Genomic DNA, 272678 nt, shown 5'->3' with positions numbered 1-272678 from the left:
TTCAAAAAGACAAATTCACACACACACACAAATACGTCAGGTCAAATTAAAAGGCTCAGTTCACCACAATAGACTGAGGGTGGAAAAATGGACGCCAACACTAACACTCACTTAAACCAAATGACTATAGAAAGACTACCAGTCTAAATTCAGAATTAGGTAAATAAAGTTTAAAACAAAGTGTTATGTGCAGTAAGGGAAATATTAAATGTAAAGAAATAACAGAAACATGGAACTAAAAGGCAAACCTGGAAGAAAGGTTTACGGAGTGCATTGAGGGATCATCAACTGATCCCAAATCCAAAAGTATAATTATTTCAGAAGGAAGTCCTGCACGATTTATAGGTTTAAATTCATCCCATTCATACCTGTTTATAAACTACAAATCATCTTCAAATTGTCAAAACATTAAACCCATAAAACATAGGATATTATATACGCCATCATGTTCAGTGCCAAATAAACACAAAGAAAATCGTCCATGATTAACGTTACTAAAATGTCAAGTGAACGCCAAGTTTGAAGCTTAAGACAGAGAGCATTGATGTTATTTAGCACCATGAGCACCGAGTCCATCCTGCTATATCCTAACTGCAGGGTCACGGGGGTCTGCTGGAGCCAATGCCAGCCAACACAGGGCGCAAGGCAGGACACAAACCCAACTGTGCAATATATACCTTTGACTGGTCACTGAGTGCTAAGTGTGGCCCTTGGCAACCTGGGCAAACTTGAACAAGGAGCGGACCTTTGGATCGCACGACTGTGAGAAGGCTGCAGTAAAGCTGGGGTGGATCTGCTATGAAACTAAGGAAGCTTAAGCTTCAGGGCCCCAGAAGCGACTTTAGTCCACATTGCTTCAATATTTTGGGTGTTCACTGTAGGAGAAAGGGCTTTTTTTTTAACTAATGATATTAATAACAGTACAATTCAATACAAAATGATAGTTTACGGGGCGGCACGGTGGCGCAGTGGTAGCGCTGCTGCCTCGCAGTTAGGAGATCCGGGTTCGCTTTCCGGGTCCTCCCTGCGTGGAGTTTGCATGTTCTCCCCGTGTCTGCGTGGGTTTCCTCCCACAGTCCGAAGACGTGCAGGTTAGGTGGATTGGCGATTCTAAATTGTGCTTGGTGTGTGCTGGGTGTGTTTGTGTGTGTCCTGCGGTGGGTTGGCTTCCTGCCTTGTGCCCTGTGCTGGCTGGGATTGGCTCCAGCAGACCCCCGTGACCCTGCAGTTAGGATTCAGCGGGTTAGAAAATGAATGGATGGATGGATGATAGTTTACAGTAAAAAGGTTATTAAAGTCTCATGACGGTTAGCTGTAAACAAGAAAACCTTCAAATTAAGGATGTTTCATTCTAAATATATTTAACATAATTATCAATAATTTAAAACACTATTAACATTTGTGACAGAAATTAGATTTTTTTCTTAAAATTATTTAGCTTAGGCTAGCCATAATTTTAAACAAATGAAAGCACATTTCATTGATTATGGTCAGTGCAAAGGTCACTTACTTAATTTTGGTTTTAATTTTGTTTACATGAATAATCCTATAAAAACTTACAATATACTAAACATATAATACTATTGCAATAAATGACAACAACTTTACCTATGTATAATTAGAATAAACTTAAAATTAAAAGGTAATAAAAATATATCCTTTGATAGATACAAAAAGTAGAAAAGTCACACACTGAAAAGGCAGTCATAATGCTAACGTGATATTTATTGCCTTTTCAATGTGATACAATATTTTAGTTACCCCAACTCAAAAATAAATGTTATATTTAGAAAAGCAAGATAAGTAATAAGTGTGAAATAGCCCACCTCAGTGTCTTCATGGAGAGTGGTTATCCAGACCTTTTACAAACTAGTTGGTCTGCCACAGCAGTAAAACTCTGTGTTGGGTGTTTTTTCGCCACTCGCATGACTTACTTTGCACAGTTTTGTCTTCTGAAATCCTTACTTTAACACACAAAGCAGTAGCGAATGTTCTGGGATGCACACGTGACAGTTCTATGTGCAACGCGATTTGGAAAATTCTAAAAAACTAAAAAGGCGGCACAATTAGCTCCACAGTAATGCCCTTCCTATTAGACATATCTAAACAAAAGAGCTGTGTGTGTGTGTGTGTGTGTGTGTATGGAGAAGTCCGCTCTGCCCACGCTCAACCACAGCCACCAGATGGTGCATGCATGCACTTTTAATATTTTTTGGAGCTTGTATGCACCTCAGTTTTCACTGTGAAAGACGTGGCGTGCATGCGTGTGTGTGTGTATGGAGCAGTCCGGTCCACTCACGCTGAACCACAGCCACGGGAGTTGCTGTGAATTCTATGGGAAGATGTAGAAGCTTATACAAGTGTGACTTGCACTTGGTAAGATGGCGCATACACTTCAAATGCACTTCAAAGTGCAGACAAACTCCACTTTGTGGAACACACACGTACGTTCACACAACGAGCTACCATACGTTTGCCTGAAGCAGGTTCCAGCCTGCCACAGCTGCACTCGACTACATGTCCATCACGGAGAAGGTACGACCTGTCCCGGCCCACTTAGCAGACGCCTCTGCAAGTTCATCAACTTAGTAACATTGCTTGGGGAGACTTTGGGTGTTTTTTTGTCCCGAAGACCACAAGCAGCTAGTCTACAACAAACATTAAGTACGCGAACATCAGAGGCCTGTGTTTAACGCAATTAAACTACAAGTAAAACCTGGAGTCAGTAGAAATGCACCCGACACTGGTACCTCAATTACACCTTAACTGACACATTTCCCTAAACATGGGTCATTAATATAAAGAAATGAAACGGACCTGCAAAGGGCAAGTGTTGAAACCTCCCTCCTTGCTGACACGCACAGACGATGCCTCCTCTCTTCAACATATGGGAACCACAGTGGGCGTGGTTTCAGAGCACGGGCAGAGGAGGCATGGCCTTTGTGTAAGTCCTCTTCACAGCATCGCGCCAACAGCTACCAGGATGAGAACGTCAGCTTCACTTGACCCTAAAGTTCATTGAAATGGGTGGACCTGGGGAGGAGGGGACCCCTGGGCTTGAACCATTGTTCAGGCCCCCCATAAACGTTCAAAGGGAACCACGGAAAAATTAGTATATAATATCAAAATTTAGGAGTTGAACCCAGCCACAGGGGATGCACAAACCGATGTATTTCTTCGTGCTGGTCCCAAGCCCGGATAAATGGGGAGGGTTACATCAGGAAGGGCATCCGGTGCAAAATTTTGCCAAATCAATATGTGGACAACAATACAAATTTCCAAACCAGGTCGGTCGAGCCCCAGGTTAACAATGATCACCACCAGTACTGTTAGTCAACAGGGTGCTAGCGGAAATTGGGCTACTGTTGGCCAAAAAAGAAGGAGAAGAAGAAGGGAAAGACGTGTCCAGAGAGGAAGAAGAGGAGGAAGGAAAAGACCGTGGAACTGAGGGTAGAAACTTGGAATGTTGGCAGTATGACAGGTAAGGGGAGACAGTTAGCAGATATGATGGAGAGAAGGAAGGTTGATGTATTGTGCGTGCAAGAGACTAAATGCAAGGGGAGTAAGGCCAGGTGGATCAGAGGTGGATTCAAATTGTTCTATCATGGTGTGGATGGGAGGAGAAATGGAGTAGGAGTTATTCTGAAGGAACAGTATGTCAAGAGTGTTTTGGAGGTGAAAAGAGTGTCAGACAGAGTAATGATTATGAAGCTGGAAATTGGAGGTGTGATGATGAATGTTGTTAGTGCATATGCACCGCAAGTTGGGTGTGCAATGGGTGAGAGAGAAGATTTTTGGAGTGAGTTGGATGAAGTGATGAACAGTGTACCCAAGGGACAGAAAGTGGTGATTGGAGCGGATTTCAATGGGAAACAGTGGAGACAAGGAGGTGATGGGTAAGTATGGTGTTAAGGAGAGGAATGAAGAAGGTCAGAGGATAATGGATTTTGCCAAAAGGATGTACACGGCTGTGGTGAATACATATTTTAAGAAGAGGGAGGAACATAGGGTGACATACAAGAGTGGAGGAAGATGCACACAGGTAGATTACATCCTATGCAGAAGAGTTGATCTGAAGGAGATTGAAGACTGCAAAGTGGTGGCAGGGGAAAGTGTAGTTAAGCAGCATAGGATGGTGGTCTGTAGGATGACGTTGGAGATCAAGAAGACGAAGAGAGTGAGGGCAGAGCCAAGGATCAAAGGAAGACTGCAAGGTTGAGTTTAGGGAAGAGGTGAGACAGGCACTGGGTGGCAGTGAAAGAGTTACCAGACAGCTGGGAAACTACAGCAGATGTAGTAAGGGTGACAGCAGGGAGCTTGGCATGACATCTGGAAAGAGGAAGGAGGAAAAGGAAACCTGGTGGTGGAATGAGGAAATACAGGAGAGTATACAGAGGAAGAGGATGGCAAAGAAGTGGGATAGTCAGAGAGATGCAGAAAGTAGACAAGAGTACAAGGAAATAAGGCAAGGTGAACAGAGAGGTGGTGAAGGCTAAAGAAAAGGCGTATGATGAGTTGTATGAGAGGTTGGAAACTAAGGAGGGAGAAAAGGACCTGTACCGATTGGCTAGACTGAGGGACCAAGCTGAGAAAGATGTGCAGCAGGTTAGGGGGATAAAGGATAAAGATGGAAACGTACTCACAAGCGAGGAGAGTGTGTTGAGCAGATGGAAAGAGTACTTTGAGAGGCTGATGAATGAAGAGAACGAGAGAGAGAGAAGGTTGGATGATGTGGAGATAGTGAATCAGGAAGTGCAACGGATTAGCAAGGAGGAAGTAAGGACAGCTATGAAGAGGATGAAGAATGGAAAAGCCGTTGGTCCAGATGACATACCTGTGGAAGCATGGAGGTGTTTAGGAGAGATGGCAGTGGAGTTTTTAACCAGATTGTTTAATGGAATCTTGGAAAGTGAGAGGATGCCTGAGGAGTGGAGAAGAAGTGTACTGGTGCGATATTTAAGAATAAGGGGATGTGCAGGACTGCAGTAACTACAGGGGAATAAAATTGATGAGCCACAGCATGAAGTTATGGGAAAGAGTAGTGGAAGCTAGGTTAAGAAGTGAGGTGATGATTAGTGAGCAGCAGTATGGTTTCATGCCAAGAAAGAGCACCACAGATATGATGTTTGCTCTGAGGATGTTGATGGAGAAGTTTAGGGAAGGCCAGAAGGAGTTGCATTGTGTCTTTGTGGACCTGGAGAAAGCATATGACAGGGTGCCTCGAGAGGAGCTGTGGTATTGTATGAGGAAGTCGGGAGTGGCAGAGAAGTACGTAAGAGTTGTACAGGATATGTAAGAGGTGTGACAGTGGTGAGGTCTGTGGTAGGAGTGACGGATGCATTCAAGGTGGTGGTGGGATTACATCAGGGATCGACTCTGAGCCCTTTCTTATTTACAAAGGTGATGGACAGGTTGACAGATGAGATTAGACAGGAGTCCCTGTGGACTATGATGTTTGCTGATGACATTGTGATCTGTAGCGATAGTAGGGAGCAGGTTGAGGAGACCCTGGAGAGGTGGAGATATGCTCTAGAGAGGAGAGGAATGAAGGTCAGTAGGAACAAGACAGAATACATGTGTGTAAATGAGAGGGAGGTCAGTGGAATGGTGAGGATGCAGGGAGTAGAGTTGGTGAAGGTGGATGAGTTTAAATACTTGGGATCAACAGTACAGAGTAATGGGGATTGTGGAAGAGAGGTGAAAAAGAGAGTGCAGGCAGGGTGGAATGGGTGGAGAAGAGTGTCAGGAGTAATTTGTGACAGATGGGTATCAGCAAGAGTGAAAGGGAAGGTCTACAGGACGGTAGTGAGACCAGGTATGTTATATGGGTTGGAGACGGTGGCACTGACCAGAAAGCAGGAGACAGAGCTGGAGGTGGCAGAGTTAAAGATTTATATTGGGGGTGATGAAGATGGATAGGATTAGAAATGAGGACATTAGAGGGTCAGCTCAAGTTGGACAGTTGGGAGACAAAGTCAGAGAGGCGAGATTGTGTTGGTTTGGACATGTGCAGAGGAGAGATGCTGGGTATATTGGGAGAAGGATACTAAGGATAGAGCTGCCAGGTAAAAGGAAAAGAGGAAGGCCTAAGAGAAGGTTTATGGATGTGGTGAGAGAGGACATGCAGGTGATGGGTGTGACAGAAGAAGATGCAGAGGACAGAAAGATATGGAAGAAGATGATCTGCTGTGGCGACCCCTAACGGGTGCAGCCACAACAAGAAGAAGATCAAAGCTTAGGAGTTGCCTAAACCCCAGTGCTACACAAGACATTTTGAATGAAGAGAATGTAGAAGCTTAGAATTATACTTGGTATACATCAAAGTACAGTCACATATTAAAAACAGTGTCTTGTCGTTTAAACTGTTTTGAAACAGAGAAACAGAATAGAGAGAAATAGGAAAATGGTTTTAAAACACTGTTCTCTCCCGTTTTTACAATACCAGGTTAGTTGTTAATGAAAAACTAAGAAAAGAATGAAAATAAACATAATTGTAAAACATTAGCAGATTTGGTTTTTCACAAGTCGGCAGACTCTTTGCACTTTTGACAAACCACCAATAAACTTGATTTGCCGCCCGGTGGACCAACTCGGCAGTCGTACGACGCTTGTGGCGCTTCATTGACAAAACGACCTTTTGTGATCTGTCAAGAACAACATTCTACTCAGGTGTGTCAAGGGCGGAAAGTGGTTGTCTTTTAAAAAAGGACTTCTCGCGAATCTCGCTACTGTGTGGAGTGTAAGTTGTAAAAAAAAATGTAAACACCTGGCAATTATAAGCTGAAACGCTTTGTTGTCCGCTCCCGATTCATATCCTGGTTTGCGTTTTAAATATTTTCTTGATGAGTGCAACCAATCAGACTTTTGAATTATTATATACAGATAACTGCAATGAAAGACATAACCGAGTTCAGGCCTCATGCGCACCGGTCATTTGATTTCAGTTGCTGCGCACGTCTCAGTCACATTACATCTGACGTACCGTCACTTACGAACAGGCTGAAATTCCTAATGAATGTGCCTTGTACCGTGAACATCGTTGTCCAAAGCTCTTGCGTTCAGAAGTTGCGTCAGAGCTTCCTTATTATTGCAAATCATCACCTTAGTTTGCCTTCCTATCACTAGACCTAGGCTCCATAACGCTGTCACTGGCCATTGCTGACAGAACTGTCACTGTTATAACGCGCTTTCCGTATTCCCCTCTCCTGCTGCAGCAAATGCTGCTGGGCAAACCCCGGCGTCACCACCTGCAGTCTGCTGGAGTCAAGTTCGCTCAACGATAATGGTAACGGGGTTAAGGAGAACGTAGCAGGAACATTCCTCTTTTTACATTCATCCGTCCATCCATTATCCAACCCGCTATATCCAAAACTACAGGGTCACGGGGGTCTGCTGGAGCCAATCCCAAAACTACAGGGTCACGGGGGTCTGCTGAAGCCAATCCTAGCTAACACAGGGCGCAAGGCAGGAAACAAACCCCGGTCAGGGCGCGTGCACAGACACCAAGCACACACTAGGGACAATTTAGGATCGCCAATGCACCTAACCTGCATGTCTTTGGACTGTGGGAGGAAACCGGAGCACACACGGGGAGAACATGCAAACTCCTCGCAGAGAGGACCCAGGAAGCGAACCTTTTTACATACATCTTGATTAATTTCGAGCCCCCTGTAGCCTGGCGGACACTCGTGCAGAACTCTTAGTGCGAGGCCAGATCACCAGTTTCACAGCTGATGCTAGCCACAGTTGATCTACGCTGTCAAATTCGTAGATAAATTTCAAAATATATGCGTATTCTTAATTCTCGTGTCCTTGGTAAACGTAGCCAGGTGCGCCAAATACCGTGAAATGCCAAGTGCCGCATGATTTGCGTGTTCACCTCAGGGCTCAGGAGAGGGTGGGAGTTGTCGACGTCGACTTGCTATTTAATCAGGTGGTTCTTAATTCCTGTTCTTATGTGAATAAATGTATGCATTCCTGCCACTTTTCAAAGCAGTGTCCGATTATTAATATGTTAATATTGCACACAGCGGGTCGTTGGTTTTGATGAGCTGACTTGCTGCTCTTACTAGCGGTCGATGGGTTTACATCGAAATGTGGCCATTCCAGGATAATTTACAGGCCTGTTATTGTCACGTGTGCAAAATACTGTGAAATTCTGACAAACGGCACGTCGACAGTCCATGGGAATTTGGACGATCAAATCTGAATGAGTGAAATGTTTTTATAACGCCTTTCTGATCGAACTGCACTTTACGTAACACGCAGGTTAAGAGAGCGAGAGTCGCTGCTTTCGCTTCACATCGTCAGCTGCCCAATGCCCGGGGGAGTTTTGAGGCGGACGCGGGTTGCAGTTCCATCTGCCCCTCGAGGGAGTGCGAGGCTTCTGTTGGGGCGCGATGGACACTCGAGTTGAGGAGTCGACCAGACAGGTGATATCCCGGGGCACCTCCGTCACTCCGCTAGGTGTGGGCTGAAGTGCAGCACTTCCGAAGTTAATTCACGGGTGTAATGTAGCTCTGAGATAAGCCAGAGACGGCGGTCTGAAAAAATAAACACATTGTAACGCTTTATATAACACATTACCAGGTGAGCCGCTCCAAATAGTACGTTCTGTGCACTCGGTATACATTCAGGGGGCGATAAACTCCGTAATCTATTAAAAACCGAATTCACAATAAATGAATTGTATGAAATTTCGTACCCTGGAATTAGAAATGGGCCTGCCTTCCTTTCGTTCACAACGAAATCGGACTTCTATAAAAAAAAAAAAAAATTCAAAACCAGTGAAGTGAGGGCATTACAGTGATAAAGGTTGCATCCGATCCCATTACTAACCTACTTAAGATCACAAAAGACCACTGACAATCATGCGAGCACATGAGCCGCACACCACCATGCCGGTGTTCTACCGAACTGTGCAACCTATCGAAATGTGCCCGATATTCTAAAACATCAGTCAATAGATAAGTTACATAAATACATAATTAAAAGGAAGTGACTTAAAACAGCCCCTTCTACCATTATTATTTGTCGTTGAAACCATTAGTAGAAAATGTATCCAAAGCCTCGATCCAATGTCTTTCCCATTTTAATCTGTTTTTTTGCCCAGCATTGTGATTGTGTAACGATTGTAGGAAACAACGTTGGCTGATGGTAATACCATAAAAACCTTGTGTTCATTTCGACGTTTTGACTTATAAACGTGTAAATATTTGTATGTGTAGAATATTTTGATATGGCAGCACAATCGTCAGAACACCGGCATTTACGTGCGTTGATATTCGAACGTTATATTGCAAAACATACCACAGACCCCCTAAATGCAATTCAAGGCTGCAGTTTGTGAGCCCACTCGGCGTCGCTGTCCATAAGGCAGGAGACATCTGGGGTTTGGATGCCAGTCCTGTGCTGGGCTCACTTTTTCGCGCACGCGCACAGCGCCAAACTGGACTCGCAACATCAAAAGCAAATCTTCAGAGGTGTTTTTAACTTGTGCCCCTCTGTCCAGTGCCAAAATCTGCAGTGGATTCAGAAAGTATTCAGACCCCTACACTTTTTGCACACTTTTCTGGGTTGTAGATTTGCTTTTAAATGGATACATTGGCCATTTTTGCACATCACTCAGTAAGTAACTCGTAATGACAAAGTGATGGCATGTGTTCAGAAAGGACAGTCAGTCAGTCATTTTCCAACCCGCTATAGCCTAACTACAGGGTCACGGGGGTCTGCTGGAGCAAATGCCAGCCAACACAGGGCGCAAGGCAGGAAACAAACCCAGGGCAGGGCACACACAAACCCACCAAGCACACATTAGGGACAATTTAGGATCGCCAGCCCACCTAACCTGCATGTCTCTGGACTGTGGGAGGAAACCCACGCAGACACGGCGAGAACATGCAAACTCCACGCAGGGAAGTGCACCCGGGTCTCCTTACTGCGAGGCAGCCGACATTTGCGCGATAGACATATGAGCGCCGACAAAGTAGCGCCCGTCAAAATCGCGAAAGTTTCATTAAATATGAATTACTAGTTTAAAGCATATGTACTAATGTTTATTTTAGAAGTCAATATTATGAGACACGGCGCGTAGGTAGTCCTTAAGATCACACCCTGCGTATGTAGGAAGACTTGCAGCAAGACGTCTTGATAGTTGAGCGTATTGAGACTTGCTGGCTGCCTGACTGCTGGTGATTCCGCTTTGTATACGACGTGTTATGCCAACAATCGACTGAGTTATTTGTTCGCGCCATGCCATCAGCAGTTATAACAGTTATCACCCCGCACACAATGTGTACTTAATGCGCACGTACGCGTCCCACTTTCTTGGCCTCTCTCGCGAGTTTGTCGGCGCTCATATGTCCGTCGCGCTTTTGTCGGTGAGCCGCCTTGTACGTGAGGTCCAGTCAAGTTGTAGACACATCTCAGGAGAGAGTTAGAGCAGTCAGGATACATCCGAGCACACTCTGAAAACTTCAACTTCTTATTTTGAATAAACCTTTATGAAAGGAGCAGCATGGTGGCGCAGTGGTAGCGCTGCTCTAACTCTCTCCTGAGATGTGCGCACACCATGTAGTCCTGGAGGGCTGCAGGTTTTCAGTCCAACTCTTTTCTTAATGAATGTCCAGTTTTTGGTGCTAATTAACTATTTCCCTTTATTTTAATTCACTTTTCTTGACACTCTGACCACTGAATTGATTCTTTTTTCCTTAAACAACACCTAAACATAAATTTAATATGAAGTGAGCCAACGGATGACAACTAAGTTGGGGCCTCAAACTCCAACCAACTTCTCTTCATTCAGTTTCTTAATTTAAAGCCAATTCTCGTTGCTAATTAAACCCGTTATTTAATTCCATGGCAGACATTTCCAAAGCTGTTGATTTCTTTGTTAAGAGCGCTGGCTGTCAAAATGTGTTGTGGACCTGAGCAGATCAACATTACTGAGGCCTTCACCTTTCTTAATTTTCAGTTATTGTGTGATGGACGCAGGTTGTTGTTTGTGTCGGTACATTTTATGTCTTAATGTTGTTTGGTTGCTAATTAAGGGGCCTGAGACTTAAGATGTGCATCAATTAAAATTAAGGCAAAGAGTTAATTAGCAGTAAAATCTGGTCACTAATTAAGAAAAGGGTTAGAATGAAAACCTGCAGCCACAGTAGCTCTCCAGGCCTGAAGTTGGAGACCCCAGCACTATAAAGACTCACAACTCACAAAGCACATCAGGACAAAAACGAAGCCATGATGTCTAAAGAAGTCTCCGTAGAGCTTTGTAATCAAATTGGGGTGAGGCGTAGATCAGGGCAAGGGGATCAAACCATTTCTAAAGCTTTGAGTGTTCCCAGGAGCCTTCATTTGTGAAATGTTGAAGTTTGGAACTACCAGGCCTCTTCTTAAAGTTGACCATCTGGCCAAAGTGAGTGACTGGGTAAGAAAGGTCTTGGTCAGGGAGGTTGGCTAAGAACCTAGTGGTCACTTAAACAGAGCTTCAGTAGCCCTATAGTATGATGGAGCAATCTGTCAGAAGGACAACCATCTCAGCGGCCCTGCGCCAATCACACAGCGGCCACTCTTGAGTACAAGATATATGAGTTTGACAAGTGACATTTAAAGGACTCTGGACCATTAGGTACCCTCTGATCTGATAAAACAAAACTTGAACTTGTTAAGCAGAATATGTCTGGTGAGGACCAGACGCTGATCATCAACTCCCTAATGCCTGCCCTATGGTGAAGCATGGCGCTATGGGGGTGCATCTCAGCAGCAGGGAAAGAGAGAGTGGTCAGAATTGTGCCACCTCAGACCAGGGTGACTGTTCACCTTTCAGCATGACAATCACCAGAAGCATACAGCCAAGACAATCTCTCTGAAGATGGCAGTTTACAGACACTTCCCATCCAGTCGATCTGAATCTTAAGCTTGAAGAGACTCACTGGCTGCTGTAATTGCTGCCAAAGGGGCTTCTACAGAGCGTTGAATTAAGGGCCGCAATGCTTACTTCAGTGAGAGATTTCAGCTTTTCATCCATCCATCCATCCATCCATTTTCCAACCCGCTGAATCTGAACACAGGGGTCTGCTGGAGCCAATCCCAGCCAACCCACCGCAGGACACACACAAACACACCCACACACCAAGCACCCAGTAGGGACAATTTAGAGCCGCCAATCCACCTAACCTGCATGTCTTTGGAGGAAGGAAACTCACGCAGGGAGGACCTGGGAAGCGAACCCGGACCTCCTAACTGCGAGGCAGCAGCGCTACCCACTGCGCCACCGTGCCGCCCTTCAGCTTTTCATTTGTAATAAACCTGCAAACCTTTCTGCCATGCTTTCACATTGTCATTATGAGTGTAGATTGATGGGCAAAGTGTAGCCATTTAAAATGACTGTAAATGTACAGCACAGGGCAGCACGGTGGCGCAGTGGGTAGAGCTGCTGCCTCGCAGTTAGGAGACCCGGGTTTGCTTCCCAGGTCCTCCCTGCGTGGAGTTTGCATGTTCTCCCCGTGTCTGCGTGGGTTTCCTCCCACAGTCCAAAGACTCAGGTTTGGTGCATTGGCGATCCTAAATTGTCCCTAATGGGTGTGTGTGCCCTGCGGTGGGCTGGCGCCCTGCCCGGGTTTGTTCCTGCATTGCACCCTATGTTGGCTGTGATTGGCTCCAGCAGACCCCGTCACCCTGTAGTTAGGATAATGGATGGATGGATACGTTGATCATTGAGATGTGACGTGTGATTTAAGTGCTCCCTTAATTCTTTTGAGCAGTTTATGTAAGGTGTGTCCAAATGTTATCAATGTAATGCGTTCAGATTTAAAGTGTCTCTCACTTCTGTATATTTATTATGTATATCTATTAGAATATTCAATATGTATTCCATTTATCCATCTGTACTTGACATGACATATGCCATTCACGTCCTTGTAGTCTTGTTCACTTTTATTAACGTAACTCACTAGTGCCTTTCCCTTTATTATATGTATATAGTGCCTTTCACGTCTGTCTCCCCACTGTCCCTCCTTATCGGTCGTCTTTTATTAATCCATCTACTGCGCTCACACATCCACTTCAGAGCTCGTTTGAGAGCCACTCAGTCCCCAGCGCGTTAACGGCATCTGCAGTGCGCGATAATGAGAGGGGACCATTTAATCGATCCAGGGATCATAAATGCCGTAATTGACAGCCATCGATCTAAAGAAGCCTAATTGCAGGATTTCTGCGTCTTTGCTTGCGAGAAACGTCACTCACATGCCGGCAGGACGAGCGGCTCCCTCCGGCTGTCCAACCTGAGATGCCGACTCCGCTCTGCTTTACCTCAGCGGTCCTCTTGTGGTTAGAAAGTAAGAGCTTTTGATCGTTTGCGCTACAACGATGGGTATAAACGGTGCTTCAGACAATTTCGATTAAAAACTATATATATATATATATCATCAGACAGTATCCTCACTAGAAGACACACTTTCTTCGTGTATTAATCTTTTATTAAATTTGATTATGTCAGAAAATTACTAATTTAGTTAAAAACAATGTAGCCATGCAATGACTCTGTTAGAAGAGAAAATGATTAAGGACAACGGCCGATGTGCGCATGGGCAGGACAGGCGGGTGCGGCCGCCCAACAGTCTGCGCAGGCGCAATGAAAGCTCATAAGCCGAGGCTGACACAGTCGTTCGCGTCTCAGGAGTCGCACAACATTTTGACGTGCCGGTTTTCCAACGACTTGTAAAGAAACACCTAAAAACATAAGAGATCTGGCAAATGAGAGGAGACCGTGCAGTCCATCAAGCCCGTTTGTTTCGCTAATAGCTAAGCTATCCCACCATCTCATCCAGGTACTTTTTGATCCTTTAAAGTCAGCGTCATTTTGTCCATTTTGACTTAACTGTCTGTAAGTTCATCACTGTTAAAATTAATATTTTACTCCTCAAAATAAAGGTCAGAATTTTTACTTTTATTGTATAGATATACTGTATTTCAGCAGAATAAGTTGACTAATTCAGTAAGGATTTTACTAAACATATACACTTTGTTATTCTTATATCCATGCATGTTAGAATAAGCTTCCAAACAATATTAAAGTGTGTCAGGAACATCTTGACAATTGATATGAATATCTACAAGTAATATATATCTAGTTTTAAAGTTTTGAATCGGTACAAAAGACCATTTTTTTCTCCACTTTTACTGTTTTCAGATAAAAGACCATATTATTGAAGAGCAAAGGCACTGCACTGTTCTGAATGGCAGGTCTTACTGTCAGATTATATATACTGTAGTTGGGAAAGAAATTTGTTTCCAAATTATAATGCTAATAGTTCCACCATAGATTGTGGCGTCATTTGAAAGTTGAAACGCCCCTCTCATTTCGTCCACAATAGTCTGTCCATCAAACTGTACACAATTAAATCAGGATGTTCAAAAAAGCAAATTGGGGGTATTGGGGGATTGAGGTCAGGTGTTGTTGTGTTTAACAATTCGGCCATCTTTGAGAGAAGAAAGAAAAACATTGCAATGTGGCATCAGAGTATGCAATGTAACATTTTAACGGCAAAACACTGCACTTTAATTATTCAGTCAGTCAGTCATCATTCAACCCGCTATATCCTAACATAGGGTCACGGGGGTCTGCTGGAGCCAATCCCAGCCAACACAGGGCACAAGGCAGGAACAAACCCTGGGCAGGGCGCCAGCCCACCACAGGGCGCACACACCCATTAGGGACAATTTAGGATCGCCAATGCACCAAACCTGAGTCTTTGGACTGTGGGAGGAAACCCACGCAGACACTGGGAGAACATGCAAACTCCACGCAGGGAGGACCCAGGAAGCGAACCCGGGTCTAACTGCGAGGCAGCAGCGCTACCCACTGCGCCATCATGCCGCCCGCTTTAAAGGGTTAAAGGTTGTCAAGTCCACGTCTCGGTATCTCACAACTCTTTGTACAAAGCTGGGGCTTCCTGGCTTCAGTCTTAAGTGCACGGAGGTCCTCGAGTGTGTGATTCACCCTGGTGCTGAATGTACTTCATCAGTGCCTTTGAGGGTTTTAAGTACCTCCATTACGTCCCCACGCCGTCTCCTCCACTCGACATGACACACGTTTAAGTCTCCGAGTCTGTCACAGTGGGACATGTCTTTAAGTCCTGGGGTGCGCCTCACTAGCCGGGGCCCCTGATGTACGTTTCTGTTTTGCTATCAAAATGGGGGCACCAGCGCACTACTTTGCCCCACGGCCTATAATGCTGTTAAGATGGTCCCCCCGGTCGTCTTCCTCTGCTCAGCTTCAAGTGCTGCTTTGTCTTTCTTGCACTGTGGTGACCAGAACGGCACACAATACTCCATGAGATATTTTGGAGACGTCCTCGCTCTGTGTGAGCCGTGATGCCAGTCCCACTTCCCACTACCTGACCCTCAGTCGATCGCACACACTGACTTGTGCGCTGTTCTTCAGCATGCAGCCATGTCCAACTGACCTTCCAAATGTCCAAGGCTGTGACATCATTAGGGGAGGCTGTAAGGGCTTTAGCCCCTGATCTTCGAGAGCCAAGTCCTTCTTCCTCCCGTTCTGCGTTCCAAATAATTCTCATCGACCGCACGAGAAAGTCCACAGGTGGAAACACGTCCATCTAACAGATTTTTAAAGTGGTAGCATGATCAGAGAGATGGGGGCTCAGCCCCCAATACTTGGCACAGCTAGCGATGCCGAGAGGCCCAGCTTTGACGAGTCACAAGGTTGGGTTCATTCGATGCCACCAAATGTACACGCGTGTTTTGTGATCGATTGCTGTGCGGTCACCGATTGTGTTGGTTCCTGTTCTGCCCAGTTCAGAAAACGACGGTATGTCCATATTTCCAAAATGACCATCAAAGGCTACTTTTTTAGGAGTTGCTTACTGTGCATAACGAACAAAATGTAACGTACGTTAATAGTCTTTGATGACACCTCACATAAATATAAAAATCAAAGGAGCGAGTTTTATTCACTGACCAGCACAAGGGTCACACCATCAGAGAGAATAGCCGGACCTGGTGGAGGAATAGGACCCCGGGGTCCATGTTGTGACCATGAAGTTGTCAACTGTGTACAACTAGCTCTCAGTATGACCCTCACCAAGCAGAAGGGACAACGGTTGGCTGGAAGGGGTGAAGAGTTGCAGGCCCCATTCTGACAGTCCATCCAAAGCAGGCTGAGGCGGTTTACTTAACTGGAGGCCACACACCAGTGCCATATCTTTAAAGATGAACCACAGCCACCTCAAAAATATATCTGCATCCATGGAAATGAGTAAGAAAGCTAAGTGATCTGGGGAAACTTTGGATGATTCGGCTTGGTTCCATTTTGGTTTCCATCTCATCTCATCTTTTGAAAACCACTTTTCTTGGAGGGGCTGTAGTGGGCAGCAGGCTAAGTAGGACAACCCACAGACTTCTCGGTATCCAACTACAGATTCCAGCTGTTCCTGGGGAAATTCCCAGGTGTTCCCAAAGCCAGCCGAGAGATAAAATCCCATCAGCATGTCCTTGGTCTGCTACAGGGTCTCCACCAAGTGAGGCATGCCCTGAGCAGCTATAGGGTGGGGGCATCCTTATGGCATGCCCAAGCCAAATCAACTGGCGCCTCTCAATTCAGAGGAGCAGCGACTCCAAAATCACTGAACTTCTCACCCTATCATGGAGTGTCAGCCCAGCCATTCTGCAAAGAAACCTCATTTCCGCTGCTTGTACGTGCAATCTCATTCTTTCGGTCTTTACCCACAACCACTTGTGAGGATAAGGAAGTCAATCAACCAGTCAACCAAAAGATTCATCTTTAAATTCAGCTCCGGCTTCACCCCCATCAACTGGTCCAATGCCCACAGAAGAGATGCCACCACTCCAATACGCTTGTTAATCCCATGTTCTCTTTTTCCATCACTTATGAACGAGATCTTAGGACACTTGAACTTCTCCTCTAAGGGCAGTTGTTTCTGAGAGAAGACCATGACCTCAGTTTTGGAGGTGCTGATCCTCATCTCAGCTACTTCACACTTGGCACTGACACACTCAAGTGCATGCTGAAGGTGGTCACAGTCAGGAGAGGCAAAGAGGTCAACATCCTCTGCATAAGGCAGCAATGGTACCCTTAGACTCTCCATGTGGACAACCTCACACCCTTGGGCTTCACCTTGGTATCCTGTCCAGGAAAGCGACGAGTCACGGCCTTGACAACCAGAGACCCACTGTGATGAACTTCAGCTCAACGCCAAATATTCGGTGAGAGCCCTCAGTGCATTCGTATCGGGGACATTTAGCATGCAATAGTGACCCCTGCGGCGCCTCCCACAGCACATGCCGAGGGACGCGGCCCCTGCTTTTTCCACCTCCACTAAACACCAGTAGACTATGTGTGGTCTCCATTTGCTTCCTTGATAAGTTTACCACCACGTTGACCCTTTAGGCCCTCAGCCAGTCTTCACAGTATACACACTGACCAGCATGACCACCAGTTGGCCACACTGGGCATACAAGAGATTCAGGAATGACTAACCAGGAACAAGTTGGTACCCAAGTGGGCAAATAAGTTACCCAAAGCCAACCAAGCCGACCTCGGTAGCTTGTGGCTTTTAATGACATATTGTGGGACAGTAACAAGGGGGGTGCCAGAGACACTCCGGCCTGTCACAGATTAGAGGATTGAAGTGGACTGGCCAGGTCGAATGGTTGGGACAGTCCCACTACAACCTTTAGAGGAATGTGAAAGCCAGCAAAGCTAAGAGAACTGAGAATGCTGGGATACACCCAGCCAGAGGTGAATGGACAACAGAGGATTATCAGACGTGACAGGTACAAAGAATCAGGAGAGCCCGTGAGGTGGGTACAGAGCAAATCAATACACCGCTTAATGGAACGTCAGCAGCGATCAGACAGAAATGGGAAGAGCAAATCGGATTTGCCTGTTCTTCAGGGGCAGTGTCATTTGGTGCCATCTATCATCTGGGTTAACCATTTCATGAGAGAGTAGCTGGGGGATGGCAGAAGACATTTTGTGGCACTTAAACGGGCCGGAATGGGATTTAGAAACGAATCTGTCGGACAAAGCGAGGGTGTCGTCTTCATCGGACCCTTGGACTGGATACATCTGTAAAGAATTAATCTGGCAACATGGTGGACAGCACTGCAGCCTTACAGCCTCAGGCCACTGGGAGCGAATATCAGCACATCCGATACCTGAGTGGCAGTTTTCTCCGGGTTGGACAATTTTCTGTCTGTGGGTCTGGCTGTTGGTTGACTTGACATCAAGTGAGGGAGTGTGTTAGGGCTGTGCCTTTTAATGGGATGGTGCCTCACCCAGGCTTAGCCTTCTGTGGTAGACTCCCGCTCCCTGCTCCCAAGACTGGTTTAAGTGGGTTTCCAAAGGGATGGAAAGATGGACACATCCCTTTGTGGTCACATCTTGGGGTATGTTGGACTCTAAAATGGATCAGTCGGGTACAACAACACATCCTGATGTTCATGATGTTTTATCATGAGCCGTAATTCAAGCTGTCTTGACCTGGCAGCAGGTCACTCAGTAGCAAAGATGTCAGATACCCCCAGAAAATGACACTTAGCCCCCAAATTGGAGTGCGTATGCTGTATGGGGTACGGACATGCAGTTGGGTGGAAGCGAGACGCCTTTATTTAGTTATACTCTAGGGAGCTGGCAGAAGGGCCAGATATTTTAGAATAACACAACAGCGGGGGCAACAAGAATTAAGGGGGTAGAACAATCAAGCAATGGCTTCTTACTGTGGACACCGGGAAACTGTAGTGCCATCCAGGTGAGAGCAGCGACTTAGGTCAGGCATAGAAATGATGTTTGCTCGGGGTTTGCAGGGGGTCTGTGGCTGTAGGAATGTCCTGTCGTTGGCTGGTTGCCCGAGGGAAGCTGCCGGAGATCAGAGGGACTGGCACAGCAGCGCCAGAGATGGCTCATGACGGAGCTTGTTATCCATCACTCGGGTGAGCTGGAGGAAAGAGATGAAGGGGGCTCGACGCGTGACGGAGACAGCTTCGGCGCAGCTGGAGGTCTGGGCCCTCGACTGTGGGAGGCCTCTGCAAAATGCAGGGCTTTCCGATGCTAATGCAGCCCCACAGGAAGAATTCCTGTTCTACATATGTATGGAATGGGGCAGAGAAAAGCTGGAATGCGCTCCTCCACATTCCTCCTTCTCCCCCCAGTTCTCGCTGCACACACTCTGACATTTGGTGAGACGTGCTCATTACATTTTTTCCCAGGCAGGCAGCCTGGGTAACTGCTGTCGGGTGCCAAGTGGGGGAACTCGAGTGCACACACTTTGACAGCTGGGCCTTCCCATTGACTTGCTTCACTTTCTTGTTCCTCTTGTACTGTAATCTCATAAAGAGCTTTGTGACGGGACTCACTGTGAAAGGCATTATATGAAACACACGGCTCATGGTTGACCCCCAACTCAGACATCAGTCCGTTGTCTATTATAGGCTGATAGGTTCATATGGTCAATATTGTCATGTGTGCTAATCAACGTGCAACATGTCACCACTCTCCAGCACTGTGATTAGTAATGAGTCCGTCTCAGGGCACTGCCACCCACACACACACACACTTTGAGAGCCAATCACACATCAGTAGGGGAACACGGTTAGCAAATCAAGTTCTTCATATTGACATTGTCATGTTACAAAGCGGGGATGTGTTCACAATGGAGTGCCACAGTCTTTATAAAATGTCCTGCTGCAGTGGTTGGCACAGCTACAGGAGCCTGGGTTCCAATCCTGGCCTGGTCATGGTCAGCATGAGTTCCAGTTTGTATACAAGTTGGCTAGTTGGGGGCCCACAATTTTGTGAGCGCCTTGCGCCAGACTGGCACCCCATCCATGGTTAGTTTCGGTCTTGTGCCCAATCCTTTTAGCATATTCCCTGCCCCAGCAAGACCCTAAAACTGGATTACGCAGGTGCTTAATTTTGAATGGCTGCCCTACACTGTCAATGAAATGGGGTGCCTGATGTACGGGGGTTCAAATATCGAACCAATGTGTGGACCTGCTTGACCTGGGCATGGTCCCTCTGTAATGATTTCAATGGATTCCAGATTATCTACTTGTTTATATATCTTGGTGTCATCTGCAGACTTAACCAGCTTGTCACTTCTATTCCTATCCAAATCATTTATATCTATTACAAATAGCAGCTGCCCTATCACTGCCCCCTGCTGGTCACCACTCCTAACATCGGCCAGTTCTGATGAGGTTCGCGCACCATCACCCTCTGCAATTCTGCACCCTTCTACAAACATCACCCTGAACTCCCACTTCTTTTAGTTTGATGCCCAACCTCTCATGTGCCACCTTATCAAGTGCTTTCTGAAAGTCCAGATAATAATATCATCTGCTCCACTTTGATCGTATCCTTTTGTGGCGTCCTCATAAAATTCCAGCATGTTAGTTAAACACGACCTCCCTCTTCTGAACCCTCGCTGACTGTACTTGTCATGTGCTGCTCAATCTTCTCCTTATTAATTGCTCGCCCTAATTTACTTGGTTATTAAATGTTAACGTTATGGGCCTGTTGGTGTCTGGATCTGCCCGATCACGCTTTTAATATAACGGGATATTACATGGATTTGGCATTTTCCATTTCTTTGAAATGTCCCCAGTATGCAGAGACTTTCTTAAAAATAATCTGCGTCAAGGGGTGTATGTACAGTATGTGCTCACTAACCTCTGAAGAACTCGAGGGTAACTGTTATCTGGTCCTGGTGATTTGTTCGATTTCAGCCTGTTTAATCTGAGCAGCACTTCTCTCTCTCATCCCTCAGTACCTTCTTAGTGGTCCCCTTTACCGCTGGGTGATTATCAGAAAAACGCTTAGTTACAAGATCTGCTATTTCCCCTGCCTGTATTTTTAAATTCCCCCCCTTTTTTGTTTTTTATTTCACCTTATACAATTTCACACACCCCTTGGGGTCAGAGCGCGGGGTCAGCCCCTGGAGGAATCGCGGGTTAAGGGCCCAGCAGAGTAGGATCTCTTTTGGCAGCGACGGATGCCAGCACTCCGCCCATCTATCACTTCACCTCCTCCTTGACTGTTCTTGTACTACTAAAATACTTAAAGTATCTTACATATTTTCATTTTTTTAAATTATTCAAAACAAGTTAATGGATGTGCATACTACAAGTCCTACTCTTGTGATATACGGGGATTACATACGCAGTTTGTGAACGCACTCGCAGTAGTTTTAGCCCCGTGTTTCATCATCTTATTAATCTTTATATTAGATTGGCTTTTTCTATCTCTCTTTGGAAAACTGCCCACATGGTTCTGACTTTTAAAGCAGGGTATCCCACCCTTGTTTCAAATTCTAGATCTGTTTCTGTTCTCCCAGTTAGTATCTAAGTTATTGCCTTGCCAATCAATGAACTAAACATGTTGAGCACAGTAAATTGCCGGGTGAATTTCAATATGGGTTTCCATTAAATTGATGTACGACGTCTGCTTTATTATCCTTTACTGAACAAATTCTCACCTCTCTTAATAATGGCCATATAACTGGAGCTATATTTATTGATTTTTGGAAAGCTTTTGATATACCCTGACCATCAAATTCTTCTTGATAAATTGAGTTTTTTTTCCACTCTCCCTGTCTGTTGTAAAGATGTTTTCTTCATATCTGTCAAATAGGACTCTGGTGGTTAAAAGTGATCAAGTTGCATCTTCTCTTCTCCGGCTGTGTGTCACGTTGGGGTACCGCGAGGCACTTTGCTGGGTCCTTGACTCTTTCTTTTGTATATAAATGATATTCCAGCTGTCTGGCGTATGTTGATGAGATCAACACGTTCATGTTATTAACTCAACACTTTCTCTTCATCTTTGTTTTTTTGTTTGACTTGCTGCAGTTCAGTCAACGTCTGTCAATGTGAAGGTAACTGAAGGTACGTGTCTTCAATTCTCAAACAAATCTCTATCAATGTCTTCCCTTATAGTTTTAACAATTACAAATACCTTGGTATTTAACTTCATTCTCATATTACCTTTCAGACCAATCTTCAAAAACTTATTAAGAAACTCTTTAGAATAAAATTAGTGTGTTGCCCATATTTATCAAGCATCTCAAGAGTGGAAAAACGGTCCTAACTGGCACAGAAACGTCCAGAGTGGCGCGACTGTAGTCCTGCTCTTAGGAGTCCAAAGTGGAAGCATTTGATCAATTTGCTTCATTTAGGTAACTTCTGCTAACCTGACCAGGATTTTAGAGCGCTTGTGAGCCATCCTAACTCCCTAGGAGCCCCCAGAAGATGGCGTTCAGGCAGAGGTCAGCACACACATGCTGGGAAAGGCAGAATGGTTTGGAAAAGCTGGACCATGATGAACTCGTAAAAAGATATTGATCTGACAGGGATGGGATATTATTTGTAACAAATCTTGTACGTCAACTGGGAAAATGCAGCTTTGCAATAGCAATAATTTGGATTTGTCACAACCAACCATTGAAGACCCTTACAATGTGCAAGGGAATTACGCAGTATGGCCAGCAAACCCAAACCCCAGACTAAACCACACCAAACACAAATCCCAGGTTCAACCACAAGGTTTATTAACCTTGATATTTTACAAACCGCGCTTCACATGCTCCTCTCTCTGTCTCGGTTGCTCCTCCACTCCTCTCAGGCGAGTGTCCAGCTCCTCTCCCGACTGTAACATAATCTGAAAGAAGCAGAGCTGCTCCTCTTATAGAAGACCCGGCATTGTCCATAGGAAGTCCTTCTGGGCTCAGCCTCCTAAAAGTAGGGAGGACAAATCCCTGCAGCACCCTCTGGTGGCAGTGTGACGATGCGGGCCTTGCTCCCTCTTCCAGTTTTGGGAGCCTCTTGAAGCCGCCACCGCCGATAACATAACAGGATGAGCTGGCAGGTGGGGACAAAACACTCCAAGCAATATGATGGTGCACAGTGCAAAAGTGCCATTATTAGACAGATGAAAAATCAAAACATTTTGTTTCCAAAAGAAAGTGCAGTGCTCCATAAACAATGAAAAATCCAAATATGTAAAACAAGGCTAAAAACGAGAATAAAAACCAGCAGCTGTCATTGGGTCAAACGAGCCGAGCACAACTTCTTCACTCATGGCTCGCTCAACTGACGGAGACTTCAGCAGCCACAGCTCTCAATGCAGACCCCCATCTTGGCTGCCTCCATCGGCGTCTTCAGGGTCGGTTGGCCTCTCGTCATCCTTCATGCCCACACAGTTGTCCCTCGGATCCCTGGAGAGGAGGCCCCCTCGATCGCACACCACTCCTCAGCACAACCCGAAGCAATTGAGGAAGATGGCACCCTCACGTGCAGGTGCGACTCGCCCCAATCACCTCATCAACTTCCTGCAGCTGCACAAGCGTGGCCACGGAGGCTGGCACAGCCAAACGGATTATTTATTTTTAACCACGGACCCACTAACAGGGCCAGTCCACAGAACTACAGCTCCCAGCATGCCCTGCAGGTGCCCGTACGGGTACTGTAGTCTAGGGATGCTGCCATCTAGTGTCTCAGGGAAGCAAACAGCTCACATAAGTTATGTCCCCCTGTCGCTGCTGCATGCTGGTTTTCTGGCAGGGTAAGGATCCTAGACTGAGTCTTTCCGAGATGGCAGAATCTCCACTGTGGTGCTGGCACCTTCTGCCAATCTCCTGGTTGAGGCAGGGAATGCGCTGCCTTCCTTCTTGTCCAATTACTGGTCTGATCTCCTGGCTGGGTAAGGAATCTTGAACAATCCGGGCTGGGACGCCAGCCCATTTTTGTCATCCTTTAATAGCAGATTTATACGATTCCCCACCACACCATGTAAGGTAAAATTAAATCAAGCTGCATTCATGCAAATCATCAGGCACACAAAGATCGTTGGCCCAAGTGTAGAATTGTGTGTAATGGCCAAGGATACAAACTGTATTGTTGTAACCTGCAATGAAGATACGCAGAGCTGGAGGGAGCTGTGTGAGCGGTAACAGCGAGATGTCACAGAGGTATGCTGAGCTGTGCATTCCATGAAACCCTGGAATATTTTTTGTTATACTTTACAACACCATGAAGGTTCAAAGTGGCAGGTGGAGGCCTACCATTCATCATAACAACTATTCATGGTGGCTCTAAAATCGGTACTGACCCCTACTCTCTTTTCTGTTTCTTTTTCCGGTTTCTTTGTGGTGGTGGCCTGCGCCACCTCCACCTACTCAAAGCTTCATGATTCTCCAACAATGATGGACGGATTAAAAGGAAGAAGTCTACGTGACCATCATCATCATCAAGCCCTTCCGTGAGAACCCTAAATCCAAAGAGGACTGTTTCATTTATGTTAGGTAGAATGCCCAGAGGGGACTGGGCGGTCTCATGGTCTGATATCCCTACAGATTTTATTTTTCTCCAGCCGTCTGGAGTTTTTTTGTTTTTTCTGTCCCCCCTGGCCATTGAACCTTACTCTTATTCGATGTTAATGTTGATTTATTTTTTTATAATTATGTCTTTCATTTTTCTATTCTTTAATATGTAAAGCACTTTGAGCTACTGTTTGTATGAAAATGTGCTATATAAATAAATGTTGTTGTTGTACCATGGAGTGCATTGGATAAATGTAACCTCACAGAAGATAAGTGAGCATGCACAGAGATGGAGAGGCACATCATGCGACTCTAGAAGACAATCAGTATCACTGGAAGACAGAGTGCAGGAATAGCCGTGGTTAATTTCAGTAACTTCATTTACAAGGTGTCTACCATGGCCATAGGAGCAGGAAGGTGATTCTTCTGGAAGTACAACGCTCGATCACTCTTTGTTACATACACGCTCCTGTCATTGGGCTTAACTCTCATCTTGGGCTTTCCATCCTGATGCTCGTTCTAAAATACTTCATGAGAGTGGCCATACATCTTGTTCACAGAGATGTGCTAATTATTATTTGGTGTAGCCTTATCGTTAGTATCAGACTCTACAAAACATCTTCATAAGTGCCATTGTGTGGCAGTACTGGAGTACTGAAAACTGCTGTGTTCCTTTTGAAATAGCCTTTGCACTGACTGACATCTACCTTTACAATTGTTATTCTAAGTACTGAAAAATACACACAGCAAACAAATTTACAAAATCCCACGCTGTAACCCAAAATCCAAATACACGGATTACAAAACAAACCAAAACTTAAGCCACTAATTTACAAATAACAATAATAGTAATGAATTAACAGTTAGAAAAAATAAACACTTAAATGCCTTTCCAAAGAATGAACGTTTTCCTTAATCTTTGTTATTGTGAGGGTTTCGGCGAGCCATACCTCTAATCCAGGGAGATATTGTCTTCCACACAGACCTCAAATTCACAATCGAAAAGGAAAAGGGTCTTCTGTTTCTTCAAGTCCTTTTGCCTTCTGTGGACATGAACTGAGGTTCACCTGATGGCTCCCTGTAGGTGCAGAAGGTTCCCCAAATTCAAGTGACTTCCTCTCATCTCTGGTGCTGAAATTCTTGCTTTCTTCTCTTTTGCTATGGTTCTTTATCCTCCATCTTTAAGCCTTCCGAACCTGGTGCTCCTTTGAAGGTATTTCATTGGTTTCCAATACATATTCAGATTCATTATTAATAGAAATGATGAAAGATACAGATACGGAAGCTAAATACACATGACAACTGTTAAAAAGCCCACACCTGAAACCCCCCTTCGGGTCATAGTAGGGTTTCACGTTGGTCATGTGGGATGTACGTCTTAATGTCACTGTCAGTTTGCCATTGAACTTGGTAATTAAAAGGCCCTAATTGTTTGAACATATTAGCTGGACCAAACCATTGTGGCACAAACTCCCTTGGAGAGGTAGTATGTTCTCTGCCATCCCGTCCCCTTCAGAATATTTAACACTCAGTGCCTATTATAAAACTTGGCCTGTTTGGCCCTGGAACACGGCACCATTTCCCTAAAAAAATCCTTTTAGTTTTTGAAACAAAAAAACTTTGAGGTATTGTGTCAACTTATGAATCAGAAGTTGGAGGAGTGACAAGCTACTCTTGGGGACCTAATAATATTTGTCTTCTGAAAGCCAAGTAAGCAGGCAACTCACCAGTGTTCTCTGGTTACGCCGAATTTAGTGCCACTCTCAAGTTTGCAAGCCACTAATCCCAGTCCTGGTGGTGTACATCAACATAGGAAGCTATCATCGTCTTTAGCGTCCGATTATGGATTACTCCCCAGTGCTTTATGAAGACCTCAATCACCAAGCTCATAAATTGCTGACCCCTGTCGGAGATTATGACTCCCCCAAAAGGTAAACATCCTACTTTTTAGGGTGCAGTAGTTCAGTTGTGGAATTTGGCAATGCAAAAAGTTCCACCCATTTGCAGAAATCACCACCTCCATCACCACCAGGACAGTCTATCTTGCACTATCTTAAAAAATGTTTTGGAATTTGATTGTCTACAAAGAAATAGAAACAAAATGAAGGTCATGTTGTTCAAGTGGGTTGCTTTGAGAATTGTACCACACAATGACAAGAATATTAAATTCATGTCCAAAAGAACGCCAAGTTCACTTCTAAAGACCTCCTGGCTTCATTCCCTGTTGATGTTACCCATTTTTAAAACATAGCACTGGCATTCAAGGGATGTCTGCCTGAAGACCAACTAAGCTCTTAAAAACGTATATCCTTGCTAGCGTTAGGACAGGAAAATGCTATATGGGGGATCCTACAGATTGTTTTAACAATATAAGAAGTTTGACAAAAGAGTGGAGAGCAATTGTTCCATCAAGCTTGTTTGTTTAGCCAATAGCTAAGTTCTCTCAATATTTTATCCAGATACTTCTTAAAAGTTGTCAAGGTTACTGCTTCTTGGAAGTTTATTCCAGATTCCCACAACTGTTTGCAAAAAGAAGTGCCGTCTGTCTTTAGTTCTAAATGCAGTTTCCTTTAATTTCCACTGCTGTCCTCGAGAATGCGATTCTGTTAAGCGGAAGAATTCTGCTGGGTCTACTTTATTAGTACCTTTGAGAGTTTTGAAGTCCTGGAATAGGTCTCCACGCAGTCTCCTCTGATTGAGGCTAAACAGGTTTAATTTTCGGAGTCTGTCAGGGTATGACATGTCCTTATGTCCTGGCATGCACTGGTTGCTCTCATCTACAGAGCTTCAAGTGCCACTACATCTTTCTGGTAGGGTGGTGACCAGAACTGCACACAATACTCCAGATGCAGTCACACTAGGGCATTATATAGTTTGAGCATAGCATCCTTTGATTTATATTCAACAATTTCAATGGTATAACCTAACAATTTGCTTTTTCAATTGTTTTTGCACATTGCTTTGAGCAATATTGGTCCTGGAGGGCCACGTGCTACAGGTTTTTGTTGTAACCCACTTTCTCAATGCGAAGTCAGTTATTGCTGTTGTAGCACTTATTGCTCAAGCAACATTTTTCTGCTTCATTTTAGTTGTCTCACTTGTTAAGATTCCCCACCCATAATTGCTTCTTTTAGTCTTAAACAGCTACATTCACAGCTTTTAATTGGTCCCTATTACCAATAAGATGAACATGACAAAGGAAATAACAGTTCACTATAAAATGTGTTTCCATTTACAGCTATGTGAGTTCAGTGTTAACTATCTTGTTTAATAAAATATCTGGAAGTCATTTGGATGATACTCTGGGAAAGGAAACAATCTACGATATAAGAATGACATGACATGGCAGAGTTAAAACACTAACAAGCTATTAAATTAAATAAGATCAGTTATTGGCAAGGATTAGTTTCTAGTCAAGCAACTTGGTTGGAATAAATGCTTAAGACCACTGTAGCTCTCCAGGTCCGATGTTCCTCACCCATAGATTAGTTGATAAAGATGTGGTGTCAATATAAACCTCTAAATCCTTTCAGAGATTGCTTCATGTAGGACAATGTCTCCCATCTTGTATCTATACTTGATGCTCCTTTTGCCCACGTATAGCAGTTTTGTACACTAAACTGCATTTTCCAATTGTTCACCTAGTTCTGAAGCTTGTACAAGTCCTTCTGAATTGTTTATGCCACCTCCTTAGGGTCTGGCAGTTGTGAACATTAATGCAAAAGTCAAAACAAATCTTCCCTGAATGAATGGATTTAAACTGATCTTTTATTTGACAACATAAAATGTCATTTTAGCGAACATCTAACACTGCAGAGCACATGAAGCTGTTTGTGAGATTAACTAAAAAAAACCTTTTTATCAGCATAAATAATTTCAGCAAATTGACCAAAAACTAGAGAAAGAAATTTAATGTTCTAGAAAAATTGCTTGCAAGACCCAGCCTCAGCCTAATAGTAACACAGCCAACAAGTCAATGGCAGGCACAGTGCAGTGTTTTAGTGAGAAACAATAGCCAAAGATTCCTGAAAGTAGACAACAGTGACTATTCAGGAACAATGGGAAGTGTTTGACTGCTGTCATGGCTGGTGAAGGATGGACCACTGCTTATTAAATGAAAAGGTTCGCTTACTTTTGCACACAGGAATCACAGAATTTCTTTTAAGAAAATGTGTTATTCAGTATGTAATGCAACAATATTGCTTTTTGTATGTTTGACAATTATATGGGTTATCTTCATTATATAGTGGAGAAGAGATAAAAGTTGTTTTTTTTTTATTTATCTACTAATATGAAAAATAAAGACTTTGACATACTTTGACATATATGCTGTGATCACAATAACTATGTATACATTCAATGTTTTATGGGGTTTTTCTGCTTTTTCACATTGTATTGTTTTGTATTTCAATGCCCTGAGCTTTCAAGTGAAAAGCGATAAAACAAAAAGTATACTAAATGTATAGAAAAACAGTAAACAATATGGAACTAGTGATCTTTTGTTCATTATTTTACAAACAGTTGAGAATAATGTGTAAAATGTTGCCTTCATTGTGTTGCTGGTAAAAATTCCAGTGAAATAAGAGCCAAACATCAGTCAATAAAGAGTGCCAAGTCCTTGGCTGGTGGGTGCTGAATGTTTTTATAGCCATTGAAATGAAGCACTTACTTACCTGGATCAGGTGTATACAGTATGAGCTGTTACTTTGTGAGTACAGCACTAATAAAGTATCCCTGTTAAATTTATCAGAGCTTGAGAAACAAAATCATGAAATAGCAGTGAAGACTGGCTCTACCTCATCTACAACTTGAATAAATAATTTGAACATTCAGTTTTAAGCAAAAGCATAGTTTAAACAAACCAAACTTCAATATACCTGTAAATCGCAACAATTTGGGTTTAATTTGTAAAGTTACTGATAGTGCCCATGATCTTCCAAAGCTACTTTAATCCAACAGATGATGCACATCCACATGTTTTACAGAATGCCTATAGTCTGGAATTCCTAATAATAAGGAAGGTAGCGTATGTTTGAAGGTTTTAACATCAGAGGGAGAACTGTAGTTCCTCTGGGTTCATTGGAGATCTAATGTCCAGTTTTCGGGATGTACTATCATCTCCCACAATTTCAAGGTACAAGCTCGGGCTACGAGTGTCTGAATTTTTGCCTCTGCTACCCTGAAGGTTTTGCTGGTCTGCATAATCCACGGTGACACGGAGAGTGCAGCCATGAGGAAGAAGTTCCTGTTCATATGCTGCGGCCAACTGATTCACAATCCGTCGTTCCACCTTTGGGAGAAAAGGTAGAGAAAATACAATTTTTAACAAATTCCATCTCACTACTACAATATATCCAAAATATCTTTATGAGTCCAATATAATTAATTATATAAACATTAAGGGCCCAGATTTGTTAGAACTGAACATTTGCAAACACCGTTTATTAGTGCTTCGCCTTTAGTTGTTTAATCAATTTTGCATTTTAGGCTAAGAAACTACTACACATGCCAAAAAAACATTGAAGGGCTGCATGAAGAATTCTAGATTTAAGCATGTATTCAGTATTTTACTGCATGATTGCATTTATTAAAGATTATAATGATTCAGTATTTCTCTAACCAAGAGCAACAGACCTGCATTGTTAATCTCTCCTCATACACACCAAATGAAGCAGAGATTTCAGTACTCACAAACTGACTCTCATATTGTCCTGCAAAGCCCATTGACAACATCAGACTCTGCAGTGATATGGAAGAATTCTTCGGAAAACTCAGACTAAAAGAATTTTTCCACAAGAAAGAAAACGGTAACGCACAGGAACCAACAACAAGCAGTTACAACAACCCCACCAGTAAATCCACATGGACACCAAAAGCCGTCAGAAACTCCACCTTGGATAATTATACAGAATGCTTCCGACAGAGAGTGAAAACAGGGATCTTAAACAGGCAGCAAAATTGGATAGAAAACATTACTGGGGATGAGCGGCAAGCCATACATTCACTAAGGGAACATACAGAAAGCATTATCAAACCAGCAGACAATGGGGGTGCTTTAGTCATCATGAACACATCAGATTATATACAGGAGGCACAAAGACAATTGTCCAATACTATGCATTATTACAAACTGCAAGAAGACCCAACAGATCTCTACAAAAAGGAACTCAAAAAGATAGTAAGTAGCTTTCCTCTTGACATCAGGTATCATGTAAACAGTTTAATTCCCGAGAACCCCAAAATGGGTTACTTCTACATGCTTCCGAAAATCCACAAAGAAGGAAACCCTGGAAGGCCTATCATCTCAGGAATTGGCTCCCTTACAGAAAAGGTTTCAGGTTGGGTGGAACACATTCTTAAACCCCTCGCCCGCAACACAACCAGCTACATCCAGGACACCACTGACTTCTTAAAAAAACTCTGCTTTAGGCCCCTTACCTGAGGGAACCTTACTGGCCACAATGGATGTTGAGGCCCTGTACACAAACATCCCCCATGATGATGGCATATTGGCATGTGAAACATACCTCAGACAACATGATTCACCCACAAAGTCAGTAATAGAAATGATAAAATTCACTCTGACACATAATCTATTCTCTTTTGGACAAGATTGCTACTTGCAACAAATGGGGACTGCAATGGGCTGTCGGTTTGCACCTCACTATGCAAACCTATTAAAGGCAAAATTGGAGGAAAGATTTTATGTCAATGTGCATCTTAAAACCAATGTTGTATCTCCGTTACATAGATGTGAATTTCCCCTTGGGATTAATAAAGTATCTATCTATCTATCTATCTATGTATCTATCTATGTATCTATGTATCTATCTATGTATCTATGTATCTATGTATCTATCTATGTATCTATGTATCTATCTATGTATCTATGTATCTATGTATCTATGTATCTATGTATCTATCTATCTATCTATCTATCTATCTATCTATCTATCTATCTATCTATAACATCTTCATAATCTGGACTGCCAGTGAGAAGGACCTCCTCCATTTTCATAATGAATATAATTCTTTTCACCCCAACATGAAGCTGAATTACTCAAAAACAGAAGTCGGCTTCCTTGACACCACCGTTCAACTGAAAGACAACACCCTTGTAACTTCTGTTTTTCACAAACCCACAGACAGACGGACTACCTAAGAAGTGACAGCTTCCAAACCAAGCATATAAGGCACTCCATTATTTTCAGGCAAGCAATACAGTACAATCGTATTTGCTCAGACCCGACAGACCGGGATCAACAACTGCAGGGGCTCAGACAACATTTCATCTAAAAAGGTTATACCCTCAAAATGACAGACACTCAAATAAGAAGAGCTACTGCCATACCCAGAGAAAACCTTCTGGAATATAAAAACAAAGACAACAAGAACCACATCCACCTTGTTGTCACCTACAACCCACATCTTGAAACACTTCGAAAAATTATAATAGAACTTCAGCCAATACTAAACAACGACCAAACACTGAAAAATGTATTTCCTGAACCTCCTCTCCTGGCATACAGACAACCACCAAACCTTCAGCAACTAATTGTCCGAAGCTCCCTAAGTGAACCGACAGAAAATGGCACATCTCCCTGCCTACAGAAAAGATGTAAAACGTGTGCCAACATCTACAATACAGACTGTATAGTTATACAACATTGCTGACTTGAACATCACATAAAAGGATCATTTTCCTGCAGATCATCTAATGTTGTCTACCTAATTCTCTACATGAAATGTCCTGACTCTATGTGGGAGAAACTGGACAAACACTCTGCCAGAGAATGAATTTACACAGATTCGACGTTAAACATGGCAACACAGATGTTCCTGTAGCGGCCCACTTCAACAGCCATGGACACCGTGAGAAGGACTTTAAAGTCACAGTGCTTATGGGCAACTTCAAAACACAGCAAGAGAGAAAGAATGGGAAGTTAAACTCATGTTAAAATGTAATACATTACAACATGGTTTGAATAGAGACAAGAGTTTTATAGCCAGGTATGAGGACTGTTTGCATCTCTCAGACTTACACAGATAACCTGACTACAGACCCATATTGTTTTGAACAACTCATCACAAACTTCAAAGGACTTTGTTGGACAGTTATCTTATCCAAAGATCTTGACCATACATTGTTCTTCTCTCTCTTGTTAAATTAATCTTAGCCTGAATGAATCTAATAATTTTTACATTTAACATTTCTCATTTAAAGATTTACCAATGTTGTTTCTTGTCCTAGTGTGTGTATATAAACACAGGGAACTCCAGTTTCTGTATTACATCTTGCCTGAAGAAGGGGCCTGAGTTGCGTCGAAAGCCTGCATATTGTAATCTTTTTAGTTAGCCAATAAAAGGTGTTACTTTGCTTGGCTTTTCTCTACATTCATAATGGCTAACACGGTACAGCACCCTAACACCACAATGATCTGCTACCAATAATGGCTGGGCATAGCCAATAATTTTAGTTTAAGGCTTCAGGACAGATTTGAAATCTCCAGTGGGTACTTCATTTAAAAATTTGAAGTTTAAGGAATTTGAACTCCAATTAACCACAGGCCCTTCACATCCAGTAGGGCAGTCACTTGGTACAATCACTTGAGTTGATATCTGCTGTCTATGAAAGTAATTTTAGCCAAATGATTTTTGTTAAAATTATGTCAAAAACATATTTTACATACACTAATAGTTGATGCAATTAATTTTTTCCATCACTGTTATTTTTGAATAGCACTCACTGGTAACAAAAATTTGCAAATATCAAAATTGTGATAACAAGCACTTTAATGAAGTGACCATAAAATGTAAAAATACTCCAACTTTCAAACGAGCTAACCATGTCTCTTAATGCACCTGACTGTTACTCAGGTGTACAATTTCTGATTTGCTCTGTTTTGCTTTCCTTTAATGAGTGCTTTTAAATTACATATCAGATTAAAAACATGTACCTGTATTTCAGACTGGTTATTAAAGAATATTTATCACTCTTTCTTGAGTGAAAAAAAAACTTTTTATCTCTAGAAACTGGTGTCTGTGGTCATTTTGGTTTTGTTTTGAATCCTGATGATAAATATTTTGTCTTTTCTCCACATTTGTTACATACCTCGTGTTTGATAGAACGTGCGCCATAATGCAGGTTGTAGCCTCCTGCTAGCACATCCATTACGTCTCTGTCCCAGAGCAGGGTGATGTTGTGTCTTTGTTTTGCCTGTGGAACAATACGCACAGAATTACTTCCACTAAACTGCAGTAAAAAATTATGTACTGTGTATCAGTTGCACTTATACTCTAATTTGAGATGCAAAACTTTAAGCAACACAGCAGTATTCTGTTTGGAGCACATTTTTTGCACTGTAGATTTAACAAATGAATCTTGACTTTACTTATTGGAGGGCAGGTTCAGAAGCTGTTAAATGTAGGAAAATTTCTATTACTGGAATTCAACACATCTATACATATAAAAGGCAAAGCCCTCACTGACTCATCACTAATTCTCCCACTTTCCATATAGAAGGGAAGCTGAAATTTCGAGTGCTCATTCCTTGCAGTGTACTTACAAAAGTTAGGTACAGTATGTTTCATGTCCTATTGCAACACCCAAGGGGGGAAATGGGTGTACCCTCTAAACTGTATATATATATATACTGTATATATGTATATACTATATATATATATATATATATATATATATATATATATATATATATTCCTCCTCACTATTTCTGCGACTTCCAATATACGTAGGAAGCCCAAATTTCCCATGCTCATCCTTTACACTGTACTTACAAACGTTAAGTATGTTTCATTTCGCATAGTGCCCCGTAACGAACTTTCGAAAATAACATCTTCTTTTTGGAGGTTCTCACCATTATGCCATTAGGAACTTTTGGAACTGACCTCTCCTTTTGGCAGTTTCATTCCTTATTTCCATTAACAGAGGATTCATTTCATGGCAGAGACGCAAAAGGGCCACCCCAGGTCCCACTTTCTTTTTCTGCATGGCCGCTGTCCGCGGACTTACCACGTGGTTGGCTCCGTGCCTATATACATTAATGACATCCCACGCTCATGTGCCTCCTCACTCGCTTCCTTACTTTCCTCAGTTGTTCGTCATGCTCACTGCTCCCTTCTTCTTTACTTCACCACGTCAAGCCTGTTATTGTTCGCCTTGCTTCACGTCTTCCTGCTGATGACTCCTGCCTTTTCATTTAGTTTCTTCACACTCTTAATCCTCCAGGAATGCCTCCGCCAGGCTTCAGAACAAACCTCTCAACAAGAACCTCATTGAGGCAATGGTCTTTACTGGAACTGGCTTAGGGACTGTATTTATTCCTCGCATCCCTCTCATACACTCTGACCTCCCATTCCAATTCAAACGCCTCCAATTTCCAGTAAGGGTCTGCTTTGCTATGACAATAAATAAGTCACAGAGACAGACTCTAAAACAGGTCAGCATTGACTTGACACAAGATTACTTCTCACATGGCCTACTGTACGTTGCATGCTCAAGAGTATGCTCAGCAGACAGCTTGGTCATTTTACAGCCCGAGGGCAGAACTGCAAATGTCGTTTACTAAGAGATCCTTACATCCTAAAAATGTGCATTTCTCATACCCAACATTTACAATCATAAATTAAACTCTTTACAATCATTAAATTCACTCTCAATACTAAACTAAGCCTACAACAATTACATTGACAATCATGTTATGTTATTTTTAAAATGTTTCCTTTTCTTTTTCATAACTCCTTTAACACACTACTTCTCCACTGCGAAGCGCAGGTATTTTGCTAGTTATTAAATAAATTATATTTTAGTTTTGATTTTACATGGACAGAATATCAACTCAACAGAAAATTCACCTTTTTGGCCCAAAAGTTTAACTCCTTATTGACCAATTGTATGAGCTCTGAGTGGCTGAATGGAAGGAAGTAAACAATCTCGTTGATTCGACCAAGAAACTCGTCTCTGCGAAAATGGGCCTGAAGTGAAACACACATAAATCTGTAAACAGGGTGCATCATCAGTTATATAGAAGAGTCAAAGAGAATAGCATTGGCTAAATTTGCATTCAATACAGCAATGTCTACATCATCCAATTATGAACAGTACAAATTCCATAAAATACATGTCCAATTATTTTCATTTAGAAAACCAGACTAAAACATTTCTATAATACAATTTCATAATATCCAGATTTTGTCTGGCAGCAATTATGTCATTAAATATTCAAACTCATGGTTACATTTTTATATCCCATTCACTTTCTCCACACTAAATATCAATAATATTTGCATATTTACCTTTAATATGGGGCGAATAACATTTTCCTTGAACTTTTTGGATATTGCAATTTTATCGTTGATTTGTATATCATCTGTTTAAAGAAAAATAAGATACAGATAAATGTCGCAGAAGCCTGAAATATATAAAAGCTATTTTTTTTTGTGATCAAATATTTAACAAAGTATAAAATCATAAACAATTGCAACAGCTCACAGAAAGGTACACTATAATATACCAATAAAGCACCCACCACATGGCGCCCACCCCCATCACAGGCCTTATATGAACAAAGATAGCCCTAGAGTAGAAGGCACAATAGAAAAAAAAAAAAGAAGAAAAATAATAACTAAAAAAATAATTAAATAAATTTTGGTATGCAGTTTCCCTCTATATGACTTTGGACAAGTTGCGAGGCTGACTGCCAGTTTAAAATACAGGTGCTAGATGAACCATTAATCTGTGCTGCAGATAATTCAAGCAAAATAAGATTAAAAAAGGAGGTTTTCCATAAATCAAAAGATAATAAACTAAGATATTTCCAGCAAGAGGCTATGGCTAATTTTGCAGCAAATATGCCTAGAGAGAATAACCTTTGCTTGAAAGAAGAAAGAGAGACAGCAGAAAAGTCCAGAAGAAGAAATAACTGAGACAATAAATGCATTTTATAAGAGAGAATAGATGAGATAAATTTTGACACATTACCCAAAAGAACCCCAACTGTGGGACACTCCCAGAACATGTGTAGAAATGTACTTAGGGATTTACAAAAACAAAGGGAACACAGAGGGTCAGCTGATAAACCTCATAGCAAAGCATCTGCAGGGCATTAGATACAAACGGTGTGCAAATTTGAATTAAGAATGTTGGTAATTGAGGTTCTTAGATACTAAGGTAATATTCTTAAAAATTATATTCCAGTCAAGAATAGTAAGAAAGGGGAGATCTCATTCTCAAACCAAACTAACAGGTAATGTTTTAAGAGTGGTTTTCCACAAAGTTGTATATAACATTGGGGCAGACTTTGTTCTAGGAGACAGAGACTGAATAAAGGAAAGCAAAGGATGAAAGGATAAAGAAGAAGACAACAAAACATAGTGAGACTTAAGAACAGACCTAATCTGAAGATAAAAGAAAAAAGGAAGATGGAATAGAGGACTCATATCCTAGTGAATGGATTGTTCAGAGCCCTGAGCCATTAAACATATTGCCAAGCATGGAAATACCATACTGCCTCCAGGCTGGGAAAGCAATAGGGTTGCCACCAATAAGCAAGACTGGATTTTGGAAAATGGGAGTGAGGGAATGTAATTTTGAGCAGGGGCCTAAATGTTTCTCCACCTTACGCCGTATAGTGAGAGCATAAGTAATTAGAGAGTCCAAATTTAGTGATAGCTGCCTCAATCTCAGAGAGACAAAAATGAGAAGTGAGGGAGATCTGGGAAAAATCAATTTGACTTCAACTGGGAGCCAGGATGGAGGAATACTGGAGGGTTCCAACCAGCACCAAATTGATAAAAGTGTAAATGCCCAATAATACAGTGCATCCGGAAAGTATTCATAACGCATACATTTTTCCACATTTTGTTATGTTACAGCCTTATTTCAAAATGGATTAAATTATTTTTTTCCTCAGAATTCTACACACAACACCCCATAATGACAACGTGAAAAAAAGTTTACTTGAGATTTTTGCAAATTTATTAAAATAAAAAAATTGAAAAAGCACATGTACATAAGTATTCACAGCCTTTGCCATGAAGCTCAAAATTGAGCTCAGGTGCATCCTGTTTCCCCCGATCATCCTTGAGATGTTTCTGCAGCTTAATTGGAGTCCACCTGTGGTAAATTCAGTTGATTGGACATGATTTGGAAAGGCACACACCTGTCTATATAAGGTCCCAGAGTTGACAGTTCATGTCAGAGCACAAACCAAGCATGAAGTCAAAGGAATTGTCTGTAGACCTCTGAGACAGGATTGTCTCAAGGCACAAATCTGGGGAAGGTTACAGAAAGATTTCTGCTGCTTTGAAGGTCCCAATGACCACAGTGGCCTCCATCATCCGTAAGTGGAAGAAGTTCGAAACCACCAGGACTCTTTCTAGAGCTGGCTGGCCATCTAAACTGAGTGATCGGGGGAGAAAGGCCTTAGTCAGGGAGGTGACCAAGAACCTGATGGCCACTCTGTCAGAGCTCCAGAGGTCCTCTGTGGAGAGATGAGAACCTTTCAGAAGGACAACCATCTCTGCAGCAATCCACCAATCAGGTCTGTATGGTAGAGTGGCCTGACGGAAGCCACTTCTTAGTAAAAGGCACATGGCAGCCCACCTGGAGTTTGCCAAAAGGCACCTGAAGGACTCTCAGACCATGATAAACAGTAGTCAGGATAAAGGGAAAGATGACTGCAGCAATGTACAGAGACATCCTGGATGATAACCTGCTCCAGAGCACTCTTGACCTCAGACTGGGGTGACGGTTCATCTTTCAGTAGGACAACGATCCTAAGCACACAGCCAAGATATCAAAGGAGTGGCTTCAGGACAACTCTGTGAATGTCCTTGAGTGGCCCAGCCAGAGCCTAGACTTGAATCCAATTGAACATCTCTGGAGAGATCTTAAAATGGCTGTGCACCGACGCTTCCCATCCAACCTGATGGAGCTTGAGAGGTGCTGCAAAGAGGAATGGGCGAAACTGGCCTAGGATAGGTGTGCCAAGCTTGTGGCATCATGTTCAAAAAGACTTAAGGGTGTAATTGCTGCCAAAGGTGCATCGACCAAGTATTGAGCAAAGGCTGTGAATACTTATGTACATATGATTTCTGTTTTTTTTATTTTTAATAAATTTGCAAAAATTTGCAACTTTTTTCATGTTGTCATTATGGGGTGTTGTGTGTAGAATTCTGAGGAAAAAAATGAATTTAATCCAGTTTGGAATAAGGCTGTAACATAACAAAATGTGGAAAAAGTGATGCACTGTGAATAGTTTCTGGATGCACTGTACATCTCAAAATCTGGCAAGGTAATACCTCTGACCTAACATGAATTAATTTGGATTGTCTAATAGAAGGTTTTTACCATTCCAAAGAAATCTTGATAAAAGAGATCTAACATCAGACCAAAATTTATTCGGAGGCAAAAGAGGGAGCATGCTGCTAACACAATAAACAAAATCAGGGTGGGGGCAATGTTCATTTTAATAATAGGCAATCTGGACCTGAAAGATAGAGGCTGGGAGGACCAGGAGGAGAGGGAATTCTTAGCACTCCTGAAAATACATTTATAATTTGATGCGGCAATGTCATGGAGCGAAGGGGAAGGGGAAATATCAATCCCTAGGTATCTAATAGACTTTGAAAGGGGGACCGCTAAGGAGGTGCAGGACTGATGACTAGACAATTTAAGAGGAAGGAGAGCTGACTTGAACCAATTCATTTTATAAACAGACACAGACTCATAAAAGTCAAATAAATTAAGAACATATGAGAGATCAGAAGGGGTATCACTGAGAAAAAGCTGAATATCATCAGCATAAAGGGTGACTTTGTGGGGAGTACCATGCAAGATTATGGAAGAGATTAGGTGTGACTCATGTAAAGCAATAGCTAGAGGCTCGAAAGAAAGATTGAAGAGGGGAGGGTAAAATGGACACCCCTGCCTGGCTCCTTCAAAAAGACTGAAGTAATTGAGTTAGTGAGAATAGCAGCAAATGGAGATGAGTAAAGTGTTTTCAACATATTGATGTAAGCCACCCCAGACACCATGCGATACATTACTTGCCATAAGAAAAAACAGTTCATTCGGTCAAATGCCTTTTCAGCATCTAAGTATAGCAAAAATGGGATACGGGGAAGTTGGCGTGCTGTGTCAATAATATGGTGAAGGCATCTCATATTGTTCGCTGCCTAGTGAGAATGAATAAAGTCAGTCTTATTGGGGAAAATTATCTTGGAGTTTACCACCTTAAAGCAATGTGCCAATAGTTTAGCAAGCAATTTTGCAATATCAAAGTTTGTTAAAGATGGGATCAGAGGAGCTCACCCAGATTCTCAGCTATTCTTCTTCGGCTTATTTCTTGGACTTCCTGTCTTAACTGTAGAGCATGCTGGGCAATTTCATCACTGGCTACATTAGAAGTCATTATAAATATAGCATCTTTGCATTCTATAGTTTTTCCTTTTCCATCTGTTAGCCGACCCTGAGATACAGAGAGTGAGATAAAGAGTAGCTTTAGCATTTATGAATAAAGATATTTCCACCTGTGCATTATGTAGCATTAAAAAATGATCAAGCAATCACTTACTGTTACCTATTATTTTACTACACTTGATGCTGTCAAATAATTAGCTCAGCTAAGTATTGTTTACTTTGTAAAACTTCTCCAAATAGCTGACCTTTTCAAGCCATCTTTCAAAAACTGCACATTTAGGATCTTAGAATATTTCTGATTAAATCTACTACATAAATAAGCATGCATCTATGTGTTATGTTCATACTGCAGCAGAGGTTCTTGTATTCAGTTGTGGAGGACCCCTTTGTTGAAGAGGCATTGTCCCAATCAGCTTCTGCTTTTAACTGGACACCTGCTTTAATTAAATATATTGGTATTCCCAGTTACAAACTTTTTAACCTTAATGAACAACTTACAAACTGGGTTTGTTAAATTAATATAGGAATGTACCAAAATGTGTGTGTGAGAAAAGGATGGATATTTTTCTACATATTAACCTAAAGGTAAGTCTAATCTTTTTAAGATCTTTCCTCCCTTTTATGAAATGCTTCAGATTATTTAAGGCTTTTTCTTCTTCCTCCTCTTTATCGTTTCTCACTTCTATGTGGCGTTGATGTGCTTGATCAACCTTCCTCATACAGCTCAGTCCTGCACTTCTTCTTTTACTTTATCTGTCAATCTCCACTTTAGTGTTCCTTGCTTTTTCTTCCCCTGTACTTTCATTCATATTACTTTTTTGCCCACATATTCATTGTCTCTCCTTATCACACGTCCATATCACTTCAACCTACTTTCCTGTACTTTCTTAGATCCAAATTTCTATTGTGTGTACCATCAGCTTTTCACAATCCTGAATATCACCCTTCTCCTTAAAAATGGGTACAATTACACTGTTTCTCTTCTCCCTGGTTTTCTCTCCTGGTCATATGTCTTCTGCATGAGATCCCACTACATATCTATTTCCCTTTCTGCTAAACTCTTTCACACTTCTGCTGGTATTTCATCTGGTCCTGTTGCCTTTCATTTTTTTTATTCTTTTCAATACATCCTTTACTACCTCCCTTCTTATTCTTGGTACTAGCCCTTCATTTGGCATTCCATTCCCAAATACTACACTTGGATTTTCTTCATTCAACAGTTTTTCAAAGTACCTCTTCCATCTATTCTTGATCCTATCATGCTCACTTAAGGTCACACCTTGCTCATCTTTCACTTGCTTTATCTGACTTAAATTCTTTCTAAACTAGTTCCTAGCTTTTGCTGTTCTGAAAATTATTCTCTTTCTGTCATATCTTCCGTTATTTCCATACATCTCCTCCGAAGACTGAACCTTGGCTCTTGCCACTGTGCTCTTGGGCTTGACTGTCTGCCTATACATTTCTCTATCTCCCTCGCTACCTCCCTAACTGGTACCATGTCTTTTTTGTCACCTTCAGATTATTTAAGCCATCGCCTACTAATGGGTGCTCAACTATATATGACACTGAAGTCATTGTTTTAGTTTAGAGTATTATGTTATTTGAGCCCCTGTCTAATCAGCTCCATTCTAAATATCACAATTTGTACTAAATTAAGCAAAAAAATCACCAGATGGTAAAAAATAAAAGGAACAAAATAACAAAATGATGATAGAATACAATACAATTATTAAATTTCTTATAAATATAGTTCTGTGTCTTTCTGCAAATGAAATAATACCAATACAAAGGCATGGTAATTAAACAAATAATTTAAAATAACAACTCACTGATTGTGAAACTAGTCGGAAAAATCCCTGCATCTATGTCATAGTGAAAAGTCATACTGCAGTTGGACTCATTATAGCTTCTATCTGAGCCATTATGTGCTAGAGGCTATTTTTTTTATTTTTTTATTTCTTGTTCCTTCTTTGCACCACAGGTTTGAGCATGGCAAGGGATCAAGTATTCTTTGATCTGCAAACCTATTTATTTTCACATGAGGTTACAGTGTCAATGTAAAAGGACGAATATAGTGTTACGATATACTCTCTTTTCTTTATTACTGGTTCAGTGAATTCTCATAGATTACATATGCACGATTGCTGTATATTACTTGTCCCTTGTGGTTTGGTTCCAATAAGTACAGTAAACAGAAACTAAATAAATATTGGATTTCAGGAAATAAATGTAAGTTTTCTGAAAACTATGTATTTTTAGCATGAAGGACCTAACTATTCATGAACAATTACTGAAGCAATCATTGTAGGATGAATAATAATTTATTTACATAAAGATAAAGCTATAAGACATACTATAGGTTATAAGGTGATTCCTAAAGCCCCAGAGGAACAGGCTTCTAGAGTTTAAACAATGTGTAAAGTGTAAAGTATACCTCCACAAATCACAAGGTGCATTATTGCTCTCATAAAAATGACTTTGAATACAGCAGTAAAATGGAAATGAATAAAACAACTATGAAAACATTATAAAGTGGCCATGATAGTATATCTTAAGATAGAGTATAGCCAATAACATCATAAAGTCATCTGGCAAACCACACTATTAAATATTTAAGTAACAATCTGAATAATGTCAGAAAGTAGCAACACACTAAAACTATACAGCGACAGTAAAGATGTGTCTTTAATCTACAAATCACATCTTTTCTTTAACTAGTTGATCTTTTAACTACTTGAACACTGAAGACACAGGACATTTGTCATTTCTGGGAAAAATAAAATAGTTTTAGGCCTTGAAATGATCTGTGACCATAGAAAAGCGATGTCCATTTGGTTTAAGTACTAAATTCAGGCTGAAGACCATAGTCTAACATAGTTCAAGTTGTTAGTGTCCAGCTGTTTATTCTGTATTAATCATGTTTCCTTCTCTTTATTATACACACAAACTCTCTAAGAAGAACTAAAAATGTTTGATTTTGTATTTCAATTTTAAACAAATAGGCCTGTATTTTATACATTCCCTGTAGACTGACTGCACTGTGATCATGTGAATAGTGAGCATTTTAGATGAAGAGTCCAGATTGACTTCACAGCATATTATCAAAGAATATTGTGATTGTGCTATGATCTATGAAAACTCAATCAGATAAGTGCATTTATCTGAAAAAAGCCAACCTACTAAAGTGACCACAGGTAGGCTCCATTCAAATTATGAAAAGACAACACAAGGAAATTAAATGCTCTTTAACCGAGTCCCAGTTATCACAGTATATAGCCTGAATAATGCAAAACATTTAAGTTAATTATTTTATATTACATGCAGAAGTGTTACAGTTGTTCCATTTTATTTTAATATTATTACAAAGCAATTTCGGTAAACAAATATTAAGACATGCCATATAAATGTCTGACATTTGTAATACCTCGTAATGTGAAAATGTCTAATGGACAGGACATTGCTGAGCTATTAACAATTCATCCCTCTTAATTGGTTATCTGAGTGGTCCAACCTTCTGTCTCAAATACTGATCTTTCGACCATAAGAAGCTAACACAAAACAGTAACTCCGACTTTGGCTCATGTCATCATTCAAACCATTTCAAAAATGCAGTTATCCAGAATCTAGCCACAGGGGATGTACAAAGCAGTGTGTTTCTTTGAGCTGGTCCCCAGCCTGAATAAATCAGTAGGGTTACATCAGGAAGACCATGTGGTATAAAATTTTTCCAGATCAATATGCAGACAACAATACAGATTTCCATACCAGATCGGTATAGGCCTGGGTTAACAATGGCCGCCACCAGGGTGCTGGGGGGAAATTGGAATACTGTTAGCCAAAGGAGAAGAAAAGGGGAGGGTGTGTCCAAAGGCAGGAGGAGAGGAGGAAGGGTAGAAGAGTGGAAGTGAGGGTAGTAATTTCAAATGTTGGCAGTATGACTGGTAAAGGGAGAGAGTTAGATGATATGATGGAGAGAAGGAAGGTTGTTATAGTGTGCATGCAAGAAACAAGATGGAAGGAAAGTAAGGCCAAGGGTACCAGAGGCGGGTTCAAATTATTCTACAATGGTGTGGATGGGAGAAGAAATGGGGTGGGGGTCACCCTGAAGGGACAATATGTCAAGAGTGTTCAGTATGTCTAGTGTGTTTTGGAGGTGAAAAGAGTGTCGGACAGAGTGACAATTATGAAACTGGAAATTGAATGTGCTGTTCCTGTTTCAAGCTGAATAAAGTTGGTTTTGCTAAAGTACTGAGGCTCAGCCTCGTGTTTTGGGTGCAAGACAGGTACTTATAGCACGACCGTGATCTTTTGTATTTGGGGTTCACTGCAGTGCTGTGAGCCTACTGTTGCCCTGCCCCAGCAACAGACAAACAATCTTCCACAGACGCTGCAATTGTGCTTCGGGATGCACTTCGGCGTGCCTCCCTGTTTGGTGGGGGGATACCAAAAGGGTTCAGAAACCTCACAATATGACCAAGAAGAAAAAGATGATTCAGCTTCTGATTGATAACTGTGCTGCCCAAAACATGCTTCCACATTTAGATAATAACATATACCCAAATTGTAAATTCAGAAGTATTACTGATGTTTCAAACAACATATACTGTAAGTGACATGCTATTCAAGACATTCCAAATACTTTCAACTCCTTCATTATTCCCAATTCGGTCTAATTCATTCCCAAATTCCCTTGCCAATGTGGACGTTTTTAAACACTGCAGTGACTTCAGCCAAAGAAAGGGTCCCAGTCCCACCAGATTCTCCTGGATGTCTAAGTTCACGAGTTTAACTATTTCTTAACTGTTTCTGGGTGAGTAACTTCAATGTTGTTGAAAATCTATTCAAGAGCAGTAAGTGTTTCTAGTATAGTTTCTTCTGTGACTTGTTATTTGTGCATTACTTTAGGGACCTGTGCCAAGTTATTAGTACTAAGGTTATTTTTACAATAAATCTTTATGCATTTAAGTATACTGATAGACTCATGTCTTGGTTTGTGTGCTTGCTTATGGACTAGTTTTGGTCCAGTAAACAAGTATCTCCCATTACTTTTTGTTGCTAATTGCTTGACAATCACAGCAAGGCTCAATTAGCTGCTCTTTACTTAACCAGACTTAAGTGTCAGCATTCGTGTGCAGCCCTACTGTGTAAAGGCTGCAGGTCTACATGTACAAGTTCACTGAACAAAGACAAAAGACAAGGCAGCAGACATTCATACATAACAAAGGTACTGTTTTTTCTTTAAATTGTCATCCTATCATGTGCCTATAACCCATTCCTGTGGTTAAATAAAGATGTTTCTCTTGCCAGCTTACAAGAAGATAGAGTAATGCTGACTATCTTCATCTGCTTTGTTAAGCTACCTCTTTAGATACTCTCTTCTTATTTGGATTGTCGAATTAAATTAAGATGGATTTAGAGACAAGAAGTGTTAAAAAAAACTTCAGTACAGAAAAAGACACTTAAATGATTATTAGAGTTTCAAAATAAATTGCGGCCTTAATCTTAACGTACTCACTGAAGCATTCAATCATAAGACACAACTAAAATCAGTTATATTGTATTTTGTCACTGTATAGCTGGGAAAATAATTATAAATATACAAATGTTTCTTTTACGCCTGATAAATCTCTGATGACACTGTTTAAAAACTATGCACTGTAAGCAGTAGACATAATTGTGATCAAAACAAAGCAAGGTTTCATAACCAGAATTTTTCTATAAAACCAATTTTCTTCAAATAGGAGCAATCAGATTTCAGAGTGAGAGAATGCAGAAGTCAGATCAAAAGAATACTCAACATTCATGCTTTAAACAAGATAAGAAACCAGTATTCCAAACAGGCATGTGTTAAAGTGAGAGTTATTAAATCAAACATTTTTCAATCAAGTTGGCAGGAATAACAAAAACAGCAATATTTTAGATGGAGAGCTGACTGGACTAAAACAAAACAGCTGCCACTAGACTGAGGATTAGCTAGCCACATTGGTAAGAGTAAAGTAATGGAGCTGCCACTTAGGTTGTGAATCAGCTGGCTGTGCTGACAAGGCATAAACAAAACGGCTGCTACTTCACTAGCTATTTGGCCTGCTGCACAGACAGAACAGTTGCTATTTTACTGAACATAACAGGTAGTTCTACAGTAACAGTGTCCATGATGTCATGTTTGAATACATGCATGCACATGTACATAAATAAAATATGTGGCATGGTAATGCACACCCACACTGTACCCATGTGACAATCTCAATGCTTGAAGCTGTGAAAACAAATAACACAACCAAAACAAAGAGTACCCAATTAATGTTTACAGTTACAACTTCTATAACTTGATTAATGAAAGAAATCATATTAGTAGTGCAGTAAAATCATGACAGCAAAAACAGGTATACTTTGTTGTTATTTTAAATCTCAATTTAAATATATTAGTATTGTAGATAATACAGGTTGATATCTCTTGTTTATAAAAAAAATGGTTGTCTTAGACATGCAGGACTACACCTGCAGGTCTTAATTTCAATGGGTTTTTATTTATATTGGCTATAGTGTAATGTATCTTGGCATAATATTGTCTGTATTGCAAAACAAACTCTTAGGTATCGATTTCCCATTTTCTACTCTTTTTAATATATATGCACAACCTTTAAAAGAAGAGGTAGTGTTATTAATCCTCAAAATTTTCTGTTACTAAAATGACTGAAGGTGGGCACAATTACAGCCTTATGTCTTACAATTCCCTTAGCTAGGTCAGCCTTTTCCTGATTTACATGAATTTATAGATTCTTTCTGCCAGAGGAGAATATCAAAGCTCTTCTTTCAAAAATGCGAAATGTGAATGAAACTTATTTTTTATGTGAATAGTAAAGGTTTGGACTCATTAAACCTGTTTTAAAGAAGGACTGCTTTGGCACTTTAACATCAGTGGGACAATGAATTTGCAGGTTAGACTAACTTAATTCTACTAAGTTAACCATAATACATACATAAGACCAATAATTAAAATCTACACTTTAGTTCAAGGACTAGACTTAGCAATTTACTGGAAAAGGAAAAGAGAATTAATTGTAGCCTTCTCAAGAATTTAATCTATAATATCTTTTATATTTTAAAGATCTCAAATATTATAAAAATACAGAAATGAAACTACGGAGCTATTCCTACTCAATATCAGTAACCAGGCAATCAAGTCTAAAATTCAGAATCTTTGAAGCCTATCATTGGTTTAATTATTATGATTGGAATTTTAACTGTCAAACTTGTAGACAAAGACAGCAAAAAAAGGTTCAGGATGAATATAAATAAAACAAGTTCAATGTACTTATGCGCATCACCTATAATAAAGTGACACATTGCTAATTTTAACAAAAGACAAATGACAATATTATATGAAAGCTATGAACATGTTCTAAGGAACATACTTAAAAGCCAGTAGATTAAATATTAGTAGATATAGATTAAATGCCCATGAGTGTGACTAACCATAGACCATCCAGCTAGACAGGCTAGATAGACCAATAGAAAACTGAAATATTTCATGATAATTTGACCCCTGATTTTGATGTCATCTTGTTAAAGAGACCACAACATACAAGAGTAACACTTTCATAATATTGGCAAATTCTGTAAATTACATTCAGAAAAGCCTCATGGAAGTGGACATTTCTAAGAATAACACAGTCTTTAACAGTCATTAATGATCTAGAGGAGGATTTTCCCTAATACTCTGGTTTCGCGCCACATCCCAAAGATGAACAGGTTAAGTTGATTGGGGACTCAAAATTGGCAAGATCTAATTGTCATGTGTTCTGTGGTAGAAAGACTTCATGTTTAGTGTTGGTTTTTGCGTTGTGCTGAAAGTTCCAGATGCCTACAGCCTTGTATTGGATTAATTATGTTCAGAAAAAGAAATTAACAACTTTATTTGTAGAAAGAGTAAAAGGAAATTCATTGTTATAGTGGTTCATATTTGCAGGGTAAAAACACACACACATTCTAGGACCAAATTAGCAATGCCAATTAATCTTACTTGCTTTTTCTTGTGATGAAACTGAAGCAGCTAGAGGAAACTCACAAAGACATGGGAAGAACTACAGTGGTCATCTTTTTATTTACTTTTCCTCTTACACTTTATGCACATTAATATTTGTTTACTTTTCAGAACCTAGATTTCAAATAAAGAAGGCTAATTCCTCAAGACATTCTAAGATGCTACAGACTTGGTACTGACAATGCAAGATAATTCATTACCTCATCAAATAGTTGTAGCATGATTGTCAATACATCTGGATGAGCCTTATCAACTTCATCAAATAGTACAACTGCATTTGGACACTGCTTCAGACGTTTTGTTAGCTGTCCACCTTCATCGTAGCCTATATAACCTGGTGGGGAACCAATGAACTTTGCAACCTGATAAACATAGCACATGTGAAAAAAATAATGTGTCATATCAGTGTACTTAAAAGCAAAATTAATTCTGCACAAAAACAACAACTAAAAACTTTAAAAACTGGTTTCTGAATTGTAAATCCAAACATTATATGAAGGAGGTAGTGAATTTAATCACAGAAACACAGGTTTTTATTAGGCTTATAAGTCGGCATAGCCAGTTGGAAAAACATATTTCTCTACTATTACAATAATACATGTTACAGTTAAAACTTCTTTATTTATTCACTTGTAGCACTAATGTAAAATGTACCCACAGTTAAGGAATCAGCTATTCCTTTGCAAATCTGCTTAATCTAGATCAGGTTTGTTAGAGACATCACACAAGAATAAATAATTTACAAAATCATATACTGTCATACACATGCGTTTGGGAGGCAGGCTAACAGCTTAAACGAAGACAGGGACTGACAAAGTGTACTAACCTTTCTTCTTCCTCTTCTGCAGATCTCCTGAACAGAAGCCCACCTAAAACTTCACCAGGTCCTGAATTCCCTTCCTGACCACGCCTTCCCCTGATGTCACTTCCGGCCTGATCCCTCACGGACCCGCCTCTTCCTCCCCTACAACTATAAAAGCCAAGCACCTTCTCTTCCTTGTCTGTGCCTATTTGGACACTGACCCTGTTGTGGATTTGTTCAATATATATGGGGTGGACCCCCAACTCTTTTTCTGCTTCCTTTCTCTTCTTTTACAATACATTCAAAAAGTTGTGCAGCAGTACCCTTTTACTTTTAATTATTTCCTTTTTTTTATTTTCCTATATTTAAGGCAACTAACATGTTCCCTGAAAGGTCTCAAAGTGAGTGATATTGGTGCTTTCAGAGGGATATACATATTTACAGTATTGCTTTAGGTGACTGTTGTGATTTGAAAGTTTTGCCTTTTAACATACTTCATGTTTTTCCTGGAATTCTGACATGTCCATTCGAATAAAGCCCTGCAAAAGAAAATGGAATAAATACACAAAGTAATATCAGATATATCTTGGATTTTAAAGCATTATATCAAATCTGGTCAAAGTGATGGAAAATTTGTAGAAGACTACTTATATCTCAGAAGTACAGTGTAGGCATAAAAAGATAATCCAGAGTTTTTACTTTATTATTTCCGAGTTTCATCAATATCTTCATTAGTTATAGTAACTTATTTAAAGTATGAAACAATTACCTGTCCTAGATTATAACATTATCTGCAGATATGTAAAATCACAAAAATGCTAGTTCTATAGAATGTAATTCAAGTAAGTTAACATGATGTTGCTTTTGTGATGGCCTATTTGTATAGTGCCAGTATCATTCAAGCCATGGTATTTCACTCATAATAATTTACCTGTTCAGTCCAGAGTATTTTAAACTTTATCAACTAATTGGAGCAGAAAGATAGACATTAATGATGTTAAAGGATTAGAAAAAGGCATAAAAGCCAAGTTTCAGTCTGACAGTCAAAGCTTGAAGTTTGCTGTTTACTCCAACTAAAAATAAAAGAGCAACGACCTAAGTGAATGTCTGTGGATCCTATCCCTGTTCTGTAGAAAAGTATATTTTCTTGAAATTCTGCTTAACCTAACCATAACTGAACTGTAGAGCTGAACTTTGGGAAGGATCAACGACACAAAAAGCATACTTAACCAGCATTAGTACACGTGCTTAAGGAACCCAAATCAAGGGATCACACAGCCTATCTTTTGCCTACAAGTATGCAGAACAGGGCTACTGGTCCCTAGTGGCAACCCATTCCATTGGCTGGGCAAAATGAAATGTCTTTCCCTTGCATGACACATTTTAAAGTTAAAGAGCATTCTGTGGCGGCTTCTACTATTTTAGGCAAAATGTTTTCAGTTTTCTTTAAATAATGTATATTCTTTAGAGTTAGGATTTCTCAAACTTCAGGTTGGGCATTTTCTTTTTCAGTTCTGACCTTGCATGTAAATTTTCCAAATACAGTAAATATATCACTATAATAATAACTAGAATAATAACTATTCATGGTGGCTCTAAAATCCGTACTGACCCCTACTCTCTCTTGTTTCTTTTTCTTTTTCCGGTTTCTCTGTGGTGGCGGCCTGCGCCACCACCAACCTACTCAAAGCACCATGATGCCCCAGCATTGATGGACTAAAAGCCAGAAGTCCACGTGATCATCATCATCATCATCATCAAGTCCTTCCGTGAAAACCATAAATACAAAGAGGACTGTTTCATTTATGTTAGGTAGATTGCCCAGAGGGGACTGGGCAGTCTCATGGCCTGGAATCCCTGCAGATTTTATTTTTTTCTCTGGCCGTCTGCAGTTTTTTTTGTTTTTTCTGTCCCCCTTGGCCATTGGACCTTACTCTTATTCTATGTTAATTAATGTTGACTTGTTTTATTTTCTTACTGTGTCTCTTATTTTTTTATTCTTCATTATGTAAAGCACTTTGAGCTACATTCTTTTGTATGAAAATGTGCTATATAAATAAATGTTGTTGTTGTTGTATCTACAAAAAACATAAAATTGAAAGAAATCAATGTATTAAACAAAACTGTCAAAAAATGTTCACACCTTTTTGACATCTTTGTGCATGTATCTCGCCACCTGCTTTGCTAGTTCTGTTTTACCTGTGCAAAAAGGCAAATGAAGAATTACTATAGTGCAAATAATTTTGTAATACATCATAGTCTGTACTTGTGATTCATTTATTTTTTCAATCAAATCTTTTTAGACGTATAAAAGACAGCAAAATAACAACCAAATACCCAAGCAACCTCATCATAACTATACCTCACATAACCCAAACCCGTTATATAGTGTTCATAGTTCTGAGTGACAAATGAGGTGCAGCATCAACACCAGTAAGGAGATAACAAGCAGCTGTGAGGTACTAAACTTGAACAAAGCTTGTAAAATTATTTCATGGTAACTTGCACATCTATCTCTTTGAAAAAAATTAATTACTGTATCTTTAGTTTTGTTTACTTTGTAAAGCACCTTATGGTAAGAAGGTTGATTGACTGAAGACTCATAACAAAATTATCCTACTAAAAGACAATAATTCAAAATAATTTACAAGAATAAATTAAAACAATAGAAAAGTTTTAATTAACATGTTAAGTAAGTAAATTGTGAGAAAACAAGATAAAAAATAAGACTGATGTATATAACATCATTACACTATGTCATGGCAGTACTGTGGTTATCACTGCTTTTCATGGGTCCAGTATCCGGAATTTGAATCTCATGCCCATGCCTTGAACTGGTGCCAAGGCTCTTTTCTTCCTTGTTCCCAGTGCTGTTGGGATAGGCTTTGGGCATACCATGACACTGCACTGAATTACATGGGTTTGAGACAGCTAAGTTTTATCTAGCCATCCATCCATCTTCTAAGCTTATTCTAAAAATGATATTGGATTAGTGAGATTACCAAGGTAGAGTTGGCAGATTTGCAATTGTCTAGCTGTGAGTAAGCACATGTGGTGTTGTCTTTGCATTCCCTATAACAGTCTGGGATCGGTCCCTCTGTTGCCAAGAGAAAGGTTACTGTGGCTAATCATGTTATGGAAATGAATAAATGAATAGATAGATAGATAAGAAGGTTAATATTAAAATACCACCTTTGTTGAATACTTCAGAGTTTTAATATTTCACATGTAATTTGTGAATCAGGATTTACAATAAATGCATGGGCCTAGTTTAATAAGAATAAATGTTACTAAGGTAAAAACAGAAAAGGCAGCTAGCTAATAGATATCTTTAAAAATTACTAGTAAGTCTAAAATGGCTTAAAACAATCTCAGATACTGAGTTATGTGAATACTATTCTGTACAGAAAGATTTTTTTAAACTGTACACATATAAATAATTAAAAACTAGGTCTACTGTAGCAAATAGCTTTGTGCACTCAGGTTTTTTCATGTAAAAGAAGTGTATCGTTTCCAAATAATTTGTAGTAAACATGTAATTTAAAGAAAGTAATTTCCCTTGGCTTTGTTTAGGTTTTCCATTATATTAGTGAGATATATACATAACTGTCTAGTCTACAGCTACATTTAGCTGAAGAATATCATTCCTGCTGCTTTTAGTTATAATGAAATGACTATCACTCACCAGCCTTTGTGGCCTGTGAAAACAGTAGCTGTTCTGAACAGTAAATGTAAAATATTCTCCTTATAAATTTTAATATACATATAAGGAAAAAGGAAGACTTGCTGTTGCATAGCTGTTAAATATTCATATCCTCTGGCAGCCTGTTCATACATTGCCAGGGGCTAAGAGAATATGAAAGCCAGACAATTTCCATAAATATCCAAGTATATACTTGCAAAGCCCTTAACAAGCTAGGGAATTGGTTAACCCTTTACAAAACAGAGTCACCTGAGTAAATGCCGTACAAGTGCATGAGAACTTGTAGTATAGCTAAAAGTAAACAAAGTGAAAGTCTTAATTGTCATAATAACTGAACATTTTAAGATAGGATGAGCTTCAGGCCTTTTTAAGAAAGTGGCTTTTTTATCTCATTTTACAGGTGCTGGTCATAAAATTAGAATATCATGACAAAGTTGATTTATTTCAGTAATTCCATTCAAAAAGTAAAACTTGTATATTAGATTAATTCATAACACACAGACCGATGTATTTCAAATGTTTATTTCTTTTAATTTTGATGATTATAACTGACAACTAATGAAAGTCCCAAATTCAGTATCTCGGAAAATTAGAATATTGTGAAAAGGTTCAATATTGAAGACACCTGGTGCCACACTCTAATCAGCTAATTAACTCAAAACACCTGCAAAAGCCTTTAAATGGTCTCTCAGTCTAGTTCTGTAGGCTACACAATCATGGGGAAGACTGCTGACTTGACAGTTGTCCAAAAGACGACCATTGACACCTTGCACAAGGAGGGCAAGACACAAAAGGTCATTGCTAAAGAGGCTGGCTGTTCACAGAGCTCTGTGTCAAAGCACATTAATAGAGAGGCGAAGGGAAGGACAAGATGTGGTAGAAAAAGTGTACAAGCAATAGGGATAACCGCACCCTGGAGAGGATTGTGAAACAAAACCCATTCAAAACTGTGGGGGAGATTCACAAAGAGTGGACTGCAGCTGGAGTCAGTGCTTCAAGAACCACCACGCACAGACGTATGCAAGACATGGGTTTCAGCTGTCGCATTCCTTGTGTCAAGCCACTCTTGAACAAGAGACAGCGTCAGAAGCGTCTCGCCTGGGCTAAAGACAAAACTACTGCTGAGTGGTCCAAAGTTATGTTCTCTGATGAAAGTAAATTTTGCATTTCCTTTGGAAATCAAGGTCCCAGAGTCTGGAGGAAGAGAGGAGAGGCACAGAATCCACATTGCTTGAGGTCCAGTGTAAAGTTTCCACAGTCAGTGATGGTTTGGGGTGCCATGTCATCTGCTGGTGTTGGTCCATTGTGTTTTCTGAGGTCCAAGGTCAACGCAGTCGTCTACCAGGAAGTTTTAGAGCACTTCATGCTTCCTGCTGCTGACGAACTTTGTGGGGATGCAGATTTCATTTTCCAACAGGACCTGGCACCTGCACACAGTGCCAAAGCTACCAGTACCTGGTTTAAGGACCATGGTATCCCTGTTTTTGATTGGCCAGCAAACTCGCCTGACCTTAACCTCATAGAAAATCTATGGGGTATTGTGAAGAGGAAGATGCAAAATGCCAGACCCAACAATTCAGAAGAGCTGAAGGCCACTATCAGAGCAAAATGGGCTCTCATAACACCTGAGCAGTGCCACAGACTGATCGACTCCATGCCACACCACATTACTGCAGTAATCCAGGCCAAAGGAGCCCCAACTAAATATTGAGTGCTGTACATTCTCATACTTTTCATGTTCATACCTTTCAGTTGGCCAACATTTCTAAAAATCCTTTTTTTGCATTGGTCTTTATTGATATTCTAATTTTCTGAGATACTGAATTTGGGACTTTCATTAGTTGTCAGTTATAATCATCAAAATTAAAAGAAATAAACATTTGAAATACATCAGTCTGTGTGTAATGAATGAATCTAATATACAAGTTTCACTTTTTGAATGGAATTACTGAAATAAATCAACTTTGTCATGATATTCTAATTTTATGACCAGCACCTGTATTTTGAACACTCATTGCAATGCATTGCTGATGTTTGGAAAAGAAAATCTCATGATTAAAAATAACTTTAGAAGAAAGAAAACTAGAAACTGATTGGAATTTGGAAATGTTCAGAGATGTCATTAAAAAGGTATGCTTCAGAACCTAGTAAACATAAAATTAGGTGCTGAATTAATGTAATGTTAATGACACTGCATATGAGGTATTAAAAGACAATGCCTGGTTGAAAGTTTTAATACCAAGTTATTAATAATCTTTTAAAAGTATGTAGATATGGAGGACATCACAGCATCTCCTAAACTAGCTAACAGTATAAAAGCTGCAATATGGGCACAAAACGACAATAATGTGAAGTACTGTATTTAATAATGAAATAACTAGGCTGAAAAAGTGTCTGGGGCTACTGGTGTAGGTATTCAAAAAAGGAGGACAGGACTTTTTAATTGCATGGTGAATATACATATTGGCAAGTGTCATAATTTATTATTAATGCATTTATTATATATTTTTGGTCTATTTAATAACTCTTTATTCGATACAAAAATGTACATATTTCTTTTTAAAACAAAATCAGAAGTTGAAACATGTAAGAAATACAAGATAATTAAATTTTCAAGTGACTAAATTTACTTCCAGCACAAGTTCCAAGCTGTGTTAGCTTATTATAAGATACAGCAAATATGAAGTTAAAGCTAAGGCTAATTACACAAATTTCAGAGAGGATTGTTTACTCTATATTTTAGGACAAATCAGGTTAAAAACAACATATTTGAACATGATTTAGGACTGTAATTGTTACTTATATGTAACATATTAATCATAATGAAATTATTAAAATATCATATCATGAAAAATATTATGAAATGATTTAAAACAAAGAAATAGGTATAATAGAACACCTCATTCCTGGCAACTCTTTTGGCCCTATTTAAGTAAGTGCATATGTGAACTATCATGGACTAAGACCCCATCCAGGGCTGGCTCCTTTCTATAGCCCAATGCTTTGAGGAGGGGCTGCAGGGCCTCCATTAACTTTTGAAAATGGGATGACAAACTACTTGGTCTTTAAATTAACATACAGGTAATATTATCAAAAGATCATAAATCAAAGAAGAGGTAATACGATAATACTTGTTTAAAAAAAGTTTACAAAAATTATGAAAGCCACCATGATGTATGCATAAACTGACAAAAGCATAGCAGACAATTATATACTATAATCAGTATATTAAAAATACCTTATATACAGTGGCATACTTTTCTTTTACATAATAAACCTGCTTCACACAATAAAGAGTCATGATGTGGCAGAGCTTTGCCTGGCAGCACTGGGGAAGTTGGTAGCAGCCCTCAAACACATTCATTCGGACCCAGGATCAATTTACAATTGACAGTTAAAAAAGACATCTTTGTGAATGTGGGTGGAATACCAGAGCACACAGAACAAAACCAACAAAACCATGAGAAGAACTTGCAAATTCCACATGGACAATGACTGGATGGGGGATTCATATCCAAGGTTCTAGATCCATCACAAAGAAGTGCTAATGATTGTACCACTGTGCTACCTTCTTCACTTTCATATTATTTATTGATAAAAATTAAACTTCTGAGTATAAGATTTAATGGGATAATGAGACAAAAGCACTCATTAAAACAGGCAAAAACAATTTACATTAAATATGTTCAGAGGATGCAGAAAACTAGTTTGGATTTAAGTCCAAGCAACTGAAGTTAAACATGCCAATGGAAGACAGAAAAGTGAAGTATATTTTGAGAATTGCAGGGATTTTCTGGTACTGGAAAGTGAAATACCCACTTTGGCACAGAAGTCCAAAAGCACACTGGCCAAGTGATTCATTAAAATGTTTAAAAATGTCATCTCACCTATATCTTGCTGGGGAAATGAGAAAGAGGAAAGTAGAAATGTACACAAGTTATGACGATATGAAACAAAAGCAAAGAAATACCAGGAAAAATGCCCCACTTGATGAACATACTCTGTACTAATGTAAAGAGCCTAAAATGCATGTCTTTTTTATTGTTCACTATGCATCTTTAATCACTCTTGTGAGTGGTAAGCGGTACACATGGGTTTAAAAGGAGAAAACTTGTATTTTACAAATAATTTTCTGTCTGTGAGGCTATGCTGGCTTACAATAATTTAAAGATTAAATAAAATGAATATTTAAATAAAGACAAAAAATGTCCATTCATATTGGCTTGTTGGTCTAAACATACATACTTAACGCAGACATACATCATATGCATATAAAGATAAATTATTTATTTTTCTTATGAAACAATGAAAATTACCAATTCCAGATGACCCAAGAAAAAGAAAGACTAAAGGATGCTCTTCATCATACCATCCATTCTCTTTTCTCCGGATTGCTGTCAAGAAAAAAGTAAGAGAAAATCAAAAAATGAAAGACACACAAAAAAATCCCTATAAAAATACATCAATGACACAGAAGCCCAGATAATTATCGCAGACTCGACACGATGTTCTGACTGCTTTCTGCCTCCACTCTCAGTCATTTGGACCATTAGCTTGCTGTAATTTAATTAGCCATCCCGGCGCTGGAGGAACCAAATTGAGTTAGCATGGATCTAGGAGAGCAGCCCAGGGAAAAGGGTTCGGATAATGCTGTGTTGCTCTGGCAACAAGCTTGGAAATAAAGCAGAGCAGTAATGACAAGGTAGAGGAAGCAAAAAAATAAAAATAAGTAATTTAGTTTTACACAGGTATTAGTTGGAACTTTTTAAAAATGAAAATTATTAACACAACAATATCTGTTTTCATAAAAAAATATTTATTTTTATTTAAATAATATTATGAATGCGTTTGGCTTTATGAAAAATACAGCCTGCAACAATTCTGTTCCTCATCCAAAGTATTTGTTCAGATTAGGAAAGAGAAGAAATTTTTAATGGCCTCAAGCTACTCATATTCCTTTGACATAAAGACTGCAGACTCCCATCATCACCATCAATTAATGTACATTTTCATAATGTGATACCACTGGATATTAATTTTGCCTTTAGCTTAATGCTTGTCACTGGGGAAAGCTGTAATATTTTATTCCTATGTAATGATTTGGATTATTTATATATATATATATATATATATATATATATATATATATATATATATATATATATATGCACTTCAACTATCTAAGTGTCAACCACTAAGACCCCACTTTTCCAATTATTTTTAGATTAGCAATACTGTACTTTCATTTACCTGTAATGAAATGATGACTATACACTGGAGTTTTTAAGGAGATTGCAGATTTCACTGTTTTTTTATTTAAATTGAAAGGGGAGAACAACTTTTTATACATTTCTACAACTGACAAACTGAAAAGTAAACTGGGTCTGAAAGAGAATAATTGGTGGGAAGTGAAATGACAGACTTGTGCTGTACATTTCAAACACCTTGGCCAATAGCCCACACTGCCTATAATGACATTTTGTTTAGATTTAAGCTATAGCAACAGGAACAGAGTAGAATAAAAGCAGAAAAACTATTTCAAAGATGAGCAGAAAATTGTGGACAAAAACATTGGGAAAACAGTCTTTTCAATGGTAAGTCAGTATGTAAAAGATGAATGCTGAGCACAACAAGTCAAACAAGTTCAGTTGTCTGAAGTAAAGTTATAACAACAGTTTACATCTGGATAGCAGTAGTTTACTGAATTGCAAATTACACCCACCAGTCTCAATAAAATCTCTCAGTATTACAGAGAACTTTAGGTTTAATGGATTCCAAGAAACTTTCAAAACAGCTCACAGATAAACCATGGGGCATATTCCTAAAAAAATGTGAATTACTATAAAGTGGATGCTGAATTGTACCCATCAAACCCTGTCCAAATCATGTCCTTCATTTGAACCATGCAGCCAGCTTTACATTAGCACTAATATACCTTTTTACAATAAAGGTACATGCCTCACTTTTCACTGCAACTTATAAAAAACAAGTTGATACTTACAAAAAAGAAGGTACTACAAAAGATGCCTAAGCCAGGAGAAGATTTACAAGACATATATTAGAAATAGCCACTAGAGTTAAAAATAAATGCTAATCTATTGCCATCAATGTAATTATGAAGGTTTCACTCTTTGTGGTCTCAATTAGTATTTAAAATAAAATCTGACTGCAAAAGGAATGAATATGTTCATTCTGTGTAGCTTTCTGTGTCATGAATTTCCCCCACATACATCCATACTCCTGTCAGAATGATGCTCAGGTCAACACATACCAAAAAGTAAATGGACTGATTTCTAACTGGGCATTGTAAAACTATAAGAAGTAACAGCCTGGTTTGAAGTGCAACCATTAGATCAATTGCAATTTTGAAAAACGATAATATTAAGAATCTAAAACTGGAACAGGACACACTCTAAATAAAATAGGCTAATCTGATATTTTATAAAGCATCCTTGAGTGACAGGTTAGTAAGCAATACATTTTAGACTTAGCATGAAGTGTGTGGCAATGCACTGAACAGCTGACACTGTTTTGTGTTAATCTGAGACAAACTTTGAACTTTTTGTTAAACCATTCTAATTGGCACAGCCTAACACAGTGCACCCTTGGTCAATATTTTGTTTAATGTTTAGGGAATGCATATGAGTGGACCAGTCAATATATGAACCTCAATCTACAAAAATAATGTGTTTGTACAACAGAAGGACTTATTAAAGAAAGAATCAGAGAATTCTGGACAATTCACTGCTTTTTTTAAGTAAAGTGGGGTTCCAAAGAAGAGGTTCTTGGAGAACTGAAAGGAGAGATTTATAAAAGCTGTGTAAGGGGTAGTGTTATGGATGGGAGTGGCATGTGATTAATGAAACTGGAAAGGCAAAGATCATTTGAAACTCAACCCAACATACTGTATATATTATATTTCGTAAATACAAAAAAGATCAATCTTTAAAAATGTTCCCATTCACAATTACTATTATTTAACAAACTACTATTTTTGTGAACTGCTCCGATTTACCTTGATTCTTGTAATCACAGCAAGCAAAAAGCGATCACTCATGGATGTAATAGCAAGCAGGCATTTAGAGGTAAAATTCTATATGGCTATTTTTCACTTTGAAATCATCATGGTCAGTTTTATGCTTTCACGGTCATTATCATGCATAATAAGTCTGCTGCCAGTTAGTCAGATGCCAGATGGTATTGAATGATGGATCAATACATGTTACCATTCAAAAGTATTCACAATGCTTTTGATTGTACAAACATTGTGTTTTCTGTACTAGAATACCATAGTCAGTTTTTTTTTGTTTTTTCAGTATGTCTCAATGTTACAGTATAGGAACCTCACACTTGATCTGCTAAAATAAATACTATGTTATCATCTATTGTAAAAAATAATGTCTTGAAAAACCATTTCAACATTTAATTATTTTATGTAACTACTTAACATCTGTAAGAATGTCTACAACATCATTCCATATATTTTGTTTAAAATTTCTTACCTGCCTGCTTCATTATGTGTACATGAGTTTTGTTGTAGTACAGCATTAACCACTTCTGCTTATAGTTTCATTGATCTGGGTTGAAATGCTGGCTATGTTGATGCCTTATGTTTTCAAAGGATACTTAGATTTTCCTCACACATCTTAAAGACATGCCTGTTATGTTGGTCAATGACTAAAAAAAAGTTTGCTTGTATAAAAGCTGATTAGAGGCAAACAAACTGATTGTTTCAAACTGTGTCCTTCAGATTTCCTAATACATTCCATTCATATGTGTAATTTTATAAAAATAAAAAATATATACTGTTAACTGAAATTATTTTACTAGTATTAAAATGACTTTTCAACAATGACAAAGCACAGTCCTTGTGCAGTTTTAAATCACTGGCTACAATGTTGGGGTTACCTGATAAAGATACTATTTAATGAAGAAAGCCACCCTTTATAAAGTTCTCTGTCTTTATCTATTTATAATAGTAACTATGCAATAGATGGTGCATTGTCCAGAGCTGGTTCTTGCTTTGTTCCCAGTGCCAGTGGGAGAAGCACTGGCTTTTTTGGAGCCTGAAATGTATAAATTGGGTAAAAAATGGATGGATATAACAATCCCCAGGGAAATTTGCCAGGTACTCATCACAGTGCTGGATATTTATACCCTTCGTCATGTATAATTAACTTTTCTTGAATTCGTGTAACAAAACATTAAAAGTATACAGCTAATCTACACCCAGTGATGCTAATGTGGTATCACGTTACTTGCAGAAAGGTGACACAGGTCATTAACCATTTAAACTCTATCTGGGGATGTGAGAAACCTTGGTTCATTTCACTCAAGTAGCAGCCCTTTCATAACTTGTGTTAATATTTAAGTAAATTGGTTCATATAATATATCCTACAAAGATACCAAATATAAAAATAAAATATCCTGTTATTACCTGTACAGAATGCATGTACTACTTGTTTAGTTTTGAATAAAGGACTGTCTTAAAGTATGATAATTATTTACATAAGCAAAATAATATATATATTGTATAAATTATGTAATTTAATGATGTACCAAACAGGAAAATGTTAAAAAAAGGCTAAATTTAGTTATATAGAAAAGTTCTTTAGTAAAAGATGCTATTTGCTTCTGATGTGGAACATATTAAGAAGTAACAATAAAATACCTATCTTCACTACTCACCCACATTTAGGTTATCCATTCAAACTCAATTTCACTTCTCCTCTGGCAAAGGTCAACTAATACAATTAGAATGGCATAATGGTATTCAATAACTTTTAACTCCTAAAAGCTAAACAGACAAACAAGATGTCTTCTTACATGTTAAAACTAGAAAGATATATGTGGGAGGGATTAAACAATTGTGACCTATATCTACAATCTAAAACTTAATTACAGGCTTACTTGTAGGACAGTAATTGGACACCCAGGGGAATATGCATATGAACAGCTTTCTGTATAATCGATTGCCAAATACAGTTGTAAACTTCACATCAGCATCTCACTTGTTATGTTTTTTGTTATAACACAAAGCAATATTTTCTTGTACTTAGAGAGCATAACATCCATTTTACAGGTAATAGTGTAACTGATCATTAGTTGAAGTGGATGCTTAGCTATAAATGAAATTACTATAAAGGGATGAGACTTTAGCTACAGTTCAAACTATATTTAAGAAACTCTGTAATGATCAAAATAAAAATATAAGAGACACCCTATCATTCTTCCCATTTAAATCAACACTTAAGATTTGATATTTTAGCATATCACAGTCTTGTTTGAGCTGCTGGTGGGGCTTTTCATATTGCTTTTAAATGGTTGTACCAGTTCAATTGACTGGCCATTACTATGTCTTTCCTACTCTCTTTCTTTAATTGCTATCCTGTGGTGACACTTGGCATCCTGGTGCATTTTTCTCAAGATACTCCTCCTGATCTTGAAATGGTACCTTGTAGTGAAAGTATTGTCATGATTTCACAATTTGTACTGTGCAAAAGTGCCCCCATAGTAGGACTGGGTATCTGACTGACTTAAACTGAAGAAATATGTAACTAGAAATGTGGTATGGCTGTTTTGGAAATCATATAATATGTAAAAAAATATATGTGTTTATGTTATTGCATAGATACTGAAAGGAGCATTTATACTAAATATTATGTTTTGTTTGATTTTTATGCTGCCAGTAACTTTTCATTTTAATTTATCTGTATTTAATACTTAATAATGTATGGTATTATGGAATGTAGAGAGTTGCTGTTAGGGTTTAGCTTGCATATTCTCTTCATTGTGCTCAAAGTACTCCGGTTTTTCTTCTACAGGTTTAGAATGGGTCTGTGCCTATGTAACAGAACCCTGTCTAGGGTTGTTTCTTGCCTTGTATGATGCACATCATGGCCTTTGAAGAGCGGCCAACTGTATCCCCTATCATGTCAGAAGCAAGGCTGGAACTAACCTTGTTTTAGTACTATAGAACTAATCAAAACCAGGGTACACTAATGTACAAGCTCACTCATATAGGGCTAATTATGTAATAATCATAAAGAAAATTCAAACATTAAAAATAACACATACTGTATGTGCTGCACAGTCTATAGGTTTGCTCAATAACACTAAACATTTACAGTGTTATAAATGCAGGTATAATTTGCTTACAAATTACTCCATAAGTTTCCAAAAAAAAAAAAATCTACAAATATTTTGTATTTTCAAAAACAAAACAGGATTTGAAAGCCATGACAACACCGAAAACTATTACAGTAGTAAGATGTTAATCCATATAGATTTAATTAAGGTACTATGATGACAGCAATACATTTGAGATCTAATACATGCATGTATATCTCACAATACACCCAGAGTTATTACTAGAAATAATACAGATGACCATGAAAAGCTCAATAAACTCTTTGAAGACACCTAAAGTGAAAGAAAGATTTAATACAATTAAATGATTGATTTCATAAATGAAACACAATAAAGAGTAAACTGAATTTAAGTCAATCTGACATGCAAAATTACAAATAATAAACTAATTATAGTAATAGATTAAGATTATATTAACAAAAATGTTTGTAATGTTTAAAGGATATAATTTGTTACAACAGAAGTCAAGGAACTCTGGGCAAGATAAAAATTGTAAGAAAGCTAAATGTAAAAAACTGATGTATGGCATAAGCTGCAGGAAAATTAGTGAAAGGGCAAAAATAAATATCAGTATAAATGAAAAAATAGGAAAATTCAGTAAATATTTGCCAGGTACTTTTAGAACTGCAACTTAAAAATATGTAGGGTAAACATAAAATTAATTATCACTAATGTATGCTAGTTCAGAAGCCATGAACTGTCTTAAAATGATGAAATGTTAGATGTAATTTCTAATCTCAGATCTCAGTTATACTTCCCTGCAGATTACAAAGATGGCAGATCTCTTTGCTATTTTTCATTCATTTAAATTTTTTTCTGAATGAGAGTGCCAGTTATGCATAAAGGCGATGATGATTATAATATTAACAATACCAACAATAAATAGACAAGTGACAAGAATGTAAAGGTCATTGTTTTTTTTCCACAGGCCTAAGATGTAGGTTCTGTCTCTTTAACTGGTTAAAAGCAGAATGCTACAGGGAAAAGAAAGAGCAATTCCCTATAATTTAATTATAAAGCAGCACAATTGCCCCCCCCCCCATCATCCCCAACCCACCCCCAGCTTCACCAGCCGGCAGCAACGCACGCAGACACTGCCACCTGTGTCATACATAGGGACTACCCATTAATCACAATTAGCCAATTAGCCAGCACTGCCTGCCCAGTTGAGCCAAAGTGTGGGCTTTGGATTGAAATGGATGATTAACCTTTAAAGTGCATGGATTTCAGAGAGAAAATACTGAGAAATTCAAAAGCAGAAAGCACTAGAGGAAAGAAATTAGTTTAATATGAATAAATAAAAATGGTATGATGTGTAAGAAATATTAAAGAAACCCAACAGTTTCTTTAAAAAAAAAATCAGTTTTTACAAGGAAATTTTCAAATCCACATTCTTCATAAGCAGTGCTTAGTCTTGTGACCTTTTAGAAGTGTTCATACCAAAAGAAGTCATCGGCAAAGTTTAAGAGGTAATTTATTGTTTCACATCATCCTAATCTGAGCAGAAATAACATATTGCTTTCTCTACTAGTCCTTTGCTTTGGAATATACTTGGTATGATGCACAATCTAACATATATATTTATATATATATATATAAAAGAATCAGAATAAACAGAAGTCACAAATGGCTGACAAAGCCACCACAGAGGCCCAGTGACCACGGCTGTTTAAGCATACTGTCCATGTTATATTTTGCAAACATAATTTGGAAGATCTAAACATAGACTAAGGCAATGGAGGGCAGGTGATCTGTTCTATAAATCATCATACTATTAAATACAAATACCCAAGCTTGTGTACAGAAAAAATACAGTACTGCTGATGTGGACTTCACATAAACACTGATTTCCCAGAGATTCCCCATTTTCCCTTTCTGTGGAGGGAAGGGAAATGACAAAATTACATTCATAAAGTGACACTACTGCTCATAATCTACTGTAGCATAAACTCACAAAATAATTAATTTCATTTTTAAAACGAAAATGTACTCACCTCCTGTGAGTGTGACACAAGTGAGGAACTAGGGGTAAAAACAGGAATAAAGGCTAGAACCATTCGCTAAAAAAATTATTAATACTGGGAAAGTTTTATTTTTGTGCCCTGTATAGATGGTAGTGCAGACATGTAACGATTTTTCCGTATTATTTATTTTGAATCAATTCACCATTATAAATCATCAGGCTTTCATCTAATGAGTTTTCCACATTAGAATTTGGTTCAGGCTGAGCAGGAAAATGTATTGGGAGGAAAAACCTGGCCCAAAGGCCAAATAGTGTTCATCTTTGGAGCTATCCTGAAAAGCAAAGCATTATATTCAATGTGCAACGGTGAACACACAAAGCCACGGAGCTAGGTGGGAGAAAGAAGTGGATCAAATTATAATAATTACAACTTTTCTCAATTGGTACAATTTGGTATTTAATTATTAGTCATAAAATATGAAAAAAATTCTATAATGATTGATGATTATTGATAGATAGAAAACGGTATTTTAATGAATAAACTGAAAAGCTTCATATATTCATTATTCCTTCATTTTATTATGACAGAAATACTCAACATTGTATGAGTATGTTTTTAAAAATGTTACATGATATTCATATGGATGAATATATATACACTGGGTCCTTCATCTAGGTGTAACTCCCTTCACAGGTTGCCTACATTGGGTTCCTGGAATTTGAACTGGGATTTGCAACTGTCTTAGACAGCTGAGCCCAAGCAGATCTCTGTTGGATAAAGCTGCTAATTCAGCTTTTGTCTTAGTGCAGATTTACTTTACCTAGAGTGAATATTAGGTAGGAGGTACATTAAAGTTATTTTGTTGGCTGCAGGCGATGGTAGGTTAGGCTAAAAAAAGAGATATTCTTGATATTTTATGCCTGCCTTAATTTTTTAATTTTTCCTTCATTTTACAATCACTAGACTATAATCAGTGCTGTATATTGGGTTTTTCATTAATACAGCCTCTGCTTGACTTTCAGCTTCCTGAGTACCAGCACTAAAATGTGGTGTTGCATTGTGTAGAATGAAGTCCATTTGCATATGCAATCTCAAGTAAACTAAAATACTACTGGAAAGAGCACTACTGGTTTTGTAATGTAATCACGAATCATTCTCGATATCTGCCAGTCTGCTTCACTGTGTGAGGTTTTCAGTGCATTCAGTTACAGTTAAGGTGTATACAATTTGATATTTAATTTGTCTTATAATGTAGTGTTAAAAATTGTTTAAGTGTTGCCTTTAAAATGTTTGATAAGTTTGCAATATTTACATTAAGGTCATAATATATTTCTAGCTATTATTATTTTTGCTACCTTAGGTTTCAATATTACTTCATTGTAGTTGTGTTTTATTTTGAATTCAAAGCAATATTACCATCTTCCAATGATCTTAGGACTTTGTCACTGAAATGTCACCCTAGTATCTCAGCTAATAAAAGGTTTCTCTTAGTTCACTATATAAGGTGCTCTTCCTTTCTAATGAATATTAAGGAAAGCCTTTCAAAGAAACAGTATATTCGACAGATAATGCTATAAGAACTCTATTCATACACTTACAGTTATTTATAGTATGGATACACAGTCTATTTTCATGCAAGAGTAAAATAAACTGGACACTGGTTGGACATAACTTTCCAATGGCAGAATAACTAAAATTAAACTTTTTAAAAATTGAATAATGTGCTGTCAGTCATTCCATGAATTCACAACAAAAATGTTAAAAAATATAATTATTTTTGTAACAAGGACTGTCTACTAGAGGGTAATGATTGCAAGTTACGGTCAAACAGGGACTGACAAATTCCTGAACCATCAAGAACATTGGGGTGGAGTAGGGTGATTCATTCACTTGTTAATTGTTCCAAACAGCCAGAATGTCTGTCATGAAAATTTAGAACATTTACTAACTTCAATCCATGAGTCAGAAAATGCACTGTTTAAATTAATTTTGTAAATATATAACCAAAAGGTTTAAGAGGAGGTGAATTACTTTAAAATGGTTGAAATATATTATTGAAAGGTGTGTACTGTTCAAAAACATTACAAAAAGTAATGAATTGCATTTGTCATGATAGCAATTCTGCTACAAAAGACATAAGTAAATTATTTATATAGACAACATATGATAATATTGGTTCACAGAAAATAATCTGTTCAAAACCTAACTTTATTTCACAGCTATGAAGTAACTAGATACCCCAGAATTTACTCTGTATTAAAGACAAGATTAAATAAAATGAGAAAAAAAGATGTTTATTTTACTTAAATATTGAATAATATTTTTTCAAGCAGGTAAAGAAAGCTGAATAACTTTTTGAAAGATATCTATATGTGTGTGTTTTTGGTGGTACAGCCCAGCAGGTGCCCCCTGCTTTCAAAAGGCTGCTGGTGTGCTCAGGGCTACTGATCACCCTATTGTCAACACTCATCAATCTCTCCTTTGTCCTTACACTCTCTTACTATATCCTGGAGGCCTGGATAACCAATCGTTAAGACAGCACATATTTAAGAGTAGATGATTAATCACTAAATATATGAATCTGTTTACTGCCTCCTCTGCTGCTGCTGCTGTCTTTTCCTAACATACTTTAATAGTCTAAAACTTTTCACTTAATGGTTAGATTTGGTCATTGCTTCACTTATTTATTTGCCAATTTCTTTGACTTTGCTGTTAGGATGAGACATTACACTATAATGCTAACTACTAGACTGCTGTGAGCATAATTCAATTAATTTTCCATTACATAGAATAGAATATAGATGTGTTCATTTTTTATATTTTATTTTAGAATAATGTATGTTATACATCCCATAAAATGTTTTTAGTTTGCAAGGTTTGCTACTCCCACCCATAAACAGAAATACTGTACACCAAAAAGTCCAAAAATAATAGTATATTTAATTTAAATTAAACAAAATCAAGACTGTCAAACTGAACCCAACACATTCATTAAACACTTTTCAAACCCTTTAATTTATATGAAAATGAACACTGTTTACATTTCTTTTATATCAGCTACTACTTGGGTACTTTTTAATTATAAAACCACCACAGAAAAGTCTAACTTTACAAAAAAATTAAAATGTACCCACTAATCTTAACCCATTCTATAACTGTAAGCACTATACTACTGAATATCTATGGCACCTCTTCAAAAGTGGTTAAGGCTGGGGTAGGATTACAGGTAGCCAATGAATTCATAATCTCTCTATTATGAAAAAAAATCTTGGAAGGTTGGAAGGAGACGAGACGTGATTTTCTCACAGAGACACTTTCACGTCCCATGAGACGAGTCTTTGTACCAAGAGATTTAACCTCGCCCAGGGCCGGAAATAAAACAAAGAGTAGATGACAAAGTGGAACGTTGTAAAGAATTCAAAAATGTTGGCGCAGTACACATGCAGAGCAGGTTACAGATAATGGAAGTACGAAAATTTTAAAGTCTCAAAAAAAAGGATAATAAAGATCACATTAGTGCAAACACACGGAAATTATTACTCGGTAAAATAGCGGAACAGCAAAAAGAGATTGAATATATTGTTCACATTTAAACTTTAAGACAGAGACTTGTAGATTGTCTAATTTGTTTCTTCCCAATGAAGAGGCGTATTCGTGAGAATTAAAAAATTTGCTGTTTGGTGAAAGTGAAATTCCACGAGAGAAATTATTTCTAACTTATGTGAATGCTATTGTCAAACACATTTCTTGTAGAGAGAAAAAAACAATATTCACTCACGGGCAGTTATATGTTGCTTTGGCACGATGTAATTCCAAACATAGAATCAAAATTCAATGCTATATTGAAGGTAAAAGTGAAAAGAGATTGAATATATGGACATAGATGATATGATAAAAGTGCACCACGCGAGATGCAGATCACGCGGCATGGCAGCAGAAGCAAGCCAGGAGCTGATCGAGCAAAGAGGAGGTAAAAATTATATATATATATATATATATATATATATATATATATACACTCACCTAAAGGATTATTAGGAACACCATACTAATACGGTGTATGACCCCCTTTCGCCTTCAGAATTGCCTTAATTCTACGTGGCATTGATTCAACAAGGTGCTGAAAGCATTCTTTAGAAATGTTGGCCCATATTGATAGGAGAGCATCTTGCAGTTGATGGAGATTTGTGGGATGCACATCCAGGGCACGAAGCTCCCATTCCACCACATCCCAAAGATGCTCTATTGGGTTGAGATCTGGTGACTGTGGGGCCATTTTAGTACAGTGAACTCATTGTCATGTTCAAGAAACCAATTTGAAATGATTCGAGCTTTGTGACATGGTGCATTATCCTGCTGGAAGTAGCTATCAGAGGATGGGTACATGGTGGTCATGAAGGGATGGCCATGGTCAGAAACAATGCTCAGGTAGCCCGTGGCATTTAAACGATGCCCAATTGGCACTAAGGGGCCTAAAGTGTGTCAAGAAAACATCCCCCACACCATTACACCACCACCACCAGCCTGCACAATGGTAACAAGGCATGATGGATCCATGTTCTCATTCTGTTTACGCCAAATTCTGACTCTACCATTTGAATGTCTCAACAGAAATCGAGACTCATCAGACCAGGCAACATTTTTCCAGTCTTCAACTGTCCAATTTTGGTGAGCTCGTGCAAATTGTAGCCTCTTTTTCCTATTTGTAGTGGAAATGAGTGGTACCCAGTGGGGTCTTCTGCTGTTATAGCCCATCCGCCTCAAGGTTGTGCGTGTTGTGGCTTCACAAATGCTTTGCTGCATACCTCGGTTGTAACGAGTGGTTATTTCAGTCAAAGTTGCTCTTCTATCAGCTTGAATCAGTCGGCCCATTCTCCTCTGACCTCTAGCATCAACAAGGCATTTTCGCCCACAGGACTGCCGCATACTGGATGTTTTTCCCTTTTCACACCATTCTTTGTAAACCCTAGAAATGGTTGTGTGTGAAAATCCCAGTAACTGAACAGATTGTGAAATACTCAGACCGGCCCGTCTGGCACCAACAACCATGCCACGCTCAAAATTGCTTAAATCACCTTTCTTTCCCATTCTGACATTCAGTTTGGAGTTCAGGAGATTGTCTTGACCAAGACCACACCCCTAAATGCATTGAAGCAACTGCCATGTGATTGGTTGATTAGATAATTGCATTAATGAGAAATTGAACAGGTGTTCCTAATAATCCTTTAGGTGAGTGTAAATATATATGTTTCCCATTGTATCACTGTTTAAGAGGAGGTTTCAGAAGAAGTGACCTTGTCTCCTTGGGGTGCGTTCAGCCCCCCTCTTCACAATGTGGGGATGTCGAGTGAAGTGAGCAGGGGAAAAGCAGTGCCATGGTGGGGGTGTTCAAGCAACATGCACATGTATTTCCTTCATCCTTGAAAAGCAATAGCAAATTACAACCTGAACATTAAGTAATATTCTCTTAGTGTTACTAAAAACCTGGCAAGTACTCAGTCACTACATGTATGTGCAAAAGAAATACTTTATATATGTTGGTTGCTTCATGTTACCACTATGTGTCAAAAAGTATGTTGACACCCCTCCAACCTATTATCAGGCAAATTAAATGAGGCACATAGCTATGCAATCACTACTGACAAACACTAGCAGTAGAATGGGTTGCACAGAAGAGCTTCATGACTTTAAACATGGCACTGTCATAAGTTGACACCTTTACCATAAGTCAGTAAATTAAGTTTATGCTGTTAGATCTTCCCTGGTAGACTGTAAGTGCTATTATTGTATAGTACAAGCCTTTAAGAACAACAACATCCCCATGCAAACTCACAGAGTGGGGCTACCAAGTCTTGAAGTGCACAGCAAGTAAAAATTATGTATCCTCTGTTGCCTTACCTGCAAAAGAGTTCCAAACTGCTACTGTTAGCAACATTAGAACAAGAACTGCACATTGGTAGCTTCAAGAAATGGGTTCCATGGCCTAACAACTGCGTACAAGCCTAAGATTAAATTATACACTGCCAAGCATCAGCTGGAGAGTTCCAAAATGCTACTGGTAGCAAAATCAGGACATAAACTGCACATTGGGAGCTTCATGAAATGGGTTTCCATGGCCAAACAGCTGCATACGATCAAATTGTGCAATGCCAAGCATCAGCTAGAGGGTTATAAAACACATTGCCATTGTGTGGAACAGTAGAAACACTTAAACTAACTGATGAATCATGCTTCACTCATTATCTGCCAGTCTAATTGATGAATCTGGTTTTGGTTGATGCTAGGAGAACATTACCTTACAGACTGGATAATGCCTACTGTACAATTTTGTGGAAGAGGGATCATGGTCTGGGGCTGTTTTTCAGGGTTTGGGCTAGGCCCCATAGTTCCAGTGAAGGGTATTGTTAATACTACAGAATGCAAACACATTTTAGATGAGTGTATGCTTCCAACTTTGTGGCAACATTTTAAGGAAGGCCCTTTCCTGTTCCCGCATGACTATACTCCTGTCCACAAAGCCAGGTCCATAAAGACATGGTTTGAATGTTTCATGTGGAGGAACTTGAGTGGCCTGCACAGAGCCCTAACCTTAAATATACTGAACACCTTCGGGAAGAAATGGAATGGCAAATGCGAGACAGAACTTCTCATCTAACATCAGTACCTGATCTCAGAAATGCTGTTTTGACTAAAGGGGCTCAAATTCCCACAGACACACATCATGATCTCGTGGGAAACCTTACCAAAAGAGTAGAGGCTGTTATAACCACAACAGGAGTGCCAACTCAGTATTACTGTCCACAGTTTTGGGATGGGATGTCTAACAAGCTCATATAAGTGTCCGCAAACCTTTTTCCATATACTGTATACTGGCTGCTTCCAGTTGAATGCTTTCTAAATAAGGTACTTTGAATGTACAATTTAAATTTAAAACACTGAAAAGTGCTTCAAGGGATAAAATCACAGTAACTTTGGAAGTGAGTTACCATTATGACAGGTTTTCACTGAAAATCCAACTTTGTGTTAGTGATAGCTTTGAGTCTTTACTTGAATACACAAACTACTACATTCAAATAACAGAGCACATACACATGCAAATTAGGCAGATCTACCTACTTCACAGTTTGATCTCTTGTTACTCTTTTGAAAAATTAGAAAATAAAAGAAAAAACAGCTTTTCCCCGTGTAGGACTCAGTCATTTCTATTAAATTGCTTTTACACAAATTACATTGTTCAGTGATATAATGATTGTATCCTTTTCTGTTTCAGGAAATCGACCCACACCATATTGCATGTTTTATCCAGTTGCATATGAGATTAAATTCCTTGCACACCTATTGTTTGTTAAAGGGTTTCTTATAATTTGTTCCAAGTCTGGCACTATATCACTGTCTACTCCACAAACGTACATTTTGACCAAAAAACATTTATGGTTAAAAAATGTAAATAAAAAGGATTGACATAGATTATCTGCAGTGGGCTGGTGCCCTGCCCGGGGTCTGTTTCCTGCCTTGTGCCCTGTGTTGGCTGGGATTGGCTCCAGCAGAGCCCTGTGACCCTGTAGATGGGATATAGCGGGTTGGATAATGGATGGATAGATGGATAGATTATATACAAATATGTAATAGTGTTTAATGATATTTGGATTTTTAGCCATCACATAATATTTTTCTGTTAATCACATTATTATTTTCCAATCACCTGCATCCTAAAGTGCACTGTCAAGTTAGTCAAATGTCAAACATTGTTTGTTAGATTAGCAGTTTTAAGTAAGTAAATTGAGAATATAATCACTGATAATTGACTCACCTCAACAAATAATACTGGCTCTTTGGGTGGTTGCTCTCTTACTGTGAAGATGATACATAAGGGAAGCCCAGAAGGAATACTCAAAACCCCCAACTAGTGTCTGTAAGTTTTTACTGATTGATGAGAGTGCCTCCTCAATGCGGCTTCAAGTTGAGATAAATGTTTTTTTAGAAAGTAATTTTCTATTAGGATGCTTCAACACAAATGTTAAGAATGACAGAGTTACATAAAAAGGGTGTGATTGGAAGTAATGGCCCGAGCTATTTAAATATTAATAGTAAATTGTTACTTGCCTTTGGTACTAGTCATGGGTAAAGTAGGAGCACATTTTGAAGAATTCTGTCCTTTCTCTCTGGAGAGTTTTTTTCTGCATCGAAACTGAAAATGACCCAAATCAAGACTTCAACCTAGGATTACATCACTGGACACAAACAATGTGGGAAGCCATTAAGTTAAAAAAAAAAGAGGGATGATAAAGCAAGTGGGTCTCCAAAGTGGCCCAAAGGATACTGACAGGGAATGAAAGTGGAAGCTGTAGCTATGGCAGAAGTGAAAGTGTGCATGTTGGGAAAGCTCAATAAGGTCATTAACAATGGTTTTTTGGTGGCTCCAGTTACAGTTCTAAAAAACTACTTGTTTACTCATGAAGCTGGTAGAAGGGTGTGTGAATATGATTGTACACTTCCACCACTTCACGCACTAGTTCAAAGGTACCTGCACTGCACTTATGTGTCTGAATTCGCTTGTCCAAATAATATACAGCTTATATGCACCATCCCTATGGTTATGGACTACAATGTCATTTTATCAGCATTGCTCATCTCTCTACTTTTGCACAACGATGGAGGAGAAGCATGAAGTAGAAGCACACAAGGCCAACATACAAACCTGGGCTTTTTTTGGCCCACGCTTCATTATTAAAGTATGCCTGTGTTCAATTGTTTGGCACTGTATGTTCAATATACTATGAAAAGGAAAACAAAACAAAACAGATTAGTATCACTGACTAAAGGAGTGACATCTTTTGGAAAACAAAAATCTGTTTTGACTTATTAGGTTTTTATAAGATATGTAGCAATATTTGGAAAGGGTCCTATATAAAAATAATTTTAAAAGCTTTCACATTTTAATCCCTCATGTATTTGTTGTAACATTCAGATTTTGTCAAGTTTAAACATACATAAAGATTTTTCAAAGCTTGTTAACTTGGGAATAAGTGTTAATTTGCTTATGAAAATGCTACATTTCATTAGAATGAACAGGAAATAAAAAAACCAGATATAATTAAAAATGACAAATTTTTGCATTTTTAAAATGTGCCGGTATATTATGTGGCTACCCTGCTTTGAAACACTGTTACAATTCCAGATATACTATACTATACAGAGAAAGAGAGAGAAACTATCTATCTATCTATCTATCTAAACTTAAGTTTAAAATAGGATACAATATGGTACTGTCACATAAGTTAGAGATATGACAAGTTTTTCCATGCAATAACTAACACAAAGCATTTGGAAATGCTGAAAATCTCTGGGAAGTTAAGTACTTTGGGGCTAAAAAATTCACAATTGTACATGATTAGGAAAATGTTCCAATTTTACATGTTGAATCAAGGAAACACACCTGAAAGCAAAAAGATTTTATCTTGTAGAACAAAAGGATATTTAATCGTATATGCAATTATAAGTGATTTGGAAGACACCTTTCTAACACTACATTGAAAAAGCAACATGGCACTTCACGTATGTGCTTGGCTAACAACACTATAGAAGTGTGAAGCTACTGGCAAGTGCAATACGTTCCATGACATTAGCCAACAAATGTTGGACAACTGTAATCCTAAATCATATTAAAAAATATCCATCAATAATTATCTCAAGAGGATAAAACATTTTTAATGTTTGGCATGTACAGGTAGCAGTGAAGACCAATCAATATTTAGTACATCACTGTGGTCTGTGAATTTAACAACTTTGAACTCATAAATAGCAATCCTATGAAATATTATTTCATATACATTTTATTTCTATTTATCATTATGATTATGTTACTTTGCTTTTTCTTTTAATCATGCATTCTTGCTTTTTGTTTTCATTATTACACTAAATGTCTGTGAGGAAGTATTTTTCAGGCTCTTCCACTAGAAACACAGAAATTTCTTTGTAAAAAGAAAATCTTGTAGTTACACAATGATTAGTTTATTGTACAAAAACAAAATTGTGCTAAAGTTACAAAAAAGAGTTACCATACTGTGGAATTTTGAATGGTGGTTCTTCATAAACATCCACCCTACAAACTTTTATGCCCACTAAATAACATGTTAACATGCCTAAAACAAATTAATTTACAGCAGGGAATCCACTATATACTTAGAAATAATTACATTTATGGCACCCAGCAAAACAAAATAAAAAAACAATAATATTTATACAAAATTAATAGTGTAAGTAGCTTTTAAATTAAAACAAGTAAAAATAAGCAAGTGCCAAATTTACATATTAGGACTGAGTCCAATTATATAATAGCATATAGACAAGAGTTACAGTGACTTTGGCAACCTGCTAAACATGTAATAGATAGGAGGAATAAATGTATAATCAAATAAAGTGGATTAAAGCGATATGAAGCTTAAGATGTGACAAACTGCATGTATATTACCCAAAAGCAGCACCAACTCAATTGATTGTTTGGGGACTGGTCACGTCAATGTCTTGACTAGTGCAAATCTTTATTGGCAGGGGATACCACCATGTTCTATAAATCCATTGTACATGCTCCAAAATGCAGCAGTGTGTCTTGTTTACAATCAGCTGAGATTGGCACATGTGGCTCCTTTTTTCGAGATCACTCCACTGGCTCCCAGCAGTAGCATGCATTAAGTTCAGCACCTATTTATTTGGAGGCTCAATTTGGTCCAAGCCCTTTCCCGCCCACTCAGGCCTGCAAATGAACAGAACTGCAGATACCACAATGTGTAGCCGCTCATGATAGAATAAGCTGCCCACATTTGTCCAAAAAGATGACTACCTTATGTATTTAAGAACTGATTGAAGATTTTTCTATTCTGAAGATACCATTATAATTGCTTATGGTTTTGATGCTACGGTCTTGTGTATTTAAAATATTATTAATTCGTTTTGTGGTTTTATTTTATTAATGGTTGCATACTTCTAAGGTCTACAGAACTTTTCACTTGTTTTGGTGAAATCTTGTAACACTTGTTTTAAAACAGATCCTGTGTCATGCTGACCTCATTTGTAAGTAGCTTTGGGTAAAAGCATCTATTGAATGAAAAAAAATGTTATTGTTAAAAGAAGCATAAAAATGGCAAAAAAAATAATCTTTAGTCTGAACAACTTTATCGTTTGGGGTACCTGAAGCCACAGTGGTAATAGCACCCTCTTGACCAATAATGTGTTCTTTCAATCTTCGCTCCAGGGGGAAGCGTCTTCTTTCCTCTGCTTCTCGACGATGCTGTAACTCCTGAAACTAAGGATTAAACAGAAAGTGAAAATTGATTAGGTGTGTGGTATTACTTTTTTAAGAACATAACAAATCTTGTGTTGAAAACATGCCACTGAAAATAATACAGTTCTTAATATGTTTTCTATTTAACATTAGAAATATTGAGATGAGAGATATATATGTCTCCAAGGGGCTACAGTCATCCACATGACTTGATATCATATTTTATAAATAAATATTTCTTTGTGGGTAAAAGTTTTGCAAAATGTACTGTAAGATGAAAAGATTCAACTCTCTTAATTTTACTTTCCAGATTATACCCCCTTAGTCCTTGAATTGGCATACAATATTAGCTCTTTCTGCACGACTTCTACTTTTTTATCCTTTGTGGCACCCCTTCTAGATATGTTCCTGGGGGAACAGTACCTCCCCTGGGATGCTTGGTGGCAGCCTCCCTGGCAGACAATAGTGCCTCAGTTTCCTGCAGGGCTCCATGGGAGATGGAGTTCTCCACAGCCCTGTTAGGATCTGGGGTGGCTGCCAGAGGGTGCTGCATGGATCTTGGAGCCAACCTGGACAACTCTACAGCCCCACCCGGAAGTGCAATCAGGAACAGGTGATCAACCACCACTTGGGGGCCAGAATCAGGAGGAAGAGGACAAGGTTGCCAGGGAGGAGTGGTGGTTCAAAACGGGAGTGTTATTGTGATTTGCTGAAAGTGCTTTGGGACTGTGTTGTGGCTGGAGGGTTCACGGGGAAGACGTGCCCTCCTGCTGAAGAAAAATAAAAGTCTTTGTGTTTTTTTACACATGCCTCCAATTCAGTCTGTGCCGGGTCGGGTGCTATACAGCGTCGAGTTCACACCTTCTTGAACTATGTACACCAAAAGTGTACATTCTATTCCATATGTAACCTTGACAGTGCATTAGGAAGTTTAATTAATCTTAAAAACACGTTATACATTAAAACAAACAATTATCTTGTAAATGGTCTAAATCTGGGCAGCGGCAAGTCCAATAGGACTTCTGGTCTTTTTTCTATCAGTGTTTTGGCCTCTAGATCCTCTATTGTGGAATTATAGTTAAAGTATTTGATTCCTGTGTTTAGGCTTTTAGATTTATTTCTATTAAAGTATAACTGTCAGATATCTGCATTACAGCAAGGTCTACCTGTAGATATTTTACTGATCCTAGACCTCTGAATCAATAAGCACCTAAAGTATTAGTATGGAGATTTTAATGATATTTTCATATACAAACAGAAATAAATAGAACATTAGGTATTTCCTGTTCTACGAATTTTATTCCTATCTAATTATTTTAATATATTACAGATCTACAATTATAGATTGTTTTCTTCTGAAATGTTAGAAACCATTAAACCTTCTGTGACTATTTTTTGGCATTTCTAGGTTCCTTTTTCAAAATTGCTATCTAGTGCTTATAAGCCCTACAACTGATATGAAAGAAATTTTTCCAATTGTATTCATCATAATATTAATTTTTCCAAAATAATTTCTTTCCAATAACTTTACACATTCACTGGGGAATCTCTTTTAGTTTAATCTAGCATTCACAACATGATCAATTTAGACTGATTGGTGAGTCTAAATTGGCCCAGAGTAAGGGACTGTCCGAGTGTACCTTGTATTACTCTGCAGTGTGATGATTTGCCAGCCTGTTGAGAGTTGGGATCCTAAATTGCACACAATGTAGCAAAGGTACTCTTCTACTCCCAAAGACCCAAAAAGTGGATATTACAATATTAAATAAAACTACAATAAGGTCTGCCATTTCAAACCAATTAATAAGTCGGTGTAATATGTAAGGATGAATGACCTCTTAATATATCTCCAAATGATCACTGCCCAAAATACAGTATGAAAGCATATCTATTCATCCATCCATCCATCCATCTTCTAACCCGCTGAATCCGAATACAGGGTCATGGGGGTCTGCTGGAGCCAATCCCAGCCAACACAGGGCACAAGGCAGGAACAAATCCTGGGCAGGGTGCCAACTCACCGCAGGACACACACAAACACCAAGCACACACTAGGGCCAATTTAGAATCACCAATCCACCTAACCTGCATGTCTTTGGATTACGGGAGGAAACAGGAGTGCCCGGAAGAAACCCACGCAGACACATATCTATTCTATAAAACTTATTCTCTTAGATTTTAATATGCCTAATTTTTAAAATGGCAATTTTTTACTGACCTAACTATGCTTGTATTTTCCTTTCTTGCTCCACACACAGAAGGCCAATTGCTAAAATGAAGGGATTGATTGTTTTAAGGGTGAAATAAGCCAGCACTAAGGTAATAGTTATAATACACTTGAATTATTAAATAGAAGTATGTAAACCTTAAAAGAGTTTGCAATACAACAACCTATTATTTTTTAACTCTTTTATTGTTTTACAGAGTCAGAGAGCCGGAGGCTATCTAAATAGCATTGAGAGGAAGGAAATAAACCTCCATGGTACATGTGCTGTAGAGAAGGAAAATGTAGGCAATATTGACAGTTTAGCAATTACTGGTGTCTATACTCAATAATTACTTAAATTTAGAGGTTTCTTTCAAGTATAAATATCATTTTAAAATAAAAGTATAAGTTTCAGTTTTACATTTGTAGAGTATATATGGAACATTAGGTTACACGTTTAAGTTTACTAATCTTTTATTTTAAAAAAAAAAAAGGATATAATGTAGTTCTAAAAATAGACATCTATTCAATTTTAAGCACCACTGGACCCAAGACTAGAAATCAGCTATGGAAGGAGTGCTAGTACATTGTAGAACATAAACACATCCACACATACAGTGCCATGAGAACTTATTTGCCTGCTCCCTAATGCCCTCTCTGAATGGCCTTGGATCTTTAGACAAAATATAATAGAGGAAAAGGGATCTAAGGGTAAACATAGAATACAGTTTTAAATCATTTCTTTCCCAAAGGAACAAAGTTATTCAACACCCATATCATTGATGTAAAAAAGTAATTGTGCCCATGGCTTCAATATCTGGCCGCAGCACTTTTAGCTGCAATAATCACAACTAAACACTTCCTATAATTTGATATCAGTCTTTCACATCACTGTAGAGGAATTTTAGTCCAGTCTTCATTGTAGAATTGCTTTAATTCAGACACATTGGTAGCTCTGAGAATGTGAACTGTTCATTTCAGGTCCTGCAACAGCATCTCTTTTGAGGTCAAGTCAGGACTTTGACTATTGTACTATAACATTTTTCTTTTTCTTTTGAGCCATTTAATTATAGACTTGCTTTTTTGTTTTGGGTTATTCTGCAGCATAACTAAATTAAGCAGCTTCAGGTCATGGACAATTGACCAGAAATCTACTTAAGTCAAGTTAGTTTTATTTATAGAGCACATTTAAAACAGTCAACCAAAGTGCTGTACAGCTTCCATAAATACATCAATACATATATACAGGGTCAGCCAAAATGAAGTATCACATTTCTCAAGGTCATTGTGTGAGGTAGAGGGAGCTGAGTGGGTTGGGGTGGGGATCATTTGATAAGTGATCCCTTGTAGTTTTCAGTTGGCAACATGCCTTGGTCCGGTGCACACCATGCTTTCATTGTCGATGCGTTCTTCAAAAACAACGAATCCATCATTACTACGTAATGCGCCTTCCAAATGCACTTCAGCATTCCTCCTAACGGTGACGTCCCAAATCGGAAAACAGTTCTTCAGTGGGGTGGCTACATTTAGATAGACGGGTACAACATTGAAAAGAAAATTTCCAGGCCATCCTCGCACTGTACGAATGCCTAACAACATCCAGGCTGTTAGGGCATCAATTTTTCAGTCTCCTAGATGTTCAGCACGCACACATGCTTCTGCCTTGGGAATTTCTAACATGTCTTTTTGCATAAGGACCTTAATTTCCAACCATACAAAATGATGGTAGTGCAGGAACTCACTGAGAGATACTGGGAGAGCCAAAGAGTTGTGCGTGAACATTCTACAAACCATTCATCGAGATGTCATTGTCATGTGCAGTGATGAGGCACATTTCCATCAGAATGGTTGCATAAATAAGCAAAACTTTCACTATTGGGCTGAAACCAATCCTCGTGAACTTCATTGGTGACCCCTGCACAGTAAGTGTGATACAGTTTGGAGCACTGTTGTAGAATTTGGCATTGAAGGCCCTTACTTTTTTAAAAATGGGGGAGCAACGGTTACTGTTACTTCAGAAAGTTACATTGAACTAAGGAACTTTCTGCAGCCCCAACTGGAAGAAATGGATGAGGTGGATTCCTGGTTTCAACAAGATGGAGCAAAAGCTCATATGGCGCAGAGATCCATGCAAGTTTTGCGGGAGATCTTTTTGGGGTATCTGATCTCCCTGCATGGCGATATCGGGTAGCCTTCACATTCACCTAAACTTGCTTAGTGCAATTTCTCTTGTGGCGCTATTTCAAGTCGAAGGTATACACACACCAACCTCAAAACCCTGAAACCCTCAAGGATGCTATTCTCCATGAAATCGCTGCTATTCCTCTTGAAATGGCTGAATGAATCATGCGAGCGCTCAGAAATCGTCTTGTGTCATAATGAAATTTATTTTATCTTTCAGTGTTTTTGTAGAATAAATGTTTGAAAAGTGGTACTGTACTACTTTTCGGCTCACCCTATATATAAATATACATATATATTCATATACACAGTAATTAACTACTTTCACTAATACATTAAAACGGGAAAACCACATCACCTCCAGGCAAGAAAGCCAGGCAGAGATTATATTTCCTTTGCCAACTTAAGACGCTTGGTTTAACAAGGCATATATTGTTAAATTTTTACTCAGCCATTATTGAGAGTATTGTGACAACCTCCATCACCGTTTGGTTTCCTTCTGCCTCCTCCATTTCTAAGAGTTGGCTGCAACGGGTGATTTGTTCAGGGGAGAAAATCACTGGCTGTTGTCTCCCAGCATTAAAAGATCTGTTCATCACCAGAGCAAAAAAGAGAGCAGGAAAGACTGCAACTGACTCCACTCACACCAGCAGCCAACTCTACACTAAATTGCCATCACAGAGGAGGTACCGGTCTATCATGACCCAAACTACATGCTATCTCTGCAGCTTTTTTCCTCAAAGCATTCAAATCCTAAATAAACTTACATAGGGTTAACTCCTACCTGTTTTTACAACATATAACTGTGCTGGTTATCTATTCATAAATACTTCATACTTTATCAACTTGTACTATTTGATATCTATATTATTTTGTGTAGTTTTTGTATTTATTTGACGGTACTATTGAAATTTGTAAATGTATTTGTTTGCACAATGTCAGGTTAATGATAGGTTGAAATTGTGTTGTCTTGAGTTGGTATTGTCTTGCATGTTTTTATACCTGACCAAAGTCAATTCTGGTATCTTTCACATGCTAGCAATAAAGTGATTCTGATTCTAAATACACCAAAATAAAAACTCACATACAAGTTTAAAAAGCTTAGGCAAAAAGATCCACATAGACAAGGTAGAAACAAATCTTCACACAGACAACGACCATAGATTTGAACTATCAACACTTCTTTATAGATGTAAATACTTTATTGTATCAGGGTACGCTTTGTGAAAGAAAAGTTCTGCTAAATAAGAATAACTAAACATTAAGCATTTGATCAAATAATCTTTATTGAATATTACATTCAGTTTCTTGTTTTGTTATCCTAAACAGGAAGAACTATTCTGGCAAGATGTCAAAGCTTATAATCCACATACCAGGAAATCAATTTAAAATTTAAAGAACTAAACTAAAAAAAGTATCATATTTTTTATTTCAAAATAAATACTACATAACAGTTAACATGGCTAAAATATAATACAGTATTAAACTAATCTCAGCAAAATTAATCCAGCAAAAAGAGACAACTTTTATTGTGTGCATGTCTATTAAAATAAACATTACCAAGATGACTAACAAAAGATGCAATGAAGTAGGAACTTCACTTCATTTGCAATTTGAATATCTTATAGATGCCTGAATCCTTAAAGTATTGACAAGTTCTGATTCAGGGAATACATTCTGTTTTCCACATTACTTAGTAAAACATGTGCAAAAGATTATTCTTCTGCATCCAGACCATTTTATTTGTCCTCTTAAAAGTTTCATTCATCCAATTTATGTTCCTGAGAAAGATCAGGCAACTGTGTCTCACTATGCAGACTTATTCTATGATCTGATTTAAAGTCATACTTAGTCAATGCCCATCCCAAAACACTTGTAAATGTGTTACATGTATTTAGGCTGAACTTTATTACTAAACCAAACAAGTAAATGTGATAGGATGTGTCTTTTTTGGCTTTCAGTGTGAAGGAAGAGCATACTTACAACAGAAATATTACTCATATGGACTGATAAAAGAAAGTATATCTGAATGCAAACTATTTTCAGATTAATAAAAACTAAGGCTTTAATGTATTTACTGTTAACCGAAACACACAACATTTTACCAACGAATATTTTTAAAATTGTAAACAATGACATAATGCTTTTGTAAAGCAGCTTTAGTATCCATGGGATATTATTTGTGTCCTATACATTTTTAAATTGAATTAAACAGTAATAAAATACTTTTGTTAAACAGGAATCCCCATTTTACTCATTCTGGCTAAATCTGAGAATAATTCACAGTTTTATAATGTCTGCCTGCTTCAGCCATGAGATTGCCCTTTAGATGCCTATAATTAAAATAAATAAAAAACAAAATGGCCACTAGGTAACCAACAAATCATCCATCTTTCAATGAGAATAAATCTTCACCCATTCTCCCAAAATTACTGCCTTGACCTGTACATTACGCAGTGATTTCTCAGTGTCTTGACTGAAAATAAATAAACAGCAATAAATAGAAAGAAAGAAAAATGGCAGAAATAAAGATGAGAGTGTCAACATTCCTTACTCATGACTGCCTTTAGCACAGTTTTCCCTGTTAGGATCCTGGCCCTGACAGAAATAAGACAATAAATTGGCTGGAAATGCAATTTTCTAATGGTGTCATTTGTCTCACCCTACGAGGAATGATCCATCCAAACCCCTGCTTCAAATGAAGCAATAAAGTTTCACAGTTCTGCCTCAAGAGGACTATGGGTTAAAAAAAAAACACTTGCCTGCCACTGCTTCACCACTCAACCACTCAGCATTCACTAGCCTTCAGGGCAGAAATATTTCATTGTTCCCTTTTCTCTTTAAACAGCTGCAGGATAAACAAGGCTCAGAAGCTTGACCAATCCCATATCTTTAAAACACCTGATTGTTTTTTTTTTTCTTTTCATAATATCTTTGCAAATCTTTGCTCAAAGTTCTTTTTTCACGGGGGGAAGTCAGGAAGCAGTGGAAATCAATATTTTCTTTGTACTGATTGTCTTCAGTAGAAGATCAATTAAAATATAACAATCAACCATCATTGCAATGAAACTGTTAATTAATTGTAAGAAGTCAAGCCATTTACAATAAATATAACAATAAAGACTTTTAAAGTAAAATAATATTAGCCTATGATCAATACCTCAACTGCCCAGTGTGATATTATACCAAAATATACAATGAAAAATGTTTAAAAACTATGTAAATGAGGTTTAAACATTATGTTTAGTGAAATGTTGCTCGATTTTATGCAATATCAAGCAATAGTGGACACATTACTAAATGAATATACCAAAAAAAAATCATAAATAATTAGTGGTTAAAGGATTGGTGCTATTACTTCATTTTAATAACCACACACTCAATACACAAGCTACACAAACTTTAAAAAAATATATTCATCATCTGTGGATTTTTTTTTTACATTTTGGCTTTTTAATACATGCATGTGTCGGTGAAGAAATGAAGTATTCAAGGCCAAAACCTAATAAGGATTTTTATATAGATTTTTACTGTGTTGTTACAGACACATGATGTATGATCGTATAAAGATCTACCTCTTTATAGAACTTCTCTAGTTACAGAATTGTTCATCCGTACTGTGTTTAGACCTTTTTTCTTTACCCATATTTAAATCATTATTCTGTGAAAACATAAGAATACAAGGTTTGAAATATAAGAGTTCTATTTCTACCAACACTCAAAATATTTTATTTTTCAGCAGTTTGTCAGCATTCATGTTAGCTTATTTCTGTATAAATAATCTTCCTTTTTGTTGAATTGACTTCTGCTTACCCCTTAATATAATATTACATATTAATATCCTGGCACCAGGATGAGAAATGTCAGTCTGTCTTATGAAAATGTAATTGCAGTCCCTTTGCCAAACATACTAACAATCATTTTCAAACAAAAATCAATGGAAGGGAAGTCATTTGTGAAAAAGTTTTTTTTGTAAAAATGACCCACAATGAAGGTTTATATTAATATCAGACAAGTTTGCTTTATTTAATACATTTCTAGTACATTTTCCTATAAAGACATTAAAACATCATTTCTAAAAATATTGTACTTTAGTGTGCTTTATGTATATTGTCAGGGATGCCAGGGGCAATGACCCGGCCGGGACGCCGTGAGGGACCGTAAGAGGGTCAAAGCCCACCCTGGATTACGTGGGGGCCGCCTTCCTGGTTGCTCTGGGGGCCACGGGTACAGGGCATGGAAGCTCCACCCTGTAGGGGCCCGTGGTCACCGCCAGGAGGCGCCCCAATGTCTTGGGGACCTTGTTACCCCAGCACTTCCGCCACACCAGTAAGTGCTGGGGGTAAGATTAGGACGGCACCCGGAGAGCTGCCGGGAGGACAGCCGGCACTTCCGCCACGCTGGGGCGTGGCCAAGGAAGGAATGCCGGGAACACCTGGGGCTCATCCGGGGACTGCATAAAAGGGGCCGTCTCCATTCATTCAGCGCTAGAGTTGGGTGGAAGAAGGACGAGGCAGAGAGGAGAGTGGAGGCGGCCCGAAGAAAGGCATTGAGTGGCCAGGACTGTATATTGGGGTTTGTGAGTGTGCACTGGACTGGGTCTGAGTGACCATTATTGTAAATATTGTATATATAATAAACGTGTGGTGGTGACAAACAACATGTCTGCCTGTCTGTGTCCGGGTCGGCTCCACAATATAAAAAGTAAAAGATGTGGCTCCTATGCTGTCATTACATTCCACAAGCACAGGACTATCTTGACAGTTTATAGAAAAATATTTTAGGAATGCATTCCAACTAAATCATGAAAGAACATCTGGTCACAACCGATTTATTAATTGGTCAATTTTACATTAAGGTCCATCCATCCATTCATTCGTTTACTAAATGAGTCTAACTGACTTTTATGGTTTTTGAAAGTAGTAACTTACCCTGTTAGCACTGGACAGAAAGGCAGTGTGCCATTCCAGAGCAGGTGTGTGTATGTACATTGAAAATAGAAAACTAAATATGTTAAAGTTATTTTAATTACTACACAATGAATATTATCAGTATCTGTACATCAAACAATATTGATGCTGCAGTAGGTTTATAATCATACATTAGACTACATTGTGAAAGTTAATTGCATACATGGGTGTTGTAGCACCAAATGTACTTTTTTAGGAAATAGTTATATGCTAAAAAATACATATTGTATGATTTATGATGTTTTCAATTAATATAACAATTATTAAAATACAAAAAAAGTTGATTTAAAATGGTCTCACATTTTCTTATTGCTCATCTTTATTATATGTTTTATAATCATTTACATTATTTTCATAATTTGATCATAAATGAACAAAGATAGAATGTAAGACCACCCCATTTAAATATCTCTTAAATAGCAGTAATAAAAAAAGACAATATAACTATATTACAGTAAATTAATTATTTTTAAATGAAGTAATCTGGCCATGTCCATAAAGCCTTCTTCACCAAGAAGTTTTCATGCAAGTGTATACAGTGGGTACGGAAATTATTCAGACCCCTTTCAATTTTTCACTCTTTGTTATATTGCAGCCATTTGCTAAAATCATTTAAATTCATTTTGTTCCTCATTAATGTACACACAGCACCCCATATTGACAGACAAAAAAGAAATTTTTGAAATTGTTGCAGATTTACTAAAAAAGAAATCTCACATGGTCCTAAGTATTTAGACCCTTTGCTCAGTATTTAGTAGAAGCACCCTTTTGAGCTAATACAGCCATGAGTCTTCTTGGGAAAGATGCAACAAGTTTTTCACACCTGGATTTGGGGATCCTCTGCCATTCCTCCTTGCAGATCCTCTCCAGTTCTGTCAGGTTGGATGGTAAACGTTGGTGGACAGCCATTTTTAGGTCTCTCCAGAGATGCTCAATTGGGTTTAAGTCAGGGCTCTGGCTGGGCCATTCAAGAACAGTCACAGAGTTGTTGTGAAGCCACTTCCTCGTTATTTTAGCTGTGTGCTTAGGGTCATTGTGTTGTTGGAAGGTAAACCTTCGGCCCAGTCTGAGGCCCTTAGCACTCTGGAGAAGGTTTTTGTCCAGGATATCCCTGTACTTGGACACATTCATCTTTCCCTCGGTTGCAACCAGTCGTCCTGTCCCTGCAACTGAAAAACACCCCCACAGCATGATGCTGCCACCTCCATGCTTCACTGTGGGGACTGCATTGGACAAGTGATGAGCAGTGCCTGGTTGTCTCCACACATACCGCTTAGAATTAAGCCCAAAAAGTTCTATCTTGGTCTTATCAGACCAGAGAATCTTATTTCTCACCATCTCAGAGTCCTTCAGGTGTCTTTTATCAAACTCCATGCGGGCTGTCATGTGTCTTGCACTGAGGAGAGGCTTCTGACAGGCCACTCTGCCATAAAGCCCTGACTGGTGGAGGGCTGCAGTGATGGTTGACTTTCTACAACTTTCTCCCATCTCCTGACTGCATCTCTGGAGCACAGCCAAAGTGATCTTTGGGTTCTTCTTTACCTCTCTCACCATGGCTCTTCTCCCCCAGTAGCTCAGCTTGGCTGGACGGCCAGCTCTATGAAGGGTTCTGGTCATCCCAAACGTCTTCCATTTAGGCATTATGGAGGCCACTGTGCTCTTGGGAACCTTAAGTGCAGCAGAAATTTTTTTGTAACCTTGGACAGATCTATGCCTTGCCACAATTCTGTCTCTGAGCTTTTCAGGCAGTTCCTTTGACCTCATGATTCTCATCTGACATGCATTGTGAGCTGTAAGGTCTTATATAGACAGGTGTGTGGCTTTCCTAATCAAGTCCAATCAGTATAATCAAACACAGCTGGACTCAAATGAAGGTGATCTCAAGGATGATCAGAAGAAATGGAAACCACCTGAGTTAAATATATGAGTGTCACATCAAAGGGTCTGAATACTTAGGACCATGTGATATTTCAGTTTTTCTTTTTTAATAAATCTTTTTTTGTCTGTCAATATGGGGTGCTGTATGTACATTAATGAGGAAAAAAAATTATTTAATTTAAAATTACACATATATATATATATATATAAAACACACACACATACATACATATACATACACACACACATATATATTTTTTTCTCCTGTGTATTTTTTTTTTAGTATAAATTTAATATGAACTGTGTACAAGATCAAAATAATTAAGTAGATTTCCTCCCAGACTTCTTTCATTTCCCCAGTTACTCATACTTAAAGAGTGTAAACTAACTTATTAAAGTACTGTATGTGAAGGGGTGCCCAGCTAAAATGAGTCTACTGGGGGACAGCAAAATAGAAGAAAGTTCCACAGATGAACACCACTGGAGATATTGGAAATGATACAGTATTAGCTAAATGGCAATAACAGAACATACCAGTTAGGAAAGACAGGGACTGCAAAAGATGGCTGAACCCTCTAAAGCACAGTGCTCCTGAAAGGTAATGGGTAGTGACAACAGTCTGATCTAACTGGACCCATGTTTGTTGAGAGTTTAAAGGTTTCACTCATCTGGAAACAACACATTGTTCCTTAACCACTGAAAACACTGGTATACAGTGATTTTGGTGCCAACGATGTCTGAACGGTTTTTAAAAAATTTGTTTATGGTGTTGATTAAGAATATGACTTTGGTTTTGGCAGATTGGCTCTAGTTTCTGAGATATTTAATAGTTAATTAATTAATTAATTAATGCAACACGTTTGAAATGCTCTGTGATTACCCGAGTAGTTCTTCACAACAGAGACAAAACTCTTCCAGACCGAAGCCTCAGTGTCATTCATGCATTTGGTAAAATTTGAATCGTTCATGAGTTTACGAATCTGAGGACCATCAAAGATTCCAGCTTTTAGTTTTTCCATGCTCAGTCCTGGGAATGATCTACAAATGTACTTCAAGCAATTACCCGTTTTGTCCAAAGCCCTAACAAATTGCTTCATCAATCCTAGCTTAATATGAAGCGGTGGGAGAATGATTTTGTTTTTGTCCACCAGTGGCTTGTTGATAATATTCGCAGTGCCAACTATCATTTCTTCCCTTGTAGGCCATGACACTTTTGTCCAATGATCTTGCTTTGCCCTGCTATCCCAGAGGCACATGAAGCATGGCCATTTTGTGTATCCAGATTGCTGTCCAAGCAAGTAGTTCACCATCTTCAGATCAACACAAATCAACCACTGGTGTTCATGATATCGGATTTTCTGTAATATGATTTTTACATTTTCATATTCTTTTTTTGCTGGCCTCTAATTTTCTCTTTTGGCATTAAAAGCTAGTTTAAAATTGCAATATTGTCAGAATCACTTTAAATTAACTTTACCAAGTACATATGTATATTGGCCTTGTATTAGTTTGTTTACTAGAAGTATATGTTTGACAGTGTCTGGGGATGGACTTGTACCCAAATTCAGTGTTTCATGTTGTGCCCAATAACTGACAATACAATAATAACAACAAAATTGAAGGCAATGCATTATTTAGTGCTACTCCCTCACGACATAAAGCTCTTGGCTCTCCTGGCCTGAGCAGTGCATGTGTGTTCAAATGGATTTTTTTTGGGTACTCTGGTTTTATCATGCATTCCATTGATATACTGTACAGGTTACACTTACTGGAAACTTGAATTTCACTCCACTGTCTTTCCAATCTTCTCCTATTTTCCATAAATACTGCACTTTTGTTCTAAATTGTAGAAATGTTTCATCTTAGTACTTGCCATTTACTCCATTAAATATACTTTTTAATGTTGCTATACAAAGTAAAGACTGACAAGTTGAAGTCTTTAATTTTAGTGCCCTCTGCTCACAAGGATAAACCATATCGTTTTAATCAGCTTAAAGGACATATAAAGAGTAAACGAGGGGAAGTTCAATGAAAATAAACATGAATGTCTAGTTAATATAATAAAGGAGTCCTAAAGGTAAATTATGGCATATACTTTTAATTTCAGTAAACAATTACTTTTTTTTAAGTTCTTTAAACAAATCTTTTTACAATCCAGCCTACTCTCAGTTTGAATGCAGAATTAAAGATGGGCTACTGGGTATGATTTAATCAGAAAAATTTCACACTTCTGTTCCCTCAATTTTATTAGTATATTTTTTTTAAATTTAAGTTTTATCCTAATTGTAATTTTTACTTCACATACACTAGTTCGATGCAGTGTAATGCAGTGGTAGACCCTTAATGCTTCACAGCTACTGATTAGTGATGAGTGAACACAGCGGAGTTCGCTTTGCTGTGAATCTAGTAAAATCACACAAATGTATGGGAACTTCATGAAATGCACAGAAGTAAATAGAAAAGGAGGAACTGGACTAGTTTTGAGTGTGGATTATAATGGTGCAAATGTCTTTTAAATGTCCCTGAAGGCTAAGGAAGCATCTGCCAACTATGCTGGGTAAACTATTGCGGCCAAAAATGTGGTCTGTGCAGTCCTACAGTAACAACTGTGGCACCATGTCTCAAACAACAAAAGATGCAGGTGGAATGATAACCACAAACAAAATTCAAACAAACAGAAACAAACTATTCATAAGTAAAAATATGAACATATATAAATGCGCTCACAGAGTTCCAATCTTGGAGAACACATTGGCCGGCAGCATGGGACTGGCTCATTACATTGTTTGAAGTCACAGCTCTGGGAGCAGCTGGAACATCTTTTTTGTTTTCCATATCTGTGCAGATATTTCACACATTTTTCTTCCGTCAAGAAGAAACACCATGTGAACACCATAGTGAATTTTTCACTATTATTATTTTATAGGGTATTCTGTGTTCTCTGATAAGGAGTGGGGGAGGGCTCTTGTAAGACTTATTTAGACTTCTAGCTGTAGCACATGGCTAATTAAGCATGCAAATTAGCAATGCGGCTCTAGGCTGTGAGCACAAGGATCAGAGTTATCTATCCAGTGGTAGTACTCATGATTTTCTAATTATGGTAATATGATGTATTCCTCAAATGAGAACACTGCAAGTTTTTTTTTTTTCTTAATGTATACTAGGGGCTCTGCTTCCTGCTCGCTTCGCTCGCCAACACACAGGTTTGGTCCTGTGGAAATAAAATTTAAAGTGTTTTTTCTTTTATGGGAATTGTTACATATGCATTATGTTTACTTTTGATAATGCAACATATAACTGGCTGTGAGTGAATACCATTTTAATAAAAATAAGACTTTCTAATAAAACAATCTACTTGTGAAAGTGGGAACATCCAGAGCCGATGTAGCCAGGCCTGTGGAGTCGAAGTCGATGTCAAGGAGTCAGAGACAATTTTGGGTACCTGGAGTTGGGGTCGGAGTCGGCAAAAATGTACCGAATCTGACTCCTAATCAATGAAATTTTTTAATGAAAATAACATACAGCAAGTTCAAATGTCCCATTTCACAAACAATAGTCATAATTATGTACTTGTCTGATGTAAGAATAAAGCCCAGTGCATAGTTGTGTTACTACTAGTGTGAACTTCTATTATACAACCAGACAAATTGTAATCTGGATTATGGTACATTACAAAAAGTGTTTAAATTTTATTTCAGATATAATGTGTTTAACAAGTTCATTTGAGTGTAAACAAGTGTAATGATGTAGGTGTAGGTGTGTGCTATGGCCTGATGTGTGTTCAGGGGTTCTGTCTGCACTCTCCACATATGTTCCCACCCAGGGCTGAACTTTAGAATAACTTTGCAAACCACCTGTTCTAGAAGATTTTGAAATTAAAAAGGATCAGATTCTATGTATTATGACAGATAATGCTTCTAATATGTTAAGCACAATTGAGAAAATGAATAAAGTAGATGAAAAAAGTGACAAACAGATATTAGAGGAAGACAGTTCTGCAAGTATTATAGAAAGTGAAACTGAAGAGAATAGTGAAATTTCGGATAACATTGCTGAAGAAGCATCTAAACTTAGTACTATTCAGCACTAGCAAAATACCCGCGCTTCGTAGCGGAGAAGTAGTGTGTTAAACAAGTAATGAAAAAGAAAAGGAAACATTTTGAAAGTAACATAACATGATTGTCAATGTAATTGATATATCACTGTTATGAGTGTTGCTGTCATATATATATATATATATATATATATATATATATATATATATATATATATATATATATATATACACACACACACACACACATACATCCAAACATATATATATATACATCCACATATCGAGGAAGAAAAATGAAAAACATTATTTGTACAAAATCTTAATTTATCTATCCATTCCTAAATAATTAAATGGGCAGGCTATGTCGTATCAGTGCAATACACTGCTTGTTAAAACAGATGACTCCTGCTCTTACGTGCACTTAGTGCTGTGTGGATATTATGAACTATCGTATCTGTTCAAGTTCTATTTAAATTTTAAATATAAGTAATTTTTATTTAGTTGACAGAAATATGTTTGGTAGGAATGTAAGTTAAATTTAGTCATTATTGCATACATTTTTCTTCACCATAGAAATTTAAAGACTAAAATCAACTTACATTCCTACCAAACATATTTCTGTCGACTAAATAGAACCTACTTATATCCAAATAGAACTTGAAAAGACAATATTTTTTCGAATCTGATCGCACATTTTAGATCGACTTGATGTGCACTACATCGAGCCCGCGTGCTATTGTGCTCTCGCCTGCCTGCCTCAATAAGTCACCGTTGCTTCGCTCTTACTTTTTTACCGTTCATTTAATCATGGCTAGACACGAAAAAATTAGAAAATGGAAGGAGGATTACACTGAGTATGGCTTTACCAAAACAATTATTAATGGCAAATAAAGTATCCATTATTCACAAAGCTTCAATTGGTGATCTGTTTTCCTGCGTTAACCTCATATTTTTTCATACTTATTTGATTTCATACATATACACTCACCTAAAGGATTATTAGGAACACCATATTAATACGGTGTTTGACCCCCTTTCGCCTTCAGAACTGCCTTAACTCTATGTGGCATGGATTCAACAAGGTGCTGAAAGCATTCTTTAGAAATGTTGGCCCATATTGATAGGATAGCATCTTGCAGTTGATGGAGATTTGTGGGATGCACATCCAGGGCACGAAGCTTCCGTTCCACCACATCCCAAAGATGCTCTATTGGGCTGAGATCTGGTGACTGTGGGGGGCATTTTAGTACAGTGAACTCATTGTCATGTTCAAGAAACCAATTTGAAATGATTCAAGCTTTGTGACATGGTGCATTATCCTGCTGGAAGTAGCCACCAGAGGATGGGTACATGGTGGTCATGAAGGGATGGACATGGTCAGAAACAATGTTCAGGTAGCCGTGGCATTTAAACGATGCCCAATTGGCACTAAGGGGTCTAAAGTGTGCCAAGAAAACATCCCAAACACCATTACACCACCACCAGCCTGCACAGTGGTAACAAGGCATGATGGATCCATGTTCTCATTCTGTTTGTGCCAAATTCTGACTCTAACATTTGAATGTCTCAACAGAAATCGAGACTCATCAGACCAGGCAACATTTTTCCAGTCTTCAACTGTCCAATTTTGGTGAGCTTGTGCAAATTATAGCCTCTTTTCCTATTTGTAGTGGAGATGAGTGGTACCCGGTGGGGTCTTCTGCTGTTGTAGCCCATCCGCCTCAAGGTTGTGCGTGTTGTGGCTTCACAAATGCTTTGCTGCATACCTCGGTTTTAACGAGTGGTTATTTCAGTCAAAGTTGCTCTTCTATCAGCTTGAATCAGTCGGCCCATTCTCCTCTGACCTCTAGCATCAACAAGGCATTTTTGCCCACAGGACTGCCGCATACTGGATGTTTTTCCCTTTTCACACTATTCTTTGTAAACCCTAGAAATAGTTGTGCGTGAAAATCACAGTAACTGAGCAACAACCATGCCACGCTCAAAATTGCTTAAATCACCTTTCTTTCCCATTCTGACATTCAGTTTGGAGTTCAGGAGATTGTCTTGACCAGGACCACACCCCTAAATGCATTGAAGCAACTGCCATGTGATTTGGTTGATTAGATAATTGCATTAATGAGAGATTGAACAGGTGTTCCTAATAATCCTTTAGGTGAGTGTGTATATATATATATATATATATATATATATATATATATATATATATATATATATACTAATAAAATCACTCAATCACTCACTGACTCATCACTAATTCTCCAACTTCCCATGTAGGTAGAAGGCTGAAATTTGGCAAGCTCGTTCCTTACATCTTACTTACAAAAGTTGGGCAATTTCATTTCGAAATTCTACGCGTAATGGTCATAGCTGGAACCTATTTTTTCGTCCATATACTATAATAGACTTCTGCTCGATGCCCGTGGGAGGCGGAGTTACACCTGCCATGTAATTTAGTGCCTGCCCATATAAGGCCATCCGTCAGCGGCAATCCAATAGAAACACTGCCGCTAAATATATTCACGGGTGAAGGACTGTGCTTATGCAGAGGAAGATGAGATGGTCAGGGTGGTGTTTGGCACAAACTCAGCGAAACTGCGAGAGAAACCTTTAAGTGCCGGGTCTTTGCTAACATTAAATACAGCCGTGGACATCGCACAAGATGGCACCAGCACAGCTGGGAATCTTCGATGCATGTACACTGAGCGGCTCACGTGAAATGACGCAGTGCACAGACAAAAAGCAACAGTTCCAAAGAGTGCTGAACAAAAACCAAATTACACAATTGAGAAGGCGGCAAAAAAATATGAAGTGTGTGATACATACAAGCATATTCATAAGTGCAGCTACTGTGGAAACAAAGCACACGGTGGAAAAAGTCAATGTCCTGCTAAAGGAAGACAGTGTAAAAAACCCGTGCATGCAGTGTGTCACGTCTCAGATAAAGAGGAAGACGAGCTGTTTATTGATGCAGTAAGAAACAAATCAATGAATGAAACCTCTTATCTTTACAACGATTGACAAACACGGAATGTAACTTGAACACAACACATCCTAAAAATACGAACTTGATTGAAAGAAATAATGATAATCAAATCCTTGATGACAGCAACAATCATAACACTCACAAAACAATTACTGTATATTGACAATCATGTTACGTTATTTTTAAAATGTTCCCTTTTCTTTTTCATAACTTCTTTAACACACTACTTCTCCGCTGAATATATATATATATATATATATATATATATATATATATGTATGTATATATATATATATATATATATATATATATATATATATACCCGATCTACATACTCTCAAATAGACAAGCCACACGCGTGGTGTAATTGTAGAGGCTTAGCTCTAGCGCCCGACATCCGAGGTTCGATTCCCGAGAATGGATGCACTGAGTATGTACGCGCGCTTCCCGATTCATTTTACCCTCGCATCTCCTTGATTTGGGAAGTATGAAAAAATATGCGGTTAACGCAGAATCATGTTACGTTATTTTTAAAATGTTTCCTTTTCTTAGCACAAGCACAGCTGAGAAGCTTCGATGCATGTACTCCATAACACGCTAAAAAAAATAACGCATTTAATCACACTTTCAATTCCAAGCAAAGGGGAACTTTGTCAATGCATGATTTCCTGGTACATCGATTACACTGATGCACACATCACAGCTACAAAAATGTTAGAGTCGAATAAAGCGTGTTCCTACGACTGATCGGAGGAAAATTTCATTTCAAAAGACTACCCGACCGAAGCCTTGATAAAAGCATGGTTTTGTGCACACTGAAAAGCAAGCAAATTTAGATGCATTACAGAAAGCGGACTTTGTGGCTCTTACTGGGGATCATTGGACTTCCGTGACCGTTAGTAATTCTAATTACATCTAATTACAAAATCTTCAATGATCACACTGTTTTAGCCTAATGTACAAAATAATTTTGGCTAAGGTTACTCAGAGTTTAAAGATTAAGTTGGTCAAATTACCTTTTATGTTTCTGACTTATTTTTTTAAGAAGAAAAACTGCACTTTATGTTGAAATTTTGGTTATTATTATTTAAAGACAATACCATTCTGAAAATGTACTTAAAGTACTTAAACTACCACTTTATTTTTAAGTCTGCCCAATTTTAACCAGGGATGATATTTTTGTTTCTGTTTTGAATTCAAATGCAGTTTAAAAGCATTTTTTTTTCAGAAATTAAAAGAGCTTGAGTTTACAATATTCATGTCCATGTCTATTATTTGATTCTGTCGCCCACTAAAACCCTTTTAAATTAAAAAAAACAACATTTGCGATTTAGGGCAAATTTTCATGTGTGATTACATACGATTAATCAAGATTAATTATTACACAGCCTCTAATTAATTGGATTAATTTTTTTAATCGAATCCCACCCCTAAATGTACATATATATATGTAAATTTGTATATATATGTGTATATACAGTATATATGTAGATATGTATATGTGTATATATATGTATATATATGTGTGTGTGTGTATATATACACTCACCTAAAGGATTATTAGGAACACCTGTTCAATTTCTCATTAATGCAATTATCTAATCAACCAATCACATGGCAGTTGCTTCAATGCATTTAGGGGTGTGATCCTGGTCAAGACAATCTCCTGAACTCCAAACTGAATGTCAGAATGGGAAAGAAAGGTGATTTAAGCAATTTTGAGCGTGGCATGGTTGTTGGTGCCAGACGGGCCGGTCTGAGTATTTCACAATCTGCTCAGTTACTGGGATTTTCACGCACAACCATTTCTAGAGTTTACAAGGAATGGTGTGAAAAGAGAAAAACATCCAGTATGCGGCAGTCCTGTGGGCAAAAATGCCTTGTTGATGCTAGAGGTCAGAGGAGAATGGGCCGACTGATTCAAGCTGATAGAAGAGCAACTTTGATTGAAATAACCACTCGTTACAACCGAGGTATGCAGCAAAGCATTTGTGAAGCCACAACACGCACAACCTTGAGGCGGATGGGCTACAACAGCAGAAGACCCCACCGGTACCACTCATCTCCACTACAAATAGGAAAAAAGAGGCTACAATTTGCATGAGCTCACCAAAATTGGACAGTTGAAGACTGGAAAAATGTTGCCTGGTCTGATGAGTCTCGATTTCTGTTGAGACATTCAAATGGTAGAATTTGGCGTAAACAGAATGAGAACATGGATCCATCATGCCTTGTTACCACTGTGCAGGTTGGTGGTGGTGGTGTAATGGTGTGGGGGATGTTTTCTTGGCACACTTTAGGCCCCTTAGTGCCAATTGGGCATCGTTTAAATACGAAGGGCTACCTGAGCATTGTTTCTGACCATGTCCATCCCTTCATGACCACCATGTACACATCCTCTGATGGCTACTTCCAGCAGGATAATGCACCATGTCACAAACCTCGAATCATTTCAAAATGGTTTCTTGAACATGACAATGAGTTCACTGTACTAAAATGGCCCCCACAGTCACCAGATCTCAACCCAATAGAGCATCTTTGGGATGTGGTGGAATGGGAGCTTCGTGCCCAGGATGTGCATCCCACTAATCTCCATCAACTGCAAGATGCTATCCTATCAATATGGGCCAACATTTCTAAAGAATGCTTTCAGCACCTTGTTGAATCAATGCCACGTAGAATTAAGGCAGTTCTGAAGGCGAAAGGGGGTCATACACCGTATTAGTATGGTGTTCCTAATAATCCTTTAGGTGAGTGTATATGTGTGTATATATATGTATATATATATATATATATTTATATGTATGTGTGTATATATATATATTTATATGTATATGTATATGTATATATTTATATGTATGTGTGTATATATATATAATTGTGTATATGTATGTCTATATTTGAATATGTGTATATGTATATATGTATATATATTGTGGTCCCCGGCCGGGCTCTAGGAGGACCGGAGGAGGACTTGTGCCTCTTTCAGACCGCAAGGGGGCGATCGCCCTGGTTGTATTGGGGGCCACGGGTAGACGGCTTGGAAGCCCAACCCTGTAGGGGCCCGTGGCCACCGCCAGGCGGCGCCCAGGTGCCTGAGGAACCTTGGAGCCCAGCACTTCCACCACAACAGGAAGTGCTGGGGGGAAGACGACAGGGGACACCCGGACGGCTTCCAGGTGCGCAGCCGGCACTTCCGCCACACTGGGGTGTGGCTACGACTGATTGCCGGGAAGCAGCTGGAGCCCATCTGGTTTCCCATATAAGGGGCCGCCTCCCTTCAGTTGATAGTGGATGTCGGGTGGAAGAGGACAGAGCTGGAGAGAGGACGGGAGGCGGTCGAGAGAGAGGCACAGTGACTGAGAGTGTGGCCTGGACTTTGGGGAATCGGTGCAAGAGGCACTGGGGTTTGTGAGCATGAATTGTATATAATAGTTGTAAATAAATAGTGTGTGGTGGAACTATGTTGTCCGTCTGCCTGTGTCCGGGTCCAAGTTCACAATATATATATATATATGATGTGTATATATATGTTTATATATGTGTGTGTGTGTGTCTGTGTGTCTGCGAATGGCTTACCGCTGATTCTTTTAGACCAGTCTTGTCCCAGGATCACTGGGAAGGGGGTCAGGTAACACAGCGACCGTCATTTGGATTGGTTCCCCTTCCAGGTAAGATAGCAGTGGCGGAGCGATATGACCTAGTCCCCCATGTACACAGGTAACCAACAAATGTTGCTTTAACCACTGTTGCGGTAAGGCAAGCGGCGAGCAACAATGGTAATGTTGCTGCGGAATCAAACAAAGCCACCACGGCGTGCCCATTTAGCAACACCACTCCCGTATTGGACTCGCCAAGGGATGCGGCGGGTACAATACCTCTCCGTTGATGTCCAGCTGCAGTCCATGCTCGGGCGTGTGATCCAGCAGGTGGCGGTCTACACTTGAAACAGCTGGCGGACCCGGCCTCTCTTTGGCTCTGGCTGGCGCTTCTGCAGCGCGTCGAGGGCTTCGGGGTGGCCGCCCGTCCCTGCGGTTCCAGCGAGCAGGCTTTTCTGACCCCCAAGTGGAGGACCGCCAACTGGCGCTCCAGGGCGTCGAGGAGGCCCGACATGTTTGATAAGGCGTGCCCCGGACCTGCTGGGCGAGGGAACTGGGCATTGCATTGACCAGGCCTTCACAGGCCACCCGCTCGGCGACTTTCCGCCCGTCGGGGCTCTCTGGCGTAGCCAGCGGCCCATCTTGCCCCAGAACTTCGAGCGCCTGGGCGGCGGCGGGCGGGTCAAAGACCCAGTTCCGCCATTCGACGCCTGCTGGCCGGGCTAATGCCGTGGCGGGCCAATATTTGGGCTTGAGGAGGTCGTAGCGGCCTCCTCCTGTGTCTGTGTATATATATATATATATATATATATATATATATATATATATATATATATATATATATAAATGTTTCCTTTTCTTTTTACTTCTCCGCTGCCAAGCGCGGGTGTTTTGCTATATATATATATAGATATGACAACACTCATATCAATGACAAAACAATTACATTAACAATCAGCTTACGTTATTTTTAAAATGTTTCCTTTTCTTTTTCATAACTTCTTTAACACACTACTTCTATATATATAATATGTGTGTGAATATGTATATATGTATGTATATGTATATATATGTTTATATTTGTGTGTTGTGGAGGATGGCCGGTCATTTATCCCGGCCAATACCCCCAAGCCGCCAGGTGGAGCCCTCCTTGCAGCATGGAGGTCCCCAGAAGACCAGCAGGGCATCATGGACAATGGAGTTTTTATGCACCGCCCTGCTGGATGCCATGGGGGCCATGAGAGGGAGCTGCAGGGAGGACCGAAGAGTTCTTCGTGCCCTATGACCCGGACGTCGTCATAGGAAGAGCGACGGGCTTCCGGGTTGAAAAAAAAGTACTATTTACCCTGACCCGGAAGGAATAAGGACTTGTGGACTGTTGGCTAGGAACACTTCCGGGTCAGGGAGTATAAAAGGACTGTGGGAGCTCCCAGACGGCGAGCTGAGCTAGGTGGAAGGGTGACAACGCGTCTGGGAGCTGGAGCATTGTTTATTGTAGTATTGTGAGTGATTTATATGAGTATAGTGGTGGAGAGTGTGCTTTGTGCACTGTGGCATAAAAATAAAGTCAACTTGAGGACTTTTACCTGGTGTCTGGAGTTGTGGACTGGGGTTCAAGGGAGCGAGAGCGCCCCCTATCTACCACAGTGTGTATGTATATATATATGTATTTGTGTGTATATATGTGTGTGTATGTATGTATATGTAGATATATATATATATGTATATATATGTGGATGTATGTGTATATACTGTATGTATATATGTATATATATATTTATGTATATACTGTATGTATATATGTATATATATATTTATGTATATATGTGTGTGTATGTGTATATATATATATATATATATATATATATATATATATATATATATACGAGGTGTGGCAGAAAAGTAATGAGACTGGCAACACTGCAAGCGATCTGGCAACGCTGCGCTGAGATTTTTGTGACTGCTATTAGCGAAGTTGTGTTTTTGGTTGTGCGTCACGCAAAATGGAACAGTGGAATTTGGAGCAACGTTGTGCCATTAAACGGCAAGTGTGACGTTTGAAAAGTTAAAACAGGCCTATGGGGAACATTCTTTATCCCGAGCTCAAGTTTTTCGCTGGCACAAATCATTTTTGGAAGGCAGAAAACACGCTGAAGATGAACACTGTTCAGGGAGGACTTCAACTTCGAAAACCAATGAAAACATCGAACATGTGAACACTCTTGTGAGATCAGACCGTCGTTTAACATTAAGAATGTTGAGTGAACAATTAAATTTGAACAGATTTACCATTCATCAAATTTTGACTGAACATTTGCACATGTGAAAGGTCTGTGCCAAAATGGTGCCGAAAAACTGCCCTCTCCATAACAGAATTTTTGACCTTAAAAGGCATTCCTGTTGTTCCCCAGCCCCCTTATTCACCTGACCTCAGTCCGTGTGACTTTTTCCTTTTCCTAAACGGAAAATGTCCTCAAAGGATGTAATTTCGGGACTTTAGAAAACATCCAAAAGAGTGTAACGGACATGCTGAAGACCATACCGGTTGAAGACTTCCAGCGCTGCTACCAACAGTGGGAACAACGTCTCCATTGGTGTGTAGCTGCCCAAGGGAACTACTTTGAAGGGGATAACATTAATGTTTGAAAAAAATAAAACTTTGGTAAATAAAAAATCAGTCTCATTACTTTTCTGCCACACCTTGTATATATGACAGCAACACTCATCACTCACAACAGTGACAAAACAATTACATTGACAATCATGTTACGTTATTTTCAAAATGTTTCCTTTTCTTTTCATTTCTCGCTAAGGCTGGTATTTTGCTAGTATATATATATAGAAACAGTTTTACTGTCAAACAATGCAAAGAGAACGCGGCACGTGTTTCGCCCTAATTCTGGGCTCATCAGGCATACACACTCACTGCACCCCCTCTCGGGAATCGAACCTTGGACATCAGCGCCTTGTGTGTGGTTCGTTTATTTGACAGTATGTAGATCGGGTATATATATATATATATATATATGCCTTTATTGAATAGACAAAGCAGGGGTGAGCAAGTTCCCTTCTACTGCAGCCACAGCCGCGACACACATAAAAAACATCAATAATAACTCATAAACATATTATTTAGGAAAATCGCAACATTTTACTTACCAAAAATTCGGATTATTTGTAAACAAAATCCATCCTCCTCTCTTTCCTCAAAAACAGTTCAACTACTCTGTCGTACGGATTATTCGTGCGCTTCAGTTCCATCAAAAAGTCCCTTTCTATCGCCATCGAAGCTAATGCTGAAAGTCGAACCTGCCCTGTCGTATTTCTGGCATAAGTTTTAATTCGCTTTAGGGTTGAAAATGTCCGCTCGACAGAAGCAGTGTACACGGGAATGGTCACCGCCTAATATACCAATGTGAACAGCTGCCCCATGCTCTCATTCAGATTTTTCTGATGAAGGAAGTCAAGGAGATCAGTGGGAGATTTTCCTGTAAAAACATCCATGGCATACATTACAGTCAGTTCTGTTTTTAGCCGAGACAGATCAAAAAGCGCTCCGTGGCTCTTGTGTTAAACTGGAGAAGGCTGCATGCGTGAAATTTTTCTTGTATTTCTGAAACTTCTGGGGCATGAAGAGCGTGACAAACATCAGGTTTTCGTGGTCTTGAAATCTGGTCTGTGTCTGGCAAATAATATTGTCCAGAATCCTGCCATGGAGTTGGCCGTAGTGTGCGTGAGAACGCTCAGAGCGCTGGTGATGCGTTCAGTGGCCTCGTAGAGTTCTTCATATCGGCTCCTATCCAATCAATGGGTCTGAATACGGTGATGTTGCCGTACGCCTGCTAGATGGCCCTACTGACACCAACTCAAAATCTGATTGGTTGAAGCAACAGGTTAATTGACATTTATTCTGTGTTAGAGTGCCTGCACAACGGATTGTGAAGGCCTCTCTGCCTGGCAACAAATGATGGCTGAAATGTGATTGGTTAAATGCTTTAATACGAAAATACATGCCTGGAAGCAGCACAACCATCGGAAAAGCTATGAAAAGAAGCAGACAGACTATTTGGAATTATTTAATAAGTATTCATGGACAAAATATAATTAACATCAGTTTGTGATTCAGATATTTTTACTTATGAATATGCTAAGCGCAGTCCTTGACCCGCGAATATTTACCTTATATGGGCAGGCACTCAATTACGTGGGAGGCGTAATGATGCGATACGAAACTCCGCCTCCCACGGCAATCGAGCTGCAGTCTATTACAGTATGGACGAAAATAGGTTTCAGTTATGACCATTATGCGTAGAATTTCGAAATGAAAACATGCTCAACTTTTGTAAGTAAGCTGTAAGGAATGAGCCTGCCAAATTTCAGGCTTCTACCTACACGGGAAGTTGGAGAAATAGTGATGAGTGAGTGAGTGAGTGAGTGAGTGAGTCAGTCAGTCAGGACTTTGCCTTTTATTTGTATAGATATGCATTGTGCTATTCATACTCTGCAACTTGCAATAAGAGATGGACTGAAAGATTGTCATGCAGCTATTCTAATTGGCAAATTGAGGCAAGTAACTGTTGCAGCCAGGGCCCCTTAAACAAATACCATTTTGAAAAGACGTGCAGGAAAAGGATTCATTTTGGATCAAACAACACGCTGGGGAAGCACTTATTTGAAGGTAAAGCGTTTGCCTGAACTAAAAGACTTTCTTGAAGAACTGGACAACGAAAATGTTTTATTAACTGAATGCCAGTGGGCACAAGTAAAATAACTGGAAAGTCTACTTTCTTACCCCTTTACTGTCACCAAGAGGTTGCAAAATGAAGATTTAACACCCAGTAAATTTTTCATGGAATGGAAGAGTTTGATATATTGCCTGAACAAATGTGGAGGGTTAATAGCCGATAGCATTGTATCTTCAATGAAGAAAAGAGAGAGTCTTTTACTGGTTAATCAAATCTTATTACAGAGGTACCTTGAGATACGAGTGCCCCAACATACGAGTTTTTTGAGATACAAGCCATCACTAGGTTGATTTTTTGTCTTGAATTCCGAGCCAAAATTCGAGATATGAGCTAGCTTCGGTGACATCACAGCCAGTTGGCGTTGATTCCCGAGTCTTACGTGTTCAGTTGAGTTTTAATTTTGTGTTTTTTTTTTGGTACAGTTATTTAGCTAATTTTTTTTCGTATAAACATGACTGAATAAAGGCTATAACTCCAGCTAATGGCGTTAAAATTATTTCAAAGCTACGCAGCTCTGTCCATGAAACGATGGAGAACCTGCTGTTTTTGTGGTTGACAGAGAAGCAGCTCGCAGGAGACACTGTAACAGAGACAATAATTTGCGAGAAGGCACGAGCCATTTACGCAGATTTGCTGCAGCAGACCCCAGATACGTACAGGAGGCTTCACAAGAGCAGTTCAAAGCCAGTCGGGGGTGGTTCGAAAATTTCTGAAAAAGGACTGGCATTCACTCTGTTGTCAGGCATGGTGAGGCAGCGAGCGAAAGAAAAAATTAATACAATATGCTAATCGGCTCCGCCAACATCTGTTTATTTCTTTAGATTCTCTTTTATGTATTAGGTTTTATTGTGTTTGTATGCAATATTTGTTCATTACAAATACATTTTTCTTATGTTGAAAACATTTAACAAAAAATTGGGGTGGTTTTTTTGGGGGCTGGCACGAATTAATCCCATTTCAATTAATTTCAATGGGGAAAATTGATTTGAGATACGGGCATTTTAACTTACGAGCTCGGTCACGGAATGAATTAAACTCGTATTTCAAGGTACCACTGTAGGTGCTATTTATGTTGATCCAATGAGCCAAATTTTGTTGAGCAGTGACCAGATTGCTAATGGAAAAAAGGCACTCTATGGTGTAGCAGTTCATATTAAGGGATTACTACTACCTGAAACACCACCATTGGGTGAAGCTATAAACACTGGTAACTCAGGATCACCCTCTTCAAATGAAGAATTAGACTTTGATTCCTACTTAGACAAAATGGAAGTTTCAAAAGCAAACCAACGTCACCTATGCGTGAAAGATAAACGACCAGTAAATGTCCAAATAAAGAGATTCCAGCAGGAGTTTTTTTTAAAGAATTAAAAGAAGTTGAAAAGTATAATCACTCATCGAAATTGACTGTAGAAGAAGCCATCCTTGTTGATCCGGAGATTATTAGTGATGAGGCTAGAACTGTAACAGCAATGCCACACACCCATGTCAGTGTTGAAAGACTATTTTCAGCTCTAAAAATAATCAAGTCAGATTTAAGAGCTTCTGTTTCTTAGAACACTGCATTGAGTTAATTTTGGATTGCATTTCACAGCTATTCTACTCTACAACTGTATTCCAAGTTTAATATATAAACTGTTTTTGTTCATGTAGTTAAGCTTTGTTTTTGTTTTAAAACTACCGAAGAATGTGGTTTATGTTTTTTGAACTGGCAAAGTTCCTGTTCCTGATTTTTATGAATGCTACTACTTTACAGCCACTTGATAAAAACAATAAACAAAACCTTATTATTTTCATTTTTTTGTTTTTTGTTTAACTGGCCAATGCAGTAGAGAGTCAGCTTCCTAGCCAGTAGTTATGTGGTTAAATGGCGTGTTTGTTGCCTTCCTTCAATCAACATAGAAAATACATTAGCATATTGAATAGAGAGGAGTCGTAGTCAGAAGTACCGGAAACTAGGGAGTCAGAGTCAAAGAATTTATCTACCGACTCCACAACCCTGGATGTAGCCGGTGGTAGTATTCTCAAGAAGCTGCGGATTTCTGGCCATTATGGATTGCACATCATTGTAAGAAATACATCTGGCTGACCAATAGTTCTGGATATTGCCATTGCATCATAATATAACTGTTGCAGTGCTCTTGGACTACCTTGATATGATGATGGTAATATAACTGCTGTACCTATTTTGAATTTGTCTGAACTATTGATATTTGAACGTGATCAGTGAGACCCTGCATATGTTCTGTTCTAAGTTTAGCTTGAGTCGATTTAATAAAGAAGAGACGATTAGCTGCGACTTTTACATATGCATTAATAATACAATGTTGCGATAGATGTTGAGATGATAGAAGTGGGTTAAATACATGGGAACGTATCGCTAATTTTGACCCGAAAAATTGTGTGGGTGTTATTCATTTTTATGAATGCGTTTGTTTCATATTGTACAACCATCCTGTTTCGCTATCTGGGAAAAGCAAAGGAAAGAGTAAAGGGTTGGCATGTGGCAATGTATTTGACATAAATGACAAAGCATGATTTTCCTTTGGATATACACAAATATCTACTCTGTCTTTGATATCTCTGTCTTTCGAAAGTATTATCGCTGACAATTTGTCATATGTGGGTTTATTATAAATGCGACTGTGATCTTTCAGATTCATATAGACATCCAAGAAAATGTCTTTGTCCATGTGTCTGCCAAATTACAAATGTTAAAAATATAAATGAGACTAAATACTTTAAAGGGGAGTCAAACATAACCAGCCTTATCTTCTTCACAATTCACATAAATTATTATTTCAAGATTTGAACATGGGGAGAGAAATACGCCAATGAATTACAAGGTATGAATTCACCTGATTAAGACATAAACTAAAATAAAAGATGCAACCTTGCTATACCCTGAAGACTGAATCTGCGAATCAGAGCAGCTGTTTGAATAAATGGTTTAAGAAAATTTTCACAGTTTGTTTAGACTTTTCATTTTATTTTCATTTACCAGATAGGGCAAATCAAAATGTGACAATCTTTTTATTAAGAGTTTTAAGTGAGGCATCCATGCAAGCTATTTACTTTACTATCTTTCTCAAAATATAATTAAAAGATATAAATGGTTGAAAAATGTTATGCTGATTTCATAATAAAGATAATAATACTATTAATAACATATGTTATTCAAATGTGTTTAGTAACAGTTGTTTAGAACTAATGTAGTGCTTGGCAAATATTCATTTGTCAGCTTTCCACAAATGTTTAAAATGTGTGCAGATAGTACAGTACCTTCACTTCCCATGACTTAAGCAACTTAAGTAATTCTCCTTCTTTAGCATATGCTGCTGGAGTGTGTCCCATTTCATTGAACAGCAGGGGGTTAGCACCTGGAAGAAAGAACAAGAATCATGGAGAGAAAACAGGTCAGAGGTTAAGAAGTGTTGACTTCTTGTCGTTTTTGAGGTCAGTTAGTTGCAGTTATCAGTGCATAAAGAAAAATAAGAAACACATGGAAACAATAGTCATAGAGTCTTTTCAGACTGCCCACTGAAATTCTGAATGGTGATAACAAGTGAACAATGACATTCATGTCAAAATAAGTTTCAGCATTTTTTTATTCGTTTAACAGAAGATACACAGAAAGGTCACAGAAGTCATGAATATCCAGTTACAACTTTGGTAAGGAAAAGCTTTTTGATGCTTAATAAAAGAAGATGGTGCAAAGCCATTGAACATGTATTCATTGGGCCAGTCTTGACCTTGGCTCACTCAGTCATAGCAGTATTGATTTGCAATTAAAAAAGTGTGCCCATATATATTTAGATAGCCTGAAATCTAAAATCTCCACTAATGTTTTAACAGTAATGTTTAGAGTAACACAAGGTGAGATAATGCTGTGCTATGGGGAATCTGTTTTAGTATCCTATACCCCACTACTTGCAGGAAAATTTGTCCATCAGGAAGAATCCTAATCCAAGCTCTATAACTCAGTGGAAAAGTGATGTTGTATTTTATCTCAATTTGGGGAAAAAAGTCTTAATTTTCTTTAAGAGGACACCTTCAGAATTTTATCAGAATTTGGCAGATTCATTAATCTAATTGCAAAGTAAGCACTCCACACCTCTGATGAACTTCTGCATTTGTTTGCTGTTTTATTCTATATGAAAGAAACACTTTAGATGGTGGTCTCTTTTCATATACTGCAGCTATCCAGCTTTGTTGGGAACGGAATACTCTGTTCTGTTTTGTGGATTGTCTCTGGAACATATTATTATTGCACTTGCTTTTTTTTTTTCTTTTTTCTTACTGGATTGTGTTTTCTTATTGCATTGTATTCTTTAAATAAAAAACTGGGATCTTAAGACTAGAGGGCAATAAATAAATTCACTAACTAGAATTTTTTCAGAATTTTGACCAGAATCTGTAATATGTTATCAGTTATTTGTAAGACAGTTAAAAAATACACAATTACCTAATACCTAAAACAAAACCAGACCACACATCTTAAAAATGTATTAGATTTACTTAAAATATAAAAAGCTTCATACTGTAAGCATATTTTAAAAGCTGGAGTAAATTCTGTACATTTTAGGCTGACGTAGCATTACACAAGTTCTAGTTGCTATGCCAAAAATAAAGATGACCAAAACATTTATTTTTAAATATGACTTCCAATCTCCTTTTGTACTATGTTAAACTTTACTACACCAGTTATGTCTTCTTCGACTCATTACAATGTTATACTATCTGCAAAAACAATGCATAAAAACAAATTACTGAAGTAAGTAATTCACCTGAGATTTATTGTAAATGGTGTTATACCGTCTTCTTTTCATCCAAAAAAAAAGAAAGATCTGGTAAGTCTAGCACTATGAAAAAAAAGGATATGGTATATTCTGACACAGGGTCCAACACTGGAACAATGGTTAGCCCTGCTGCATTACGGCTTCATAGTCCTGGTTTACTGCATAGTCCCTTGTCTGTCTGGAGTGTCAATGACCCCCCTGTATTACTGGTGTCTTTTTCTATGTACTCTAGCTTTCCACCTACATACTATAAATCTGTTTGTGAGATATTAATTGCTGACTCAAATTTGGCTCTGCATGAGTCACTTTGTATTAGTGTTTATGAGTATGAACTGCGACAGACTAGCATTAAATCCAGAACTGGTTCTGAAATGCACCCAGTGTAGTTGTGGATGGGATTAATTACCCATGACTATGAAGTCTCCTAAAATGATTCAATTATGGATGGATGGACAAATACTGACTCAACCATAACATTTGCACATGTAATATTGATAACAGAAAAATAAAGGAAATACTTATATAATAGGGTTACAAATAATATTGAAAGCAGATGCATGTTCTGTGTTGAAATTATTAAGCATTATGATTCCATTATGTTCAAAGTCAGGTATTAAATGACAAAGCAGCTTCACATTGTGCTATTTACAATGGCTTGAAGAAGAGATCTCTGTAACTTTGACGGAGGGCTGAACGTTAGATGTTTGGGGAGTACTTAAGAGATGAAGAACACTCAAGCTGATGATGCTTCATGAGGAATTTGGTTTAACTGCTACTGGAATGGAAAGCAGGGAAATGGGGGAACTGTGAATGAAGCGACCAACTCTTTGACCATAATGTTTGTGTACTGATATAAGTTACAAGGATTCAGCGGGTTAGGAAATAGATGGATGGACGGAAAGGCAGACAAGTAGCTATGGATCTATTGACTACAATACTGATCTAGGATGGCAGCATAAACATTCATCAAATAAAGACTATCTGGAATGTTATAATTGATATTATGGTGTAGATGAATAATATACTGTTCTCTGTAAAGTGGTGTAAAGAACACAAGGAATCCAATAATTAATAATTAATCCGGTCAGGTGAGTCCAAGGAGGTTATGCTGAACCTTTATAATGCACTGGTGAGGCCTCATCTTGAGCACTGTGTGCAGTTTTGGTCTCCAGGCTACACAAAGGACATAGCAGTGCTAGAAAAGGTCCAGAGAAGAGTGACTAGACTGATTCCAGGGATACAGGGGTTGAATTATGAGGAAAGATTAAAAGAGCTGAGCCTTTACAGTTTAAGTAAAAGAAGATTAAGAGGTGACATGATTGAAGTGTTTAAAATTATAAAGGGAAGTAGTACAGTGGATCGAGACTGTTATTTTAAAATGAGTTCATCAAGAACACGGGGACACAGTTGGAAACTTGTTAAGAGTAAATTTCGCACAAACATTAGGAAGTTTTTCTTTACACAAAGAACGATAGACACTTGGAATAAGCTACCAAGTAGTGTGGTAGACAGTAAGACGTTAGGGACTTTCAAAACTCGACTTGATGTTTTTTTGGAAGAAATAAGTGGATAGGACTGGTGAGCTTTGTTGGGCTGAATGGCCTGTTCTTGTCTAGAGTGTTCTAATGTTCTAGTTCCCAGCAAGCAGACAAATAGTTGTGTGATATACACCCAAAGAACCTGATTCTCTTAAAGAGCATAAGAGGCAATAAATACAAAGCAAGTTAATATTTTAACTTTTTAATGAACCACTAAATCTTAAAGGTAAAAAAGCTGTAAAAAAATTTGTGTACCAACTGGGGTATAATGCTTAATAAAGGGGGAATGCAATTTCAAGGCAAATATTAAACCACTACCATAGTAAATACCCCAACAACACAAGTCAATCATGCCAGTAAGGCACTTGAACCCAGAATGCATTACTAGCAAAATTACGTGGCTCCAAGGTCCTAAAATAAAACCCAAATTAAAAGTAAGGAACTATCGATACTTTTCAAGTTTTCTAAATAGTTACATTTTTTATTTCCTCCAGAAGTAATAATATATTTTATTACTTCTGGTTGTTCAATTGGAGCAAGTGGAACTTTGTTCCCAATACATCGATGTAAGGATGCAAAAGCAATGCTTGCATATTGTTTGACAGTTTGACTATTTGAAAATCTTATCAATTGCTGCCTTGCATTTCTGTCTCATGGGCATTCTTACATTTTGTAATATGGACTTTGCCTTGCATGCCTATGAGCCGGTTTGCGTGTAGTTTGTACTTGCAGTCTTTGTGTACTTTTGTTATTTCTGGGCGCTCTTATAAACTCTTGCATCCTAAAGATGTGCATTTTAACTGAAAACTCTAAGCTGGTCCAATATGAGTGAGTGCAGCTGGGAATAGACCAGCATTCCATTTTAGGATGGTTCCTGCCTTGTGGCAAATATTGCCAGAACAGGTTACAGCTTCTTGTGACAATGTAATGAAATAAGTGGATTCAAAAAGGAATGGTTGAAAGATGAGACTATAATATGATTTGCACGTAGTATATGATTTTCAATAGATTACTTTTATACCCATGAGGAGAAGAAGAACTGACTAGGTGGTCTTTCTTCAAGTTTTGCCTGAGCCATGCTCCAGTCTAGGTAAGACTTAGGACGTCAGAAGATTAAATTTTATGGCTCAAATCATGGTGTAGGTTAGAAGGACACAGATTTATAGGGCATTGAGACGCCTTCTGGAACAGCAGGGACCTGTTCTGCCATGACAGGTTATATATGAACCTGAGGAGCAAGTTAATTGAAGATTGTTTAAACTAAGGTAAGGGGCTGAGAGTAGTATAAATACAAATATATGAGATAACCTCAAAAATTCTAGACCAAACAAAAATAAGTAATACATTAAAAATTACTTGCCTAAAGGCTAGGGATATCAAAAATAAATCCAAAATATTACAGCAACAACAGAAACCTGGGAAAATCTGAAGAGGTATCAAGGATAAAGGCCTGATGTTGGGAGTGTGTTATATTAAAAATCAATTTGAAAGGAGGGCATTATAGTCATGGGGAATTTTAATTACCCCCAAAATAGACTGCACAGCACAATAACAGGTAGGTTTTGAATGTAATCAGTTACTGTTTAACATGGTATATTAAAGCAGCAGCAAGAGGGGAAGTCAATCTAGATTTAGCCTATAATAATAATAATAATAAAGTAAATCTGATTAATCTTACACCACAAGTTGATTTAAATGGTGCTGGTAGATCATAGCTTTGTCTTTAGCAAATTAGGGACTGCTGCACCACATACCTTGATACTATACTCTATTTAGCTTTTGTTTGACTGGTCAGTTTTATTCTTGCTCCTTATTTTTAAAGGGAATTCAAGAGTCTTAATAAGCCATTTTAAGACATGTGAAATCTGGCCACTTTGGTTAGCTTCCTCAAGGCTATAAAGCCTTATATTTTGTCCCAGCAAGTGCAATCGATAATTGTATTTAGGTGGGATCAATCTGATCCCTGGTTTAATAGCAGCCCAAGAGCTTGCTTGACTAATTGTTGTAATCATTGATAAAATCTGATGTCTTTTTTGTGGCTTTCAATCGATATCAGAGAACATAAAAAAGAAAAGCAATAAAAACAAAATACCCCTCCTGCTTTCCCTCTAACATAACAAATAGCATCATTTGCCCATTTAATATCAAGGACCTTTGCCCTCTGGCAGAAGCACTTTAAAAAAGATCAAGACGGGCAGTGCTCAACACGCATTTAAAGTCCCCTGTAGCCTATCTGCTGTGTTAAAGAGAAAAGCAGCTGTTCTTAGTCTATACTGTCTTCTGGACACTGCTCTATACTTTCTGAGTAATCAGATGACCTCAAAGTCCTAAAGGGTCTAGGCAATTAGTCACCTCCCACAAGCTGTCATTTCTAAGAATGAAAGTTTAGTTGAGTGACACCTTAGGCTGTGCATGTGTGAGAAAATCCCATGTCCGATCTTTGGGGTTTCTGCATGACAAATGAAGGTGTGCATCCAATGCCCTTCAGAGGCCGAAGAGCAGACCACACCAGTTAGGTCACTCACCGGGGAAATAAGCCACCCATTCTGCCTATTGGAAAAAGTTTAGTGGATGACAGCGCTCAATTTTTCAAATATTATTAAAACCTCATAGTATGTCTATTTTGTCATCATATCTTTCTCATCATTTTCCTGCTGTTTTTGTAGGAATACTGCTCACACTCTGTTTTTACCTAAAATACATTTTATTATCCAAAAAATTGAAGACTACTTCACTTTGGATCAGAAATGTTTGCTGAACCAATAGCAAAACATACACTTACTTGGATTATAAACATTGCAAACAGTAACAAATACTATTACTGATTGTTTTATTCTTTAATTAAAAAATATAAATAACAGCCTGACAAAAATGGTTTGCAAAACAAAGGATAAAAATAACTAAAATATATACTGATTGCTTTCTGCTAAGAAAATTTGACTAAACCATTCCAGTCTGCATCCCATGCTGTCCACAGAATAAATAAAAGGCCCACATATGATATGACATGAAACCATCAAATATTTTCCATGTGGCGATATTTAGTTTTAAACATACATGCTTACATTGATTTTAGACTTCCAGGGACGATTTGTGTTTTGTGCGTACAGCAGCAGTGTTCCACCTGCTGGTATTAAAAGTGTCTTTACCTATCCAACTTTTTCACTTTAAAGTATGAATTTCACATTTATGTGTATAAAACCATGTCATAATTTAAAAGTGTCCAACCCCTTACAAGCTAACACAATATTTGCTTCTGCAGAATGTATCCATTGCATAGTATCTGATTAAATAAAATATTTAAAAGGTAAAGGTTTGAAAAATATTCATCTGCAAAAAAAAATTTTGATGGGCCTCCCAGAAAATAAGGAATTGAGCAGTTTTAGAAATGGTAGCACTAACAGCCATAGAATTAAATCATTAGTTAATTGCAATAACTTGTCTAATTTAAGAAAATTGTGGACCATCTAGGAACCAAGTTTGAGACACTCAATAAACTTGACATATTTTTGATTGCTTTTCATCTCATTATTGTTTGCATGCTGATAACAGAAAAACAAACAATTAAGGACTCTGCATATTAAGAAAACAAGTGAAATTACAATTAAGCCAAAACAAGTATGTTTCATTAGCAGCAGTAGTTAGTTTCTAGTTAAGAAAGTATCAGATACAAAAATCTTGCAGTCACTACATCCCTCCAGGATTTGAGATTGACACTTCAAGTTTTTGGTCACTCAAACATGGTAGAAAGTTACTTAATACGGTTGAATGAAAGCTGTGCATAGTACGAGTACATAACTGATAATGCTTATTTTTGAGGGAAAAGACAGCATTAGTTATTTTTACTTTTTCAATAAATTGACAAGTAAAGAAGAAAAGATATTATACAGCCAGCACACACTAACCAAACCTTGCTGCACTGTTGTGTTTGCTGGCACCAGATACTTCAACACGACAAACCTACCATGCCCTCCTCTGTGCTTATGCAGAAGGAGTTGGCAAAACATAGTAATATACCCTCTCAGACGAATCATGCTTGGAAGTATTTTTTTCACTACTTTAAAGATGAGCTTCATGCTCATCATTTTGGCAGGATTGAATATGGTACGGTGGCTTCAATGGAGACTTTCAATGCTTTTCCACAAAATGCTTTCCAGGCCTGTTTCCAGGAAATATATAAGAGATAGCAGAAGTGTGTACTAACTAAAGGGAACTTCCATGAAGAAGAATTTCTGTTAGCAATGATCCTAGGATTACAACCTATTGATAATACTTTGTATATATTATTATATTACTACAAGTTGTGATATCTCTTTTCTTACAAACCTGGCTCAAAATTATGGACACTATTCCATTAAATGCAACCTCAATTTACAATTAAATTATATACAGTATACTAAGGACAGAAGAGATGGACTTGTGTAATTTTTAAAGGTCACGTACAGCAGGAAACTGAATATTGATGGTGACCTAAAAAAGTTGTCTATGTTGTATCGTTGAGATACATTTGATAAAAAACTACCTCCACATATGATAAATCTGGGAATATTCCACTCAAAAATTATATTATATTTAAAATTATATTTTATATATATATTACTTACCACATGTATGCTGAAGTGAAAAATTTTAATCTCATGTTTCCATGCAGAACAACAGAAAATGGCAGCTGCACAACGGCAACAAATGTTAAAAACATCCATAAAAAAAAAAAATTACCCATGACGCTTCATCCACATGTTGTTTATGCAATCATATGCTCAAAACTTACAAAACACATTCACTTCTTGCTAAATTATTATTAACAGTTATTTCCAGAAAAAGTACCATACATTACAATTTTGAACTGAAGACCCAAATCTCCCACTCATTTACTGGTCAAGAGTACTGTCTTCACTGTGGATTATGTAACATGACTAACTTTAGAATTTTTTTTTTCCATGGAATTTTTCATATCATTCTGCGATTCTGTAGCAGGGTCACCATTAAGCTCCCTCATATCATCAACTTTTTTTTACCTCGCTCTGCATGCAAAAAATGAGACTAAAAATTTTTCTTGGCCATCACTATAAAATACATGGAGTAAGTAACATCAAATGCCACTAAGCTAAAGCTAGCGGTTTACTGGAGTAACAATAGGTTAACAACAGCTTTATGTGTAACATGTTGTAGTTCTGATATCGAGTGCTTAACAGGTATTATCTAATGTTTCAGTACCTAACTAAAACATGGTGGGTAATTATTTATTACCGCCATACAGATCTCATGACCTACTGTTGTTAAAGGCTGCTAATGTTAGTCGACATATTAAGTGCTGTGAGTGTTGTTGCATATATGTTTTTAAATTTCACCAACACACAGGCTCTCTTGCTTACTAGTTGTTTATTTCTTGAATTGTGGAAAAACACCATGCAAGCAATTTTGACACACAAAAAGAAAAATTAGCTCAGATTAACTTCAATAGTTGGTTCATTTTATTGGTAGCTAACATTACTGATTTAGTTAATACAGTATTGCTATCTGCGGTCATTGAAGGACAAAATGAAGTTCTGATGAATTCATAAATGTAGGAAATACAATCACATGATATTTTTCTAAATATCTATTTATCTTCATTTTGACCCCATATTTTTAAGCATGCTTAGTAGTAGATTACGCGTAGTAGATGGTTGCATGTTTGTCACACAAAATGTTTCTGATCATCAAACACATTTAACCATTAGTCAAATATAACACAAGTAAACACAAAATGCAGTTTTTAAATGATGGTTTTTATTATTTAGGGAGAAAAAATCAAACCTACATGGCCCTGTGTGAAAAAGTAATTGCCCCCTGAACCTAATAACTGGTTGGGCCACCCTTAGCAGCAATAACTGCAATCAAGCGTTTGCGATAACTTGCAATGAGTCTTTTACAGTGCTCTGGAGGGATTTTGGCCCACTCATCTTTGCAGAATTGTTGTAATTCAGCTTTATTTGAGGGTTTTCTAGCATGAACCGCCTTTTTAAGGTCATGCCATAGCATCTCAATTGTATTCAGGTCAGGACTTTGACTAGGCCACTCCAAAGTCTTCATTTTGTTTTTCTTCAGCCATTCAGAGGTGGATGTGCTGGTGTGTTTTGGGTCATTGTCCGGTTGCAGCACCCAAGATCGCTTCAGCTTGAGTTGACGAACAGATGGCCGGACATTCTCCTTCAAGATTTTTTGGTAGACAGTAGAATGAATGGTTCCATCTATCACAGCAAGCCTTCCAGGTCCTGAAGCAGCAAAACAACCCCAGACCATCACACTACCACCACCATATTTTACTGTTGGTATGATGTTCTTTTTCTGAAATGCTGTGTTCCTTTTATGCCAGATGTAACGGGACATTTGCCTTCCAAAAAGTTCAACTTTTGTCTAATCAGTCCACAAGGTATTTTCCCAAAAGTCTTGGCAATCATTGAGATGTTTCTTAGCAAAATTGAGACGAGCCCTAATGTTCTTTTGCTTAACAGTGGTTTGCGTCTTGGAAATCTTCCATGCAGGCCGTTTTTGCCCAGTCTCTTTCTTATGGTGGAGTCGTGAACACTGACCTTAATCGAGGCAAGTGAGGCCTGCAGTTCTTTAGACGTTGTCCTGGGGTCTTTTGTGACCTCTCGGATGAGTCGTCTCTGCGCTCTTGGGGTAATTTTGGTCGGCCGGCCACTTCTGGGAAGGTTCACCACTGTTCCATGTTTTTGCCATTTGTGGATAATGGCTCTCACTGTGGTTCGCTGGAGTCCCAAAGCTTTAGAAATGGCTTTATAACCTTTACCAGACTGATAGATCTCAATTACTTCTGTTCTCATTTGTTCCTGAATTTCTTTGGATCTTGGCATGATGTCAGCTTTTGAGGTGCTTTTGGTCTACTTCTCTGTGTCAGGCAGCTCCTATTTAAGTGATTTCTTGATTGAAACAGGTGTGGCAGTAATCAGGCCTGGGGGTGGCTACGGAAATTGAACTCAGGTGTGATACACCACAGTTAGGTTATTTTTAACAAGGGGCAATTACTTTTTCACACAGGGCCATGTAGGTTTGGATTTTTTTTTTCTCCCTAAATAATAAAACCATCATTTAAAAACTGCATTTTGTGTTTACTTGTGTTATATTTGACTAATGGTTAAATGTGTTTGATGATCAGAAACATTTTGTGTGACAAACATGCAAAAGAATAAGAAATCAGGAAGGGGGCAAATAGTTTTTCACACCACTGTATATTGGATATATTACTATTATTATTAACAGTAGTAGTGGCATTGTATATTACAAATATTATAATTATTAGAAACAGTAATATCAAAGTAGTTTTTGCTGTTGATATATCACATTTATTAAAGTTATTATATGAAATACTAATGTAGTTGATTCAGGGAGGGGCAGCAGATGGAGTCTGGGTGGGGGCCAAGAAAAAAATTCTGCTTTAGGGCTCCAGTTTGGCTAGGAGCAGCACTGATTAAAAGAGAACAAGTTCAGACCTTTATTTTTTGTAATTAAAACAGACACTCTTGTGTGGATGGTGAGTGTGTTTGTGTTTAGTGCAGCAGCTCATACTTTTAATGAGAAAAATAATGTGTCTAATATTTGTTAGGCATGTTAGCCTTATATTTTCTTGATAACTACAAACATTTTTTTAGAATTGTGGATTTTAATTATGCCAAGAATGTTTATTTTCTTTAATGCTATGTGTATTATGTAAACATATTTTTGTACATGTTTTTAAGGGATTTTACTTATTTTAGTATTTTGGTTGCTGAACTATCAGCCTACAGAATTTTATTTTGTTAATAAAAAATGTGGTCTGCAGTTTAATTATAAAAATACCACTTTCATACAGAAAACCAGGTTAATACATTGCTGGTTATGCAGAAGCTAAGTGGACACAAACAAATAAAAAAAAAAAATCAGTATTGGAATCGGCCAGTTCTAGTAAAAAGAAACTGGTAATTGGTTCAAAAAAAAAAAAAATCTGATCTGAGCATCCCTAAATATAACAGTAGTAAGAATTACAATGAGTGAACTACCTTATATAACGATTGCGTAACAATCCAAATTTCTATCAAATACTGCACAGGAAAAAAAACTGTAGCATTCGTAAACAAGTTTTGTTACAAAAACCCAAACCTATAACATTTTTAAATAAATTAGTAACTTCAAGTTCTGTTCAATATTGCACAAAGATAACAGAAAAAATAAAACACAGTGCAACACGGTTACATGTTACATTTCCTGCGGTGCTGAAAGCCCTCTCAGATGGGAAGAATGAATCAGGGATACATGGGTACTTTTTTGCATGTTTCTTCAATTTGGGTAAATGTACTTTTTTTGTTTTCCACCATTCAAGTGGATTTACATCACTGTCCACCTCAGGTATCAGCAAGTAGCTCATGATCTCTTTTTCTTTATGGAAATAAAAAAATCAGTTTCAACAGATTTTTTTTTGTTTTGCCTGACACCTATGGAGCTTTATACTTCTGGTATGCTGACTGTACATGCCCAAGTGCGTTCCTTGCTCAGGTGCAGTAGTCTATCCTGATAGGTGCATGAGAAGGTGGACACATTGGCTCTCAAGGCACGTTTTAGAAAGTTTTTTTGCAAAGTGAGGGACATACTTGATCATTTTAGCTTGCACGTCGTTAAAACAACAATAAGATATTATCATAGACATTACATATCGCACACTCCTATTTGTAGAGACTGTAGTGTTTGTGCAACCAAAATGGAAAGATTCTCTAAAAAACATCTTTGGTTTAAAACTAAAAAGAAATGCCACATGATGTTACATAAAAAGCAATTTTTCACAAAATGTATAAAAATAGCTTTAAAAGGTATTAGTTTTATCATATCACTTGTCATCTTAAAAATCCTTACAATAACATGTAAACTCTTTTGTTAAATTAATATGTTTAATTTAATAATTTAACTGTTACATTTGAAAATGAAACCAAACACTTGTTTCACTGTCAATCAGTGCAACTGTATTTAAGATGTTTTACATTAAAACGCTACTAAAAAAACCTGTTGTACTTTGAAATGTACTTAATTTTAAACCAATTTTAAACATATGCCTTAAATCTGAAGTCTTTCACAAGCAACAGCCTTGAAATTTTAGCACTGTAAGATATAAAAGTTTCAGTCTGACTTTCACACTTTTGATAAATTATCTACCCATAATTCAAAACACTGGATAAGTAAATGACTTTTCCTTCAGTTTTCAGAAATTCTATCAGTAGGTATCTGTGACAAGATTCTGTTGACTTTAAACTCAGATTGCTTGAATATTAGTTTGGAGCAGAGGCAATGCTAGCTTCAGCACTTATTAGAATATTACCCCCAATAATACCATTACTTGTACATTTGTGCTACATGTAAAAACTTCTCCCCATGGAAATTTCGCACAATCAGACAATTTTGTTCTCCCTGTGCTTTCATACAGTCCTACAAACATGTCAAAATGCAGAATGGAAGGAATACGTGTTGGGATCTTGAAGACTGGGGCTGGAAGTCTTAGTCCACTGGATGGGTTGCAGGGGTGCTCAAGCCCTAAAAGATCCTTTCCATCTCCAACATACTGATCCACCCTTTAGTATTTATATTTACATAATGCCAAAGAACTATTTTTAAACTAAAAAATAAAGCCATATACTGAAAGGTAGTTCACTCATTAGTTTCTGGTAGAATTAACTACTACAATTAACAACTATTTACATAAGCAGTTTTTTTCTAATTCCAGCATGCAGTTAATTCAAAATGATATCACAAGAATCATTAACATAAAATTTCTATTTTTACTTCTTTGCACTTCTATTAATTTAAATTTAGGATAATTTTCAAAATCTCCCTTCAAATATACTAAGCTGTCAATGGTTTCTGCTCCCTTTAGCAACATAATTTCACATTATTTACTCTCTATAGTTTAAACATTAATTATTGAACATAGGCCTTTGTAAAATTCAAAGGATTAATAGATGGTAAATCTTTTAGCAACAGGGCTCCCTAGATTTGACTTGCTTACTAGTGTAGAAGATACTCAGTTTTTCTCAGCAGTTAAATACTAAATATAAAACTGCTACTCTAGCATAGGATAACTTTGTAACAGCTGTTAGTTTATATTTCAAAAACTTCCTTAAAAAAAACAAAACAAAAAAAATGTTGATGTCAACCTTTACAATGGCCACCTTCTATTTTTTTTTCTGGTAGTACCCATAACTGACTCTTGTGACTACTCCTTCACTAAGCCAGCTTCTCCTGTTAGGATTGCAGTGTAATGACAAGAGTGTGTGTGAACCTTTGGCACTAACAGATACAGCATAAAATACTGTATCATACTATAAGTGCACAAATATAAACGTTAGGACATACCATGCTATAGTGCAGGATACCCAAGTGAAAGTGGACTGGTCTGATGTTTTAAACTGTATCTGACCATAAATTTAAAACCAGAGGAGCGAGTGATTCAGAGTAGTGTGGGAGAAGTGAAAGACAGAATGCACCAATTTGAAAGCAGACTCCACAATAAATTGGAGACGTTGAATACCAGTTACAGGACTGCCTGCAATGAATGAATTATATATATATATAATTTGTTTATTTCCCCAAGTACATAAAAAACAGTCAGCTTTTACACATGATACAGTTTCTTCAGCTATTTTGGTTTTCATGTGTTTTTTTTATGGCTACACATTTTTTATTACATGTTCACCATTTTTAATTTAATCTATACTAATAAAAGAGAAAGCCCTCACTGACTGACTGACTCACTTACTCACTCACTGACTCATCACTAAATCTCCAGGTTCCCGTGTAGGTAGAAGGCTGAAATTTGCCAGGCTCATTCCTTACAGCTTCCTTACAAAAGTTGTGCAGGTTTCATTTCGAAATTCTACGCATAATGGTCATAACTGGAAGGTATTTTTCTCCATTTACTGTAATGGAGTTGAGCTCGAAAGCCGTGGGGAGCGGAGTTTCATGTGACATCATCACGCCTCCCACATAATCACGTGAACTGACTGTCACCTTGACTTGGCACCCATGGGGCTCGGCCGGGCACAGCCCGAAGAGGTAACGTGGGTCCTCCTCCCCATGGGCTCACCACCTATGGGAGGGGCCAAGGAGGTTGGGTGCAGTGTGAGTTGGGTGGTGGCCGAAGGCGGGGACCTTGGCGGTCTGATCCTCGGCTACAGAAACTGGCTCTTGGGATGTGGAATGTCACCTCTCTGAAGGGGAAGGAGCCTGAGCTAGTGCGCGAGGTCGAGAGGTTCCGGCTAGATATAGTCGGACTCACCTCGACGCACAGCTTGGACTCTGGAACCAATCTCCTTGAGAGGGGCTGGACTCTCTACCACTCTGGAGTTGCCCCCGGTGAGAGGTGCCGAGCAGGTGTGGGCATACTTATTGCCCCCGACTCGGAGCCTGTGCATTGGGGTTTACCCCGGTGGACGAGAGGGTGGCCTCCCTCCGCCGGGTGGGGAAGGGTCCTGACTGTTGTTTGTGCGTATGCCAACAGCAGTTTGGAGTATCCACCCTTTTGGAGTCTCTGGAGGGTTGCTAGAGGGCATACCTTCTGGGATTCCCTCGCTTTGCTGGGAGACTTCAATGCTCACGTGGGCAATGACAGTGAGACCTGGAAGGGTGTGATTGGGAGGAATGGCCCCCCCGATCTGAACCCGAGCGGTGTTTTGTTATTGGACTTCTGTGCTCGTCATGGATTGTCCATAACGAACACCATGTTCAAGCATAAGGGTGTTCATATGTGCACTTGGCACCAGGACACCCTAGGCCTCAGGTCGATGATCGACTTTGTGGTCGTGTCGTCGGACTTGCGCCATATGTCTTGGACACTCGGGTGAAGAGAGGGGCGGAGCTGTCAACTGATCACCACCTGGTGGTGAGTTGGCTTCGATGGTGGGGGAAGATGCCGGTCAGACCTGGTAGGCCCAAAGCGTGTTGTGAGGGTCTGCTGGGAACGGCTGGCAGAGTCCCCTGTCAGAAGTAGCTTCAACTCCCACCTCCGCAGAACTTCAACCACGCCCCGAGGGAGGTGGGGACATTGAGTCCAATGGGCCATGTTCCGTGCCTCTATTGTTGAGGCGGCTGACCGGAGCTGTGGCCGCAAGGTGGTGGTGCCTGTCGTGGCGGCAATCCCGAACCCGTTGGTGGACACCGCGTGAGGGATGCCGTCAAGCTGAAGAAGGAGTCCTATAGGACTTTTTGTCCTGTGGGTCTCTGGAGGCAGCTGATAGGTACCGCAGGCCAAGCGAACGCGCTTCGTTGTTGCTGAGGCAAAACTCGGGCATGGGAGGAGTTTGAGAGGCCATGGAGAACGACTTCGGACGGCCGAGAGGAGATTCTGGTCCACCGTCCGGCGTCTCAGGTGGGGATGGTGCGCTGCTGACCTCGACTCGGGACGTTGTGGGTCGGTGGGAGGAGTACTTCGAAGACCTCCTCAATCCCACTAACATGCCTTCCAATGAGGAAGCAGAGCCTGGGGACTCTGAGGTGGGCTCTCCCATCTCTGGGACTGAAGTCACCGAGGTGGTCAAAAAACTCCTTGGTGGCAGGGCCCCGGGGTGGATGAGATACCGGAGTTCCTTAAGGCTCTGGATGTTGTAGGACTGTCTTGGTTGACACGCCTCTGCAACATCGCATGGACATCGGGACAGTGCCTCTGGATTGGCAGACGGGGTGGTGGTCCCCTCTTTAAAAGGGGACCGGAGGGTGTGTTCCAACTATAGAGGGATCACACTCCTCAGCCTCCCTGGAAAAGTCTATTCGGGGGTTCTGGAGAGGAGGGTCCGTCGGATAGTCGAACCTCGGATTCAGGAGGAACAGTGTGGTTTTCGGCCCTGGTCGCGAACAGTGGACCAGCTCTTCACCCTTAGCAGAGTCCTGGAGGGTGCATGGGAGTTTGCCCGACCGGTCTACATGTGTTTTGTGGACTTGGAAAAGGCATTCGACCGTATCCCTCGGGAATCCTGTGGGGGTGCTCGGGAGTATGGGGTACGGACCCCTGATAAGAGCTGTTCGGTCTCTGTACAACCGTGTCAGAGCTTGGTCCGCATTAACGGCAGTAAGTCGAGCCCGTTTCCAGTGAGAGTTGGACTCCACCAGGGCTGCCCTTTGTCACCGATTCTGTTCATAACTTTTATGGACAGAATTTCTAGGCGCAGCCAGGGGTTGAAGGGGTCGGTTTGGTGGACTCAGGATTGGGTCACTGCTTTTGCAGATGATGTTGTCCTGTTTGCTTCATCAGGCCGTGATCTTCAGCTCTCTCTGGATCGGTTCGCAGCTGAGTGTGAAGCGGCTGGGATGAGAATCAGCACCCCCCAAATCCGAGAGCATGGTCCTCAGCCGGAAAAGGGTGGAGGGCCCTCTCAGGGTTGGGGGAGAGATCCTGTCCCAAGTGGAGGAGTTCAAGTATCTCGGGGTCTTGTTCACGAGTGAGGGAAGAATGGAGCATGAGATCGACAGGCGGATCTGTGCGGCATCCGCAGTGATGTGGGCTCTAACCTCACCTATGTTCATGAGCTATGGGTAGTGACCGAAAGAACGAGATCGCGAATACAAGCGGCTGAAATGAGTTTCCTCCGCAGGGTGTCTGGGCTTTCCCTTAAAGATAGGGTGAGAAGCTCAGTCATCCGGGAGGGGCTCAGAGTAGAGCCGCTGCTCCTCCGAATCGAGAGGAGTCAGATGAGGTTGCTCGGGCATCTGATCAGGATGCCTCCTGGACACCTCCCTGGTGAGGTGTTCCAGGCACGTCCAACCGAGGAGGCCCGGGAAGACCCAGGACACGCTGGAGGGACTATGTCTCCCGGCTGGCCTGGGAACGCATGGGATTCTCCGAAGAGCTGGAAGAAGTGGCGGGAGAGGAAGTCTGGGCTTCTCTGCTTAAGCTGCTGCCCCCGCGACCCGACCTCGGATAAGCGGAAGAGGATGGATGGATGGATGGATATATATATAAATATAGTATAATTAATAATTAATTAATTATAGTATATAGACGTAACAGGTTTCCATCCAAGGAGTTTTTGCGAAAAAATATTTAGCGCTTCAAATTTTAGCTGATGGAAATGCTAATTATCGATAAAATGTTATACATGTCGACATAATATTTTTCCATTTAACTTTAGTCGCATAAATTCCATATCGATACTTCAGATGTCACAAAAACTACATTGGAAACACTTTTTGTCAGAAAAAAGGGCTTTAACGCAAATAAATGTGTCACATGATACATTTTCATCACGTACAATCAAAACGTCGCAAAAAACTGGATGGAAACTTAATGACAAAACAATTACATTGTCAATCATGTTACGTTATTATTAAAATGTTTCCTTTTCTTTTTACTTCTCCGCTGCCAAGTGTGGGTATTTTGCTATATATATATATATATATATATATATATATATATATATATATATATATATATATATATATATATATATATATATATATATATAGATAGATAGATAGATAGATAGATAGATAGATAGATATACAGATATATATAGATATATACAGATATATATATATATATAGATATAGATATAGATATGAGAACAACACTCATATCAATGACAAAACAATTACATTAATAATCATGTTACGTTATTTTTAAAATTTTTCCTTTTCTTTTTCATAACTTCTTTAACACACTACTTCTCCGCTACGAAGCGCGAGTATTCTGCTAGTATAGTAATAAGGGCTACAAGGAAATAAAAAGAAAAGGTAAGTTTCAGAATGAACTGTACTGATCAAAGTAGATTGGAGGAGTTCTAACGAGTGTGTACATTTCACACTATAATACAATAAATGTTAGTTTACTATCTGCAAAATAATACAGACCAGAATGGGTTAGGGAGGAAAAAGCCACAGACATATAAACAACCTTTATTGTATAATAGACTAGTCTGCACAAATAACTCCTTATCGAGTTATATTTAAAATATGTAGTTTGTTATGTTTTAATTGTCAGATGTTATGTTGCTAATTTGCCTTGGGAGTTTTAACTTGTGAATTTTTTTAAACTAAAAATTTGTCTGAAATTATCATGTTCCTCCTGCTTTAATATGAATACTAATGATTCTGACCACTTAAAGATGGTGTTTATGAGGGTTGTAAAACAGTGTTTTTTGTCCCAGAAAAAAAAATGAAAAAACACATATAAAACACTATTTAGACTACTTCAGCCTAATGTTAGACAATAACTTGCTAGATTATTGATCTATTAATTTTGTTTATATTGATTTCAAATTTGACATTTTCAACAACAAATGTGTCTGCGGGTGTTTAAACACAAAAGGTTCCCTGCCCCTGAGGCCTTTGGCTATCTGCAAAAGCAAAGTGCTTCCTATCTCTAAAAACAATGCTTTACTGATTCATTGGTTTTCATCTTTAACAGTCAGGCACTACTAGCTCATTAGTCTAGAACAGGGTGTTGACTGCAGCAATGCTGACAAGGTGATTTTCAAAAGACTCCCTGCAGGTTGTGTGATAAGTCTAAGATGGAGTGCATCTTTCCTTTCATGGCTGAAGGCCTTTCCTGTCAGCTGGAAAACAGGCAGGTGGGCATGGCAATCTGCTATAGACATCTACACCATGCCTGATACAAAATGTTTTTACAGGTGGTAGACAGTCAGCTGTTTAGATTGCTTATTTATAAAATAAGTACAAGCCAATTGGTATTTCTTCATTATCTTTTTTTATAAAGCATAAGCGTGTTCTTTTAGATCATCATTTTAAAGTAAGATTTTAAACAGCATGCAAACACTGCAAGATTTACAAGTTAAACTCCTTCACTTTTTATACAAAGTTAAAAAAATGTACATAAAACTACAGGAAAGTCCCAAAAAGAACAAAACAAAATCACGTAATAAAGATTCAGTATTCTCGTTTGCCCGTTTGTTTTGTTAAAAGTTATCCTTTTTAATGTACCCAAAGTATAATATAAAAAAACACAGTGCACCTACCCCAGTTCCACTTATTTCCCCCTCCTTCCCACTCCCCACTACTGACTGGCTAAGCAAGTGATGCAACAACAGATTCAAAAATAAAAATCTACAAATGTCACTGCTTCTGCATAAATAAAAGTAAATCTTCATGGGCCTCACTGAGTGAAACACCTGTTGGCTTCTAATACTTTGAAGCTAGCTAAATATGGAGAGGGAGAGAAAACACCTAGGCAGCTAACAAAATTTTAAATGTTTTGGTCTAACAAAGTGAAGCCATAATTAAGTCATTTTTTATCTTTCTACATTATAGTACATGACCTGTTGTCATATAACTAACTTCCTACCAAATCACACATATGATGGCATCTTGTCAATTTTTCACCAATTTGCAGAAGCATTCACCTATATACAGTATTAAGAAGAAATTAAGTCACTTTGCTGTTTGTAGTGTTTATTACATTGCCCTCCACCTATAGCAGGAATTCTTTCCTGTTGTTGAATGATTACATCTTTACTTCAGTCACCAGCTAAACATCTAAATTACTTTTTACATCAGATCAAATTACCACCTTAAAAAATGGAAGAGTCTTCTGTGAGGATTATCAAATTATTCTACTAATTATAAAGACAATAGGTCCGAAATATCTACATATAACATCAAGAAAGCATTTCATATTTTCTTCATAACTGTGTACCTCAATGATAATAACAGAAAGTACTGCAAATTTTGACTGTTCGCATAATTCATTTGTAACATAAAAGGCACTGACACTAAGTTTTGTAATAATAATCAGGAAAATGTTATTCAGTAATTAACAGTACAGGTTCACTTTAATTATATTGTAGGGGGATGATCGATGTATCATGGTACTATAACTGCAAAACACTTTAACTGTCACAGCACTGTACCTCCAGAATACCTTAGGAAATTGTTTACTATAAAAATGCACTATATAATAATAATAAACTGATTTGTTAGTTTTTAAAATATTTGAGAGTTTTGCTTAAAACGATAAAAAATAAAAATGATTAGAACATATTATAAACTGAATCATCTGGGTTTAACTTAATTATTTAAACATTAAAATATGATACTTTATATGATTTAATATAGTAGACAGAAAAAATGGGGAGAACTAAAAAAGTGATTGCATGTTTTTCTGATTTATGCTTTTAATAACATGGCCTGACTCTTGCTGCATACATGATCATTTTGAAATATTTTGTGAAGCCAAATAACATTTTCATGTATATTTTTTATCTCTGTGCCTTACTTGTTTAAGAATTCAGTGCTTTTGCTCACTCTACGAACAACTGTCAGCTGTAAATTATTAGACAACAGTGTAACTTTGATTCCCTTAGGTCATACAGTTATCATTGATATAGTGGAAATATAATGTAGCTTACGCCAGTGACAACGAAACTAAATAACTTTAAAAGACTACCTTCAATTTAAAATGTATAGGACTAGAATCATTGCTGAAGCAGCTGATTCTAGGTTGAAAGCTATTTTCAATTTTATACAATAAAATTTAAAATTGTTTGAGTTGGATAATTAGGCAGTACAAAACAAACAACTAAAAAATATGCAAAATTTGCCATATGCTTCTTGGAATGGTGACTGTGTGTGTTTTAAAGAACATTACTTAAACCAAGACTGTGGGTTTTTGGCAACAAGCAAGTCCCATGTAGTGAGAGACTAGTCTCAGGCAGGAACAAACTACTGTACTGCTTTGGTATCAAGGAGAGGTGTGGTGTTAGCCCTGTTCAGTGCAGCGTCCTGGAGCTGTCCATGGTTCATTCTAACTGAAGATTATGGTTGCATTTTAACCTATATGTTAATTGGGACTACTGCTTTCAGACAAAGTGAAAACAGAAAATAAGTGTGAGGTATAAGCTGAATTTATGGAGAAGAAGGTCAGAAAACTGATAAAAGCATAGTTTACAAAACCAAACAGTTCCATGTACCTGAAATTTCCGACCATTTTGACTCCAGTGTTTTTCTTCAATCACAATTAGAAAATTTTAAAACACTGTGATATCAATCTATACTAATAAAAGCCAAAGCCCTCACTGACTGACTGACTGACTGACTCATCACTAATTCTCCAACTTCCCGTGTAGGTAGAAGGCTGAAATTTGGCAGGCTCATTCCTTACAGCTTACTTACAAAAGTTAGGCAGGTTTCATTTCGAAATTCTATGCGTAATGGTCATAACTGGAACCTACTTACGTACATATATACGGCCATAGCCTGCGGCTCGGTTACCGTGTGAGGCGGAGTTGCATCCCTCATCATCGTGCCTTCCACGTAATTGAGTGCCCGCGCATATAAGGCCGTCCATCAGCATTACACAATTGAGAAGGCAGCAAAAGAATATGAAGCGAGTGACGCATACAAGCATATTCATAAGTGCAGCTACTGCAGAAACAAAGCACGGTGTATATCTTAAGTTTAAATTAAGTTTATAGACACGCTGCCGCTGGCGTTTGTCATGCCTATGATGAATATGATATTCGCGTGATACAAGTTTAATGAGAAGATGCAGGGTATAAATGAGACTTTTCATCACTTTGTGACAGAGTTAAAATTGCTGTAATGAAGTTAAAATTGCTGGTGAAGGACTGTGCTTATGCAAATGAATAGGAAAGCAAGGTGTAAAGCTTAACTTTAAATTAAGTTCATAGTCACGCTGCTGCTGGCGTTTGTCATGCCTAAGACGAATACGATATTCGCGAGATACAAGTTTAATGAGAGGACGCAGGGTATAAATGACACTTTTGATCACTTTATAATGGAGCTAAAATTGCTGGTGAAGGACTATGCTTATGCAAACGAAGATGAGATGGTCAGGGATAGAATAGTGTTTGGCACAAACTCAGCAAAAGTGCGAGATAAACTTTTAAGTGCCGGGTCTGAGCTAACATTAAATAAAGCCGTGGACATTGCAAGATCGCACGAGATATTCACGAGATACAAGTTTAATCAGAAGACACAGGGTATAAACGAGATTTTTGATCACTTTGTAACGGAGTTAAAATTTATGGTGAAGGACTGTGCTTATGCAAACGAAGATGAGATGGTCAGGGATAGAATAGTGTTTGGCACAAACTCAGCGAAAGTGCAACAGAAACTTTTAAGTGCCGGGTGTGAGCTAACATTAAATAAAGCTGTGGACATCGCAAGATCGCACGAGATATCACAACCACAGGTGAGAACCTTCGATGCATGTACTCCGAGCAGCTCCCGTGAACTGACTGTGAACACAGTACGCACACAAAAAGCAAGACCTCCAAAGAGCGCTGAACAAAAAACGCATTACACAATTGAGAAGGCAGCAAAAGAATATGAAGCGTGTGACGCATACAAGCATATTCATAAGTGCAGGTACTGAGGAAACAAAGCACACAGTGGAAAAAGTCAATGTCCAGCTAAAGGAAGACAGTGTAAAAAATGTGGTAAATTGAACCAGTTCGCTAAAGTTTGCAGGACTCGAAAAGGTAAACCCGTGCATGCAGTGTGTGATGTCTCAGATAAAGAGGAAGACGAGCTGTTTATTGATGCAGTAAGAAAGGAACAACCCTCTGAAGCTGAACAAGCCTTTGCAGTCATATCAATAAGTTTAAATTAAGTTCATAGACACGCTGCCGCTAAATATTCGTAGGCAAATCCACAACTTAATACCGGCAATGCCTATAAAAATCTTAGATTCACGAGTACCGATTTGGGTAGTGAACACTTCGATGAATGAAACCTGTTATCTTTACAACGGTTGACAAACACGGAATATAACTTGAACACAACACATCCTCCAAATACGAACCTGATTGAAAGAAATAATGATAATCAAATCCTTGATGACAGCAACACTCATAACAGTCACAAAACAATTACATTGACAATCATGTTACATTATTTTTAAAATGTTTCCTTTTCTTTTTCATAACTTCTTTAACACACTACTTCTCCGCTGCGAAGCACAGGTATTTTGCTAGTATTTTAATTAATATAACTGACTAAGCTGCTAAATAGCTCAAAAATAAAGAAAAAGCACTTCAAGATATGTAATTTACAGTGTTAATAGTAACATAAAAAAACCTGGTTTCAGACTCAAGAAAACCATCTATGAGTAATGAACATATCAGCATTAAAGTAAATACAGTGCATGTACAGCGGTTAATGGCTTGTGCTCCTTTGGTTATTAATAGCTAAGGTATTTCAATTACTCATCCAGAGACATTTTAAAAGCTGTCCAGGTTGTTGCTTCAACTACAGTGGGTTCAGAGAGTATTCAGACTTCCTGCACACTTAATTGAATTGTAGATTTAATTTTAAATGGATACATTTGCCATTGTTGCTCATCAATCCACACACAAAAATCCAAAATGACAAAATGAAACATGATTTTAGAAAAGTCTGCAAATTTACTAAAAGTCAAAAACTAAAATCTCTCATTCATAGAAGTATTCAGACACTTTACAGTTTTGAGTCTTCTTAATACTAGAATTCCCAGAGCCTACGAGAAAACTTGTAAATCTGGCCCACCTTAAATCCGTTCGCACCTTTCCGTCAGCGTCTTTTGTCCTGTAAATGGACCGAATAAGATAAACAGTAAGCAGCCTGCTATTCCATCCCCCACCATCGCAGAACGTTCAATAAGTTCTCCCAGCTCATGCCTTGTTTGATTATCTGGGAGTGAGTGAACTGCTGGAGTATTAGAGTGGAAATAATAGATCGTTATTTGGAACACATGCATTTCGTGTGTGTTCCGTTTCTACAGTAGCCTGTGTAAACACATTTTTAAAAGAGAAACTTTTTTTATATTTTAGTAATAAATGTTAAAAAATGTAGGCATAAACTATAGAATGTGTGAAGCCTGAAGTCCAAAGATCAAACAAACACTTTCACAAAAGGTTCATGGATGATACAACAGCTACAGTAGCGTAGCGGTAAGATTTGTTTACTTGTAATCAAGGAGCAAACCAGTTCAATCCCCACTGCCTCCAATATTTGCCATTTTCAGTAGTGAACTGCTGTTATTGTTAATATTATACAGTACACACAAACATTTGGTTTGCATCTGTAACAGACCGTGTCAGGGCCGGATTTAGACTTGATAAGGCCCTAAGCTATTTGAGACACAGGGCCCTTTATAAGTCCAGATATTCTATGTAAGTGCCAAATATGAGTTGTTTTCGGGGCCCCCAAGAAGGCGGGGGCCCTAAGCTATAGCTTGTGTAGCTTATACGTAAATCCTGCACTGGACCGTGTACATTTATAGTACTGTACTTGTAAAAGTTACCCTCTTTTTTTCACTTTTATTCTCTCACGCACAATCACGATACATACTACTGCCCTGGGAATATGACGCTGTTAGTTTTTATTTTAAACTGGGAATAACTGTAGATGTGAACAGGCCCATCGCGACAAGGCAGGCAAACCAAGCAAGACAACGACTGGTTAAGAATAAAATGCAGCGACAAACTGTGTGAGCGCCCCATTGATAGTGAATGCAGTAAAGTGCAATGACACTGTTATCAGGATCCCCCTCAAGGGGGCCCCCCTCGCTGACAGCAGCCAGCCAACCACGCGATCTCTGCTGCAGGCAAAATACAAAACTTCCTTGCTGTGATTCCTTTGCGTGCGTGCGTGCGGGGGGCCTCCATGTCCATTTTGCTTGGGGCCCCCAAATTCCTTCAAACGGCCCTGGATGTGAATGGTGTTTTTTACGGCAATGGAACTGGACATTCTCTGATCTGGAGTGATAAAAGCTGACACACAATTGCTGGTGAATCTGCCTTCTTCATATCTTACTGTCACTTTATTTTTTTTATTCAGTTTTATTGAGTGTTCCTGCTCACATAGAATTAGTATGCACCTTATGGTGTATTATGTCAAAAAAAAAAAAAAACACAAGACGTAGGTATATGTGATGTTTTGAAGAAATCATTTAATGACCTGAATAGTACCAATCAGAAAACATCATCGCACTAATGCAATATTATTTGAAAATAATATTCCTTCTGCACTGAATAAGCTCTCGCATTCTGGTGCATGATGTTGACAGAGCATGGAGGAAAAAAAAGAGACAAATATATAAGACATTAAGTATAAATTTATGGAATGGTTAGCTGTTTTCATTTTCATTTTCTGAATGACAATCACGCTCTAACAATACCCCGCCTCTCTTGATTTGATTATTAAAATATGAAAAAGTTTCTGTTTTAACAATGTGTTTACACAGATTACTGTAGAAGCGGAACACACATGAAATGCATGTGTTCCAAACAATGATCTATTATTTCCACTAACACTCCAGGAGTTCACTCACTCCCAGATAATCAAACAAGGCATGAGCTGGGAGAATTTAGTGAATGTTCTGCGACGATGGGGAATGGAATAGCAGGCTGCTTGCTGTTTGTCTTAATCGGCACATTTACAGGACAAAAGACACTGATGGAGAGGTGCGAACAGATTTAAGGTGGGCAGAATTTACGAGTTTTCTCGTAGGCTCTGGTAATTCTAGTGTTAAGTAAGAGTCTAAAAGCTTGGGACACCTGGATTTGAGCAGTTTATCCCATTCTTCCTGGCAGATCCTCCCAAGCTCTGTTATATTGGATGGGAAGCATCTGTAAACTGGTCTTTCCACTGATGTTCTACAGGGTTTAAGTCTGGGCTTTAGCAGCATTATCTATGTATTGCATTCATGCTGAAAGATGAACTGTTGCTGCAGACTGTCAGAAGTCAGGTGCACTCTGGAGTACATTTTCTTCCATAACCTTCACGTGTTTGGCTGCATTCATCCTTCCCTCAATTCTGACTAGTCCCGATATCTATGCTGCTGAGAAGCACGAAATAGCATGATGCAGCTACCACCATGCTTCAGCGTAGGGATGGTGTTAGGCAGGCGTTCAGCAGTGCTTGGACTTTAGCAGACATAGTGCTTGGAGTTCTGCCCAACCTTTTTCCTTTAAGTACTTTAAATGCTATTTGGCAAGCTCCAAGCATGAGTTAGTCATTCTGCCATCTACAATACAAGTGTACAGAAAGGGAAGAAGTCTGAAAATTTCCTGAATACTGTTCACAACTCACATAGTTTTTTTCCAGATTCTCATGATTTAGGAAGAATCATTCAAAAGTCCCCAAAATCTAACCTTCACCTCTTTTTGTTTAGCCCAATTTATTTATTTCTAGTGGTAGCAAAAGAAAAAGGATACATGTGCATAACTGACATCTATGGAAGCGTATTAGGGCCACGAAGAATAAAAAAAATAAGGACACAGTGAAGAAAAAAGTGTATGTCGAGAATAAAGTCAACGTTCCAACTTTATTTTCGACTTTTCCACTTTATTCTCGCCGTTTATGTTGGTTATGTCGAGATTAAAGTCGACATTTCCACTCTAAACCCTTGTTTAAAGTCGACATGTTGACTTTATTCTTGTAGTTTATTTTGTCATTGAAGCAGAACATCGTAAACTTCATCTTAAGATTAATGTTTAATTTGCTAGATTTTCTCAAACCTCGTCATAAGTAATTGAGCACATTAAATACTTCATATTAAGTGTTCCCCGACCCATGTTAATCATGTGCTTCTTAAACTGACTTCCTCTTGTACTGAGAGAAGGCACAGAAAGTGACTGCCACACAGAATACATTAATTTCATGATATTCCTGCTCTCTTAACATTTAGAATGCTAAGATGAATACCTGATATTATTTTCATGATGAAATACATTAAAGCATGTACTGTATTAAAAAGCCTATCAGAAGAACATCCATTGAATTCTGTGTTCATGTCTATGACCAGCAGCCCACAAACCCAAAACTTACACAATATTTCATTTAAACCAGTGTGATACCCATTCATACATCCAGCTTTTTTGAGCCTTGTCACACCTGCCATAAAGGTTCTCTACACTGAACGTACACCTGGGGACACCTTCCTGTGAGCCAGCAGCGCAATCTCCACGCGTTTAATACATGCTTTAATGCATTTCATCATGAAAATGATATCAAGTATCAACCTTAGAATTCATAAATATACAGAGAGCAGGAATATCATAAAGTGAATGTATTCTGTGTGGTGATCGCTACCTGTGCCTCCTCTGAGTGCAAGAGGAACTCGAACCACGTAGTGATAAAGAACTGGGTCAGGGAACACTTAATTACAAAGCGTTTAATGTGCTACATCAATTATGACGTGTTTGAGAAAACCTAGTAAATTAAACATTGATTTTAAAAGGAAGTTTACATGGCAAAGTTAAACTAGAGAGAGAAAAAACAAGGGTTTAAAGTGGAAATGTCGTTTTTAATCTCGACATAAACAGCGAGAATAAAGTGGAAATGTAGAGAATAAAGCGGAAATGTCAGCTTTATTCTTGACATACACATTTTTTTCTTCATTGTGCCCATATTTTTTTTTCTTCTCCGTGGCCCTAATACACTTCCGTTGATATCCCATGTCTGCTTTTGTACAAAATAAATCTGGTACTCCTGATTATAATAATTTTTTTCCAAAATAGTAAATTCAAAATAATATAATATAAATTATTTAAAAGAACAGAATAAAGTTAGAACACTAAACTTAACATATTTACAGTATTGCCATTCTGCTTTATGTGTTGCCTAATTTCAAGGATTGGCTCTAGTGTCTTTACAAAGCAAAATGTCATTCAGTAAGTTTGTAAGGTACGTATATCAAATGGATTCATCAATGAAAAAAATAACCATTTGTTCAATACTAACTAAAAACTTATAAACACAGTTAATAAATCAAAATGATTTAAATGTATAAAACAGTTAAAAAAATGTTATATCACAGAATTAGATTCATGCATTTTCAGGACACAGTACTTTATGAATACCTACGATATACAACAATTTAAGACAAGTTGAACAATACTTTATAAACAACAATTCAGAAATTCACTACAGAATACCAAGGATAATTAAGTGTTTGAGCTTAACTATGAATGGCTATACTGATAATTATAAAGGCATATAATATTGTGTTAGCAAATCCATATTAGCTTACTTATATTACTTTAATTCTTGTATGAATGAAACAACATTTAAGACACTTTGCATGATACCAAATCACATTTTGGATGTTTTAAACTTGAAAATAAGGAGGCGATGACCCAGGGTCAAGTAACACAGTACTTGTCTACTATGATGTCAGTGGTCATCTAACATTATGCAAACGGAGACTTCTGCCATAAACATTTATTCGAGTCACTTGTTTAAGTAAAGGATGCTGGGCAGACCAAAACAGTAACAGAAAGGGGGACAGAAAGAGAAATTGTAAAGACACAAACAGACAGTTATCCATATGCTGTAATACTAAGAGGACAGGAGTTAGCAATTGGCCACAACAAGTAAATCAGAGCACATGTATTGGACTGAATTATTTGCTGTTTACAAAACATTTTGCTCGATTCATTAAAGATTTAGAAACATTTTTTCAAACATACATTATACTCCTACTCTATGTAAAGATGTCAGTTTTGGTAAATTCAAGACCTTTGAGTATCTCGCCGTATTATTCATGGAGATTCTCACGTTCTAGTATTATCCGTGTATAGACCTCCTAAATTTTACGCATCTTTCTTTGAGGAATTCTCTGACTTAATGTCAATTTTAATTAGGAACTATGACACACTCTTAATAGTTGGCGACTAATTTTTATATAGATAATCAGTGTGACGAAAAAAAATAAAAGAATTCATGAACCTCCTGGACTGTTTTGATTTGAGACAGCTCGTGAATCAGCCTACACATAAAGCAGGTCATACGTTAGACTTAGTAATTACTAAAGGACTAAAAGTTGACCATTTTATGCTTCCGTTAGGTCAGATTATCTCGGGGCATAACGTTGGTTACCACAGCTATGCTGATGACACACAGCTGTATTTATCAATAGCAGCTGATGACCCTGATTCTCTTGATTCACTAGCACAATGTCTTACTTGTATTTCTGAATGGATGAATAGTACCTTTCTCAAGCTAAATAAAGAGAAAACTGAAATCTTATTGATTGGCAATAACGGATACAATGAGGCTATTAGAAATAAACTGGATACATTAGGATTAAAAGTCAAGACGGAGGTAAAAAGCTTAGGGGAAATTGTTGACTGTAATCTGAATTTTAAATCACATATTAATATTACTAGGACAGCATTTTTTCACTTAAGAAACATAGCAAAAGTTAGACCTCTTATATCACTGAAAGATGCTGAGAAATTAGTTCATGCGTTTGTTTTCAGTCGACTAGATTACTGTAACGCAATCCTCTCAGGAATACCCAAAAAAGTTATAAATCGTCTGCAACTAGTGCAGAATGCAACTGCTAGAATCCTAACTAGGAAAAGAAAATCCAAGCACATTTCTCCAGTTTTGATGTCGCTACACTGGTTACCTGTGTCATTCAGGATTGACTTTAAGATTCTGCTTATGGGTTATAAAGCCTTAAATAATCTCGCCCGATCTTATATAACGGAATGTCTGACATCTTATATTCCAAATTGCAACCTCAGATCCTCAAATGAGTGTCTCCTTAGAATTCCAAGAGCAAAAAAGAAGTGGTGAAGCGGCCTTCTGCTGCTATGCACCTAAAATCTGGAATAGCCTGCCAATAGGAATTCGCCAGGCTAACACAGTGGAGCACTAAAAAAAACTGCTGAAAACACATTATTTTAACATGGCCTTCTCATAACTTCACTGTAATTTAATCCTAATACTCTGTATATCCAATTCATTGTAATAACTATTCATGGTGGCTCTAAAATCTGTACTAACCCCTACTCTCTCTTCTGTTTCTTTTTCCTTGCGCCACCACCATCTACTCAAAGCACTGTGATGTTCCAACAGTGATGGATTAAAGGCCAGAAGTCTGCATGACCATCATCATCAAGTCCTTCCGTGAGAACCTTAAATACAAAGATGACTATTTCATTTATGTTAGGTAGAATGCCCAGAGGGAACTGGGTGGTCTCGTAGCCTGGAACCCCTGCAGATTTTATTTTTTTCTCCAGCCATCTGGAGGTTCTTTTTTTGTTTTTTTTGTCCTCCCTTGCCATCGGACCTTACTCTTTTTCTATGTTAACTAATGTTGTCTTATTTTAATTTCTTATTTTGTCTTTTATTTTTCTTCATTATGTAAAGCACTTTGAGCTACTTTTTTGTATGAAAATGTGCTATATAAATAAATGTTGTTGTTGCTGTATGTAAAGGCCAGCTACACAGTAGCAGTCATTAAATTCCTATCAAATTTAACAGTATACTGGTACATTGTAATTATTTTCATTAAAACTATTTACTGTATATCACAAAGATATTTTTAATTGGGAGAAAAGGCTACTTAATAATGTTGTTATATGTCAAGCAGTGAGCTAGGACTTAAGATTTTCTTTTCTGTATAGCATTACTTAGTTATACTACCTGCTCATTCAAACTAAAATACAAAGTGGTTATGCTAATAGTATTAATAATATAAAATATTATTCATTCACTCAAGCTGCTTACTGTTGAACATGCTACACAAAGTCCTTGGTGACGTTGCTGTTAAACAGAACAGCAGCAGAACTGCATATTAAAGTGGAATTTGGTAAGGTTATAAAGGTGGTTTAAAGCTAATTGATTCAAAACTAAAAACTACTAAAAATCTTGACTCCTATTAGCATCAAAGCCTAAAATTAGTGCTGCCTCAGTAAACAGTGGATTTGAATGAATTTCTACCAACAAAAAATACAAAAGTTAATTTTACTTAAAAGCAGCACCCCATTCTCTAAAAAAGCATCTCCATCAGCTATAGAAAAAAAAAGTGTGCTTCACTTTGTTCTGTCATGACTCGGCTCCATCAATTGATTTCCAGTGGTTTTTTTTTTCGTTTTATTTCCTCTTTTTTAACTTCAAAAATCATTGAATGGTATTCTGAAGTTAATGTCGATATACAGGAAGACAGTGTTGTTGTTTTTTTTCAACAAAAAAAACCAATTAATTTAGATTTCTCATACGTAAAACACTCCTGGTCTGCCGAGGCAGTTGACAAGTCTGTGTGGTATTTTTCCCCATTTCTACCTGTGTTCATTCACCAAGTGGACCCCCCTCCACCTTCTCTGTGAATCAAGCTCGATTCAGGAAAGGGGAACCCCTCTCCCCATCAAATGTAGTCTGTGGGTTGTCAAGGAATTGTGTCCTGAGGCCATAAAGGTTGAGAAAAAATGCTTTAAGCTAAATGTTGTAATCCATCAAGACAATGTACTGCATATTTCAAAGTGGTGGTGGAAAAAAATACTACAATTGCTACCCTTGATGACTTGCCACATTTGTTGATGAACTTATTTAAATTTTATGAGCCCTAATGAAATCACTTGGAGCAGCACACTGGCTAATGGGAATTATAGTCCTCACTTTGGCATTAAAATAAGGTAGAAATAACATAGAGGGCGTTAGAGGGTAAATTATATTGAATACCTTTCTTACTAGATCAGTTGCGCAAAACTGATTACGCTAACAGCCATAGCATCAGGCACTTTCTAAACATGTCTTCTTTGAGCTTTCAACAAATAAAAAATGTGTTGGATAATCTCATTTGTTTCTACTTCACCTAATTTCAATCAAAACCATCAAGACATTTTTGAGATTATGGGCTTTTAGTTTTTCTATATATTTTTTCCCTAATATTGACATACTGAAATATCCTTTCTTAGTGGATAACTATGAAGCTACATGTACCATCCAGCCAAATTTCAGCTTTTTAGATAAATGGGAAATAATGGTTTTATTGAGTGAGTTAACTTTTCTTTTCCTATATGCGATATATAAAATATAAATATTGTGACAAATAGGGGGCGCTGTCGTCCTCTTGAACCCTCGGACCAGACGCCAGACACCAAATAAAAGTCCAAATAATTATTTTATTTGTACAATAACGTGCACAAAGCACCTCCATCTCCACTATACTCAACTAATAAATCAATAAACACAATAATCAATACACAATTCCTCCACACCTCCCAGCAGCTCAGTCACCCTTCCTCCCAACTCTGCTCTCTGCTGGGATATCCCACAGTCCTTTTAAAGTTCTTGACCCGGAACTGTTTCTATCCCTCAGTCCATGTGACTTTGTAACACTTCCAGGTCGGGTGAAAACTCCTCTGTCCCCATGACTGGGATGTACTTCCAGGCTATACGGAAAATACAAGTCCTTGTGCCTCCCTGTAGTGTCCCCTGGCGGCCCCCACGGTATCCGAATTAAAACTCCAAAGTCCATGATGCCCTGCTGGAATTCAGGGCACCTCCATGTTGCAGGGATGGCTCCATCTGGTGGGTTGGGTGTATTGGCTGGGATAAGCTGCCAGCCATATTCCACAATATATACACACACACATATATATATATATATATATATATATATATATATATATATATATATATATATATATATATATATTATTTATATACATACACATAGATAGAGTAGTAGGGCTGTCCTTGATTTTCACTCAAATGTACTGTGCATTCTAGTCTTAAAAACTGTAATTACTAGGTTGTCTGTCTTGTAGAAATCACCAAATGTCTGTGATCAAATGTATATACAAAGACAGGTCTTACAAGGAGTTCTTGAAGTGAAACCAAATTCCTAGCAGTAGTTTTTTAAGATGATATAGTGCCATTCCATTAAAAAGCGAGGGTTTTGGGGGGGTCCCATGAAGATTCTTGTAAAGTTGCTGGTAGTCATTTTTATGCTAACAAATGGTAACGTATGGTAAAACATTAATTGTTGCATTACATTGACCGTCAGTCGAATAGTGGGGCTTGGCTGTGTCCCCCTTAATGCTTTGAGAGTCAGGATACTTAAACATCCAATGGAAAAGATTGTGGAGTTAGGGAGGTATTTTTAGTCCGCATGAAGATTCACAAAAAGGTGTTAAGAAATGGTACAGGTACTTAATAGGCACTTTCCCAAAACAGGGAAACTCAGAAATGTCTGTACCATTCCCACTGTAATAACTCAGGTCATTGTTAGTTACTGATGGGTAGTTTCTGGTACAAATCTGTTAGTTGCTTGAATTTTGGAGAGTTATTGGTGATGATGGAAAATATGGCAGCACAGAAAGCAAGCATTGCCAGCCATTAAGAGAGTTTCATTTAAAGATTGATTGCAGTATAAATGAAGAATGGCACGTTCAGGTGCAATGAACTTTCTACCCTGCTTCCTACAGAAACTAATAAAGAGAACTGCAGAAAAGGGTAATGACCCCTGATCTACAACCTTCACACAACTGTCAGTTTACAAAAACAACTTTAATAAAAGTAGCACACAGCCCCCAATTTGGTTATTAATACATATCATGTATTTACTTTTTTTTTTTTGGAAAAACACAATGCCATTTACTACTCCAAAAATGAATATGTTGGGATTGAAATTTGATGCATGGGCAGACGCAGACTTTCACAGACATTACAAACCCAACATTCAAATACAAGTAGGCAAGCTAATATAGACAACTTTAATCTATTGCTAAAAAAAATCCCCAGGATGTTGTTTCAGTCACAGCTTCAACAAGACAGTTCTCTATCCTGAGTGCTCCTGTACAAAATGTTCAACAACAGTATTCTTTTATTTGGCTACTGACCTGAAAAATTGATCGCAGAGAAAAGGAAATAATAGAAGATGCACCCCAGAGGAACAGAGTGAAGCAAGCTGAGGTAATCAATTTTACAAATCTCAAAATTGCAGCCCAGGTTTGCTGTGGGGCAGGTGACTGCATAGCTATATAAAACAAATATTACAGGCAACAGTCACAATTTCAGTTCACTGTACTCAAGATACAGATTGGTATTTTTTCCTGCAAAAAATGATATATTAAATCTAATGCAAATACATTTCTCGCTTTGAAATTGTATATAGCAACTATTCAAACAAAAGTGTGAAAAGATCTATGTATAACAAAACTTTATAATTATAATGTGTAACATAAAGAAAGACAATGTGTAACGCATTAAAAGTAGCTTTTACCTTTTATATGAAGGCTAAACCATATCTTTATGAAGAGACATTTTGGAATGAAGTCCCGCGAAATAGAGATTGTTAACATGAGATTCTTTCAAGTCACGCCCTACTTACAACCATTTTCAAACAAGACCACGGTCAACTAACCTCTCAGTGAATACTTTTGGCAGACACAGTTCCTGCACAGCAGTGTGTCGAAAAGAGACCCAAAAGCATTGGAGAGAAAAGAACAATAATAATCTATGTGCAAATTCTGAAAATAAGAAAAGTAATAATCATCCCGGACCAAGTGGAATTGAAAACCTTGCAGGTCCAGTCGGGGTCAGAAATAAAAGACAAAGACTAAAAGACAAAGTAGAACTTCATAAAGACATTCAACAATGTTGGCGCAATACACATGCAAAGCAGGTTAGAGATTATGAAAGCAGTGGATTTCGAAAGGCTCAAATAAAAGGTTGGCGCGATACAAATGCTGAGCAAGTTAAAGATTATGAAAGTAGTAAAATTCACAAATATCAAAAAAAAGATAGTAATGATCACATTAGCAAAAACAAATGCAAATTATTACTCGGTGAAATAAGGGAAAGTAATAATCATCCTGGACCAGGTGGAATTGAAAACCTAGCAGGTCCAAGCGGTGTCAGAAATAAAAGACAAAGAGTAGAAGACAAAGTAGAACATCGTAATGAGGTTCAAAAACGTTAGTGTGATACACATGCAGAGCAGGATGGAGATTATGGAAGAAGTGGAAGTTGAAAGACTCAAAAAAAAACGGCACGATACACATGCAGAGCAAATTACAGATTATGAAAGTAGTAAAATTCTAAAGTATCAAAAAACTGATAGTAAAGATCACATTAGTGGTAACAAACAGAAATTACCACTAAGTGAAATAACGGAACTGCAAAAAGAGATTGAATATATGGACATAGGTGATATGTCAGAAGTATGTAGATATTTTTCGGCTTTAAAGTTTAAGTCAGAGACTTGTAGATCATCTAATTCGTGTTGCCAAAAGGGAAAAGAAATGTTTCTTCCCAATGAAGAGGCGTATCCGTGAGAATTGAAAGATTTGTTTTTTTGGTGAAAGTGAAATCCACAAACACTACAGGCAAAACATCTAAATCTACAATATTATGTTTGCATCATTCAATGCTCAAAACGTAGATTTACACAATAATAGACCATACACTATGAGAATCTATGGTCCTGCAACAATTAAAGCTACGACAAGTTTAATTTTGAAGAAACCACAATTCGGTCAGGTGTATATTTATGATCATGGAGAAGCGATGCAACATGGAATCAAAGGAGTTAAACAATCGGACATATTAGAAATCATACAACCAATAATGGATACAAATCCATACATCCAAAAGTATCGCACTTTACACAAAATGTATCTGTAAAACACGGACAAAAAATTTTCGTGGATTTCTATATGAATCCAAAAGATCATGATCACGTTTATAATAAACCAACATGTGACGAATTGTCAGTGATAATAGTTTCGAAAGACAAAGATATCAAAGACAAGAGTTGATATTCATATACATCCAAAAGCAAAGCATGATTCAAAAGGAGATCTTGATATGCCATTTGTATTAAAACATTAACAGTTTCCCGTGAGAACACCTTTTGCTATGACAATTCACAAATCACAGGAACAAACATTATAAAAAAATCGGTTTATTTATTAGAGAGAAAGAAACGATGTTCACTCATGGGCTATTATACGTTGTGTTGACATGATGTAAGCCCAAACACAGAATCAAAATTCAAAGCAATCTTGAAGAAAAGTTAATTACAAATATTGCTTTTACTAAAGTGTTAAAGTAAAAGTGAAAATAATGCACATGTAACAATTCCCTTTAAAGTAACAAACTCTTTAAATTGTATATCTGGTTAACCAAACACAGGGGTTGGCAAGCAAAGTACATAATGTAAAATCCATGTAGTGTCATACATTTCTGTTTTTTAGTTTTTTGTTTCTCATATTATATTCTAAAAATAAAAAATTATAATATCAAGCACTTTTTAATGTTTAATGAAAAGATCTACAGTATAAATAAAAGAACACAGATTTATCAGTATTTCATATTTAATTAAAAGTAATGCCTACTAAGCCAGTATAAGCAATTTAACCAATAATGATCTTTAATTGATATAATTCAGTCTAAGTTATAATATGAAAGAAATTTTAGGTATTTACAACATTACTTTTGCATATATGAACAGTACAGGATGGACTATGAATATGACTGTTTCCCTATGGTTGAATGATTGGAATTCTTTTAAATTATGGTAAATTCCAGGAATACTTCTAAAACTCAGTGGTGGCAAATCCATGTGGCTACAAACGTTTTCCCCACCAGTTTCACAATATTAAATGCTGAAAGGCTGCAACTACTTTGAAAGTCAGCCCCATTAATGTGTTCATTTGTAAGTAATGGGAAAAAAAAACAGAAAAACCTAACACTAAATGGTTCCAATTAATTACTAAGCAGCAATTTTATTATTTCTGCAATAACTGCAAAAACAGCTTGCTTCATTAGACTAGAAAAAAAAAAACAGAATTTGATAGCCAAAAAAATCTGCAGCCACCACTGGACTACATTGGAAATATGATGTAACATAGTTAGATTACAAGGTCCTTATTCGAACTTGTAAAAATCAGTTCTACTTTTTTGTAAAATAATAGGACCCTAGTAAAATCTATATATGCATGTAGGATCATAACTCGGATTCAGGAGGAACAGTGTGGTTTTCATCCTGGTTGCGGAACAGTGGACCAGCTCTACACCCTTAGCAGAATCCTGGAGGGTGCATGGGAGTTTGCCCAACCAGTCTACATGTGTTTTGTGGACTTGGAAAAGGCATTCGACCGTGTCCCTCGGGGAATCCTGTGAGGGGTGCTCTGCGAGTATGGGGTACCGGACCCCCTGATAAGGGCTGTTCGGTCCCTGTACAACCGGTGTCAGAGCTTGGTCCGCATTGCCGGCAGTAAGTCGAGCCCGTTTCCAGTGAGAGTTGGACTCCACCAGGGCTGCCCTTTGTCACCGATTCTGTTCATAACTTTTATGGACAGAATTTCTAGGCGCAGCCAGGGTGTTGAAGGGGTCCGGTTTGGTGGACTCAGGATTGGGTCACTGCTTTTTGCAGATGATTTTGTCCTGTTTGCTCAGGCCGTGATCTTCAGCTCTCTGGATCGGTTCGCAGCTGAGTGTGAAGGGGCTGGGATGAGAATCAGCACCTCCAAATCCAAGACCATGGTCCTCAGCCGGAAAAGGGTGGAGTGCCCTCTCAGGGTTGGGGGAGAGATCCTGTCCCAAGTGGAGGAGTTTAAGTATCTCAGGGTCTTGTTCACGAGTGAGGGAAGAATAGAGCGTGAGATTGACAGGCGGATCGGTGCGGCAACCGCAGTGATACGGGCTCTGCATTGGTCTGTCGTGGTGAAAAAGGAGCTGAGCCGTAAGGCAAAGCTCTGAATTTACCAGTCGATCTACGTTCCTACCCTCACCTATGGTCATGAGCTATGGGTAGTGACCGAAAGAACGAGATCGCGAATACAAGTGGCTGAAATGAGTTTCCTTCGCAGGGTGTCTGGGCTTTCCCTTAAAGATAGGATGAGAAGCTCAGTCATCCGGGAGGGGCTCAGAGTAGAGTCGCTGCTCCTCCGCATCAAGAGGAGTCAGATGAGGTGGCTCGGACATCTGATCAGGATGCCTCCTGGACGCCTCCCTGGTGAGGTGTTCCGGGCATGTCCAACCGGGAGGAGGCCCCGGGGAAGACCCAGGACACGCTGGAGGGACTATGTCTCCTGGCTGGCCTGGGAAGGCCTTGGGATTCTCCCGGAAGAGCTGGAAGAAGTGGCCGGGGAGAGGGAAGTCTGGGCCTCTCTGCTTAAGCTTCTGCCCCTGCGACCCGACCTCGGATAAGCGGAAGAGGATGGATGGATGGATCATAACTTTAGATACCTACTTCTCTAGGTCATGCCTATCCTCCTCAACAATGAACAGTAGGTCAAGAAAAGTAATCAGAAACCTGTTGACTGATATTTATGTAAAAGAGCCACATAAATTAAAGTGATCCCTAATATGTTCTTATATTTTATATTAATCACCTCACAGGATGGGACAGCAATTGCTTAGAAATCAAGTGTATACATACTGCATTGACTACAAATGTGATGGGTACTCTCTAACACTCTTGACTAAATGGAAAAGAGGCAAGAACTGTCCCTCAAAATCTGGAAAACCAAGATTCTTTATCAACATCTCATTAACGAGATAATGTATCTGGACAAATGTAATATTACTGATCATGGCAAGAAACCTGGTACAGCTTTGGTTTAAAGAATCACAGGATAAACTACAGGACTGCTTTGATTGTATAAACTGGAACATGTTCAGGTCTGAAGGGGTATGCAGATATTGCAATGGGATTGATAAAAAAAAAATAGGATATCTGTGTAAAAACAATAAGTCAATTTCCTAATAAGCTGACATCAGGAATTGGATGAAGACATGCAGCAAAGAATTTTTAAACAGTGAAATGAAATGATACAAGAACTATAGATATGAACTCAGAAAAGAAAATAAATTGTCTAAACATTACTATAGGATTCAATTAGAAATGAAAATTAGCACCTGTAACAATCTGCACAAATTTTGGAATAAATTAAGGACGCATACAGACAATAAAGTAAAATCTAATCCAATTAATTTCATTTTCACTTCCAGACCAATTTAATGTTTAATTTAATGTTCCCTTCCTGCCAACAGTACACAGACACTGTTACTCTCATCAGTAGATTTAGGGGTAGTTTCCAGTTACAAGACATAACGTTGCAAAGCACTTGATCACTCAATCATTGTAACATAACAAAACAGTGTGTGTGTAATTTTACAAATATATATATATATATATATAAGGTTTCTAAACTCTTTTGGGGCTCCCCCCAACAGGACGACATGTCGAAGAGCATCCCAAAGTGCGATTGCCATGTTTATGAAAGGTAGCCTATTGGTTCGTCGTGAAAACAAATCCAAAAATATCGCAGTTGTGCTATGACCACCTGCCGGTCGATGGGTGATGCAAGGAACATTGCAAATGCACAGAACAGTATTACTTGGCCACTAACATGACCATTTTGCATGAGAATGAGGCTCAGCCTCGTGTTTTGAGGTCCAAGACAAGGACTCACAAGTCACAATATATATAAATAACATTTTTTACATTTACATTTATTTGCTTATTAGATGCTTTTATCCAAAGTGACTTAAAAAAGAGGTCAACGTAATCTAATAAACATCAGTCTGGGGTGAATGTTTGGGGGACAAGTGTTACAGGAGTAGGGTACAAAATTGTTCACCACAAGCGAAGAGTTCAGAAAAAAATACAAGCAAGTTACAATTCCTAGGTTACAAAAACTAACATCTAATATAAGTTATACAGAAATTCACTAAGCAAAAGTCTTCAAACGTTTGTAAAATACAATGAAAGAGTCAGATTTTCAAAGGGAGATAAGGCAGCTCGTTCCACTTGCCAGGAGCTACATGTGAAAAGAGTCTGGACTAAGAATTCATACCACACAGAGGTGGAATCACTAGATGCTGATCAACAGGTTCAGAGGTTCAGTATTGTCACATGTAGATAGTGCAGTGAAATTCTTACTTGGATGTGCTAAACAGCATGGAACACAACTTCTGCACTCTCTGGTGCCATGATCAGTGAGTATGACACCTTGCCTCAAAACTTCTGTCTTTTCTGCATATATTGTATTTATGCACGTGCAAATATATAGTATATATTTGTGTAGAATCTTTTTCAATTTTTGTCTCACATTTCAAATATGTAGTTCAGGTTAATAGGTGGCCCTAAACTTAAAAATTCTATTACAAGTGGAAGCAAAAGACCACGTAAAGTCACAGAGCAAAGTCAACAACTGCTAAATCGCATGGTACATAAAAGTAGCCAACATTCTGCCAATTCCATAGCTGAGCAGGTCCAAATATACCCTTGCATTAAAGTAAACACAAAAGCTATGCAGCGGAAGCTTCATGGAACTGGTTTCCATGGCTGAGCAGCTGTGTGCAAGCCTCACATAACCAAGTCTAATGGCAAGTGTAAATTACACTGCCACTGGACTGTACAACAGTGGAAACGTGTTTTATGGAGTGACAAATCACACTTCTCTGTTTGGCAGTGAGATGGGCGAGTCTGGATTTGGCAGATGCTGGAAGAAAGTTACCTGCCTGACTGCATTGTGCCAACTGTGAAGTTTGGTGGAGGAGGGATAATGGTGTGGGGCTGTTTTACAGGGTTTGGGCTAGGCCCTTTACTTCCAGTGAAGGGCTTCAGCATACCAAGACTTTTTGGACAACACTACACTTCCAACTTTGTGGAAACAGTTTGGGGAAGGCCCTTTTTCTATTCTAGCATGACTGTGCCCCAATGCACAAAGCAAGGTCCATAAAGACATGGTTGGTGGAATTCGGTATGGAAGAACTTGACTGGGCTACAAAGAGCCATGACCTCAACCCCATCAAACACTTTTGGGATGAACTGGAACGTGGAACGGAGATTGCGAGCCAGACCTTCTCGTCCAACATCCATGCCTGACCATACTTTATATAGGGACAAATATATGTGCACAAATTTTTGACATGCTGAGAGTATAGTTTTTATTTACCACATGCCTCAAAATGCTCACATAAACAGTCATATTACATTGATTTGCTTGTTAGTTTGTGGCAGCCAATCAGGGAAAAATGTCAAGAAAAGCTCTTAACCATCCACGTAAAATATCATGACAAATTTCTTCCATACACTGCATGGGTTTCAAAGTCTGCTCTGAGAAATTAGAATCAAAAAGGATACTCATGAGTCTGATTCTCAAGACCCATTTCCCAATATGAAGGGTTACCTACATGGGATGGACTATGCATGTAATGAACAGAAAATGGTTGATCCAGAATATTGGTTCAACAAAAAAAGTTTATGTAAATTGGCACAACAACAAGAGAATTAATGTTATGTTAAAATTATATAATATAATATATATATACTAGCAAAATACCAAGGCATGCTAAGTACTACCTTAAATTTTTTTTTTATTAATTTTATTACAATCCATACATAGCAATCAAGTTTTTACAAAAAAAAGAATTATGTAAAGAACAGATCGATCCCCACCCCTGAGAGAGAGAGCAAGCCAAACGGTGTAAAATTAAAGGCTTGTAAACATACCTAAATTAATAAATTCTCTGTGCTTTATAAACTTATTTTAAAATAATACTGATTAGATCCTGCCATGTTTTGAAAAAGTCTGTACGGATCCTCTAACTGAGTATTTGATTTTTTCCAATTTCAAATAGTATAACACATCAGTTTCCCACTGACTTAAAAGAGGAGAGTTTGGGTTCCTTCAGTTTATCAGAATAAGTCTGCGTGCCAACAGTGTAGTGAATGCAATCACAATTTGTATGTCCTTCTCCACTTTAAGCCCTCTGGAAGAACCCCAAACACAGCTGTTAATGGGTTAGGAGGGATTGTGAGTCCAAGGCTATCTGAAGGTAATTAAAAAGTTTTGTCCAGAATAATGTTAATTTGGTGCAGGCCCAGAACATGTGACCCAGTGAGGCTGGGGCTTGGTTGCAACGTCGCAGGTTGGATCATGCCCTGGAAACATTTTGAGAGTTTTAGTCGAGACAGATGTGCTCGATACATAATTTTGAGTTGTATAATTGTATGCTTTGCGCATATGGAGCGCAAGTGAATTCTCTGCATTGCTACTTTCCACTCCTTTCCTGATATATTAATTAAGAGGTCTTTTTCCCAGTGTCCTCTTGGATCTTTGAAAGGAAGGGATTGTAAAATGATTTTATATATTGTAGAGATGGAGTCTAATTCCTTAAAATTGAGCAATATTTTTTCCAGTGTGGATGAGGGTGCAAGATGAGGAAAATCTGGAAGGTTCTGTTTAACAAAGTTCCTGATTTGAAGATAGTGAAAGAAATGTGTAGCTGGAATGTTAAATTTGGAATGTAATTGTTCATAGGATGCAAAGACGTTGTCTATATAAAGATCTCTAAGCAAGTTAATTCCTAATTTTTCCAGATATTAAAAACTGCATATGTTTGTGAAGGTTGAAAGAGGTGGTTCTCTTGCAGGGGTGCCACAGATAGAAGCTTCTCCGTCTTAAAATGCTTTCTACATTGGTTCCAGATTCTAAGTGAGTGGAGCACAATTGGGTTATTAGTGTATTGCCGATAACGTGTGTTTATAGGAGCAGAGCAGGAATACAAAGAAGTACTGCAGGATTTTACTTCTATTGCGGTCCATGACTGTGTATGTTCTTCTATTTGTGTCCAGGTTCTTATCGCCTGTATATTTGCTGCCCAGTAATAAAACTGGAAGTTAGGTAGAGCCATGCCGCCTTCTGCCTTTTGTCTTTGTAGGGTCGCTCTTTTGATGCGTGGATGTTTTGAATTCCAAATAAATGAGGTTATTGTTGAATCTAATTGCTTAAAGAATGATTTATTAATATATATTGGGATGTTTTGAAATAAAAAAAGAGCTTAGGAAGAATATTCATCTTCCAGCTAGTGTGAGATGAAGGGTTGACCATCTATGCAAGTCTTGTTTAATTTTTTCCATGCAGACAACGACATTTTGTTGATATAGAGCTTTATGTTTACTTGTGATGTTTACCCCTAGGTATTTAAAGTGTTCTGCTGATAAAAGGTAGGGTGTCTAATCTAATATTATATGCTTGAAAATTCACTGGAAAGAGTACACTTTTATTCAGATTAATTCTGAGACCAGAGAGCTTTTGAAATTCTGTGAGTGCTGCTAATTTTTTATTAAGAAGAAAATTAAACCCTTTTAACCTGAGGGAAAATATACCAATAATTATTTGTTATGGATCTCTTTGTATACCACATTGTGAGTTCGGCCCTCCGGTTGTAATATGACCAAGCTGTGCGCTGAGTTTACTCTTGAGCATGCAACGTACAGTTGGCCATGTAATCAGTAATCTTGTTTCAAATCTTACAGCTTGGATTGCTGCTGTCATAATCGGTTTGAGTTTCCAGGTTTGCTTCAATTACGACAGTATTTGTAGGACTTGTGTTGAAGAGACATTCGGCATCTGTCAAGCGTTGTAAGCATACAACCGGTTTCATTGATAACTTCTCATCCAGAGTTTAAACATTCATAAACATCAAAGTGTCCATTACTGAAATCGTCACCTGTGAATCTAAGATGTTTAAGAGGCATTGGCGGTTGTCGAAAGTTGTAAAATATTTGGCCATTTCGGTACACTTGACAGCGACAACCGAACAATTCAGCGGCAGCCATCAACTCACATGCAGATCCATAAGTGAAGGGCTTAAGCATTTCACTCTTCTAGTGCTCCTGTGTAGTATAATTATCTCCTGTACCGTCATCAGTCCACACCTTGAACCTGTCCCAGTCATTCAATACATAAGACACAATGTTCCTCCGGATATCAAGAGTGAGCCTCATACGGCCGAGCAATATGTAACAAAGAGAATGGAAAAGGCAGGTGCCATCTCTGGGCATGGAAACCACTCGGTAAGTGACAGTTCTTTGATCGATGGTGATCACCTTGATAGACAAGTTAATGTGGTTATGGTTGGAATGATAAAGGAAATGGGTACCTGAACAATGTAAAGTAAGTCTAAAATACCTACACAATAACTATAACCGTAATAAATGTACAATAAAACAGCGGAGAAGCCATGGATTAAATTAAAAGGCTGTAGTTATCAGCAGGGAGACGTGAATCCCGTGGCGTAGCAAGGAAGCGAATGTAGAGACTGGAGCGACGGACGGCCTTATATAGGCAGGCAGCCAACAACGTGGGAGGCATTGGGATGGGGGACCCAGCGCTGCCTCACACAGTGACCGAGCTGCAGGCTATGGACATATATATGTACGTAAGTAGGATTCAGTTAGCGTTGGGAACCCGCGTACCAAATTTCTTGAAGATGGGCCCATAAGTAACAAAAACTGTTGAAATGTTCAATATGGCGGCCGACAGTGGTATCATACCACCGAAAGAAGTACATACATTGGTTTCGGTTAGTGCACAGAAGCCGCCTACCAAATTTCGTGAAGATAGGGCCATAAATAAGAAAGTTCAACATGGCGGACGTTGTCAACCGTTATGACCGTTATGTGTAGAATTTCGAAATGAAACCTGCTTAACTTTTGTAAGTAAGCTGTAAGGAATGAGCCTGCCAAATTTCAGCCTTCTACCTACATGGGAAGTTGGAGAATTAGTGACGTTGGAAAGTTCAATATGGCGGCCGACAGTGGCGTCATACCATCGAAATAAGTACGTACATCGGTTTCGGTTAACACAGGGAAGCCGCCTACCAAATTGGTACCAAGATGGGGCCATAAATAAGAATGTTCAACATGGCGGACGTTGTTGACCGTTATCAACCGTTATGACGGTTACGTGTAGAATTTCGAAATGAAATCTGCTTAACTTTTGTAAGTAAGCTGTAAGGAATGAGCCTGCCAAATTTCAGCCTTCTACCTACACGGGAAGTTGGAGAATTAGTGATGAGTGAGTGAGTGAGTGAGTGAGTCAGTGAGGGCTTTGCCTTTTATTAGTATAGATATATATATACAGTTAGGTCAATAAATATTTGGACAGAGACAACTTTTTTCTAATTTTGGTTCTGTACATTACCACAATGAATTTTAAATGAAACAACTCAGATGCAGTTGAAGTGCAGACTTTCAGCTTTAATTCAGTGGGGTGAACAATACGATTGCATAAAAATGTGAGGCAACTAAAGCATTTTTTTAACATAATCCCTTCATTTCAGGGCCCATTAGAGGACATGGGGCCCTTGGGTCACCCTCATGAAGTCTTTCTGGTTGTTTGGTCAGAGACATTCACACCAGTGGCCTGCTGGAGGTCATTTTGTAGGGCTCTGGCAGTGCTCATCCTGTTCCTCCTTGCCCAAAGGAGCAGATACTGGTCCTGCTGATGGGTTATGGACCTTCTATGGCCTCTCCAGCTCTCCTAGAGTAACTGTTTGTCTCCTAGAATCTCCTCCATGCCCTTGAGACTGTGCAGGGAGACACAGCAAACCTTCTGGCAATGACACGTATTGATGTGCCATCCTGGAGAAGTTGGACTACCTGTGCAACCTCTGTAAGGTCCAGGTATCGCCTCATGCTACCAGTAGTGACACTAACTGTAGCCAAATGCAAAACTAGTGAAGAAACAGTCAGAAAAGATGAGGAGGGAAAAATGTCAGTGGCCTCCACCTGTTAAACCATTCCTGTTTTGGGGGTCATCTCATTGTTGCCCCTCTAGTGCATCTGTTGTTAATTTCATTAACATCACAGCAGCTGAAACTGATTAACAACCCCCTCTGCTACTTAACTGACCAGATTAATATCCCATAAGTTTCATTGACTTTATGCTATAATCTGATTAAAAAGTGTTCCTTTAATTCTTTTGAGCAGTATATATATATATATATGTTATGTTGAGCATGATTGTTGTAAATCATAATCATTTACCTTGTCTGTTAGCAGGGCTGGAAAATGATTTTAATTCACTTTCTTTAAATGTGTATGGTGGTTATTATTGTTATTTCATAGCTTCAGACTCCTGGGTTGAAATCCCATCTTAGACACTACCTGTATTGTGCATTTTCTCCCCTGTCATGAAACCCAACCCAAAGAATTACAGATTATACTGATTGGCAATAGTAAGTGAGTGCAGGGGTATTTCTTGCCTAATGCTACCCTATAATTTTAATAAAATAATAAATAAATAAATAAATAAATAAAATTAACAGCACAGTAACTGAAAAATGCCACCCTCGGTTTGACTGCCAGTACTGTATCGTGAAAGTACAAGAGATTGACATTTTACATGTCAACAGAAAGCAAAGGTGAAAATTTTAAATTACATAGTTCAAACATCCATTAATGATTATGATGTAACACTTACTGTAAATGTCTGGGTATAGTCAGCATGCCTAGTAGTTGTATGCAAATGTGTATATGTACCTCACAGCTGGCACTGCCCATGTCTCAGTAACATTCTGTTTTAATATCAAACTCTACACAACAATTCTAGATAGGCTTGGTAATGGTATATTCATTAAGGCAGGATATTTATTTTTGAATAAGTACATAAATACATAAATGACAGATGAGCCTAACTACATAACATAACATGCATTAAAACATTACACAAAATCTTACACATGACTACATATATAGTAGCTACAAAGTTAGTAACATTTCATAATGAAACATTCCAAAAGGTTTTAAGGACAGTTTAGTCTGAAAAACAGTAGTCATAATAACAGCTTTTCTCACAACAGGGAAAGTGTGCTACATTCTTTTCCATGCCTACAAATTCAACATCCTATAAAGAGATTATTTTTAATTTTCCAGTACCAACCCTTCTGATTTTTTTAGCTGATGTGCTTCACTCCTGTCATAAAGGTGTTCTATCATGGTAAAAGCTCAGGAATGGTTGTTACTGTATGCTCACAATGAATACTGTAGCACTTAATGTATATCTATGTGAAATTAAGAGAGAGAAAAATGCCAGAACTACTTTGTAGTGATATTTCTTTGTGAATCTGAACATGAATAGTGTTAATAAAAAGAAACCTGTAGATGTTTCAATTAAAATTTCTAAGAAAGAAAGTAAACTCAACAATGCATCAAGCAAACTATAATTCAACAAAAAATGTAATTGATTACATAGCTCATTTAAAATAGTCTGAAATGTACCCCAAGTTAAATCCAACTTGTGAGCAATGTAATCAAGTTACTGCATTGCTACTGCATATGTTTTGTTAATAGCCTACACAAATTAGACACGTTTCTTGGATACCCATGGGTTTAAAATCACCCCTAATGCATTAACAGGGGTATCTGGAATACTCCCAGACAGGATTAAACTGAACTATGAGAAATTGGTTGTAATACAGTATGCCAACGATTCTTAAGTTCAGTCTTCTTGGGGGCCCCCGTGTCTGCAACTGTTTGCATTAATTAGTTTCACATTCAATAAGTCATTTTTATCTTGAGTTTATTTAATTACCTTTCCTCATTATTTCTTCTATTATTTTGCAGTTAGAAAAGTGTATTAGTGCTAGTTTCACATTTCTAGGAAATTCAAAAACATCTGTACTTTTGCCATACATTTAAATGCTTAATTTGTACATTGTCTTTTCATTAACTTTTTAATTTACTTTTTCTGTGCTCTCTTAATTGTATCTGAATATGGTATGTAATTAATGACAAGCAGGCATCTGGGCATTTTACACTGAATGTTAAAAATCAGCTATTTTAGTTTTACCCACTTCTGTACTTATTAATAATGTCATAAATAACAAGATAATGAAACAAATCAAAACACTAAAAATAAAAAAAATAAAATAATTCTTGTACATCTAAATTCTTGCCTAATTCAGTAAAAAAGATTAGTAACCAGTTTGTAACTTCTGAATTGATACAAAACTCACAAACTGGGAAGTAACAGTTTGCCTGATTAATGCTGGGAGTCCAATTAAAAGAAACCATACTACTAGCAAGCAGACTTATTTTGTTCAACTGGGAAAATGCTAATCCACCTCCTAGTACTCTGAGGGAAAGAGATGCACCATATCATTTCAAATTGAAAAAAAAATCATAAAATGGCAAGGACTAATTATTATAATTTTAAAATAAGCACGGCTTTACATAGCTATTTATTCTGCATGCTGTTTTCATATATAAAGAACTACTTCAGATAGTATTGCTGTTTTTGGGTTGAGGCTGAATGCCAAGTTTTTTTTTTTGTTTAATTCTAAAGCATACTGTTGTATTTGCTATATTAATTTTGTTGGTTCGATTGAGACATATTATTTAGTAAAATGTTCTTCTCAAGAAAACAAAAATAAAAAACTAAATAGTTAGGTTTGATGAAAAGCAGTTATTAATTATGTTATTCTATGTAAACATCCAGAGACAACATTTCTGCCTGAAAAATGCAGGTAATATCAATATTAAGAGACAAACTGCAGTAAATATTAAATATAAAAAAGAATTACTCAATATACTGTGAAATTTTTGGATAAATGTTTACCTCCTTCCAGCAGCGTCTGAACAGTACAAAAGTCATCTGCTAAAACAGCATAGTGAAGTGCAGTGCAACCACGAAAACTAACCCGACTATTCAGTCGGTTACTAAACTCATCTTCCCTGGTCACCAGAACTGAAATAAATAAAAACAGGAAAGAAAAGTCAGCTATAATATTTGCAAGGCTGTTTCACAAACTACACATAACATGAACAGAAAAGTAAGAAGTTACACAGAGAAAGAAGGTCAATTTTGTGGCTAGTGCATTAAGTATTCTTCAGCATATAACTGTGAGACAATGCATATGATGAGTTCACTGAATAAATAACATATTTTTCATTATTTTTATAAAGCCTTTGAATATTTAAAGCTAACAATAAATTGTTCATTGTGAGCTCATACCTGGAGAGTGGCAGTGGTGGTGAGCTGCATACCTGATAATAAGTATTTATTTTTGTATACCGATTGCTGAATTTATAATAAACAGTCTGTGTTTAGGTATTTCTGTTAGGTTCTTTCTTTAAAAGAATTCCACAGAGCAATTTCAGATTAGTAAAAAAGCAAGTGAATGCTTAGCACCAAGATCCAACAGCCTTCAAAAATGTATCATTTCACCAAAACAAATTATCTGCAAATACATAACAAAAAGCCAAAATTGTAAGTGGCAACCTTAATTAAATTGAAAAAGGTACAATAAAAGTGTAGCTAAAGTAGTTAAATAAAAGGTGCACAGATATATACGTATAAGTACCAGCCAGGGTGTCAGGGCTGCTGATACAGCTTTAGAGGTTGTTTGAAATAAATGTGTAAGTACTAATAGCTTGTTACTATGAATGTTGGCATAACTGTCATGACTCTGGAGTTTAAACCAAAACTCAGTAGGTTCAAGGTTTGAACTAAATTCACTGTTTGCTAATTTTCAGTTCACTCTGAGCAAATCACTTAAGCTGTCTGTGTTTCAGCTGTATACTGTTATATATAATTCATATATACACACAGATACTGTATACATATACATATATGCATGCATGTCATTGTACATATACAATTGTATTTTACACAATAAATACTTCAATTCTAAAAAGAAAATAAGGTAAGAGAGACCACGTTTTGGCTGTACAGAGTAACGTTCTATCTCATTACCATCTTTCCATAATTTACATTTTTTTATATAAATATATATACATGGGTAAATAAAAAAAGTAAAGGTAATTTTAAATTACATGTTACAGTAACAGACAGAAGCTAATACAATACATGTTTGTGATGGCTTATGGGTAGTTTGAACACACAGAGCTCAGCGCTTTGCCATTAGTCTAGTTGAAGCCAAAGTTAAACGAACACAAACTTAGATCGCTACAGAATTGCAATATTGTTGAACAACACAGCCTATTGAGATTTCTTTGGGCAGAAGGAGTGACCCTGCTGAAATTCACCAAATTCCCGTTCAAAGTAAGCAGATGTGCATGTAAATGTAAACGGCTTTAGAGTGTGGTCTGAGGATTCCCATGCAAAGTCAGTAGATGCAAATGTAGACTACAATGGAGTAGCTCATTGGGGACCAGTTAAGTTTAACTTTCATCATCTGTCCTTCTTGTCTCTTGGATCAGTTCTGGTGAAGCAACATCTATGCTCACAGTCTGGCACTGGCACTGAATGAGTATATAGTACACTTGCTAACCAATGTGCTTCGCTGAACTTTCTCTTTTCCACCCGACTGGCAAGTGGTGCTGTCAATTGCTTTTTCTGTGTTCTTCGTCTGCATAAAACCCCGTCACTGCTGTGCAGAGCATGTTACTCAATACCACTATAATATTAACTGCTGACAATTTTTTTTATATAGTAATTAAATCAATTTTGGGGTATTTTAGTTTTTCTATGGGGGGGTTAGGGGAAGGTTTACTCCTAAATATCGATGAATTGATATTCCCTTTCTTAGTATATACCTGCTTACTTAAATATACCTTCCTGCCAAATTTCAGTTTTTTCAATTAATTTAATTCAATTAAAATGCATAAATTCCTTAAATGTCTCCAAAATAATAACTCTTACAATGTGTCACTTTCTTTCCACAGTTAATCTGGATTTTAACTGAATTAAATTAATTATTTTATGGGTGTCCCACAATTTTATTTTTAGTTCATCCATCCATCAATCCATCCATTTTCCAACCCACTGAATCCGAACACAGGGTCACGGGGGGTCTGCTGGAGCCAATCCCAGCCAACACAGAGCACAAGGCAGGAACCAATCCCGGGCAGGGTGCCAACCCACCGCAGGACACACACAAACACACCCACACACCAAGCACACACTAGGGCCAATTTAGACCTGCATGTCTCTTTGGACTGTGGGAGGAAACCGGAGTGCCCGGAGGAAACCCACGCAGACAGGGGGAGAACATGCAAACTCCAAGTGAACCCGAGTCTCCTAACTGCGAGGCAGCAGCGCTACCACTGCGCCACCGTGCCGCCCTTATTTTTAGTCACATATGACAAACAAAATCTAAGTACAAGAAAAAAAATAATTTTATACTTTTTATAAAAATTTTGAATAAAATTTTGTCACTTAATCTTTTTTTTATGTGTGTGTGTGTGTATACAGTACAGGCCAAAAGTTATTTAGTGGAATTTCTTGCTTTATCAATGGGGTTGGGACCAGCAGTTGTGTTGTGCAGAAGTCAGGTTAGTTGGACGATCATTTATTTTTCAACAGGACAATGACCCCAAACACACCTCCAGGCTATGTAAGGGCTATTTGACCAAGAAGGAGAGTGATGGAGTGCTGTAAATGGTCATGAAAATAAAGAAAACACATTGAATGAGGAGGTGTGTCCAAACTTTTGGCCTGTACTATATATATATATATAATTATATATATATATATATATATATATATATATATATATATATTGTTTGTGTAATTGTTAGGGAATTTGGTATTGGTTTCCTAAATATAGCAACAGCTGGGGGAACGGAGGTATCTGTTGGTCATTGGGCAGTGTTTTTGCTACACAAAACTGTTCAGTAAGCTTATATTTATTTACATATACATACTACATTACAAAAGTATTTGTCCTGTTTAGTTGCATTACAATATGTAATTTAAAAGGATTTTTATTTAGATTTTATGTAATGAACTTAATAGCATTGTCCAAATTGTTCAAGTGGAACAAAAACAAAACAAGTAACAATTGACAAGTTATAAGTGCATATGTATTCATCCCCTTTGCTATAAAACCCCTAAATAAGATCTGGTCCAGCCACTTAACTTCAGAAGTCACAGCAATTAGTTGATTAGGATGCACCTGTGTGCAATCAAGGAGTCACATGATCTGTCACATGATATCTATAAAAACAGACCTGTTCTGAAAGGCCCCTGACTCTGCAACACCTCTAAGCAAGCAGCACAAAGACCAAGGAGCACTATAAACAGGTCAGAACCAAAGTTGTGGAGAAGAACAGAGCAGAGTTGGGTTATAGAAAAAAATCCCCAAATTTACCTTTAATGTTATACCATGCTTGTTGATGCTCGTACTTTATTTAAACTTTATAGGTGCTAATAAAATTAACAAAAGCAGTACACTGGCTAATAGGAATTGTAGTCCACATGTCATCATCAGGTTGCAGTTTTATTTTACTGGATGAGTTGCACAAAACTGATTGTATTCACAGGCACAGTGCCTGCCAGTAGCACATAGTTTGCTTGCTAAATGAGTCTTCTTTGAGCTTCACTGAACCTTCCCCCTCTCTCTTTACATTTGCATAAAGCAGCACTCACCACTACTGTAAGTGTTGTGGGGACACGGTGCATTAGAATGTCGCAATCATTAGAGCATCATTAATGACAATTATCACAAAATAAATAAACATGTATCAGCTTTTTTCTAGAATATTAACACATTTAAATCAAATCACTCAAAATATTTTTGAGATTTTGGGGTATGTACTTTTTCTATTGTGGGTTTTTCTTTCTAGCCTTAAATACTGAAATATAGAAATGTCCTTTCTTAGCAGATGACTACTGCACTATACAGTATGTGTGTGTGTGTGTGTATTTAATCATGTGACCACTCTGAGCAAATCTAAAAAAAATTCAAAGCAGGATAAAGAAAGCAGTGTTACTGAAGACTGACATCTGTTTTGGGTTAACTTCCAACATACTTTGATATTAGGCATTTATTGCACATTTTATTATCTTTCAACATAATACTACTGTAGAACACCCAAAGAAGAGATGTACAACAGGTGACCTTGGTCTTACAGTAGTTTTGCTTAAGTACAAACATAGAAAATAGCTAATCATTTGTATGTTTTTATACATTCAGTGGCATGAAAAACTTTGGACATGCTTGTTTAAGATGTCTGTTACTGTAAGTGAGCAGTAGATGAACTGATCACCAAAAGGCACAAAGTTAAAGATGACACATTTCTTTTCTGTATGTCATGCAAGATTAGTGTACTGTTTTTGTTCTGTATAATTGTACAGTGAAAAAAGGAAAGGAGGACCATGCAAAAGTTTGGGCACCACAAGATACCTGAGGTCTCAGGTAACGTTTACCAAAGTCTCAGACATTAATTCGCCTCTTAGGGCTATGGCTTGTTCACAATCGTCATTAGGAATCCCCAGGTGATGCAAAGTGCAAAACTCACTCCTCACACCTCGTCTCAACAATCAGCAGCCATGGACTCCACAAAGCAGCTGCCTAGCACTCTAAATATTAAAATAACTGATGCTCACAAAGCAGGAGAATGCTACATGAAGATAGCAAAATGTTTTCCGGTAGCTGTTTTCTCAGTTCATAATGTTATTAAAAAAGCAGTGGAGGTCAAGTTGAGGTCTGGAAGACCAAGAAAATTTTCTGAAAGAACTACACGTTGAATTGCTAGAAAGGCAACTAAAAACCCCTGTTTGACTGCAAAAGACCTTCAGGAAGATTCAGCAGACTCTGTAGGGATGATGCTCTGTGGTGTGTGCAGTGCACACTGTATTGTGCACTGCGAGGCACCTGAACAAATATGACCTTCATAGTAGAATCTGCAGAAGAACTTTCCTGCATCCTAGCCACAAAAATCAGCACCTTAAGTCGGCAAATGAATATCTAAACCAGCCTGAAGCATTCTGGAAACAAGTCCTGTGAACCGATGATGTCAAAATAGAACTTTTTGGCTACAATGTGCAATGGTATGTTTGGAGAAAAAAGGGTGTTGAATTCCAACAAAACCATACCTCTCCAACTATTAAGCATGGGGATGGATAGATGGCGGCTACACAGGCTCAAAGCATCAGTAGCACAGTTAACATGTCATTGGTAGAGGGAAGTAGTGATTCAAATAAATATCAGCAAATTCTGGAAGCAAACTTCACACCATCTTGAAAAAAGTTGAAGTTAAAAATACGATTGGTCCCACAACAAGTTAATGATCTTAAACACATGAAGGTGACAGTTTTGCCATAGCCCTCACAGTCCTCTGACCTAAACATCATTAAAAATTGGAGGATAGATCTCAGAAGAGCAATGTATGTAAGACGGCAGAAGATGCAGGACAAATGTGTGAAAATACCCTAAGTAAGAACTGAAAGACTCTAAACTGGTTACCTAAAAGCTTTTACGAGCTGTGATACTTGTCAAGGGGGTGTTACTAAGTACTGACCATGTTGGATGCCCAACCTTTTGCTTCAGGCCCTTTTCATTTTTTTGGTATTTTGTACCTGAGAATGATGGAAATAAAAATATAATCTAGCTTAAAATATTAAAGGAATGCCTCATCTTTAACTTTATTCCTTTTGGTGACCAGTTTTTCTTCTGCACAGTTAACTAGTCACAGTAACAGACAGTATAAGCATGGGTGCCCAAACTTTTGCATACCACCGTACGCTTTGCTACATTCTGTGCAAACCTTTTTCTGAAAAGCATTATATACAATAATCTGAATTTCACTGCACCTGTAAGCCTTGTAACAACCCATTCCCAATTTTAAATATTTTATCTCTAAAACAGGAGCACTAACACTATTGTTACAGTGTCATTGTTGAGTAAAATAGTATGCACAGTATTTTTTATTTAATTTTATTTCTAATTCTGAAATCTGTTAAACAAACACTATATGCTATCTAGTGTCAGCCTCTACACAGAGGAAAAGACATTTTATAATGAAAGATCAACAATATTTAAATAAGAAATGCTTCAGGCTGTATCATTAAAAAAAGTACCAGTAAGGTTGTAAAAAGTATTCTGTAGATTAAGAAATGAAAACAGATTGAGCAAAATGACATAAATATCAAGCTGTACAAATTGTTGTTCTTGTCCCTTCCGCATCTCCCCAACCCCCTCCCGTTTGTGCAAGAAGCCTGACAGGCTAGTCGTCATTGGAAACAAATGTCCGAGTGCTGGATAATCATCGCAAACTCAATAAAATGTCAGTGAGAGGGCCTGGCCCCATCCATCAAAGTGCGTCTGGGAAATCTCACCCTTCCCATCACACGAAAAACTGCCAACAATATAAATGTCTGTAATATACATATCATATATAAATATGTCTTTGGCTTTTTTTGCTGCTCCGTTTTCTTTTTTTTATTGCTTGGGACACAGTTATGAAAAATAAATAAAGAAGTGAAATGAAACAGAAACAAATATGTAAATCTGGCACCAAAAAAACACCTTGATGTCTAGAGTTAAATTTATATATTTAATAAAAACAATAACCAATAACACTTTCTCAGCAGTCTATCCTCAAATGCAATGTTGTGCAGGTGGCAGCGATATTTGATGAAAAATGGTTCATTTTTATCACTTTGCAATCAAAACTGTGAATCAGATTTTTATTTCTGCATACATAAAATGGTGCACATTTCTTTGCTGTTGCTGTTGTAAAAGCTTTTATGTATATTAGTCAAATATTAAAAATTTTCCAATGACTGAGAAATATTGGAATACTTCATATCACACTAGTGTGAATGTTAAGGCACAGAGAAGAAACTGGGATGATGACGTGGCTGTAAAATATGCAGAGTCAATGTTTAATGTTTATATAGAATTGCCAGATTAATTCACTCTGTCAGCATTAATGCACAAATAATTTCACTATGAAAGAAATTATAGGTTTGAATAGGTTTAGAGGCTTGGGATATAATACTGTCTGTGTAAAAGTGTCAGTTCATAGAAGGTCATGAACAGACACTGGCTATTTGTAGGGTTCCAAAATGATGATTCTAACAGAAAGTTTTCTGAGATAGTCTTCACTGTTATGGGTGACCATTTGATATTGTGCTGTTTTTTAATTTCCTTCAACACTTTATGTAAATTTTTTAAAAAGGTTGCTCATTGATACACTTCAGCTAATATGGGCATTTTAAGTAGTGTTGTCATGATACTGGAATTTTTGTATTCCATATCAACACCAGTGAAATTTTATGATGCTAGATACCTTTCAATACTAATTGAAAAACAGAAATGCCACTCAATGGCTTCTGTAATACATCATAAAATATATTAATACTAACAGTATTAACAGCTTTAAAATGCTGCTATATCGAAATAGTTGCCCAATGATTATTTAAGTAAACAAGTACTGGAATTCATAAATATTAGGGCTGCAACTAATGATTATTTTGGTAGTCGACTAATCGTTCAATTTATTTTTCGATTAGTCACGATTATTTCATGCCTGACTATTTTGATGCCTGCGACCTGTGGTTGCACATCCTGTTCTGGGCTCCAGCGCATGTCTTAACTCATCTGCTCACTTCTATCAACCTGTGAATGTCATCCTGATGTCTCTGCATTAACAGGATTATAATTAATAATAATCAAATTAAAATAACCACTGAAACATATGAATTTGAAAATAATCAGATGTTTTAATATTAGTGTGACCATCACAATAAAAAAGAAATACATTAAACAATACAAACTAAAGTGCACGTAGTCTTTAAACAAAAATCAAATAAACACTTTCACAAAAGGTTCAAGGATGATACAATAGCTTCCATGGTGCAGCGGTAGGAATTGCTGACTTACAATAAAGAGTCCCCCAGTTCGATCCTGACTGCCTCGTATATTTACTGTTTTGAATAGTGAGTTGCTCTTATTGTTAATATTATACAATAAACACATACATTTGATTTGCGTCTGTAACAGCCACTGTATTAAATGTATAGTACTTGTAAAAGTTACCAATTTTTTTTCAATTTTATTCTCTCAGTCACGATCACGATACATACTAATACCGCCCCCCCCCCTAGGGATCTGACGCTGTTACTTTTTATCTGAAACTGGAAATAACTGTAGATGTGTGTAGTGTTTTGAGACAAATGAACTGGACATTCTCTGATGTGGATGGATAAAAGCTGACACACAAACGCTGGCGAATCTGCCTTATTTGTATCTCATTGTCACTTGATTTTTTTTTATTCAGTTTTATTGAGTGTTCCCGCTTACGCTGAATTAGCATGCGCCTTAAGGCCCATGATGTCAAAGCCGCACTGACAAATAAACAGAGACATAGATATATATGATATTTGGAATTATTCATTTTATGACCTTATAGTAGATTTCGGAAAACATTGTGGCATGGATGCAACATTATTCATATTCATTCGCGTACCTTCTTGCAGTTGTAATCAACAACCGCATTTTTTTTTCCCCCCGCTCTTGGCCAGTCTGCACAGGACACCAGGACATGCAGAGGAAAGAATGTTGAGCCATGAACACTCTTCTTTTCTAAGTGGACCACGTACATGCCTTGCACAGTACATGTGCTTTAATCACCACCAGGTCAAGCTTGTTATAGCACAAGCAACCGGCCACCTGCATGCTGTTGCTAGCACTGAATAAGCTTGCGCCTTCTGGTATAAGCGTGCAGCACCGGGGAAAAAAATAGAGACAAATATATGTGACATTTTGAAGAAATCATTGTATGACCTGAGTAGTATCAATCAGAAAACATCATCGCACTAATGCAATATTATTTGAAAACGAACAGATTGGGTGCAAATTTGTTACTTGTAAAAGTTAGCTTTTTCAACTTTTATTTTCTCAGTCTCGTTCACGCTCTCCCTCCCCTCCTGATCTGACCCTACCTAACTGCAGCAATGTACAGAGACATCCTGGATGAAAACCTGCTCCAGAGCGCTCTTGACCTTAGACCTGGGTGACGGTTCATCTTTCATCAGGACAACGACCTGAAGCACACAGCCAAGATATCAAAGGAGTGGCTTCAGGACAACTCTGTGAATGTCCTTGAGTGGCCCAGCCAGAGCCCAGACTTGAATCCGATTGAACATCTCTGGAGAGATCTTAAAATGGCTGTGCACCAACGCTTCCCATCCAACCTGATGGAGCTTGAGAGGTGCTGCAAAGAGGAATGGGCAAAACAGGTCAAGAATAGGTGTGCCAAGCTTGTGGCATCATATTAAAAAAGACTTGAGGCTGTAATTGCTGCCAAAGGTGCATCGACAAAGTACTGAGCAAAGGCTGTGAATACTTATGTACATGTGATTTCTCAGTTTTTTTACTTTTAATAAATTTAAACCACAAGTAAACTTTTTTCATGTTGTCATTATGGGGTGTTTTGTGTAGAATTCTGAGGAAAAAAATGAATTTAATCAATTTTGGAATAAGGCTGTAACATAACAAAATGTGGAAAAAGTGATGTGCTGTGAATACTTTCCGGATGCACTGTATGTACTACAAATACCTTTGGGTCCTGGGTCTCATAAGTAAAGAATACATTTTACTATATCCATAAGCTTTTTGTAAATTTCTAATCACTCTTATTTATTTTGCATTTTACCCACCTATACCCTTCTGAGCTACCTACCTACCTAGAGAATAGTGTAGAAAAATAAACCCTTTCTGATATCACTGAATGTAATAGGGAAGAGGAAAAAAAATTGAGCATACACAGTGGTAGATAAAATAAAACAAATCCTCATCAATCACAAACACAGTGTGTGCTCCTGCCCAACTATACAATGAACAATAATGTACTTTAACGTTTTACTTTCAGGTCCTCCCTGGATGGAGTTTGCATGTTCTTCCCGTGTCTGCGTGGGTTTCCTCCGGGTGCTCCGGTTTCCTCCCACAGTCCAAAGACATGCAGGTTAGATGCACTGGCGATTCTAAATTGTCCCTAGCGTGTGCTTGGTGTATGTGTGGGTGTGCCCTGTGGTGGGCTGGCGCCCTACCCAGGGTTTGTTTCCTGCCTTGTGCCCTGTGTTGGATGGGATTGGCTCCTGAAGACCCCCCGTGACCCTGTAGTTAGGATATAGTGGGTTGGATATTGGATGGATGGATAACGTTTTACTTTGATTAAATTAACGTGCTGCACCAAAAGATCAGTTGGTTTCTTATTAAGATAACAGAAAAAAGTAAAAAGAAAGTAAGTTTATCTGCTTGTTGTAAATTAATGAGTTACTATTTCAGATAAAATTACTTTTTTAAAAATTTTGTTTATAACCTTACGTAATTAGTTGTAAAAAATAAACATTATATTACCTTCCAAAGAGTGAATACTTTTCTGCCTGGACATATCATAGACATTACTGAACTCATCTCCAAGGTCTGGATCTGCTCCAGCTGCTAATAGCTCTTTCACCACTCTAAAAAAAAAGAAATAAAAAGCAGCCTTAGGAAATCAAACTAAACTTTTATTACAAATATGAAAATAGACAAAATGTAGTAGTTTCCTTGAGGATCTCACTAATTTGTAAAGATACACCTTGAAGAGCATATTGACTAACTGCATTATAGTCTGGAATGGCAACAAGATTCAATGCCATGTAGCAGTAGACAGAAATATCACTGGATTCATGCTACAAGTCATACAGTATAAAACATGTATGTACATATCAGGCATCACATGCCACAACAACAAACTGTTTGTCCCAGAAATCCAGAAAATGATATTGTCTTTTTTGTATCTGGAAATAAAATGGCAATACATATTGGGGGGGTGGGTTCAGCATGTTTTTAAAATTAGATGGTTGCTGCTGTTTAAAACAGAAATAGCACTGCATTGTAGTAGGAAATTACATTAATTACAGGGCAAACACAAAAAAATGGGTGTCCTACATTTTATAGTAAAATTGTCCAAACTTTAATTACTAACCACAATGTGCACCAAAAATTCCTTCTTGAATTCTTTTCTCTGTCATCGTACAGATCTGTAACATAAAAGCACTTATAAGCCTGTTTCACATAGAAACCTGGCTAAGCCATGAATTTACTTGAAATTGCTTATTAAGACATTTCAGGGTGACATGGAAACTTCCAGGATTAAGATTGTTCAACAGATATGGGTAAAGTATTGTCTACATGAAGAAAGGTTGGCAAGGACCACTGGATATATTTGAGACACAGACAATACAATGACTTAAAAAGAAATCCAAATGCAGAGCAACAAGGATCTAAATTCATATGCTTTGTACCATTCCCAAATACAGGTAAAATTCCGTTACAACGAACTTCCAGGGACCTAAAAAATATTTTGTCATAATGAAAATTTCATTGTAATGAGATTCTGTATTTATACCTATAGTGCTTTCTTTAACTTGTGTCCAAGCATCTGCAATCATTTCAATAGCTTATTTCTCGTTAATTTTAATCTTCTCCTGTCTACAAGTTATGCTGACGAGAATTTTTCCCAAGAGAGTTTAGAAACCTCATATTTTCTTGAATGAGTGCCGCATGAATAGGAATGTTTCTTGAACAAGCATCACTGAACCACATAAAAACTGCTTTTTCGACATCTTCAAATGCAGCAGTTCACATACATTTGCAACCCAAGATTTTTCTTCTTTTTTGCTCGGTCTTTTAAGAAAGTTGACAGTGTCGATGGCGAAATTCTGAATTCACTGGCAACGTCTTTTTTCTATTTGCTGCAATCGAGAGCTGCAAAAATGTAAAGTTTTTTTCTAATACGAACTGTTATTGTTTTTTCGTGTCTGCCATTTCTATAGGAGGGTGACAATGAGTTAAATTCCAATGGATGTTTATCAAATGTTGACGAGCAATAAGCAAAAGGTATCACTGAAAACCACCAAAAATGAAAACAGCAAAAAAACAGTATGAGCAATGTTGAAGCAAGACATTTTTTTTTTACATGTTTCTGTCAGGGATCGTTGTGCACAACTGAGCTGTGACCAGAGAAAAAAACTGCTCTGTGGATGATTCATTCAGACATTTCAAGGTCTTTTGGGCACTTCGTTGTAATGCAAGTATCTGCTGAATGTACTTCATAGTAATGAGATTTCTATAGACTTGTGTCATATGGGGAAACTGTCGGTACCATAAAAATACTTCGTTGTAATGAAAATTTCGTTGTAAAGATATTCGTTGTAATGGAATTTTACCTGTATTGCAATATACACATTGTCATGTGCGTGCATTTGGGGATAAACTTAAGGGCTTGGTTAATTATATCACTCTCCAGGAACACACGAAGGCACTAAGCAATAATGATTTCTCTTCTCCTTTCCCCAGAAAGAAAAGATTGACTTGCCTCCAACCATGATGTCACTTCCAGGGTTACACCACCTGGACCCATCTCTTCCTCCCAGAAACCATCAAATCCGGAAACATAGCAATCTTGTGCATACTCCCATGAACTTCTCAAGAAGTCTCAACAAATGCACTTTTTAAATATATGAGATTCACCTTTTGAGGTGCCCCAGACCCTTTATAATTGTCTGTCTTGTCTTTATAGTGGCACTGTCAGCAGGATCAATCAGGAAAATGATGGAACCCCAGGACATCATAGGCTTGCTCCATCGGATGGCTGTGGAAATTTAGGTGCTAGAAGTCCAGGTGGGGAAACAACAAACCCAACTCTCCGAGACAGCATTATATAGCCACACACGGATCGCTCTCCAGAAAGACCTACAGATAGGTCCATCACAGGTAGTAAATCTCGATGGGGATATTGAAACATATTTTCCTGTTTTCTAGAGAACCACTACCCATCATCACTGCGATCGTGCTGCGTGGACACATATACCAGCAGCATTCCCTTGACTGCCGGCAGAGCAGGCTTACTACGACCTCAAGAAGACTAATGCAGGCAACTATGATCAGTTAAAATCAGAGGTGCTGGGATGGGATCACTCCCGACCAGTAGGCGAGAGCTTGCCATGAGTGGACCATTGACCCTGACATCCCAGCCAGGTCCCATGGTTACAAGATCTGGAGATGAGTGGGCCAATGGCTGAAACTGTAAACTGACTCTTCCAAATAAATTGCGGAGTGTGTTGACTGTGATTTTTTGGTACAAGCCCTTCCAGAACATCTAGCCCGTCCGGCCCGGAGGCAAGAATATAACAGCATGGACAGCCTGATTGCAGCCATTGAACATCACTGCCTCACCTCCCAAGTAGAGAGGATCAGTAGACATATGGACATCTACAAGCCTTATCGGGGACATACCGGTCCTTTGAAACCCACTCGATGCAATATTGAACCTATGGTGTGACAGGAGAGATCCTCAACATCACCCTGTTGCTACAAGTGTGGAGAACTTACCCATACCATACCTAACTAGCCCCACTTCGGTAAGCCTATGGACTGAAGCTGGGAAAAAGGGGAGAGGTATTGTTTTTTTGCTAATCCGTTGCCTCTACCCAAGGATGAGGTGGTTGTGGTTAATGGTCATAAGGTGTCAGCTTTGATTAATTCTGGAAGGAACATTTCCATTGTTGCTTGCTGTTCTATACTTTCGCAACAATGGAAAAGCGGGATGACTAGTCTAACCAGTATTCACTGGGAAACTCGTTGGTATAGATCTTCCCAGTTAATTATTACTTATAAAGGTTATGCAGAAAATTCAGGTGGCTATGATGCACAGCCCACCTTATCCAGTAATCCTTGGGAGGGGCTGGTCGAATTGTATAAGCAAAAGTATATAACCCACCTCTAGGTAGAAAGCAGGACTAGTTATGGTTGGTGACAACTTGCCACAAGTTGTTCCCATGCCACTTATACAGCCAGGTGATGACCAAATTTATAGCACTACTCAATGGGACGAGATATACCTATGTCACAATCTGCTGATGTAAGTGAGGCTGAAGACATGATGATTCAGGACATAACTCCACCCATTGTCTCAATCAATTATATTTTCACTTTAGACAAACTCAGCTTGTTTAAACAGGAACAATGGAATGATGATTCCTTAAAATTTGCTTTGAATGCCGTTGTTCTGATTGATGGTGCTGCACTTTGTTTTGATTTGCTCTATTGGGTAGTGTAAAGAATGGCCGGGGCCCATGCCTGGCAGTGACGCCACTGGAACATACAGTATGTACCGGGGGGCAAGGATGGGAAACCCAGTATCTCCCCCTGGATGCTAGATGGCAGCCTCCCTGGGTTGCAGCGGTGCATCAGACTCCCCCAGGGCTTCATGGAGGTTGGAGTTCTGTGCAGCCCTGTTGGGTTCCGCAGACGCTGCCAGGGGGTGCTGCTGGCCACTTTTGGGCACTGATTTCGCCACACCCGAAAGTGCAGCCGGATGTCGGCAATCAAGCACCCGGGTACCCAATTAAAGGAGCCGGCGACCACCTGCCCGCGGCCAGAGTCGGGTGGAGGAGGAGTGGTGGTGCCGGAAGAGAGGAGTGTGGTGTGCTTATTTTGTGTGTTTGTACACTGGGGACTGTGTTGTGCCTCCCGTGTTGGGTCAGGCTCCTACAGTGGAACCTCGAACCACGTTCAAAGTAGGTTACAACCAAAAAGTTTGCCAAACTTTTGCATCTGTTCATGACCACACACTTGGGTGACAAACAAGCCAGTTTCCCTTCTCGTTCATACGCGCCAATGATTTCCGCACGTATTCAGTATTCTGTGCATTTTCTGTGAACTCTTTGTGCTCTATTTCGTTTCCCTTTTGCTTCGTACGCGCTGGTGATTTTTGAAGGACCATGATGCTCTTGTTCCTGTCCCTCTCATTGACAATCCAGTTGAGCAATTAGGGGTGGATATTATAGGACCCCAGAACCCTTGGCCAGAGGCCAAAAATACATTTAAGTTATGGCAGATTATGTTATACGATACCCGGAAGAGTGGCTAATTCAAAAAACCATTGCATAGGAACTTGTCGGGGTCTTTGAGAGGGTTGGCATCCCTGAAGAAATCTTAACAGATCCAGGGATGCCATTTACCTTAGATATGTTCAGGGAGGTTTTCAAATTACTCTGTATTAAGCATGTGAAAACCTCTGTGTATCATCATCCCCAGACAGATGGTTTAGTGACACGATCAAATGCTCAAATAGATCTGTAAAGTGGTCAGCGAGGATGGAAGGAACTGGGATCACTTACTTCCCCGCATCTTGTTTGCCTACTGGGAGGTGCCATAAGCCTCCACGGGCTTCTCCTCCTTTGATTTATTATATGGACGATGACCCCAGGGTATTTTGGACATCTTAAAAGAAGGTTGGGAAGAGGAGACCTATCCTTCTGTAAATATTCTGTAATATATCACACAGTTATGTGATAGATTTGGTAAGATCAGGCCCATCTTAAAGGAAAACACTGAACATGCCCAATCAATACAGGTTCGTTATTCCGAGAGTTATTATGAGAGTTTTGACCCAGGAACCGTGTTATGGTTCTTATTTCCATGTCCCACTCTAAATTATTGGCTCAACAATAATTAAACAACCAAATAGACAACCAGCCGAGTGAGTGTATCATGTCAAACTCCTGATGCTGTGGAAGGAAAGGGATTCTGATCCCTGCTCCACTTCATCTCGCTCCTTCTTTGCCAGTTGTGTCCAATAATTTTAACTTAGTTTCTGATTTAACACCTGTACAAAGACAAGATCTTGAAGAAGTTATCTTGTCCATTCTGGATGTTGTCAATGAGAAACCCAGAAGAACCTCCTTGATTGTGCACATTGTTATAGAGCTGGGTGTCATCATCTGAGATACGCCCATATTGCCTCCTCAAGGACAAACATGCTGTCGAAATAGAAATTAAACGCATATTGGACTTGGAGGTAATAGAGGAAAGTTTCAGTCCTTGGCCCAGTCCCATTGTCTTTGTCTCTAAGCCTGACAGAAACTGGCACTTCTGCAATGATTTCCGCCGGCTTAATCTCGGTTTAAAGCCTACCCGATGCCCCAAGTGAATGAACTCCTTGAGAGGCACGAACGGGCAAAGTACTTGACCACTTTAGACATGACGAAAGGGTACTGGCATATTCCCTTAGTGAAATCTGCAAAGGAAAATGTCTGAGTTCAGTACCCCTAGGGTTCAATGGAAGTATACGATCCTTCCATTCGGTTTGCACGGGGCACCCACGACTTTCCAGCATCTGATGTACAGATTGCTCTGACCCCACCAAACCTACAGTACCGCCCATCTGGATGACATAGTCATTTATTCCGACACATGGATGGACCATACACAACAGGTACATGTAGTGCTCCATGCACTAAGCGATGCCAGCCTACAAATTAATGCAAAAAAACATTTTTTGGGTCAAACGAGGCAAAATATTTGGGCTACTTAGTGCCGGGGAACAGTATGACCACTGTGTTCAAAATGGCTGCCTGTTCAAGAACTAAGTACAAACTTTCCTAGGACTAGTGGGATACTACTGCCAGTTTGTACCTCTGTCCTCAGAGAGAGCTGCCCCTTTAACTGATCTGACAAAGAAACGCGCTCCCAATTCTGTGGTATGGGATGAAAAAACAGACAATGTATTCTGTGACCTTAATGAGGCCCATACGTCAACACCTGTACTAATAATAATTTTTCTTTACCTCTTATATTGCAGACTGATGTTTCAGAAACAGACTTGGGTGCCGTGTTGAGCCAAAGCATCGATGGTGTTGAACACCTCTTGATGTACTTAAGTCAGAAACTTTTGGATTAGGAGATCAGGTATGCAGCATTGGACAGAGAGGCTCTGGTGATCAAATGGGTTATTAACAAGCTATGGTATTACCTCCTGGGACGTGAGTTCACCCTGGTGACCCTGGTGACTGTCCTTACAGTAGATGGCCCTGCACAAGGAGTCTAATCATTGTGTGACCAGGTGGTTTCTGGACCTGCAGCCTTTTCGGTTTAAAGTTTAACATCACCGGAATACGCTCCACGCCAACGCTAATGCATTGTCTCATGTTTATGACCTCACAGTTCGGATCACCCAATCTAATGGATTTTGGCTAAATTGGGGGTGGGTTGGGATCCGTCACATTCATGCGCTTGGGGATCAACTTAAAGGCTTGGTTAATTATATTACTCCCCCAGAAGATAAGAGGGTGCTAAGCAATAATGATTTCTCTTCTCCTTTCCCCTCTGCAGACAGAAAGATTGACATGCCTCCATCCCTGCCTTCACTTCCTCCTCTCAGAAGCCACCAAAGCTGGAAATGTAGCCATCTTGTGCAGACTCCGTGAACTTCTGAAGTCGTCTCAAAAACTGTGCTGAATACGCTTTTTTTACGCACCTTTAACATTTTTTCAATATAAGGGGTTTGCCTTTTGAGGTGCTCCAGACCCCACACAGTTGATGTGCTGTGAGGCGCCTATCACACCAGCTGTTGACCATCAGTATCTTTTCTTTTGATTAGGTTGTAATTTTGGGCTTGCCACGTTGCTTCCTATCAATGTTTCTTCCAGTTTCCAGTTGCCTTTGGATTGTGTAGAATACCATACTCACTGACATTTGGATTGTTTTGCAATTTCTATACATGAAAGGCCTACACTTCTAAGACTAATGATGTTCTGCCTCATTTCATTTGTTAATTTCCATCTTCTTGCTATTATCACTGGAATATTGTCCAATTCTGCTTTAAGACAGACAAAGGGTTTTTAAGTAATCAAAAGAAGTTGGGACACCTCAGCAAATTTTTTGCTTTAATTTCTGCAGAACATCAGTAGGTTGTAACCTAACAGCTGTTCCCTAAAGAAGGCCCATTTGTGATATTCTGATATTTCCGTTATTTGCAGTTTTTGGAAGCCTAAAGTTTAAATTTAAACCTCTGGCAGATTAGGTCATTCATTAAGTTTAAGAAAAAAAGTGGAAAAACTAAGGCGTTTTAAAACTTTTGTCTGGTAGTGTACATACAATGCACATACACACATTTCAGTCATGGATTTTATCTTTACAAATCCAGATGTACAACACTCTTCAATTAACATTACAGCTACATCTAAAGCTTGTGACATTTAAATCTATAAATGCCTTTGTCTCATGCCTTTATCTTACACATGGTATAACTTCATATACTATATAGAGAGTGTACCATATTTGCACAGTGTTCACCTTTAAGATTTGAAGGATGAATACAACTATTGCAGAAGGCAGACATTTTAACTATAGTACTTAGAAACTTTGGAATGACATGCCAGCTGATGTAAAAGATGTCCCATCAACCCCAGAATTTAAATCAATTTAAGGTATTTCTACACATAGCATATACTATTGCTTGTGTGTAACAACCTGATATTTAGAGTTTTAAAATACAGAATGCACTTCCAGTTATACCCTGAACCATAATTAACACCATTAACAAGAAGAAATGGTACAGTTCCCGTAGCAGTATTTCCTCGATGAACACGCTTAAGCATTTTCTTTGTATCCAGTGAAAACTATCAGTGGGGGTCTTTTATTGTGCAACGGGGATAGTTTTTTCATTGTCTGGAAGGAGACCTACATATTATAGGGAATAGGAGTTGCTTTGCTAGATTTCCACAGATTCTTAATACCTACCCCAGAGTGTCATGAAGGCGGAGTACGCATTGTTGCAATGGGTCTGGGCAGTGATCCGAGAAGAGCACTGATCCTAGAAAGCACTTCTACAAACAAAGGCACCCCAAACTGGAGTGACATTAGAAAGGCAATAAAGAACAAAAATGAAAGGAGAAGGCGGCTTTAATACAAAACTAAAAGTAAGAGTTGGGAAGTAGGCCTATGTCTTTCCATGTCTGCTTATTCTAGTATTGTGTTTTTCTTTTTTTTCTATAAAATATAACTAAAAAACACATTCTAACTTAAATTATCACAACTATGTCATTATCACAGAATCACTTAATACTATATATTTTTAAACATATATACATGTTTACTCTGGGTCTAAAGTAATATAATGATTTACTTCTCTGCCATATAAATTACTCATTTTAAAAAAGCCAAGATTTTCTGCATGCTCAGCATTTTCGATTAATACATTTCTTGAGATTACAAATGATTCAATTTAAAGAGCCACGTCTGTGCATGATGTAAAAAGTTTTAAAAACAAAAAAGAATTAAGTGCTCCATATGTAAAATGCGGCATTTTTTAATTAAACCTGAATGGTATCAATTAGACAAAACTGAGTTCTGACTTCAATCACTCTTAAATATCAGTTCTTTGCCTCCTAAACGACATGGGCCCAGCATGAATAAAATCATTGCCATAGGTCTTCTGCTCACAAAGAAAAGTACTTTACTTCACATAAACCTTTGTGACATTAGTAACATTTTCCCTGTTCTAGAGTCTCATCTCTTTGGTACTCGTTTTCTTGAACTCTGTTCAGTTTACCTGTAAAACACTTTCAGTCCTCACTTTTAAATCAAGGATATGGAACAAAATTGAAATCCCTGCTTTAACTATGTCACATTTGTTTCTGGCACTTTAGACTGTATTATACTGTATTCTGAACTATGTCCATTACTGATAACAGTTTTCATTCAAGTTGATATTTCCTACAGTTGTATGTAAGCTAATTAAATTGTGATTTTCTTTTCCATCTAAATAAATAATAATAAATAAATCTTAAACAATAAGAAATATCTACAGACCTCTACAATAAAAAAAAAATCAGAATGTGACTACTTAGATGTTGTATTCTACCCACATGATGGATGCTAAACAGACCACGGTGCAAGCAAATAGCTTTCTAAATTGTACAAACATTAGCACTGAGTCTACCTGTGTAACAACATTGTCTTTTATGAGAACAGTACTTTATTTTCTATTTACCTAGTGCTTCCAATGTATTACTGCTTCCAACAAGTACTGTATTTTAGGATAAACTTGTAACATTCATGTAAACATTACCCGCACTCCACTTCCCATTTACATCTGAACCCCCCATTCTTGCTAAAGAATCCATCCAGCCTTTACTCTCTTTATAATTTTACACTTCTCTCTTTAATATTTATTAATTAGAAGGGATTCAGCTCCTTAATTCTTTTCTTACTTTTCAAGCCCTGAAGTCTTGGAATAAGCCTAGTGGCTCTTAATTTTTTTGTTAGTGTTGTTACTGTGTGTCCTTTCCTGTAATAATGAAATGACCTCAATTGTGAGTTACACAGCTTTTGCATAACTTTTAAATTATTTTTGTTGATCTGTTGACTGACTGAAAGAATGAAGAATTCAGCAGAAATCTAATCATAAAAATTTGCACATGTCCAGGTTAGACACAACCTAAATCTGTGAAGTCCCACCACTGGTTAGTGAAATTTCTAAAAGAAAAATTAATCCTGTGGTTAATGACACACTCTGAGCAAATATGTCATACAGTAATCCCTTCACATTCGTGGTTTCAGGTTATTCGTGAGTTGTCCATGAACAATAAATGGGAATACTGTATTTTTGGAGCTTGCCAAAAGATTATAGAAGCTTGAAAATGATGTGTAGGCCAAAATACATAAAAAATATTGAAAATTATTTCTATCAAATAAAAATCATGTACTGTATAAATACTAGCCAATGTACACAGCGTTGCATACGTATATCTGCAAAATGGGTTAAGGAAAGGAAGCACCTGTCATCCAGACTGTCTCTTCATCAATACCTCTGCTTTTGTGAATTTATTCTTTAGGGTCCAACTGGATTCTAGAATTGTGGTAACTCCTTGGTGGGTCACAACCATGAATGTTGTCATGTTTGATTCATCCTCTTAGTTCAAAGTGGACAGTCTGGAGTGTTTAAATTATGAAGAAAAGCCCACAAAGCAGTAGTTAAAAAACAACCCTTTAATTCTCCTTTGTGTTGCACTGCACTTTCACTGTTGATCAAGCCTCATCCAACACCACCCTGCAAAAGCGCACCGTACTCCCTTTTTATTACAGCAGACAGAAGCAACATTGTTTGAGTAAGCAATGTTAAGCTCTAGTCAGTTTGTCTGCTAGTCTGACTTTAGTCTTGTCTTTAGGATGTTTTACTTCCTCTGAGCCAGCAGGTGGCACTGGCATGTGAACTGCAGAACATAGGATAAAAAGACCAAGGTCACAATTTTGGGTTCCAAAGCAGTCTACCTTGTCCTTATGATCCTAGACAGCAACTATGCAAAATTTGGTCTGGATTGGTTAAAGGGTGTAGGATTATAAAGAGAACATACAAACAAACAGATATTCTACCTGATTATCCGGGAGAGAATCATAGCAGAAACATTCCAAACATGACCAACTGTTAAGTATCTGGTCATTACATAGGAAGCAATGCGAACACAGAATAAGCTAACACAGAAATGCATTAATTGTACATTTATCTATAATAGGAGATACTGTACCAAAAAAAAATCTTAGACTGAGTGAAGCATGTACACATATACTGTACACACTCACTAACTCTTAGAAACTCACACATTTACTTAAGATGTTTTGCCTCTGTAAAATATTTGTAGCACTTGTTAGTGCTGCCTTTATTGTATTTTGTAAAAGTGTAAAACAAGTCGTTTACTGTCTCCTAGAGAGTAGGAGCAGGAGTATAGCTTCCATTAGAAGGACAAGAATTATCATAGTAGGTATGCTTTAAATTCAAAGCAAAACATTACATTAGCCATCATACTATTAAAAAATATATAAGAAATTGTATTTTTTAATTTCTTTATAACTTCTGAAAATGAATTATTAAATAGTTTTGTAAAACTATATCTTTGTAAAAATTAAATTATCTTTATCCCCTAAATATTCCTTCTTCATCACCTCCACCATCACACCCTTATTGGGCTTTTTTTTTTTTTTAACTCCAGGCTAAGTTAAGTTTTTGCCTCCACACCAGTCAATCGGAACAGTCAACAACCGTTCCACACCACTGAAAACTACTGTTTCTGTCAAAGGGCCAGAGAGGAAGATAGGGACTCCACACTCTGATATAGTGTAAACAAAAGCTCCCATGCTGCCTCTTCTAACCGCCCCCTATGTACTCTACATCAAAGCAAGATAAACAGTGTACTCCCCTTCAAAAGATGGGAGAGGAGATGGGAATGAACAGAGGGGCTGACTACAGCAGTGCAAAAGAGGTCATGACTTGAGCTTGTCAAGGCAGACATCAAGTCTGCACCACACACAAACTCGGCACACGAGGGCAAATCTCATCTTTCAAGCCTGAAGAAGTACTTCTCTAATGTAGGAAGTAATGTGTTCAACCCTTCTCCTTCAGTATACATGACAGAAAGGGCAAGTGGATGGCAATAAAGGCACAGAGATGTATTTAGAAAAATGACTATAACACTAAAAATATTACCTCACGGTAAATACTACCATGGTCTATAATTAAAGTGAAATGAAAAATGACTTTGAGAAAGTTCTTGAAAGCACATAAAATCTATTATCTGATCTGGATTTTGCTGCTTTGAAACTACATGTACTAAAATGCAGAGCAACTGTTTATAAAGTTTAGTCAAGAGTGTGACTCATGGCTTTTGACCCCTCTACTCAATGGCAATCGTACTGTTGTGACAATACATTGCATCTTCTGAAAGTAAGCATATCAAACTACTCATAATTAATTATAATTTAAGGTTGGGCATTTACCAAATGAAAATTTGCAGTTTCACATTACATTTCACTAAATGAATTTTAAAGAACCCCCAACTAAAACATAACAGCATATTTCAGTCTAGAGAAGTGCAGATTTTCCATTAAAGGCTATAGCATTACTAATCTGAAATTGTGTTTAATTTCAAATTCAAATTGTATTTAGGGTGCACCAAGTCTTGAATTTAAATTGGGAATTAAAACTTGCACAGCATCAATATGTTGGCCAGAGGTGCTTTTAAAAAAATATATATATATGTACTTGACATTGTCTTAAATATTGGTAGTGGGCAGAAACGTAAGAAAAATATATGTACTTTTTTAGACAACAGTAATAAGTAGAATAATTGTTTAATTAGCTTAAATTTTACTAATTTAATGTTCTGAGTAAAAAATTACAAGCCTCTTCCTTGAAAGTTTAAAAATCAAGTTAAATAAAGCGTTATGTGACCAAAAAAGGGTACAGAATAGGAAAGACACCAGCAAATGCCTATAATCAGGCACTACTTAGGGTCAATTATCATAAAGATGATTCCATGAATAGATTTCACGGTCTAATCCATTCAGTTATGCAATCTAGGAATTTACTAGTATGCTCCTTATTTCTGACCCTGTCTATTACCATACCAGGTTTGTAGGAAGTTAAACTCTACCCAGTGGCTTCTGGTGCAATTCTGGAAAAAAACCTCTACAGAGCATTATTTATTTAGTGTAGTGCTCACTCATCCATATGTATGCATATCCCCACCTCATTACACAGACCTAGTGTAGTGATGCTAATTATTATAACGTACAAGGTTTTGAGAGGAGCATACAAACTTGGAGTAATCCAACACAGATCTGACAGAAATTTAATATATCAGCATTAACATAAACTGGACCAGGGTCAAATCCAGATACTTCAGACTGTGAAGCTATAGTAGTATTCTCTTTAACACTTGTAATTGTCATTTTGCCTTCAAAAAGTTTTCATTTAAGATGTTTCTAAAATTTTTGGAGCAGTTTTAAAATGGTGTAAGGCATTATACATATTGATTCTCTGATTTATTAAGTGAACCTATTTTTTCCCCATTTAAAGCTCTAAGGGTGATGAAGCTTAGCATGGTTAAGCTAAGCACATGTTAAGAAACTGTTCCAGATTCCATGGCAATCCAGCCCATTATTCAACTGTGTCTACAGAAGGGCTGCAATGATGGAAGGTTTCCATAGTAACAATTCCCTTAATATAAGGCAAATTCATGGTTGTATATGGACTTCATTCAAAATGAGACTTTTTAGTTATTTGTTTTAGCAAGCACTGTGAATTTACAAAGAAAGTAAAATGACATGTTATCAATACTGTGTGTGTTACCACAAGTCTCTTTACATGGGCACATTCACTTTCACTGTGTTTGTTAGCATTTGCACAATTTTTCCAAAACTTTGGGCAATTTGCACTGAAGATTCCTAGGTACAAGTGACGATTAGTAAAAATGAATGAGACACAGTTTTAAAATGATTATCTGATGCATTTAAGGAAAATGTTCACCAACATCTATATCATCCATGTGAAAAACTAATTGGACCCCCTGAATTTAATACTTGGTTGTGCCACCACTAGCTAAATTGGGGCCTAAAGAGTAATCTTCTCTTTGGCCCTCCACCCCAACTGCTCCTCCATGAATTCATTATATTAATATTTCATATAACAGCTTTAATTTGAACAATAAACAAACATAATAAATACATCACAAACTTAACTGAAACTTTTTAAATACAAATAAAATTACATGTTTACATTAATCAAATTTGGAAAGTAAATGTATAGGGGTTTCTTCAGTCTCTTTGTTGCATATCACAAAAGCACACGTCTACATTTTATGAAGAAAATGTAATTTATTAGGTCATCATACATATGCTTCTGTGCAAGGTTTGAGTTGATGCTGATGACAACCAAGCTGCTCATAAATTCATAAATTTAGACTTTAATGGTATTTAATGATAATGATATACCATCTGTTTCTTTTATAAATGAAGGCCTAATGAGAATAATTTACTCTCTCTATATAAAATCCTAAGCCTAAAAGTGCAACGATTTTATGTCATGTTTTTTGTCACACTTTAAATTGGACTTATTTTAAAACCTACACACACACATATATATATATATATATATATATATATATATATATATATATATATATATATATATATATATATATATATATATATATATATATATATATATATACACATACATATACACAGTATATATACTAGCAGAATACCCGTGCTTCGCAGCGGAAAAGTAGTGTGTAAAAGAAGTTATGAAAAAGAAAAGGAAAAATTTTTAAAAATAACGTAACATGATTGTTAATGTAATTGTTTTGTAATTGATATGAGTGTTGTTGTCATATCTATATCTATATCTATATATATATATATACATGCGCTTGGCAGCGGAGAAGTAAAAAGAAAAGGAAACATTTTAATAATAACGTAACATGATTGACAACGTAATTGTTTTGTCATTGTCATGAGTGTTGCTGGCATATATATATATATATATATATATATATATATATATATATATATATATATACACACACGTGTACATATATACACACACACATACAGTGGTGTGAAAAACTATTAAGCCCCCTTCCTGATTTCTTATTCTATTATTATTATTAATAATTAATATCTATAATATTTATAATTAATTATCTATTATTAATTATTTATTATTATTGACAATGTAATTGTTTTGTCATTGTCATGAGTGTTGCTGGCATATATATATATATATATATACACACACATGTGTACATATATACACACACACATACAGTGGTGTGAAAAACTATTCGCCCCTTCCTGATTTCTTATTCTTTTGCATGTTTGTCACACAAAATGTTTCTGATCAAACACATTTAACCATTAGTCAAATATAACACAAGTAAACACAAAATGCAGTTTTTAAATGATGGTTTTTATTATTTAGGGAGAAAAAAAATCCCTTTTTTTTTCCTTTGCTTGGAATTGAAAGTGTGATTAAATGCACTATTTTTAAAGACTAAATTCAACTTCCATTCCTACCAAAGATATTTCTGGCGACTAAATAGAACCTACTTATATCCAAAAATCGAGCTATTGAGCTGTCGCCTGCCTGCCTGAATAAGTCACCCTCAATTCGCTCGTTCTTTTTTACCGTTCATTTAATCATGGCTAGTGGCGGAAAAATTTATAAACTGGAAGGAGGATTACACTGAGTATGGCTTTACCAAAACAATTATTGATGGCGAATCAATTATTCATAAAGATTCAATTGGTGATCTGTTTTTCTGTGTTAACCTCATATTTTTTCATAAATGAATCGGAAAATAAATCGGGAAGCGCTGATGAATGTAATCGGTGTACCAGGAAATCATGCATTGACAGAAGTTCCCCTTTGCTTGGAACTGAAAGTGTGATTAAATGCATTATTTTTTAACGCGTTATGGAGCACATGCATCGAAGCTTCTCAGCTGTGCTTGTGCTAAGAAAAGGAAAGATTTTAAAAATAACGTAACACGATTGTCAATGTAACCTTTTGTAAGTAGTGCCTGGAGGATTCAGTGTGGAGAAACTCTAGAGACAGCGTGTGTATTAACTTGTGGATTTTTCTGTGAGTATTGGGTAGCAGCGTGATAAAGTCACTTCTGTAAGACTGCGTTAGCTGTGGAGCTCAGCTCTGAGCGAAATGAGGTGAATGGGAGGGGAGATGATGACGTGACTACCCCACCCGCCTTAACTGTCAATCCCCCACAAACAGTCTCTCGGAATTTGCATAAGCACAGCCCTTTACCTGCAATTTTAACTTAGTTACAAAGTGAACAAAACTCTCGTTTATATCCTGCGTCCTCTCATTAAACTTGTATAATTGGTGATCTGTTTTTCTGTGTTAAGCTCATATTTTTTCATACTTCTTCTCAAACCAAGGGGGTGCGAGGGTAAAATGAATCGGGAAACGCTGATGAATGTAATTGGTGTACCAGGAAATCATGCATTGACAGAAGTTCCCCTTTGCTTGGAATTGAAAGTGTGATTAAATGCATTATTTTTTAACGCGTTATGGAGCACATGCATCGAAGCTTCTCAGCTGTGCTTGTGCTAAGAAAAGGAAACATTTTAAAAATAATGTAACACGATTGTCAATGTAACCTTTTGTAAGTAGTGCCTGGAGGATTCAGTGTGGAGAAACTCTACAGACAGCATGTGTATTATTAACTTGTGGATTTTTCTGTGAGTATTTGGTAGCAGCGTCACAAAGTCACTTCTGTAAGACTGCGTTAGCTGTGGAGCTCAGCTCAGAGCGAAATGAGGTGAATGGGAGGGGAGATGATGACGTGACTCCCCCACCCGCCTTAACTGTCAATCCCCCACAAACACAGTCTCACGGAATCTGCATAAGCACAGCCCTTTACCTGCAATTTTAACTTAGTTACAAAGTGATCAAAACTCTCGTTTATATCCTGCGTCCTCTCATTAAACTTGTATTGATTGATTGATTGATCCCGCATTACCTGTGGGCATCACAAACGCCAGCGGCAGCGTGTCTATGAACTTAATTTAAACTTTAGGTTTACACCGTGCTTTCTTTCCGAAGTAGCAGCACTCATGAATATGGTTGTATATGTCACTTGCTCGCTTATTATTGTTTTGCTGCCTTCTCAATTATATAATGCATGTTTTCTTCAGCGCTTTTTGGAGCTCTTCCTGGTTTTCTACGTACTGTGTTGACAGTCAGTTCACATGATTACGTGGGAGGCGTGATGATGTCACCTAAACTCCCCCACGGCTTTCGAAAGCTCAACTCCATTACAGTATATGGAGAAATATACCTTCCAGTTATGACCATTCCGGGTAGAATTTCAAAATGAAACCTGCCCAACTTTTTTAAGGAAGCTGTAAGGAATGAGCCTGCCAAATTTCAGCCTTCTACCTACACAGAAAGTTGGAGAATTAGTGATGAGTCAGTCAGTGAGTCAGTCAGTCAGTGAGGGCTTTGCCTTTTATTAGTGTATATATATATATATATATATATATATATATATATATATATATATATATATATATATATATATATGTATGTTTGGTATCATTCTTTTTAGAATTTATCAAACTTTAATGTGATGCTGTTAGATTTTCAGATTCTTATTCCGTTTTTAAATTTGTAACAAAGGCGCTATATAGGCGCCTGACCCGACCCAGATGGACACGGAGGCACGTATAAAAAACACAAAGACTTTATTTTTACTATTTAAAATTACTGTCTGAATTGGGTGGTCTATAACACACTCTTAAAATAAGACCTCTTTCCCTAATATTTTCCAGGTGAAGCCACATGTCCTCACTAAGATGGGGCTCATTATCCAACTGAGGAGGACTTACATTTAAATTTGGTTTGGCATAAACAGCAACCCCACCTCCTATTCTGTTCTGTCTATCCTTCCTAAAAAATGTGTATCCCTCTATGTTACACTCATCCCCATCTTTGTTATTTAGCCAGATTTCCGTTATTGCTATAATATCATAATTATGCTCTGCTACATACAACTCCAACTAACTTACCTTATTTTTGATACTTCTAGCATTAAGGCAAGCTATTGTTAATGTGTTACCCCTTCTACTTTTAAATGCTTGCTTAGAATTTACATTACTATACATTTTTATTTCTAAACCATTGTTTGTTCCCCCATGTATAGATCTAAACCGATCTATAATAACAATTATAATAAAATAAAAACTACTAATACTACGACTGAACATGCTTAATAAACAATGCATTACATTCAGAGTTAAATTAAGCTGAATGTTTAGATATTTAAAAAATTACCATGTTAAAACTTAAAATTTATCTAAACTTCATTTTGTCCTTCAACAGCAGATAACAATAAAACAATAACTGTAAATCAGTAACGTTAGGAACAAATAAAATTAACCAACAATTTGAAGTTAATCTGAGCTAATTGTTCTTTTTTTATGTCAAACTTACAGTACATGAGTGCAACTTAGCCAATAACAAACTAGTAAGAAAGAGTATGTGTGTTGATGAAATTTACAAACGTGTCCTTAATACAACACATAGAGCATTTAATATGTCAAATAAGGTTAGCAGCCTTTAAAATCTGCATAGGTATTGAAGTATACAAGGCGGTAATAAATAATCCACAGCTATGTGTCAGATAGGTACTGTAACATCAGATAATATTATTAAAACACTCAATATCAAAATTATTACACATAATGTTACTGCTACTCCTTTGTTACTCAAGTAAAAGGCTCTACTTACTAACTTACTTACTGTAACATTTGCTACCTTACTGGAAGTTGGGCAAATTTAAATTGCTAAGCACACCTGCAAGTGCAGCATGAGCTGATTCTTCATGCTTTTGTTTTTTTTTTCTTCTCTGTGCTTCTGACTGGTGCTGACTTGAAGCCATCAATTCATTAATGGAAAATTAACACAACATTGATTATCAGTCACATTAATTTGACGATTCATGAAACACAAGTCGAATAGAGTCAAACTGCGAACCTTCCGAGCTCTGCTCCGTTAAAGAGGTTGATGCTTTACATTACACTTCAGTAATGTTACGCTGTATGCTGGTTATACTATACCTAAGATTACTTATACTTCGATCACAGGCCTGACGCACAGTGTGTGATGTGCGTATAGAAAGGGCTGGCTCCAGTGCCCACTAATAGCAGCAACAACTGCAACTGCAGCTTCTAGTAATAAGAGATCAGTCTTTCATCACAGTGAAGAAATGCTGGACCACTCTTTTCCACAGAATTGTTTTGATTCACCCACACTGAAGGGTTTTTGACCATGAACTGCCCATTTAAGGTCCCTGGTAGAGAGATAGAATTCATGCTTCCCTCAATTATGGCAAATGACCCAGGCTCTGAAGCAGCAGAGCATCCCCACACCATCACACTACCACCATCATATTTGAGCGTGGGCATGATGATCTTATTGTGGAAAGCTGTGTTAGCTTTACGCCACATGTAACAGGACCAGTGTCTTCCAAAATGTTCCACATTTGACTCATCAGTCCACAGAGCATTATCTCAAACGTTTCTGCGGTAATCAAGGTGTTTTTGGCAAATGTTAAGACAAACCTTTATTTTCTTTTTCTTAGCAGTGTTTTTCACCTTGCTGCTCTCCCATTGATACCATTTTTCCTAGCAGCTTTCTAATAGGAGAACCATGAAAGTTGACATTAACTGAGTTGAGGCATGTAGTTCCTTAGATGATTGTCTAAGTTCTTCTGTGACTTCCCATAACAGTGGTCTATGTGCTCTTGGAGTAATTTTGTTTGGCTGGCCACTCCTGGGCAGATTTTCCACTGTTCCAAATGTTCTCCACTTGGAGATGATGGCTCTCATGGTGGTTTACTGGAAATTCCGGGTTTCAGAGATTGCTTTGTAACCCTTTCCTGACCTATTTCTCATGTCTCCTGGAATTTATTTTGATAGAGGCATGGTATGCTGTTTGTTAAAACCTTTTAGGGTTCTACTTAAGTGATGTTTAAATTCAATAGGGTTGACAGAGATCAATGCTTGTGCATGTCTAGCCTACTTTAACCCGCTTTCATTTAAATTTGGTTCACTGGTTTATTTGGTTCATTGATTACGAGGGCAATTACTTTTCACAAGAAGGATTTAGGTGTAGGTGAACTTATTTCCTTCAATAAACCAAATTATCTTTTAAAAATGTGTCTCAGAAAATACTCATTACAAATTTTCTGTTTCTATGCACCCTGCTTATCAATGTACTTGACAAAATGAAATTTTACCAGTCCAATGTGAAACAGTTCATTATTTTGCTCTGCAAAAGTTATACTATGAATGTATAGCTGTTTCTCCCTGAAAATAATCATTCATTTTTTCTGTGTAAGATATCACCAAGGAAACCTTTATTCTAGAGAAAGGGCAATATTTTTGCAACCACAAAATGGAGCAGTAAGTCTTTGGAAGCTCTTTTGTATACTGACAATGTCTCATTTTACAATATGTAAAAAGTGAGAGATACAGTTAGTCCGCAAAATTGAGTATCCAATATATTATGGGTTGGTTTGAAAAGTTAATTTTCAAAATGAAGTACCCGTGGAAAACTAAAAGAGTAACATACATAAGTATGTATCATTAGTATTTATTATTATTTCTTATTTAGCTTATGCCTTTATCCAAGGTAACAGCATTTGAGATACAACTGGTTACTTTAGTTTTTCGAATTAGAGTTCAGGCAGATGAAGTGACTTGGTCATGGTCACACAGTATCAGTAGCGGGATCTGATCCCACAATACCAGACTGCCTACATATTATATATGGAATGTTAGACAATGACAGAAATTGCAAACAAAACATCAAAAAACGTATTCACTTATCAGATTGTGCACCTCCTTGGGATCTCAAAGTAATAAAACTATCATCAAAAACTGAGTTTTAACATTTTGGGAACTCTGTTTAAGCAAGATTTAAGTGTGAAATATTATATAACAGCACTAAAGGATTTTTTTGTGTAACAGATGTAAATGGATCAATTAATTTATTTCATTGTATACAGAAACGTTCATATAGAGTATGTATCATTATTAAGAGTACTTGTTAGAGAAAAAAAAAACCTGATATGATTATTTACTATTAATACATGAATACTTGGCTCAGTAGTGTGATATTATTATCCAGAAATAAAAGCAAAGAAAAAGATGTTTTTAGTACAACAGTCATGCAACTCACTTGTTGCAAAGGCAAACAAGTGTCTTTGCCAAGTGAATAATTAACATATGTACTATGAAGAGTGCCAGAAGAACTTATCATACAATTGAGAGGCAGCTACTATTTAATAAAATGCTACTGTTTGTGTGTGTGTGTGTGTGTGTGTGTGTGTGTGTGTTCGTGTGTGTGTGTTCAATCAAAGCTGTTTGGCTCTGGTGATGTGACTGACAGAGGAAGTGCCAGGCAAGAGTAGTTGAGACACACAAGGAGGGGTAAAGATGTAGAAGGCCTACTGAGAGTAACCTTTAATGACTGGAAGTATTCACCAGCCCATCTACCATTGGCTGGTACATTTACTAAAAAAAAAGCTGACAGGAGATGAACAAGGTGCCTCAAAATGACAGAGTCTGTAAGGCAGGTTTTATGGGTATGCTAGAGACAGAAAAAGTGGCAGGCAATAGAGATTAAGGCATTCAAGGATACAGAGGAAAAGTTTACAAGGAACACTGAAGATACATGAACGGCAATAGATAAAGTATTTTTTAAATGTAATCGATTAAATATCTTTAACAGATAACATGGCTAGTATTTTATAAAAAAACATCAAATGTTAACAATCATAAAATTTTGCAAAACAAGTTATTAAATAAGTTTGTATATTATGTAAGCATTATAAAGCTGACATTTTCAAATCTGCACTTCTTCTAATGCCAAACTACTTAAGGCTGATCCATCCATCCATTATCCAACCCGCTGTATCCTAACACAGGGTCACGGGGGTCTGCTGGAGCCAATCCCAGCCAACACAGTGTGCAAGGCAGGAACAAATCCCCAGGCAGGGCGCCAGCCCACCGCAGGACACACGCACACACACACACACACACCAAGCACACACTAGGGACAATTTAGGATCGCCAATGCACCTAATCTATACTAATAAAAGGCAAAGCCCTCACTCACTCACTCACTCACTCACTGACTCATCACTAATTCTCCAACTTCCCGTGTGGGTGGAAGGCTGAAATTTGGCAGGTTCATTCCTTACAGCTTCCTTACAAAAGTTGGGCAGGTTTTATATCGAAATTCTACGCGTAATGGTCATAACTGGAAGCAGTTTTTCTCCATTTACTGTAATGGAGATGAGCTTCAACGCCGTGGGGGCGGAGTTTCGTGTGACATCATCACGCCTCCCACGTAATCACGCAGTACATAGAAAACCAGGAAGACCTCAAAAAAGCGCTTAAGAAAACATGCATTATATAATTGAGAAGGCAGCGAAACAATAAGAAGCGAGCGAGTGACATATACAACCATATTCATGAGTTCTGCTACTTCGGAAACAAAGCACGATGTAAACCTACACTTTAAATTAAGTTCATAGACAAGCTGCCGCTGGCGTTTGTAATTTAGTGCCCACCCATATAAGGCCGTCCGTCAGCGGCAATCCAATAGCAAACTGCCACGGGTAAATATTCACGGGTGAAGGACTGTGCTTATGCAGAGGAAGATGAGATGGTCAGGGTGGTGTTTGGTACAAACTCAGCGAAACTGCGAGAGAAAGTTTTAAGTGCCAGGACTAAGGTAACATTAAATACAGCCATGGACATAGCACGAGATGGCACCAGCACAGCTGGGAACCTTCGATGCATGTACACCGAGTGGCTCACGTGAACTGGCACAGTGCACAGATAAAAAGCAACAGTTCCAAAGAGCTGAACAAAACCGAATTACACAATTGAAAAGGCAGCAAAAATATGAAGCGCCTGATAAGCATATTCATAAATCCAACTACTGCGGAAACAAAGCACACGGTGGAAAAAGTCAATGTCCCGCTAAAGGAAGACCGTGTAAAAAAAACCCGTGCATGCAGTGTGTCAGGTCTCAGATAAAGAAGAAGACGAGCTGTTTATTGATGCAGTAAGAAGCGAATCGATGAATGAAACCTGTCATCTTTACAACGATTGACAAACACGGAATGTAACTTGAACACAACACATCCTACAAATACGAACCTGATTGAAAGAAATAATGATAATCAAATCCTTGATGACAGCAACACTCACAAAACAAATACTGTATATTGACAGTCATGTTACGTTATTTTTAAAATGTTCCCTTTTCTTTTTCTACCTTTTTTAACACACTACTTCTCCGCTGCGATACGGGGTATATATATATGTATATATATATACCGATCTACATACTCGAATAATGGATACTTTATTCGCCATCAATGATTGTTTTGGTAAAGCCATACTCAGTGTATTCATTAGATGAGCGGTAAAAAGTAAGAGCGAGGAGGATGACTCATTGAGGCATGCAGGCTGTAGTGCTTGCGACAACTCTATCTGAATTGCGCGATCACATTTGAAACAATATATCTTTTCAAGTTCTATTTAGTCCATATGTGTCAAACTCAAGGGCGCGGGCCACATCCGCCCGCGTGTAATTATATCCGCCCGAGATCATTTTATATACTGTATTATTGTTATTAATGGCCCGGGTATATGAAGCGCTGGTAACACAATAAACTACAGATCCCATAATGCAGCGCTTCAGCTGCCTTGCGAACACTTACGCGTTAATCAAGTCTACCTTATGATGCTGCAAGTTATTGCGAAGCTAGAGTTATTGCGCACTGAGTTTGCACGGCGCTTTGGTGACTTTGAAGAACAAAAAGTCCGTCTACATGCGGCTCGAACCTTGTGCATGTTTGGTAGCACATATCTGTGTAAGAAGCTCTTCTCAGTGATAAAGACTAACAAAACAGCGCACAGGAGTCGCCTCACTGATGAGCACCTGCAATCCATCCTGAGAATCTCCACAACACAGAACCTCACACCAAACAGAAACGAACTTGTGGCCAAAAAGATGCCAGGCGTCCAGCTCTAAAATGACATATGAGCAAAGACAACTGAATGATTTGATTTGTTATTGCACGTAAGAGCGGAGTCAACCGTTTTAACAAACAGAGTATTGCACTGATCTGAAATAGCTGTGTGTGTATATATGTAGATATGTATGTATATGTATATATATGTTTATATATGTGTGTGTGTATGTATGTATATATATATAGATATGTATTTGTGTGTATATATGTGTGTGTATGTATGTATGTATGTGTGTGTGTAAATATATATGTAAATACATATATATATATATATATATATATATATATATGACAACAACACTCATCACTCACAACAGTGACAAAACAATTACATTGACAATCAGGTTACGTTATTTTCAAAATGTTTCCTTTTCTTTTCATTGCTTCTTTAACACACTACTTCTCCACTGCGAAGCGCGGGTATTTTGCTAGTGTAGTATATAAATGAAAAACCTTTTTGCTTATTTTTGAAATAAGCTATTGTTTATTATTTCTGTTTTGAGAGCTATCCCAAGTTTTGCATAAAGTTAGGCATACAATTAGAAGATACAGATTATAATGACCCTTAATAGCTTTAACTGTTCACTCTTCCTATATGAAATAAAAGTATTGATTTATCTGTATAAATTACATTTTAGTCCAGGATGTTTGTCTGTTTGTTCGCTAATTACACAAAAAAGGCTAAATTTTCACAAAATTTTGCATGTGCCTTGCAGTTGGTCCAACTTAACATAGAAGCTATATTGCATATCAGGAACAGGTGGACACTCAAAAACCAGCACTGAGCAGCGCTCTGAAGTAAACTAGGCAACAATTTCACTGTTTCAGAGGATTACAGCTATCACTAAAAGTAGATCTTTTTGTCTCATTATGAGTTGTGTTTAGCCATGGTGAATTTCCAAAAGATAGTTTTTCCCCTGTTTACTCATACCAAAGTAATGCTAAATACTTTGCCTAGTTTAATCTAAAATGTTAACTGGAGTAGGCAAAGGCAGAGAAGGAAGGAGCTACTCAGTTAGTCAGCATGAGCTGTGTATGTGTTCTGCATGGCATAAATAGTACAGCAACGTTTACTTAAATGCACACTAGTTTACATATTTGTATGTAGAAGCAGTGTGGATCCCATATCTGTGTGACCATTCTTTCAATAACCATCACAATATTTTACTCAAACTCCCAGATAAAAATAAACAGCTAAAAAAACATGACAGATCTGATGGAACTGTGGCATAGTAATATAAATGCTGCATGTACAAAAATTCCCAGCTAGGATTAACAGTAGGATATTTCCAAATATTTGCCAGTATTCCTGCTGTTGTAAAGCACACTTTCTTGGTAAAATTCTAAACTGAAAATTGATCTAGCAGCAAATTTTTACAATGAAACTGGTGATTCTGGAGGAAACACAGGAAGTGAGCTCAAGCTAAGCAAAGATGACTGTCCATTCTAGAAACTTAATTACCCATTTACAGATACTTTTGTTATTGTTGCTTCTCTCTGTTTGGTGATTTTGTGCTTGATTCCATTTTATTAAACAAAGCATTTGTAGGCTTTACTTCGTTCTGTGAAAAATAATTCTTTGGAATCTCAGTTTTTATATAATAACCAGTTTTCTGAATTTAGATAAAAGCAAACACTTGAATTCAGATGCTAATTAAATACAATTGCTATTTGTTATTTAGTTTGTGAACATTCAATGGCTACAAGTACTCTCTTAATTACAGTGAGTCCAAACAAACATACCATTCACCATAGAGAAAAGCAAATAACAAAACTCAGACTTGAGATTACTTGCTGGATGGTGTCCAATATGCTCCGCCAAAAATGGCTAAAATACAAGACAGAACTTATCTTATTTTAAATCTGACAATGAAAAATCAACTAAGAGCAAAGTTTTGTTTTCATGCTGTATATGTTAAGGCAAATTATAAAGTCAAGCTCAAGCTTACAGACCAGTTAAACAGAACTAGAACTCAAGTGCCAAAAAAAACAAGATTTTTCTCCTTTTCGATCAATAAATAAAAGCTCAAGTTAAGATCTTCAAAAAAAGAACACTAAATTCTTTTAAATTAGGACACTGATTATTCAAAATTAAAAAAATTAATTTACACTTCTTATGAAATGCTAAACTATGCACCTTCATCCATATGTGTTTTTTTTTTTGGAAAGACTGGGGGCTGTTCTATGGTTAAATTCAAGATTTGTCCAAATGGCTTGTGTTCTTAAATTGGATTCTCTCTTCATGTTTGCAATGGAAGAGGTTAATTAAATTTGCTCATACATCTTTTGCTGCCTGTTGAATGCACTCAGTGGTGTGAAAGAGACACTTTGCACTTCACAAGAAAAAGATACTGAATTCTAAGCCCTTTGCTATATCAATTTAACACTATTGAGACAATTCTGTCTGGCTCTGCTGGGCACCATAGACCATTTTAATGTCTTATAATTTATTCTATTTCTCTTTAAAATTAAGAAACTCCAAATCTTAGTAAATGTAATCTTCAAAATGTGCTGTTACACATGATAAGATCAACAGTTTTAGATCATTTAACCTGTCTGACTGAAAATACTGTATATATAGTGTGTAAAAGACAAAAGTTTTCAGTTTTCTGTGATGATCAAGAACAAACTCATACACACAAATACACAAAATGGTAAATGCATGCTTAATAGCGGCTAAACACAGATAGAATAAAAACTTACTGTAAAAAGTTTAAAGTCCCATTCTTTTTTGTTATTAATTTTATTACAATCCATACAAAGCAATCAAGTTTTTACAAAAAGAAAAATTGAGTTAAGAACAGATCGATCCCCATCCCTGAGAAAGAGAGCAAGCTAAGCCGCGTTAAATTTTAAGGCTTGTAAACATACCTAAATTAACTTATTTTAAAATATTACTGATTAGATCCTGCCATGTTTTGAAAAAAGTCTGTACGGATCCTCTAACTGAGTATTTTATTTTTCCAATTTCAAATAATATAATACATCGGTTTCCCACTGACTTAAAAGAGGAGAGTTTGGGTTCTTCCAGTTTATCAGAATAAGTCTGCGTGCCAACAGTGTAGTGAATGCAATCACAACTTGTTTGTCTTTCTCCACTTTAAGACCCTCTGGAAGAACCCCAAACACAGCTGTTAATGGGTTAGGAGGGATTGTGAGTCCAAGGCTATCTGAAAGGTAATTAAAAATTTTTGTCCAGAATAATGTTAATTTGGTGCAGGCCCAGAACATGTGACCTAGTGAGGCTGGGACTTGGTTGCAACGTTCACAGGTTGGATCATGCCCTGGAAACATTTTGGAGAGTTTTAGTCGAGACAGATGTGCTCGATATATAATTTTGAGTTGTATAATTGTATGCTTTGCGCATATGGAGCTTGAGTGAATTCTCTGCATTGCTACTTTCCACTCCTTTTCTGATATATTAATTGAGAGATCTTTTCCCAGTGTCCTCTTGGATCTTTGAAAGGAGGGATTGTAAAATGATTTTATATATTGTAGAGATGGAGTCTAACTCCTTGAAATTGAGCAATATTTTTTCCACCATGGATGAGGGTGCAAGATGAGGATAATCTGGAAGGTTCTGTTTAACAAAGTTCCTGATTTGAAGATAGTGAAAGAAATGTGTTAAATCTGGAATGTAATTGTTCATAGGATACAAAGACGTTGCCTATATAAAGATCTCTAAGCAAGTTAATTCCAAATTTTTCCAGATATTAAAACTGCATATGTTTGTGAAGGTTGAAAGAGGTGGTTCTCTTGCAGGTGCCACAGATAGAAGCTTCTCCGTCTTAAAATGCTTTCTACATTGGTTCCAGATTCTAAGTGAGTGGAGCACAATTGGGTTATTAGTGTATTGCCGATAACGTGTGTTTATTGGAGCACAGAGCAAGGAATACAAAGAAGTACTGCAGGATTTTACTTCTATTGCGGTCCAAGCCTGTGTATGTTCTTCTATTTGTGTCCAGGTTCTTATCGCCTGTATATTTGCTGCCCAGTAATAAAACTGGAAGTTAGGTAGAGCCATGCCACCTTCTGCCTTTTGTCTTTGTAGGGTCGCTCTTTTGATGCGTGGATGTTTTGAATTCCAAATAAATGAGGTTATTGTTGAATCTAATTGCTTAAAGAATGATTTATTAATGTATATTGGGATGTTTTGAAATAAAAAGGAGCTTAGGAAGAATATTCATCTTAACAGTGTTAATTCTTCCAGCTAGTGTGAGATGAAGGGTTGACCATCTATGCAAGTCTTGTTTAATGTTTTCCATGCAGACGAGAAATTTTGTTGATAAAGAGCTTTATGTTTACTTGTGATGTTTACCCTAGGTATTTAAACTGTTCTGCAATGATAAAAGGTAGGGTGTCTAATCTAATATTATATGCTTGAGAATTCACTGGAAAGAGTACACTTTTATTCAGATTAATTCTGAGACCAGAGATCTTTTGAAATTCTGTGAGTGCTGCTAAGACTGCAGGCACAGAATTTTCTGGGTCCGATATATACAGTACCATGTCATCTGCATATAATGAGATTTTCTGTTCCAGTCCTTCTCTGCTAATCCCCTTTATCTGATCAGTATTTCGACAATGTATTGCCAGTGGTTCAATGGCAATGCAAACAGCAGCGGTGACAAGGGCATCCTTGTCTAGTGCCACGTTCTAGTTTAAAGTAGTCTGAGCAAATGTTATTGATGCAAACTGAAGCTTCTGGGTTAGTATACAGTAATTTAATCCATGCACAAATGTTGGGCCAAACCCAAACTTCTCCAATGTAGTAAAAGGTATTTCCATTCAATCATGTGAATGCTTTTTCTGCATCCAATGATAATAATATTTCTGGGGTGTTTGATTTAGTTGGTGAGTATATTACATTAAACAGGCGTCGAAGATTTGAAGATAAGTGTCGGCCCCTAATAAATCCAGTTTGGTCTTGTGATATTACGAGGGAGCACTTTCTCCATCCTTCTAGCTATGATTTTAGAGAGTATTTTAACGTCGTTATTCAGAAGTGAAATTGGTCTGTATGATGCACATTGTAATAAGTCCTTATTTTGTTTTGGAAAGACAGTGATTAGTGCTTGGCGAAAGGTTTGTGGAAGAGATTGGTTATCTCTGGCTTCTGTAAATGTTGCTAATAGGAGGGAGCTAGCTGAGCGGAGAATTTCTTGTAAAACTCTGCAGGGTAGCCATCAGGGCCTGCTGCTTTTCCACCTTGGAGTGACTTTATAGCATCTAGTAATTCTGATAATGCCAGAGGTTTATCAAGTTCCTCCACACTAAAAGCGTCTATTTGTGGTATCTGTAATGTATCCAGAAATGCATTAGATTGTGTATTGTCTTCTTTAAACTCAGTAGTATATAGGGATTTATAGTAGTCTCTGAAAGTGTGCATTATATTTTTGTGTTCGATGATTTTATCTCCATTCGTGTTAGTGATTACGAGATTGCATTGCACTTCTTGCTTGTGAATTTGTTGAGCTAAAAGCTTATTAGCTTTCTCTCCATGTTCATAGTAATGATGTCTGGATTTGTAAATTAGTTGTTCAGTTTCTTTAGTTGTCAAGAGGTTTAATTCTGAATGTAGAGCCTGCCTCCTCTATGTAGAGTCTCGCTTGGTAGTCTGGCATGTTCTTCATCTATTTTAGTAATTTGCTTTTTATCTCTGCTACTTTCTTGGCTTCGGATTTATTTCTGTGGGAAAGATATGAGATAATCTGTCCTCTTAAGAAGGCCTTAAGAGTTTCCCAGAGTATTCCTGCAGAGATCTCAGGGGATGTATTTGTCTCTAGAAAGAATTTGATTTGTTTGGATATAAATTCAGTACAATTCTCGTCAGCTAATAGAAGCGGGTTGAGCGCCATCTGCGGGTGAGTGTATGGGGCTTAGTAATTTCAGCTCCAAGATCATAGGTGCATGGTCCGAAATAACAATAGCATCGTATTTACAAGATTTAATCTTAGGCAAAAAGTTATTGTCTATAAAGAAGTAATCAATCCTTGAGTAGCAATGATGTACTGGTGAGTAGAAAGAATATGTTCTTGAATTTGGGTTTAAAAACCTCCAGGGATCTGATAAGTTGTGATCAGTTATAAACTTTGTAATTATCTTTGCAGTGTTAGATGCGTTCCCCTGTGGAGGAAGTCCTATCTAAAAGTGGATTTAAACACAATTAAAGTCCCCAGCCATTATAACTTTATGAGTGTTCAGATTGGGAATGGATGCAAATAAATTTTGTATAAATTCCTTATCATCAACATTAGGTGCATAAACATTTATCAAAATCATTTTACAGTTAGATAAGTCTCCCATGACCATTACATATCTCCCTTCAGGATCCAATACTACATCTGATGCTACAAATGGTACTGTTCTATGTATGAGAATTCCCACACCTCTAGTTTTCTTCGTAAAACTAGAATGGAACATTTGGCCAGTCCAGTCTTTTGCAGCGGAACTGATCCTTGCTTAGTAAGTGGGTTTCCTGTAAAAATACTATTTTAGCATTTAGACCTGTTAGGTGAGAAAGTACTTTCTTTCTCTTTAATTCGTGATTCAGGCCTTTAACATTCCAGCTTACGAAGTTAACTGTCCCATCATGGAGACACTGATTCTGAGTTTTTGATGTCATTTTATAGTCTTAACTGGAAGTGAGACAGTTTAGGTCTTAATTTCCTATTTCCCCTAGAGTTGTTGCCATGCAGCTTATTATTACGTTGATAGTTATAATTATAAAGATTGAGAGGATAGATTAGGTATAGATCAAGCCTGCTCTCTTTCTCTCCCCCTTAACCCCCCACCCTCCCTTTTGCCTCCCCAAGTGAGGCTAAAACCCACTTCGCAGTCCCAGTCCTCTGACATACCCAGAGACAGAGCACGTCCAAAGCACAACAAGCCCCATGCAGCGGCGCTTTAGGGTTAAAAGATAGAGATATCTCTTACCAATATAGTCTTAAAAAAAAAAAAAAAAGTTTTGCACTTAAAATATATATATAGTCTTCAGCAATTTTAGTGCATTAAGATGATACACCCAGATAATAAACCCAGGGATGGTGTTAAAATGTGTCCAGAATAAGCATAACAAGTCTTAATGCAATAATAGCAATAACAATAAACCAAGGGTATGATATTGAACAGTCTCGCTTAGGGTAGAGGTGAAATAATTAGAAGAGAAAAAAAGAAAAAAGAAAAAAATAATTAAGCACAATAAAACATAAACAGACAGTGCCCTAGTAATACTAAGTAATAATGAGAATATATGAGAATCTATGCTGATAAAAACCTGTATTTTAAAACCAATAGATCAGACAGTAGATTGTTAATCCTTGCTTTATCATTAACCGCCATGACTCACTATTATGTATCAGAATAGTCCCGGGATCAGCTTTCTTAATTCCTTTTCTGCTTCTTCCTTGCTAGCGAAGACATAGAATTGACCCTACCATTCCACTTTCAGTTTTGCCGGATACAAGAGGCTGTATTTGATTCTGGCTTGCCTTAACCGCTGTTTAATGTTGTAGAAGGCTGCGTGTTTAGTAGCTGTTGCTGGAGAGAAGTCAGGGAAGATATGAATGTGGTTATTTTCATATATAATATCTTCCTTGTTTCTGAGGAGTGCCATCACCTCTAGCTTAAATGATAATCGTTCAAAACGAACTATAAAAGATCTTGGTCGGGGTCAAACGGTGTTTGATCCGCGTACTGAGGTAAGCGCTGCTATCTCAGATTCTGCTTTAAAGTTCTCCCCAATTATTTTAGAAAAAAAAAAAAGTCCCATTCTTAATACAGAAAAGTATGTTAAATACAGAGATATGTATGATGTACACAATAATGACTACATACAATGGCAGCATGCGTGTAATTTTATTATGATTGATACTTGATTATCGGACAGCAAGATGATGAGACAGAAACAAAGGGCTCCACTGTGGAAAGTACACAGATAAAAACATCCTTTAGTTTTATAAGAAATTTAATTTTGGTAAAGGTGGGTGTTTTATATTAAGTGTGCAGTCAAGGATGTAACTCAGATCTGAGAGCTGGAGTGAATATGTTACAAGACTTAAAGTGGGCAATGTTACTAGTCCTACAAAAATCAACAGAAGTTCTGCTGCATAAGCTGCACAATTAATTTGTCATGTCACATCTGGAATACCATGTGTAGTTTTGGTTTTCATATTACAGTGCCAGAAAAGTCCAGAGGGTGATGGATTATAAATTATGAGAAAAGACTAAAGGAGCGGAATCTATTTCTTTAAAGAAAACAGAGAAACATGATGACATAATGGAAATGTTCCAAGTTATGCACAAAGTCAGTAGCCAGGTGGATGTCACACTTCATACAACTAACTGTTCAAAAAGAATACTGGCATAGAGATGGAAACCTTACATGGTCAAATTTCAAACAAATATTAGGGATGATCTCCTCAGACTGAGGTGTATAACTACACGGAACAAGTTAACTGATGCTGATATAGATTTCATATTATGGAATCATTATGCGAGTAAAAAATGAGCATTTTTGAGTGGAGTTGCCAATTTTAATAAAAGCTGTTTGTTTCTTATTAGCCAATTATCATAAAAGAATATTTCTCATTTGGGAAGCAATTAGTGGTGTCTTTCAGAAACTATACTATCATTTGATAACTGCTGCAATATTTAATTTAAAAAAAACATATCTAAATTTAAACTGCTAAAACATAAACTGTTATATGAAATTTAGTATAACTTCAACAGCAAAGTCATGGGCAAATAGATACCAGTATGGTAAAAATGTTATTTACACAGATCAGAGTTCAAGACACAGACAGGAATGAATATGTTCAGAAGAGGCTTCAATGATGATGCCCTACAAAAGACATTCTATGTATGTTTTTTTCTTACTGTACTCATATAAGCGCAAACAAGATACTTACAAGGTGCTGCGGTTCATTGCTGCTACCATTAGCGCAGTCCAGCCTAGGCGATGACGATAGTTCAAATCAAGCCCTTCTGAAAGAAGCCTGCCAAGAAAAAAAACAAAAACCCTTAAAATAAGAGTTTTTTATGCTATTGCATCAGAAATTCAAAGCTTGACATGAGTTGTGTATACTGTATATACTTCACCTAAATATAACTGTATGTTTGAGAATGGGTGAAGGTAAAATACATCTTACAGAATGTAGGTGGTGCAGCATTATTCAAAAATCAAAAATTTTGTAATAGCAAATATTCATTATGCTTTTGTTACTTGTAAATTCATAGCATTTATTCCCACTATGTAGACATTTTGCGACTATAGACAGAAAACTTGAATTTCATTTTGGGAAGCCTACTGGTACTGATGCATATAACATTATTGAAAAGAAAATGGATTTAAATGAAATGTGAGAGATGATTATCAAGTTTTAAAAGTGACCACAGATTACCTCCTATGCAGAAAAATACTTGCGTGAACTGAAATTCGTTAGAATTTCGAACGTATTTTATATTGTTTGTGTATTGTTTTTGCAAAAAGTCAACATGATTTTGAAGTTTTCAATATCCAAGTATTGTGCTATCATTGAATTTCTAGTGTAAGAGAACAATACCTCTTTGGAGGTTCATTCTTGCCTAGTCAACATATACCAGAGCCAATTCCCACAGTCAATAGATGGGCTGCAGAATTAATTTGTTGTGGAACATGTCTTGAAGAAGAAGCAAGGTCTGGCTGGACTTCAACAGTTGTTGCCATCCTGAAGCAAACTGTAAAGCAGAATTGAAGACTGATGGCACGTGAGACAGAAGACACTATAGGGACTAGTTCTGGGTCAGTTCTACCTATTCATTATGGGTAATTGAACATGAGCAAGGTCTGTGTAAGTTGATTGCCCAGAATGTTGACTTCTAACAGCAAGCATCACTTCATTCAGTGTTCCAACCTAATTAATTCAGACAAATAACATTTTAAAAGCTTTTCATATTTTTAACATTTATTAAAATCAAACTAGTCTTTATTTTTTTCTTTGAAATATTCCATTTGTATTGCAGTTTTCCAAGAATGTCATCCTGACATTTGCAGTAAACAAATTCATTGCCAGTCCTCTGCTTTTTTATGCTTCTCGGTGCCTATTTTCATAACATACCATTTTAAAAAGGGGACATTTACATTTTCAAAAGCATCCAAGCTTTGAGACAACTTATAGTAAAAAATCACCACAGACTTAGTGCTCACACAATAAAAAGCAGTTGAGAAATTTCTAGGGTATACTTTTAGTTTTGAATTTGTTTCATTTTGACTTTCAGTTTTGGTTTTGCAGCAAGATCTTATTAAACTCACCTTGCTTTGTCTTGATATTTCTGTATGAAAAAATCCCATTAATAAAATGTCTGCTAATCTATGCTGCACTATAAATAAAATACTGTTTGATCAGACTTTAGTTTGTATTTGACCAGAAGTAAACAAACAGGGAATGAAACCTGGATACACCATTATGATTCAATGTTCAAAGAACAATCAAAACAATGGAAGTATGGTGATTATCCAACAGCAAAGAAATTTTAAGATCATGCTCATAATATTTATAACGTTGTGGGTGTGGTCTATATTGATTACAAGCCTCAAGATGTCCACCTAATAAAACAACACAATGACATTTTGCTTTGCTGTTTGTGCCATGGAAAATTGGCGAGGATAGCAGATGAGCATTCTGTTATCTGAGAATGCTCACACTCACACTACCCAGGTTAAAAAGACTATTCTGTAAAACTGTGGATGTCGCACTCACAATGTTCTTAACACTTAGCCTTATGTAACAACACCCGTTTCTTATTCTGAAGGACTAATCCATAGGACATGCAGTGCTACTCATACAAAAATCAACTCTTTGTCTTGCAGAAGCAAGAGAAAATATTTTGTCCGGGTTAGTACAGAAAAGCTTCATGGACACTTGTCACAAATATATTTGTGTTCACAGGATTGATATTGAAAAATAAAACCTGTCTGGCTTGGCTTTACTGGTATTTCTCTTAACAGTTCAGCTCAAAACTTTCTGATCACTACCCATACGACATACAAGCTAGAAATGAGTGTATAATGAGCTGACATATTCTATTGTTTTTTGCCATAGTCATTAATATATAGGCAAATGTTGGAAGGAGAAATCAACATAATCACTGGGATTTGATGTGTAATTGTTTCATAAATACAGTAGTACACATGCCATCTAGGACCAAGAAGGAATAAGAATACTTTTGGGTTTTTTTTCAGTATAAACACCACAATGTGAGAAGCACCAAGTGTTGTCTTTAGTTTTCTTGACCTCATGAAATAAGATATACATGTGATCCTCATCGATCTAAGTAACAAAAACTCTCTGGTTTTGACAGTTTATGTATTGATTTGAATAATCCTTAAATGCTTCAGAATGTTTTTTTAATTCTGATTAGAGTTGAGAAACACTAGCAGACAAACAATACATTTTCATGATATAGTGCAAGCCTTTGACAGTAATGGAAACCTAAACTGAATTTGTAAGTATTTTATTAATTATTTTTATTAACATGTTTGCCCAGAAATCACTCAGTTTCTCAGAGAATGCTTATACAGCTTTTATCGCTCTCCTTTGTGAAATTAAACTTCGTTCTTTTTCCTTTTTTAGTCCCCCACATTCCCGGAGATTACAAAAGAGGTACATAAGGGCCGTGTTTATTGTAAACACAGGAAGAGACAATGCTCTTTATTTCTACCTGTCTGCTTTTTTAAACAGTTACAGCCTGTGTGGATGTAACCAAACCACTTAACATAACAGTGTGCAGCTGCCAGTTGCAGCAGACATATGGACAGGTAACCTTTCCAGAAGTTAAAGAAACCTTTACCTCTGAAATGGCAATGACACAAGCTATACTTTGTCTTTCTCCTCTTGCAATGCAAAAAACTAGAGCTGCAAGTGAAAATCTGAAATGCAAATTGCTATTTAAGTCAATCAACATTTATAGTACACTTAACGTTTATTTCTCTTCAACTGCAATTAATAATCTGTTACGCCCATTTACTATATAATTTTGGTTTCTGAATTTATTTGAACTTGTTTGTGGCTGCACACTAAAGCTAAAAATTTAGGATCAAAAGCAACTCAGAGTGTAAATATACTGTAGTTCACAGAGCAGCCTGACTTTCTAATTGATGTTTTTTCATGGGAGTGTGCATCTCCCTAAACAGAACATTGTTGAGATAAAACAGGTACTTTAAAAGGAAAGGAATTATATTTGTTTAACAATTTTATTTTGGATCTGTTCTTATATCAGTTTCACGTTACATTTGACAGTTCTTATCCATACACTGAATGACACGGAGTGTATGTACATATGCTCAGATGATTTGAATTAAATTTGCCATTTGTAATGATGATGACCTAATGGCCTTTGATGAAATAACTTTTAAGACCCTCAAAAACATTAGATGTGGATGTAATGTCCATTTTTTAGAACATGACAATTAAATTTCAGGATCTTGTGGATTCAGAGCCTATCCTGGCAGAACTGAGTGCAAGACAAAAACTAACAATGGACACTAGGCAAATCCATCACAAGTCACGCTTAATTACTTTTACAAGCAAGCCAATTTAGACAATCAGTTCTAAACTGTGAAAGAACTCAAAAAACTGCCTGAAAAGAGGGGTCATTAAACTGTTTTAAACTTAAGGACATAGTGAGAATTTAACACCTTTTATTGGCTTACTAGAAAGATTATAATATGCAAGCTTTCGAGGTAACTCAGGCCCCTTCTTCAGGCAAGATGTCATTTTCCTTAACTTCTCACTACACTCATAATGGCTAACACAGTACAACACTCTAGTACTACATAACTTAAGGACCTAAATCTCTTAGGATGTTTATACAAATGCTAGTGTTTTCCAGTTCCCTTTTAAATTTCACAAAATCTGGCCTGACATTTCTACCAGAGCAAGTGACAGAAAACAGCTGGGAGCAAAATACTGGCATAATTTTTGATGCTTTTGACAGTTTACAAGACAATAACCTTAATCTTTTTTTTCTTATATTTTTAAATGGCAATGCTGAGGACATATGAACAATATGCCTATGATTCACTTGCACACTAATGTAAAACTCCATCAAAGTCATAATTTAAAGGTATAAGACAGAATAAAAATAAAGTGGTAAAATGATGCGGTGCCTCACGGCTAAAGAAGACTGGGTTTAAATCCTAGCTTGGTTGATGTGTTAATTGTAGTTTTCACATTCTTCTTGTTACCGTGTAGGTTTTTTGTTTGGTACTAGCTATCGTTACTCCTGCATCTGAAACATATACATGTTAGGACAATGGGAGCTCTACATTGGCCACAAATGGGAGAATGAAGAGATATGTATGTGTGATTATTTCTTGCAGTGGACTAGTGGCACATTCAAAGTTCCTGGCTCCATTCAATACAGTCAGAATAGAGTGCAGCCAACATGACCCTAAAGTAGATTAAGGTAGTTTATTAAAGGATACATAATTTAAAATTTAGAAGTAAAAGAGTCATTGGCATATGTTTATTAACATAAATATTTTTTACATTTATTACAAGAAGTATATTTAAGTTCAAGTAGTCTGTATACTGTGTGACAAGCTCCATTTAACAAATATGAGATTTTCATAACCCTTGATTTTCTCTTTTTTTCTGAAAATAAATACATCTCTTCTGATTGACATCTAAAGAATTACTTTGTGAACATGTACAAGTTGTAATAGCCAAATAGTCTCCCCTCACCTATGTTTTTAGATTCTGTTCTTATAACTAAACAAATCGGTCATTATTTAAAAATATGAATTGCCATCTGTAATGGCCAGATAGCTATGTGGATGTATCTAGATGGTTTCTGTTGTATATAGATTAAATTAAACCCTCTATTTACACCAGAATATCTGCAGGAAGATATAGAGACCAGACAAGAATGTGAGAAGATGCTAGACAGATGGCCGAGTGCCCCTCCCTTTCCCACAAGTTCAGGGTGACTAACTTGGTGACACTGTTGCAAAGTGGCGGATCTCTAGAAGCCAGAGGGGCATGTTTGACTTTGTGCTCAGCTTGAGACAAAACAGCACTGCATCGACAGGTGGGGAGAAAGGCAATGAGCTTCTCACCCTCAACAGTGTAGCTTGACCTCTCATGTTCACTGGGTATTGCTGTTTTACTTCACTGCCTGGTGAAGCCACTTTTCTAGCTATACTCTGGAGACATGATATAAAAGACTGGTGGCATGAGAAAAGAAATGTTTAACTTCTAACATAAAAACACTTGCTTCATATCTGAATAATAACAGTAATGTTATAATAAAGACATTTGTTTTGTGTATACTATAAAAATACAGGCTAAAACAATATAGGAATATTTTTTTTTAATTTTCTTCATTTCTTGGAATACTGTACTAACAGCTGGCACATTCACCAAATGCATTAAAACCGCTATTTGAAAAAGATCAGATTATAATTTCCTAATGGCAAAAAGCAAGATTATTGTTGTGTCATCCACAAAACATGAATCATTTTAAAACTGCTAATAAAAATACTTTTTAGTAATTTTACCCCATACATTTTTATATACAATTCTTGAAAAAAAAATTCTAAAATACTTTTTGGGTATAAATGGAAAATGACTTTTCAGTTAAAGATGTTGGCTTATCTACCCTCTTTGCCCTTGCACAACTAAATGGAATATGTATATGATCACTGTCAGAAAAAGCAGACAAAAATATTACATGTCATAATACTTGATTATAGGATTTGCACCATTACATAAAAAATGCATATGTTTTCATAAAACCCAACTACAGTTTCCTATTGTTCCAAGAATCTCCCCTTGACAAGTACCATACATATATTTTGACACCCACTGCACACCCAGCCTACCTGGAAAGGGGTCTCTTTTTGAATTGCCTTTCCCAAGGTTTCTTCCATTGTTTTCCTACAAGGGAGTTTTTCCTTATATTTTGGATAGTCAAGGCTGGGGGGCTGTCAAGAGGCAGGGCCTGTTAAAACCCATTGCAGCACTTACTGTATAGTGTGATTTTGGGCTATACAAAAATAAATTGTATTGTGTTGTATTGTATACTGCAGATGAGGCACTAAATATTCAAGAATATCCATAGATTGCCTTAGATTATTATGGAACAAATGGAGGCACTGACCACCTAGCCTTGCTCACAGAAACATATTGATAACAAGGCATGACTAACAACTGAGCTTTTGCTAATTTCCACATTACCGGTCAAAGCCTACATTGTTTTATGTTGTATTAATTGAAAATAAACAATAATTAGAACAGGTGAAAAACTAAGTAAGATTTTCCAAGGGCAGATTGGTACTAAATTGAAAAAAATCACACATTCATAAAACATGACCCATCTTTTAGACTATGAGCCTATACTTATTAAAAATTTACAATCAGGTATAAGCACCTATAGCCAATGTTACAGTTATGTCTCAGACAAAATATCTGTAATACAAACAGTATACCTATAAGAAGGACTGATACATGATATGCTCATAATATTCAAGTGTTCTGCATTCTGACCTTTTTTTTATGCTATTTTTATGCAAGTTCTGATGATTTATAAATATTTTCCATGCAATTACAAGCCATGCATGACTTTTTAATCAGTGCCTTGCACAAGTCCACACACGGCCAAGTGTCATGAATGTAAATCTATCAAGTACAAGATACTAAATCAGTTTCCTGACAAAGCATAGGATCAAAAAGTATGCTGTAATATTATGAAGGAAAATCTTGACACTGTTGCAGTTCTAGAATTAAACAGGTGTGCTGTTTGTAAAAAAAGGACAAAATATGTCAGTGTTAACAACTTTGTAGCTTCACTTGACAGTGCTTAAATTGGAAAAAACAAAAGAAATGCAACCAATTTTATCTGAAATGATGTAAATTACCTTGGATAAAGGCGTTAGCCAAATAGTAAGTAATAATAATAATAATATAAGCTGCATCTAAAACACTACCTGTGCAAAGACACTTGGTTAACAAGAGGTCAGATCAGGTTGGGGATCATGCACTAGTACTGTGTGTTGCTGTATCTACCACATAACGAAACAGCTTGGGATTCTGGTTGTCAACCTCCCCAGGCAGACACGTGGTCCAATCCTACCCCAAAGAAATGACCATCTATCTGCCACAGCCAGGTGTTACATGGGAGTCCCTTTGGCCTGGTCCAACGTCTTGGGTCTTCAACAGTGAGGATCATGCAAGCCGGATCAACCTTGGGAAATTGCACCATATGGATGTAGTGCTGTAACTGATGCTCCCTCACAATGCAGGTAAGATGTCTCATTCGGGACTCTGTGAGCAACCACTCATTCGACACAAAGTCAAACCAGTGGTACCCAAGGATTCTCAGAAGAGACACAGTACAGAAGGAGGTTGCCTCACACCCATATAGCAAAACAGGAAGCACCAGGACTTTAAAGACTTGGACCTTTGTCCTTTTGCAGAGATATCGGGAGCGCCACACACCCCTTTCCAGTGACCTTATTACCCCGTATGCCCAATCAAGCTACTGACTTCATAGGAAGAGTCAACAGAGACATGAATGTTGCTGCCGAGGTAAGTAAACCTCTTGACGAGGTTGACATGCTGCCTGCAGGGAGACACACTGCTGATGGCTGTGCCAAAGAGGCCATTAAAGGCCTGGATCTTGGTTTTTATCTGGGACACACACAAGACCAGCCACTCTGACTCCTCATTCAGTTTTTTGAGACCCCCACTTGGAGCCTTCATTGGCTCTGAGATCATAACTTTGTCAGCAAAGTCAAGATCAGTGAATCTTGCTTCACCAACAGATGCCCTATAGCCACTGGACCCCACAAGCTTGCCCAACACCCAGTCCATTAAAGCACTGAAGAGAGTAGGAGCACCCCTGATGAACCCAAGCATCAACCTGGGAAAATGCAGAAGTTCTGCCTCCACTCTGCACAGCACTCACAGTGCCAGTGTACAGGCTGGCCATGATATCCAGCAACTTATGATATCCATTATATCCATGGCAGCCCGATCAACTGAGTTGAACACTTTATGAAAATCAACAAAGGTTGCAAAGAAACATTGCCAATATTCGCGTTTGGTCAACAACTCCCTGCCTTAAACCCCAGGTCAAGTCTTGTGAGAGCTGATGAACCCTTAAGCTGTGTCACCTCAATCTTGTACACCTGACATAGTCGCTCATGGGAAATAGGCCTAGGAAGAAGGTCCTAATAAACACTAATCCAAAACTGCAGTCCTTAACAGCAGATGAAAACAATAGTTTTAATGAAGAGAATGAGTAAACCCCAAAAAGAAAGGGATATAGCTGAGACTTAAACCAGGGTCATTATATATAATGTAGAACATGACAGATTTCCAAAAGACGAGAAAAAATAAACACACACAAATGACTTCACCGGTGATAAGCAATAAGCTTTTTTTTTATTATCATCATCGACAGACTAGATGGTCAGTTACAGTGTGAATGTTAGGAAACCCCCAGCACAACTAGGCTAGAGTCATTAAATCAGGCCAATGCAGTAGACACAAACGCTACACTTTGCCAACAAAACACTTCAACTATGAGAGTGGTCAGTTCAATGAGTGATGCCGAGAAGAAGCTGCAATAACATGCAGCTCTATCAGAAGAGGAAAAGGCTACTCCGAGTTAAAGGGATTGGGTATATTACTATACCAAAGCAAGTGTACAATTAATGTATCAAATAAAAAACATGAGGCCTACATTGATTACTTAGATCTCAACATGTCTTGGATGATCTCTTGAGCAAGTTTGAAGCAAGTACTGCAGCTAAAATTTAATAAAACTTTGTTGACTGCAGAAATCCTGAAACAGTTAATATGGAAAAATATTTTGTAAACAAGTATTAAAACGGCAGAATAACATTACAGTATATGCACATATTTGCTTAATTTGGTTTAAGGACATGTGAGAAGAGTCTATCCTGGTGTCAGAAAGTATAAGGCAAGAAAAAGTTATGCTCTAGTTGTTTCTATCCGACGCACTGCCACTTTTAATAAATGTGTCACAATACAGTAACAGCCAGCATCAGTTGGAAAACTAACTGCCCACGGAGAAATCACCTTGAGCATTTTTTTTTTATTTTTTACTAACTTTTAGTGTATGATCCACCACTCATCCTAAAAAAAATGTAAAAATCACAAGAACTGAAATGTATTTAACTATAATGTCTGCCTTAATTGTATTAATTAATTTATTCCATCCACTGCTTTTAAATTATAGCAGAATGTATAAGTATTAATTTCCCAGCTTCTCAGCAGGTCAATAGAATAAAGGGCAAAAAGCAAACATTCTCTGACTCCCATTGACATGCATCACGCTTATACAGAAAAAAGAACACAATTTTTTAGGGTTGTGAATGTTTTGGACTTCAAAATAACTTTAATCCAATAACTCATCACACACCACAATCTTCAGCCTCTTCTCCTTTCAGAAGCATTTTAGGCATACCAAGACAGAGATTACAAAGCAGCAATTCACAAGTTGTGAGATGACTTAACACTAGAGTATTCTGAGCGACATACTATCTTGTATTTTTATTTGCGATATAACATACCTTGGAAGGGGCAACTCTTTGTTCAATGCACCTAGGTGTTTTGCTAAGTTAAATGTTTGAAGGTTTTGAGCAATGACAATTTTGTTTTTTCTGTATATTTGTATTGACTTCTTATGTACACGAGCTTCTCCAAATAAAATTTCAAACAACTTCTGTTCCTAGAGCAATAAAGTATTATCAATGAATAAGACTCTGACTTGCAAAGAAAATGAGAAGAATGGGGAGAGAGGGAGGGAGTGGGAGAGAGAGAGAGAGAGAGAGAGAGAGAGAGGTTCAAAGATTCATTTCATCCTCTAGCTTACCAAGTGTCACAAATGTACATGCACCGTTAATTGACCTCACCTGCAAACATGAACTGAATTAAGTAAGTTTAAAAGTGAATTAACAGAATAGTTCCCCTCCTTATTAGTAAAGCACTAAAAGTATGTATTAATTTGTATAGTACCAACCTTTTCACTTCCTGGATATTATTGGAGCGGGCAGCCCCTAAAAGAGCTTCACCTGTAAAAGAAAGATAACATACCACTGAGTATAACATTTTTTTGTAATACCAGTCATACAGTGAACATTACTTTACAACTATAAAACTGTGATCATGTTACTTTAATGCTTTGCTGTAAATGCAGAGAAAACAAAAAAAAAGATCCACTGCAAAAACTTTTGATTCCTTGACAATACATATACAAACTCTGTGGTTGGCATCAGCCCAAAAAACACCTGCTTCGCAAGAACTGATCATTTTCAGTGTGGACGTATATGCTTTGCACTATTTAGGAATCCTGTGGCTCGTGCGTATGATCAGAGTTGTGAAAAGCTGCCCAGAAACTGTGCAAAGCGGCTGCCTGATGATTCAAAAATTAAAAAACAGTACTTGCTAGAGCTCACTCTCTCAGCTTTAACAAGTGAAACTGATAGTTTTAAATTCAAGCCCTGGTTCATGTTGTGTTTGGAGTAATATTACAGCAAAAATGAAATAAGTAAATAAGCAACAAAAACATATTAGGCGGCACATTGCTCAAGCATTATCTTTAATTATTCTTGGGTGTTTATGAATTTGTACCCTGCTCCAGTAATGTTACCTTTGCCTTACACCAAACACAGGCCTCCTCAACCCTCACCTGTATAAGCATACTGGAGCAGAGATGGAACGATCAGCTTTGAGCCCTAGCAGGGAATTCCATACATTCTCACTCACAAATTTGTTATACTCTTTTTGGTCACTGCTTATGGACAGCAGGTTCTGTTACAGAATATTTAATGTGATAGCAGTGGGAAAATTTCACTCAAGGAAATTCAGTCATTTTTTTTAATCTTAAGTCATTCATGAGATTTTTTTGTTGGCAAAATTCTTTAACCCAGTACTTAGATATATTAAAGTACAAACATGTTGCATTTTAAGACTGCGAAATTTCTCTAGTTCACTATTGTGATACTACCATTACTAAGCATATGTGCTAGATTTTGTTTGTTACAAATATATTGCTTGCATTTTTGCCAGAACTTTCAATTTTACTCTAACACCAGAAACAAATGTTCAAATATCTCAAGTTAATCCATCAAATACTGTCAACATTCAAATGGACTTTTTTAAATAAATTGATTTCTTCTTCACTCAAATGTTATTTATATAGGATGGTGTTATCCAGAATTCCTGATACTGCTGAAGAATACACTTTTACTGTTCTCTCAGCCACTCAGCTTTATAGTTGATTAGGTTTACTGTAGTTCTTCATAAGGCTTTGTCATTTTTGAAGAAACTCCCTTCTAGCTAAGGTGTGTATATATGATAAAAATTATATTTTTGACTCTTAAAAATGAAAGCTAAATATTATCAATAATGGTGGGGAAATCTAAGATTTATTTTCTACCATAAATAAGCTCCTCCAACCTTCATACTTTTCATTAATTCACTCTCATTCTGCATTGTAAAATCATTAGTTATTTACACAAGAAACTTCAGTCAAACTATCAACCATAGTCCAGGAGCCGGGAAAACCAGTTTTTAATTCCAGAAAACCAAACTGCAGACTCACAAAGTCCGGCTGACTATCAGATGTTTCGGATCTTTAGTCCGTGCAATATTTTCCTACTTAAAAACAAAAGACTTTTAATGTACAATCTGAACTTTGGTGTCACTTTAACAGACAGCCGCTTATAGCATGCCAGATTGCCATAACCAGTGTCTCAAATCTGGTTTATACATGAAATGTCAGAAGCGGTTGTGAGCGCAGCACAGTAAAATAACGTCAGCCACGGAGAAATATGGTGAATTTTTGCTACATGAGAACGACTGAGTATGATGCAACTGGTCATCAAAGCAAAAATAAGACATGCAAAAAATATTTGAAGTGCACTTCTTCATCATGTACATCATCCACTCATGAGAATTTTATACTTGCCCTCTTCTTTGCTGCTTTTGGTTAATGGGTCTGTATGCACACACATGCTACTGTGCAATTGTGCAGCAAGTCCATATTGGGACAGCAGGGGCAAGAATACTAAAAGTTAATTATCATTTGCTTTGATACAAGTAATAATCAACGCATACTTTGTTAAGGAAATAAAAATAAACCAGTTACAAGTGAAAGGAATTATAATTACATATAGAATTATGACACAAATTAACTGAAAATAACTTTTCAACTGGAAGAACTTTTTTTAGTGGATTAAATATGGAGGATATTCCCCAAAGTAGCAATGACCTCGGGGAAAGGACAGTATCTCAACAAAGTCAGAGAATGTACTGTGGTGTATGCAGAGAGCGTCCTGAAACTACATATAAAAGAGACCCTTTGTCCTTTGTTTTCAGGCAAAACTAATGTAAGGGTTGAAATGTGAATGAGAATTCGGGCCAAAAGACACCTTTTATTGGCTAACTACAAAGATTACAATATGCAAGCTTTCGAGGCAACTCGGGCTCCTTCTTCAGGCAGTTAGTAATCGAGAGTTGAAAGGTGAGAAAGCACAATGACATTAGACTATTTACTATAGTTGTTGGCCTGCAATATCTAATAAATGCTGATGTAGTGCCTAGTGACTTCATGGAATGCAAAACATAGAAACAAAAATGAACATTAGGCAGGAGATGACGCCTTCAACTAAAAAGGCTGGTTACCACAGAGAAAATGATTTAAAATATTTAGCAGCATATTGATCACATATGTAAGCTTGAATGCTTCAACAGTGCTCCTGTCACCAATCTCCAAGTGTTCGGCCTGAAGAAATAGACATTAGTCCTCAGAAATCAGAGGAGTCACAGAAAGGAATCTCAAACAAGGATGCTCACCATTAACTGACGTGTACTCTGGACTCCTAACAGGCATGCTGGGGGTTGAGAAAATGCTCCCTACTATTAACCCAAAATTGCAGAGTGTGAATATTTTTCAGGCCTAAACCTCATCTTTACTTCATATGAGGACCCTCTTAATAGTCCAAGTGTGACAAAGTTTAATGCAGCTGTATGTATAGATTACTGGCTGTGGTCAACTAAAAGTGTGACACTGTAAAGGACATACCGCACCTAAGAGTAACCCTGCTGTCCAACTGATTATATTTTTGATAGATAGGTTTATTGGTGAATTCTAAATTAGGTCTGAAAACAAAACTTGAGAATACAATATTAATTTATTATTCACAGTTAATTTTTGGTAACACTTTCTAAAATCTTATCTTTCAAAATAATGATTGTGTTTTTATGGTAGAAGATGGAGTGCTATGCACTCGTACAACAAAAATGACAAATAAACATTGCTGTAAAAAGTTGTAGGTAACTCTCCAACTTATAATAAAGCTGGGCTACCAGAATGTGTACCTGGACCACCAGGTTTGCAAAGCTGGTAGCCCAGCAGACTACCACATGCATTTGCAATTTGTCCACCCCTGCCATGAGATTAGAGGTTGAGGTTACTTCTAAATAAAAACTTGGCACACTTTGCTTATTTGAAATGCTTTTCATTGTTGAGCTGGTGCAATAAACATAAACCCTGCACAACTATTATTGTGAAATTTAGCTCTTGAAAACCAGGCCAAAACACTAGACAGGTCTAAAAAAATACAAGTAGGTCTCACAAACACTAAGTAAGCCGGTCTCCAAAACTCAAGAAGCAGACTTGCAGCTTGTACACCTAAAAGGAGCCAAAGCCTATGAGGACCAGAAAGGGAAAGGGGACCCGTAATTAAACCCTGGCCAAAAAGAACAAAAGCAATGTATCTCATTAAAATATAGTCTATTCAATATGGGTGTTATAAATCAAGAAGTGAAAAAAGGACAATAAGATTTATAAAACATCAGCCTAAGTGAATATGATGCAAAAACAAAATCCTAAAAACAAAGCCTCAGACCACAGCAAAGAGACTAAATGCTATAAAATCACAAACCACAGTTTACTATAATCCAGGACATAAGTGTAATTCAATAATGGGACATGAACAGCAGAAACAGTGGTTCATTTCTCAGCAATAGTATATAGGTTGACAGTGGATGTGCAGTCGGGATGCCATCACATTAGGATTAACATAAAAGAGAGGAAGATGAACAACTAGAAGAATTAACATAAATTACAAAGTTTCAAAATATACAACCCTAAACACAAAATGTGAAAAAAAAACGCAGCAAGGCTTAACAAAACCATGACCACAGAAAAATCAAACATTCAAAAAGAATAATAAGATAAATAAATTTAACAAAAGAAAACAGAGACCAGAGACAGAGCCCAGGGTAATCCATAACAACTGGACCCAAATCCTACTGCTTTAATCAAAGCTTGTATGCCTGCCATGTGTACTGAAAGAGCATTGTTATTCATTTATATGTCTCTGGAATCTAATAATGAACTAACTGTAAAATGGCCACTGTTACACCGATCATAAAAATGCAAGGTCTTAACCATGACAACTGTTCTATTTAAAAATGATTCTCAACCTTTTACTCTTAGCTAAAGTGCTGGCATATACTCTTCCCTCATAATTTCAAACAAGTAAATGTTCCAGATGGTTTAACCTTAGACCTGTTTGAAGGTGAAGCACAACACAGAAACTAGCCGAATGAAGGTTGTGAATGATCCTATAGTTGTTGCTAACACTAAGTATTCGTTTTTATAACTGCTGTATTTTTCGCGGACTTTTGAAATTTGAAGTGCTTATTCAACACCTTGAGCCATTCAAAAGGTTTACAGAAGAAAACTCCTCTTGAAAGGCAGTAGTTTATATGTACTAACAGTGATAAATTTCCACCTAGCCCCTTTACACAAAGTGATCTGCAGGGCCCATTATAGTATATGGCCCAATGTTAATTATTATTTAACTTCTCCCATTGTCTTCTAGGATCATTACATAGTATGGACCGAGATTGCATTTTGTGCTTGTTTAAAACTACACTAAGCCTATGTGTGACTTTCTACCATACTCACTTCTTGACTGTATGAGTCTTATTAGTTTTTGGCAGGGTTAAAACTATTTAAAGCTTAATGGAGACAAGTCAGTGGTCTTGCTCATTATGATCTAAGACTGGTTCTTAAAAATGTTTGTAACGTTAGTACTGATAGCAATGGCTGCTCCATCTTCTCCTACTTCAGAAGCCAGCAAAACTGGGTGCCACTTCAGACTGAGTGTGGAACTCATGCTTTCTTTCCTATTTTGAGAATTACAACTTCTTGTAATGAGCCTCCTGAAATAGTTTTTCACACTTCTGTGACTTCTCACCTTGACTGCTAAAATGTTTTGCTTTTTGATGCTTCAAACAAAATACTAAACAACCTATGTAAGATTCCAGCAATTAGAATTTTAATACACTCAAAACCTTGGGATCATACAACTACTTAACTCGTGCCCCTCACACTAGCTACACATTAATATGTATATCTTATAAGCTTCTTTTGCATACATGTAAAGTTCTGCATGACAGTGATCCTATTTTTCTATCATTTGATATTATTACACACCATGTCCAAATATGTGGCCTGTGAATGAGGAGTTACTGGTTACTGGATGCCCAAACATTTTGCAGTACTACTCTCACATTATAGAATTTCCCACCTCTTTAGATTCAACAGTCTTCTACAATCTTTTACACAGCATTTTACATGATTGTAATAGATTGTGGGCAGCACGGTGGTGCAGTGGTAGCGCTGCTGCCTCGCAGTAAGGAGACCTGGGTTTGCTTCCCGGGTCGTCCCTGCGTGGAGTTTGCATGTTCTCCCCATGCCCGCGTGGGTTTCCTCCGGGTGCTCCGGTTTCCTCCCCCAGTCCAAAGACATGCAGGCTAGGTGGATTGGTGATTCTAAAGTTGGCCCTAGTGTGTGTTTGGTGTGTTTGTGTGTGTCCTGCGGTGGGTTGGCACCCTGCCCGGGATTGGTTCCTGCCTTGTGCCCTGTGTTGGCTGGGATTGGCTCCAGCAGACCCCCGTGACCCTGTGTTCGGATTCAGCGGGTTGGAAAATGGATGGATGGATGGATGTAATAGACTGTTGTATCTTTTCTATTATTTACTCTTGTTTGCGTGTTATCTGTTTCAAACCTAAGTTTACTTATTATTATTGAACAGTGGTGTTTACTAGAACACGTAAACAAACTTGATGCAGTCTGTATTGACAATGACAATAAAGATCTATCAATTTTTTAGTGTTCATCTCTTTATAATATTATCAATAATTTTCTGAAAATATTCTTTGGTCTTTATTTATTTATAAATAATATTCACTTCTATTAATGCCAGAAAAGCATTGGCAAGAAAGTAAAAGATATGCATTTGCCAGTGAGCTGCAGATAGAGAATCCTTCTACATAAAAGTGGCCGGGATTGTCCTTCCATCCCGTGAGTGCTATGCAGGCGCGGAGTTTCACACACGCCCTGTCTATTTTGCAGTGCACGATGGGATTTGTAGTTTCGTTTTTCCAGGTAAAAGATGATTTTCTACTCCAGACTGTGCAATATCTTCTTCTTCTTTCTTACTATATTAAAGCGGTCGGGATTGTCCTTCCGTCCCGTGAGTGGAAAGCGTAGCGGTATTCCGCTTATCACAGACTTACTGGTTGCAGCTTGCGGTACGAAGCGACATGATGTGAGCAGAGTTCTGGTGCTCCCATCGTTCCCTTGCTTTTGTGCGCAATGCGCTGAAAAAATAGACAAAATTATGTCTCTGGAAATAATTAATGTTGATGGAGTACAAATGCCTCACCGCGTAGTAAATATCAGGGGGGTTCAAAAGGGCGACCTCAATATAGAAAAAAAGTTTTAAATTTCATCACAAAAATAACAGAAACTACGAGTATTAAAGTAATACCACTCAAATGCAATATAACCAAATTAATGAGTTTGTATAAAATATCAAATTGATCTACATATTGAATTGCCTTAAGAAGTGGTCAACTTAAAAGTCGGTCGCCTTAAAAGGCGGGTCAGCCTAGTATAAAGAGAAATGTGTTAGGATTGCAAAGAAAATGGCAAAAAAATGATTTACTTGAAAACCTCAAAAAAGAATGTTGTTAATGATAGTAATGAGAGTAAGGACATTTGTAAGGAGGACTTTTCTGATTTTGATTTTCTGATTAAGATGTGAGAAAATAGAAAGACTGAGTTATATGGAAGCAGAAAAACTGCAGAAAAAATTAAAATGGGTAAAGCATTGTGCTCAACTGCATTGATGTTGGAAATCCTGAATGCAGTGCGAGGTACTGTAGTTGAATGGTCAACAATATGCTTGTGAATGGAAAATTGGAATAGAATTCCAGTAAACATAATCTCTTATATATATTTTCTGGTTCGTCCAGCTTCCTCTTCAAACCCTGGCCCCCCAACACGCAGCCCACACAGTATTTCTTGATTCCTATTCCTCCTCTTCCACGCCCTTCCCTACGCTGCCTGCGGCCTCCCACACCCCCACCCCACTTTTCTCGATTCCTATTTCTCCTACAGACTACCGCGTTCCCCGCTCCTCTCTCATGAACCCATTGGTGTCACGTCACCGCCCTACAGTATATTTAGCCTGACTGCGTGACCTTTCACTTCGGCCATGTGTGCGCCTGGGAATCTTTTCCGTAGCCTGCTACAGGAAGGTACTCTCTCGATCATTAGCATTGGTTTTGCTCCTTGCTATTTCCGTTATACTGCGACGGTTGTTTCCTAAGCCTCCGTTATAAAATGAATGACAGTATCTTCTCTGTCGACAGGTTTTTGTACAACGTCATCTGTATTCCGGGATCCGGAAACTGCCTGTTCCTATCAGTGGGTTATTTCTTGACACAAATGGTTGATGAAAGCAATGCACTCTCACTACGACATAGGGCAAATTGATCGCTATCCAAAATTCTGAAACAATCTTCATTCCCAGAATCTCTCTCCTTCCTTCCAACACCAATCTCCCTTTTAAATTTAAATGCACACAATTCCCACTCAGACTCTCCTTCTCCATGACTATTAAGAAGTCCCAAGGACAAATGTTTGCAAAGACTTGCGTTAATCTATAACAACCAGTCTTCAGCCCCGCTCAGTGGTATGTGGCTTTTTCTAGGGTTAGATCTTTCGACTCATTATCTGTTGTCTCCAGCAAAACACCTATTCACAACTGTGTCTTTCAAGTATTATTTCTTTCTTCTTGATTTCTGAATTCCTTTCTCACCGTTTTCCATTCCTATTCTTACACTGCTGTATGCTACGGCGGGTGTCGGCTAGTAAAGTACAATACATTGGTTTGTTGCGCTTTTATAACAGGTGATGAAAGTGGTACTAGAGAAAAAAAAAAATCAATCAAGAGAGAAAGTTGAAATACAGGTTGGTTTCATGTCTGGGAAGGGACCCACAATTCCCATTGCACAAATCATAAACAGGAAAATTAAATTAAAATCGTTCCTACCTGAAGTGCAAACAATAAAACCTATGAAAAACAGTGTGTGCTATAAGGCAGTACATCAGCATTGTGAACCCTCTCACACACTAAATGCAAATATTGATATCAGAAATTGAATTGCTTTAGAGAAAGTTCTGCTACTTAGGTGACATGTTCAGTGTAGACAGCGGTATGGGCACAGACTTGAATGTCTGGTCAGGAGTGCAGGTACCATGTCCATTATTGATAAACCCTTCTTGGTTTAACTGAAGGCAAAGAAAGGCTTTAATTATTGCTACATTTATCCCATTCTGAAGTAGATCATAAATAAAAATACACATCTTGTGTTGGCTTTAATAGTGAAATGACCTGAGTTGTAATCACTTTAACTTGTACCATGTCATTAAATGACTTACAAATAACAGCAAAATGTATCATTTTTTTTTTTTTTAACATGGTACCATATATAACCACAATAAATTAATGGATGCTTTGCATGAATCCAAATGCAATGGACATGTTTACACTTGTCTGTTGAACTAATGTATCCATTCATTTTCTAACATTCTCATTTGTACCTGTCACTATTCTACAAAATAAGCTGCTCCATATGTTCATTCCAAAAATGGTAGTGAATGGTATGAGAAAGAATGGAATCTCATCTTCAGTCACAAGTAACTACTGCAGGTACGATCAGTTCAGCTCAATGGCCTTACTGAGGTTTGTCATTTCAGTGCCCAATGGACTAAAAAGAATATCTGTTGTGACGTGCGAGTCCCTGTCTTGCACCCTAAAACATGAGGCTGAGTCTCAGTACTTTAGCAAAACCAACTTTATTCCGCTTGAAACAGGAACAGCACAGTTATTTATTGTAGCGGGATCTACAACTTTCCCATTCACAGAGACTGCAGTCAGGCAGGGTCGTGGCCAAGTAATACCGTTCCCTGCATTTCTAATGTTCCTTGCATCACCCAGCGATGACAGGCGCTTATAGCGCGATTGCGGTCGGCTCGGATCTGCTTTTGGGGTGGGCTGATGCAGCACTGGGAGCCTGCGGTTGCCCCGGCGACGGATAAGCAGTCTTCCACAGAAGTGGCAATTGCACTTCCGGACACTCTTCGGCATGTTGTCCCGTTTGGGGGAGTCCCAAAAGAGTTTACAAACCTCACACTTTATAATGCCATCATTCAGAAATGATCAGGCATCATGACTGATTTGCAATGAAACTGTCACTATCATAAAAAAATCGTTTGTGAGCATCAGTAGGCTTTGCTTCCTAGAAACCAAGTTATCTGAACTATTCTATAACATTTCTGTAATTATTTACCGCTCTGATGCTGATCTTTCTGATCATAAAATAGGTCATTATGATAACAATTGATGAGAAGAATTCATAATTAATTCCAGAATCACTGTATTTGCCACAATTCTCGAGATATTGTCAAAAATTCATTTGAGGGTTCCTCTAGAGCAGGGGTCTTCAACTAAAATCTATCGAGGTCCAGTCAGAGAAAATTTCTTGAAGCAAAGGTCCGGTCCGTCTGAAGATCATGTTGTCTAACTATTTAGTATCATGTCTATTTAAGTAGCCTAGTAGTTGTATCAACATCTGCATGTAATTAATACTAGACTTTCAAATCAAATTAGTTTAGTACAATTCATAATCCTTTTGACAATATTTATTTTCAAACACAGAACTGAACATTTATGTATGACTGCAAATATGTACTTTTTTGTTCTGTGAGTGTATAATTTCTTCTTTAATTTAATAAACAAAAGTAGGGCTGCACTTCAAAATAAGACAAAAATAAATTATGAAAACTGTGCATGCTTAAATAAAGTGCTAAACTTCAGAAGAATACAAAAGGAATGGAGAAAAAGCTTAAAATTTCCCCTTTTCTGTTTCACATTTTGACTCAAGTCTCAACAAATTTCACAGATAACAAATCTCAACACATCTTAACAATGTAACAGGTTTAAATGTCCATTTTCTTCCCCTCTAATATTCATTGCCACACTTTTTTGCTCAGTGAGAGAATTGAGCTCTAGCTTGTCCTGCCAGGGTTTCAAACCTGGGCTTGAATGGAGTCAGAGCCATTCTCATAGACATGAGACATAAAAAGGTTTAGTGTTTCCAGTGGGAAGTATGAACAGAAATGAGTTTGTCCATTCTGGATTAAATACCCTATTTTCGCTGTCCACTTTCCTTCTTTTAGAGAGCGCCATTTGCTCCGTATATTTCTGTCCCTTTCGCCGTGTCACTCGTCTCTTCTTTATCCAGCACAGTCTCACAGTATCTCTCAGTAGTCTTTATTTTTATCGCTACATTTCTTTCGAACGTTTCGGTTCCTGACCTTGCCTCTAACACACGCTTTCACTATCTTTCTTCTTTTCGACCGTATCTCTGAAAAATCCCTGCTCTGTTTGCATACATGGATTCGTAAAACAACGTTCACCGACTAGAATCCGCAGACTTGATTGGATGAGAGGTATCACGTGAAATGGCTTAGCGCAGTATACTGTGTATTTCCTCACCATTACCGTAAAGATTACAAAAGCTGCGCCGGGTAAAAATAGAAGCGCCCCATCATGTTTAAATGATAACCTTTTGTTTTGGCTGTAAGTCAAGGTCCGTATGAGACAGCTTTGCGGTCGGATGCGGACCGAGGTCCGCCTGTTAGTGACCTCTGCTCTAGAGTGCCTCTTTCTCTTGCATTATTGGCTGAAAAACTAATCTGCATATTGCAATCTCATAACAGGTTTAAGTTTCAAGTTTGGTATTTTTCTATCCAGCTGTTTTAGCTCTGGACTGTCCTCAAGAAACTGTGACACACAGACACAGGCCCATCATCAAGATATCGATGTTTTCTGTATCAAGGGATCCTAAAACACTGAGATCTGTCGAAAACCAGAGATTTAAATTTTTGATTGCTCAAAAATCTGATGGGAAAAAGTCTTTTGGGTCTTCCATGTACACACCTGCAGGGCTGCATGGGAGTTGTAGTTCCAGTGAGCAGCCGTGCTCGGTTGCGTGGTAACCACCAGAGGGAGCTGGCGTCCCCAGTTTAGGGAAGTTCCCCATGACTCGGAAGTGCTTCTTGAATGCAACATGGTGACACCGGAAGTTCTCCCAGGTCCAGTATAAAGGAGACTGCTCCACTTCACCTGAGGGAGCTGATTTTAGGTGCTAAGGAAGAACAAAGCTTGCTCAGAGGAGTTAAGAGTACAAGATTAACAAGAAGTATTGTAACATGTAGTGGAGAAGAAAGAAACCTTGTAAAGGTAATTATGTTAATAAAAGCATTTGCTTGTACCGGCAATAGTGACTATGCAATTGTCTGGGGTTTGGGGTGCTACTACACTCCCTATTGGCCACATGATATTCTTACTTTTTAATCTGGACAAAGACTTTTTGGTTGAAGAAGCTCAGTTTCCTACTCCTTGATGATGCTGAATACACTTAATTTCACAGCATCAACATACAAACAAAGACTACAGTTTACCCAGATTCATAAAAACTAACAGAAACCAAACACTCCTGATTTAACTGTTACTACTCATTAGTGTTTATTTATTTTGTTTTACTTCGAAAACCTCCAGACATACCAGCAGGCTGCATTGCCACAAGTGCTTCATGGACAGCAGTAGCCAAAGCTGCACTCTTCCTGTTACTGTCATGTAATCTGCTTCATGCCCAGCAATGATGTCACCTTCTTGATCAGTCTGCTCAGCAGATGTCATTGCTGTTTTTTTAAAAACGTTGTGCTTTCTTGATCTGTTTCCCGTAGGAAAGAAACAAACATTGAAAGCTTTACAGAGGTTGCTGCTGGCCACATTTTGTACTTCACAAGTGCTCATCATGTCATAAGCTTGTGACGTGTGAGTTGATGTCTTGCACCTCAAAGACGAGGCTGAGTCTCAGTACTTTAATAAAAAAAACAGCTTTATTCAACTTGAAACAGGAACAGCAAGGTTATTAATTGTAGCGGTATCTACCATTCTACTATACACAGACACAGCAAACAGGCAGGGTCTGGGCCAGGTCACTGGCCAAGTTATAATGTACCCTGCATCACCCATCAGGCGACCGGTGTTTTGTGTGTGGCAGCGCTCAGGGTGTAGTTGTTGCTGTGGCACTGCGAAGAAGCAGTTACCTCAATGACAGACATGCAACCCTCAACAGACGTGGCAGTCGCACTTCTGCGTGTCGTCCCATTGAGAAGGGTACCTGAGGGTCTCTAAGAGTTCAGAAGTTTCACAGCATTCCATTAAAATGAAGATCAAGGTTCTAGATCCAGTGGTTCACTGCATGGCAGTCTGACACAAGCCTTTGAATTTTAGATATATAGATTACTGTAGAATGGCTGCCCTGTGATTGGCCTGCACAAGACTGACTTCTGCTTTGTAACTTGCCCCATGTAGTATTAAATTGAATTATGCAGGTCTGAAAATGGACAGATATTACAGTTGATAGTGAAAGGCTCAATAGCCAAGAACTTCCAGTTCAATAAATTAAAAAGTTAGCACTGTAGCACAATGAAATAATGCTGCTGTGAGGAGGCTGTATGTTTGACAAAGGATAATCAACGAACTTCATAAAATAACACTTTAAATGCAATTTCATTGCAGGCTTTAAGGCAACAGAATCCAGTGAAACTTTAAATGTTGCACATTTTTTGTACAACAGATGCACAAACCTGTATCACAATCCCCATTTTTACTTGAGTCCCTCATTTCTACTTTTATGACATATTTTCACAGATTTATCTGCCTTTTTTTAAAAATCATTGATTTTTATTTTCGAAAGGTTGAGGCATACCAGATTTTTCGATATATTGCCAATAAAACAGATGATTATTGATGTCAGAAAAGTTAGCCACAAACTATGAATCAGTAGATGGCATTCAAAAAGGCGTCTTATCACATTTTATGTTCCTGAAAAAGGAAACAATTGAGGAATTGGACAACAAGCTCTAAGTAGTCAACGATTGTCAAACTGCAATACTTGTGGCCACCTCGACTCCTCTGGGCAGTTTGACTGTCCTGATTTCACAGGCAGAAATTATGACTGCTGATAAAGAATGCCAACTAACAAGATATTCACCATTTTAACTGACGTATTCAGCAAAGCCCGAAGGCTCACAGTGCATTGTTTACCTTTGAGGTCCGACTCCTTTTTCAGACAGCATGCCACTCCAATTAGAGACAAGCTCGCCGCCCAGGCCCCTCCTCTAGCGGTGCCCGTTCGCCATTGCTGCCAATGATCGTAATGCTCATGCTTCCAGCGCCCTTCAGTGTCCGCCTTTGAGCATTGCAGAAATACACTGCCGCGCTCTTTCTCGATAATCCCACATGGTTGTACTACCGGAAAAAATGATACTCCAGATGTGACAGCTTGCCCGTTCGATAAGGATGTAGCACACTGCGCTTCACGCTTGCAGGTTACACAGCTCGCTACCCGGAAAGCGTAACGTTTAGTCCTCGGATGAGCCAGGCCTACATCCAAGTACAAGGAACACCGATTAAGCAGCTGTCTCCCGGCTGCCGACATCCGCATGCTTTGCATTGCTTGAAAAAAAAAAGTCAAAGCTTATAAGCTGATGAAGTTTCAAGTACCATGAAAAGCTTTAGACTTATTTAGGCTTTCTAAACATAAGAATCCAACGTGGAAACGAATAACCCAATTAACTTACATGCCGCAAGACGAATTGTAACATGGGAGATGTAGTTTCATATGGCACCGCCCACTAAGAAGTCCGGAGAAGGGAGATGATGTATCCGTACTACAACTCCCAGAAGCGGTTCACTATCATGACCGGCTGTTAAGATAAGCTGTATTGCTAAAGTTCTGTCATTCTGAATTTAACATTGGTCATAATAACTGTACATTTTGTGTTGTGGACATTGAAACTACACAAACCTTCTGTTTTTCTCGTGCCGTTTTAGTAATACATTTTGGAATGATTTAGTAGATTGATTTCATCCATAAATTCTCTGTCTTTCCCCTTTTACCAGAAATGATGCAATCTTTGGGATTCTAATGAGGGATAAGAAACTTAAGTGTTAGTCCTGATTTGTGAATGTCCTCCTTATTTTTGGAAAATGCTTTATTCACAAGTGTAAATATATACAAACTAAACCGTCATCATTGTTTTTTTTTTTAATCAAAGAATTTACATTGTACTGTAAATCATTAAAATATATGGAAAAGAAATCTGGGAAAAAATTGCTGTTATTGATTTTTAATTATATGAAAGGACCCCTTAACTCTCCTTTTTCCCTTCTTCTTTCTCTAGTATTTCTTTCTTTCTGTGTGCTCTGTTTAATTACAAAATTGTTTAAGTATAACAATTATATTTTGCTGTATTGTTGTATTATGAATTTATATATGTATTGCACTTTTGCAATTTATAAATAAATAACATTTATGTAATTCGGGTATAACTTACAGTAATCAAATGGGAAGAAAGCATTTGGAGATGATGGCAGTTAAGGGTAACTGCCGTTAAATTTTAATGGAAGCCATCAAACTTGATTTCCAGTGAGTTGACATGCAGAACCCCTCAGCCCATTTTTAGTTGACAAAAGAACCTTTATATATTTAGGCCTGTAAAAGGCTCCATAAACAATTATCAACACATGGAAGCAGATTTGCAAAATACCAATTGGTTTATGATTTTAAAAGGATTCTTTCTACATATAATATCACAGGCTACGTTTGGTTTTATTAATCTATTGTGTCCTGAAGGTTGTTGTAGTGATATTAGAAGTTATTGTTAACTGTTGTCAGTAAAGTATTTAGTATTCAGTAGTATGAAGTTATCATGAGAATAGAAAACGGATGTAACAAAGGAATAAAGAAGTGGCAGCAATTAACTGTGGTTATTTAGGAAATACGTATTAAAAAGAACATTGCTTACAGTTACCTACAGTGCATCCGGAAAGTATTCACAGCGCAGCACTTTTTCCACATTTTGTTATGTTACAGCCTTATTCCAAAATGGATTAAATTCATTTTTTTCCTCAGTGAGATTTTTGCAAATTTATTACAAATAAAAAAATTGAGAAAGCACATGTACATAAGTATTCACAGCTTTTGCCATGAAGTTCAAAATTGAGCTCAGGTGCATCCTGGTTCCCCGATCATCCTTGAGATGTTTCTGCAGCCTAACTGGAGTCCACCTGTGGTAAATTCAGTTGATTGGACATGATTTGGAAAGGCACACACCTGTCTATATAATGTCCCACAGTTGACAGTTCATGTCAGAGCACAAACCAAGCATGAAGTCAAAGGAATTGTCTGTAGACCTCCGAGACAGGATTGTCTCGAGGCACAAATCTGGGGAAGGTTACAGAGGTCCTCTGTGGAGAGAAGAGAACCTTCCAGAAGGACAACCATCTCTGCAGCAATCCACCAATCAGGCCTGTATGGTAGAGTGGCCAGACGGAAGCCACTCCTTAGTAAAAGGCACATGGCCGCCCGCCTGGAGTTTGCCAAAAGGCACCTGAAGGACTCTCAGACCATGAGAAACAAAATTCTGTGGTGTGATGAGACAAAGATTGAACTCTTTGGTGTGAATGCCAGGCATCACGTTTGGAGGAACCCAGGCACCACTCATCACCAGGCCAATACCATCCCTACAGTGAAGCATGGTGGTGGCAGCATCATGCTGTGGGGATGTTTTTCAGTGACAGGAACTGGGAGACTAGTCAGAATAAAGGGAAAGATGACTGCAGCAATGTACAGAGACATCCTGGATGAAAACCTGCCCCAGAGCGCCCTTGACCTCAGACTGGGGCGACGGTTCATCTTTCAGCAGGACAACGACCCTAAGCACACAGCCAAGATAATCAAAGGAGTGGCTTCAGGACAACTCTGTGAATGTCCTTGAGTGGCCCAGCCAGAGTCCAGACTTGAATCCGATTGAACATCTCTGGAGAGATCTTAAAATGGCTGGGCACCGACGCTTCCCATCCAACCTGATGGAGCTTGAGAGGTGCTGCAAAGAGGAATGGGTGAAACTGGCCAAGGATAGGTGTGCCAAGCTTGTGGCATCATATTCAAAAAGACTTGAGGCTGTAATTGCTGCCAAAGGTGCATCGACAAAGTATTGAGCAAAGACAGTGAATACTTATGTACATGTGATTTCTCAGTTTTTTTATTTTTAATAAATTTCAAAAACCTCAAGTAAACTTTTTTCACATTGTCATTGTCATGGGTTGGAGACGGTGGCACTGACTAGAAAGCAGGAGACAGAGCTGGGGGTGGCAGAGTTAAAGATGCTAAGATTTGCATTGGGTGTGATAAAGATGGATAGGATTAGAAATGAGTACATTAGAGGGTCAGCTCAAGTTGGATGGCTGGGAGACAAAGTCAGAGAGGCGAGATTGCGTTGGTTTGGACATGCGCAGAGGAGAGATGCTGAGTATATTGGGAGAAGGATGCTAAGGATAGAGCTGCCAGGCAAGAGAAAAAGAGGAGGGCCTAAGCGAAGGTTTATGAATGTGGTGAGAAATTACATGCAGGTGATGGGTGTAACAGAACAAGATGCAGAGGACATAAAGATATGGAAGGCGATGATCCACTGTGGTGACCCCTAATGGGAGCAGCTGAAAGAAGAAGAAGAAGAAGCAGCTACCTTAATATATGATGGCCTAATTTGCTCTCAGTCTGTTGGCTACAGTATCACAAACAACACAGCCAGTTTGTCTGCTTAGTCTTCATCAGATTCAAATGAGAAAAGACTTTTTCAACACACTCTGACGAGTGTGATAACACCAGTAACTGATACATGAAGCTACATACAATTTAAAAGTTTCACTTCCGATTACCATTCAAAACTTGCTTCAGACCATTCCAGTGCCTCAAACCAACTAAGTGGCTTACAGTTTCTCAAGCAAATTGCATTATCCTCTGTTGTTCTTCTAGTTCATCTAAAGCCTCTTCTGGTATCAGTGAATAACAAACTTTGAAAAAATGTCATCTGACAAAGTGACATGTTCATTATATACAGTTGTGCTTGAAAGTTTGTAAACCCTTTAGAATTTTCTATATTTCTGCATAAATATGACCTAAAACATCATCAGATTTTCACTCAAGTTGCAAAAGTAGATAAAGAGAAACCAGTTAAACAAATGAGACAAAAATATTATACTTGGTCATTTATTTATTAAGGAAAATGATTGAATATTCCCTATTTTTGAGTGGCAAAAGTATGTGAACCTTTGCTTTCAGTAACTGGTGTGGGCCCCAATATCTGCAACTAAACATTTCCGGTAACTCCTGATCATTCCTGCACACCGGCTTGGAGGAATTTGAGCCCATTCCTCCGTCCACAACAGCTTCAACTCTGGGATGTTGGTGGGTTTCCTCACATTAACTGCTCGCTTCACGTCCTTCCACAATATTTCGGTTGGATTAAGGTCAGGACTTTGGCTTGGCCATTATAAAAAAATTATTTTTTTTCTTCTTTAACCATTCTTTGGTAGAACGACTTGTGTGCTTAGGGTCGTTGTCTTGCTGCATGACCCACCATCTCTCGAGATTCAGTTCATGGACAGATGTCCTGACATTTTCCTTAGAATTCTCTGCTAAAATTCAGAATTCATTGTTTCATCAATGAAGGCAAGCCATCCTGGCCCAGATGCAGCAAAACAGGCCCAGACCATGATACTACCACCACCATGTTTCACAGATGGGATAAGGTTCTTATGCTGGAATGCTGCGTTTTTCTTTCTCCAAACATAACACTTTTCATTTAAACCAAAAAGTTCTATTTTGGTCTCATCCGTCCACAAAACATTCTTCCACTAGCCTTCTGGTTTGTCCACATGATCTTTAGCAAACTGCAGATGAGCAGCAATGTTTTTTTTGGAGAGCTGTGGCTTTCTCCTTGCAACCCTGCCATGCACACCATTGTTATTCCGTGTTCTCCTGATGGTGGACTCATGAACATGAACATTAGCCAATGTGAGAGAGGCCTTCAGTTGCTTAGAAGTTACCCTGGGGTCCTTTGTGACCTCGCCGACTATTACACGCCTTGCTCTTGGAGTGATCTTTGTTGGTCAACCACTCCTGGGCAGGGTAACAATGGTCTTGAATTTCCTCCATTTGTACACAATCTGTCTGACTGTGGATTGGTGGAGTCCAAACTCTTTAGAGATGGTTTTGTAACCTTTTCCAGCCTGATGAGCATCGACAGCTCTTTTTTCTGAGGTCCTCAGAAATCTCCTTTGTTCATGCCATGATACACTTCCACAAACATGTGTTGTGAAGAGCAGACTTTGATAGATCCCTGTTCTTTAAATAACACAGGGTGCCAACTCACACCTACCTGATTTCAATCAATGGGATGACAAACACCTGACTCTAATTTCATCTTCAAACTTACTGCTAATCCTAGAGGTTCACATACTTTTGCCACTCACAAATATGTAATATTCGATCATTTTCCTCAATAGATAGATAGATAGATAGATAGATAGATAGATAGATAGATACTTTATTAATCCCAAGGGGAAATTCACATAATCCAGCAGCAGTATACTGATACAAAGAAATAAATAAAAAATAAATGACCAAGTATAGTATTTTTGTCTCATTTGTTTAACTGGTTTCTCTTTATCTACTTTTAGGACTTGAGTGAAAATCTGATGATGTTTTAGGTCATATTTATGCAGAAATATAGAAAATTCTAAAGGGTTCACAAGCTTCCAAGCACAACTGTATTGTACAATTCGCACTATCCAGCATGTGGCATCAAGACACGTGTCACCAATTACCATGCTCCATATAGTTTGGTGATGCGTAGACTAATATATATTGTATGAGACGGCTGGCAGCTCGTCCTGGCCAGGACACCCCTGTGGTGGAAGGATGCGAGAAGGCTGCTTTTCAAGGACACTGCTTCCCCCAAGACGCGAGATGGCAGCTTCCCTGGACTGCAGAGGTGCATCAGATGCCCTCAGGGCACTATAGGACTTGGAGTTCGGCAACAGCCCTGCTGGGTACAGTGGGTGCAGCCAGGGGACACTGTGGGAAGATGGTGGGAGAACAAATTCTCACCTAGCCTGGAAGTACTAATGGATTATGACAACAGAAGCCCCAATGTACTTCCAGGCTGATTAAAAACCTGAGTTCTCCAGCTGACCCAGGTCAAGGACTATTTAAAGGACTGCTGGAAACCCAGCAAACCAGCTGGAGTCGGGACGTGTGGAGGAGAGAATTGGAATTATTGGAGAGAATTGTGCTGTTTTTTTGCTTATTTACTGTGGCTGTGGTGCTTGGAGGCACTGAAAAGGAGGAAAAAGGAAATAAAATACTTCTGAGAGCTTTTACCATGTCTTGTACAGCTGTCTGTTGGGTTTAAGAGGCAACAGTGCCACCTAGTGTCCACAATATGTTTTAGTGATACGTGGAGTTGATTATTTTTGGTTAACATGTAAGAAACAATAAATTAGTTACACAAGAAACTGGCTCTGACAGTGACAAGGGAAACATTTAAAACACTATGAGGTAGAAGCATTAGCCAAAATGCCATCATGCTAGGGCACCCAGGGAGAGATTTATGCATACATACATATACATACGTAAATCCATCTAAATCGAGTTCAGGCTCACGGGGGCTGGGCCTATCATAGCATTAAGGCAGAAACCAAGACACGTCACCAGTCCATTGCAGGGCCACTTCTGACACTTGGTCCATGAGGCCTTTTACCATTTAGCTTTTTATGTTTCCAGTGTAAAGAATAATAGAACAATGTCAAAAATTTGGGGTACCTTGTTGCCAACCCCGTATAACTGGAATAACTGAATTGCAAAAGAATGCAAAAAGCGAGTCGTCCCGACTTCCATCTCAGGAAGACTGCCCAAAATGGCAGCTCCACATTCCAGGAATTCTGGGAGGAAGAGGCGGGTCCAGGGTCCAAGTTCAATGTGGGAAATGTACATTCAGAAGGTCTCAAAGCTATAACAATGACAAAATAACCACAACAGCTATACAAGTAATCACAAAACAAATAATGTTTCTATACGTAGCATGTATTAAAGTATTGATCTGAATACAGTCCACATTATTGAATGAGGGAGGTTAGGATGCTTTCGGTGTCTGTCTGTCTGTCTGTCAGTTAGTCTCATCATCTCGCTTTCTGTTTGTTAGATGATACACTGGTACACTGGCGAATATCCTATTGTAGCAGCAGGCAAAGAAGATTACAAAGAGCCACAATTCAAAAGTCCCGGGATTGCGTAGATCAGTGGCCATAGTCCTCCAGCATACCCAGTGATCAGCAGTGGTGAGGTTTTCAAATGTCAGTGTGTGCTGAACCTTCTTATAACTGCAAGATAATGTTGTTTTTATTATGGCTTATGTATGGTTTTTTTTTTGACCTTTTTAAATAGTTCTTTATATTATGTTTTTCTCTTTTTTTTCTGTGTTTTATTTATTTATTTGATGTTGTGTTTATTAATTACTTCTCAGTGCTTGTATCTAGAGACTGCTCATGGATAGATTTCACAAATTTGAATCTTGCACATTTATTCCCAAGCAGCATATGCTGTAGCCTAGGGGTACTCAAACAGCAGACCGCGGTCCACAATCCAGACCGCCAAGACGTTTTTGGCAGACCGTGACTGTCTTCTGCGTTAGTCAAAAGTCCGAATATAAAAGCACCAAAATTATTGTTGTTTTATTATTTACTCTGTAGCAGGGTTGCCAACTGGCATTTTTTATGCCAAATAACTGAAATCTGGCATTTTTGAAAGGTGTTTTTGTCATATAAAATTTGCGTTTGGTCTACTTGCATATTTTTTGGTCATTTTTACAAGCCGTTTGGTCTATAAAATTGCCAGGAAACGGTAAGTGTGATTAAAAGCGGCAATGTAAAACGACATTTTGAGACGAAACACGCCGAGTGCTACAGTGCGAATTATCCACCAAAGTCAGAGCTCCCTGTTCGCATAAGATCGACGCCCTTAAGTCATCGTTGGTAGCGAGTTCATATGTGCTATATAAGTAAATATTGATTGATTGATGACGAAAGCAACCACTACACAAGCAAATGTTACAGAAGCTTCGCTGTGCATTGTTTGGGTTCTTGGCAGACATAAGAAAGCATTTACTGATGCAGCGGTTGTTAAAGAATGCATGATTTCTGCTTCTTCGGTTCTGTTTAGCAACAAAAAGTGTGTTAAACTGATTCAGCAGATACCATTATCAGACAGTACTGCTAGTCGTCGTGCAATGACCTTTCTGACAATGTCGGTGGTCAGTTAATATCAGATCTTTAACAGGCTGAATTGTTTGCTCTTGCGTGCGATGAATCCACTGATAAAACTGACATGTCTCAACTCTGTGTGTTCACAAGATTTTTTGATGGCCATAATTTTGTTGAAGAGTTTCTGACATTACTAGCGTTAGCAAAACAGACCCGCGGTGAGGACGTGTTTTCAGCATTATCGCAGTTTATGCACGCAGCTGGATTGGATGTAACCAAAAATGATTTCCCTTACAACAGACGGGGCACCAGCAATGACTGGTAAAGATAGATGACTTGTCACTCGTATGAAGGCACTTCAGCCCATCCTTGTTGCTTATCACTGCATCATTCATCAGTCGGCCCTCTGTTCAAAACTTTGTGACGAACTGGCGGAAGGGAAATGTAAAAATTAGTGAATTTTTTATGATGTAATCCGTCCCTGCAGCATCGTCTGTTTCGTTCTTTTCTTGAACAGATGTTTGCAGAATTTGGAGACTTGCTGCTTCACAATGATGTCAGATGGTTAAGCAAGGGCCGTGTGTTGGAAAGGTTCTGGAATCTCCGTGAAGATGTAGCTGACTTCCTGCAGTCCTTGAATACAAAGAAAGCTGCAGAATTTTTAACGTTTATTCAAGACAGTGACAAGGTCGCACTGCTGGCATTTCTTGTTGATATTATGGGACTTATAAATACACTGAATTTGTCACTTCAGGGTGCAGACAAAACCGTTGTCGAACTGCAAGAAAAATGTTGTGCCTTTGAAACAAAACTGAGCATTTTCATCAATGACTTGGAAGGTGGCAAGATGCTGCATTTCCCAAACCTGAAGAGCTGCATGACAGCTGATCAACAGGCATGTTTTCAGTTGATTTCCACATTTCTACATCATTTGAAGGTCGAGTTTGATGAATGTTTTAAGGATTTCAGAAAAGTGAAGCCTGTGTTTTTGTTTGTTGCTGATCCTTTCATTGTCCAGCCTGACGGTGAATGGACATCTGTGGCTGCCTCCATTTTTCCGAACTCAAACCCGTCACTATTGCAAATGGAAGCAGCTGATTTGTAAGCTTCTCACGTTTTGAAAGCAAAATTGAACGAAGTCGGCATAACAATTTTTTGGTCAAAGTTTGTTCCAGATTCTCAGTATCCTGCTGCAAAGAAACTGGCGATTTCCGTGCTCACTATGTTTGGTTCAACATATTCTTGTGAGTGTGCGTTCTCCACTATGAACACTATCAAGACGAAACATCGAAGTGTAATTACCGACCAGAACCTCAGGAATGCAATGAGAACTGCACTGACTGGTTACTCACCGAACTTTGCTGCCATTATGAAATCGAAACAACAGTTTCACACTTCACACTGAGTGACAATCATTTACGTACCAACTGTTGTAATTGGTGTGTTAATTGCAAGTAGTCATGTGACTTTTTTGAATTGTTTTCCATGTTTTGTGCGTGTCTTGGTCTTCTGTAAAAATTGTATCATTTGCATTGAATCTATTACTAGCCTCCTACAGACCTACAGGGTAAACCTGGCTATAACGGACCCCGATGGTTGTTGGCGAACTGAATGTGGACCGGCATTCAAAAACTTTAAGTACCCCTGCTGTAGCCTAAAACTATGAAACATGTGGACTGGAATGAATTTTATGCTTGCATTGAATATGTATAATAATCAACACGTGGCAGAAATTCCAATTTGTAACTCCTGCATAAAGAATACAGCTTTTTGGTTAATGCAAATGTGTGTTAATAACCGTATTCCTGCATTCATTTTCTTACTTTAACATGGCCTTTTTATAACTTCATTTTAATCTTAATTTAACTTAATACTGATACTCTATATGTTCAATTTCCTCAAAATAACTATTCATGGTGGCTCTAAAATCTGTACTGACCCCTACTCTCTTTTCTGTTTCTTTTTCCAGTTTCTTTGTGGTGGTGGCCTGCGCCTCCACCACCTACTCAAAGCTTCATGATGCTCCAACAATGATGGACGGATTAAAAGGAAGAAGTCTACGTGACCATCATCATCATCAAGCCCTTCCGTGAGAACCCTAAATCCAAAGAGGACTGTTTCATTTATGTTAGGTAGAATGCCCAGAGGGGACTGGGCGGTCTCATGGTCTGGAATCCCTACAGATTTTATTTTTTCTCCAGCCGTCTGGAGTTTTTTTGTTTTTTCTGTCCCCCCTGGCCATTGAACCCTACTCTTATTCGATGTTAATTAATGTTGATTTATTTTGTTTTATAATTGTCTTTCATTTTTCTATTCTTTAATATGTAAAGCACTTTGAGCTACTGTTTGTATGAAAATGTGCTATATAAATAAATGTTGTTGTTGTTGTTGTTAGTATTTTTCTGTATCCAAGGAAATGTGCCTTTTTCTCCATCTCCATTGCTTGACCGACTTTAGATACTATTTGTATTTATTGTTGCAAGTTTTTACACATGGCCAGGCATATATTATTTGGTCTAAAGCAGGGGCTTCTTCAGGCCATAAGCCTGCCTTTTGAGTTGGGGTTGGGCTGCCAGGGGTGATGGCTACTCTGTGGAGCCTGACCTAGATGACGTATTTGCCTGCATTGTGTTTGTTTTTTCAGTCTTGCAGTCACCTCTCTGCTGTTTCTGAGTGGCAGGAATCTCACTCTGCTCTCACTTATGAATGGATGTTGTTATGTAAAATGTAGGCCCAAACAAATCAAAAAAGGCCTATAAATTTCAAAAAGATTGGGGCCTGAAACTCTTCACTGGCCTGTCACCCACACTTTTTAGGAATAGGGGAACTATATAAATGTCTTCGCCCTAGCTGCACAACAGTTATTTATTTAATTTATTTTATTAAAGTAAAATAATAATAATAATACATTTTATTTATATATCACCTTTCCCATGCTTAAAGTGCTTAAAACAAAATGATACAAATAGTTTCTGTATAGAACAATAAACAAATAAATACAGGATATACGAAAGCATTAAACAGAATAAAGGAAAGAACAAACCAGAGTATAATACTAAATTTAGTACTAAAAGAAATGCCTAAACAAATCAAATAATTTATGATATAACACGCACACAAATTATCCTGAGCGTCTGGATGGAGAAGTAAACTGAAAGAAGAGGCAGAGAGTTAGGTTAAGGTAAAAGTCTTCCTGAACAGGTGAGTTTTATGTTTTAAGTTGCTTTTTAAAAGAATAAATGGAGTCAGCTGATCTAATTAATTTTGGGAGGTCATTCCAAAGTCTGGGTGCTATACAGCTGATGGCCTTGTCACCCATGAGTGCAGGGTAGTGTGGGGCACAACAAGATGGCCAGACTCAGAGGATCTTAGTGCGCAAACAGGAGCGTAGTGATAGAGAAGGCCATTTAAAGCTTTCTAGGTTAATAACAGAATTTTATACTTGATCCTGTAAGACACAGGGAGCCAGTGGAGGCGAAGCAGGAAGGGTATCGCATGCTCGCTGTTGCTGGTTTGTGTAAGGACTCTTGCAGCAGAGTTTTGAATTAACTGGAGATGTGATATAAGATTTGAAGGTTTGATTTACCAGTAGAGATTTACAATAATCAATGTGGTATGTGATAAAAAGCATGGGCAGGTTTCTCAGCATCAGAAAAGCCAACACAGGATATGTTACAGAGGAGCAAGTACTGTAAGAACATTTCTTAATGTGGTTAGAAGTCTACATGAACATCATCATCAGGTCCTTCTGTGAGAACCCTAAATCCAAAGAGGACTGTTTCATTTATGTGAGGTACAATGCCCAGAGGGGACTGCGTGGTCTCATGGTCTGGAACCCTGTAGATTTTATTTTTTTCTTCAGCCGTCTGGAGTTTTTTTTTTTTTTGTTTTTTCTGTCCTCCCTGGCCATCGACCTTACTCTTACTCCATGTTAATTAGTGTTGTCTTATTTTTCTTACTGTGTCTTTAATTTTTTCATTATGTAAAGCACTTTGAGCTACTTTTTTTGTATAGAAATGTGCTATATAAATAAATGTTGTTATTGTTGTTAATGTGGGTGGATTAAGAAAGGGAGGAATCAAAAATGACACCAAGATTCCTTGCATTAGAAGAAGGTCTGATGAGATCACCGTCATGAGTGACTGAAAAGGAGCTCATTTCTTTAAGTTGCACTTTGGTGCCAATTTGCAGGAGTTCAGTTTTGTTGCAATTAAATTTTAAAGAGTTCTACTCCATCCAGGCTTTAATTTCACTGAGGCAAGTTGTGAGCTGAGAAAGCTTGGATGAAGTTTTACCTTTACAGGGAGTGCAGAATTATTAGGCAAGTTGTATTTTTGAGGATTAATTTTAATATGGAACAAACACAGTGCTATCAGTCAATCCAAAATGTTAATAAACCTGAAACCTGAATGTTTCACAACGGAAATGTGAGTGTGAACATCATCAGGGGAATACATATGTGCGCACAATTATTAGGCAACTATTAGTGTGCAGATTTATTATGCAACTAAAGGAAAAATGAAAATTTTCCCATCTCACTTGTTTATTTTCATCTGTTATAGTGAGAATAATAAACAAACACCTCAAAATTTACAAATAAACATCTCTGACATTTCAAAAAATCAATCAATCAATCAATCAATGACCAATATAGCCACCCTTCTTTCCAATAACAGTCATAAGCCTTTCCATTCATGGAGTCTGTCAGTTTCTTGATCTGTTGACGATCAGCTTTTTGTGGAGCAGTGACTACAGCCTCGCAGACACTCTTCAGAGAGGTGTATTGTTTTTCTCCCCCGTAAATCTAGCGTTTAAGAAGTGCCCACAAGTTCTCGATAGGGTTTAGGTCAGATGAGGAAGGGGGGCCATGTCATTATTCCTTCATCTTTAAGGCCTTTACTGGCTGGCCACGCAGTGGAGAACTTCGATGCAAGTGATGGAGCATTGGCCTGCATAAAAATCATGGTCTTTTTCCTGTATCACTGTTTGAAGAAAGTGTCTTCGAAAAACTGGCAGTAGGTTTGGGAGTTGATTTTGAGTTCATCTTCAATGCAAAAGGTCCAACTAGCTCATCTTTAAAAATACCAGCTCATACCAGTACCCCACCTCCACGTTGGAGTGGAGCTCTGTGCCCATTACTGATCCACAGGTCCATCCATCTGGTCCATCAAGAGTCACTCTCATCTCATCGGTCCATAAAACCTTTGAAAAAAATCTGTCTTCAGATATTTCTTGGCCCAGTTTTGACGTTTCAACTTATGTTTCTTGTTCAGTGGTGGTTGGGTTTCAGCCCTCCTTACCTTGGCCATGTCTTTGAGCACTGAACACCTTGTACTTCTGGGCACTCCAGGTAGGTTGCAGCTCTGGAATATGAAAGTACTGGAGGATAATGGGTTCCTGGTAGCTTCACGTTTGATTCTTCTCAAATCTTTGGCAGCTAATTTGCGTCTTTTGTTCTCAACACGTTTCTTGCGACCCTGTTGACTATTTGCAACAAAATGTTTGATGGTTCTGTGATCACACACCAATATCTTAGCAATTCCAAAAGTGCTGCATCCCTCTGAAAGACTTTTTACAATTTTTGACTTTTCAGAGTCAGTTAAATCTCTTTTTTGGCCCATTTTGCCTGAGGAAAACTAGCTGCCTAATAATTCTGCACACCTTGATATAGGGTGTTGATCTCCTTAGGCCACACCCTCCCTCATTACACAAATACACATCACCTGACGTGCTTAAATCCAATAAGCATTCAAGTTAATACAGCTTGGAGTTGGAATATACGCATTAAAAATGATGATATGGTCAAAATACTCACTTGCCTAATAATTGTGCACACAGTATAATGTTGAAATAGAGTTGAGTATCATCTGCATAAAAATGATAACAAGTCCAAAGATGTGAATATTATGGCCAAGGGGAAGCATACAAATACAAAAGAGCAGAAACATCCAAATTCAAAAGAAAACCCCAAAAAAAGTAAAAAAAATACCATAAATGTCTGAAAAAATTCAAGTGATGCAAATATTCCAAAAATAAGGAAGAAAAACAAAGCTAATTCTTCCTCAAAAGGAGAACAGCAAACCAAATATGTACTTTAAAACTCAAGAAAATGGCCAAAATATTTCAGGCAGGCAGTGTGGTGTAGTGGCTAAGGCTTTGGACTTCAGTTTCTAAGGTTGTGGGTTTAAATTCCGCTACTGACGCTGTGTGATCATGATTGGACTTTTGATGTTCCTGTGCTGCGATTGGAAAACCAAAAGAAATGTAATCAATTGTATCATAAATGTTGCAAGTCACCTTGGATAAAGGCTTCAGCCAAAAATGTAAATATCAAAGGGTAGGATTTGAGGGAGCTTCAAAATCTGACTTGATGTTATTTTGGAGAAATTAGATGGATAGGAATGGCAAGCTTTGTTGGGCTTAATGGCCCAATCTCATCAAATATTTTCTAAAGTTCTAATTTTGTTTATCTCCATGTGCAGCTATATCTGTGGCACCCACTGTACATGACTAGGATGCCACCAGTTGGTGTATGTGCACTAAACCATGCGCTACCTGCCCATTATGGTGTTCTTCTAGCCTTCAGACCTCTAGCTCCTGTTTCATTGCTGCAGACTGCTTGCATTTCTTGTTGTAAACTATCCATCCATCCAGCCTCTTCCGCTTATCCGAGGTTGGGCCCAACTCACACTGCACCCGACCTTCTTGGCCCCTCCCATAGGTGGTGAGCTCATGGGAACGAGGACCCATATTGCTTCTTCGGGCTGTGCCCGGCCGAGCCCCATGGGTGCAGGCCCGGCCACCCGGCGCTCGCCATCGAGCCCCACCTCCAGGCCTGGCTCCAGAGGGGGGCCCCGGTGACCCGCGTCCGGGCAAGGGAAAAACTGTCAAAATTTTTAATTCGTCATAGAAGGTCTATTGAACCGCTCTTTGTCTCATCCCTCACCTAGGTCCAGTTTGCCTTGGGTGGTCCTACCAGGAGCCTAAAGCCCCGGACATCAGAGCACCTAGGATAATTGGGACACGCAAACCCTCCACCACGATAAGGTGGCGGTTTGAGGAGGGGTTGTTGTTAACTATTAACAGGAAATTTTATTTAAGATGCACAGTGCCTGAACAAAAATATCTGGAAAAACAGCTCCATCATAGAACACACTGGAAGCAGTTGTGTTAAAGAGAATGGTGGAAAAATCACATGCCAATATGAAAATTCCCACCAGTCCCCACCAGGAGTCGCTATTTTGGAGTACCAGACTCAATCTTCCACCGTGTGCTAAGAAGCACTTCAGGATATCTTTTCTGGCCGCTGCTATCGGGCAATTCAATGCTTCCTTCCCATCCCGCAGGCTAAGTTCTTGGACTCTTTAATTTGCTATACCTGCACAATACACTTTTATTATTCTTTTTTTTATCTACAGTAAATATTGATAACTGTATTTTTTGCACTGTGAGTCTGTATCTTTATTTTTTATACTTCTGCTGCTGTATGCAACTAAATTTCCCCTTGAGATTAATAAAGTCAATCTAATTAAATCTAATTTTGTACATTTCATAGAAATTAGCACATGAAGGACATGAATCCCCGGAACATGTAAATCTAATACTTGAGATTATTTCGGCAGGCAGTTTCAATTTATTGCCAGAAGGTGGCTCCAAGTCTGCACTGCAGTTTCAGTTACAGTTGAACAACACTGTGGCACCGGATACTGTTGCGGTGGTCTCAGTCCGGCAGGAGCTGGAAACGAATGGACGCACTGATAAACAATAAGGACTTCTAAAATTCACATCACTCACTCAGTTGTTATGTCCAGAGGGTTAAAGCTTGGGGCAAACACAAATATTTCTTAATATGTTAAATCTGACTTCACAATTTTTAGATTTTTTTTACTCCCAGATAAGGGGTGAATGCACACTTAATTCCTCTCATGTTTTCAAAGAAAACTGTTTTACAGCAGAAAATGTGGGTTTAACACTGATAATTATGTGAAGGTGTGTGAACACAGGACTCAGCACATTACTCCCAAGTTCATAGGATCATAGAACCAATGTCACAAGTAGAGTTCAGTGAAAGTCTTACTGTACAAGCTAATTAACACGCAACTATCCAGTGCCACAATCATGGAGTATTACTACCTTACTTCAAAACATCTGTCTTCCGTATCTGTAATAAGTTACAAATAGAATGTGAAATGAAAGTAAAAGTATTCACTGCTGTTAGATGTTTCCACTTTTTATTGTTACATATCTTTATATATAATACACTACCGTGGCTGTTCGTTTGTCTGTCCAGGATTTTAAATCACCTCTAGCTCGAAAACCGTTTGACCTATTGACCTGAAATTTGGTACACATATACTACGTGACGTCTACTATCTGCTTTCAGGGTGATGATTGACCTCCAAGGTTATTCATCTTTTTAGTTTTATATTATTTTATTGTAGAATCAACTCTCAGCAGTGGCCAGCAAGGCAGCCATGCGGCACATGTGTAAGGGCGCCGTTCTCATCCCTACCACCTTCGCCCTGACTTCCCCTGCCTCTTCATATCTTAAATCATTCTTGAGGCAGATTGAAGACTTAAGTGCCAGCTTAAGTGAAAAATGAAAGAAAACAAACTAAGCACTTGCAGAACAAACACTGACTTGATCAATTTTATCACAAAAAGATGCCGACGAAAGAAAGAGAAGAAGTGGGCTGCTAGGGTGGAGAAAAGAAGAGCTGCTCAGGAAGCAGCAAACAAATCAACCTCTGAGCAAAACGAATGCTAAACTAGGAATGCTCAAGTCACGTTATCATGCATTGCGCCGTTACAAGTTGTATAGTGTTTTCTGCACAAGGATAGGTAAGGCAAATGAATATAAGGGTCAGAAGAATAATGTAGTGAAGCCTTTCCAAAGGGAAATTTAAGCCCAAATTGTTTGTCAGTATTTTAAACTTTAACCAAAACTTGTCATCAGTAATAAAGAAGCTGGTTTGAAACCAAAAGCCCTTAAACAGAAGCACTTGCAAGTTGCATGCAAAATATCTCAATACTAGACTAAAGAAACCTTTGTACTGCTGACTTATATATTGTCATAATGATGACATCATCTGACTTGACTTCCAGGTGACTGTTACCTAGCAACCCTCATCCGCACTCATGGCTTTTGATGCATAAAATGGTAGTGTGGTAAATCCGAAACAATAATTTTATGAACGCTTTATGATACACGCCACTTTTCACTGAGTACAGGCACAGGATGCTGTGAATAATTTGTCAGTTAAAATTCAAGCATAGATTATACTAATTAGTAAATACACAGCTGGTACACACACTGTATAAATACAGATTTGTTAAAACACACCGAGAGCAAGTTGTAAATTGATTAAACATAAATGGAAACCATCAATATCTGTCCATTAATTAATTGATGAACTGTGGCCAGTTGACAATCGAGGAGATTAAAATTGTAAAAAAGAAAGTCACAATCCTAGATCCTGATGAGAGAATGTTTCTATCCAATGATTCCAACACTTCTTTAGTAGTAGTAAATAATACTACTAGATAAAATATATGGACATAGGTGATAGCAAGGATAATGTAAATAGTAAGGTGGAAAATTTTAATACTAAAGTGAGAGCTGCTGCTGACTTAGTTGCACCTGAAATGACAGTTAAAAAATCTTCTAGTACTATTATACCATGGAAGACCCACAGAGTGTCTGATCTAAAGAGAACATGCCGGAGAGCTGAACGTAAATGGAGAAAAACTAAACTGATTATCCACTATTAGATATTAAAGGCTAAAATAACAGAATAAAATATATGGACATAGGTGGTATGACAGGAGTATGTAGATATTGTTTGGCTTTAAACTTTAAATCGGAGATCTTGTAGATCATCTAATTCATGTTGCCTTCAGGGAAAAGTAATGTATCTTCCCAATGAAGAGGCCTATCCGTGAGAATTAAAAGATTTGTTGTTTGTTGTTTCACTGTACAGTGAAATCCACATACGTGAGCGGCAGAGATGCGAAATGGCTGGCGCATAGCGCAGACCGGGGGATGGAGCGAAGCCCCCTAGTTTTCCATATTCATAAATTCTTCAAAGTACTCCTTCCACCTTTTCAACACACTCTCCCTGCTTGTCAGAAAATTTCTGTCTGCATCCTTTATCACTCTGACCTGCAGCACATCCCTCCCTGCTTGGTCCCTCTGTCTGGCCAATCAGTACATGTGTTTTTCTCTCTCGTTTGTGTCCAGATTCTCATATAGTTCGGCATGTGCCTTTTCATTAGCCTTCACCACCTCTCTATTCACCTTGCACCACATCTCTTTGTACACCTGTCTGCATTCATCATCTCTCTGGTTATCCCAGTTCTTTTTTACTAACCTCTTCCTATTTATTCCTCATTCCACCACCAAGTCTCTTTGTCTCCCTTCTTCTGTCCAGATGTCACACCAAGAACCTTCCTAACTCTCTCCCTTACCACCTCAGCTGTGGTGTTCCAATCATCTATCAAGTGCCTATCTCTCTGAATTTCACGCAGTAATCTTCCTCTTTCTGCTTCCATCACCTGATCCTTGGTTCCATTCTTACTCTCTTCCTTTTTTACCTCAATATTTCATTCTGCATACCACCAATCGATGCTGCCTAGCTACACTAACCCATGCCATGACCATACAGTCTCTAATCTCCTTCACATTGCATCTTCTACATAGGACATAGTCCATCTGTGTACACCTTCATCCACTCTTCTGTGACCATGAGTTCCTCTTCTTAAAACCGCCATCATTTCCATCCTTTTTGCAAAGTCAACCACCATCTGCCCTTCAACATTTCTCTCCTTGACAACATACCTGCCCATCACCTCTTCATCACCACTGTTCTCTTCGCCACCATGCCCAGGTCCACTCCAATCACCAGTCTTTCTTCTTTTGGTATACCCTACACCATGTTGTCTAACTCACTCCAGAAATCTTTTTTCTCCTCCATCTCACATCCCACTTGTGGAACATATGCACTGATGACATTTAACATTACGCCTTTGATTTCCAACTTTATGCTCATGACTCTGTCAGACATTCTCTTCACCTCCAAAACACTCCTAACATACTCTTCCTTCACAATTACCCTAACCCTGTTTGTCTTCCTGTTCACACCATTGTAGAAAAATTTGCACCCACCTCCAATGCTTCTAGTCTTATTCCCTTTCCACTTGGTTTCCTGTACACACAGTACATTTACTGTACCTTTCTCCGCTCTATCATATCATCCAGCTCTCTCCCTTTACCAGTCATAGGGCCAACATTCATAGTTTCGATTCTTAACTCCACACTTTTCCCTTCCTCTCCTTCCATTGTCTTTGAACCCTTTTTCCCCCTCTTGTTCTCCATCATCTTCTTCGCCTAGCAGTAGCATAGTCTCCACCGATACCCTGCTGAACAGCAGCATTGGTGGCGGTTGTTGGTATCCCAGGCCTCGACTGATCTGGTATGGACATTTTGTTTCTCATCCACACACGCTGTCTCTACAGTTTCTCCACACTCTGAATCCTCCAGGCACTACTTAAAAAGGTTACATTGACAATCGTGTTGCGTTATTTTTAAAATGTTTCCTTTTCTTAGCACAAGCACAGCTGAGAAGCTCTAGATGCATGTGCTCCATAACGCATTAAAAATAACGATTTAATCACACTTTGCATTCCAAGCAAAGGGGAACTTCTGTCAATGCATGATTTCCTGGTACACCGATTACATTGATGCACACATCAGAGTTACAAAAATGTAAGAATCAGAAGAAAGCGCGTTACTAGGACTGATTGGAGGAAAATTTCATTTCAAAAGACTACCCGACGGAAGCCTTGATAAAAGCGTGGTTTTGTGCACATATGTATGTATATGTATATATATGTATATATATGTGGATGTATATGTATATATATATATGTGTGTATATATATATATATATATATATATATATATATATATATATATATATATATATATATATATATAAACTGCTCAAAAAATTAAAGGAACACTTTGAAAACACATCAGATCTCAATGGGAAAAAGAAATCCTCCTGGATATCTATACTGATATAGACTGGGTAATGTGTTAGGAACGAAAGGATGCCACATCGCTTGATGGAAATGAAAATGATCAACCTACAGAGCCCTGAATTCAAAGACGCCCCAAAAATCAGAGTGAAAAATTATGTGGCAGGCTAGTCCATTTTGCCAAAATTTAATTGCAGCAACTCAAAATTGTACGCAGCACTTTGTATGGCCCCTGTGTTCTTGTATACATGCCTGACAACATCGGTGCATGCTTCTAATGAGATGACAGATGGTGTTGTGGGGATCTCCTCCCAGATCTGGACCAGGGCATCACTGAGCTCCTGGACAGTCTGAGGTGCAACCTGGTGGCATTGGATGGACCAAAACATAATGTCCCAGAGGTGTTCTATTGGATTTAGGTCAGGAAAGTGTGGTGGCCAGTCAATGGTATCAATTCCTTCATCCTCCAGGAACTGCCTGCATACTCTCACCACATGAGGCCAGGAATTGTCGTGCACCAGGAGCCACTGTACCAGCATAGGGTCTGACAATGGGTCCAAGGATTTCATCCTGATACCTAATGGCAGCCAAGGTGCCTTTGTCAAGCCTGTAGCGGTCTGTGTGACCCTCCATGGATATGCCTCCCCAGACAATCATTAACCCACCACCAAACTGCTCATGCTGAATGATGTTACAGGCAGCATAATGTTCTCCATGGCTTCTCCAGACCCTTTCACTTCTGTCACGTGCTCAGGGTGAACCTGCTCTCATCTGTAAAGCACAGGGCACCAGTGGTGCATCTGCCAATTCTGGTATTCTATGGCGAATGCCAATCGAGCTGCATGCTGCTGGGCAGTGAGCTCAGGGCCCATTAGAGGACATGGGGCCCTTGGGTCACCCTCATGAAGTCTTTCTGGTTGTTTGGTCAGAGACATTCACACCAGTGGCCTGCTGGAGGTCATTTTGTAGGGCTCTGGCAGTGCTCATCCTGTTCCTCCTTGCCCAAAGGAGCAGATACTGGTCCTGCTGATGGGTTATGGACCTTCTATGGCCCTCTCCAGCTCTCCTAGAGTAACTGCTTGTCTCCTAGAATCTCCTCCATGCCCTTGAGACTGTGCAGGGAGACACAGCAAACCTTCTGGCAATGACATGTATTGATGTGCCATCCTGGAGAAGTTGGACTACCTGTGCAACCTCTGTAGGGTCCAGGTATCACCTCATGCTACCAGTAGTGACACTGACTGTAGCCAAATGCAAAACTAGTGAAGAAACAGTCAGAAAAGATGAGGAGGGAAAAATGTCAGTGGCCTCCACCTGTTAAACCATTCCTGTTTTGGGGGTCATCTCATTGTTGCCCCTCTAGTGCATCTGTTGTTAATTTCATTAACACCACAGCAGCTGAAACTGATTAACAACCCCCTCTGCTACTTAACTGACCAGATTAATATCCCATAAGTTTCATTGACTTTATGCTATACTCTGATTAAAAAGTGTTCCTTTAATTCTTTTGAGCAGTATATATATATATATATATGTCATGACAATGACAATGTCAATCATGTTACATTATTATTAAAATGTTTCCTTTTCTTTCATTATTTCTTTAACACACTACTTCTCCGCTGCGAAGCGCGGGTATTTTGCTAGTATCAGATAATTCTGAAAGCGGTCTGTAGTTGATGCCCATTCTGCCTTCTACAGCGCTTAGCATCTGACTGAGTACCTCATCAAGAGCTTTTTTAAAATCAAGATAAATCTTACGGTACATTCTACAGCAATCGCATTCATTGCTGGCTTACAAGTCTGTACTCAATCCCTGCTTTTTTCCTTGTCATTTGCAATTGTATATATTAATTGACACATTATATACTGTATATTAAGCAAGCAGGCTTGTAATTACAAGGTAGGCTCACTTATATTTTGTATGTAATGATTTATTTGTCAGTTTCCTGTCTTTGGTAGTGATCAGTACAAAATATGCATTAAAGGTACAAAATGTGTATCCATATACATAATCACTAGCTTCTTTGAGGATTTCATAATGAATGTTGTTCGTCTGTAATGATTTGTTTTGAGCCTTTTTAAGTTTAATTGCACATCAGTCTTTATAATCTCCAATTTGTTTAGTAGGATATACTGTATAATAAAGAGATGCCAGTCACTACACAGTTATGAGGGGTGCGCCTATAAACTTTGTTTCTGCTATGGCTATAAAAATCTAGACAGTTAAGATCTTGCCTGCAGAGAAAATTACAATAAAATGTCACTACTGCTCCAAAAACAGATGTTTATTGGAGAGAATTGTACTGCCTTATGATATCCTCAGGACTCGTTTAGGAATTCATTAGCCATTTTTGAATCCAATTAATAGATTACGTGCCTTTACACTTCACATTATCTCCTGCTTCAATCTTTTCTCTATCCAACAGAATATATTAAATTTTCCAATGTATTTTTAGGCCTAACTTTTGTGTTGGTATTTCTTGGGTTCACTTTAATTTTTGTGTTGTCAAGTGACAACAAGCAGTACAAGCCTTGGTTGGGGTGCAGATCCGCGTGAGTCATCAAGTGAAAAAACACGGCAAAGTAGGTTTTTATTTAGTGGTTTTCTGTGTTTAGAACATTAGATCAATTGTGACAAGAACAGGTCATTTAACCCAACAAGCCTGTCATTTCTATTCACCAAGTATGGAATAAACAACAGAGACGTAGTTGAAGCAGAAACCTCGACGACCATTAAGAAGTATCTCGATGAAATGTTAGGATAGCTTACCTAGGAGCTAAACAAACAAGCCTGATGGACTGAATGGTTTCCCTCTTGTTTGTAAAATTTCTTAAGTTGTGACCTGCTGGGCTGGCTACTTTGAGCAGTTGTTCAAAGCTGATCCTCCGGCTAGGACGTTGGATATCTCTGGATCCACGATTCTTGAGGCTGATCCTCCAATTAGCTGTGAATCACCCAGTCTCACTGAGATTGCACAGGTGGTGAACCAGCTGAGGGGAGGAAGGGCTGCAGGGGTCCGTGGTACCCGGGGTGAACTTCTCCAGGCTGGTGGTAAGACTGGCATCATCCCAACTGACTGGAAAATGGGACTTGTTGTCCCTGTCTGGAAAGGGTAGGGTGATTGCCTGGATTGCAGCATCTACAGGGGGATAACACTGCTCTTGGTGCCAGGTAAGGTCCCTGCTAGGGTCGTCCTCAATAGGATCCGTGATCACTTGCTCATCTACCAGCGACCGGAACTGTCTGGTTTTACTCATAAGAAGTCTACCATCGACCGCATCCTGGCACTGTGGGTTCTCATGGAGCACAAACGTGAAGGATTTAAGAACTGGAGTTATGTGTTCATATTTTCTTGTTCTTGTAATAATTCTTGCAGCGGCATTTTGGATTAATTGGAGGCTGTATAGAGAACAGTTTGAACAGCCAGTGAACACCGCATTGCAGTAGTCAATCCTACTAGAAATAAATGCATGAATTAATTTCTCAGAATCTCATTTATTTAGAAAGCGCCTTAATTTCCTAACATTTTTAAGATGGAAGAAACATGTTTTGGACGACTTTGTAATATGTGCTTTAAATGACATGCTAGAATCAAAGATAACACCTAGATTGCGGGCTGATTCAGTAAAATTAATTGGGATTCCAACTGAGTTAAATGATGACAAAATATTGCTGTGATCAGCGTCATTCCCTCCAACAATTAACATCTGTTTTATCTGTATTTAAAGACAAGTAGTTCTCATTCATCCACTCCTTTAATTCACTAACACAACTAATTAAAGACAACATTGGAGAAACTTCATTTGATTTAAATGAAAGGTATAACTGGGTGTCATCTGCATACGAGTGAAAATTAACATGGTTTCCTATTGAGAGATCCCAGTGGAAGCATGTAAAGTGAAAACAGTAAAGGTCTGAGTACTGAGCCCTGCGGGACACCATATTGAACTTCTGTTCATAATGATGGAAAAAATATCCTTTGATACAAGCCAAGTATGAAATTATTATATGTACTGTAATTAATTTGTGTTGCTCTTTTGGCTTTGAGGTAGCACTGTTTAATAAGCATAAGTTTAATATGTCACTGTACTCTGTGCAAATATATCTTATAAATCTGCCTTTTTCTGCTTACATGCACAGTTGTCACAGAGCCAGATTTAGCACAGGGGTTCACCATATAGAGCTGCTAGGCAAGCATTATAATATAAGACAGATAGAGACAACTAGAAACATGCAGTCAGACTGATGACTGTTGTATACTATTTTTGTCTGTCAAAGTCAGCATGAAACTGTATCCTCTTTTGCCTTTTTTGCAATGGCATTATTCAACTAAGTGAGGGCCTGCATGGCACACCTTTGAAGCCAACGGACGGATGGGAGATAACGTCATCCGATCCTGAAAATCTTTCCACTGCAATGGTGAAAATGGCAGACTCTATACACATCGGGCACCCACTCCTGAACTGGGTTATGCAGTTCTGTCATGCAGCATAAGCCGTCATTAAACAAAGCTAAGTTATTTCTCCAATATGATTTCTTATCGCTGTATCACTAAGGGAGGGGTATTGCCTTTTTATATTATATCTAAACTACGTGGCTCTGCCGCTCGCGTATGGGGAACAGAAGAACAATTTAAACCAGATTTCATGGGAATTGTTATATATGCATAATAGACATAACTATTTTACATTACAGCGAGTAATTAACAATAGTAAAACATAATAAATTAAAAGAAAATTATGTTTCATGTTGCGTTATGCGTTTTTGTTCTGTTTGGCTTTGAAATTAACATGCAAATACTTTTTAAACTTACACTTTTACTGTAAAACTTCAGTAAAAACAATATTTGGAACGAACTTTTTGTCAATATCACATTGAAGTCTGATTCTGTGTTTGGACATCATGACAAAGCAACGTATAACTGCACATTAGTGAATATCATTTCTTTCTCTCTAATAAATAAACCGACTTTTTCGAATGTTTGTCCCTGTGATTTGTTAATTTTCATAGCAAAAGCTATTCTAACAGGAAACTGTAAATGTTTTAATGTGAATGGCACATCAAGATCTCCTTTGGTGTCTAATGTTATCCATTACATTACCTTTCTTGTCGCCTGTTAAAATTTTACATGTCAGAATTGTTTGACCAATTTTGAATACAACTAATCATTTCCTATTGCACAGCCCATCACTCGTACATAAATTACACAATAACATCACGATACATCCTTCTTTCAACAGTAATTCGGCCTTCGGAAGACCAGACGGTGTTAACGGTTGTGAATATTCTACAGAATATTGTAAGTTGATGTTTTCATCTTCTGCACCATCACCACCAACTGTTTCAGCACAGTCTATTGATACACATTTTACCAATCTGCTGCATAACTGATCGACAATTTTCACATTAATTTGTTTGACTTCATCGTTTCTCGGTGCTAGGATTGCCCGTGTACTCATTTCTTCTGTTGATAACCTTTCGGGATGAAATGGATGAGAGATGAGAGGACCGTGGGCGTGGGCCATTAACTGGAAATGGTTGAGAGGAGTGCGGGATTTGAAAAAATCTCTTGGCAATACTGTAGTCTCATCTCATCTTAAGATTTTCTTTTATAATATAGTGATTGTTTCGGGTTATATAACATGCCACAATTACAAAAGAACTCATTCCCAGAGGGCACACTGTAAGTGGAGTGATATTTCCACTGCATTTCTCAGCACTGATCCTGGAGCACGCAAGGAATAAGCACTACCTCCTGGACACATAACCATTATATCACTTATAAAGAAATGTACAGCAGAGGCCACCAGAAATGTGCTGGGGAAGCAGCTTGTCTTTTCTTCTTCTTGAAAGGACAGGTTCATCTTAAAAGAGTATTGCCAGCAAATATTTTGTATGTTCTTCCTCAAAATCCTTTTGATTAAAAGTAGGAGGTCAAGTTTTCAAATTCCTCCCTCCAACTTGGGGAGCCTGTCTGACCTACCTTATGAGCTATCAGATTGTGAGTGTACAGTATATTAATGACTGCGACTAAAGTATAGAGGGGTGTACGAGGCCAGAGTCGGGTCTAATGGTCCAGGTTGATGAAGAGATTATGAAGATATAATAGATAAGCACACTAGGCTTACAGTTAGAAATTGCACCCCGTTGTGTGTCCCCTTGAATTTAGTGTCAGCGCTCACACTCATGACACATTCTTTATAACATTTACCACGCCACATGGTTCAACTGACATAAGACGACAATACTTTCTCTTGACGTTGCCAGGCCATGTATAGCAGTTGTTCATACTTTTTGTTTTCCAGATTCAAGTTTTAGGCCAGTGGCTGTCCATGTATTCTATTTGTCTGTCAGAGAGGCCATCAGCGAGGAGTTAGCTAGCTTGGATATACAGTACAGTGCTTCAGGAAGGCGTTTTAAATTCTGCAGTTCAAAAAGTACTTAACTAGCAGACCAAACTGAAAACTCAATTGACATTTCCCCATTGTATTTTGCAATGCAAATGAAGTAATTTTATGCTTAAGAAAGCTTAAAGCAAATAACTCTATGGCATGTTGTTTTTTTTTTCTTTCGAAAATGTAAATTGTTCACTCCACAGTAAAAATACCAGCTTGGGTATAAAAAAAGCATTATCGTGCCAAGACAGATTAGGAGCTCTCAGTTTAACAGAGGAGAATAACTTTATATGGAAATGGAATGGCTGAACTTGTTAGGTTGATTTGTATTCAGTAAAAATGGGACATTTACTGGACCATCAATCTTCACCAAAAGCAACAGAACTAAGTTCCATTACTTTTTTGAATGGCAGGTCTTTCTAGTTTGCTGTATGGCTGAAATGTTTAGCTTTCCAATTAAGATTATAGGTTGTCTTGTGGTTCTTATGCTATTGGCCATTTAGCCCATGTGCTCACTATGATGGTTGTTCCTTCATCTGAACAACATCCATTACTCATTCCAAACCACATTCTGTTTCCTACTAGTCATCTGTCTAACTACATATTTGTTTTCTTCAGGGCACAGTGGCATGATGGGGTATTGGTTAGCCTTATGACATCATGGATCCACTACACAGGTTTGAATTGTGCTTCTTGTCAATGTTGGAATGGAGTGTCTGCACAGACCAAAGACATCCTCATTGGGTTAATTGGGGACTATAAATTGGCTTGAATGAAAGTGTGTGTGTGTGTGTGTGTGTGCGCACCTAGTGAGAGCCTAGTAACATATCCAGTGCTGCAGGAATAGGCTTCAGCTCACGTGATCCTGCATTACACAGAGTTGACAAGCTGCCATTTGAATTAACAACTCAAGAGCTGTGAGATGGCAGCACTAATTGTAACTAATTGTCATGTTAGTATACATTTTAATCTGATAGTTTTATATTACATTGTATAACTAGCTGGATTAGCCATCTTTAAGTAACTAATCAGATGTATAAGAAGTATTACGTAACCAAATGCTTTTCTGTACACCATATCTGCAGTTTTTGTTTTACACTAATGGCTAATGTTATTGGCAGGCAGTGTGGTGTAGTGCTTACCACTTTGGCCCTAGGAGTTCAAACCCTGAGGTTGTAGGTTATAATCCTGTTCCTGACACTTTGTGACCATGAGCTCATCATTTCACTTGCCTGTAGAAAAAACAACAGAAATGGAACCAATTGTATCTCGGATGTTGTAAGTCAACTTGCATGAAATAATAAGTAGTAATAACACTGGAGCTGCTTATTCTTGAACATGCTACAGTACATACAGTACAATTGTCCATCAGTAAAACATTCACACATTAGATCAATTCCTGCTTTTCCTAGCAACTTGGCTTTTATTGATAGGTCATTGCAAAACACAATTTTACAAGAAAGTGTATTCTTTAAAATTAGAGAGGGTAATCAGTATGAATAATGTAAACTTTGAGTATATATTCTTATCATTATGAGATGTTTACAATTGTTATATGTTTACATTGTTCACTTAAGTATTTCTTTTCATGTTTTTTATGAGTTGTATGTGGACACCCTTTAAAATCCACAGGACTTGTGGGACATCCTCATTCAAAGTAAGCAGATGCGCATGTAAATGTAAATGTTTTCAGAGATTGGGGTGAGGGAACCCTTTCTAATATACAGTAGATGTGAACATAAAATACAATGGAATAACTTGTGGAGGACCCAATAATTTTAAATGGATGCTGTCAGTCCCAGATTAACCTGGATGCGAGGATACAACATCCATCTCTACTTTTCTTTCTTGCCCGAAGCAACACCTCAACTCACAGCCACAGCGCATGGCACCCTCACTGTTTTTATAATGCGTTTGCTAACCATTAAGCCTTGCATCTTAACTGAGCTCCACCAGACTTTCTTCTTCAAATTTCACACCGACTGTATATGTCCAAACGTGATCATGTCTCTTTTTTCCTCTTCAGGACACCGCCCTTTCTTCATTTGTTCATCCGTTCACCCTATTGGTTAGTGCTACAGTGCAATCAATTTGCATAAAGCCATGTATATTAGCATACTATTCATAAATATCTACAAATAAAAAATGTACTGACAAATAAAAACATACAGGTTGGCTAATTTTCTTTTTCTAAAATGTTACTAAATTTCAAGCAAATCAGTGAAGGTATTTTGAAGATTTTAGGGTGTGAGGTTTTTCTGTTGTATGGGGGGTTACCTTTTAAATATTGATATATCGAAATATCCATTCTCAGCAGATACCTACTGCCAGCTAGGCAGCCCTGCATGACACCTTAGCACCACACTAGTTCAGATGGAGTGAAACCAGTGTGAGGTTTTATATGGTGGCTGGAGTGCCAATTCTTTTCTCCACCCCAGCGGCCTGCTTCTTCTCTTCTTCTGTCGGCATCTTTTTGCGTTAAAACTGATTAAGTCAGTGTTTGTGTTGCAATTATTTAGTAAGTTTTCTTTCATTTTTCCCTTAATCTGGCACTTAAGTCTTCAATCTGCCTCAAGAATGATTTAAGATAAGAAGAGGTAGGTGAAGTGATGTCGAAGGTGGTAGGGATGAGAATGGCACCCATATGCATGCACTGCATGGCCGCCCACCTGGCTACTGCCAACAGTTGATTCTATAATAAAAATAAAATACAAATAAAAAGAGGAATAACCTTGGAGGTCAATCATCACCCCAAAAGCGTATAGTAGATGTCACATAGTATACAGTATGTCTAACAAATTTCAGGTCAATAGTTCAAGCGGTTTGTGAGCTTCAGGTGATTTAAAATCCTGGACAGACAAACGGACAGCCACGGTAGGATATTATATGAGAAGATATTGTGACACGAATGAGACATTTGGGGCAGCCACGCGTATACTCTCGTATCCTGGCTGCAAAGTCATTCTTTTATAGAAATACACAGCACTGAAGTGCATACAAACGAGTCCAAAACAAGACTGAGGGAAAAGGGAAAAGGGGCAGGCTTTTAAAGGGGCAGACAGGAAGTGAGGTCATAAGGATCGGGCACGTGTTCTTCAATCATTGGATCACACCCGGACGTGACATCAGAGGGGCCGGAGCTGGTAAGGTCAACTTCCATTGGCTCGGTCCCGGAAGTGACGTCAAGAGAGCCAGGTGGAATCTCCCGGGAATGGTCTACAGGAAAGGGAGAAAAAGAGTCAGTGCACTCTGCCACATCCCAGCATGCCTCAGAACTGCTGTCACTCAAGCCCTCTAGCTGCCTCCCATGCGCACGTGTGTGACAATATACCTGTATATATTGTACTTTCTAGTCTTGGATAAGTAACATTATGAAAACACAGCATAATAAAGTAATTAGTGGATTTTGTTATTTAGAATATGGAACATAACATGACTAGGAAGCAACAAAGTAACATGAAGTGTTTTGTAGGTAATTTAATCTATTTAACTTGCTGCTGTGCTGCGAATGTACAGGACTCTGATCAGCAGCAAGTGTATTCAGTTCCCAAAAAACATTAGCCTGCATTAAAATAAATGAAGTAATAAGAGTGCTTCTTCAGCTAGCCATGGAGTACTTTTTTGCAAGATTTGCAAAGCAGTAATATTTCCTGCCAATGCAAATGATCTACAGCTGATGTAAAAATTGTCTTTAAATAAGCAATCAGCTACCCGGCTTTCTTGATCTCAGAGGTGCTTTTTCCATTGTCAGTTTGCAATCTGCTGAGGGTGAATTTACATGGCTTGTAACACTGCTAGCTTTGTTTTTTAACATGAGACCCAAGAGTTTAGTTTTGTATTTAATTCATGACTCCATATGTTCATTATCAGAACCAGCTTATTTAGATTCAGCCTCACCAGGTACCAGCAGCACTCAGTACAATGTAGGAATGAACCCTGAATGAGACAGACATAAAGAAGGTTAATACTAAATACAGGATGGAAGATGCTCCCCTACAGGAAGCAACCGCTCAGAAGGATTTAGGGGCTTATGTTGGTACAGCATTCTCTCTATCAAGGAAATGTACAGATGTAATTAGACAGGTAAATAAAATGTTAGGTTACATTGTAAGAAATGCAAAAACACATCAAAAGTCTTTACAATATGCTAGTGAGCCTGCTTTAGGAGCTCTGTAGGTAGTTGTCATCACCACACTACAAAACAGACATGACAGGTCTAGAAGGCTTGCAGAAAACAGCATTCAAATGCATTCTGGGACTAAAGGACTTATCCCTAAGGGTATTAGTAACTGGAGGACTCATACAGCGCATTGCCACACCAGACAGGTACATGTGGGGACCTAATCCAAGTCTCTCAAGTTCCAAAAGGCATTGACACACTTGATCTGTCAATTTTATTTTTTTTTTTTACTCACGAGCACTGGTGCAAATTGGGAGGGAGAGCTTTTAAGACCTAAGCGCTTTTTAACACAGAGAGCTGTCATGGAGTTGCCGTGAAAACGTTTAGAAATGACATACTGGGCCAGTGTGACGATGTGGGTTCTGGCTCCACGCTCCCATGGCTGTTTGGGAACCCTTGAACCCAACACCGTCGATAATGAAACCGAGAGAGCTAGTCAATGGAGGCAAATAAACAATTGAGCAAGGGGTGGTGCAAAAAGTGAAACAGTGCTTTTATTAAAAACAGTCAACAAAAACAGTGTTCCATAAATAGTGCAGTTTCAAAGTTCTTCATTAAATAAATAATCCATAAAAAGAACGTGGAGGCTAAAACAACAATAAGAAAAAAACAATCCTTTAAAACCAGAGGTTAAAATCTTCTCTAGGATGCAGTCTTAAAAACAATAACAAATCCGGTGCATCGTTTATTAGCGTCTCACCTGCTTATCCCGTTTGGGCCAAGCAGCAGGCAAGACGCTCTCTGCAGCTGCCCTCCTCTACACTTTCGCGAGACTGGAGACCTCCCGATCCCTGACTCCGGTATGGCACTCATCCCAGTCCCCGAGACTTGGTTTCCACCAACGGCCAGGTCGCCCACGTTGGGGATTCCAACCACCAAGTCTCCCGACGCCTTTCCGTGGCTTCTCTGCGGCCAGTCGCCTTCCTTGGTCACTCCCGCTACCTGATCGCTCAGCTTGAGTGACATCCAACTCAAACGTCTGGGTGTTGGCCTAACACCCAGCTTCCTTACAGCTGCACTAGATCGTGCGCTCACCACACGCACACACCGCCTGTCCGTCTCTCTTGCACCACATGCTTCCTCGCTCCCTGTAAACTCCATCCTCTTTCCTCATCTCCTCTCTCCATTTTTCCCCTTCAACCGACTTGCGCTTCTTTTTTATAACGTGAGGGGCCATCACAGCTGTAGCATTAGCCACGGGAGCAATCACGAATGTGGGCAGTTCCTCACCAGTGCACACGGTGAGAAACGCCCACATCGACGACTGCCCTGCGGCTCGCCACAACATCGCCCCCCCTCACGAAGCCACCTCGGGTGCGGTGATTATTTAAAAATGGCCTTTGCTCAGTGAGCTGTGGACCCATAACACCACATCCAGCTTAGCCATTAGCCAAAAAAACAAGCTCATTGAATTGAGTAGTGGAAAGTGAAAGAGGCAAGTTTCAATTCGCATACAGTTTTATGAAAATTGATGCTAAAATTAATTTTGCTGTTGATTTCACAATTGTGAAAAGTAAACTCACTAATACCTTGCAAGTACCCTTTCCAGTTTCTTGATTCCTGCAGGAGAAGGTGAAGACATACGCGTTCCAATTGTGTGGATTTCAAGTCTCTTTTCTGTCTCAGTTGCATCTTTAGGATTGCATTTATTAAGATTATCATCATAATTGGCAAAACTACGAGAATACATCTAACTGTTCACAAAAATGTCTACACGTGCCAGGAAATGAGTCCGGTGTTTTTATTTTTCTAGTATTCTTTTTTTTTTTAATTAGTCCACTAAATGCCAAGCAGATGCATATAGAATTAATGCATGTTAATACCTCCTGACAGGTGACAAAGACACAGATTTTACTGGAAGTTTTCAAGAATTTAAATTTGCACAAATCATTTTGCTCATCACTAATCCCAGATCTCAGCCATGCACACAATGCCAATTTTGTTCCACGGTTTGAGAAACCAGAACAACACACAGACGTGGGAAGAACATGTAAACTGCACACAGGCAGGAACTGGAAATTCAACCCAAGACTCTGGAGATGTGCGGTTGTGGCAAAAGCACCTGTGCCATAGGCTCCCCTTTTAAATGTTAGCTTTATTTATGGGTATTGTGACTGTGTGGAGGTGCGCACAAACTCCTTAAAGGCAGACAGGATTTTGTCTGGGGTGTTCACAGTCTTGTTTCTATTTTCTCCCAATAAGCTGAAATCACAATAATAGAATAGAATAATAGAGATTCAAAGGTCAAAATATCCGATTGTGATGCTTTCATCAGCCTCCCGTGTTCCTGGTTGTGAGGGTAAGACAAAACCTTTCATTCTGCTGGAATCCAGGCACTTCCAGGCAGGTGACGCAAGTGCGTTGAGAAGGGTGGAGACTACATTGAGAATTTCCTTTTTAAGTCTGAATCGCATTATTGGGGGGTTGCCTTCCAAGTAACACTTGTGGTTGGTTGGTTGACCAGTCGGCAAACATCTACCACGTCAAGGTGTACAAATTTTTGCATCTATCTAGATATATATTTCTAAAGTAATGTGGGAGCCTCTGTGTGCCAACCTAACCTGGAAAATGATGCAACACAAAATTCAAATACATCAAAAAAATGGTTTATAATCACAGGGAGAACATAAAATATTAAATCCAAACAACACACAAAGGCCCCAAGCTGTCCCAGTGGGTCTAACTATAGAAGGCCTGTTCCTTGCCTTGTGAGTGGAGTGGGCTACCCATTTTGCAAGTGTACCGCATACATCAAACTGTTCTTCTTCTCTCCAGCTAACCTCTCCCTCTCTGACTCTTTCAGTAACTCCAACTGGACCACCTGTCTGTCAATTTAGGCCAACTTCAAGAACATTGGGTCACTTTCTGATGGTTCTGTATGACTTCTCTATCTCTGGGTCATCTTCTAAACCCTCTTCTCCATTGGAGTATCTCACATGCAACAGCATCTCCTGACATCATTGGGTACAAGGCAGGAATCCTTTCTGGATGGTGTAGTTCACCATAGGGCACACTAATTACTTTAGAGCTGGTAGCTAAGATGCATGTATTTAGGACAGGGAAGGAATATTTAGAAAATACAGTAATGACATTTTAATATGCTTTTAAATATTTAAAAATTAATGTGTACACATAGCTTTCAGTTATTCCATAACTACAGTTTATACAGCACAAATGTTCCTTTCCCGATTTCAGCACACAAATTATAAATTGAAAAAGGTGAAAACAATGAGATGTAAGGCTGTGTTTGCTAGGAGTGAGTCATGGTGAGCCTTGAGTTGCACATTTCACTGTAGACCACGCATAGAACAATTAAGAATTTGCATGTGTTGTAGTTTGAGTGCAAATGCATCAGCCTTTCAGTCTCCATGTTAAACATGATGATCCTTCAAGAAAGCCGCATAATGAAAAATGCATCCTTCTCCAGGTCAGCTCACTGCTAACATAAAATGTGATTATTAGAAAACGGTATGTAGAGAGATGAGTCAATCAAAAGGTTATTACCATTTGCTTATGATAAAAGGTGTGTTTTTTTCAGAGAGCCAGCATGTAATTTGTTTTTTATTAGCATATGTACAGTCATGCAGGATGAAAATGAGCCTGAAATCAGCTACAACAAAATCCAAATGAATAAGGGAACATACTTAAAAAATACCATTGGCATGAACAGAATCCGATGGAAAATGTGATCTTTGCTTTTATTTAATTATGCTCCTTACTTTTCTTTTTAAGTCAAAAATAATTGTTCTATGTAGACAAAAGTCATGGCTAGAAAAGGTTTGTGAACTGTCAAAATTATCTGTATTCCTGCACTGAATGTATTCAGGCCTAATAGATAAAGATATTCTGATTAAACATTTCTTTATTGAACACATTTACTGAATCTGTTTATCTAGCTAAGGATCTGTAAGAACCTGGAGTGAATTCTGGGGGACACTCACCGTTATGGGACCAATTTAGATTAGATTAGATTAGATAGATAGATAGATAGATAGATAGATAGATAGATAGATAGATAGATAGATAGATAGATAGATAGATAGATAGATAGATAGATAGATAGATAGATAGATAGATAGATATTTTTAGTAGTCTCTAATTAATCTAAAATGTGTTTTTAAGGCGAAACTGCAACAGAAAAACGCACACAGACAGGGTGAGAAGCCATTACTCCATTCCTTATCAAACCTGCTGAAACCCACACATCAGAGTTGTAGTACTCTGTGCCATCTGGGCCATGTGTTCTGTGCATGGATCCCAATGCCCCAGTGCAGTGTTAGGGACATTGTAGTGAAACAAATGGTGCAATCCTCTGAGACCCTGACATTTTAATAAAAGATCCCTGGGCATCTTTTAAAAAGATTAGGGCATTTTCTGATGTCCTAACTAATCTCCCCACCTTGGCCTTGTCCATTCTGGCTTCCTAATCATCCTCTGTCACCACCTAATAGCTCATGTGTGGTGAGCGGACTGGCCCATAAATGGGTGGCGTCGCATCATCCAGGTGGATGTTACACATTTGAGGTTCCTTGGATAATCTGTTAACTTTAGTCGTGTGCAGCCCTCTCAGAGTAGCCCCTATGCAAAATGAACTTAGTAATTATATTCTCCTATTTATTAGATCTACTAATAAATTACCTAAAGACTGGCTTCTGCTAAAAAACACACATCCATCTTCTCATATAACATGGAAATTCATCAATAAATAACAACAACAACAAAATGTAAGCATGTCATTATTGCCATTGTATGCCACTATACTCGTCAAGTCAAGTGTCAAGTGGCTCTGTCGTCATGCATACACCATATTGCAGCATACAGTGGCATGAAATAACGTTCCTCAGGATTAGGGTGCAGCTTACACATAAACACAACAAGTTCAAGACAAGTAAAGAAGTATACTATACATTAATAAATAATAGTTAAGTGAAAAAATAGTAATAATTAAAAAAAGATACAGCAATACTGTGACCAGATGAAAGCACTTAAACGCGGACAGTGAGAGACTTACTGGCTGAGCACTATAGAATAGTTTGGAGCAAAGTGAAACAAATGAGCCAAGTGGCTTCAGATGGCTGCCTGGTGATTACAGCTGAAAGCAGGGGATTTGGCCAAAGGCAAACTGAAAATAGAAAGTGCGGCTGAAGGCATGAAGAAGATCCTAGCCAGATGCCCACAAGTGCATGTCACCCTTTGAAACTTATTTATTTCCAGTACATGAAAGTGCAGCTTATTGCTTTATCACTTGTTTAAGGTTCCAATAAACTGAAAGTGGTAAAATACAAAAATAATATTGCTTCAAAGAACTATAAGATAATGTATGATTTAAATAAAGTATTCATTTTGTGCAGTACAACCAAAATAGGTTTCAGCTCCACAACCCAGAATTTGACATGAGATGGGGTCTTCGGAAATATTGTGAGTGACTAAAGAGACCAAAAGATAATAATGTTAAAAGGAACTGTAGTCATGCCAGGTAAAAGGTAAAAAAAGGGGAAATCAAAATAAATCAAACAAATAAAACAATGGGGCAAAACCAAAAATCAAAGTCAAAATACAAAAAAGGAGAGCCAGAAAACACAAAACAAACAAGTACTTGGCCTACTTGGAAAGCAAACTAACTGACACTAAGAGATTTATTTATTTTTTATTTGCAACTGATACAGGGGGGCAACTGATGATGTCATCAATATGATCTGCAGTAACACGATCTGTCAATCATGGTGTATAAATAATAAGCAGAGCTCAATTAGCACAAAAATAATGTGTATTAGGGTGGCACGGTGGCACGGTGGTGCAGTGGGTAGCACTGCCGCCTCGCAGTTAGGAGACCCAAATTTGCTTCCCGGGTCCTCCCTGCGTAGAGTTTGCATGTTCTCCCCGTGTCTGTGTGGGTTTCCTCTGGGTACTCCGCTTTCCTTCCTTAACTATTATTTATTAATGTATAGTATAGTTCTTTACTTGTCTTGAACTTGTTCTGTTTATGTGTAAGCTGCACCCTAATCCCGAGGAACGTTATTTCATGCCACTGTATGCTGCAATATGGTGTATGCATGACGATAGAGCCACTTGACACTTGACTTGACGAGTATAGTGGCATACAATGGCAATAATGACATGCAGGTAATTGTCTCGTGTGTGTGTGTGTGCCCTTGTGGTGGGCTGGCGCCCTGCCCGGAGTTTGTTTCCTGCCTTGCGCCCTGTGTTGGCTGGGATTGGCTCCAGAAGACTCCCGTGACCCTGTAGTTAGGATATAGCGGGTTGGATAACGGATGGATGGATAATGTGTATTATAATGGGATTGGTTTGAGAATATATGTATCTATGTATTCTTTCAGACAAGTATTATTAAAAAACACTAAATAAAGGAGAAACGTGAAGTCAACTTTGCAAGGAATGTCAAGCTTGGACATTACTGCCATGGTGAAATGTGTAATTTGCTGTAGTTGGCAATTGAAGTTTGCAGATTAGCAGTAGAGACTTGACCTCAGTTTGATAGCACAGTGTTTGATCAACCTCATTCAGTGTTCGACTGGGATTTAAAATTGGTCATGGACATTTATTCAGACAGGGTTGTGACAGTCAGACACTGGGCACCACCAACCCTTTACCCACTACCACTTCAGTGCATGCACATGTAACTTTCATTACTGATTTGTAAGTTGTACTGCTCTGAACGAGAAAGGCAGCACTAGTGTTAGAAAAGGACCAGGAGGTAAGACATGAAACAATCGACAGGCATGATTTGCAAACAGGAAGTCAATAACACGATCGTCAAAACAAATCCTAGTCAAAAGCTGTTGCACTACAATCATCATCAACAACAACAACAACAACAACAACAACATTTATTTCTATAGCACATTTTCATACAAACAGTAGCTCAAAGTGCTTTACATATTAAAGAATAGAAAAATGAAAGACAATTATAAAACAAAATAAATCAACATTAATTAACATCGAATAAGAGTAAGGTTCAATGGCCAGGGGGGACAGAAAAAACAAAAAAACCAGACGGCTGGAGAAAAAATTAAATCTGTAGGGATTCCAGACGATGAGACCACCCAGTCCCCTCTGGGCATTCTACCTAACATAAATGAAACAGTCCTCTTTGGATTTAGGATTCTCACGGAAGGGCTTGATGATGATGATGGTCACGTAGACTTCTTCCTTTTAATCCATCCATCATTGTTGGAGCATCATGAAGCTTTGAGTAGGTGGTGGTGGCGCAGGCCACCACCACAAAGAAACCGGAAAAAGAAACAGAAGAGAGAGTTGGGGTCAGTACAGATTTTAGAGCCACCATGAATAGTTATTTTGAGGAAATTGAACATATAGAGTATCAGGATTAAGTTAAAGTGAAGTTATAAAAAGGCCATATTAAAGTAATGTGTTTTCAGCAGTGTTTTAAAGTACTCCACTGTATCAGCCTGGCAAATTCCTATTGGCAGGCTATTCCAGATTTTAGGTGCATAACAGCAGAAGGCCGCCTCACCACTTCTTTTAAGTTTTGTTCTTGGAATTCTAAGGAGACACTCATTTGAGGATCTAAGGTTACGATTTGGAACATAACGTGTCAGGCATTCCAATATGTAAGATGGGGCGAGATTATTTAAGGCTTTATAAACCATAAGCAGAATTTTAAAGTCAATCCTGAATGACACAGGTAACCAGTGTAGTGACATCAAAACTGGAGTAATGTGTTCGGATTTTCTTTTCCTAGTTAGGATTCTAGCAGCTGCATTCTGCACTAGTTGCAAACGATTTATATCTTTTTTGGGTAGTCCTGAGAGGAGTGCGTTACAGTAATCTAGTCGACTGAAAACAAACGCGTGAACTAATTTCTCAGCATCTTTCAGTGATAAAAGAGGTCTAACTTTACTTATGTTTCTTAAGTGAAAAAATGCTGTCCTAGTGATCTGATTAATATGTGATTTAAAATTCAGATTACAGTCAACAATCACCCCTAAGCTTTTTACCTCCGTCTTGACTTTTAATCCTAATGTATCCAGTTTATTTCTAATAGCCTCATTGTATCCATTATTGCTAATCACTAAGATCATCAACCAAGAAAACTCTCACAAAGTACACACTGTCTATTCTCTTTGTTTTCCTCTGCAAACATTATCACCTTTATACCTGCGAAACTGTGATGTTACACTTGCTCACTTCTGGGATGTTTACCTAGCAACACGGTGACAAATGCTCCACGAAACGGCAGCACTTGTGATAAACAATATAGCGTCACATAGAGGACGATAAAATAGTTTTTACTTTTAAAAAATAACACTTTGTGGATGTTAACTAATGTTAAATTTAGATCTCATGTGTTAAAACTACAGTATATATATTTGTTCAGTAATCATGTCAAGAAAGGTCCAAAAAAATTAAAGGAAAAAGCAAATCTATCTTAATAAAAGGCTAAGTGTCTGTCCAGTGGCTAAGTTTCTGTCGTTCCAACAGATGGCGCATCACAAACATTAACACTGCTTATGCCAGTGGTTCTCAGCCTCGGCCCTGGGGACCCACTGTGGCTACTGGTTTTTGTTCCAACCAACCTCTGCTTTTAATTGGACTGCTGGCCTAATGAAGTGATCTGTTATTACCCAGTTTCTGAGCTTTGGAGTCAGTGTAAAAATTACAAAACTTGATTACATCTTGCCTGAAGAAGAGGCCTGAGTTGCTTTGAACGCCTGCATATTGTAAATTGTTTAGTTAGCCAATAAAAGGTGTCATTTTGCTTGACTTCTCACTGCAGTATTTTACTAAAACAGCATTCTTACATGAAGAACTACCATAATGGACTCAGTTTAAAGGACTCACTTAAAGCAGTGTCCCCTGTAGTGAGAGTCAGTGGTGTTTTCTAGGGTTGGTGCCATCCCAGTGCGGCGAATTAAAACCCCCACAGGCCCCTGGGTGACTTGATGAATATAGTTCCTTAACAGACAGTTGATCGTATTTGGTAATTCCCTCTGTTAATGGCTTGCAGGCACTCAATTGTTTCATTAAGCGGGGTGTGGGGTCCCCCTTGATGATTTCATCCCGCAGACACTCGATGAGCGTGGCGTAGGGGGTTCCCTAATGGTACTGACATCTGATCATTTCATCAAACAGAGTGGGATTGGGGGTCCCTTGATCCCTTGGTGATTTTACCCCATGGACTTTCGATCGTTTCATGGAGTCATGGAATGGGGGCCCCCCTTGGTGATTGCAGCCCAAAACACTGCATAAAAATTTTATTGACAGCCATTTGGGTGTCATCTCCTCTAATGGTGTCACCTGGTGTTGTCTGCAACTCCCAAAGTGATGCAACTGGTAAGGAATGCTTGAATAGAAAAAATGCCTTCTATGGAGAGAAGAATGAGCTGTACGAGAACATGCTAATCGGATCCAGGAATAAGTTGTGAACTGTTTATCCTATAAATTTAAACGTTTACTTACAGACATTTCATTCTTGGAGCAATGGGCCATGGGACTTTTAGCTTAGTACATAGTATATATTTTGTCTCAGTGTATAACTCACTATCTAATTCTGGCTCCATGTTGCAGCACACATTAAGTTCAAATCCTTGATGCTTGCCTGCAGTGTAGCCAATGGGTCAGTGCTTGTGGAGACACTTGTGAGGCCCTGTGCTCTTTCTTGATCACTCAGGTCTGATAGTGAACGATGTCTGGTGATGCCACCTCTGCATGGCATCAAATCTCAATCCCAACTCTTGCCACATATAACTCTTAGCTGATGGAAAGAGCTGCCCACCACCTCCATCCAGACTACTGGCCTCCTCTCTGTGTTTAGGAAGCTTTTGAAGATTATCCTTCTAATTGGTAATGGTTATGGCATGTACAGGTGCCGGTCATAAAATTAGAATATCATGAACAAGTTGATTTATTTCAGTAATTCCATTCAAAAAGTGAAACTTGTATATTAGATTCATTCATTACACACAGACTGATGTGTTTCAAATGTTTATTTCTTTTATTTTTGATGATTATAACTGACAACTAATGAAAGTCCCACATTCAGTATCTCGGAAAATTAGAATATCAATTAAGACCAATGCAAAAAAAGGATTTTTAGAAATGTTGGCCAACTGAAAGGTATGAACATGAAAAGTATGAGAATGTACAGCACTCAATATTTAGTCGGGGCTCCTTTGGCCTGGATTACTGCAGTAATGTGTTGTGGCATGGAGTCGATCAGTCTGTGGCACTGCTCAGGTGTTATGAGAGCCCATTTTGCTCTGATAGTGGCCTTCAGCTCTTCTGAATTGTTGGGTCTGGCGTATTGCATCTTCCTCTTCACAATACATGGGGTTAAGGTCAGGCGAGTTTGCTGGCCAATCAAGAACAGGGATACCATGGTCCTTAAACCAGGTACTGGTAGCTTTGGCACTGTGCGCAGGTGCCAGGTCCTGTTGGAAAATGAAATCTGCATCTCCATAAAGTTCGTCAGCAGCAGGAAGCATGAAGTGCTCTAAAACTTTCTGGTAGACGGCTGCGTTGACCTTGGACCTCAGAAAACACAATGGACCAACACCAGCAGATGACATGGCACCCCAAACCATCACTGACTGTGGAAACTTTACACTGGACCTCAAGCAATGTGGATTCTGTGCCTCTCCTCTCTTCCTCCAGACTCTGGGACCTTGATTTCCAAAGGAAATGCAAAATTTACTTTCATCAGAGAACATAACTTTGGACCACTCAGCAGTAGTTTTGTCTTTAGCCCAGGCGAGACGCTTCTGACGCTGTCTCTTGTTCAAGAGTGGCTTGTCACAAGGAGTGCGACAGCTGAAACCCATGTCTTGCATACGTCTGTGTGTGGTGGTTCTTGAAGCACTGACTCCAGCTGCAGTCCACTCTTTGTGAATCTCCCCCACAGTTTTGTTTCACAATCCTCTCCAAGGTGCGGTTACCCCTATTGCTTGTACACTTTTTTCTACCACATCTTGTCCTTCCCTTCGCCTCTCTATTAATGTGCTTGGACACAGAGCTCTGTGAACAGCCAGCCTCCTTGTGCAAGGTGTCAATGGTCGTCTTTTGGACAACTGTCAAGTCAGCAGTCTTCCCCATGATTGTGTAGCCAACAGAACTAGACTGAGAGACCATTTAAAGGCTTTTGCAGGTGTTTTGAGTTAATTAGCTGATTAGAGTGTGGCACCAGGTGTCTTCAATATTGAACCTTTTCACAATATTCTAATTTTCCGAGATACTGAATTTGGGACTTTCATTAGTTGTCAGTTATAATCATCAAAATTAAAAGAAATAAACATTTGAAATACATCAGTCTGTGTGTAATGAATGAATCTAATATACAAGTTTCACTCTTTGAATGGAATTACTGAAATAAATCAACTTTGTCATGATATTCTAATTTTATGACCAGCACCTGTATGCTAAGTGAATAAATGTGAATGTAAACTATAGTCAGTTTAGAACTCAAAGGCCAGTGTCCAGTCCCTAGGGAACTGAAAATAATACAGACAAATACTCTTAACAAGGTAAGGTGTTCACACACACGTTCATGACTAACACTTTTAGGCTGAGCCATCCACCATCAGGGAGACTAGTCATTTATGTATGGGTAACATTCTGGGGTCTAGGACCCCACATGGGGAACATCACATTAAAGACTTATCACCTGAAGCTAAAGAAGAAGACAGAAATGCCTGCCTGCTTCCTTAAAATGCTGAAAGTCGCCGACCAGGGTGTGGCACAATGGCCCTAAAATGGTTCCACCTTCAACTCCATCTCACTATATCTCCAGCTTTTAACTGGATGGGAGCAGTTCCCTGTACATCTTCGTACAAGTGCAGCAGTTACCGTGGGCAGTGTGCTCCTGGGCCTGCATCACCAGCCATAACCTCAGTAAGAAATGGCAATTATCCCACTCCAATTCTACACAAGCTTTATTTTATTTAAAAAAGACCAACTGAAAGCATGTTGTTTTTACAATGTTACAGTTAAGACAGGGAAAAGGAGACACCTTGCTGGTTTCTGAAAGCTCCCACTCACACATAAGTGAAGCTGGTTAAGTGATGTGCAGCCACACTCACTCTGATAATATGAGCATCCTTTTTATTTATTGGTAGTGTACACAGTCATCTAACAAGTGACGCAAGCTGCTTATGAATCACGAGTTTCAATCAGGCTATATTTAAGAAAAACAATCATCCATCTTCAGGAATCACTTTTTCTGTAACAGGGTTGCAAGCAGAAGAAGCGTTGGTTGCAAAACAGAATCTAACTCTCAATGAGATGTCAGTCATCTCAGGGCTCACCCACCCAGTATCACCAGTTAAACTGATCCCGCCCACCTTTGGGGTGTGGAAGCAAAGCAAAGTAAAATCCACACAGACACATGCAGATTGTGTAAAGTCCCCACAAATAGTGACCAGTGACGTACGGCAGCAGTGCTAATAATCACTACGCCAGCATGCCAAGAGCAAATATTACTTTAAGAAGAGGCAACATAAAGTTACAATTAAAGTAGGTGTAAAACAGGATTATAAGCCTTTAAGTGACAAACTGACTCATCCTGAAATGCAATTTAAAAACCTGCAGACACACCTGTGGTTCAGTATGCAAATTCCCAGGAGCTGACTGTAACACAGCCACGCTGTTTAGTTGAGCAAAGAGATGCAGGTGAACCTTGGGTGAAACTCCGACTGGTGAGACAGGTTTGTACAGTTTCCAATTGTTCCCGGCTTAGCTCTCCCAAATCCCTGTACTTCAGATCCGTCTAACCTATAAATGGCTTACACACCCAGCAGTGCTTAAATTCCATTTTCTTTGAAACCTTGGTGTCCTGAAATATATTCTTGGAGTGACTTGAGTGAAAGGGGTCTCATATTTAAGACTGGGTCTTAAAAGGGGGCTCATAACTTATTTAATGGGAGATTCTAAGAGCAGCATATAATGTAAGAGGTGGCAGTTGTTGTGTAATAACAGATAGTTAGATGTGAATGGCACTGATAGATAGATAGATAGATAGATAGATAGATAGATAGATAGATAGATAGATAGATAGATAGATAGATAGATAGATAGATAGATAGAGATTAAGGGAATACTCCACCCAAAAATTATATTTTTATATGTTACTTTCCCCATATAGTTTGTTGCAATGGCTGAGGCAAATTTTTAAACTCACGTTTTCTTCCATGAAGAAAGAGAAAAAAGTTTCTGACATAGTAGAAAGCAATAGCTACAAATGCTGTACAATGGCAAACAATGTGAAGAACATCCTTGCAAAAAAGAAAAAGAAAACGTCTCATGCTACTTGTGTTGCATAATCCACATATCAATTACCCAGTCGTTTGTACAAAATGTGAAAACACATTTCTTTTGCTACAATATTGTTAAATATGTACTTCCAGAATGATCAGCACACATCATAAACAGGAAACTAAAGCCTCATGGGAGTCACTTTTTAAAGTGAAGTCCCACCTCTCCTCTAATTCTCTGGTCAAGAGTTCTGTCTTCAATTTAAAAAGTGCCCCGCCCCAACCACTATCCAATCTAATGTTAGTAAATTTAAATGACTGAATATTGAAGGAGGACCCGCAACTTTGAACTAATGTTAGTAAACCTAGATGTTTGAGGGAACCACACCCTCTGTTCTAATATTAGTAAATCTGGATGATCAAATGGGGAAGGAGGACCAGTGCCATCAGTCTAATGTTAGTAAATCTAGAAGCTCAAAACTCCCAGAGGGAACAATGCTCTCCGATTCAATATTAGCAAACCTGGGTGAAAAACTGTCTAAGGTGGACCAGCACCTTTGACCTAATGTTAGTAAATCTGGATGTTCATGGGAACCACACTCTCCGATCTAACGTTAGTAAATCTGGATGACTGACTATTGATGGAGGACCTGTACCTTTGATCTAATGTTCATAAATCTAGACACTGGAAACTCCCTGATGGAACAACTCTCTAAACAATTCAAGAACAGGAAATTCAGTCTAACAAAGCTCACCAGTCACAGTAAACTAAAAAACATCAAGAAGAGTTTTGAACACATCTTACAATTTGGTGTCTTATGTCATGCATCTCTGTGTAATGTTTATGTGAAATTCACTCTCAACAAGTTTCCATCTGTGTCTTCAGGTTTTTGTGGTGGAGTTCATTTTAAAGACAGTTAAGATCTGTTCTACTAATTCCCTTCATAATTTTTAACGCGTCTATCATGTCACCTCTTAATCTCTGATTGCTTAATTAAATCTTCATACTTAGTTACTGACTAATATGTTTTTAAAAGTGTTCAAGATTTTTGAATTGCCCTAAATATATATGGTAGGCAGGGTGGCCTGGAGGACTTTGAGCCACAAGGCTGCTGGACTCTTTATGTGACCACGTGCTCATTTGTAAAAAATACACAAATAACCGTACTTGTCATTGCCTTCAGTGCAATGACTACGCAGACTACGCAGACCCTCTTCACTCATCCATTACTAGTCCATTGGGAGCATAAGCCAGTCCCAGCAGTATCCAGGAACAGATATGCACTGACCTGAAGGAACGTAAAAATAATAAACTTATTCAGTTAAATTAATTGTGTGTCTATAAACACAAAGGCTGGGATTCAACTTGCAGTTAAGGGATGAGCCATAGCATCCCCTCTTTGGTTCATTAGTTGGCCTTACCTGTCTTTATGTAGACATTTTTCTGGTCCTGTGACTAAACTACTCCTACTCTCTTCGATAGGACTCCTGTACATCAAGAGCACAAGGTAGCCACTAATCCTGGATGGAAAGCCAATCCCCCAAAAGCACCAAGTAGGCACCAACACTTGATGGGATGCTGGTCTGTCTCATGCATGAGGTGATCACCAATCATGGATGGGATGGCCGTCCAACAACAAGCAAAGAACATGATGAGAACATGAAGACTGCAGGTGGGCTGAGAATCAACACAAGCGGCCGCATGAAAAAATGGTGCATATACCCATTACCATGCTCATGTCACTATGTTGTCACGCACGCACGAGTAGGGGGCCGCGGACGGACCTTAATACGATCGGGAAGACATATGCCAGGAGGGAGTGGCGGGGTACTAACCTTTCTCTCTTTGTTTCCTACAGAAGAAAAGACACACCGCCGCCATGACTCTGCCTCCTATAGTTTCCCGCACTGCGTTCCTCTGTCCTCCACCGATGACGTCATCGATCCCATCATCCACCACGGCTCCTTCCCAGCATTCCTCTACTTCCGGCCCCTCCTCCTTAAATACTCCTCCGACGCCATCTTACTTGGTCAACTGTTTGAATGTGTTTATCAACCTTGACCTTGGATTTTTGTTATTGAAAATTGTGGATTATTTTTCAGTATACGGGGCTGGAAACCCCAAATCTTTATGTTTGCTTGTCCTTTCTTTACAATGTATAAAAACTAAACTTGGCGTAACTTTATGCACATTTTCTTGGCAGCCTCAGACCATATGTACACGTTTCTGTGTGGTTTTCCTTTTTCTTTTTATATTTGCATTCATGATGCAGGCTTTATCAAATACCCCAAAATTAACTGCATATTATGTCAAAATTAAAGCTCTTGATTGTAATCAATCTGTAGCAATATGATTGTGCATAGAATGACCAAACTATTCCAGCTACTGTGACTGCTTTAGTTTTGTTAGAAAACATTGCAAATGGAAGAATTAGAACAGAGCAGGTATTCATACTAACTTCTTGTCCCATGATGATGACTAGCTTGTACATCAATTTCAATTTCTAAGAGCTATCCTCTTGGAGCTGTGTGCTGAACTGGGGCCGGCTTTACAAAGGAAGACTTGGAGGAATTGTGCTCTACCTGTTCCTTTATAAGTTCTGCCTACTCTCGGGTTTTTAGCCAAAGGAGCTTTTCAACGTTAACCGGCTAACCAATCGGGTAATTCTCTGTCATCACAGAGTAGTGCCATGCCAGCTGTATGGGATGATATTCTCCGCTTGACATCCAGATATGTAAGATTTCCATATACTGTTACTGAACTGGCAAACATCACAGCACAATTTGTAGCAACGTCCAGTTTTCTTAATGTAATTGTAACAGTCGACTGCATGCTATTTTGCTATAAAGGCGCCTTCAGAGAATGAATTTACTTATGTAAATAGAAAGCATTTCCACTCTATTAACGTGAAAATGATCTGTGATGTGAAAATCCATCTCATTAATGTTGTGGTGAAATATATATGCTGCTCAAACGGTGTGAGCCCTGGAATTCCAATACCTTCTTCTCCAGTGATGTTGACAGTCTGACAGTGGGCCGCGACTTCATACTGACTTTGATATCTGACCACTTCCTTTTTATTTTGGACTCTGTGCAACTTTCTGAACTTTAACTTTTGAGTACCTCTGCCACGCAGTGCCACTCCATCAGTTTCCTTTTGTTACTTATACCACTGCTTAAGCCACCAAATAGTGCGTTTTTCCTTGCCTCACTTCACTGAGCAGGACCCCCGTATCACATTCGCTGAAATTCTCCTTTTTTACATTGCTATTGTCTTCACTCCACGGAAGAGGCTATTTATATAGATTTGCATTTCCAGTTGGGGTGGGTCTGTAGGCCTATGTATATGTGTTACAATTTATGTGGATTGGAATTTATAAAGGGAAAGTGCATAGAACTTTCCTTACAAAGTTTTATGCATCTGATTTTCTTTGTGCGTATGTAGTACTAGGGTGTTGTACCGTGTTAGCCATTATGAATGTAGAGAAAAGCCAAGCAAAACGACACCTTTTCTTGGCTAACTAAAAAGATTACAATATGCAAGCTTTCGTGGCAACGCAGGCCCCTTCTTCAGGCAAGATGTAATACAGAAACTGGAGTTCCCTGTGTTTATATCCACACACTGGGACAAGAAACAACATTGGTAAATCTTTAAATGAAAAATCTTAAATGTAAAAAAATCAACAGGCTCATTTAACAAGAGAGAGAAGAACAATGTATGGTCAAGATCTTTAGATAACTGTCCAACAAAGTCCTTTGAAGTTTGTGATGAGTTGTTCAAAGCAATATGGGTCTGTAGTCAGGTTATCTGTGTCAGTCTGAGAGATGCAAACAGTCCTCATACCTGGCTATAAAACTCTTGTCTCTATTCAAGCCATGTTGTAATGTATTAAATTTTAGCATAAGTTTAACTTCCTATTCTTTTCTCTCTTGCTGTGCTTTGAAGTTGCCCATAAGCACTGTGACTTTAAAGTCCTTCTCACAGTGTCCATGGCTGTTGAAGTGGGCCGCTACAGGAACATCTGCGTTGCCACGTTTAATGTGGAATCTGGCGGAGTGTTTGTCCAGTTTCTCCCACATAGAGTGCAGTGTCAGGACATTTCATGTAGAGAATTAGGTAGACAACATTAGATGATCTGCAGGAAAATGATCCCTTTATGTGATGTTCAAGTCGGCAGTGTGGTATAACTATACGGTCTGTATTGTAGATGTCGGCGCACATTTTACGTCTTTTTCTGTAGGCAGGGAGATGTGCCATTTTCTGTCGGTTCACTTAGGGAGCTTCGGACAATTAGTTGCTGAAGGTTTGGTGGTTGTCTGTATGCCAGGAGGGGTGGTTCAGGAAATACATTTTTCAGTGTTTGGTCGTTGTTTAGCATTGGCTGAAGTTCTTTTATAATTTTTCGAAGTGTTTTTTCGAAGGGGGAGGCGGTTCTTGTTGTCTTTGTTTTTATATTCCAGAAGGTTGTCTCTGGGTATGGCAGTAGCTCTTCTTATTTGAGTGTCTGTCATTTTGAGGGTATAACCTTGTCTGATGAAATCTTGTCTGAGCTCCTGCAGTTGTTGATCTCGGTCTGTCGGGTCTGAGCAAATACGATTGCTTGGCTAAAAATAATGGAGTGCCTTATATGCTTGGGGTGGAAGCTGTCACTTCTTAGGTAGTCTGTCTGTCTGTTGGTTTGTGAAAAACAGAAGTTACAAGGGTGTTGTCTTTCAGTTGAACGGTGGTGTCAAGGAAGCCGACTTCTGTTTTTGAGTAATTCAGCTTCAGCTTTATGTTGGGGTGAAAAGAATTATATTCATTATGAAAATGGAGGAGGTCCTTCTCACTTATCATGGAAACTGTGCGTAGGCACAATTCTAGTTTTGTCCATACACCATGTCTCAGTGTGAATTCTACACAAGGCGTTATACATGAGGCCCCCCAGGACTTCAGGCTTTAAATTCTGTGCTACTGTACTTCTTTGTGGTGCTGGATATTGTTCAGTAATTGCTTATCTTTACAGCTAATTCCATCAGGGTGCTTGCTCGTGTTGTATGCTCCATGAACAACTGTCCTTTATAGTCAAAATCTAAATTTAGAATGTACATGTGTGATGCAAACACATTTAATACAATTTATGGTTGTGTGATAAACAGAAAGTTATAACATGTGATGCAGAGATGAGGCATGTGTAAAAACTAAAGAAGCATCCTCACAGGATTTCAGTATAAAGAGGGGAGTCCATCAAGGAGGTGTCATGTCACCAATACTTTTCAGTCTATACAGCATCTTATGATGGAAGCTCTTGAAGGCTTGGATGGAGTAAAGATCGGAGGAGAAACTATTAAGGTATTAAGATATGCAGATGACACCACACTGCCGGAGGAAAGTGAAGGTGATCTTGAGCCACTGTGACAGGCTGTATTAAAAACAGGAAAGCAGCATGGTATGCAGCTAAGCCTAAACAAAATAAAAGTATAGTATCCAAAAAAGAGGTTAATGTGTGTGACATTATACTAGAATGAGAAAAGCTGCAGCAAGCTGATAAATACCGTGGTGAGCGGCGGGGGGCGGTACAAAGCTGGGACACCCAGAAGGACCACGAGGGGGCAGCCGCCCTGGTTGGTATGGGGGCCACGGGAACAGATTATGGAAGCTCAACCCTATAGGGCACAGGTGTCGAACTCCGGTCCTGGAGGGCTGCAGTGGCTGCAGGTTTTCATTCTAACCATCTTCTTAATTAGTGACCAGTTTTTGCTGCTAATTTACTTCTTTTGCCTTAATTTTCATTAACTTTACTCAGACCCCTTTGTTGTTTCTTTTTCCTTAATTAGCAGCTAAATAATAGACACAAAACAATCCACCACATGACCAGCTCACCTGTGCAACATATCTGAAAATAAAGAAAGGTGAAGGTCTCAGTAAGGTTGATATCTCAGGTCACCAAAACATTTTGACAGTGCTCTTAGAAAAAAGCAGAATATCAACAGTTTTAGAAATGTCTGCTGTGGCAGCATGACAGTACCAACAAGCCGTGGAATTAAATAAGGAGTTTAACTAACAGCAAGAATCGGCTTCTCATTAAGAAAGTGATTCAAGTGAAACTGGTTGGAGTTTGTAACCCCAGTTTAGCTGGTCATCTGTTGCCGTGTTTCGTGTCTCATTTCTGTTTGCCTGTCATTTAATGAGGAAAGAAATCAATTCAGAGCACCTAATCCTTAAAAACAGGGCTATTAAAATGAAGGGAAAAGGAGTTAATTAGCAGCAAAAACTGGTCGCTGATTAGGAAAAGGGTTTTAATGAAAACCTGCAGTGACTGTGGCTCTCTAGGCCTGGAGTTCAACACCCCTGCTATAGGGGCCCGTGGTCACCGCCAGGGGGCACCCGGATGCCTGAAAAGCACTGGACGTCTGCACTTCCGCCCCACCCGGAGGTGCTGGGGGAAAGATTACCAGGGACACCTGGACTGCTTCCGGGTGCTCAGCCGGCACTTCTGCCACACCAGGAAGTGCCGGTGGAAGCTCATCGGGAGGCACCTGGAGCACGTCCGGGTGAACATAATAGGGGCCGCCTCCTTCCACTCGATAACTGGAGTCGGGTGGAAGAGGACGAAGCCTGGAGGAGAGAAGTGGAAGCGGTCAGAACGTGAGGCATTGCAGAAAGAGGCCTGGACTAAGGGTGATTGGTGCGGCAGCACGGGGTTCTGCGTGGTACTTTGTATATAGAAATGTCAAATAAACGTGTGCTTGGGTGTAAACCATCGGTGTCTGCCTGTCTGTGTCCGGGCTGTATCCCACAATACAAATATCTAGGGAGCTGGATCTGCGGTAATGGCCAATGTAGTCAAGAGATAAAGGTAAGAATTGGCAGGGCAAAGGATGCTTTTTGGAAACAAAGGTACCTGATGATAGGAGATCTAAATTTGGGCCTAAATAAGAGAACACTGAAATGTTACATCTACTCGGATCTGTGCTGCGGGAGTGAAACTTGCACTTTAGACAGGGAAGCAATGCTCAGGATAAATGCTTTTAGACAATGATGCTAGTGATGGATTCTCAAAATAAGCTGGGTACATAAAATAACTAATGTAGAAGTCTAAAGAAAAATGGATGCAGTAAAACATCTCATGAAGGACATAACTGGGCAAGTTGAAGTGCATAGGACATATAATGTATAGGTCAGGAAGAAAACTGCCATTCCTGTTTCAAAAAGGAAGAATGGATGGCAATAGAGGAAGAGGAAGACCATGAAGAACCTAAGTGGAACACATCATTAAGTGGTCACAATTAAGGCATTACGGCCAAATCAAGAGGTTAGCGGAGAACCTCAGATCCCGGAAAGTTATGCCTATTGTCACACACATGCGAGTAGGAGACAACTAGAGCCTAAATAATTGTAATTTCACGCCTGACCAGGAGGTGGCGGGGTGCGCTAACTGTCTTTCTCAATCCCTTGCAGACCATTCTTAGGAAATCCCACATGGTTCTGGCGCCTCAGATGACACCATTTCCGGTTCTGGTGCCTCAGATGACATCACTTCTAGCCCTTCAGATGACATCACTTCCGATGCCGTCTTTTACTGTCAAGCTCAGTTCAGTTCTGTAAAAATCCCCTTAAACCCCGTAACCTTTTGCAGCCAGGATGTAATATACGGGTGACTGCCCCAAACCTTCTTTATGTCTTTGTGAGCTCTTCGTGACACTATAAACCCTCTGATGGAGGACGGCACTAATTAAGGATAATAATAAAAAATGGTTATTGTTTGGTTAAAATATGTTCAGAGCTCATCCAAGAATTGCGAGCACTACCTCTTCATACCCTAAAGAATGGTGGTTCAGTTTATAGCCTCACTTTTGTTTGTGTCCACAATGTTTCTGATGGTATTTGGGTTTCCTTTTGCTTTTGTCTTGGTGTTTAAGGCCAAATAAATATATTCAGTTTGCTGGTGATAATGGTAATGTATTCTAAGAATTTCAGTGTTGGTTCACAACTCTAAAATGGCGAGTGAAACGTGACTTGGGGT

General features: G+C 38.4%; 1 protein-coding gene and 1 long non-coding RNA gene across 2 annotated transcripts; one reads left to right on the top strand and one right to left on the bottom strand.

The window, feature by feature from the left end:
- Window positions 1-29236: 29236 nt before the first annotated feature.
- On the bottom strand, window positions 29237-221357 carry clpb (caseinolytic mitochondrial matrix peptidase chaperone subunit B). Its single transcript, XM_039745656.1, has 16 exons — window positions 220770-221357; window positions 207242-207293; window positions 197122-197208; window positions 164325-164428; window positions 153833-153961; window positions 105644-105741; window positions 75646-75760; window positions 56661-56738; window positions 50785-50840; window positions 49136-49180; window positions 48040-48201; window positions 39688-39844; window positions 35670-35743; window positions 35229-35348; window positions 33469-33573; window positions 29237-29646 (listed from the first exon to the last, which is right to left on the bottom strand). Exons 1-16 carry the CDS (start codon window positions 221176-221178, stop codon window positions 29404-29406), a joined length of 2034 nt encoding a protein of 677 aa, XP_039601590.1. The 5' UTR covers window positions 221179-221357; the 3' UTR covers window positions 29237-29403.
- A 33480-nt stretch (window positions 221358-254837) lies between these two features.
- LOC120524686 lies at window positions 254838-266730 on the top strand. The gene is made up of 3 exons (XR_005632824.1): window positions 254838-254913; window positions 266155-266344; window positions 266531-266730. It is a non-coding gene; the product is annotated as an uncharacterized LOC120524686 (long non-coding RNA).
- The last annotated feature ends 5948 nt before the right edge of the window (window positions 266731-272678 follow it).

Source organism: Polypterus senegalus, chromosome 2 (assembly GCF_016835505.1).
Source record: "Polypterus senegalus isolate Bchr_013 chromosome 2, ASM1683550v1, whole genome shotgun sequence".
NCBI classification, from domain to species: domain Eukaryota; kingdom Metazoa; phylum Chordata; class Cladistia; order Polypteriformes; family Polypteridae; genus Polypterus; species Polypterus senegalus.
Note: the sequence above shows the minus strand (reverse complement) of the source record. Positions and strands in the feature narration are given on the sequence as shown.

What these genes read in the sequence shown, in the direction of transcription:
- clpb (XM_039745656.1), bottom strand. Translation starts at nt 221,178, where the DNA reads ATGCAAAGCATGCGGATGTCGGCAGCCGGGAGACAGCTGCTTAATCGG. An exon ending in AAGTATTCACTCTTTGGAAG is followed by an intron (nt 153,962 to 164,324) that starts GTAATATAATGT and finishes TATTTATTTCAG; the next exon opens with TTCTGGTGACCAGGGAAGAT. An exon ending in TAAACTTTTGGGCCAAAAAG is followed by an intron (nt 33,574 to 35,228) that starts GTGAATTTTCTG and finishes ATTGTTCCACAG; the next exon opens with GCAAAACAAAGACACAACAT.